Below are 252,572 nucleotides of genomic sequence, written 5' to 3'. Positions count from 1 at the left end.
CCGCCCCCCCTCTCCTCTCCCGCCCCCCTCTCCTCTCCCGCCCCCCCCTCTCCTCTCCCGCCCCCCCCTCTCCTCTCCCGCCCCCCCCTCTCCTCTCCCGCCCCCCCTCTCCTCTCCCGCCCCCCCTCTCCTCTCCCGCCCCCCCCTCTCCTCTCCCGCCCCCCCCTCTCCTCTCCCGCCCCCCCCTCTCCTCTCCCGCCCCCCCTCTCCTCTCCCGCCCCCCCTCTCCTCTCCCGCCCCCCCTCTCCTCTCCCGCCCCCCCTCTCCTCTCCCGCCCCCCCTCTCCTCTCCCGCCCCCCCTCTCCTCTCCCGCCCCCCCTCTCCTCTCCCGCCCCCCCTCTCCTCTCCCGCCCCCCCTCTCCTCTCCCGCCCCCCCTCTCCTCTCCCGCCCCCCCTCTCCTCTCCCGCCCCCCCTCTCCTCTCCCGCCCCCCCCTCTCCTCTCCCGCCCCCCCCTCTCCTCTCCCGCCCCCCCTCTCCTCTCCCGCCCCCCCTCTCCTCTCCCGCCCCCCCCTCTCCTCTCCCGCCCCCCCCCCTCTCCTCTCCCGCCCCCCCCTCTCCTCTCCCGCCCCCCCCTCTCCTCTCCCGCCCCCCCTCTCCTCTCCCGCCCCCCCCTCTCCTCTCCCGCCCCCCCCTCTCCTCTCCCGCCCCCCCTCTCCTCTCCCGCCCCCCCCTCTCCTCTCCCGCCCCCCCTCTCCTCTCCCGCCCCCCCCTCTCCTCTCCCGCCCCCCCTCTCCTCTCCCGCCCCCCCTCTCCTCTCCCGCCCCCCCCTCTCCTCTCCCGCCCCCCCTCTCCTCTCCGCCCCCCCCTCTCCTCTCCCGCCCCCCCTCTCCTCTCCCGCCCCCCCTCTCCTCTCCCGCCCCCCCTCTCCTCTCCCGCCCCCCCTCTCCTCCGCCCCCTCTCCTCTCCCGCCCCCCCTCTCCTCTCCCGCCCCCCCTCTCCTCTCCCGCCCCCCCTCTCCTCTCCCGCCCCCCCTCTCCTCTCCCGCCCCCCCCTCCTCTCCCGCCCCCCCCTCCTCTCCCGCCCCCCCTCCTCTCCCGCCCCCCCTCCTCTCCCGCCCCCCCCTCCTCTCCCGCCCCCCCCTCCTCTCCCGCCCCCCCTCCTCTCCCGCCCCCCCTCCTCTCCCGCCCCCCCTCCTCTCCCGCCCCCCCTCCTCTCCCGCCCCCCCCTCCTCTCCCGCCCCCCCTCCTCTCCCGCCTCCCCTCTCCTCTCCCGCCCCCCTCTCCTCTCCCGCCCCCCCTCTCCTCTCCCGCCCCCCCTCTCCTCTCCCGCCCCCCCTCTCCTCTCCCGTCTCCTCTCCCGCCCGCCCTCTCCTCTCCCGCCCCCCCCTCTCCTCTCCCGCCCCCCCCTCTCCTCTCCCGCCCCCCCCTCTCCTCTCCCGCCCCCCCTCTCCTCTCCCGCCCCCCCTCTCCTCTCCCGCCCCCCCCTCTCCTCTCCCGCCCCCCCCCTCTCCTCTCCCGCCCCCCCCTCCTCTCCCGCCCCCCCTCTCCTCTCCCGCCCCCCCTCTCCTCTCCCGCCCCCCCTCTCCTCTCCCGCCCCCCCTCTACTCTCCGGCCCCCCCCTCTCCTCCCCCGCCCCCCCCTCTCCTCCCCCCGCCCCCCCTCTCCTCCCCCGCCCCCCCCTCCTCCCCCGCCCACCCCTCTCCTCCCCCGCCCCCCCCCTCTCCTCCCCCGCCCCCCCCCTCCTCCCCCGCCCCCCCTCTCCTCCCGCCCCCCCCCTCTCCCTATATATATATATATATATATATATAGAAGATAATGGACTCTAGCATTTTCCCCACTACCAATGTTAGGCTTACCGGTCTATAATTCCCCGTTTTCTCTGTACCACCTTTTTTGAACAGTGGAGTAACATTAGCTACCCTCCAATCCATGGGAACTGTTCCAGAATCTATAGAATTTTGGAAGATGACCAGCAATGCATCTACTATTTCTGGGGCCACTTCCTTAAGTACCCTAGGATGTAGATTATCAGGCCCTGGGGATTTATCGGCCTTCAATCCCGTCAATTTCCCTAACACCATTTCCCTACAAATACTGATTTCATTCAGTTCCTCCCTCTCATTAGACCCTATGTTCCCCGACATCTCTGGGGTGTTATTTGTGTCCTCCTTTGTGAAGACAGAACCAAAGTATGTATTTAATTGATCTGCCATTTCTTTGTTCCCCATTATAAATTCCCCTGATTCTGACTGCAAGGGACCTACACTTGACTTCACCAATCTTTTTCTCTTCACATATCTATAAAAGCTTTTACAGTCAGTTTTTATGTTCCCTGCAAGCTTAGTCTCATTCTATTTTCCCCTTCTTAATTAATCCCTTTGTCCTCCTTTGCTGAATCCTAAACTGCTCCCAATCCTCAGGTTTACTGCTTTTTCTGGCCAATTTATATGTCCTCTCCTTGGATCTTATGCTATCCCTAATTTCCCTTGTTAGCCACGGTTGAGTCACCTTTTTTGTTTTATTTTTATGCCAAACAGGGATGAACAAATTCTGTTGTTCGTCCATGCAATCTTTGAATGTTTGCCATTGCCTATCCACCGTCAACCCTTTGAGTAACATTCCCCAATCAATTCTTGCCAACTCGCGCCTCATACCATACTTTCAGATGCAACAGTAAGCTCGTGTGGCAGTGTTTGCCTGTCCCAAGTAGATGTAAAAGTCCCCATGATCTGACCTTAAGTCATGAGTCAACTATCCAGTACCTTATCAAAGGCCTTTTGAAAATCCAAGGCTTGGATTTTGCGGTCAGCGGCGAAGCAAAAACGTTCACTGCTGACCCCGAAGAATGCTGCCCACAAAGATCTTGCAATCTCTATGGTGAGAAGTTCGCCTTTTTCAACATGCAATTGAGATCAGTGTAGTGGAATCTGCAGTGACATCAACAAGCTGACTAAGCAGCCAATCACAAAGCAGAATTCTCTCAGACAGGGAGCCAGGAAGTGAATAAGTTGCTTTTATTCTGGCTTTTTAAAAATGTTAGAGAGCAAAACAAAGATTGGCGCTCTCACCTGGGGAGAAGGTGAAGCTGAAATAATTATGAACAAACTTTTTAAAAATATAATTTTTTAAATTTTCTTAAATTGTAATTTTTATTATAATAGAGAAATTTGACACTTCACAATTAAAATTTGTTTTTCAGGGCCATAACATTTGTTTAGCAGTCAATACGCTGTTTAAAAACCCCAGTTACACCTAATCCAACAAGGCCTAACACTTAATAGGGTATTTAACAGCGATATTACTGCGGAAAAGCTCAAATTTTCGTCAGTTTCACTGATTGCTGAATATGGGGCGGATCACAGTGCAGCCAGTGTCGGAGCAATGAATGACTGACCGCAACTTCAGGATTTCCGCATTAGGATGCACGTGCGATACGTCCTGAAGTTAGTCAATTTCAAAGGGTTAAGAAAGTTCGCTGTTGTTACCCACTGCAAATTCCGGCCCTAAATATATTATATCTACTACATTACCCTTGTCTACTCTTTTTGTTACTTCAAAGAATTCAGTAAGGTTTGGTGAAGCATGACCATCGTTTTTGAAATCTGTGCTGACTGCTCTTTATTATATTTTCAGTTTCAAGATGTTTTTCTATTACATCTTTGAGTAAAAATTCCACTGGGGCAGAAATTGTGGTGTGATCGACGGCGTATGCTTAGCGCACACCGTTCTAATCCTTCTGAAAGGCCCCGCAACTTCAGAGTTTCCAAGCAACTGCGCAAAACCTGGAACTTGCGATCTGTCAAGGTACGCCTTTGACAGATCATACAAACCGACTGGAAAATCACTTTCACTGGTGCAGATTTGGGCTATTTGCCTGACAACTGCCCAGCAATTGCCCATGAAACTCTTAAGCTGGTAAAAGCAGGTATAGGGCCTGCTTTCATTAGCATAAGGGTTATTATAAATCTTAAATAAAAAATGATGCATAACCACTTAAATTAGTTTATGCAAATATTGGCCCCGATTAAAATGTTTAAAATTGTTTTTCAAAAATTAAATTTCTATTGTATTTGGTGTAATGAAGGGACTGTAAATTTGAAAATCGGAACATTTATAATTATTTGTATTGTCTAAATTGTTTAATTATTTGGGGATTCCATTGCATGTCTGTGGTAAACCACTGTTTGTATTCCACTGTGTACATGCCTGGACATGCCTCGGCTGACTCCTCCCACAAGTCCTAGTATAAAGGTGACTGCTCCCCAGCCCCCTTTGTATTCTGGACCGGTCGACCACTCGAGGCAGACCTTCATTCTTTTGTTAATAAAAGCCTTTAGTTACTCTCTTAACTCTCAGTCTTTTATGAGTAATTGATAGCGCATCAATTTTATTAACAAAATTTTTATAATGGAGAAGATCCTCACACCAGCATGCCTGGACTTAGATCATCGGGAGGCGGACTCATCCACCAAGTTTACTCACTGGCTTAAGTGTTTCGAAAAATTCCTGACCGCCTCCGCAGCAATCAAATCGGACGAGGACAAACTGGATGTCCTGACCTCCAAAGTGAACCACCGAGTGTACTCGGTCATCCAAGATGCGACCCCGTACGCGGACGCTATCAAGCTCCTCAAGGACCAGTACACGCGCCCAGTGAACGAAGTGTACGCCAGGCACCTTCTGGGGAGTCGTAAACAACAACCTGGGGAATCGACCGTGGAATACCTTCAGGCACTGTCTGTGCTTGGCCGGGCCTGTGGTTGTAAGGATGTAAAGGCCGCCGTGTACACAGAGGAACTTATCCGGGACGCTTTTGTAGCAGGCCACAGATCCAATTACACCCGACAGCGACTGTTGGAGCAGAGTGACCTCGACCTCAGCAAGGCCTCTGAACTCGCACTATCATTGGATGCAGCCTACCGGGGCATGGATGCCTTCTCCTCTGCACCGTGGACGCCGCGGGGAATGACAGCCTGGGACACGGTAGGACCGCCTCATAGCGCCGTGCCACCCCAGCCACACCCCAGCAACGGCCCAACTACCGCAGCAGTGTCCCAAGGCCAGACAGCAGTGCCCCAAGGCCAGAAATGCTACTTCTGTGGCCAGACAAAACACCCCAGAGCGCGCTGCCCGGCGAAAAACGCGATCTGCTCGGGCTGCGGGAAGAAGGGACACTACGCTAGCGTCTGCAGGGCCAAAGCCACCCCGAACCCCAGCAGCACCGCGTGTGGGCCATGCGGGCCGCCATCTTGGGCCTCCCCGGCCATGTGCGAACCACCGGTACAGCAGCCATTTTGGACGCCTCCAGCCACATGGGGATCATGGACGCCGCCATCTTGGACGACAGCCGGAACGCAGCAGGCCCCCAACACCGCCTCATCTGATACCCGCAGCGACACACCGACCCCTACGCTGGCATCCGTTACACTGGACCAAGCGAGACCGCACCAGCTGGCCAGTTCCACAATGGACATTAAGGTAAATGGCCACGATACAATCTGCCTTTTTGACTCTGGGAGCACGGAGAGCTTCATCCACCCCGACACGGTGCGGCGTTGCTCTCTCCCAGTCCTGCCTGTGCACCAGCGGATTTCTATGGCCTCCGAGTCCCAGTCGGCGGACATCGGCGGCTACTGCGTAGTGACACTCGTAGTAGACGGGACCGTGTACGATCATTTTAAACTTCTGGTCCTGCCCGACCTCTGCGCTGCCGTCCTGCTGGGGTTAGATTTTCAGCGCCACCTTAAAAGTGTTACGATGGCGTACGGTGGACCCCTACCCCCACTCACAGTCCGCAGCCAGCAGCTCCCAAATTGCCCGCCGCGCACCAGGTGCAACCTCTCCACACTCAGAGTCACCGCCCCCCCCCCCCCCCCACTGTTTGCTAACCTCACCCCCGACTGTAAGCCCATCGCCACAAAGAGCAGGCGATACAGTGCCGGGGACAGGGTTTTCATTAAAACCGAAGTGGAGCGGCTCCTGAAGGAAGGGATTATTGAGGGCAGCACCAGCCCCTGGCGAGCCCAGGTTGTGGTCGTTAAGACCGGCGAGAAGCAGCGCCTGGTCATCGACTACAGCCAGACAATAAATCGCTACACCCTGCTGGACGCCTACCCACTCCCCCGCATAGCTGATATGGTCAACCAGATCGCGCAGTACCGCGTCTTCTCGACCATTGACCTGAAATCAGCGTACCACCAGCTCCCTATCCGCCCTGAGGACCGCCAGTATACTGCCTTTGAGGCAAACGGCTGCCTCTACCACTTCCTTAGGGTTCCCTTTGGCGTCACCAACGGGGTCTCCGTCTTCCAAAGGGAGATGGACCGGATGGTAGATCAAAATGCGTTGCAGGCCACTTTCCCATATCTGGACAATGTGACCATCTGCGGCCGTGACTTGCAGGACCATGACGCAAACCTCGAAAAATTCCTCCGCACCGCCCAACTCCTGAACCTGACATATAATAAGAAGTGCATATTCCGCACAAACCGCCTCGCCATCCTTGGCTGTGTTGTGGAACACGGAGTCATCGGCCCCGACCCCGACCGGATGCGTCCCCTTATGGAACTCCCACTGCCCCACTGCCTCAAGGCCCTGAAGAGGTGCCTAGGGTTTTTCTCCTATTATGCCCAGTGGGTCCCCTACTATGCGGACAAGGCCCATCCGCTGATCAAGTCCACCTCTTTTCCCTTGACGGCAGAGGCCCGCTTAGCCTTCCACCGTATCAAGGAAGACATTGCCAAAGCCACCATGCACGCAGTGGACGAATCCATCCCCTTCCAGGTGGAAAGCGACGCGTCCGACTTTGTCCTGGCCGCTACCCTCAATCAGGCGGGGAGACCCATGGCCGCCTTTTCACGAACCCTCCAAGGCCCGGAGACCAGACACTCCGCTGTTGAGAAGGAGGCCCAGGCGATTGTGGAGGCTGTGCGTCATTGGAGGCACTACCTGGCCGGAAAACGATTTACCCTGCTCACTGACCAACGTTCAGTTGCTTTCATGTTTAACAACAAGCAGAGGGGCAAAATCAAAAATGACAAGATCTTGAGGTGGAGAATCGAACTTTCCACCTACAATTACGAGATCTTGTACCGGCCCGGGAAGCTCAATGAACCCCCGGATGCGCTATCGCGTGGCACCTGCGCCAGCGCGCAGATCGATAGACTGCGGACCCTCCACAATGACCTCTGCCACCCGGGGGTCACCAGGTTCTTCCACTTCATCAAGGCCCGCAACCTGCCTTACTCTATTGCGGAGGTCAGGACCATGACCAGGAACTGCCAAGTCTGCGCTGAGTGCAAACCGCACTTTTATAGACCAGACAGGGCCCACCTGATAAAAGCCACTCGCCCCTTCGAGCGCCTGAGCGTTGATTTTAAAGGGCCTCTCCCCTCCTCCGACCGCAATGTGTACTTCCTCAATATTATTGATGAGTACTCCCGTTTCCCGTTCGCCATCCCCTGCCCGGACATGACCAGTGCCGTAGTCATTAAATGTCTGAACGACCTCTTCACCCTGTTCAGTTTCCCCAGCTATATCCATAGCGACCGGGGCTCATCGTTTATGAGCGACGAACTCCGTCAGTACCTGCTAACTAGGGGTATTGCCACAAGCAGGACCACCAGTTACAACCCCCGGGGGAACGGACAGGTGGAAAGAGAAAATGCGACTGTTTGGAAGGCCGCCCTGCTAGCCTTAAAGTCTAGGGGCCTTCCAACCTCCCGCTGGCAGGAATGTGCTCCCCGATGCGCTCCACTCTATTCGGTCACTGCTCTGCACTGCCACTAACGCCACCCCTCATGAGAAAATGTTTGTCTTCCCAAGGAAGTCCACATCGGGGACATCGCTACCGCCATGGCTGACGTCCCCAGGGCCGGTCCTACTGAGAAGGCACGTGAGGACCCATAAAACGGACCCCCTGGTCGAGAGGGTCGACCTCCTCCACGCCAACCCCCAGTATGCTTACATTGCATACCCGGACGGGCGGGAGGACACAGTCTCCATAAGAGACCTTGCACCCTCGGGGGCCGCAGTAACTCACTACCACCCCCCACCCGCCCCCCCCCCCCCCCCCCCAACGATCCGATATCCAGCCCCAGCAGACGGCAGGCCTGGGCCCCGCGACCCGCTCGACATCTACGAGGACGACACGCCTGTGCCACAGCCCACGCAGGACTCGACGCCGGAAGCTCCACTACCCCTGCCGTCGCCACGCCGATCACAGCGGCAGACAAGACCTCCGGAGAGACTCCAATACACTAACTTTTAATACACTTCACCCTGCCGGACTCAATTTTAAACAAGGGGTGAATGTGGTAAACCACTGTTTGTATTCCACTGTGTACATGCCTGGACATGCCTCAGCTGACTCCTCCCACAAGTCCTAGTACAAAGGTGACTGCTCCCCAGCCCTTTGTATTTCTGGACCGGTCGACCACTCGAGGCAGACCTTCATTCTTTTGTTAATAAAAGCCTTTAGTTACTCTCTTAACTCTCAGTCTTTTATGAGTAATTGATAGCGCATCAATGTCATTAGGCGATTCCGTTCGGAAATGACTGCAATGGAATCCTCCTTTTGTGATTGGAGGACCTGGCCCATGTGATCCCAGGGACGCTTCCGAACCGCCTGCATCTCTGGGATCAGTGGGCCTTAATGCAGGCGTATGCCTGGAGACCTGAGCTCTCCGGAGTCTGGAGGTAAGTTTGGAAATAGTTCGCAGGTCGGAGGCGTACTCCGGAGGTACGTTTCTGACTGCAATTTCAGGGCCATTATCTTTCCTACCACTGACGAGAAGCTAACTGGTCTGTACTTCCCTGAACATTTTAAATATAGGAATCACATTAGCTGTCCACCGGTCCTCTGGCACTATTCCCTTTTCTAATGAATTTTTACATAAATGTAATGGTGCCTCTGCTAGCTCTTCCTCAACTTCTTTTAATATGTGTGGATGCAATCCATCCGGACTGGGGTTTTATCCTCTTTGTTTAATTTACCAATTATAGCACCCACTTTCCATATTAAATGTCTTTATATCTTTTTGATCTCTTCTTCTAGTGTCATGTCCACCTTGTTAGTCTCCCTGGTAAATACTGAGGCAAAGGGGTCGATTTTCCTGGAGCCATCAGGCGGGTTTTCAGGGGGGTGGGGGAATCCTGAATTCGGGGGTCCCGACACCATCCTGCCAAAAACCCCGCCCCACGCAAGTTTCAGGGTCGGCTGGGACCCGCCGAAACCAGGCGGGAAGGGATTAGTGCCAATTAACTGCCTGTTAATAGGTAGTTAACAGGCAGTTTTTAGCCTAATACCTATTTTGAGGGGTTTCGTGTGGGATTCCCGACGGCTCCAAACCACGCCAGGTTAGAGCAGGCGGGCTGTCGGGTTGGAGGGGTTGCGATGTCTGTGTTCAGGTGAGTGATGAGTGCAAAGGTAAGTGTGTTTGTGTCTAAAGTGTGTAAAGAACTTTTACTTACCTGTACTTACCTTAACAGCCTTTCTTCCTGTAGCTGTCGGGAGCCCATCACTCAGCTGGCACTTAAAGCTGAACGGCTGCGATCTGTGAAAAGTGACAGCCTTCAGCTTTGAGTGCTGCTGAGAGTTCTAACTGAGTCTGTGCAGAAGGACTCATGTTAGAACTCAGACTGTCAGTGTTTCACAGCTTCAAAGAGCTTTCAAACACTGATATTTCATTGCAGTCTGTGACGTCGCCTGTTGCCGGGTGGCCCTTAATTGGCCTGCTGAGCCCGCTGGACGGGCTCAACAAGGTCAATCAAGGGAAAATCGCACGGATTGGCCAGATGTCGAAGTAGGCGGGTCTAAAACCCGAAAGTTGTAGTCCCGCCGCCTTCCCGACAGCTTCAGGAAAATCGACCCCAAAGTATTCAATATTTCTGACATTTCGCTGTCATTATCTGAGTTTATCTTGTGCAACCGCATCCTGATTTTCCTTTTGTTATTTGTGTCTGTGAAATATTTTACTATTTCTTTTTGTATTCCTCGATAATTTAATTGTATAGTTTCTCTTTGTATTCCCTTTTCTCATCCTCTATTGTCTGTATGTCTCTTTCTTCAGTTTTCATTTTACCCTTACCTCTTTATTCATCTATGATGTTGAATTATTAGCTTTTTTTTATCAGAATATATTTCTCCTGAACTCTTGATCACCTTTTTTATAAAATATTTCTTACTGCTGTTCTGTCTGTCAACACTTTTTTTTGTTTAGCTTTACTAGTTCCATTGTCCTCCCTTCAAAATTAGCTTTTTCAAATCTCTTACTTTGGTCTTTGTCTTACTTCGCAGAAAAGGCCATCTCTGACCACTTCCTCGTATCGGTCTCCACCCACATCCCTCTTTCCCCCCCCCCCCCCCCCCCCACCCCTGCCCAACCCTACTTCTTTCTGTGTCCGCCCCTGGAAAAAACACTCTCCCAACTCTTACAACTGCACTTGCAAAATCCCAACTGTCCAGCCTTTGGCCCTCCAATCACCATGACATTTCTGCAGCTACCGATCTGCTCAACCACACCCTCACCACCATTTTGATGCCCTAGTCCCTATTAAACTAATTACTCTCTCTCACCCTGGCCGTTCCCCCTGGTATGGCCCTCATCTTCGCTCCCTTAATTCCAAGGGACACAGACTTGAACCAATATGGCGGACAACTGGTTTAGCCATCCACTGCCAGAACTGGCTAGACCACCTAAAGCATTATTGGGTCCTGCTCTCATCTGCCAAAATTGCTCACTACAGAGCTAAACCCCAGCTTCTATTCTTCTGCTAACCGTCTTCTTAAACCCTTCTCCCCCGTCTCCTCCACCCTCACCTCCAACAACAAGTTTGAAGAGCTCATGGACTTCTTTGTCTCTAAGATTGAAACCATCCATTCAGCTGCCTCTGCCACTTCCCTTCCCCTAGCCCACTGGGTCAAACTTCCTCTAAGGTTCCCCCCTGCCCTAGCCCTGAACTCGCATCTTTCTCCAGTTTCTCTCAGACCTCCCCTCATGACCTCTCTGCGCCCATCTTGTCCATGAGACCCACTTCCTGCTCCCTCGACCCTATTACCACCAAACTGCTGACCACCCAACTTCCTTTTCTGGCTCCCATGTTAGCTGACATTGTTAATTGTTCTCTCTCCTCGGGTACTGTCCCCCTCTCCCTCAAATCTGCCATCATCACCCCTCTCCTCAAAAAACCAACCCTTGACCCCCCCCTCCGTCCTTGCAAACTACTGCCCCATCTTCAACCTCCCTTTTTTCTCCGAAGTCCTTGAACGTGTTGTCGCCTCCCAAATCCGTGCCCATCTTTCCCGCAGCTCCATGTTTGAATCCCTCCAATCAGGTTTCCGCCCATCACAGCACCAAAACGGCTCTCATCAAAGTCACAAATGACATCCTTTGTGACTGGGACAAAGGTAACCTATTCCTCCTCATACTTCTTGGCTTGTCTGCAGCCTTTGACACAGTTGACCCTCCAACACCGCTCCACCGTAGTACTGGTTGGGTGGGACTACACTCGCCTGTTTCCATTCTTATCTATAATTGTAGCCAGAGAATCGCCTGCAATGGCTTCTCTTCTCGCTCCCGCATCGTTACCTCTGGTGTCCCCCAAAGATCTATTCTTGGCCCCTCCTATTTCTCATCTACATGCCGCCTCTTGGCGGAAACACAGCGTCAGTTTCTACATGTACGCTGACAACACCCAGCTCTAACTCGCCACCACTTCTCCCAACCCCTGCACAGTCTCTAAATTGTCAGACTGCTTGTCTGACATCCAGTTCTGGATGAGCAGAAATTTTCTCCCAATTAAATATTGGGAAGGCCGAAGTCATTGCTTTTGGTCCCCTTCGCAAACTCCGTTCCCTAACCACTGACTCCATCCCTCTCCATAACATCTGTCTGAGGTTGAACCACACTGTTCGCAACCTTGGTGTCTTATTTGACCCTGAAATAACTAAGACCGCCTATTTCCACCTCTGTAACATCACCCGTCTCCGCCCTTGCCTCAGCTCATCCGCTGCTGAAACTCTCATCCATGCCTTTTGTTACATCTAGACTTGACTATTCCAACGCACTCCTGGCTGGCCTCCCATGTTCTACCCTGCGTAAACTTGAGGTCATCCAAAACTCGGCTGCCCGTGTCCTAACTCGCACCAAGTCCCGTTCACCCATCACCCCTTTGCTCGCTGACCTACATTGGCTTCCAGTTAAGCAACGCCTCAATTTCAAAATTCTCATCCTTGTTTTCAAATCTCTCCATGACCTCACCCCTCCCTATCTCTAATCTCCTCCAGCCCCACAACCCCCCTGAGATATCTGTGCTCCTGTAATTCTGCCCTCTTGAGCATCCCTGATTCTAATCACTCAACCATTGGTGGCCATGCTTTCTGTTGCCTAGGCCCTAAACTCTGGTATTCCCTTCCTGAACCTTTTTGCCTCTCTACCTCTCTTTCCTCCTTTAAGATGCTCCTTAAAACCTACCTCTTTGACCAAGCTTTTGGTCATCTGCCCTAATTTCTCCTTATGTGGCTCGGTGTCAAATTTTTTGTCTTATAATACTCCTGTGAAGCACCTTGGGACGTTTTACTACATTAAAGAAGCTATATAAATACAAGTTGTTGTTCTGTCTTTCTCAATCATTATTTCAAACCTTAATATGTTGTGATTGCTATTGCCTAGATGTTCCCCTACACTTACCTATCTTATCTGCTCTGGTTGATTTTCCATTACTAGATCCAGCAGTGCTTCCTCTCCTATTCGGCTTGCGTACTGGGTAAGAAAGGAGTCCTGAACACACTGTAAAAACTCCATTCCTCTTTTTTACTGTCCAACATTCTTCCCTCAACCAACAACAGCAAAACAGATTAGCTGCTCATTCCTTGCCTTCCGAAGAGATTATTTGCAAAAAATAAAATTGCATGTAATTGAAGGTCAGCTTGTGATGGGGTTGGTAATTGGTTGGGAGGTAAGACACTGAGAGTAGGGTAAAAGGGAAGGTTTTCTGATGGACAGGATGTGACAAGTGGTGTTCCCCAGGGAGCTGTACTGGGACCTCAATTCTACACCATATATATATATTAATGACTTGGATGAAGGAATAGAGAGTTGTATATCTAAGTTTGCAGGTGATTCTAATTTAGGAGGCACACTTGTATAGATGGGAGCAGGGAGTTACAAAGGGACATTGACTAATTGAGTGGGCAAAACTATGGCAAATAGAGTTCAATGTGGGAAAGTGTGAGGTTATCCACTTTGAATTCGAATAAGACAAATTGGAATACTCTCTGAATGGTGAGAAACTAGGAATTGTGGAGAAGCAAAGGGATTTAGGTGTCCATGAACACGAATCACTAAAAGCTAGTACATAGGTACAAAAAGTAATCAAAAGGCTAATGGAATATTGGCTGGCCTTTATCTCAAGGGGTTTGGAATACAGTGAAGATGTAATGCTTCAGTTGTGCAGAGCCTTGGTCAGACTTCATCATCTTGAATACTGAGTTCAGCTCCGGAAGGAAATATTGGCCTTGCAGATTCACCAGAATGATACTGGGGCTTGGGGTTAAATTATCAGGATAGGTTGCATAAACTTGGCATGTATTCTCAAGTTCAGAAAGTTGAGGGGTGATCTAATCGAGGTGTTTAAAATGATAACTGGATTCAATAGCGTTGATACAGGTAAAACTAATTGTTCTGGTGATGGAATCCAGAACAAAGGGGCACAATCCTTTAAATTATAGCCAGGCGCCAGGCCATTCAGGAGTGAAATCAGGAAGCACTTTTTCACACTGTAGTGGAAATCTGGAACTCTGCCCCAAAAGGTTGAAAATGCTGGGTCAAGTATTGAAGGATATGGGGAAAAGGTAGAAAAATGAAATTCAGGTACAGATCATCAGTTATTATATAACTGAATGGCGGAATAGGCTCAAGGGGTTAAATGGCCTACTCTTCCTACCTTCCTATATTTACTGTTTGTAAGACCTTTCTGTGCACAAATTGGGAGCTGCATTTGTCTACAAAATAAGTTAATCCAATTTAAAAGTAATTTGATCCCGAATCTCTTTGGAATATCTCGGACATCGAGGTGAAATTCCCTCCCTTGCTTGCTCGCTCCCTCCCTGTCCAGGAAGGCATTTGGGGTAATAATTTATGGTGATAAGTAAACGGATGATATCGGATCAGCTGTCTTTTTTATATATACCTCCTGATAATTGAGGATATTACACAGTGTATGGGTTAAGTGCAATTTTTCTTCACATCAATTGGTACAATACATTAAATAAGCCTGGAATATCGTCACTGAGTGCAAGATAAAGTATACTGTCAGTGTCAATGAAATGCAGATGCCTGGCTTGTACCTTCTGGTATACGCATTTCATTAGCTTTCTGGATTGCAGTTGATCTGCCTTGCTGTTACACTACTAGTAAACTATATCAAGTATAACATTTCAGTTTTAGTATATCTATTAAAATACTGTAGTTACTATAATTAAGTGAACTGTTATGAGACTGTGTTTAATTTCAATTGAAAGTGCTTGTTGAATGAAATCTAATTAAACACCCCCTTGTAATGTGGCCAGGACAGCCCGTGCAATTGCTCCGGGCCCCGAGCCAATCAGGGCCCCTAGTGGTTCCAGCCAGCAGGGCTCAGCACTCGGTTCAGACTGCCAACACACAAATATGCTTTGTGACCCTAGAACTTGCAAACCGTGCAGGAGAGGGGGAGTCCCTAACCCTGTTCACACACTTCACTCTGCCTTACACACATGCAGCACTGCAGTGGTTTCCCTACTGATAGTCATGCAAGGGTGAGCCCTACTGCTTGTGTGTTTGTACAACACATCAGTACATCTAGTAAAATATAGGGGCCCTAGGGCAAGGCAAATACTTCTCCTGAATGTGGTCTTCTGTCCTTTAAAAGGTAAAGCTATAAGATTGAACAAATAGCATGCTATTTTATAATGCAAAAGCTGATTTTTGCCGCAAAAGCTGATTTTTGCCACAAAAGCTCATTTTTATGGGTCAGTATATATGTTACAGCTTACTTGCTTAGACAAATTTAAATTCAATTATTAATGTATAGTTGAATATAACTATCAAGATTTACCTTCCATATTTTTGCTTCTGATTTTATTTTAGCGGTACTTTCAGCATTAAGAAATCTTCAAGAGAAGATTCGCAGGTTGGAGCTGGAGCGAATACAGGCAGAGGAAAACTTGAAACGTATTTCCAAGGACACAGCTGAGTACAAAAAAGTGTTGGATAAAGGCCAACAAAGAGACCGCAACACACAGGCCGAAGTGACACAGCATAATCGAGGTTTGTTGAAGTGATTTTTTAAGTTTCAAATTTACAAAAAGCCTGGCTTAGATTCTAGTTTTGTCCATCTAGAAATCCTTATTTGAGATCTTTCATGCCTTCCAGTTTTTGCATACATAGTAAGTTAGTTGAGCTGTTGAGAGGTACTGAGAAGGGGCTGAGATGCTGAACTTCCCTACAGCAACAACAGAAATCTTGTGAAGTAAATAAAATGATGTCAGTTGTGCCAGAGACATCAGTAATCTTGAGAGAGGGTTTCGCCTGGTGCCTCCAAACCACTGAGTGCCAGTAGTGGCAAGTATTTCAGCAGCAGGTGAGTCTTATCCTGCCATTGCTGGTCTGTATGGACCTAACCTGAGCTTTGGGAAAATCCTGGCCTGATACAAATTTAACTAATACAATAGCAAAATACTGTGGATGCTGGAAATCTGAAATAACAACAGAAAACGCTCGAAAAACTCAGCAGGCCAGGCAGCATCCGTGGAGAGAGAAACAGTTAAGGTTTTAGGTCAAAGACCTTTCGTCAGAACTGGGGAAAAAAGCAGGAAATGGAGCAGATTTAAAAGCAAGTTTAGGGGCTGGGAAATGGGGAAGGGGATGAAAGAACAAAGGGTGATAGGATGGAAGGCAGGAGAAGTAAAGAGGCATTAAGAGCTATTCAAGGCAAGAGGAGATGGTAATGGGACAGGTTAAGAAACAAAGGATGGCTCTAGATGAAGTGTAAATTGCGCTGGCAGAATGAAAGACAGCTGCCATGAGGGAGGGAGGGAAAAAAAGCACAAATAAAAGTGTGGATAAAAAATATAAATATGATAGGGCCCGAGGTTATGATCTGAAATTGTTGAACTCTGTGTTGAGTACATAGAAACATAGAAGATAGGAGCAGGGGTAGGCCATTTGGCCCCTCGAGCCTGCTCCGCCATTCAATGCGATCATGGCTGATCATCCAAATTCGGTACCCTGTCCCTGCTTTCTCCCCATACCCCTTGATCCCTTTAGCCTTAAGAAATATATCCAACTCCTTCTTGAATATATTTAATGAATTGGCCTCTACTGCCTTCTGTGGTAGAGAATTCCACAGGTTCACCGAGACTCTCTGGGTGAAGAAATTCCTCCTCATTTCTGTCCTAAATGGTTTACCCCTTATCCTTAGACTGTGACCCTGGCTCTGGACTCCCTGGCCATCGGGAACATCCTTCCTGCATCTAGTCTGTGCAGTCCTGTCAGAATTTTATAAGTTTTACTGAGATCCCCCCTCATTCTTCTAAACTCCAACGAGTACAAGCCCAATCGACCCAATCTCTCCTCATACGTCATTCCTGCCATCCCAGGTAGCAGCCTGGTGAATCTTCGCTGAACTCCTTCCATGGCAAGAACATCCTTCCTCAGATAAGGCGACCAAAACTGCACACAATACTCAAGGTGTGGCCTCACCAAGGCCCTGTATAACTGCAGCAAGACATCCTTGTTCCTGTACTCAAACCCCCTCGCTACGAAGGCCAACATACCATTTGCCTTCTTAACCGCCTGTTGCACCTGCATGCTTACCTTCAGCGACTGGTGCACAAGGACACCCAGGTCTCTTTGCACTTCCCCTTCTCCCAATCTATTGCCATTCAGATAATCTGCCTTCCTGCTTTTGCCACCAAAGTGGATAACTTCACATTTATCCATGTTATATTGCATCTGCCATGCTTCTGCCCAATCACCCAACCTGTCCAAATCATCCAGGAGTTTCTCGGCATCCTCCTCGCAGCACACACGCCCACCCAGCTTTGTGTCATTGGTGGTGGGATCACGCTGGAGGTGGCGGAAATGGCGAAGGATGATCCGTTGAATGTGGAGGCTGGTGGGGTGGAAGGTGAGGACAAGGGGAACCAGGTCACTTTAATTCACCGCTCCATTCCCACTCAGACCTCACCGTCCTCGGCCTCTTGCATTGTTCCACGGAAGCTCAGCATAAGCTCGAGGAACAGCACCTTGTGGAGGAGCCACAAGAGACTCAGTGTACTTTAGTATAATCCCCTTAATTGTATTATAGTGCAGCCAGGGACTGCACCTTTAAACTGACTGTTACCTTTACAGTGTGTGTTTGCCTTTATCCTGCGTGGTGATGTCATGACGCCGATCACGTGACCGCCAGTGGTGCGAAGAATGTGGGGACGTCATGACGTCAGCTTAGAGAACTTTCCAGCAGTCTTCGACTACCTGGCATCTTGAACGAACGTGTTTTGATTTCCTCCTTGTAACATCCAGCAAACTTCGTTGTTATTAAATTCCAGTCTTTTAATCCATCGAGTTGAGCTGAATTATTTAGTTAGGAACCTCCGTTCCTACATTGGTGACCCCGATCTCGTCGAACAAACTTCAAAGAGAATTCAACATGAGCACAAATGCTGTCGCCCTCAAATTGCCTCAGTTCTGGGAGCAGCAACCAGAAGCTTGGTTCCTACAGACGGAAGCACAGTTTCACCTGTGGGAGATAGTAGCGGATTCGACCCGTTATTTTTATGTGGTCTCCGCTCTCGACAGCGCCACGGCCTCGAGGGTCGTCAGCCTACTGAGCAGTCCACCAGACGAGGGCAAGTATGAGGCGCTCAAAGCTCGTTTACTGCAAATATTTGGCCTTAACAAATCGGAGCGCGCACGCAGGCTCATTGCCATGCCAGGCATCGGGGACTCAAAGCCTTCGGAATTAATGAGCCAAATGCTCACCCTACTTGGTTCGGAAGACCAATGTTTTTTATTCCGAGAACTTTTCCTCTGCCAGCTACCTGACGCAGTGCAGGCAGCCTTGGCCAGCTCTGAGATCACCGACTGTGTTAAGCTCGCGGCAGAGGCAGACAAAATTTTTGCAGTCTCACAGCAGTGCTGTGCAGCCACGAGGCGCCCTTCTCCTGTGCGTGCGAAGCCCAGCCCCCCTCCAGCAGGCTGGTGCACGTACCACGCCCGTTTTGGCGCCAAAGCTCGATGCTGCAAGCCTCCCTGCAGTTTCTCCCCCAAAAAAAAATCCTTCAAGCTATCGCCCTTCGAAAAGGACAAGCCCTGGAAAGCGCGTTCAGTTTACCATGGCGGTCGGTTCAACGGGGAAATTACTTTGTTACGGATCCCACAACGGGGAGGCGATTCCTCTGCGACACTGGGTCCCAGTGCAGCATTTTGCCAGCTTCCAGGCTGGATCTACCATCTGGCGGCTGCGGCCCTGCACTCGAGGCAGCCAATGGCGTGGCGATTCACACTTTTGGGAAACGACGGTTACCGTTACTTTTGGCGGTCAGCAGTTCCTCTGGCAATTTATCACTGCCACAGTGTCACAGGCCATACTAGGAGCCGATTTCTTTTGTGCAAATGGTTTTCTAGTCGACGTCAAAAACTGCCGCCTTATTCACGCGTCCACTTACCACGCGGTGCCCTGCCACCGCAGCACTGTCGTGTCCTGGTCGGTCGCCTGTGCGGTACCAGTTCAAGACTGGTTTACACGCCTACTCAGCGAGTTTCCAGAGCTCACCCGGCCTACCTTCTCGGCAGCAGTCACGAAACATGGTGTGGCACACCAGATCACCACGAATGGATCACCGGTTTACGCCCGGGCGCGCAGGTTAGAACCCAGCAAACTCGCGGCGGCTAAAGCCGAATTCCAACCAATGGAGCGCCTCGGGATCGTCCGACTGTCCTTGGTCCTCTCCACTGCATATCGTCCCCAAACCTGGTGGAGGGTGGCGGCCTTGCGGTGACTACAGACGACTAAACGATGCCGCGACTCCTGACAGGTATCCCATACCTCATATCCAGGATTTCTCAGCACATTTGGCTGGAAACTCAATATTTTCAAAGGTGGATCTCGTCCGTGGGTGTCACCAGGTTCCGGTGCACCCCCAAGATGTTCCCAAGACGGCGGTCATCACACCTTTTGGCCTTTTTGAATTTCTCAGCATGCCTTTCGGGTTAAAAAATGCAGCGCAGGCTTTCCAGCGGCTCATGGACTCTTTTACGGGATTTGCCTTTCCTTTTTGTATATCTGGACGATATACTCGTCGCTAGCAAGAACCCCAAGGAACACTTGTTACATCTACGCCAGCTCTTCACTCGGTTAAGCCAGCATGGCCTCATTGTCAACCCGGCCAAATGCCAATTCGGTCTCACCAGCATCGATTTCCTGGGGCACAGGATAACATCGGATGGCGCCGTTCCACTAGCCACCAAGGTCGAGGCTGTTACAGCTTTTCCACATCCCCTCGCTGTTAAGTCCTTGCAGGAATTCCTGGGGATGGTTAATTTTTACCATCGTTTTGTCCCCAAGGCAGCGCAGTTGATGCAACTGCTGTATGAAGCACTGAAAGGGAAATCTGGCAAAGACCTCATCAACTGGACTCCCCAGATGGACCAGGCCTTCCTAGATACCAAAGCAGCACTGGCAGATGCAACCATGCTGGCACACCCTATTCCAGGTGCAACCATCGCTCTCACGACGGCTGCTTCGGACTACGCCATTGGAGCGGTGCAGGAGCAGTGGGTAGACGGGACTTGGCAGCCGCTGGCCTTTTTCAGCTGCCAACTACGCAAGAACGAACGCGAGTACAGCACGTTCGATAGGGAGTTGCTCGCCCTGTTTTTGGCTATTTGACACTTTCGCTTTCTGCTAGAAGGACGCCCGTTCACCGCGTTTGTGGACCACAAACCACTCACGTTTGCCATGGCCAAAACGTCTGAACCTTGGTCAGCGCGGCAACAGCGCCACCTCACCTTCATTTCGGAATTCACCACCGATCTACGACACGTCTCGGGCAAGGACAATCTCGTGGCCGATTGCCTCTCCCGCGCTCCTGCCCTGGCAGTTAACCTGGGCGTCGATTTCGCTGGCTTAGCGGAAGAGCAGTTGGCTGACCCCGAAGTTCAAGCGTACTGGACCACGCCTTCCAGTTGGCAAGTCGCTGATGTTCAGTTCCACTCAGCAGGAACCACCCTTTTGTGCGACACGTCCATGGGAGTGCCTCGTCCCATAGTGCCGGTCGAGTGGCGCAAGAAAGTCTTTCGGGCGATACACGGGTTGTCGCACCCAGGGATGCGAGCTTCGCAACGTCTCATGTCCCGCAAGTTCGTGTGGAAGGGCATGCACTTAGATGTCCGAGATTGGACAAACAATTGTATTGATTGTCAAAAAGCGAAAGTCAACCGGCATGTTAAAGCCCCTTTGGCTGAGTTTCCAGTGCCAGAGCGACGGTTTGACCACGTGCACGTGGATCTAGTGGGTCCTCTCCCCGGTTCACGGGGTTTCACGCATCTCCTCACAATAGTGGACCGCATCACCAGGTGGCCAGAGACAATTCCGTTGGTCGCTACCACTACAGCTGATATTGCCAGGGCATTCCTGTCGTCGTGGGTGGCTCGCTTCGGCGTCCCATCCGACATATCATCGGACCGAGGTCCACAATTCACTTCCGAATTATGGAACGCCGTTGCACACAGCTTAGGTACCAAGCTACACCGTACCACCGCCTACCATCCGCAGGCGAATGGCCTGTGCAAAAGGTTCCATCGGTCGCTTAAGGCATCCCTTCGTGCCAGCCTGCGCGGATCCAACTGGGTAGACAGATTGCCTTGGGTGATGCTAGGGCTAAGGACGGCTCCCAAGGAAGACCTTCAGTCTTCATCAGCTGAGTTAGTTTACGGGCAAACCTTGAGGGTCCCTGGTGACTTCCTGCCTCCGCATACAGAACCGTGGTCTGCAACTCAGCAGCTCATCCAGCATTGCGAGGCGGCCAAGAACTTCCTGCCCATTCTGACCTCGCATCATGGCTTACAGAGGCCTCGCGTTCCTGCGGACCTCATATCCGCCGATTATGTCTTCATCAGGCACGACGCGCGCAGAGACCCACTTAAACCACCATACGCCGGCCCATTTCGTGTCATATCTGCCGGTGAGAAATATTTCACCGTCTCCATCGACCGTCTGAAGGCCGCTCACCTCGATCGCACTGAAACAATAGTGCCTGCCCAGCCACCACGCCGATTCATCATTACAACAGCCAGCCGTTGAACCGCCTACAGATGCCTCACCGTCGTTTTCGCAGTCGGACACTGCGTTCGCCGCACCTGACGCCGCAACAACCACAGCCAGGCTCCATGCTTTCTCCCGACGTTCCACTTCCGCCGCCTGAGGGTCGTCGACGCTCGGAGAGAACCATCAAGCCCCCTGTTCGTTTGACACTGTCCATTAACGGGGATTCTGGGGGGGTGCCTGTGGAGGAGCCACAAGAGACTCTGTGTACTTTAGTGTAATCCCCTTAATTGTATTATAGTGCAGCCGGGGACTGCACCTTTAAACTGATTGTTAACTTTACAGTGTGTGTTTGCCTTTATCCTGCATGATGATGTCATGACGCCGATCACGTGACCGCCAGTGGCGCGAAGAACGTGGGGACGTCATGACGTCAGCTTAGAGAACTTTCCAGCAGTCTTCGACTACCTGGCATCTTGAACAAACGTGTTTTGATTTCCTCCTTGTAACATCCAGCAAACTTCGTTGTTATTAAATTCCAGTCTTTTAATCCATCGAGTTGAGCTGAATTATTTAGTTAGGAACCTCCGTTCCTACAACCTCATCTTTCGATTAGGCACTTTACAGCCCTCTGGACTCAACACAGAGTTCAACAATTTCAGATCATAACCTCGGCCTCTATCATATTTATATTTTTTTTATCCACACTTTTTGTTTGTGCTTTTTTTTTCCCCCTCCCACATGGCAGCTGTCTTTCATTCTGCCAGCATAATTTACACTTCATCTAGAGCCATCCTTTTGTTTCTTAACCTGTCCCATTACCATCTCCTTTTGCCTTGAATATCTCTTAATGCCTCTTTACTTCGCCTGCCTTCCATCCTATCACAGACATTCCCCTTTGTTCTTTCATCCCCTCCCCCATTTCCCAGCCCCTAAACTTGCTTTTAAATCTGCTCCATTTCTTGCTTTTTTCCAGTTCTGACAAGGTCTTCGACCTGAAACGTTAACTCTGTTTCTCTCTCCACAGATGCTGCCTGGCCTGCTGAGTTTTTACAGCATTTGTAGTTACTCCAAATTTAACTACAGGAAACTTTTTTTTATCTGGCACGGACGGGACCGACGTGGTGGCAGTTCATCAAAAATTCCGGATAACCAAAAGCTATAGTAAAAGATACGGAGCTGAGAGCTCCGTATAAAGCAACAAACCCTGTTGCTTGCTTCAGAACAATGGCCACAAGTTGCAAGCATCTCTGTAGCTTAGCAACAGCTGCAACCACACCCTTGCACAGCAACAAATGGAGGAAGGCAAGTAATAAAAGTTACCTGAACCTACTCCTGAATTTTGCCGGTTAACCGAGATTTCCGGTTATTTAGGTGCCGGTAAATCGAGAGTTTCCTGTGTATATATGCATATAAATCTCACATGCCAGTTACCTTGGCAAAAGCATCTTGCAGTAGGATAGATTCAACAGCAAGGGCAGTAGTACATATTACAGAACCGCTTCCAGTGGAATCTGAAATCTTGCAAATGGTGCAAAGATGGTAGCTCAATTAGGAAACCATCCATTCCATGGTAATCAATCTTTTGAAAGCTTCAATGTATTTTTCAATTGAGGGGGAATGTATAGAGCACTGACTTCACATAATCCTAAATGTTATTGGGAGGCATCTGTCCACTCGCTGTAATTTGTCTCCCTTTTTATTTAAGTTGCATTTTGTGCTTTAGAACTGCTGGTTAGAAACAGCCTGGAAGCAGACTTCTTGTGCAGAATTTCCCCTTTTGTCAATAATATGAAATTGTTTTAGTACTGTGAATAGGAAATTGTGTCTACAGTGTTCAATTGTGATATTCAGAAGTGGGTTTGTAATGATGAACTACCCACTAAAGAAGTTACTTTTTGTATGTAAGCAAAATATTACTGTAACTATTACAATTTTGTTTTGGTTATTCTCCAGCATTGGCAACACAATTGTCAGCAGCAGAGTCTCGCTGTAACATTCTGGAAAAACAGCTAGAATACATGAGAAAAATGGTGCAGAATGCTGAAATGGAGAGGGGGACAGTGTTGCAGAAACAGGTAATGGTCAGGTTGTCGAACGGATCTAATGCGAGGAAAGTAAACCCAAAATCTGAAATAAAAACAGAAAATGCTGGAAACACTCAGCAAGTCAGGCAGCATCTGTGGAGAGGGAAATTAAGTTAAAGGCCGCAATTTTCCCTACCTCAGCGGGTCCGTGGTGGGCAACGTCAGTGGCGGGTCATGGCCTTGCTGTTGGCTCTATCCCGGCCTCTGACATGACTTTCCCTTGATGGAGCTTGTTAAGCCCGCCCAGCGAGTTTCCCGGCCAGTTGAAGGAAGCTGATCTGATGTCATTTGATGACGCATCATCAGCCGGTTTCCTTAAAGGGACCATGTGTAAATTTATTTTAACATTTGTGCTGTCGGTATTCTACAGCATTGAGGTGCTGCAAACACTGACGGGCACTGCACAGAAGTGCATGGCTGCACCCAGGCTCTCCCATGACTCCCTCCATATGCCTGGTTGCACGTTGCACAGGAGGGCATAAGCAGGTATGTCGTCAGAGGACCAGGCCACAGAGGTGCAAATCTTTCAATGATCTGAGTAGATCACGAAATGTTACTGCAAAGCCACACTCAACCTCATCCTGCTGTGCCACTCATCACATCCCCATCACTCTGCCTTTCCTACCCTACTTCTGCACATCCTTACTTGCACCTCCACCATCCCTATCTACATTATCACTTCCCCATCTCACTAGCCACCCCTCACACTCACCCTCATCCTAGTCCAATCATACAAACTAACAACACACAAGGGTAATCACTTTAGCCAATGTGTGTTTTAGCCAATGTTCATGTGAAGTTTCTGTTAATGGGCTGTCAAACATTGAAATCTTTATTTTCAACACTGTGTTCTTGGACAGATTTGTGTGCACCTTTGGAAGTGGCTTAGTGAGTTGCAGTGAATGGTGAGACATAACTGTACCTCCCACAATGCTGATGTGTGGAAGGAATGGCTTGGGCATTGTAGGGATGCTTTATGTTGTTGCTGTGGGGTGGTGCCAACCTGGCGCATCATGTGGCAGCCAGGGTGTGCAGCATCAAGTGAAGTAAATCTGGCCATGGTGAGGCCATCCCTGTTGTCCTGGGCAGCAATGTGTTCGGGTGCTGATGCCCTCTGTTCTGTGCAGCATCAGGTGATTGCAGAGAAGGTTGGTGTGGTTGTTGGTGCTGCTGGTGTTGAGGCTGATCATGGTCAGAATCTGAGGACCAAGGTGAGAGAGTATAAAGTGCGCCCATGCTGATGGAATAGATGGCAGGTGAAGTAGAGATGACAGAAGCGATGTCAATGGTGGTAGAGGTAATGAGGTCATACTGGATGGAGACTTATGTAAAGACTTGCAGCATTCTGAATCTGTAGTGGAAATGCAGTTTAGAGAAGTTAGTGGTTAAGGGAACATTTCTCAATCAGCTGGGAGCTTTGACTTGACATTTGAAGCTGTCAACTCAGCTGATTCAATGGCTAGTGACCTCCCGCTTCAGCTTCACAGATGAGGTCTAGGCACAGTGGGAAACCAGTGGGCTACCTGTCAAATTCAAAAAGCTGGGGGGAAAATGCATTAAGTGGCTGTAAACAAGCCACTAATGATTTGAATTGGATCCCCTGTCGGGTCTGCTCGGCACTGGCAGACCCAATATCGGGAAATGCAGATGTGTGTGTTTTGACAGCAGGTTCCTGACCTGCTGTCGATCATTTTAAATTTCATAGCTGACCTGCCACCCATCCCGTCCGCTGAGCGCCGGCAAAATCGCGGCCAACGTTTCAGGTCAATGACCTTTCGTCATAAATCTTAAAGCTGTCCCTCATATCACATAGCATGTGATTTTTAGGAACTGGTTGTTGCTTTTATACTGGAATGAAAAATTCTCACCCCTGAATTTGAAGGCGTTCCTACTGAACACTTCACTTTCTTGTAACCATAGTAACTGGCTGCAGTATCAAACCTCAGTTTGACTATGTGAGCAGCTGCTGATCTTGCTTTCTTTTTAAACCTGGTATTGCATGAGATAAAAGGTGGCTGCCAGTATTGCTGACTGACAGTAGTTTTGAAAAACACACTTAAAGTGAAATAGATTGTGCTAATTTTAAAATCTGTAATGCAGTGAATGGTATTTAGTTTCAAAAACATTGAAACCATTTCACTACAAAGTTGTATATCCAATTTCTGCTTAAATTCCACATAATGGAATAGAATTCAAGATTACTGTAGCTAAGATTTTTTGAACAATATTTTTGTTAACAAATTTTGATATACCACTAAAATTAATTCACAGCAAGAACATATTTATAGTTTACTAGATTTGAAACCGTTTTCACAGTCTTTAAATTTTGTATGGGTACACTTTTTGTCTACCACTTTCAAAAGTTGTAATGTTTCTTTTGGTTTATAAATAATTCTGTGGTCTTTAGAAAGGACAGGGAAATTGGTTAAGGAGGAGGAGCAGCAATATTGACATGGGACACTGCGCTTGAACAGGGGAGGTGTTCAAAAAGATATTTGGTAGAATACAAAACCTGTGCATACCCCTAAAGGGCAAGAGGTCTGCATGTGTAATGAAACAACCTTGGTCAACAAGGGAAGTGAGAGATAGTATAAAACTGAGAGGCTTTATACAAAAGCAAAGAACAGTAGAGATCCCATGGACTGGAGAGCTAAAGAACGGCAAAGGAATACAAAAAAATGTTAAAAGCTGCAAAAAGGAATACGAGAAAAAGCTTGCGAGGGATATCAAGCACAACACTAAAGGTTTTTACAAATATATTGAGAAAAAGGGTGGCTTAGATTAATGTGGGCCACTTAATGACAGACGCAGGTGGTGTTGTAATTGGACATCAGGAAATGGCAGACTTACTTAATAGCTACTTTTGTCTTGGTCTTCACATTAGAGGATGAGGATAAAGTACCAGAGATAAAAAGAAAACTCAAAATATATCAAGGGGAGAAACTAACTAGATTCAATATAAGTATAAAATAAGTATAAGTAAAATAAATATAGATCAGCAAAATGCTGCAGATGTTGGAAATCCGAAATAACAACAGAAAATGCTGGAAAAACTCAGCAGGTCAGGCAACATCTGTGGAGAGAAATTTGAGTTGACGTTTCGGGTCGAACCCTTCTTCAAAACTGGAAAGAAAAGAAAATAGATCGAAGGCAGGGCTGCGATCGGACAAAAGAAGTGAAAGAAACAAAAGTAGTAAAAGAGCTAGACGAGATGGTAATAGGCTGAGATTAGGTGTGAAGTGTACTGGCAGGGCAAGAGATAGCTGCCAGGTGTGAGAGAGAAACAAAAGGAAAGTGGGGGGGGGGAAAGGAGTGGAAAAATTACAAGGAAAAAATGTGTAATAGGGGCCGAGGTTATGATCTGAAATTGTTGAACTCGATATTGAGTCCGGAAGGCTGCAGAGTGCCTAATCGGAAGATGAGGTGCTGTTCCTCGAGTTTACGTTGAGCTTCCGTGGAACAATACAAGAGGCCAAGCACGGTGAGGTCCGAGTGGGAATGGAGCGGTGAATTAAAATGACAGGCGACCGGAAGCTCGGGGTCACCCTTACGGACTGAACAGAGGTGTTCCGCAAAGCGGTCACCCAATCTGCGTTTGGTCTCCCCAATGTAGAGGAGACCACATCGTGAGCAGCAAATACAGTATACTAGATTGCGAGAAGTACAAGTAAATCGCTGTTTCACCTGGAAGGGGTGATTGGGGCCCTGGACAGTGGGAAGGGGGGAGGTATAGGGGCAGGTGTTACATCTCCTCCACTTGCACGGGAAGGTGCAAGGGGAAGGGCTGTTTGGGGTGATAGAGGAGTGGACTAGGGTGTCTCAGAGGGAGCGGTCCCTACGGAATGCTGAAAGGGGAGGGGAAGATACATTTGGTGGTGGGATCACTTTGGAGGTAGCGGAAATGCCGGAGGATGATCCGTTGAATGTGGAGACTGGTGGGGTGAAAGGTGAGGACAAGGGGAACCCTATTGTGGTTCCGGGAGGGAGGGGCAGGGGTGAGGGCAGAAGTGCGGGAGATAGAACTGACACAGTCGAGGGCAGTGTCAACCACGGTAGAGGGGAATCCTCGGTTACCGTAAAAGGAAGACATGTCTGAAGCACTGGTGTGGAAGGTGGCATCGTCGGAGCAGATACGGCGGAGACTGAGAAACTGGGAGAATGGAATGGAGTCCTTACAGGAAGCGGGGTGGGAGGAAGTGTAGTCCAGGTAGCTGTGGGAGTCAGTGGGCTTGTAGTGAATATTGGTCGATAACCTATCCCCAGAGATGGAGACGGAGAAGTCGAGGAAGGGAAGAGTCGGAGATGGACCATGTGAAGGTGAGGGAAGGGTGGAAATTGGAGGCAAAGTGAATGAAATTGTCAAGTTCGGGCCGAGAGCAGGAAACGGCACCGATACAGTCATCAATGTATCGGGGAAAAAGAGGTGAGTGAGGGGACCCGATCAGGCCCAAGATCCACAAACCGGACTGCCCTGGTAGACCCATCGTTTCAGCCTGTTCTTGCCCCACGGAACTTATCTCTTCCTATCTTGACTCTATCTTTTCTCCCCTTGTCCAGACTCTTCCCACCTACATCCGCGACTCTTCGGACGCCCTCCGCCACTTTAACAGTTTCCAGTTTCCTGGCCCCAACCGCTTCCTTTTCACCATGGACGTACAATCACTCTACACCTCCATCCCCCACCCGGATGGCCTGAGGGCGCTCCGCTTCTTCCTTGAACAGAGGCCCAACCAGTCCCTGTCCACCACCACCCTCCTCCACCTGGCTGAACTTGTTCTCACATTGAACAACTTCTCCTTTAACTCCACTCATTTCCTCCAAATCAAAGGTGTTGCCATGGGTACCCGCATGGGTCCTAGCTATGCCTGCCTTTTTGTGGGCTATGTGGAACAATCTTTGTTCCAGTCCTACTCGGGTCCCCTCCCTCACCTCTTTTTCCGATACATTGATGACTGTATCGGTGCCGTTTCCTGCTCTCGCCCTGAACTTGACAATTTCATTCACTTTGCCTCCAATTTCCACCCTTCCCTCACCTTCAAATGGTCCATCTCTGACTCTTCCCTTCCCTTCCTCGACTTCTCCGTCTCCATCTCTGGGGATAGGTTATCGACCAATATTCACTACAAGCCCACTGACTCCCACAGCTATTCCATTCTCCCAGTTTCTCCGTCTCCGCCGTATCTGCTCCGACGATGCCACCTTCCACACCAGTGCCACCCCTGCCCCTCCCTCCTGGAACCACGATAGGGTTCCCCTTGTCATCACCTTTCACCCCACCAGCCTCCACATTCAATGGATCATCCTCCGGCATTTCCGCTACCTCCAAAGTGACCCCACCACCAAACGTATCTTCCCCTCCCCTCCCCTTTCAGCATTCCGTAGGGACCGCTCCCTCCGAGACACCCTAGTCCACTCCTCTATCACCCCAAACAGCCCTTCCCCTTCCCCTTGCACCTTCCCGTGCAAGTGGAGGAGATGTAACACCTGCCCCTATACCTCCCCCCTTCCCACTGTCCAGGGCCCCAATCACCCCTTCCAGGTGAAACAGCGATTTACTTGTACTTCTCGCAATCTAGTATACTGTATTTGCTGCTCACGATGCGGTCTCCTCTACATTGGGGAGACCAAACGCAGATTGGGTGACCGCTTTGCGGAACACCTCCGTTCAGTCCGTAAGGGTGACCCCGAGCTTCCGGTCGCCTGTCATTTTAATTCACCGCTCCATTCCCACTCGGACCTCACCGTGCTTGGCCTCTTGTATTGTTCCACGGAAGCTCAACGTAAACTCGAGGAACAGCACCTCATCTTCCGATTAGGCACTCTGCAGCCTTCCGGACTCAATATCGAGTTCAACAATTTCAGATCATAACCTCGGCCCCTATTACACATTTTTTCTTGTAATTTTTCCACTCCTTCCCCCCCCCCCCCCCCCGCTTTCCTTTTGTTTCTCTCACACACCTGGCAGCTATCTCTTGCCCTGCCAGTACACTTTACACCTAATCTCAGCCTATTACCATCTCGTCTAGCTCTTTTACTACTTTTGTTTCTTTCACTTCTTTTGTCCGATCGCAGCCCTGCCTTCGATCTATTTTCTTTTCTTTCCAGTTTTGAAGAAGGGTTCGACCCGAAACGTCAACTCAAATTTCTCTCCACGGATGTTGCCTGACCTGCTGAGTTTTTCCAGCATTTTCTGTTGTTGTTTTAAATATAGATCAGTATTTTCTAACTGGCAAGAAGCTAGGAACTGCGGATGAGAAGAGAGATTTAGGGGTCCAAGTACAGAAATCGCCTAAAAACTAGTGGACAGGTATAAAAATGAATTAAATAGGCTAATTGCATGTTGGCCTTTACTTCAAGGGAGCTGGAATACAATGGGGTGGAAGTTATGTTAAATCTGTACAGAGCTCTGGTAAGACCCCATCTGGAATACTGCATTCAGTTCTGGGCACTGCAAGTCCTGAAGTATATATTGGCCTTGGAGGGAGTGAAGCCCAGATTCACCAGAATGATACCGGGACTAAAAGGTTTAAAATATGAGGACAGGTTGCATAGACTAGGCTTGTATTCCCTTGAGTATATATGGCATCTATCCGACAATGTGGAAAACTGCCCAGGTATGTCCTGTCCACAAAAAGCAGGACAAATCCAACCCGGCCAATTACCGCCTCATCATTCTACTCTCAATCATCAGCAAAGTGATGGAAGGTGTCATCGATAGTGCTATCAAGCGGCATCTGCTCACTGATGCCCAGTTTGGGTTCCACCAAGACCACTCGGCTCCCAACCTCATTACAGCCTTGGTCCAAACATGGACAAAGGAGCTGAATTCCAGAGGTGAGGTGAGAGTGACTGCCCTTGACAACAAGGCAGCATTTGACCGAGTCTGGCATCAAGGAGCCCTAGTAACACTGAAGTCACTGGGAATCGGGGAAACGCTCCACTGGCTGGCGTCATACCTAGCACAAAGGAAGATGGTTGTGGTTGAAGGTCAATCATCACAGCCCCAGGACATCGCTGCAGGAGTTCCTCAGGGCAGTGTCCTAGGCCCAACCATCTTCAGCTGCTTCATCAATGACCTTCCCTCCAACATAAGGTCAGAAATGGGGATGTTCGCTGATGACTGCAGTGTTCAGCACCATTCACAACTCCAGATAATGAAGCAGTCCATGCCCACATGCAACAAGACCTGGACGATGTTCAGGCTTCAGCTGATAAGTGGCAGGTAACATTCGCGCCACATAAGTGCCAGGCAATGACTCTCCAACAAGCGAGAGTCTAACCACCGCCCCTTGACATTCAGCGGCATTACCATTGCCGAATCCCCCACCATCAACATACTGGGGGGTCACCATTAACCAGAAACTTAACTGGACTAGCCACATAAATACTGTGGCAACAAGAGCAGGTCAGAGGCTAGTTATTCTGCGGCAAGTGTCTCACCTCCTGACTCCCCAAAGCCTTTCCACCATCTACAAGGCACAAGTCAGGAGCATGATGGAATACTCTCCACTTGCCTGGATGAGTGCAGCTCCAACAACACTCGAAAAGCTCGACACCATCCAGGACAAAGCAGCCCGCTTGATTGGCACCCCATCCACCACCTTAAACATTCACTCCCTCCACCACTGGCGTACCGTGGCTGCAGTGTGTACCATCTGCAAGATTCACTGCAGCAACTCGCCAAGGCTTCTTCAGCAGCACCTCCCAAACCCGCGACCTCTTCCACCTAGAAGGACAAGGGCAGCGGGCGCATGGGAACACCACCACCTCCAAGTCACACACCATCATGACTTAGAAGTATATCGTCGATCCTTCACTGTCGCTGGGTCAAAATCCTGGAACTCCCTACCTAACAGCACTGTGGGAGTACCATCACCACACGGACTGCAGTGGTTCAAGAAGGTGGACCACCACCACCTTCTCGAGGGCAACTAGGGATGGGCAATAAATGCTGACATTGCCAGCGACGCCCCGATCCCATAAACAAATAAAAAAAAAAAAATTAAGAGGTGAACTAATTAAGGTGATTTAATTGAAGTGTTTATGATTAAAGGAGTTGATAGGGTAGATAGAGATGAACTATTTCCTCTGGTGGGGTCCAGAACAAGGGGGCACAACCTTGAAATTAGAGCCAGGCTGTTGAGGGGTGATGTCAGAAAGCACCTCTTCACACACAGGGTAGTGGAAATCTAGAACACTCTTTTCCCCCCCAAAAAGCTGTTGCAGTGAGGTCAATTGAAAATTTAAAAACTGAAATTGATAGATTTTTGTTAGGTAAGGGTTACAGAACCAAGGTGGGTTGATGGAGTTAAGATACTGATCAGCCATCCTTTAATTAAATGGTGGAACAGGCTCGAAGGGCTGAATGACCTACTCCTGTTCCTATGTTCTTATTGGATTTTAAGGAGATAATGTACAAAATTGCATTTCTGAAGTGGCAACTTGTTTTGTAAATACTGTAACATGAGTTTGATAATTTCGATTGTATTTTTGGTATATCAGGCATCTTTGGAAAAGAAAAGTTCTGTGGACCAATCAGATCTACAATCAAAGCTGGAAAAACTTGACCTAATCGAACGGGAATATCTCCGGCTCACAGCAACACAGACTACAGCAGAGGTATGTGATTTCTGTACAACCTTTATTATTTCCTGCTTACTTATTTCCAATGATAGGAAATTGTAACATTTCATATTGAAAATTCCATTTGAGTTTCTATGATTTATATCATACATGGCAGTGGCCATTACTTGCTTGTCATTTTGTTGCCATGAGATATGATTAATGGGATACAATTTATCACATATTCTGCATTACTCGGGTGTTTAATAATTTGAAGTACACCTAATATACCTGCTGCCCCCAATCCGGCCTATGGTCCCTGTGATGTGATGTATGTGATGCTTCCTATCCCTTGAATCGGTGTTTAAAAAAACAAAATGGGATCGGCAGCATGAGAATGGCCTGGATTTTGTGGTCAGCAAAGTAGCAGCGCTCGCCATTCATCACACTGACAGCTGCCCACAAATTCTTTGCGGGTTTTTGAGGGGCAACTTGCTGTCATCGGCCATCTGATCCAGAGCAGCAGCACCCTCTACAGGGCATCTGTGGCATGAGAGCTGGGAAAGTAACAGCGAGGCTCTTCAACCAATCAGATTGAAGAATCCTCAGAGACACGCAGAGTCTAACCAGCAAGTATAAATTAGAATATTTAATTCAATGTAAAATCATGTATAGAAAGCAAAATAGAGAGGGAAAGACAGGTGGGATTGAGAACGAGGAGACGAAGAAGAAGTAAAAAAAAAAAAATTTAAATCTCTAATACTAATTAAATTCTGAAGGAATAAGAGTCCACAGTTGTAAAATTAAATTTTCAGTGCCAGAGAGGTGGTTTGGCAGTAATTATAAATTATCACTGCATTAAAAATTCACTTGCACCCGAATGCACCAGCCTTTCCTTTTTCTGGAATGTTTAGTGGGCAAGTACAGCAACTTCGCGCCCTTGCGTGGATTTCAGTGCCGAGTCTTATCGACAAGGTAATGTTATAGCGCAGCCTGTGGAGGAACTTCCGGATTTCCCTGTTTAACTGCATACTCCGAAAGTTGCTGTCCTATTTACTCCATAATAACCGTGAGCACTGACAGCCTCACCTTTTGATCTCAATGCAAAATCCAGGCCAATGGGTGACACTCTGAATCATTGGTTTCCTTGTTGTTGAGACATGGCTGTAATAAATGTGTACGTAGTTCTGTAGATCACATAGGCCTTCCTATGCATATGATAATCTGACAGCCAGTTTGCCTTTTTTTCCACCTAGAAGAAAATTTGTGAATTGGAACAGAAGTTACGAGAGGAAGAACATCAACGAAAACTAGTACAAGATAAAGCTGCACAGGTTTGCACAAGCATCGTAACACTGCTCCTAAAGTAGTTGAGGGTTTAAAATTGGTGGATTTAGATCATTCTTGATAGATTTGTTTAAAAAATTGTGCTTGATCCAATGCACTGCTTGTGTGATAATCGTTTCAAATTGCTGCCAATATTACCAATAACAGTGACTGATCTGTAAACACCAGCACTCCTAATGTTATATAGCTCAAAATGTTCTTTCAGATGCAACCCAAATTTAAAGGGGCAACATTTATAATTGTTCTGCTTGGTGTTTTACGCCTCCACCATTAAACTTTACTGAAATCCTAATGGCAACAGTATTGTATAGTGTCAGCAGTTAGTACATGACCATGTATACAGAATGAGTAAGGAAGAAACAAACACCAAAGCAGATGTAAAGTCATAGGGAGATGAGAGAGTCTAATTGCAGGAACTACAAATTTAGAGGCCAAGTTAAAATTCAAATGGGTTAGAGAATGCTATGTAGGAGAGCTTCTGAGGTGGTTGCCTACCAGCTACTTGATACCAATTTGATTACCATTTTTAAAAAAAAGTAAATATTCCAAAGAATGTATTTACTAATTTTTGAGTTATGAATATATTGTTAAAAATCAAATTGGAATCCTTTGTGCAGTCTTTTATTTTCATATTTATAGACTTGTTTTTTATATAGTTGCAGACAGGCCTGGAAAGAAATAGAATTTTGTTACAAGCAGTATCGCCAACGCCACCAAAGACGAAGAGAGTAAAGAACAAGAGGAAGCAGCCAGTCAAGGTAGATTTAACTGTTGCTATAGTAAATTAGAAATGTCTGGTTCTACAAGGATTTTAAAGTGTTAATTGGCATAGTGCTTCAGAACACCATCTGTTGTCTAGAGTTGGTAGATGTGACTGATTCTTGACAGTGTGTTGAGGAAGTCATGAGGCAATGCTCGTCTTGATCTGACATCTTTAATAACCCAGAAAATGTACAAGAAATAGAAGTTGCAACACTCTTACGGGGACAGTGACTGCAGAATGAAGAATAAAATGATCTGGGAGTCAGAAACACCCTAATTTTTAAAAGGGCTAAATTTGTTGAAATGAGGGACCAAACAAATTGAGGAATGTTGTTCAGCATATCAGTAGAAGATAAGTAGAATACCTTTAAAAGTATAATGCCAAGCAAGCAGGATAAACATATTCCTAAAACCAACAAGCTCCGACTAAGCAAATGTGACCCTAAATGGATTAACAAATAAATTTAGAAGTTGGATAGAGTGCACAGACCCTGCAGGGAGAAAGGAGAAGGGGCTCACTGGGATTGAATTTAAGAAAATGCCAAAACATGCTAAAAGGGTGACTAGCGAGACAGAGATACCTGAAAAAGGGCATAGCAGCAGAGGCTAAACATAACGGGCCAGAATTTGCAGTCGGTATGACGGCATACTCTGAGTACACCGTCATACAGGCTTTGAAATGCGGTAAATCTCGAACTTGCGATCTGTCAAGTTCCGACTTGACAGATGATCCACATCGAGTGTGAAATCCTGATTGCTGGCACAGAGTTGGGCTAATTGCCCACCAACTACCCAGCAATTACGCCTGAAAATTTTATAGCTGAAAAGTTCAGAGGAAGGTTGCTACATTGAGGGTTTTATTGTGTTTTGCATCTAGGTGAAGCATAAACTTTAAAAAAAAAAAAAAAAAAGTCCGTACAGAAAAAGGGAAAAAAACAAAACCTCATTACTAGAGCCTTCCGGGATTTAATGTGCATAAACATCCGTTATAAATAATGAGACCTTCTGTTTGCTGATTGGAGCACTGGTCCACGTGATTCCAGTTACGTTTCTGCACACGGTGCGTCCCGGGATCTGTGGGCCACTTCGCTGCCCTCCATTACGCAGTGTCTGCCAGCAAGTTCCCGAAGGTTCTGTTCGGATGCCGGCAGCGTAATCCGTAGTTACTTCGCCGACCGCAAAAGCCAGGCTGAGTTTTTTTTTAAATGTTTTCACTTTCACAATGGTAACAGGAAAGTGAGAGAAGAGATAAAGAAAGACTTTCAGGACGTCCCAAAGCACTTTACAGCTTTGAAGTACTTTTTTTTTTAATGTAACCACTGTTGTAATGTAGGAAACGTGACAGCCAATTTGCACGTAGCAAGGTCCCACAAACAGCAATGTGATAATGACCAGATAATCTGTTTTTGTGATGTTGATTGAGGGATAAATATTGGCCCGGACACCAGGGTTAACTCCCCTGCTCCTCTTTGAAATAGTGCCATGGGAGCTTTTACATCCACCTCCGAGTGCAGACAGGGTCTCAGTTTAACATCTCATGCAAAAGGGCTTGAATCTGAAGTGGTTAAGTGGAATAAATATTAGAAATTGTAGAAACATGCTTTAAAAGACGTGATCGGAGTAGCGAGGAAAGACCTGAAAAGAAACATAGTAGCTGAAGCGAAGCATCACAGTAAAATTAAAATCAGTATGACAACAGCGAGAGAGCAGTTCGAGAAGAGGTGAAAGCCATAAAAGATGCAACTTGGCTTAATAGTAAATATTCTGAATGAATACTTCCTCCAAAGTATTCACAAGGGAAGGCATGAGCAAATGCCCTCTCCAAACGAAGATATCCCAAGTATAATCAATAACTTTACCATAAGAGATATAGAAGTCTTAGATGGGCTAAATGGGCTCAAATCCGCCCCCCCCCCAGGGATTGATGGTATTTATCCCAGAATGCTGAGCTGGGAAAGCTTAGGGAGGAAATTTGTGATGCACTGACTTACTGAGGAAGTCATTGGATACTGCAAATGTTCCAATAGATTGCAAACAGGCTAATGTGGTGCCCATGTTTAAAAAAAGATGCCAAAATAGACGCAGGCAGCTATAGACCCATGGTTCTGACTTCTATTCCATGTAAAATAATGGAATCCATCATGAGGAATAAACTTGAGGATCATCGGTACAATATTGACCTCGTTAACAGCAGTCAGCATGTATTCAGAAGGGGAAGCTCTTGCCTGACTAACCACCTCGTCGACTTGGGAAATGACAACCCAAGTCGACTGTGCAAAGTCCTATGATCTGGGGTATGTTCACTTCCAAAAGGCTATTGACAAAGTTCTATTAAACTCAAAACTGTGGGGTTACAGGGTATCATTGGGAATGAGTAACAAACTGGTTGAAGGGTAGGAAACAGCAAGCACTTGTTAGAGGAGTTATGTCAGAGTGTAATGTGCTACACATAAGTAAAAATAGAAGACACACTTGCTTCATGACTGGTGTTAAATAGCTGTAGATGAAAGAGATCCTGGAATCTTGGTAGACTCAACACTAAATATGTCTGATCAATGCAGAGCAACAATCAACAAAGCTGATGGGATGTTGAACTCCTTGGCAAAGCAGTAGCATACAAGTCGCAAGAGGTAATGATCAAACTGTAAAATGTTCTGGTCGGATGGCACCTTGAATGATGCATCCTGTTCTGGTCACCAAGAAAGGAGCTTTTTAAAATTTGTTCCTGGAATGTGGGCATCGCTGGCAAGGCCAGCATTTATCTCACATCCCTAATTGCCCTTGAGAAGGTGGTGGCGAGCCACCTTCTTGAACCGCTGCAGTCCGTGCAGTGAAGATACTCCCATAGTGCTGTTGGGGAGGGAGTTCCAGGATTTTGACCCAGCGACTATGAAGGAATGGCGGTATATTTGTCAGGATGGTGTGTGACTTGGAGGTGATGGTGTTCCCATGCGCCTGCTGCCCTTGTCCTTCTAGTTGGTAGAGGTCGCAGGTTTGGGAGGTGCTGTCGAAGCCTTGGCGAGTTGCAGCAGTGCATCTTGTAGCTGGTACACACTGCAGCCACAGTGCGCCAATGGTGGAGGGAGTGAATGTTTAAGGTGGCGGATGGGGTGCCAATCAAGCAGGCTGATTTGTCCTGGATGGTGTCGAGGTTCTTGAGTTTTGTTGGAGCAGCACTCATCCAGGCAAGTGGAGAGTATTCCATCACACTGCTGACTTGTGCCTTATAGATGGTGGAAAGGCTTTGGGGATTCAGGAGGTGAGACACTCGCCGCAGAATTCCCAGCCTCTGACCTGCTCTTGTAGCCACAGTATGTATGTGGCTGGTCCAGTTCAGTTTCTGGCCAGTGGTGACCCCCAGGATGTTGATGCTGGGAGATTTGGTATTCCCTCTCCCTAACATCTGTTTGAGGCTGAACAACACTGTTTGCAACCTTGGTGTCATATTTGACCCTAAAATGAGCTTCTGACCACATGTCTGCAGCATAACAAAGGCCGCCTACTTCCACCTCCGTAACATCGCCCGTCTCCGCCCTTGCCTCAGCTCATCCGCTGCTGAAAACCTCATCCATGTCTTTGTTACCTCTAGACTTGACTATTCCAACGCACTCCTGGCTGGCCTCCCACATTCCACCCTACATAAATTGAGGTCATCCAACACTCGGCTGCCCGTGTCCTAATTCGCATCAAGTTCCGTTCACCCATCACCCCTGTGCTCGCTGACCTACATTGGCTCCCGGTTAAGCAGCGCCTCGATTTCAAAATTCTTATCCTTGTTTTCAAATCCCTCCATGGCCTCGCCCCTTCCTATCTCTGTAATCTCCTCCACCCCCACAACCCCCCCCCCCCCCCCGAGATATCTGCGCTCCTCTAATTCTGAGCATCCCTGATTATAATCGCTCAACCTTTGATGACATGCCTTCTGTTGCCTAGGCCCTAAACTCTGGAATTCCCTGCCTAAACCTGTCCGCCTTGCTACCTCTCTTTCCTCCTTTTAAGACGCTCCTTAAAACCTACCCCTTTGACCAAGCTTTTGGTCATCTGCCCTAATTTATCCTTATGTGGAACGGTGTCAAATGTTTAGTCTTAAAATACTCCTGCGAAGCACCTTGGGACGTTTTACTATGTTAAAGGCGCTACATAAGTACAAGTTGTTGTTGTTGAAGGTCAAGGGGCAGTGGTTAGACTCTCCTCTTGTTGGAGATGGTCATTGCCTGGCACTTGTGTGGCGTGAATGTTACTTGCCACTTAACAGCCCAAGCCTAAATGTCGTCCAGGTGATGCTGCATGCGGGCCTGAACTGCTTCATTATCTGAGGAGTTGTGAATGGAACTGAACACTGCAATCATCAGTGAACATCCCCACTTTTGACCTTCTGATGGTGGGAAGATCATTGATGAAGCAGCTGAAGATGGTTGGGCCTAAGACACTGCCCTGAGGAACTCCTACAGTGATGTCCTGGGGCTGAGCTGGTTGACCTCCAACAACCACAACCATCTTCCTTTGTGGTAGGTGTGACTTCAGCCAGTGGAGAGTTTCCCTCCTGATTTCCATTGACTTCAATTTTACTAGGGCACCTTGATGCCACACTGTCAAATGCTGCCTTGATGTCAAGGGTAGTCACTCTCACCTCACCTCTGAAATTCAGCTCTTTTGTCCATGTTTGGACCAAGGTTGTAATGAGGCCTGGAGCAGAGTGTTCCTGATGGACCCCAAACTGAGCATCGGTGAGCAGGTTATTGGGGAGTAAGTGCCGCTTGATAGCACTGTCGACGACACCTTCCACCACTTTGCTGATGGTTGAGTGTAGACTGATGGGGCGGTAATTGGCCAGATTGGAATTTTCCTGCTTTTTGTGGACAGGATATACCCTGGCAGTTTTCCACATTGTCGGGTAGATGCCAGTGTTGTGGCTGTACTGGAGCAGCTTGGTTAGAGGTGCAGCTAGTTCTGGAGCACAAGTCTTCAGCGTGATAGCCGGGATGTTGTCGGGGCCCAAGGCGGTGCCCAGAGCAGCCACAAGGCTGATCCCAAATGTCAGGGCACAGGATTATGAGAAGAGTTGTAGAGAATTTGGCTTTTCAGCCTGGAGAGGAGGCATTTAATAGATGATCTTAGAGGTACATATATTTGTTACAGGTATAGAAAGAGCAAACCTAGAATTTTACTTCAAATTAAATGGTGGGCGTAGAACATAGGGATATAGGCTCAAACTAGTAAACAATAATTTTGGGACTGATCTCAGGAAATTTTTCTCCCAGTGAATGTGTGGAATAAGCTTTCAGGTAGAGCTGTGGAGCCAAAAACCATGGAATCAATTAAGAAACTATTGGATGCTAAAATGGGGAAATGTTGGGATCCCTCAGTGGATGAATTAAGATGGACCAAATGGCCTTCAACAGCTATAATTCTCTTGTGACCGTGTAATGTTTCCACATGACTGGTCATCAGGAGCTAGGTCTTCAAATTAGATTTGCAGTTCAATCTGAGAGAGCACAATCCAGTAGAGAAAGAAAGAGAACTTGCATTTCTATAGCGCTTTTCATGACCTCAGGACGTCCCAAAGTGCTTTACAGCCAATGAAGCACTGTTGTAATCATAGAATGATGCAGCACAGAAGGAGGCGATTTGACCAATCGTGCCAGAGCCAGCTCTTTGAAAGAACTATCCAATTAGTCCCACTCCCTTGCTCTTTCCCCATAGCCCTGCAAATTTTCCTCCAAGTACTGTATTTAACCAATTTCCTTTTGAAAGTTATTCTTGAAACTGCTTCCAACAACCTTTCAAGCAGTGCATTCCAGATCATCATAACTCGCTGTGTAAAAAAATGTTCCCCCTCATATCGCCTCTGTTTCTTTTGCCAATTACTTCTAAATCTTTGTCCCTTCGTTACTGCTGCTTCTGCCACTGGAAATGGTTTCTCCTTATTTACTCTATCAAAACCCTTCATGATTTTGAACACCTATCAAATCTCCTCTTCGTCTTCTGTGCTCTAAGGAGAACAACCCCAGTTTCTCTAGTCTCTCCATGTAACTGAAGCCATTCATCCCTGGTACAATTCTAGTAAATCTTCTCTGTATCTCTAAGGCCTTGACATCCTTCCTACGGTGTGGTGCCCAGAATTGGCCACAATACTCCAGCTGGGGCCTAACCAGTGTTTTATAAAGGTTTAGCATAACTTCCTTGCTTTTGTACTCTGGCTCGATTTTTGCCGGCACTCGGGTCGGGTTTAGAGGCGGAACTGCTGGCAAAATCAAAAAGATTGGCAGCGGGCCCCGAACCCGCTTCCAACCCGCCTCCAATCAATCTTCCTGGGAGGATTTGCGCAGGGTCCCGACTCCTAATGGTGGGAAGAGGATTATAGCCACTTAACTGCTTGTTAACGGGCAGTTAAGAGGCTTTTTCCAATTTTGCCAGGTAGATTGCGGGCTTCCCAACATCCGGACTCCACACCAGGTAAGTGTGGCGTGTTGAGTCTACTGTAATGTTTCTTCATTGATGACAGCTGCAGAAGTGGTGTGAAGGATCCAATGGTGCACTGGTGAGTTTCAGAGGTAAGGAAATGCTGGGAAAATCATTTTTAATGTATTTAGACTTTTCTGTAGGTAATAAGGTTTGAAGATTTTGTGTAGTCCCAGCTTATTGGGAGAACCTCTCTCACCAGTGACAGATCGCTTCTGTAACCTCACCTGCAGCTGCCATCTGTTTTATCCTAAGGAGAGAGTCTCTGGAGAGCCTGGGTGCAAGGGCCCACCTTTGTACAGTGTTTGCAGCACCTCAATGCTGTCAAACACTGAGAAATCATCTGTCAAACAAAAATGAGCGTGTCCCCTTTAAGAAAACTGGCAGATGACGCGTCATCAACTGACGTCATTTGACACTGGCTTTCTCTTAATTGGCCGGCAAGCCCGCAGGTCGGGCTTAAGGCCAATTGACGCAAAATAGCGTCTGTGCGTCGGATGTCGTTGGGGATGGGATCGGAACCCGCAAGTCAGAAGACCTGCTCCCAACTCGCCTCTTCAGGTAAGATTGAGGCCCATGCCTCTATTTATAAAGCCAATGATCCCACATGCCTTTTTAACTGCCTTCTCAACTTGTCCTGCCACCTTCAAAGACTTGAGTACATACACCCCAGGTCTCTGTTCCTGCACCCCCTTTAAAATTGTACCATTTAGTTTACATTGCCTCTCCTCATTCTTCCTACCAAAATGAACCATTTCATCTGCCATGTGTCTGCCCATTTCACCAGTCTGTCTATGCCCTCCTGAAGTCTATTGCTATCTTCCTCGCTGTTTACTACATTTAAGTTTTGCGTTTTCTGCAAACTTTGAAATTATGCCCTGTATTACCAAGTCTAGGTCACTAAAGCATATCAAACAGAGCAGTGATTCCCCAACACTGTCCCCTGGGGGACACCACTGCACATTTCCCTCCAGTCTGGAAAAACAAGCACTCACCACTACTCTGTGCTTTCTGTCCCTTAGCCAATTTTGTTCCATGCAGCCTATCCCTTTAATCCATGGGCTTCAATTTTGCTAACCAGTCTAGTATGTGGTACTTTATCAAAAGCCTTTTAAAAGTCCATATACACATCAACTGCACTGCCCTCATCAACCCTCTGCATTACTTCATCAAAGAATGTTGGAAATGCAGCATCCAATTTGTGCACAGCGATGTGATAATGACCAGATAATCCGTTTTAGTGATATTGGTTGAGGGATAAATATTGGCCAGGACACTGGGGAGAACTCCCCTGCTCTTTGCCGAAATGGGATCTTTTACGTCCATCGGGCAGACCATCTCACCTCCAACAATGCAGCACTCCATCAGTATTGCACTAAAATGTAAGCCTAGATTTTGTGCTCAAGTCCCTGGAGTGGGACTTGAACCCACAATCTTCTGACTCAGTTGAGAGTGCTACCAACTGACCCATGGCTGACATGCTAGACTTTGGCATTATAATCAGATAATTTGTGAATTTGAGTTTTGCTTGTTGAAATGCCTCATCAGTCAAGGCGAAAGCGACTGAACAGATTACAATTGGGAATGTTCTAACATGATTTCCTTTACTCTCTTAGAAATCTTGTACAAACCATTCACATGCACAACCTCATTATCGCTTTAACTTGGGCGATGTACCATTTGTTGCAGGAAAAGTGAGTATTAGCAGTTGCATCAGTTTTGCATCCGTGTCCAATGCTATAATGTTGCATTATTTTCTGTCACTCTAGCTTGTTTCTATTGATTTTGCTTACCCACGTCCTCTACGCATGGTTTCTAATGTAGCTGGTACTGTTGGCTACTTTGCTGAAACTTCCTAGGTTGATTTCCAGCTGAGAGGGTGCTGTAGACTTTTACAGCCTTCAAGAAAGTTTAATGCTTGAAATTTTTATACTTTTAAAATTTATTTTATTTAAAATTTCTCATTTGAATTCATTTCCTGCTGCCACGAGTGTCACCTTTCATCCTGATGGTTATGTACCCTTCCCTTCTTGGTACCATATCAGGCCTTGCCTTTCACTGGTTTTCCTCCCCGCTCCCTTCTACATTACAACAATGACTACACTTCAAAAGTACGTTATTGGTTGTAAAGCGCTTTGGGATGTCCTGAGGTCGTGAAAGGCTCTATATAAATGCACGCCTTTCTTTTTCTGTAAGTTTCATGGCACTAAGCTGAGGAAACAGCTTTTTTTCAGGTGCTTATTGCAAGTTCAGCTATTGGAGGAGGAAAGGAGATTGAAGTGAGGGTGTGAGGAATGGGAAATGCCGAGGAAGATAGGGAAGGCATAAGGGATATTGGGATAAGGGCGGGGTGGGGGGTTGGTGGTATGGGGAGCAAGACAAGAAAGCAAAGCAGGGTGAAGATAGGATTCATGGATAGGGTCACAAGGGGGTGGGGGAAGAAAAAAATATGGGGAGGACACAGGAGTTTGGTAAATAATGGAGATGGGAAAGCAATAGGGCACAGGCTGAAATGGTATGGGAGAGTGGAGAGACAGATGGGGAAGGGGGAAAACGGATTTTTGGGGCAGGAAAGCACTACCAGGCGCCCTAGTTTCCTCTTGGAACATACCACATTTCTCCTCTGATGTCCTGTCTCTGCTGTCATTGTTCTCTTCCTACCCTATTAGTGTGCTGGTAGCACCAGTGAGTGGTACTAGAATATAATGGCTGAAGAGGATACCAGTGGCAGATGCATACATGAAACGGAGGTAGGACGAGGAGCTTCTCTTCCCAGCACCCCTTATTCTTCCAGACCCCTGAATCTCCACCCCTCATGCTACCCGATCTGAGGATCCACATTCCACTATGTCCAGATCCTGGGACTAAGATTAAAACCCATTTATTTTATTTTTGTAACACCTTCATTGCCGATCTGTTAAAGAGGGGTTTTGGGTGGGAGGGGGGTGGATAATCCAGAAGAGGTATTTATACCCTTAAATTTCTTGGGCTTATTATGACCATTGTTCTTTCAGCATGTAGAGTTAAAAAAGAATTTGCTTGTATATGGTGCCTTTTCTGACCATGCTGTCCCAAAGCACTTCACAGCCAATCAAATACTTTTGAAGTGGAAATGTGCACGAGGAGCAGTAAGAGAGAAATGACCAGATAATCTGTTTGTGATGGTTGGGGGGTAGTTGGCCAAAACACCAGGAGAATGCCTTTGCTCCTCTTCGAATATGGCATGGGCTCTTATGTCCACCTGATCCGGTCGTCAGGGGCTCAGTTTAAAATCTCATCCAGTGAAGATGGATGATAGATAAAGTATCCCTATTTTCATCAGTATATTTGACCTCCAACAGGTTGGTGAGGGAGGGAGAAGGTAAAATTAACTATCCTGGGTACGGTCATCTCTCGAGTGTAGATTGTCTTCAATTCGCTGCCATCATCCTGCTTATTGTTTTCTGTGTAAGGCTTCGCTGTAATTGACTGCTAAAGAACCGATGATTGATCCATTGTCTGGACTTTTATTCATATGGGCTAGTGGAAGGTACCCAGGTTCTTATAACTTAATGTTGAATGAGCCATTTTGTTCAATGATCTCTCCAAAATGGATGATGGGCCTTTCTGAACCATGTAGAGAGTAGAATGTATTCATATCGTGTGGATATGATAATGTGATGATTATGGTACCTGACCAGAGGTTAAGTTCAAAACATGGTAAATTTGGTACGGTGTAGATTAGCACCATGAAAGCCAGATTATCCTAACTAACTAACTGATTCACTAATGTCCTTGGGGAAGGAAATTTACTACCCCTACCCTCTCTGGCCTGCACATGACTCCAGTCCCAAACTATGCCTGCTGAGGGGGCCAAGCAAGTTATCAGGACAACTGAAAGTAAGCAATAACTGAGGCCTTGCCAGCATCATCCACACCCTAAGAACAATTTTTTTTTTTTAATTCAAATACAGCCATACCAAAGCAGCAGAGTTTTGGCTGCTGTTAGAATCTGTTGCATTGTTTGTATTTGGTCAAGTTGAACTTCACCTTGCATAAATTAAGGCTTATGGTTTTGCCACTTAATATTTTCAATTAGCTTCTTTGTGAGATTCTGCACATTATCTACTGTCTTTTGAAAGAAAGGTCTATGGGGATAATCCTTGCCAGTTGGTCATCCCAAAAGGATTTATGAAATCATTGCTTAAAGAGAATACATGAGAAGGAAGAAAGGTCAAATATCTCTCTCAATTGTTTTTAATGATGAAATGTAGAAATATTTAGAAGTTTGAGGATGCTTGCATATGTACCAGTTACTGGCCAGTGTTGCCATGTAAAGAAGCTTGTATCAAGAAAGAAGTTTAGTTTAAAATAATTTTGCTTCCTACTTTTACCCATAAATTTTATTTTCTTTAAACCTAACATTCTGTTGCCATGTCCATTTTCCTAATAGCCTTTATGTCTTTCAGTCTGCTAGTCCAAGCCATTCAGTCCGTGCTAATGTTCAGCATGTCTTACATCTGTTGAAGCAACACAACAAGATCTTGTGCAATGACCGAGTGGTCAGTGAGCAGCCAATGGTCAGCAACAAAATTTCTAGAGCCTCCAATACAATAGCTGAAAGTTCATCTGAATCTACCATTTCCTCCACTTCCCATGACGAACTGTCTGAACTACTGTTGACGTTACAAGATGAGTTTGGACAAATGAGCTTGTAAGTATTCCGTTCCTCTGCATATCTTGTGCATATTAAGTAGTTATTGTCTACTGGAATGTTATTAGCTTGACAGTTTGCAAAAATACACTTTGATTTATTGTATAGCTGCATCTGAAATGTGGGAAATCTTTATTCTAGAAATTTAGTTGATTAAGATTATGGATGTAGATGGGACAGCACATTAGAACTCCACCACATTGTGAGTGGAGGAGACTGGTTCAAGGTATAATCTTGTACATAGTGACTGACAGACCTGCTGTATTGAGGAGGAAGGACAGGAAAACTGCAGGGTAGAGATCGGGCGTTCCCAACAGATGGAAAAAATCTGAAGTGGCTGTCATGCAACTTGTGGTCGATTACAGAAAGTGAACATGAGACAAAATGCAAGTTTAAAGAAAGACATTTATGGGTAAAAAGAAGCAAAATTAATTATTTTAAACAAAACTTTCTTGATGCAAAGGTTCCCACTTGTGTACTTAAGCAATCATGGTCATCAAATGAGGTTAAAAAAACAGTATTGAGCTAAAATAAAAGGCTGACCCCAGTGGATTGGGGAGCTATAAAAAACAAGATGCAAAGAAAGTAGTAAGATGTGCCAAAAGGGAAAATTGCACAGGATGTCAAAGCTAACAGCAAAGGTTTTTATAAATATATTGAGTGATAAAGGGGAATGGGGCCCATTAAAGACTGATGCAAGCAGGACTATAGTAAGGAAATGGCAGACTTGTAAGTACTTTGGATCTGTTTTCATAGTGGAGTAAAAGGACAAAACACCAGCAGTACAAGATAATCTAAATAGGTCATGGAGAAGAACTTAGTGGATTTAATAGAAGTGGAAAAGGATAATGGAGAAAATGAGATTTAAGATCGACAAATCTCCAGGACCTGTGTTTCCAGCCCAGGGTATTAAAAGAAATAGGTTGGAAAAAATTGCAGGTGTGTTCGTCATAATTTTCCAAAGCTCTTTAGATTCAGCAATTGACAGAGTGTGATTAGATTTTTGGATACTAAGGGAATCGAGGGATATGGGGATAGAGCGGGAAGGTGGAGTTGAGGTAGATCAGCCATGATCTTATTGAATGGCGGAGTAGACTTGAAGGCCGAATGTCCTACTCCTGCTCCTATTTCTTATGTTCTTATGTAATTGTGCCTTTTAGATTGGAAGATTGCAAATGTCACTCCATTCTTTCAGAAGGGAGGGAATTGGCATGGATATGTGAAGAGAAGGTTATGTATGACTATTCTAGTTGAATTTTGTGAGGAAGTCACTAGCATGGTGGATAGGGGTGTGCCTATGGATGTTGTTTATAGGGACTTCCAGAAGGCATTTAACAACCTTGGGATGTCCCAAAGCACTTTACAGACAATTAATTACTTTTGAAGTGTGGCCACTGTCGTGATGTAGGGAAACACAGCAGCTAAATTATGCACAGATCAGTCCCACAAACAGCAATGAAATACATGACCAGATAATATGCTTTTGTGATGTTGAAAGAGGGATAAATATTGGCCAGGACCAATGTTACCTTTAAGCTCTGCAGCTCCCGCGCAGCCAGCTCACCGGCTTTTAAATAGGAAAAATCGCGCATGCGCGGTATTTTTGAATGGGCTGCGCAGCCTATTCAGGACACTGGGGAGAACTTTCTTGCTTTTCCAATAGTGCCATAGGATCTTTTACATCCACCTGAGAAGGGCATCTTCTGTCTCAGTTTAACATCTCATAAGATGGCACCTCTGACCTCTAATATATTGGCCTTGGAGGGAGTGCAGTACAAATGTACTAGAATGATACTGGGATTAAAGAGTTTAAATTATGAGGGCAGGTTGCATAAACATGGTTTGTATTTTGGGTTTAGAGTGGTGATCTAATTGAGGTGTTTAAAAATGATAATATTTGGTAGGGTTGATACAGAGAAACTATTTCCTTTTGGTGGGGGAATCAAGAACAAAGTGGCTTAAAATTAGAGCTAGGGTATTTAGGAGTGAAATCAGGAATCTCTTTCAGACAAAGGGTAGTGAAAATCTGGAACTCTTCCCCCTAAAAGGCGCTGCATGCTGGGTTAATTGAAATGTATAGAAAATAAATATAAACATTTAAATTAGTGGCACCTGAGACCGAATGTGCAAGGCAGACACAGAACACTAAATTCAGTGTTTTCACAGATCTCTCAGAAGCTTACAAACCAGCATTGCTGGGGCCTGGGCCTAGGCCTGGGCTCAGCCTCTCCCCTCACTGCTGACGAGACATCAAAAATCCACCAGTGAGCTTTACAGCCCCCAGTTGTACCAATCTACTGGACCCCCTCCACAGTGATATCAGACCAAAGGACACACCTATCCTAGTACAGGTAGACTACCCTTTATCCGAACTTCCGAAAACCGAAACCCTCTAAAAACCGAAGGTTTTTTCATTCAGCGTAAGTCGTGCGCGCCGACCCTGACCCCCGCCGACTTACGCTGAGCGTCAGCGTAAGTCGTGCGCACAACCCCCCGCGGACCCCCGCCGGCCCCGACCCCCGCCGACCCACCTTCCGAAATCCGAAATTCTCCGAAAACCGAAACACGGCTGGTCCCGAGGTTTTCGGATAAAGGATAGTCTACCTGTATTGCCCAAGTAGCATCAAAACCTAGGTTTGCACCTCTTTTCTCTTCCCTCCTCCCCCAACTCCCTTCCCCCCCCCCCCCCCCCCCCAATGCCAGGTATGTGGCATTTTTGGGGGGAGGAGGAGGAAGAGAAGAGGTACAAACCTAGGCTTTGATATTCAAAAACCTTGCAGTGTTTCCTTGGCTTTAAAAATGGTGAAGAATGAAAGTTAAGTACATAGTAAAATACTTAAGTTTAAAAAGGATGCTCATTTATAATTTTCACAGAATAAGAGGTAGAGTTGAGGAATTGGACACCCAAACAACTGGCATGGCCTTGCCCCTCCCTATTTCCTGTAACCACCTCCAGCCCTTCTACCCTCCGAGATCTCTGCGCTTCTCCACCTTTGGGAGTCGTGCCTTCAGCTGCCAAGCCCTAAGCTCTGGAATTCCCTCCCTAAACCTCTCCTCCTCGCTACCTCTCTCTCTCTGCTCCTTTAAGACTCTTCTTAAAACCTACCTCTGACCAAGCCTGTCCTAATATATCCTTCTGTGGTTCGGTGTCAAATTTTGTCTGACTACGCTCCTGTAAGCGACTTGGGACGTTTTACTACATTAAAGGTGCTATATAAATGTAAGTTTTAAAAGATCCCAGAATGCCATACAATAGAAATTGAATTTGACTTATTCAGTCACTAAATTATTGAGCTTGATGCTGTGGCATAAATGCCTCTAACCTTTTTTTAAAAAAAAAACCATATCCTCCAATCACTCAGCAATGTTACAAGAGATCTGCTGCTAGTTTTTTTTAATTACTCTACCTTTTCTATGTGCAATCTCTTTATAGCCACCCTGGCCCCCTCTTTCCTCCTTGCAACTGATCCCACTAACTTCTTTCCTGCCTACCAAGCTCCCTGTGGCCTCATGCCTTACTCCTTTCTCCATGAAGTTTTACAGCTCACCACCACTCAATCTCTCGTGCCCCACCCCCACCCTGTTGCATATCCAACTTTACACTCAAACCTCATCACCCTTCCTTTTCAAACTGCAAATTTTCCACTAACACACTTAACTCCAACCTAGCACATTGGAGGTAAGTATGACAGCAGTACAGAGGAAGTGGCTTGGGGTTAGTGGTAGCTATGGAGGTTGCTCAGCTTGGGTACTAGGGGTGGCTATACTGCTGGTGGGAATATGGGGTTTTGTAGGACTGGGGGCTGTAATATGGGTTCTGGTTTACTGGGTGATTGCTGTACGGCCATAGTAGGAGGAGGTCTTGGGATTTGGCAATAGAAGGTGGGGACAGAATGTTCCTTGGGTATAGTAGCACTATGGGGGGATAGGGAGAAGAAAACATTGGGGGAGTTCCCAGGATTTGCCAGCACTGAGTGGACAAGGTGCTGGGATGTGACCGAACTGGGGAGGATGTTACTGTTCAGAACATTGAGCGGGGTTATGCTACACTGAATGGAATTGTTAGTCTAGAAACCCTGGGGATTGGAGTTTCATAATCTGGGGACAGGAGGCGGTCTCAGCGCCTAGAGGCTCTGGGGGGCAGTGGTGCTATCAGTTTCTGGTAGTACTTGGGAGTGGGTTCCAGGGTGGCATAACATTGTGGGAGGGACTCTGGGATTCAGGATCTGTGTGAAGGGGGTCCCGGGACCTTTGGGTTAATAGAAGTGTGGACAGGCATATGACAGACTGGGGTAGGCAGATGCAGGAGAATGTGATTGCCCTGACCTATCTCTGATCTGTACCAGCCAGCAGCTTGAGTCCCAGTCTGTAACTGTAATATTTACTACTTGTATTTAAATGCTACATTTGCTGATTGAATGCTTCTATAGTTAGTGTTTTTCATACTTAAAACTTGCTTTTGATGAGGATCCAAGCTCACTTTCAGGATCTTGTTGCAGGTTGGTGTTTGGCGTCACTTCCTATCTCTAATCTCCTTCAGCTCCACAACCCCCCCCCCCCCCCCGAGATATCTACGCTCCTCTAATTCTGCCCTCTTGAGCATCCCTGATTATAATTGTTCAACCTTTGGTGGCCGTGCCTTCTGTTGCCTAGGTCCTAAGCTCTGGAATTCCCTGCCTAAACCTCTCTGCCTCGCTACCTCTCTTTCCTCCTTTAAGACGCTCCTTAAAACCCACCTCTTTGATGAAGCTTTTGGTCATCTGCCCTAATTTCTCCTTATGTGGATCGGTGTCAAATGTTTTGTTTTAAAATACTCCTGTGCAGCGCCTTGGGACGTTTTACTACCTTAAAGGCGCTATATAAATACAAGTTGTTGTTGAGGGCTGGCTGACTGATGGCTGAATGTGGCGGGGGGTGGGGATCGCGGTTGAAGACTGGTCAGGTGACTTGGCAAGGCATTGTGCGCAAGTACATGGGGGTGAGGGGATCCCTTTATTGCTCTCTGTCATATTCATCTTTTTCCATTCCCTTCTCATCTCTTTTGTGTCTCTTGCCTCTTCTGTCTTCAGGCAACATAGTGCATCATCCAGGAGTGCAGGCCATCATCGTGGAGAATGGGAAGTTATCTGGCCAGGGCTGCAGACAGGCTATCGTCTCGAGAGGAGGCGGTCTCTCTCTATTGCTCTTTATTCTCTGCCTAGTTTTGCTGTCTCCCCTATTTCTCTCCCCTTTCTGTTTTTCTGCCTTTTTCTATTCTCCTTGTCTGTTTATTTGTCTCGTGCTTCCCTTATCGCCCACTACCTATGGAAAAGGAAGGAAGGAAAGGAACAGCAACAAATCCTCCCTACTTTCCTTGCAGATAATGCATGCTGTATTAAAATTATGTTTTTTTTTAATCTCTTAGTGAGCACCAAGAGTTGGTCAAACAAATTCATGAAGCAAATACAAATGCAATGAGAGAGGACTTGGAGCGAGAGTTAGAAGCACTGGTGAAAAGAATGGAAGCAAAAGGAGATCAGATCGCTAAAGTCCGCAAACATCAAGCATCGGTGAGGATAAAAAAAGTTCTATTTAAAAAGATTTATGAAGTAGGTCAATTCCCCCGATGGCTCACTGGATAAAGGTGTTACTTGGTGTACTACATCATAGAGACCAGAGGTTCTTGGGTTTGATTCTTGGACTATTGGGAGTATTGCGTCCAGTTCTGGTCACCACACTTTAGGAAGGATGTGAAGGCCCTTGAGTGGGTGCAGAGGAGATTTACCAGAATGGTTCCGGCGATGGGAGATCTTGGCTACAAGGACAGGTTGGAGAAGCTGGATTTGTTTTTATTAGAGTAAAGGCGGTTGAGGGGTGATTTGATAAAGTTGTACAAGATTATGACGGGTTTGGATAGGCTAGACGGGGAAAGGCTGTTCCCACTAGTTGATGGTACAAGGACTAGGGTTCACAGATTTAAGGTTTTGGGCAAGAGATATGGGGGCACGTGAGGAAAAACTTTTTTACGCAGCGAGTGGTGAGGACCTGGAACACTCTGCCGATGGAAGCGGAGACACTCAATGTTTTCAAGGGGAGATTGGATAGGCACTCGAGGGAAATGGACATGCAGGGCTACGGGGATGGTGCGGGGGAATGGGACTGACTAGATTGCTCTGCAGAGAGCCGGCACGGACTCGATGAGCCGAGTGGCCACCTCCTGTGCAGTTATGGCTCTGACTCTTTTGATTTAGGTAATTTCAACTGGGCAACAGTGAGGTGCTACAAATGGGGCACTAAGGATGGCAAAAATCAGTCCGGGCTTCCACTATTGATTCCGAGCCAGTGACTGCTGTTTAAAAACGATTGTTGAAGATAACTGGATTGGACTGAGCTGGGATTCCCTCAGTGAGTGAATACCTTGCTGATACTTGTATCCTGCCTCATACTTGAGGAATGACTACCTGGTTGATGTACTGGAGATCAGGTGGTGCCCAAGAAACCATATGCCAGCAAGACTCGTGCCTTAAAAATGAGTGCACTGATATTAATTATACAACTGGGTTTCCTCTTCATCTGTAGCCCTTGCAGACATGGTGCTCTGAGGTGCTGCTGACTGCTTGACTGAGCTGAGATTTAATTCTGTTTTCCACTCCTTTTCTTGCTCTCAAGCAATGGTCAGATGCTTCCTGCTGATGATTGAAACTAGGGGAGAGGAAGCATTTTCCTTGCAGATGATGCATGCTGTATTCTTGTGCAATTTCCAAGTGGCTGCTTTCAAAGGCCCGGGAGAAGACTCGGGATAGATTATGCATAGCTAAGATGGAATCGCTGGCTCCTTAAAAGGACATTGCCATCTTCAAAATGTAAAATTATTCATTGGTGTTCCTATCTTCTAGGTTTTATCTCCTTTTCTGCCCCCCACCCCCAACACCCAAAACAGATTATTTGCTGCACTCCATGTATTTTCAAGGATTGAATTGCTTTGGTTTGTGTTTGCTGCAGAATAAAAGGCATGTCCATTAATAAAAACATGTACCACATGATATTGGGGCACTGTGGCATAGTGGTTAGCACGGTTGCCTCACAGCGCCAGGGACCCGGGTTCAAATCTGGCCTCGGGCGACTGTCTGCGTGGAGTTTGCACATTCTCCCTGTGTCTGCGTGGGTTTCCTCCGGGTGCTCCGGTTTCCTCCCACAGTCCAAAGATGTGCAGGTTAGGTTGATTTGGCTATGATAAATTGACCCTTAGTGTTAAGGGATTAAATACGTGGGGTTACGGGGATAGGGTGGGATATGTGTCGGTGCAGGCTCGATGGGCCGAAATGGCCTCTATCTGCACTGCGGGGATTCTGTGTGATTACTTCCTTGAACCTTTTTTGTATTAGATCGATAATTGAGAACAGATAACGTGGAACAATTAATTTCACTAATTTAAACTGCTTCGTAATTTGCATTAGATTAGCTTCCACTTAAGTTTGTCTCTTGACTTGCATGTACTCTGTTTATAGCACATGATGAGAAATGCAATGCCATTATTATCTCACTTAATGTGTAGACCATTACTGAGCAATTGTTATTTGATCAGCCCAGTCATGATGTGGAATGTTATCTACTGTTTGTGATTTAACAATCCCTAGTCACATTGAATGTTTTGTATTTACTGGGACTTTTTCCCCATCCCAATAGATATCATCTATGCATACAATAGGAAACAAATTATTAGGAATAGGTTAACAAATATGGTTTCAGATCACACCCCTTTTTTTTTTTAAAGGACTAAATAAGAATGCTAAAATTTGAATTTTACATACATGGGTTTCACTATACAAGACCAGCAATGAACAATGTCTGTTGTCTCTTTGCTCCTTTTGTTCTACAGTTGATACAAATCCTATAATCTGCTTCATTTTTCTTTTTAAGCTTAAAAAATTCCAGGAAACAATGAGGAAAAAGCATTCTGCCAGTGGAGGGTCAAGTCAGAAAAAGACCCGTAATAGTGGAAACGAAGTGAAAGTCACAACAACTATAACAACTAGAGGAAAGGATGCTTCCTCTATTAAAGTGCGACCAGGAAATAAAAGCAAGGGGAGCCTTTGTTTATTAAGAGATATGCAGACTCTACAAACTACCCTCCGAAAAGATGATGTTAGTTGGGGCTATTGAAGTAATTTATTTTTATAATTTTTTTGTGGTGGTGTGAATTGCATTCCCCAACATGCTTGTTTACACCACCTTTTTGGGAGGGTAATGATTTAAAATCACTTAATTCCTGTCTCTTTTCCAAAAAAAACCATTTGCTTACAAGTAGGTGTATGGTTGTGAAGGTGAAATACCAGGATTCACAAACTAGCCTGTATTTTTGGAAACTATTTCCATCCTGGTTTTTGGACCAGTGCACTTCTGCAATGATGCCATGTGACTTTCAAAATTGAATCTTCTGCTTAATTTCTCTCCCAAGTTATGGGTGCTGAGCTTCATGTGCATCTTCAACTGAGAAAATGAGCAAATGACTTGGAGATTCAACTTGATCATCTGTACTTGGAAAGTATAGTCTCCTTTTTAAAAAAAAAAAAAAAATACTGCCCTTGGCTCAGCTTAGTTTGATGCTGTGTTTATTTTGGTGACAATTAATGTGGACTGAAGCTCAGCAATGCTTCATTATTAAGCTACAAATGAATCTGAAGGCTTTATTGATGAATGACCTCCAGATTGGTAGTGTTACTCAGGGAAACTTATACAACAATGTATTCAAAAGATAGAATCTCATTTAATATTTTAAGATGACAATCCCTTGTGTAAACAATGTTTTTATTTGTTAACTCTACAATTGCAAATTATGGCTCCTGCACATTTTATACAGAATTGCCAGTCTATTTTTTAAATTTAATAGACCATGTTAAGATTTTTATGCCTTTGAAGTTGCTGTTCAGCAAAAAGTTACTCCCTCTAAAGGTAAATTCTTAAATATTCATCTATTTTACATAAAGATCTTGCATTTTTTTTGTTAGGTGATTGTCAATCTATTGCACCAAGACTTGCATACTTGCAGCACTTTCTTAGCTATAGGTATCTATATTAATTTAGCATAACCCTCATTGCAAATATTAGTGTCCATCAAGAATGATACTGATCTCAATTCATGACGATGCTGGAAGGAGGGGTGACGGGACTAATTTTAGCTATTTCTCATGGATTCATAGTAAAACACTGAAAGCAATTTGGCTTGTTTAGGGCCTTTTTCTTAAAAAAGGAAAAATCCTCACTTGTATATGAGGGTAGTGGAATGTAGGTTCATGCTCATGATGGTTTGATGGCTGTTATAGTGCAGTATAAGCGATGGAGGAATAACTTATTCCTACCCATTTCTACCCATATTCCTACAACAGCACAAGAGTCTAACTACTTTGTATAGCTAAATCAATATATTAAGACCAAATGTGTTTGTACTGTATTTTTCCTCCATTACCTAGGTATTGGGTAGATTAAATTAACAATTTGGAAAATAGGATTCCTGTTTTAAAACCTAGAACCCACAACACCTTCCCTTGCTACATCTTGAGAAAATCCTTCGTGACTCTGCCTATTGCTGACTTGCATTTTGTACTGTTTGTAGTGAGAGTATAGTAAACTTTGCAAAAAGGTTGTATTGAGTTTTGTTTTTGCTCTCTACATAGGAACTGGTTCTTGAAGTGAGCAGCATTAGAGAATCCATGCAATCACCTTATACATGAGTCATACAGGATTTATGACTGCATGTTATGACCATCTAGATTTTAATGTCCCCTGTGCTAAAATGGACTCTTCAGTATTACTATATTTTTCAGTATGAGCAAAACATCTGGTTACAAAGCTTGGTTTAATTCAACAGATAAAACAAGCTCCATTATCAAAATGACATGACGGATATCTCCTCCTTTTCTTTCCTTATGTAAGAAAGTTGTATTCTGAAATGTTTTGAGACCCTGCTTCAGTCCCCAGCCTAATATTGGAAGCTGTTTGGATGCCTTGAATCCTTTTGTCAAATTTGAGGCTTCAATTGATTTTTGCACAGCTATAAGAAGCACAAAAAGGTATGCTTCTAAATTGAGTGGGAAAGGAAATGGAACCTCGCTCAACCACTACACATCACAGTATTTTCAGATATCTAGGTGTGAGAAGGAGGAAATGAATTTTTTGGATTTGGATTTTCTATATACTGTAGATGTGTAAAAATGTGCTTGTTTGGAATTGGAATCTTGTGATTATCATGTCTGAAATAAAATTTTCTTTTAAATGGGGTTTTCTCTACTAATTGTAATGTAGAACCATAAATAACCCTTCAAATGTGGAATAACCTGGTACAGCCAGTTACCAGGTAATTGAGTCCTAGTAATGCAAATAGTCTGAATGAATGTACATTCCATTTTGGCACAGCTTTGTTCTTTTGAAAAGGGAAGAGACCTATTTCACACACTAAGTTGTAAAATAGACCAAGTTAACTCCTAATGGAAGAGTTCATCAGCTGTTTAAATTTGTAGTGCCCTGCTCAAACTGCTGCTACTGTTGGAAAACTCAAACTAACAATTACTGTATATTTAAATAAAAGGCATTGTCGGTTAATTTATAGCTTAATGGTAGATGTTCAACAATGCTGCTTACTAGCATTTTGAACAGCGTGCCACGAGCAATGCCTGTTTTTGGTTGATGTTGAATTGCTGCCTTCAGTTATGTTTCTTTTAAATATATTTTCTGTGGAGGGCAATGCTCCCACAAGCCCAGTGGATTCTGGTTATAACGATTGATTAGGAAAGTTCCCTGCATTTTCCCAAGAGGTGTTGAATGCTGGCAATGTTCATGCTTTAGATACACTTTTCAAACAAGTATGTCCACCTTTTCTCTGCAATGCCAGGAAAAGATCAATAGGCATTAGTATAATTGAGTCTTCTGGCATCTGTTGTGCATGAGAAATTTGCTAATCATACTTCAAAATGTCACACCTGAAATTTCAATTGGCTCAAATATAATTCACAAAGTAACATCAATCTTAACTAGTCATATTTGAGGCAATTAGCATTAAATAACTAGGAAAGTTACCAATGCAAAAAAAGCCAGCCAATGAAATGCCTCACTTTTTTAAGTACTTTCAAAGGCCATTGTGGTTTCTCAGTACCCTGTACCTGTAGCAAATAGTCCCGAAATGATATTTAGATCATTCTCTAAATTTAGCCATACTTTACTTTGTACAAACTTGCCCTTTCGCAGAGGGCTGGAGCTTGACTTTACTCCATTTCCAGAATCTGCAGTGTTTATCTGACTTCTGCTGTCATTTCCAATGCTCAACATTTTGGATTTAAGTTTCCAGCCTGTGACAATTAGGAGGCTGCCATTTTTGTGCCTTACAAAATTTCACTTTCCAGTACCACAAATAAACAAGTGTGTGCAGACTGGCTTTATTTCTGAAACTGCAGAGGAAATAAACTTGGGCTGAATGAAGTACTGATTTGAACAGTGCACCTGCTTGATGAGCACAGTACTGCAAACATTGCCAACCCATACTGCTACAGTCACTTGAAAGCTCACCACCTCGCAACTACCAATGAAATGAACAACCACCATCCCAATTATATTTTCTTGGTGGAATTAGTTGAGGAAGAAAGATTGGTTAGGATATTAATATTCCTGTCTCATCTTGGAATAGTGCTATGAGATTTTTATCATTGACTTGAACCACTGGAACAGTTCAATGGGCCATAATTTGTTAAAATAATGGTGTTCGCAGTTACTTATGTGCAAATGCTACAGCAACTTCAGGCGAGGGCAGAAGCACGGTTAAACACGTAAATCCAAAGGTTGATGTCCCAGATGCGCCACCCCACTGTTAGCTTTGCGAAAATAGCACCTCACTGTCTGCCTCACCATTGAAATGCATCGAATGGCATGAAGTTGCGCTACTTGTACGGCCAAAACAAACTAAACTCGCCACAGAAAGTTAAGTCTTGTTCATTTCAGTCCAAATCCCTTTTCAACGATGTGACAAGTGTTAATTACTGCCAATCAACCTCTCTGGCACTGAAAATTGGGAATGTGGCATCTCATTTCTTCAGGTTTTAATTGTAGTTGGAGATTTTTTTAATGTAAAATTTAAAATAAAAATGACTCTCTCAACCCAATCTTTCTTTCCTGTTCTCTAGTTCTCTTTCTGTACCTGATTTGACATTGAATTCACCCACTCTAAATTGTGTTTCCTTTGCACTGTTAATTTCACAATCCTTTAATTTGATTGGTTAAGGAGGTATGTAGTTGCTTTCCTTGTTCACTCAGGTCCCCAATGACATTTCCCTCACTGCAACATTATCAGCTTGCACTTTCAGTAATTTGTAGCGCAAAATATCAGTGATTAAATGGATGCTGCTTGTTGCCCAGCTACAGCATATTATGGCCCAATGTCTCCCGTGAAGAACAACACCTCATAATGCAGTGCTTGTTGAATATTGCAGCAGAATGTTAGTGTAGCTTTAAGAATTATTGTTCTGTTGAGGACCACAGGAGACTCCTCTCTATCTTCCATTATACTAGTTGATCTTCTGTGGTGGTGGCAGTCTTGACAGTGCAATATTCAGGTCCAGCAGGTTTAGAGGAGGGGCTAATTGGATTCCTCTTGCTGTCTAACAGAGCAACAATGTGGGAGATTTTTTTTAAATTGCTGTTCTCTATGTATGTGATCTACTTTCCCTGTGCCATACTCACTTTGGGAATAGCCAAGAAAACTTGATGTAGATGTCACTTCTATTTTTTTGCTCCTGATGTAAGAATTTTTTTAAAGAACTGGAAGAGGCCATTTGGCTTAAGTAAACCTCTTTTCCAGAAATGAACCCACCTACCTGCCAGATGGTAAGTGGCATGGTGTAGTAGAAAAGGGAGCCACAGATTACTCCAAGCTTCATTTGGGGTAAGAGTTGAGGGAGTGTGGCCCTTGGGGCCTAGCTTCCTATCCCCTCCCACAAACATATACCTCCACCCCTTGTTCCTATTGCATCCCCCTCACCTTCCCACTACTGTCACTCCCATCAACTACTCACACAATCCCTGTATCTTCCCCACCCGTTGCTCCATTATCACTCACCTCACCCTTAACCCTCTATACCCTCTTCCCCATGCCTACTCGCTCCCCTTAATCAAACAGTTCCCTAAAGGAGGCTTTATTGGCTTTCAAAACTCAACTTAAAAAAATATATAGAATGAGGAAACAAGCTGCCTGCCTGTCATTCTCTTTATTTGGCTTTTTTTTTCTCTGAACCTCTCCCTCTGTCTCACAGGAGAATGCAATTAGTATTGACTTTTTCTGTCAACGAAAAACAAGTGGTGATAATCAATTGGCTTCAAAATTCAGCTGGTGCTTTGCTTTTGAAAATTGAAATGACATTAAATGAAAACACACACACTCTGATTACATCTCCCCTGCCCCCCACCAAACAACAATCTTTCTCACCCCTCCATCTCCTTCAGTTTAATATACTATTTAATTTTTGTAGAATACAAAAGCTACATTAAGAGACACAAAAGTGGATATATTTAATCATTTTATGAAATGTAATTTTTTTTAAATTGGCATAAAAATTTCAATTACTGAAAAAAATGGATGAGCATTTTGGGAAACCGGTAGCCAGATTGCACAATTTCAGGGTGATGGATTCTGATTATAAAATAGCAACTATTGTGGGTCACACAGCATGACACCTTTAACATTGTAACCACCTATCACAGCACTGGATACTGCAAGTGTTGAATCTGTGATTCTTAAAGTATGGTGTTTTCCAATAACTAGACGGAGGCTGTAAATTAACAATCAACAGGTGTTTACTGGAGGAGGGTAGTCTAAAGACTGACAGTACAGATGCCTGCTCAAGGCTTATATACAGGTGTGGTCACTGCTGGTACTACAGTAGCTGTAAAAGTAGTTCTCTCAAAGGTACATACACTACAATTCTTCCCCTTTTAGATTAACAGTACCCATAACATTCAAATAACAGTTAACACTTTAACATGCACATTTAACTGAAATAGTCCATTTATAGATTCAGTCTTTGGGGCGGCTTCCTGATCCTTTCTGGATAGCGCCTTTCCTGAGCGTCTTGTTCTTGGTGCGGAGGCGATTCTAGCCCCCTTTCGTCGGTTAGTTCATCAGTTTCCGCTGCTACTGTTTCTGGGGTAGATGCTACCGGTATGTTGGGTTCATCCCCAGGTATGCGAGACATGGGGTTGACTCATTCCTGTGATGCTAGGATCTGGTCGACGTGGCGTCTCACAATGTTCTCCCCGACATCCACTGTGTACATTAGTGGCCCCTGCCGTGTGCATATCATTCCGGGCTGCCATTTCTCTGTTCGGTAGTCGCGGGCCAAGACTGGTTGTCCTACATTGAAGCTCCTTGTCGGCTTCTCATTGATGTGCTGAAATTGCTTATCCTCAACATTTCTTCGCACATTTGGCCTGAGCAAATCCAGACGAGATCTCAACCTTCGGTTAAAGAACATCATGGCCAGGGTCTGGTTGGTAACTGCATGTGTCGCATTTCTGTAGGCTAACAGGAAATTGTCCACCTTATGCTGTCGTGGAATGTCATCATCGCACATGGCCCTTATTGCCTTTTTAAAGGTTTGTACGAACCTCTCAGCCAATCCATTTGTGGCTGGATGATACGGGGTGGATGTGTAATGCCTTACCCCATTCCTTCTCATAAATTTTCGAAACTCTTCGGCCACAAACTGTGGTCCGTTATCAGAGCAAATCTGCTCTGGCAAGCCGTTCCTGGCAAATATGGTCCGTAGGACTGCAATCGTTTTCTCTGTAGTGGTGGAGGACATTTTGATCACCTCAGGCCATTTCGAGTGCGCATCTACTGCTATTAAGAACATTGAGTCCATGAATGGACCAGCAAAATCAATATGCACCCGTTGCTATGGAGAGGAGGGCCACTCCCATGGGTGTAGAGGGGTATGTGGTGGTGCATTTTGGACCTTCTGGCATCCGGAGCAGCTCTTGGTTAGGTCCTCGATTTGTTGATCGATCCCCAGCCACCACACATAAGCCTTAGCAAGGCTTTTCATTTTCACCCCTCCCAGATGGCCTTCGTGAAGCTCATTGAGCACGCTCTCCCTTAACTTGGGTGGAATTACCACTCGGGATCCACACATCACTGTCCCCTGGCATACTGACTTCTGGATGAGAATGCTGGCAACAGGTAGTGTTGGCCATCCCTTCACCATCAAATCATATACCCGAGACAGTGTTGGATTATATCGGGTCTCCTCTATATCCGCGTTAGTTACTGGCAAGCGTTCAATTATCGACGAATAAAATATTTCGATAGGGTCCACTGCTGGTGCTTCCTCCACAGTAGGCAGCGGCAGGCATGATAGCCCATCAGCGTTTCCATGCTGTTTCGTGCCCTTATACTCTATTTCATATTGGTTCACCCCTAGAAAAAGGGACCATCTTTGTAGCCGTTGTGCAGTCATCACCGGAACGCCCTTCTTTGGATTAAAGATGGAGACAAGTGGTTGGTGGTCAGTCAGCAAGGTGAACTTCTGCCCATGCAGACAGTGGTTGAATTTTTTTACTCCCCATACTAGGCTGAGGGCCTCCCTGTCAATCTGGGCGTAGTTGCGCTCGGCCGAGGTTAGTGACCGAGATGCAAAGGCTACTGGCCTCTCCAACCCATCTGGGAATTTGTGCGACAGCACCGCTCCAATACCATAGGGTGATGCATTACACGCCAACCGAATTGGTAGTGCTGGGTTGAAATGGGCCAACACCTCTTGATGTGATCAATTCTTTGCACTTCTGGAAAGCTCATTTACATTCGCCATTCCACTTCCATGGTACCCCCGTTTGCAGTAGGGTGTTCAGTGGGTGTAATACTGTAGACAAATTCGGTAAGAACTTATGGTAGTAGTTCACCAGCCCGAGGAACGACCTCAGTTGTGACACATTTTCTGGTGCTGGAGCCTTGACTACTGCTTCAATCTTTTCAGGGGACTTATGTAACCCCTCTTCATCAATAACGTGGCCACAAGACGAGATCTGCTTCTGGAAAAACTCGCACTTGTGGCAATTAGCTCGTAGCCCATATTCCTTTAATCTAGTGAGCACCTTCTCCAGGTTGGCGAGGTGATCACTGTCATTTTCGCCCATGACCAGGATGTCGTCCAAATAACACTGGGTCCCTGGAATCCCTTGCAGGACTTGATCCATTGCCCTTTGCCAAATAGCCAGAGCCGATGCTACCCCGAACACCAGCCCATTGTATTGGTAGAGACCTTTATGAGTGTTGATCGTGAGGTATTGTTTCGAGGCTTCTTCTACCTCCATTTGCAGGTACGCCTGGGCCAGATCAATCTTAGTGAAGCATTTACCTCCAGATAGTGAGGCGAAAATATCCTCAATCCGTGGAAGCGGATATTGTACCGTGTGAAGGACTGGGTTCACTGTCACCTTAAAATCCCCACAGATGCAGACCTTCTTTGGTTCCCCAGGCGTATTACTCAACGACCTCTTCATTACAGGAACGATGGGTGTAGCTCACTCGCTCCAGTCCACTTTGGACAGTAATCCTGAATGTTCCAAACCTTCCAGCTCTGCTTCAACAGCTGGTCAGATCGCATAAGGCACCGGTCTGGCCTTAAAAAACTTTGGGCTTGCATTTTCCTCTATTTTAATTGTCGCTGTTACGCCTTTTAGTGTTCCGAGTCCCTCCTGGAACACTTCTTGTGCATCAGTTAGCATTTTTGACAGTCGTCCAGGTGTGACGTCGTCATCCTTTTTGGCCTCAACCTTCAGTGCCTGTATGGAATGCCAATCTAATTGTATCTTCCAGATCCATTCACGTCCTAGTAGTGGTGGTCCTCCATCTGGCAATACATATAGGTCCATTTTGGGTATTTCCTGGCCTTTGTATGTCACGTTCACCCTTATTTTTCCTTTGGGGTAGACTTTTTGCCCCGTGTACGTCTTCAAGACAATCTCTGTAGCTTTCAAGGGTATATGTGAAAATAGCCGCTTGTAGTCCCTTTGGTTTATGACTGTTAGGGCTGATCAGTGTCCAATTCCATTTTCACTTGGACTCCGTCTATCTTGAGCGTGACCCAGATAGTCTGGTGATCCTCCATTTTGATTACCTTATGTAGTTTCAGACAACCCAGCTCCTTGCTTCCGGAGTCTGTATCACTTTTCTGTCCATCACCCTATGTACCTTTTTGTACTTCTCCTGTGGAGATTTCTTGCTGCTGGTTTTCTTCCCTGACCTGCAGACTCTTGCTGGGTCCTGCTTTTCCACACTGTCTGTACACTTGGTCCTTGAACCAACAATCCTTCTGGTCGTGTGTTGTTCTGCCGCAGCGATAACACTTCCCTGCTCCATATGACATTTCATTGGTGCCATATTCTTGCGGTCTCCGTTGTATGTCTGCAGCGCCCCATGCGGCTGCTTCATGTGATACTGCCATGCTGAAAGCCTTGTCCAGCGTAAGATCCTTTTCTGATAGAAGCCATTTCTGGGATCCTTCACTTTGAAGCCCACACACAAACTTGTCCCTTAATGTATCTGCTCGTCCCAATCCAAACTGGCAGTGTTTCGATAGCTTGCGCAGTTCCGTTAAGTACTCAGCATTACTTTTGTCTTTATGCTGGTTCCTTTTGTGGAACTTAAATCTTTCTGCTATCAGCGGCGGTGTGGGGTTTAACTGGTCCTGTAAGATTTCCACTATGCTTTCGAAATCCTTATCCACTGGCTTCTCTGGGGTTATTAGGTTTCGCAGTAAGCCATAAGTTTTTGCACCCATGGAATTCAACAAAACCAGTGCTTTCCTAGCATCTGGCGCTTCATTCGCCTTGCAGTACACCTCAATGCGTTCCACATATGTCGCCCAATCTTTGACTTCATTGTCGAACGCAGTGACACTGCCACTCTTCGGCATCCCTGGGTGTGGTTAAACTGTCTAAAATGGCGTCTCCCGCGCTCTCCCTTCTCCGCTGGCTCAAAATGGCATCTCCCGCGCTTTCCTTTCTTCCCGCGCTCGCCCTTCTTCTCCGCGGCGGCTTCTGAAATGGCGTCTCCCGCGCTCTCCCTTCTTCTCCGCGGCTCAATGGCGTCTCCCGCGCTTCCTTTCTTTCCCCACGGATGCTGCTCAGCCCTTTTAGCCCTGGCTGCACTCTGCACGTTCTCCTGTGCGCCTCTCTCGTTGCCGCCACTCGGTCCTGAACCCCGGCTGTGCTTTACCCTCTCTTTCTTTTTGTTTTCCGTCGACGCCTCTCGGTCTTCAACCCCCGGCTGCGCCCTGTGCGCTTCACCCTCTCTCTTACCCTGTCGACGTTGTTCGGCCTTTTCTGTGCCGTCGGTCGGCTCCAGCCGCCGCTGTCCGGGAAGGGTCTGCGCTGTACCTGTTGCCAGTCTGTTGCTGGATCGTCGTGGCTGGAGAACCAAGCCCAGCTCACAACAGCCTCCCCTGTGATGCTCACTCTCTGCCGGATGACTGGGCGGTTGCTCGTGGTCGACGCCCGTGCTTCTGGCCTCGACTTTCTTCCACCGTCCTCCCGGAGCGAATCCTTGAAGGAAATGCAGAGTTGCAGGTAGATTCGAATCGACCTCGTCGCCACTGTTGAATCCGTGATTCTTAAAGTATGGTGTTTTCCAATAACTAGATGGAGGCTGTAAATTAACAATCAACAGGTGTTTACTGGAGGAGGGTAGTCTAAAGACTGACAGTACAGATGCCTGCTCAAGGCTTATATACAGGTGTGGTCACTGCCGGTACTACAGTATACAGGAGCTGTAAAAGTAGTTCTCTCTTAAAGGTACATACACTACAGCAAGAACTTAGGAGTTGTCAAAGATGCCATCCCATGTTCTAAGTTTAATATATAACTAATTGATTTCATGATGTTACATATGTTAAAAGTCGGAGAATATAATCATTCTCTTTGCCAGCCGTAGCTCAGTTGGTACCACTCTCGCCTACTGAGAAAGAAGCTTGTGGGTTCAAGTCCCACTCCAGAGACTTGAACACAAAAATCTAAGCTGACGCTCCAGTGCAATCATGAGGGAGTGCTGCACTGTCAGTAGTGCCCTCTTTTGGATGAGATGTTAAACTGAGGCCTTATCTGCTCTCTCTCAGGTGGACGTAAAGAACCCATGGCACTATTTCAAAGAAGAGCAGGGGAGTTATCCATGTTGTCCTGGCCAATTTTTAATCCCTCAATCAATATTACTAAAACCGATTACAGTATTTGGTCATTATCATATCACTATTTGTGGGAGTTTGCTGTGTGCAAATTGGCTGTCACATTTCCTACATTACAACAGTGACTACACTTCAAAGTACTTCATTGGCTGTAAAGCACTTTGGGGCATCCTGAAGTTGTGAAAGGCACTACAGAAATGCAAGTTTTTCTTTTCTCATTTAATCTCTCCTGCCTTCCACCCTATCACAGACCTTCCCTTTTGTTCTTTCCTCCCCGTCCCCCTTTCCCTGCCCCTGCACTTGCTTAAAAATCTGTTACATTTCTAACTTTTTCCAGTTCTGATGAAGGGTCATCGACCTGAAATGTTAACTCGGTTTCTCTCTCCACAGGGTCTCAGTTTAACATCTCATCCGAAAGAGGGCACTACCAACCGTGCAGCACACCCTTAATATTGCACTGGAGCATCAGCTTAGATTTTTGTACTCAAATCTTTGGTGAAACAGCGATTTACTTGTACATCTTGCAATTTAATATACTATATTCAATGCTCACAATGCCTCTACTCTGTCACTTTTTCTCATTAACCCTTTTTGCTTCTCTCTTTTTGGGTGGGAGGTGGTGTACCATTTTGTGACAGTGAACAAAGTATCAACACTTGCATTTATGGTGGGGATTGCAGGGAAAATGTGGCATTTATGGTGGGGATTGCAGGGAAAATGTGGCAGTCAGTGGCTCCCTTCCCATCCCCTCCCCCATTCGCTCATGCTTCCTTCCACCCACATCCCTTACTCCTTCACCTCCCACTATCCGTTCCCTTTTCTACCACCCCTCCTATCACTACATCTTCTCTATTGAAGTACCCACTGACACCATGTATCTTACCCTTGTTGCTCCGCTGTCACTCACACCATCCTTAATCTTCCACCACAATTCTCCCCATTGCCAGTTATGCACCCTAAGGGTGGTTGGTGAGAGGCTAGAAGCCTCATCACCCTCAATCAGTTTCCCATCTGCCCCTCCTATCTCTTCCTAACTGTCTCTCTCAAATAGGCTTTGTTTGCTTTTAAAATTTAACTTACTTAAAAAATTAAATTATAACGAGGAATGAAAACTGCCCGTCTCTCCATCTTCAAGTTAGAACTCTGTCTACATGTGCAAGCAATTAGTACTGACCTTTTCTAACTGGCAAAACACAGGTGGAGATATCTAGTTAGCTTCAAAATTCAACTGATATATTTTTTGAAAATTGAAGTAACATAGAAACATAGTAGGAGCAGGAGTAGGCCATTCGGCCCCTCGAGCCTGCTCCGCCATTCAATGAGATCATGGCTGATCATCCAAATTCAGTACCATCCCTGCCTTCTCCCCATATCCCTTGATCCCTTTAGCCTTAAGAAATATATCCAACTCCTTCTTGAATATATTTAATGAACTGGCCTCCACTGCCGTCTGTGGCAGAGAATTCCACAGGTTCACCACTCTCTGGGTGAAGAAATTCCTCCTCATCTCAGTCCTAAATGGCTTACCCCTTATCCTTAGACTATGACCCCTGGTTCTGGACTCCCTGGCCATCGGAAACATCCTTCCTGCATCTAGTCTGTCCAGGCCTGACAGAATTTTCTAGGTTTCGCTGAGATCCCCTCTCAATCTTCTAAACTCCAGTGAGTATAAGCCCAATCGACACAATCTCTCCTCATACGTCATTCCTGCCATCCCAGGTATCGGCCTGGTGAATCTTCGCTGCACTCCTTCCATGGCAAGAACGTCCTTCCTCAGATAAGGCGACCAAAACTGCACACAATACTCAAGGTGTAAGTAATATTACATGGAAACATACACTCTCTATAACTCTAGTGTGTCTCTATCCCTCAACTTCATACAATACCTAGAGTTTATAGAACACAAAAAAGCTACAACAGGTGTGCAATAAGAAGTTGTTTATTTCTCTCGCACCACACACACACGCAGAACATGTCTTCAAATAATTTTGAAAAACTTTTGACCTGAAACTGCTAAAAACTTAATATCCCATCAGGACAGCTGACTGAAAAGTAGTGACACATCCTGGGAGATTAGGTACACTGCATATGCTCAGACTACATAATCCATATTCAGGTCACAGAGTCAAGTCCAAGCCCATGTAGCTGAGAATGCCTGAGGCCTACAATTAAAACTTTAATGAAGGTTTAATCATTAGTATAAAATAAATACTTTTTATAATTATTTTAATTTTATTTAAATCCTTTTGACATTAAAATTTCAGTTACAGAGAAAAAAATGGAAATGATAAAGTTTTCAGAAAGCAATTTGTAGGGACCTGGTGGCCAGATTACACAAAGACTTGATACACTTGAGGTAGAGTTTCCGCTCATTTATGCTAGTAATATCAGTGCAATCTGGGTGGAATCGGCCGAACCAGCGCAAAAGATTATGGAATTTTAAACGTAAGTGAGTTACGCCCAGAACCACTTGCATTCATGTTTTCTGTGATCTTTATGCTGGTTAAAGATTCAATTCACCTGGATCAGGCCCCGCCCATAAAACTGGCCATGCCCACAGGTCTAAATTGCAGGATTCTGCCAATTGCGCTGGTTCGAGAAGGCTCTTCATTTTCTTGGGTGCACGGGCCCTAGTAGGCACATTTAAAAAAGAAATATCAAGAACCTGACTAGTGTACACAAATGAAACTATTAAATGGTTCAGCATAGATTTTGTAAGTCATTTTCAGTGATTTTAAATCAGGTTACTCAAGGTGGAGCACTGGACACCCTCATTAAAATGCTTATTTTTTGTGATAAACCCATTTTCAACTGTATTAATAAAACTGTGCCAGGTTACCACTCTTAAATACATCAAGGAATACTTTTTAATGGGGAAAAAAAACACTGGCAGATTACGTGATTATGCAAATTAATTTTAATGGAAACTTGAACTGTAACCTAGCCTGTGCATTTGGGTGCAATTTCCCAATTGCGCCCAAAGTGGAATCTCTCTATAAAACAACAGCAGGAAATTGTACGAAAGCAAAATACTGCTGATGCTGGAAATCCGAAATAACAACAGAAAATGCTGGAAAAAAACTCAGCAGGCCAGGCAGCATCCGTGGAGAGAAAATAGAGTCGACGTTTCGGGTCTAACCCTTTTTCAGAACTGTTCTCTCCCAGCCCTGCCTTTCAATCTATTTCATTTCCTTTCCAGTTTTGAAAAAGGGTTAGACCCGAAACGTCAACTCTATTTTCTCACCACGGATGTTGCCTGGCCTGCTGAGTTTTTCCAGCATTTTCTGTTATTATAGCAGGAAATTGTGCTACCTTTAACATTGAAAATACCCATCACACTGCCACCTAGAGGATTAAGAGGTACTGCAGCTGCTTCTAATCATTTTTCAATGAAGCACATGTCCAATGTACCAATGCTTAATAGATATATTTAAAATATTTAGATTTTCATATAGATTATGATTTTAGTATATTATAGGCCTTTGTTTATTGTGGGCAATGCCGTGGGAAATTTACTAGTATATATTAAAAATAGCAAGGATTTTAAGTCACACATTACAAATTCATATTTACTCCCTGCAATATTTTTAGGGTAATCACATAATTCTATGTGTAAAAGACATTAGGTGGAATCCTATGCATTTTTGTTCATTTTCTTTCAAGGTGATTATTTTTCATGTTTGGACCTCACAAACAAACTGCATTATTTGTTTTCTGCACACTCCGACATCTGTCTTTACTCCATCAGCCCGCCTGCCAAAAATTGCACTATTTCAAGTGACATAATCCATGGAAAATAAGTCCTTTTTAAAGAAAGTAAAGTTGACTTTCTGCTCACCAGAGTGCCAATCGTTTCCAGCATCATTAATGTAAGGGCTGACAAAACACCTGTTTTTAGGGACCAGTAAATTAGCCAGGTAATAGCAGATGGTTGGCAATTATGCTGATGCTCAAAAACCGGGCCAGAACTTCGGGTCCCCATGGGTGAGTACGCACTGGGTTCTCGCGCGTAGGCCCAATGAAAGTGCCGGTTTCGTGCATACACTGCGCATGTGCGGGAAACTGGAACTTCCGTTCCCTTAAAGGAAGGGGTTCACAGGTCGAACGCGTGCGCCGGAGAGGCAGCGCGTGCGCCTGGAACTTCCGTTTTTTTTGCAGGTTTCTCCGGGAGGGTAAGTCTCCAGGAGCTACGCTTTTAAAAAGCAGTCGTAAGGCCTGCTTTTAACAAGGTAAGTGGTGAATTAAGTAAAATTAAAACATTTTTTCCACAGGTTATTATTTTTAAATACTTTAAAGAAAGGTAAGTTTATTTTTAGCCCTGTTAGAAACTGTAATTAATTTTTTCAAAAATTTAAATTATTGTTTAAAATAGTTATTTTATGTAATTTATAGTTATTTTAAAAATGTGTTTTTTTTAAAATTTAGTTGAAGTTTTAGTTATGTTTTGGAGCTGAATTGTATTCATAGATTTGACAGGTCTTCCTGTCAAATCTATGAATACAGATTCCCTGCTACCATTGGCTCTCCATGGTCCACGTGATCCCAGGGGATGCTTTGAACTAACTGCGCCCCTGGGATACGCAAGCACTGCGCGCCGGCAGTTGGAGCAGGCCCAGGATCGGAATCCCACGCGGGCCCACAGCACAACGGCCGGCGTGCTAGGTAAGTGCAGGTCGGAGGCTTGCACCCGCGGGAAGCCTCCGACCCGAATTTCTGGGCTGCAAGTCAAACAGTTGAAGTGATGCCACCTAGGGGCAGGGGGTGAAATGACACATGGATGGAAAGACTTATTTATATAGTGCTTATCATATACTCAGGACACTCCAAAGTGCTTCACAGTCAACAAATTACTTTTAAAGTATAATCATTATTGTTTTGTAGGTCAAAGCAGAATGTAGCTAGGCAAATGTCATTTTTAATACAGGAGTCAATTGCAAGATGAATGGAGAGTGAGTTTTGTACAAATTATGTTAATAAGGCCGTGCTAATGATGGGAGAGTTAAATCAGAAGCAGCACTACATGTGGGATTAAGGTCATGGACAGAAATAGCTGAGGATCTGAAGAAACTAAACGTGGTTATGTCTGAACTATTGCTAATGTTATTTTGCAGCATGGCAAGAATGAGCAAAATTATTGACTCCAGTGAATGGTTAATTAAATTGAGTGCAAAGGAGGCAGTTTGCTTTGTAGATAACCTTTTTCATTCAGAATGAACATGTATAGGAAGTAGACCCTGGAGGGAAGAATTAAGTGCAAAATAGAACTGCAGTTTCTATAATATTGGCCCAGATTTTACTCTCAAAGTAATGGTTAGGCTAATGGCGCTCGCCATTATTTATGCATTAATAGTACAGCAACTTCAGGCGAGGGGCAGATGTGTGGTTAAACTCAAATATCCAAAAGTTGCGCCACTCCGCCATTAACTTCGCAAAAATGGCGTCTCGTTGTCTGGCTCACCATTGAAATACATTGAATGGCGTGAAGTTGCTGTATTTGCACAGTAGATATAAACTAAACTTGTCACGGAAAATTAAGTCTTCTCCATTCCAGTCTAATTACCCTTTTAACAACGCGGTCTGTGTTAATTACTGCCAAACAACCTTTCTGGCACAGAAAATTAACAATTACAAGTGTGGAGTCTCATACCTTCAGGTTTTAATTGTTAGAGATTTTAAAAATGTAAAATTTTAAATTAATTTTTTTAAACTTTTCCTTTGTCTCTTATGCAATCTTCATGTTCCTCTCTATTTCTCTCTGTACCTGATTTGACATTGAATTCACCCTCTCTAATTTACACTTCTTCCTCACTCATGGAGCAGTTAATTTCACAATCCTTCAATCTGATTGGTTAAGGAGGTACACAGTTGCTTACCCTGTTCACTCAGGTACCAGATGCCCAGTTTCCCTCACTGTGACATTATAACTCTCACTTTCAGCAACTTGCCACCACAAAATTTTAAAACCTAAATGTGCAAGGGCAAGTTTAGCTAATGGCAAACACCGTTAGATTCCTCCCTACAGCAAAATCTGGCCCATTTTTCTTGTCATTCATTTTAAGGACTTTAAAAAGAAAATAAGTCTTTTTTTAATACTTTTTTTTAAAACACAAAGACCAGGACCAATGCCTGAATAAGCTTGTGAAAATAACAGACCAAACACAAATAGTTTAGAAATTAGTGAGGACCAGAGATATTGGGCCTGAATTTGCGGTTGGAGGCTTCCCGCGGGCAGATGCCGCCGAACCGCAATATATCTACGAAACTACCTGATGGTCCCGGATCCACAGAAACTCGCGCTCCTGGGCCTTTATGCAAAGGCCCGCATAGAGGCCCATGTATCCCAGGGGCCCAGGTGGTTCACAAGCGCCCCGGGATCACGTGGGTCGGCTCAACCAATCAGAAAGGGGACTCCCATTATGCTTACGTACTGAATCCCTATAAGCTTAATAGGAATCACCTAAAAAACATGTATACAACCTTGAAACTAAAAAAAAAATTACATGTTTAAAATTAATTAAAATACAATTTCATTAAACATTTAAAACAAAAAATTAATTGTTTTGAAAAATAAATGTAAACATTTTTTAAGGGGCCAAAATAATAACACTTATTTTACAGGTTTTTGAATGTTTAAATGATTTTTAAAAATTTATTTTAATATTTATTTTCACCCTTATGCTGGTAAACGGCCTTACGCCTGCTTTTACCAGGTGTGAGAGTTTCATGGGCATTCGCCGAGCAAGAGTTGGGCAAATAGCTCAACTCTCCACCAGCGGATGTCCATTTCCCGGGGATGAGGAGGATCTGTCAAGATGATTCGTGACAGATCGTAAGTTCCGAGTTTTTGCGCATGCGCAGCCCAGACGTAAACCCGGAACTTGTGAGGCACATATGGCCAGTACGCAGTCAGTACATAGGAAAATGTGTCAATTGAAGAACCTTTAAAATAGGGGTTCTCAACCAGGGGTCTGCCAAAAAAAGGCTTACACAAACTAAAGCTGGTGTAGTGATCGGACCCAGACTGGTGTTGCCACCCAGTGGCTCCCCCAGGAACTGAAGCTATAAAGATCTCACATTGAGCATCGTTTCTGTCTTTGGTTTATTCCCTTTAACAGAATTCCTGAGTGTTCCTCGCCCTGAACTACACACATGTAGAGAACCAATCCATGGACAATTCCCCTTCAATTGACAGCCTATATAATTGGGGCTGGTGAACAGATTAAACTGTCGCTCAGGTTCATCCATTTATATTTTGTTTCTCAATGTCACACTTCTGTCTCGAACTGCAAAATGTCCTCAACAGAACATCGGGATTTACAGTCACGGGTGATAAACCTCTTTCACACAACTGTTCAATCTCCCAAATATAATAAAAAGCAGAACAAGAGCCTCCAACCCCAGAGGTCCCTTAGAATCAGGACAAAGCAGCCCACTTAATTGGTACCCCAATCAATTCAATTCAATTCAAATCGCTTTATTGGCATGACAAGTTACATCTTATGTTGCCAAAGCATCGGAAAACATTCATTTGTTCACAAAAATACAGATCTATCCATACAGTGTATAAACAGATATATCCCTGAGTGTATAAATATACTTTCATATAATTTATATATACTCTTTTCTTATATTTAGTGGTTGTCCCTCTGTTTATGGCAAGCTGTAACATAGAGTGCCGCTAGTGTTACGCAATTTCTCTCTTCCCCTAGTAGGTATGGGAGTTATTGGTCGTCGTTCAAATTTCTGAATTCTTGGCATATTTTTGTGAATTTTGGGTAGAAATTCTCCCTTATGCCCTGATATTTTCTACAAGCTGTGAGGAAGTGCATCTCTGTCTCCACCACTCCCTGACTGCAGTGAGAGCATATCCTGTCCTCTCTTGGTAGCCAGGTTTGCCTGTGTCTACCTTTTTCGATCGCCAGGCTATGTTCACTAAGTCTGTACATTGTCAAGGTTTTTCTCAGTTTGCTATCCTTTACTATGGTCAGGTAATCAGCTATGTTGTATTGTCTGTTTAGGGCCAAGTAGCAATTGAGTTTGCTTTGGGTTTTTGTTGTTTCTGCCCAATATGACAGATATTTTTCCTTTTGCTTAGCGACGATTGTGTTGGGTCGAATTCTTTGTGTTACGCTGTCACTGTCCTGGGGCTGGTTATTGTTAGTAGTGTTATTAGTTACTTCACTGAGTCCCAGGACTAGTTGACTGAGGGTATTCTTTTTTATGGTCTTCTCTTGGCATTTCAGGGCTTCGTAATGGTAGCATTGGGGGTTGCTCATTTCTAGGTGTTTCCAAAATTTGGTGGCTCTTTTTTGGATAGTGATTATTAGTGGATATTGGCCTAGTTCTGCCCTGCATGCATTGTTTACGGTTTTCCTTTGAGTCCGGAGGATACTTTTACAGAATTCTGCATGTAGGATCTCAATTGGGTGTTTGTCCCATTTTGCAAATTCTTGTTGTGTTAGCGGTCCCCACACCTCACTGCCATAGAGTGCAATTGGTTCAATGACTGATTTGAAAATTTTGAGCCAAATGCTAATTGGGATTTCTATTTGGATTGATTTTTTAATGGCATAGAAAGCCCTTCTTGCTTTCTCTTTCAGTTCATTCACAGCCAGTTTGAAATTTCCCGTAGAACTGATTTTTAAGCCCAAGTATGTGTAGTTAGTGGTTTGTTCAATTTTGGTTGTTCCTAGTGTGAAATTTATTTTGGGTCCCTGATGTCTGGATCTTTGCTGGAACACAAGGACTTTGTTTTTTTGGGGATTTATTGTCAGGGCCCAAGTCTGGCAGTACGACTCCAGCAGATCTAGGTTCTGCTGTGGACCCTCCTTAGTTGGTGACAGCAGAACCAGGTCGTCTGCATAGAGGAGGAATTTAACCTTGGATTCATATAGGGTGAGGCCGGGTGCTGTAGATTGTTCAAGTAGTTTTGCCAATTCATTTATGTAAATATTAAAGAGTGTCGGTGAGATTGGCGAGCCCTGCATCACCCCCCGCCCCTGTGGGAAGTATTTTGTTTGTTTGTCTCCAATTTTAACTGCACATTTGTTGTTTGTATACATTGATTTAATTACATCATATGTTTCTCCCCCTACCCCGCTTTCGATAAGTTTCAGGAATAAACCGTCATGCCAGATGGAGTCGAAAGCCTTAAACATTTACTCCCTCCACCACCGGCGTACCGTGGCTGCAGTGTGTACCATCTACAAGATGCACTGCAGCAGCTCGCCAAAGCTTCTTCAACAGCACCTCCCAAACCCACGACCTCTTCCACCTAGAAGGACAAAGGCAGCATGTTATAATGAATCTCAAAGAATCAAACATCTACAAGGTACCTAGGCCAGATTGAATATATCCTAGATTCTTCAAACAACTCTGGGTGGGAGGAGAATGAGGAGAGAACAGGATAATACTTAGGAGCTTCATAAAACACTAAAGACAGGAGGGTAGGAAATGCTATCCTGATTTTAAAAACAGAATCAAGACATAGACCTGTAAATTATAGCTCAGGAAATTCTTTTGACAGCATTACACTAATTGATGCTGACCTAAAAGCAGAGATCATAATAATGTAGTATTTAACAATGATTTAGAAGCATAGATTCATCTCTACTGGAATTCTTTGAACAGGAAACTAAACCAGTGGATGAGGGTTATCTCTTGGATACAATTTACTTACATTTTCAGAAAGCACATGATACTCAACATGTGATGCTATTACTGTAAATGGAACTAACAGCAAATGAGCTAGCTACAATGAAAGCCAGGTTGGCAATATGAGTCATATTATAAATGATAGAAGTAAAGGAGAATGGAAAGCGGAGTTCTGCAGCCTTCTGAGTAATGCAAATGTAAATAGTTGCTTCAAGTTGGAGTGTGAACACAGAACTAAAGTGCCCTGGTTCAATATAAGCGAGACAGGAATTTTCCCCTCTCCAAATGATCAGCAAAAGCAATTAATTGTGTCAATAAACTGATTAAAATAGAACTGGATAAACATTTAGTTGGGAACAAATTAAAGATTAGAGAGATAATAATTATTGACTGAATGATTAAATACCAAGCAGACCATGATGGATCCTGTGATGACTGAATTTATGCAGAGGAAATGCCAATAAATGGACCAGCACCACTGTAAGTAAAGGGTTAACCAGAGTAACACTAGTCTGCTTTTGACTCTATGTAATATTGGGCCAGAATTTGCAGTGGGTATGACGGTGTACACTCAGAGTAATGTAAGAAGTCACACACCAGGTTATAGTCCAACAGCTTTATTTGAAATCACAAGCTTTCGGAGCGCTGCTCCTTCGTCAGGTGCAGAGATGCATATGGACACAGCATATATAGTCAGAGAATACTGCCAGATGATTACAGGTAATCTTTCTAACTGCCCTTTATCACACCTCGGCAGAGAGATAATCACAGCAATCAAAGGTGTGAATGGTGTCCAAACAGGTCAGTCAGGAAAACATTACATCAAAGAACAAATGAGGTGGGGTCACAAGGGGTCAAATGTTGCAGATGCTGGGGTCTGTATGAAAAACAAAAAACAGACAAAAAATATTTTTAAATTTTTTTTTTTTTAAATTGCTGGAAATCACAGCAGGTCCGGCCGCATCGGTGTAGAGAGAACAAGCCAACGATGACTCGAGTTTGGATGACTCTACGTCAGGTGGGGTTACATGTAACGTGACATGAACCCAAGATTCCAGTTGAGGCCATCCGCATGAGTGCGGAACTTGGCTATCAGTTTCTGCTCGACGATTTTGCGTTGTCGTGTGTCTCGAAAGCCGCCTTGGAGAATGCTTACCCGAAGATCGGAGGCTGAATGTCCTTGACTGCTGGAGTGCTCCCCGACTGGGAGGGAACACTCCTGCCTGGCGATTATTGTGCGGTGTCCGTTCATCCGTTGTCGCAGTGTCTGCATGGTCTCGCCGATGTACCATGCTCCGGGGCATCCTTTCCTGCAACGTATGAGGTAGACAACGTTGGCCGAGTCACGAGTATGTACCATGTACCTGGTGGGTGGTGTCCTCACGTGTGATGATGGTATCTGTGTTGATGATCTGGCATGTCTTGCAGAGGTTGCCGTGGCAGGGTTGTGTGGTGTTCGTGGTCGCTGCTCTCCTGAAAGCTGGGTAGTTTGCTGCGAATGATGGTCTGTTTGAGGGCGAGTAGTGGAGGCGTGGGGATGGCCTTAGCGAGGTGTTCGTCATCATCGATGACATGTTGAAGGCTGCGAAGAACATGGCGTCGTTTCTCTGCTCCGGGGAAGTACTGGACGACGAAGGGTACTCTGTTGGTTATGTCCCGTGTTTGTCTTCTGCGAGGTCTATGCGATTTTTCACTGTGGCCCATCGGAACTGTCGATCGACGAGTCGAGCATCATATCCCATTCTTACGAGGGCGTCTTTCAGCGTCTGTAGGTGTCCATCACGTTCCTCCTCGTCTGAGCAGATCTTGTGTATTCGCAGGGCTTGTCCATAGGGGATGGCTTCTTTAACGTGGTTAGGGTGGAAGCTGGAGAAGTGGAGCATCGTGAGGTTGTCTGTGGGCTTGCGGTAGAGTGAAGTGCTGAGGTGTCCGTCTTTGATGAAGATTCGTGTGTCCAAGAATGAAACCGATTCTGAGGAGTAGTCCATGGCGAGTTTGATGGTGGGATGGAACTTGATGTTATCGTGTAGTCTTTTCAGTGATTCTTCGTCGTGGGTCCATAGGAAGAAAATGTCGTCGATGTATCTGGTGTATAGCGTTGGTTGGAGGTCCTGTGCAGCGAAGAAGTCTTGCTCGAACTTGTGCATGAAGATGTTGCTGTATTGGGGTGCAAATTTGGTCCCCATGGCTGTTCCGTGTGTTTGAGTAAAGAACTGGTTGTCGAAGGTGAAGACATTGTGGTCAAGGATGAAGCGGATGAGTTGTAGGATGGCGTCTGGAGATTGGCTGTTGTTGGTGTTGAGTACTGAGGCTGTCGCAGCGATGCCGTCATCGTGGGGGATACTGGTGTAGAGTGCCGAGACGTCCATCGTGGCGAGGAGTGTTCCTGGTTCAACTGGTCCATGGGTGCTGAGTTTCTGTAAGAAGTCTGTAGTGTCGCGACTGTATTGATTTCTTTGTGGGTTCAATGATGAGACATTTATGAAAGAGAATGAGTTTTAATCGAAAGTCTGTTCAACTCTTTTATACAGCTTTTACAGGAGACACGATGCTATGATGCATCTAGAATGAAACTGAAACTAAAACTAAACTGCCTTGCTTGTCTCGGTCACATGACCTCTGCTGGTCAGGCATAAGTAATCAATACCTGCAAACATGCTATTAAGGCATCATAATAGAACAGGCAAATACCATCTCTATTTGCTGATATCATTACAGCGACAGAAGCTAGGGGTTCCCTGTACGACGGGTTTCAGGATGCCCTCAACGGATCCAAAGAGGTTCTCACACAGGGTTCCTTTGCCTGATACGATAGGACGTCTGGGTGTGTTGGCTTTGTGTATCTTTGGGAGGCAGTAGAAGTCTCCCACACGGGGAGTACGTGGGATGAGAGCGCGTAGGATGCTTTGAAGGTCTGGATCGAAGGTCTTGATCAGTCTGTTGAGTTGGCGGGTGTGTTCCTTGGTCAGATTTGCGGGTAACTGTCTGTAGTGTTCCTGGTTGTCCAGTTGTCAGTATGCTTCTTTGCAATAGTCCGTTCTGTTCTGTATGACGATGGCTCCTCCTTTGTCTGCTGACGACGTTGCGGTTGGTCTTGAGAGCACGGATGGCGTTGCGTTGTGCTCAGGTGACATTCTGGACTGTCTTGTGAGTGCGGCTGATGAATCTGGCATTGATGCATCTCCTGACAGCTTGACCATATATGTCAAGCTTAGGGCAGCGACCCTCCGGAGGGGTCCAATTTGACTCTTTCTTCTTCGGTTGCTCCACTGCGGATCCCTCTGTCTCCTGTTCTGGATCATTGTCTCATCGGGTTCGCTGCTGACATCTTGGGATTTGTGGAAGAATTCCCGGAGCCTCATTCTCCTGATGAATTCCTCTGTGTCTGCCGTGAGACCAATGGGGTCCATTTTGGTGGTGGGGCAGAAATTGAGCCCTCGGCTGAGAACTTCGATTTCGTCTGGTTGAAGGGTGTGGTCGGACAAGTTGACAATGGACTTCCCTGTGGTTTCAACCGTGGTACCGGGGGAGGTTTGGTTGCTGCTGGTGGTGATGCCGAGTTTCTCAAACTTCCTGTTCTTGGTGTGCATGTAGGCAGCATAGTTCCATTGCCTCATCTGTTTGACGGTGTCTCGTAGCTGGTCTGCTGTGTCCCGAGCACAGGCTGAGAACATGGACTCTATCTTGGTTTCGAGGTTGCGGCGTCTGCTGTAGAGCTGATGTACGAGATGGTTGAGGAGTGTGCGAGAGGTACGACGGCAGAGTCTCTCAGCGTAGTCTGTATTGTAGGTCGACTTGAGTGGGTTCGTGATCTGTAGTCTTTTCGGGATCTTGTCTGCTTTCTTGCATCTCTGTAGAAACTTGATGTCTGTGTCGATATGCGCAATCTTCTTGGAGATCCTCTCCACTTTGAGCCGGCAGTTTGTGTGTCGATTGTAGCCATGATGTGGAGATGCCGGTGTTGGACTGGGGTGGACAAATGTAAGAAGTCACACAACACCAGGTTATAGTCCAACAGCTTTATTTGAAATCACAAGCTTTCGGAGCGCTGCTCCTTCGTCAGGTGAAGTGAAGAGATGCATATAGACACAGCATATATAGTCAGAGAATACTGCCAGATGATTACAGGTAATCTTTCTAACTGCCCTTTATCACACCTCGGCAGGGAGATAATCACAGCAATCAAAGGTGTGAATGGTGTCCAAACAGGTCAGTCAGGAAAACATTACATCAAAGAACAATGAGGTGGGGTCACAAGGGGTCAAATGTTGCAGATGCTGGGGTCTGTATGAAAAACAAAAAACAGACAAAAAACAATATTAAAAAAAAAATTTTTTTGTTGTTGCTGGAAATCACAGCAGGTCCGGCCGCATCTGTGTAGAGAGAACAAGCCAACGACGACTCGAGTCTGGATGACTCTACGTCAGGTGGGGTTACATGTAGCATGACATGAACCCAAGATCCCGGTTGAGGCCATCCTCATGAGTGCGGAACTTGGCTATCAGTTTCTGCTCGACGATTTTGCGTTGTCGTGTGTCTCGAAGGCTGCCTTGGAGAATGCTTACCCGAAGATCGGAGGCTGAATGTCCTTGACTGCTGAAGTGTTCCCCGACTGGGAGGGAACACTCCTGCCTGGTGATTGTTGTGCGGTGCCCGTTCATCCGTTGTCGCAGTGTCTGCATGGTCTCGCCGATGTACCATGCTCCGAGGCATCCTTTCCTGCAACGTACGAGGTAGACAACGTTGGCCGAGTCACATGTGTATGTACCATGTACCTCATCAACATCATCAACACTCAGAGTATGCCGTCATACCACCTGTGAAATGGATCGCAAGTATGAGATTTCTGTACGTGCTTGCACTAAATCTTGAACTTGCGATCTGTCAAGTTCCGACCTGACAGATGATCTGCACCGGCAGGAAAATCCTCATTGCTGGCACAGAGTTGGGCTAATTTCCCACCAACTGCCCAGCAATTACGTAAAACATTTTTTTTTATGGCTAATGCACAGACTCAGGGCCGGTTTGTATCAGGAGAAGGGGATACCTCAAAACATCCAAAGCATCATTCGGCATGTTTTAACATTATTTAACTCACATAAAAGTGCAATTGGAACATTAGAACAGATGGAAGCACCTGAGCTCCCTTTGATTAGTCGTGAGCTTCATAGAATTGCGAAGAGCTTTTTTTGTTAGTTTGTTTTAGTGTCTGTGTGTTTCTGTTCAATCAAGTTGTCAGAATAAATCTCAGTCTTGTCATACGGGGATTAGTAAAGCAGTTTATCAATTGTTTCTATTTCATTATTTAAAGGGCATTTGCAATGGGCTGGCTCCCAACTGCAACCAGAGGGGAAAAAAGAGGAAACTTAGCGCTTCCACTATATGAGAAATTAGTTCTGAAGTTGTGCTGCTATTACCTGTAAGGAGATGGGAAATCTGTAATACCAGCTGTACTTTGAATGATCATTGTATAGATGTTTATGCACATTTAAATCCCAGAAGGCTCCAGTAATGAGGCTTTAAATGAATGAGAGGACTTCTGTTTGATGATTGGAGCATCAGCCCACATTATCCCAGGTATGCTTCTGCACACGCTGTACCCCTAGGATCTGTGGCCATTACACTGCCCCCCAGTACGCAGCGTCAAACAGCAAGTTCGTGAAAGAGGGTCCCCCATCAGGTAAGTGTGCATTTTATTCGGATGCCACCGACCACAAAACCCAAGCCATTGTAATGTTAACTTTTCAACTTTTTAAATTGTGATGTCTTAAAATGCTACAATTGTATGGCTACTGTACATAGCAATTCTAAAATAGTGACCACTGAACTTAAGATGAGAACTAACAGCACCAGCAGTTAAGTTAATTGGAGACGTGCCAATCCCAAGTTTAAGAGAACTGTAGTGTTGATATGTAACTGCAAGGACACTAGTTAGTCCTGCAAAAGAAAACATCTGGGTAAAACACTGGCCCAGATTTTCCTGTCGAAATAATGGTGAGGCTAATGGCGCTCGCCGGTATTTATGCACAAATGGTACAGCACTTTAAAGCAAGGGGTAGATGCGCTGTTAAATTCAAAAGTCGCTGTCAGAGTTGTGCTGCTCCACCGTTAGCTTCACAAAAATGGGATCTTGTGTCTGCTTCACCATTGAAATGGATTGAATGGCGTGAAGTTGCTGTATTTGCGCGGTAGATACGAACTAAACTCGCCACAGAAAGTTAAATCTTGTCCATTCCAGACTAAGTACCCTTTTAATGACATGTTAATTACTGCCAGTCAGCCTCTCAGACACAAATTACTACAAGTGTGGATTCTCATTCCTTCAGGTTTTAATTGTTGTTGGAGATTTTTAACATTTTAAAATATAAAATGAATTTTATTTTGACTTTTCCTTTGACTCTTTTCCTCTCCAATCTTTAAAAAAAATTGACATTGAAATCACCCACTCTAACTTACTTCATTCTTAGTCCTTCTGCTGTTTATTCCACAATCCTTCAATCTGATTGATTAAGGAGATGCACAGTTGGTTGCCCTGTTCACTCGGGTCCCAGATACCCTGTTTCCCGCGCTGTGACTATCTGCTCGCACTTTCAGCAACTTGCCACACAAAAATTTAAAAACCTAAATGCGCACGAGCAAGTCTAACTAACAGCAGACGTAATTAAGCTCTGTAAGATGGGATGACCAGGGGGTAGAGAATCAAAGATAGACTTGTAGCTAACAATTTCAATCGGTGGAACAGCAATTAAATGCAACAAGGAATAGGCAATAACGTAACAAAGTAAGGAGGTATACTGATCTCATGAGCTTAGCAGAAAAGGAGTTTACTAGTGAGGGATTCAACTTGTTGACTGAGTTATTGATAAAGTATAGGTACTTATTAGTTGCTCCTTTCTGGAGTTGTTTTTAAACTTTTGGTAGAGACAAGCATGTAGCAGGGCTAAGAGAATGATATAGAGGTGGTGAATTATAACGAGAATTTGAATTTGAAGGGTTCGATCAAAATTAATACTGAGCTCAGAACTGTAACTGGTTAGACTCCCCAATGTACATTGCCAGGTGTATGATTGTAAGTACTATTTAAGTGTATGCTTTATTATATGATTAACAAATCTATGAACACTTGACCTTAATGTTTCAAGAACCTTACTGATCGAGGAATAGACAGAACATCTAATCATAAATACATACATCCTCTCCGCACCAGAATTTCTGTTTTAGTTGCCACTGCATATTAGTATCTGTATTAATTGGGATGTTGGTGTTGATCTTGAAGTGACTACTTCAGAAAGCAGTATTAAAACTAGGCAAGTATCTGCTGAAGAGTTTGATACTTTAGTCATCACCCTAGTTACTCACTGCCAAGAATTTGGGTCAGGCAGCTCTGGACTGACTGCAGAATTCTGAGACTGGGAAGGCTTGTAAATAAGGCCAGAAGAATGACTCCTGGAGGATCTCCTCCTTGGTCAAAAGTATCCATCTTGGAAGTGCTTGTTGCCCCCACGGAATTCCCTTGGCTTAAAACTGGAAGTGTAGTTCTTGGCATTATTGAAATCCGGTATCTCTGTACTTGGGTTTTCTTGAACTTGGACATCCTTGTGGTAAAGATAGTCTTCCAGGCACTAAACCATTACATTACATTAGATACAGTGGTGTAGTAATTATGGTAGTGGACTAGCAACCTAGAGGTCATGAATTCAAATTTACGACAAGATGTAGAACTGAATTCAATAATCTGGTAAATTGTGACCTAGCACTAGAAACAATTACCACAAAAACTGGATTATCATAAAATCCCAACTGGTTTATTAGTGTCTTTCAGGGAAGGGAACTTGCTACCCCAGACCCAGTGAATCTAGTCCACACTATGTGGTTGACTCTTTATGCCCTCTGAAATGGGCTAGCAACCCAATCAGTTGTAACAATCGCTATAAAAAGGTGGCGGCCTACACAACCACCTTCTCAGAGCAACAAGATGCAGCCATGCCAATGTTGTCCACATCCTGAGAATGAAAAAAAATCAAGACCTTCTGTTATAGAGTTTGCATCAGGCTTCTGTCATCTAAAAATCCTAATGTCAGAAGACAACTTAACTGGTCACTGTGAAGGATCCATGACACTTAATGTAGAACGTGATAAACCAGAATACGGAATCAACCAGAATCAAACCAACCAAAGATACATTGAGTGGAGCCAGGCCAATCTAATTACAGCTTATACTAATGCAAGCAAATATCAGCCAAAAGAAAGTGGTAGAGAACACTAATCAAGGCAAAGAATTACAATTCAAAACTTACAGAAAAAATTTTACAGGGCTACTTCTAAAATTGGGATCTATGCACCAATTTACAGCGAAGCAAAAAGAAAACAGGAAAGAGGGCATTAGGGCTTCTGTTATCAGGAGGAAAAAGACTAATGTTCAAAACAAGACATTAATATACAACAGAGCAGAGAAAGGCCATATGACAAGGGAGATGCCATAATTAAATTCCTTGGACAGTCGGCATTAACCCTCAGAGACTGCAATATGCTCCTTGTATTTAGAGGTTGAACAAAAGTTACTCACTTTTGCTATGATCTTTCTCAGTCTTTGCATATAGTTCACCAGCCACCAATTTTTGATTCTAAAATTCACAATGGGAGCACACTGAAAAAGGGAAGTAGAATGAGCTGTCCTCTGCAGCTGATCATGGTTGCTACTGACTCTGCAGTCAAAAATAGCATTCTATTCTCCACACCAAAATCCCTCATCTTGATCAGCAAACAAAGCTGAAAAAGGGGAAAAACCCATAAATCATTACTTATCTCATTCACACCATCATAAAAACAAACTTTGCAAAGAAACCTTCTTTATTGTATGTCCATAATACACATCTGTACAAACTCTACTAGTTACCTGCTAGACTTTGCATGAGTGTTCAGAGTACAACTAGCTTTCATGTCTTACTAGGTGGGATTGTCAACTTGATCATACATTTAGTTCATTATAGAAAGGCAATTTTTTTTAAGTTGGCGTTTTAAATGGGTCAGTTGTTGAAAAGACATGTAGTAAAAGACACTGCGCAGTATCTACCACCTGCAAGTCTTTATTAGAATATTCTAGCAGCCCATGAAAGAACAGTTTAAAAAATATACAGTGCACTTTTGAAAGTATTTCCTGTTCAGGTAACTCATGGATATCTTAACTCACTACCTATAATGGTATTTAGTTTTATTGTCCTTACATGCTCTTGATTCTGGGAAAGTACTAGAGTAATTTCAGCTGTAGCCAGTGAAATTCCAAAGATCATATGTGCTGAAATGAGTTAAGAACAATGAGCAATAAACTAGAAAAGGCACTTTTTATTTCTAGAGCAGTCATAAACATGAGCACAAACGTTATCTAAATTTTCTATCCAAGCCAAATAAAACCACGAAATGTTGCATAAAGATTTGTTTCCACCAATCGCAATGAGAATTTAACGTTCAGCATACTAAGTGGAATAAAAAGGTTAATCCTGAGCATTACTTCATTAAACCATAACAGGACAAGAGAACAGAAGTACAAACTGATAAAAGGCAAGTTTGACATTGATGTCAGAAAACACTTCACATAAATGTGATTAATACCTGGATTAATCTTCTGGTGACGGCAGTGGAGGCAAAAACTCTGGACTTATTCAAGAGACAGTTGAACAGGATGATTGTAGATTTCTATGTAGGATTGAGCTCAATGGGGCAAGTGGCAGCCTTCAAGATAACTTAACTTTATGATCTTTGAGCAGTTATGCCCAATTGGATTTAGCTGCAGCACAATTAAAGGGTTATTTTTTTTTGTTACCTACAATGAGTCTACAGAAATCATGACATCAGGCATAAAAATGTCTTGGCACAATGCATTTGGTCAGGATTCAACTGCACAACTAAAGACAAAGTAAGTAGGCTTTAGAATGTCAGTACTAAAAATTAAGATAGAATTCAGATTTAATTTTTCATCTGAATTTAGTTTAATTAAATAGCCAGCGTTGTACATACGTGATGAACTTGAACTTCAGTCTACACCAATGAAGAATTACTGTGGAAAAATGCCCTGGGCTAAGAGATTAAACAACTTTGTGGCTTTTTAAAAACCTGCATATTCAAGGAAAAATTCAGTTCTAAGAAAAATATTGCTCTACATTAATTTTAGTTTTCTGACAATATAATACAAATCATAACACACTTGCATAGACTAAGCATTTGTTTCTGTATAATATTCTTTTTTAAATGCATAGGTTAATTACCCAGGGCATTACTATGAATCACATCAATTTTACACTACATTACAATGCAAGAACAACCCAAGGTGTTATTTTATGTCCATTACCCAGTTTATGACAGCTGTGTGGTTTATTAAAAAAAAAATTATTTTCAACTTATGCAGCATTGCTATTTCAGCAGGAAGACTGGGACAGGTAAGAAAATCATTACTTTCCTGCAATGTTTTGGTGATAGATAATAACATGGATGTTTTTTTTCCAAAATTCAGTTTCTAATTTTAAATTTTCTTCCATTCGCCACCTGCCCCATGGAGGTTTCAGCTGTATAAATTGCTACATAATTTCAGCTGTATTCTTTTTTAAAAATTCCATGGAGTTAATAGTAATTCATTTGCTAATGAATGGCAAACTGTTTCCCCCTGCCCCTAACCATTTTCTTGCCTCCCATTAACAATCCCGTAGGCAGCAGTCACACTGCTGTACCTTGCTCAAGAGGTCAGTATTCATTAGTGTTGGTAAGTTATCTGACCATGGAGGGCATCACAGTCAAATGCATTCCTGTTCTCACTCAAAGTCTACATATGTGCAGTTCCAGCAGGGATCATTGGGTAGTTATTAGCAGTTGTGATCCTGACCGATTTATCCTTCCTTATCTCAAAGACGCTGAGGATAATTGCAATCCCTTCACTGCTCTACTGACTCAAATCAGCCAACTCAACACAGACCAGGGTCGGTGTGGCTCAGCTACTCAAGGATAAACTTGCTGAGCAATCAGAGGGACTGTTGTTTAAAAAAAAATCTAATTAACTGGAATTGACCATGAATAAACAAGTTGCATCATGATGACTTACTGCAGATTCCTTTCAGGATATAACAGAACATTTAACAAATCTAAAATAGTGCAATGTCCTTTTACTTGGATCATATCTGTGGCTTTTGGGTCTTTCACACAAACTTCTGTAATGTGGAATCACTGGGTGGATACAAGTTTATGAATATTAAACTATTTTACAGCACTTAACAGTGGTCATAGTTAAAACTCCACAGCGTTGACCAGAACGCCTCCCTTCGCTTGGAAATCCCACCCCAGTAAATATCAGGGCTATATTTTCCAACACCAATTCAAACTTGATGCCAGGACTCAAGTTCAGCTTTTTCTTTTATCTTTTCTCTCTCCGTTCACCTTCCCCGCATCATCTATTTTTAAAGATGGTTTTCACTGGCAAGAGAAAAATTGAAGCATTATGTTGATAAGAACAAGAAAACTAAATAATAAAGGCCAATACACTGCGGGTTGTGAATCTTGCAACATTTTGATTGTACACTTAATTGCACAACACAGCATCCACTAGCATTAAGTCTGCTTAAGCTTTTTAAAAAAAGTGTAAGAAACAAAGTTGAAATGTTTCAAACGTTTGACTCCTCATTCAAATACTTACGTGAACTACAGTAACATGCAGTTCACAATTGAACAGTACTCAACTGAATTCGGGCACTTTAAGTTATTTACAGCCCTGAAATGTTCTTGCTAGCACAATGTTTGTACCCAAAGCAGCCAACTAGCTTATTTGATACACTAAATGTAACACATCTTCAGGAAAAACATAGCCATTTACATAGAAAACTTTGATAACATTAAAAGAAAAATACTGATAAATTATAAATGCAAGTGTTTGTCAGTGCTTGTTCCTACGAGGCAGATTCAAGGTGTAAATACAACAGAACTCCAGCTTGGACTGTGAAATGACCCTCCCAGTCCAACTATCTTAAGACAGTTAAAATCAATTTCTGGCAACATGAGACCCAAATAGTCTTCCAAACATATACTTTAAGTAAATGTCATAACCTAGGAGGGTATTTACTCAAAACCACCACTAATTGGTCAGAATCATTTTTTTGGTCTAAAAAATTTCAACACATTTCCCCATAAGCTTCCAACCAATTACAATGTGGCCTAATCTGTATTACAACTTACAAATCACATCCTGAATATTTCACTCTTTGAAAATAAGGTTTGATCTAGCCAGAAAAAGCAGAAAATTAGTTTAGTTCTTTTCAATTTTAAATATGCTTTAGCATTAATAAAAGGCAAAATACAGGAAGCCTGTACTTCGAGTATCTGAAGTTATTTCTTTCCACTACTAAAAGGCACACTACTACTACTTCTTAAAAATCATCTAGGTAATGGCATTGGATTAGATTATTTTTAGCCATTTGTAATTTATTAGAAGAGCCTGCATCCCTGAAACATTCAACTATACTCTCCTGTTTAAGTAGATCGGAGAGGGAAGGATACTTAAATGTTTTTCCTGGTCTAATTTAGACTAATAGCAGCTGTAATCCTTGCATCCATGTCAATGAAGTAAAATGTTAAACAGATTAAAAATTTGGATTAAAGATTCAGAGAATTTAACATTGCTATAACAGCTAAAATAATCCTAAAATATAATTACTTCCCCTTCAGAGGAGGCACAGATAGATTACAGTTGCTAAAGAGCCTCCATTGCACTGCTGATTTAGCAATAATTAATAACCTATTATATTAGTAACAAGTAACAACAGACTGGCACCAGCTGACTAAATGCTGGAATTACGTAGAATATTCAAACTTAAAAGAAAACTGTGCTAATCAATCTTATACCTAAAAAGTGAAATTACTGCTTTTCATGAAGTAAGCATCCAAAACATGGCATGAATTTAACCTGAAACCTAAACATTTGGGAAAGGGATAGTCACTTAGTGAAGATTTCCGTCTCAGCACAGACTGGTTTAATTTGAATAGTTCCAAAAGATTCAATCACAGATCCATTATCAGTGCCCCATTTTCTGAAGTATAGAACAGATGCACACTGAAGATACATCATAGCGTTGGATAGGTTACCAAATTTCTGTCAATAATCCCTGAAAGCACATTTCTGCGCACTGCATTACTCTGGATAGAAGTTGTACTATATTATGCAGTTTTTTTGTCTTTGTTATACCTGAATAATTTTGTTCCTGAATTTCAGGTTTGGCTTTATAATTTTGAAGATAAGTAGTGATGAACCAGTTATATAAAAAAGATACAAGCAGTTTAATTTCTACACTACAAGCTTTGTTTTTTTTAAATAAACATTACCTCACCATTTTCCAGTTTATTCAGTAGATACCAGATATTTTACCAATACTTAACTAAACAATTTTCTAACTTCAAAATGTATATATGAAAATACTACAATTTAACAAGAAAACTTCGGTATTTTTCAAGCTTTGCTTTAAAAATGCTTCTGTTCAAGTAGGTTAATGTACTCAATGTCAGATTAAACAAAGGAGACTGGCGGTTTACAGAAATAAATCAAGGTGGCGCTAGTTACATATCTCACTAGCACTGCAACTATGACAAGTGGTTTACTCTGTGGAAAACCAATTTGCACAATTTGTTCTGTTATACTATATTGTTGATTAGAAAAATACTTTAGTCTTTCATCACTTTAGCTGGATCGGCCCCATCAGTGCAGATATGAACTGAGGTTGCAGTGCAATATCAATGGCAATATTTTGTGAGGATACCAAAATGGCAATTTGATTTGGATAAATATAAGTTTAATAAGAATGGCCATTTATTTTAAAAAAGCTCCAGTGAAGTAAAGAAGTCTACACAGCACACATTGGGGTTGGAGATGGTCATTTAACCAATCAATGTTGAATGTTTAATAGTAATTCTTTTCCTTTTTAATAGTTTTTCATTTATATTTTATCAAATATAAGCATCAATAAATTTTTACCCAGCAAGTACTTTGAGTGATATCCTCCTGGTTAAGGGGAGGGAGGGGAAGAAACCTAGTATATGACAGTTGGCTGTTAGGAGCTGTAGTATCAAATTAAAGAAAGCTAACCAGTCTAAAACATACAAGCATATTGGTTATTTCCTGTAAGGTTTAGTGTTCATTTTAGAATTAAGGTTAAGAATGGTAGTTAAAACTTGTCAGTGCAATAAATAAGGTTTGCTTCCAAATGGAAAAAACTAATTCATAGTCTATTCACTTGGAACACTTGAATTATTTGCCAACAAATAGCAAATAAGTGCTACAATTGTTCATACAAAAAAAGTTGCAAATACAATTTACAGTAACCTGTTTATATATGCTTGTCTGTGTACATGAAAAGATTAGAAGACCTTTCCAAAAATTGTCTTTAACAGCTATTATATCCTTTAAAAGAACTAATTCAACTTTCAAATGACAGTCTGTACAGGTGTAACTGAACGTGAAGGCGAGCCAGCTTTCTCTGATGAGGAAGCTGACCTGTTAGAAACTTCTCGCTGTAATTCTTCCACCTTTTTCTGAAGCTCCGCTCGTTTTGCTAAAAGTTCCTTGTAACGCTGATGAATAGGCTCCTGTATTCAGAAAAGAATGATTAAAATGGAGTATAACGTGCTTTTGTTGTCACCATTTGCTAATCAATAACTAGAAATGGCCCTTTTTATCCTTCTGAAATTAGAGTGTGATGTATTGCTTATATTGCAGACAGATTTAGAACTGCTTTTTATTAAGGTATTCCATTTCTGCAATCATGCAATCTTCTGCTGTAAACCATTCAGCCCATCATGTCTGTGCCAGCTCTTTGAAAGAGCTATCCAATTAGTCCCATTCCCCCGTTCTTTCCCCATAGCCCTGCAAATTTTTCCCTTTTCAATAATATATCCAATGCCCTTTTGAAAGTTACTATTTAATCTGCTTCCACCACCCTTTCAGGCAGTGCACTCATGGTATACTTCCTACACTATATATGCATGAATGTGAAAACTGCTGTAATATTTTGGGCTACATCAAAGACAAATTCTAATTGTCAAAGTTTTAAAAATGTTATTATACTGCCATCCCCCCAGTAGGGACTTCCCATAGTTAACAATTATATCAAATTCAAAGAGCAAATCTTTGACCAAACCATGTAGGCTTCACTTAAATTTAACATCAGGTTAGCTTGTTAATTTAATCAGGTCCGATGAACTTAATTCTTTTGTACTTCATATTATTTCGAGTTTTCATCCCAAATTATTAGTAGATTAAGTTTCACTTGATTATGAAAATATTAGGTTACAATATCCTGTTTTGGCTACCAAACCAATAACTGGCTATTAAGAGTACGGTAGCATAGTGGTCATGTTACTGGACTAGTAATCCAAAGACAGGAGTTCAAATCCCACCACGGCAGCTGGGGAATTTAAATTCAGTTAATTAAATAAATCTGCAATAAAAAGCTAATACCAGTAATGGTGACCAAGAAACTATCGAATTGTCCGTAAACATCCATCTGGTTTTTAAGGACGGAAATCTGCTGTCCTTGCCTGGTCTGGCCTATATGTGACTCCAGAACCACAGCAATGTGGTTGACTCTTAACTGCCCTCTGAAATGCAAGCCACTCAGTTGTACCAAACCGCCACAAAGACAGACTGCAGCGGTTCAAGGCGGCGGCTCACCATCACCTTCTCAAGAACAAGTTGGGATGGGCAATAAATGCTGGCCTTGCCAGCGACGCCCACATCCCATGAATGAATAAAAAAAACACTAGTAGATTTGAGCACAAAATAACTTTTTTTGCCAGTATGTACAAATTGCAATGACAACATGTATTAAGTAGTACCTTTAATGAAGAAAAACTTCTCAAGGCGCTTCACAGGAATGCGGTCTGACAAAAATGGATGCCGAACTACAGAAGGAGATATTAGAAGGGGTCTAAAAACTTGGTTAAAGAGGTTTTAAAGGAGAGTCTTAAAGGGGGAGAGGGTGTTGCAGAGATGGAGATGTTTAGGGAAGGAATTCCAGAGCATAGAGATAGAGGAATAATTTAATGAACTTGCACTAGTAGTACAAAACTTAATCAGGAATTCAGTGCTGTGGTCAGCAGGCCCCACAGGATTTTCCAGCCATCATGGGAGAATTCATAAAATTTGCCCGTAAAAAGGTACAAATAGAGGACTAAATTGTCTGAGCCTTGAGGCTGCTGGGTAAGAGCCCTGGTGTACTGTATAGAGATGGCTGAAAGCATGGCAGCTAATGATGGGGTGAGGTGAGTGGGGGATGCACCAAAGGCCAGCGTCAGAGAATCGCAGAGTTCTCAGAAGCTTGTAGGGCTGGAGGAGGTTACAGAGATAGGGAAGGAGAAGGTCATGAAAGGATATAAACTTGTGGATGAGTATTTTCAATTTGAGGTGGTAGGGGACCAGGAGCCAATGTAGGTCAATGAGCACAGGGGTGATGGGTGAAAGGGACTTGGTGTGGGGCAAGGATATGTGCAGCAGAGTTTTGGATGAGCTGAAGTTTATGGAGGGTGGAGGATGGGAGGCCAGCCAGCAGAGTATTGGAATAGTCGAGTCATGAGGTGACAAAAGCATGAATGAGGGTTACAGCAGCAGATGGGCAGAGGCGATGATGGACGATCTTATGGAGGTGGAAATAGTTGATCTTTGTGATGGAAAGTATATGAGGTTGGAAGCTTAGCTCAGGGTCAAATTGGATGCCAAGGTTGTGAACAGTCTGGTTGTACCTGAGGTGATGGCTGAGGGATGGAATCAGTAGAGGGGGGATGGAATCAGTAGAGGGGGTATGAAGTTTGTGGCATGGGCTGAAAACGATGGCTTCAGTAATTTAAAGAAGTTAAAACAGATATTCTGCCTTTGTTTTAAACATTTTAGATGTTTTTTTAAAATGTCTGAATTTTTAAATATTTCTAATATCCATCATTTGGCTTTAAATGAATAAGATTAAAACACGTTAATTTTATGATTTTTCCCTTTAAAAATAAAAGTGGTTAATAATTGGGATACTGAGTTTTTGAAACTCTTGAACATAAATCCCTTCTCTGTTATCAAACCTGATGCATTTTTTCATACAGCATCCCCAAGAAGTTTCTATAAACATTCCAGACAGCAAATGGTTCAAAATAACTTCGAATAATCTTCACAAGAAAAATTGTAGTACTTTTGACTCTGGTGGTGTTCAATATTCACACAAAGTTAAACCAAAACAGGCAAAATGGTTACCTGTGGTCTCATCCTTGGGTTCCAACGGATGTAATATCCAATCCAGAGCTCTAGGTGACGCATGCTTGCCACAGGATACAACACATGATTATAGTAATTCACATAGAGGGGGTTGATAAACTCTTCCAGCTGGCTGTTTATGTAAGCCCATAATGAAACAGTACTTCTTTGCAATCCCTGTAAAATAAATTCAGGTTAAATGTCAATTTTGCAGGAAATAGATTTTCTATTGCATTTTCCGAGAAAATTAATTTACATCATTTACCCTTACATACTCCATTTAGTTCTTTGTAAAATCACTGCTTTCTCAAATAAGAACATAGCAAAACTATTGCATACATTAGTCCTCAACATAAATGTTGTGTGCGCTAATTGGCTGCTATGTTGCCTACAAAACAACAGCAGCTATATTTCAAAAGTATTTTGTTGGCTGTGAATCATTTTGGGATGTTCTGAATGCATGAAAAGCAGTATATAAATTTAAGTCTTTCTTTATAATACACTAGTTTGTTCAATATCCAAGTATTTACTTGCAATTTTCTTTTCAAGTGGCTATATTTCATATGTGAGCCTAGACAGTGAGTCGAGCCCAATCATATCCACATCTGACATCCACACACATACACTTTCCAGCAGAGATCAATGGTGATCAGGAGCAGAGATTTATCAACAGTGACATACTGTACAAGAGGAAAGTAATGATGAATCTGTACAAAACATTAGTTATCCCACGGTCAGAATACTGCATGCAGTTTTGGGCACCCCATTAAAGCCATAGAGCGTATGCAGCATAGATTCACCAGGACAATGCCAGGGATCAGAAACTATAGCTACGAGAAGAGTTTTGAGATACTGGATCTAAAGGCTAGGTATGCCGAGGATTTCTGGAGCATGGAATGCTTTGTCACAGGAAGTGGTTAAGGCAGAGACTATTGTATCTTCCAAGGGAAAATTGGAAGCAAAGTTAGATACAGGGCTATGGCAAGAGCAGGATTAGTTTTAGATTGCTCTTACAAAGAGCCAGCAAAGACATGAAGGGCCAACTGGCCCACCTTCTGTGCTGTAATCCTCTATGGTACTATTAACGCTGGCTGAGTTAGAAACCAAGGTCAGCAGGAATCAAAGGTAAGATATGGATGTACATTAGTAATTGGCTAAAGGAAAGGACTCATGGGTATTGAAGGGAAACTAATGAGCGAGGTGCTCCATGATCCCTGCTGGGATCCCTCCTGTTCTTTGTATATATAAATAACAGATTCAGTTAGTGCAAAATAGTTAAATTCATAGGGCGACACCCTCCAAATTGGTGGGGGGCGGGGTAATAGACTGTGGACTGCTGCTCATAGTATCATAGTGCTGCCTCCCATTTACCATGCATCAGAATTTGCAGTGGGTATAATAGCTTACTCAGAGTATGCAGTCATACCGCCTTTGAAATGCACAGCAAGTTTGGGAGCTAAATTCCAAACTTGCGATCTATCAAGTTCCGACATGATAGCTCATCCTCACCCTCCAGACAACCTATTGCCCACCGACTGCTCAGCAATTACTGTACATAGGAAAATTTTACGGCTGGTGGAAACAGGCGTAGGGCCTGTTTGCACAGTACAAGGGGATACCTCCTGACAAATCCAAGTAATTAAAAAAAAACGAGTCTGGAAATGGAAGTATTTTAGGATTTTGTCCATGAAAGGTTCGGAGGAAGCGGCTGCTACTTTCATTAAAAAAAAATTAAGCAGCATCTATGTGGAGCATAAACTTTAAAAAAAAATCCAGACTGAAAGTATAGATGTTTATCCTGGAAGGCTCCAGTAATGAGGGTTTTTTTTCCCTTTCCGGAGATTATAAATGAATGAGACACTTTCTGTTTGATGATTGGAGCCCCAGGCCCACGTGATCCCAGGTACGCTTCCGTACACGCTGCACCCCGGGATCCGTGGCCAATACGCTGCCCTCTGGTATGCAGCGTCAGAGAGCAAGTTCGCGAAGGAGGGAACCCATCAGGTAAGTTCGTAGTCTACTCAGATGCCAGCAGCGTACTCAGCCGACTGCAAAATCCAGATCAATATGTTTACAAACTCGGTGCTCTCTGCATGTCCCACAGCCTGCTAGTCTGGTGCATTTGGAGTAAAATTAATTTATTGATACTGTGATCAATTCAGATGGAATGGAAGGAAGGCTGCTTGTTTTATTACCACTTATCTGCAACTCTCGCATCGGGATTGAATGCGTGAGTGGGTGCAAAGTGCTGGACTTCAGTCCAAGAAAAGCTACTTGCAGCTTACAAGATGTTGGTTGGCCACCCTTAGTATATAGTAATTGGGTACTCCTTGTATGGATTTCCTCACGGATCCTACCACTTTTGATCTGTTTCTGCTCGAGTGATGTACATTAAAGAGATGGTATACATGTACCACATAGTGGCTCCATTCAATACAATGGAACATGATATTTTAGGCTGGCTAGAGAGCAAATCAAGAGACATTACACGCTGAAAAAACAATACTGTAATGAGTCAGAACTGTTCCATACTCCATCTAGAAAGGGCTTTCAAGGATTAGATGTCTTTGGATTATCCCTCAGTCTAGTCCAAAATGCCAGCTCCTATTTAAGTGAATGAAGCTCCCAGACATGCATGGGCAACCTCACCCCTTAACCTACAGTACAAGAGTGGTTGACAAGGGAAGATCAGCACACCAAAGTACAACAAATTATTTAATGGGTATTAGCATGGTTTTATTATTGTAAATAGAAAAGCTACTTTGGAGAATTGTATTATACACCATAGTGGAGTGTCTGTGGTGAATGTTATATGGAAAGAGTACTGAATCAGTTATAAATTGATGCATTGTGCACCTGCCCAGTAGTTATTCAAGAAATATCAAAACCCAACACAATTTTATACATAGAACATGTAATTTTGGTTTATATCATGGTGCATGCTTCAGATTATCACACTACTGCAATGATCAACAAATATTACACTGCAACAAATAAGCCTAAATTAACATGGTTACAGTGGTCAGACTCACCTCTTTTACTCGTTGCTGCTCACTGTTAAAAAGGAATGTTCCAAACAAACAGCTATACAGATGGTCAAGAATGGTTACAAGGAAGAACTCATTAAACTCAAAGGCTGTTGGGAACTGAGGAAATAAAAGTTTTCAGAAATTTAATTTAAATGGGCTGATGTAAAAAAAACTGCAAAAACTGAACATGTAGATTAGATACAGACCTAAATTGAAAGGACAACAAAACAAATCTATGTCATCATATTATTATTGTACTATCCACTTCAATTTGTTTCAGAACAAACAAAATAAATTTCAGGTTCAGAAATATAATGGGCCAAAAATTCAGGTCGGGGGCTTCCCGCGGGTGCAAGCCCCCGATCTGCACTCACCCTGCGCGCTGACATCTGAAGCCCGGGCCTGCTTGCATTTCCTGTCACAGGCCCGGTTCAGATGTCAGCGTGCAGTGCTTACCTGATCCAGCGACGTAGTTAGTGCGATGTGCCGGCTGGGATCAGGTGAGCACTGTACAACCAATCAGGGGAGGGGAAGGTTCATTCATGAGTTTGAGAGTAAGAACTGTCAAACGCATGAAAACTACGGGGGCCCAAAACACTATTTAAACTTTAAATAAAAATTTAAAAAACATCCCAATCATTAAATTAAGTATAAATAAGTTTTAAAAAATTTAAACAATAATTTTTTTTTTTTTTTTTTAAATAAATTTTTAATAAAAAGGGTCTAAAACTAAACTTATCTTATTGTAGATTCTTTAAAATAATAAACCTGTGGGAAAAAAAATTCTAAATTACACTAAAACACCACTTACCTGTAAAAATAAATACTTACGTGTGCTTTTTACAAGCGTAAAGACCGGAGGCCTTTACACATGCGCAAATCCCCCAAAACAGAGGAAATCCAAGACGCACGCGCTGCCCCCTACAGCGCACGCGCTAGCCTCTTCACCTCTTGGGTTGGAGGAGAGGAAATGCCGGTTTTCAGTGCATGCTGAAAACCGGCATTTCCTCCGGCCCGACGCGTGAGTACCCCTTCCGTACTCACGCGTTTGGGGAGGAATTTCTGCCCCAATAATCATCTGTAGGGTTTTAGGTTTTAAGTTTTCCTTCCATTTAGTTGCTTGTCTTTTTTTAAAAACTAGTTGGGACACTTCATTGATTACAGCAAGTATAACCACAAACCTTAAAAGGAGAAGGAAAGACCAAGGGAGAATATTTTGTGTACTAGTGACTCCCTGCATCTTTCGCTATAATATTAAGGCCTAGAAATTCGGTTGGCTTTGCGCCCAGTTTTCGCCCAAAGAGGGCTTTTGCGCCAATAGAGGAGTTTGCGCTGCGGTAATGGCGGCGGTAGCCGGTAGCGCTGCGCCGGCACCGATGACGTCATCGGTGTGCGCAGTGCCCCGGTTCCGCCCCGATGCCGGCCCAAATCCCATATTCAGTTGCCGCCGCCTCCTCCGTGGCGGCCGCTACTTACATCCGGAGACCAGGGCCTTACTGCAGCCTTAGTGGGGCGCATAAAGGTGGAGGTGCGGCCGGCCGCTTTTTCGGCGGCCGCCTGCCCGCACCTCCTTCCCCGGCCTCCTCCACCACCCCCCCCCGCGGCATTGCCGGCTGCTTTCCGCGAGCCCGGCACTTCTCTGTGGTGCCGGGCTCATTTGCCGGCACAATCCAGCGGCGATCTCCCCGTTGCAGGCACCTCCACCTTAAGAGAAGGAGGAGGCCTGCAGTACCGCAGCCTGCCGCACCGCATCGGGTAGCACAGCGGCGCCTACAGTGCTGAAATTCAGTTTCAGCGCCCCAAGCGGGGGCGGCCACACCCTGGAATAGCGCCCGGTTCCGGATTGGGGCGCAGAAGCAGAATATCTGACGGTCGCTAATGGCTCCCCGCCCAGCGCTAACTTTTGGGCGCAAACCAGCTGGCAGGCCCAAACTGAATTTCTAGGCCTATATCTTTTATGAGTTTTTGTCTATTTTTACTTGGTTAACGAGCCACCATTTCAGGTCTCCATTCTTGTCTCAAGCTGCTCTTGTCATATAAGTTATGGGTACTGCATGTGCCTTGCAGAGCAGTTCCATCAATTTTCATAGCAACTAGAATTTTTCACCAGCTTGGCTAGTCAAACTGAGGCATGGGGTAGAATTACTACCTGCTGAGACACGTGGGACCACTTCTGTAATCTGAACCACAGGAGCAGTTTAGGAGGGGAGACCCAAAATCGCAGTCCAAAAAAAAGAGCCACTTCTTAAAAAGGTCCTTTCTTTTACAAAACACGGATACGGCAGAAATTTTCCGTTAACTATTCAAATAAAGCAGAAGAAAAGGTAGCAAAAATTCAGTCCTAATAACCTGACTATAGGTATTGCAACCCATGTCTCTTGTTGATAACCACTCCAGAATTCAAACAGAAAGACTTGCATTTATATAGCGTCTTTCACGACCTCAGGAAGTCCCAAAGCGCCTTACAGGAAATGAAGTGCAATAGAAACCTCCCAATGCAAACAACAACGTGCATTTATATAGTGCCTTTAATGCTGTAGAACTTTGGATGAGCTCAAGTTTATGGAGGGTGAAAGAGGGGAGGCCTGCCAGGAGACTATTGGCATAGTTGAGTCTGAAGGTACAGTCTAAATTTCTAGAGTGAACAAATTTTTATCTAAATTCAAAAATGACAACATCTGTAAAAAGCCCACACAGCAACCTGCATTTATAACACTCCAAGGTGCTTCACAGATAGGTCTAAGAAAAACAGATGCCAAGTCCAGAAAGAGGGGTGACCAAAAGAGGGGTGACCAAAAGAGATAGATTGAGAAGTTTTTCCAAGGAGGAGAGAGAAGTGGCAAGGCAGAGAAGGGATTTCCAAATAGTAGGATCCTCACGGCTGAATGTTCTGCCAGCAACAGCGAGGCAAAAAGAGGGTTATGTGTACAGAAGGTAGGAGTCAGGAAGGGGAATATAGCAGATAGAGTGGTGTGAGGCCAGAGAGAGATTTAAAGGCAAGAAGGATTTTAAATTTAAGTGGGGGACAGGAAGCCAATGTCGATGAGAGCAGACGGGATGATGGGCAAGATGGACAGTGTGGGACAGGATATCTACAGCAGAATTTTGGATAAGTTGAACTTCATGGACGGTGGAGGATGAAAGGCCAGCAAGGAAAGCATTAGGGTAATTGAGCCTGCGAGTGATGGGGGGTTTCAGCAGCAATGGGGCTGAGGCAGTGGGCGGAGACAGGTATTGTTGTGGAGGCAGAAATAAGCAGTCTTTCTGATAGAAATGAAATTGGATTTAAAACGAAGCTCAAAATTGAATAGGATGTCAAGGCTACGAACAGTCTGGTTCAGGCAGAACAGTGGGGAATTGAATCAGTGGCAAGGGAGTGAGGTGTGTTGTGGTGGGGGTTGGAGGTGATGGTTTTCAGTTTTCAAAATGCTGAGCTGGAAATAGTGATGACTCTTCCAAGACTGCATGTCGGACAAGCTGTCTAATAAAACAAAGATATGTCATTAGCGAACATCTGAATGCTGACCTGGAGTTGATGTCACCGAGGGGCAGCATTTAATTAGGAAGAGGAGGGGTCCATGGGCAATGTTCCCTCTAGCTTTTACTCACGCGCGGTCACGGTATATTTTCCAGCGGCAACAGCTGGTGAGCGGCCTGCACGGGACCTCCCGATCGATGCACGACTGTGCACCTTAGAAAGAACGTAGGCCATGGGTAGATCCTTGGAGGACACCAGAGACTAACATTACAAAGGAGGGTAGAGAAGCCGTAGTTTCAGCTGCACTGGCCACATTTGGATTGACAGGACTGGGACCATGGGAAGGCAGTCCCACAGAGAAGGGCAATGGAGAAAAAGCAATGGAGGAGGATGGCATGGTCATCCATGTCAAATTGCTGCAGAGAGGTCAAGTAAAAAGACGGATAATACACCACAGTCATAATCACAGAGGATGCTCTACGTGACTTTAGTTAGAGCTGTTTCAGTGCTTGAGAAGGGCAGACACCAGAATGCAGGAATTTGACGAGGGAGTAGTGGGAAAGGTAGGCATGGAGCTGGAGGTGATAACCCGTTTAAGGACCTTAGCTAGGAAAGCGAGGTTGGAGATGGAGTGATAGCTCGCAAAGACACGGGTAAAGAGTAGCTATGTTGAGTAGCCTTGGATTAAACGTGCCCTCTAAGATATCTTTGAATAGTGAGTGGTTTTGACTGAGGAGAGCAAAGCATGGTAGTACTTGATGTGGTCAACTCCCGAATCTTTTCTCCTTGTCCAGTCTCTTCCCACCTACATCCGCGACTCTTCTGATGCCCTCCGTCACTTTAACAGTTTCCAGGCCCCAACCGTCTCCTTTTCACTATGGACGTCCAATCCCTCTACACCTCCATCCCTCACCAGGATGGCCTGAGGCTGCTCCGCTTCTTCCTTGAACAGAGGCCCAACCAGTCCCCATCCACCACCACCCTTCTCCGCCTGGCTGAACTTCTTGTCACATTGAACAACTTCTCCTTTGACTCCACTCACTTCCTCCAAATTAAAGGTGTTGCTATGGGAACCCGCATGGGTCCCAGCTATGCCTGCCTTTTCGTGGGATATGTGGAACATTCTTTGTTCCAGTCCTACTCGGGTCCCCTCCCTCACCTCTTTTTCAGGTATATTGATGACTGTATCGGTGCTGTTTCCTGCTCTCACCCTGAACTAGAAAATTTCATTCACTTTGCTTCCAATTTCCACCCTTCCCTCACCTTCACATGGTCCATCTCCGACTCGTCCCTTCCCTTCCTCGACTTCTCTGTCTCCATCTCTGGGGATAGGCTATTGACAAACATTCACTACAAGCCCATTGACTCCCACAGCTACCTGGACTACACTTCCTCCCATCCTGCTTCCTGTAAGGACTCTATTTCATTCTCTCAGTTTCTCCGTCTCCACCGCATCTGCTCTGACGATGCCACCTTCCATACTAGTGCTTCCAATATGTCTTCCTTTTTCCTCAACCGAGGATTCCCCTCTACTGTGGTTGACACGGCCCTTGACCGTGTCTGTTCTATTTCAGCACTTCTGCTCTCACTCCTTCCCCTTCCGCCCGGAACCATGATAGGGTTCCCCTTGTCCTCACCTTTCACCCCACCAGCTTCCACATTCAACGGATCATCCTCCGCCATTTCCGCCAGCTCCAGCGTGATCCCACCACCAAACACATCTTCCCCTCACCTCCCCTTTCAGCATTCCGTAGGGACCGCTCCCCCCGCGACACCCTAGTCCACTCCTCTATCACCCCCATCACCCCTTCCCCCGGCACCTTCCCGTGCAAGTGCAGGAGATGAAACACCTGCCCTTTTACCTCCACCCTTCCCACTGTCCAGGGCCCCAAACACCCCTTCTAGGTGAAACAGCAATTTACTTGTACTTCTTGCAATTTAGTATACTGTATTCGCTGCTCATGATGGGGCCTCCTCTACATTGGGAAGACCAAATGCAGATTGGGTGACCGCTTTGCGGAACACCTCCATTCAGTCCGTAAGGGTGACCCCGAGCTTCCGGTCGCCTGTCACTTTAATTCTCCGCTCTACTCCCACTCAGACCTCACCGTCCTCTTATACTGTTCCAATGAAGCTCAACGTAAGCTCGAGGAACAGCACCTCATCTTTCGATTAGGCACTTTCCAACCTTCTGGACTCAACATAGAGTTCAACAATTTCAGACCATAACCTCTGCCCCATCCTTTTTTTTTCCATTTATTTTATTTATTATATATTTTTTTCTCTCTCCCACATGGCAGCTGTCTCTCCTTCTGCTAGTGCCATTTACACTTCATCTAGAGCCATCTTTTGTTTCTTAACTTGTCCCACTACCATCTCCTTTTGCCTTGCACCATCTCTTAATGTATCTTAATCTCTCCTGCCTTCCATCCCATCACAGACCTTCCCTTTTTCTCTTTCCTCCCCGCCCCCCTTTCCCTGCCCCTGCACTTGCTTAAAAACCTGTTCTATCTCCAGCTTTTTCTAGTTCTGACGAAGGGTCATCGACCTGAAACGTTAACTCTGTTTCTCTCTCCACAGATGCTGCCTGACCTGCTGAGTATTTCCAGCATTTTCTGTTTTTATTTTTTATTTCAGATTTCCAGCATCCACAGTATTTTGCTTTTGTATATGGTCAAGGAAGATTTGGCAGTGAATGGCTCAGGCAGTTGTGCGCAGGTACATTCGGGTTTGCATCCCTTTGACTTAAGGAAGCAAAGGTGGGCATTGTACCATAGGGAACATCACGGGTGGAAGATAGTGATGATTTTTTTTATTCGTTCACGGGATGTGGGCATTGCTGGCAAGACCAGCATTTACTGACCATCCCTAATTGCCCTTGAGAAGATGGTGGTGAGCCGCCTTCTTGAACCGCTGCAGTCCGTGAGGTAAAGCTACTCCCACAGAGCGGTTAGGGAGGGAGTTCCAGGATTTTGACCCTGCGACGATGAAGGAATGGCAATATACTTCCAAGTCAGGCTGGTATGTACTTGAAGGGGAAATTGGAGGTGGTGGTGTTCCCACGCGCCTGCTGCCCTTGTCCTTCTAAGTGGTAGCGGTCGCGGGTTTGGGAGGTGCTGTCGAAGAAGCCTTGGCAAGTTGCTGCAGTACATCTTGTAGATGGTACACACTGTAGCCCCGGTGTGCTGGTGGTGGAGGGAGTGAATGTTTAAGGTGGTGGATGGGGTGCCAATCAAGCGAGCTGCTTTGTCCTGGATGTTGTCGAGCTTCTTGAGTGTTGTTGGAGCTGCACTCATCCAGGTAAGTGGAGAGTATTCCATCACACTCCTGACTTGTGCCTTGCAGATGGTGGAAAGGCTTTGGGGAGTCAGGAGGTGAGTCACTTGCAGAATACCCAGCCTCTGACCTGCTCTTGTAGCCACAGTATTTATGTGGCTGGTCCAGTTAAGTTTCTGGTCAATGGTGACCCCCCAGGATGTTAATGGTGGGGAATTTGACGATGGCAATGCCGTTGAATGTCATGGGGAGGTGGCTGGACTCTCTCTTGTTGGAGATGGTCATTTCCTAGCACCTGTGTGGCACAAATGTTACTTGCCACTTATCAGCCCATGCCTGAATGTTGGCCAGGTCTTGCTGCATGCGGGCACGGACTGCTTCACTATCCGAGAAGCTGCGAATGGAACTGAATACTTGTGCAATCATCAGCGAACATCCCCACTTCTGACCTTATGATGGAGGGAAGGCCACTGATGAAGCAGCAATGGAGTTGAGATGATTGACTTCCAACAGCAGGTTATTGGTGAGTAAGTGCCGCTTAATATCACTGTTTTCGAAACCTTCCATCATTTTGCTGATGATCGAGAGTAGTCTGATGGGGCGGTAATTGGCCGGATTGGATTTATGCTGCTTTTTGTGGAAAGGACATACCTAGGCAATTTTACACTTTGTCGGGTGGATGCCAGTGTTGTAGCTGTACTGGAACAGCTTGGCTAGAGGTGCGGCTACTTCTGGAGCAGTAGTCTTCAGCACTACAGCCGGGATGTTGTCGGGGCCCATAGCTTTTGCTGTACCAGTGTGCTCAGCCATTTCTCGATATCATGTGGAGTGAATCACATTGGCTGAAGACTGGCTTCTGTGATGGTGGAGATCTCAGGAGGAGGCCGATATGAATCATCCACTCGGCACTTCTGCCTGAAGATGGTTGCAAATGCTTCAGCCTTGTCTTTTGCACTCATGTGCTGGGCTCCTCCATCATTGAGGATGGGGATGTTCATGGAGCCTCCTCCTCGGTTAGTTGCTTAACTGTCCGCCACCATTCACGACTGGATGCGGCAGGACTGCAGAGCTTTTATCTGATCCGTTGGCTGTGGGATCGCTTAGCTCTGTCTGTAGCGTGCAGCTTCCACTGTTTAGCATGCTTGTAGTCCTGTGGTGTAGCTTCACCAGGTTGGCACCTCATCTTTGGTGCTGCTCCTGGCATGCTCTTCTACACTCCTCATTGGACCAGGGTTGGTCCCTGGCTTGATGGTAATGTAAGAGTAAGGGATATGCTAGGCCATGAGGTTACAGATTGTGCTGGTATACAATTCTGCTGCTGCCGATGGTCCACAGCGCCTCATGGATGTCCAGTTTTGAGCTGCAACATCTGTTCTGAATCTATCCCTTTTAGCATGGTCGTAGTGCCACACAACACGATGGAGAGTGTCCTCAGTGTGAAGACGGGACTTCATCTCCACAAGGACTGTGCGGTGGTCACTCCTACCAATACCGTCATGGATAGATGCATCTGCGACAGGTGTGGACGAGATCAAGTAGGTTTTCCCCTCATGTTGGTGTTCTCAACATCTGCTGCAGGCCCAGACTGGCAGCTATGTCCTTCAGGACTCAGCCACCTCGGTCAGTAGTGGTGCTACCGAGCCACTCCTGGTGATGGACATCGAAGCCCCCACCCAGAGTACATTCTGTGCCCTTGCTACCCTCAGTGCTTCTCCCAAGTCTGTGGGACAGCTCTCCCAATTTTGGCACAAGTCCCCAGATGTTAGTGAGAAGGACTTTACAGGGTTGACTGGGCTGGGTGTGCCTTTGCCATGTCCGAATCCAGTGCCTAAGTCGATGCTGAGTGGTCCGTCTGGTTTTATTCTTGTTTATCCTAGCACTTACTTAATAATTTAAATAATTAGAGTTAACCTTGTCAGAGGTTGAGACCGAAGGAGCCATGATAGAGGGCAAGGTTGAGGGTATGGCCAATGATAAAGGCAGTGGATTTTATATGAAAAATTAGATTGAGGGAGGACAGGAGGTAGTGAATTCAGAGGAGAATGGACTAGGGGAGGTGAAATCATCAAGGATGAGGAGCCACTCATGCAGATGCCAAGGGAAGAGAAAAGGAAGGCTATCTCATTGGAAGACATCAATGTGGAGCTGGGCGGGGGTCTGGTAAACAAGGATTTTAAATAAAAAGCACGATGAATGGAAAAGGGTGAAGTGCTGTTAGGGGTAGTGATGGGTGCCACAATCGGCCTGGCAGAGAAAGGTGCAGAGGGAGGCCATGGGCTCATTAGTGAGGCATTTGAGCCTGGGGCAGTGGCAGAGTGAGAGGTGAGGATGGGTGGGAGTAGGGATCAAGGGGGACTTGATAAATTGAAGAGCAGAGTGATGAAAGATGAGGGGAAGAGATGAGAGCGGGGCTTTGGAAAAGCCAAAAGTAAATAGGAAGCAGTGAGCTTGGGACGGTGTATAGGCAAATAGAATCATAGAATAGTACAGCACAGAAGGAGGCTATTCGGCCCATCCAGTCTGCATCGGCTCTTTCGAAGAACAATCCAGTTAGTACCACTACCCTGCTCTTTTTTCTCCTTCAAGTATTTATCCAATTCCCTTCTGAAGGCTACTATTGAATCTGTATCCACTACCCTCAGGCAGTGCACTCCAAATCCTAACCACTCGTTGCTTAAAGAAGTTTTTCATCATGTTGCATCTGGTTCTTTTGCCAATCACCTTAAATCTGTGCCCTCTCGTTAGCGACTCTTCAGCCATTGTAAACAGTTTTTGTTTATTTATTTGATCTAAACCCTTCCTGATTTTAAACACCTCTATCAAATCTCTTCTTAGCCTTCTCTGCTCTAAGGAGAGCAACCCCAGCTTCGCCAGTCTATCCACGGAACTGTAATCCCTCATCCCTGGAACCATTCTAGTAAATCTCTTCTGTACCCTCTCCAAAGCCTTCAAGTTCTTCCTAAAGTGTGGTGACTAGAATTAAACACAATTCTTATGCCTCTATTAATAAAGCACAGGATCCCATAGCTTTATTAACTGTTTTGTTAACCTGTCCTGCCACCTTCAAAGATTTGCACACAAACACCTCCAGGTCTCTCTATTCTTGCACCCCCTTTTAAATTGTACCATTTAGCTTGTATTGTCTCTCCTCATTCTTCCTATCAAAATGCGTCACCTCACACTTTTCTGCATTGAATTGCATCTGTCATGTGTCCACCCAATCCACTTCTTGAAGTCTATCTTCCTCACGGTTAACTACACTTCCAAGTTTCGGGTTATCTGCAAATTTCAAAATTGTGCCCTGTACTACCCCCCCCACCCCAAAGTCCAAGTCATTAATGTATATCAAAAACAGCAGTGGTCCTAGTACTGAACCCTGGGGACCACCACTATATACCTCCCTCCAGTCCGAAAAACAGCCATTCACCACAACTCTCTGTTTTCTATCCCTTAGCCAATTTTGTATCCATGTTGCTCCTGCCCCTTTTATCCCATGGGCTTCAATTTTGCTAACAAGCCTATTATGTGGTACTTTAACAAATGCCTTTTGAAAGTTCACATACACAACATCAACTGCACTGCCCTCGTCCACCCTCTCTGTTACCTCATCGAAAAACTCAATCAAGTTAGTCAAACATAATTTGCCTATAAAAATCCATGCTGGTTCTTCTTTATTTGTCTATGCTTGTCCAAGTGGCTTTTAATTTTCTCCCGGATTATTGTTTCTAAAAGATTCCCCACCACTGACGTTAAACTGACTCACCTGTAATTGCCAGGTTTATCCTTCTCCCCTCTTTTGAGCAAGGGTGTAACATTTGCAACCCTCCAGTCCTCTGGCACTACCCGTGTAGCTAAAAAGGTAAGATTGTGGCTAACACCTCCACAATTTCTACCCTTACTTCCCTCAGCAACCTAGGATGCATCCCATCCAGACCAGATGACCTAACCACTTTAATACTGCCAGCCATTCGAATACCTTCTCTTCCTCTATTTTTTTGCTCATCCAGTATCATTGTTTACCGTAGTTTTGGCAAAATCCAAATGAACATAAGGAAACCCACAGTTCCATAAACAATAAAGAAATTTAGGGAGGGGTCTTAAGCAGAGGACAGAGAGAAGAGGTTACCATCAGTCCAGCATTAGAGTCTGGGGATAGGAAGCAGCAGTAGAACGAAGTCTACTTATAAACAAAACGGAGAGGAGGAACGTTTGAAACAGCCACCAACCACTCAATTTGCTTCTTAGATTTTTAAAATCCTGTTAGGCATGACTCACTAAAAATGGAAACAAACTTCATAACTTATGAGGCAACAGTAAATTCTTCAGAATGGTTTCCATTTGTTTTCTAGACTGTTCATTTCAACATGCATACAGTTTGACTAAATAAGGATGAATAATCTATGTGCATATTTCAAGAAAGAAAACAGAAGAAATCTATAGATAATACATTTGCCAAATTCTTCACTTGGTTCAAGAATTGAAATGATAAAATAAAAGTTGGAAGTTGAAAAACGATATTACCTGTTTTGTCATCTGCCACACAGAGTCAATGAACTGCAAGAAGACCGGCGATCTGTCAGCATCTGTATGGTTCTTATCTCCATGTCCCACTCTCTGTAAAAGGATTTCGGCACTAAGCAATCTGAGTTTCATTAATGTAGAAATATAATGGAATAGATAAATTAAATCTAGAGCATTATTTCCAGCAGCAAAACAAGAGGGCACAGATTCAAGTTGTGAGAACAAGTAGAAAACAGATGCCAAGAAGTATTTCTTAATACAGAAAGTATTCAACAGCTGGAACAGTTGCCAGGGAAGGTGGTTGAGGCTGCAACATAGTGTTCATTTAAGAAACAGCTAAATGATGTAACAGGGAAACAACAGGGTTGGTATTGAGAAAAGATTAAATCAAATAGGCCGAACTGATCTTGTGGTAAGGCTCCACTCAAAATAAAAGAGAGTAATCTCATTAGTCAAGAAAGCAAGTATTAATGCATAATAAATGGCTGCATTATTGGAACGGCTCATCCAGACAACTAAATGCCACAGATCAGAAGTGATCTCACAAACTGCTTAAATAACTTGTGCACATGCATGTAAATTGAAAAGTTTGTCAACTGCTTAATAGATACAGTTTTTCATATAAACATACAACACAATTAAAATTAAATTTAAGAGGATGTCAAGATGTCAAATGACGCCCGAGTTCATTACTTAGGCAAATTAGATAGATTTATTTCAGAAAATAACATTTTAGAGCATATAAGTGATTTGAGACATGACGTGGTAAGTGTAGCATCCTTGGGAGGAAAAAGGTGACTTTGGACCTATGATTCCCAAAGCTCTCCACCACTGGGGTTTGCCTCATGTGATTTCTGTGTCTGCTGTAAACTAACTGAGAGAGATTGATTGCTATGATTAGTCAACAACTCCATTCTTGTTTTATCATGCTACTCTACCAGAATGGTGGGAGGCCAAAGATGAACCTTGGTCTTTTTTCATATGGCAATTCCTACGTTCCTATGAAAGCAGTGCAACGTACCCAATGGGTGTTCCACTCTTCCTGATCATGATGGACGGGGCCACTGATTCTATACTTCATGGGTCAAGAATGTTTGCAGACTTTACACACCTACCCTGCCATTCATTCATTCTCTTCTCAAGGACCAATACAACATTTCCCAAGCCCAGCTGGGTTACAACATCCTCTTCTAAGCAGACATATCATTGGGTAAGACTTTCATGAGGTCCCAGATGTAACATTATCATTGCGCTCACAAATTTCGATGTTCCAGCAATTTGCAGCACAAATATGGTACAATGTGAATGGTGACCAAGAAGTTCACTGCAAGATGAGTCATTGCAGCAATTTTTGCCCAAAGTCTCAGTTTTAACAAACTTGCCTAAAAACTGTTATGAGTGCATCCTGCTATGTACACAGTAGAAGCAAGAGCAGAAGACATAAGATGCTACCTATCTGAGGTTGATTTTATACTGCTTCATAAGTCCAGGACCAAAACAAAAATTCAAATTCCCAAAAATGTTACCAAGTGCACGGTGACAAAAAAAAACATTAAAAACACACACATAAGAAATAGGAGCAGGAGCAGGCCATTCGGCCCCTCGAGACTACTCCGCCATTTAATGAGATCATGGCTGATCCGATTTTGTCCTCAACTCCACTTTCCTGTCTGCTCCCCGTAACCCTCGACTCCCCTGTAGCTCAAATATCTGTCTATCTCAGCCTTGAATATATTCAATGACTCCACCACCACAGCTCTCTGGGGTAAAGAATTCCAAAGATTCACGACCTTCAGAGAAGAAATTCCTCCTCATCTCCGTCTCAAATGGGCGACCCCTTATTCTGAGACTATGCCCCCTTGTTCTAGATTCCCCCATGAGGGGAAACATCCTCTCGGCATCTACCCTGTCCAACCCCCTCAGAATCTTACATGTTTCAAAAGGATCACCTCTCATTCTTCTAAACTCCAATGAGTATAGGCCCAACCTGCTCAACCTTTCCTCATAAGACAACTCTTCCATCCCAGGAATCAACCTAGTGAACCTTCTCTGAACTGCCTCCAATGCAAGTATATCCCTCCTTAAATAAGGGGACCAAAACTGTACGCAGTACTCTAGGTGTGGTCTCACCAGCGCCTTGTACAGTTGTAGCAAGACTTCCCCACTTTTATACTCTATCCACCTTGAAATAAAGGCCAACATTCCATTTGCCTTCCTAATTACTTGCTGCACCTGCATGTTAACATTTTGTGTTTCATGTACGAGGACACCCAAATCCCTCTGTACTGCTGCATTCTGTAGTCTTTCTCCATTTAAATAATATTTTTCTTTTCTATTCTTCCTACCAACTTCACACATTATACTCCATCTGCCAAATTCTTGCCCACTCACTTAACCTATCTATATCCCTTTGCAGACTCTTTATGTCCTCCTCACAAATGCTTTCCCACCTATCTTTGTATCGTCCGCAAATTTGGCTACAATACACTCGCTTCCTTCATCCAAGTCATTAATATAGATTGAAAATAGTTGAGGCCCCAGCACTGATCCCTGTGGCACCCCACTAGTTAGATTGCCATCCTGAAAATGACCCCTATATCCCGACTCTCTGTTTTCTGTTAGTTAGCCAATCCTCTATCCAATCTAATATATTACCCCCAACACCATGAGCTCAATCATATGCAGTAACCTTTTATGTGGCACCTTGTCGAATGCCTTTTGGAAATCCAAATACACCACATCTACTGGTTCCCCTTTATCCACCCTGCTTGTTACCTCCTCAAAGAACTCTAATAGATTTGTCAAACACGATTTCCCATTCATAAAACCATGTACATAAAGAATGTAGGTCACCCCTTAACCTTCTCTGTTCCAAGGAGAATAGTCCTAACTTTACCACATACATAAAACATCAGCTGTACATAGAAACATAGAAACTTACAGCACAGAAGGAGGCCATTCGACCCATCATACCTGTGCTGGCTCATTGAAAGAGAAGTCGTGTTTAGTCCCACAGCCCCGCTTTTTGTCCGTAACTCTGTAGTGCCTCATCCTCAATTACATGTCCAACTCCCCTTTAAAGTTATTTGGGGAATCGGCTTCCACCACCTTTTCAGGTAGACCATTCAAGATCCCAACAACTCAGTGAAAACATTTCTCTCCATCTTCCCTCTAAATCTTTTTCCAATGATTTTGAATCTATGACCTCTAGTTATTGATCGAGTCACCAGAGGGAATATTTTTCCTATTTACTCTATCAAAACCTCTCATCATCTTGAAAATCTCTATTATGTCACCTCTTAACCTTCTCTGTTCCAAGGAGAACAGTCCTAACTTTACCAACCTCTCCTCATAACTGATGTCCCTTGATGGGCCTTCAATAACCACAAAACTAGAAGTTATAGACTTAAACAAGTTGGCTTTTAATCACTAAGATCAGAGCTAACATCTCAACACGCCGACTGGTTCACAGGAATGAGTCATACAGATCCTGGGATCTTTATGTAAGAGAAGTCAGGGGCGGAGCCAAGAGCCAAGACCTGGAACCTCCCAGATTAGTCGGGAAAGAGGAAGTGAAACTATACACAGTGGGGGAGGGTAATATACATGAGTGCAAAACGAATACAGGATCAAGACAAACAGATTTCATTACATCCCTCATCCCAGGTAACATCCTGGTAAACCTCCTTTGTACCCCTTTCTAATGTCTTTACATCTTTCCTGAAGTGTGGTGCCCAGAATTACCCACAATACTCCAGTTAAGGCTTAACTAATGATTTATAAAGTTCATGCATGATCTCTTTACTTTTATATTCTATTCCTCTATCTATAATCCTAAGTAACCCATTTGCTTTTTCTTTTTAAACCACCTTATCAACTTGCCCTGCCACCTTTAAGGATTTGTGTATATGGACACCAAGGTCTCTCTGCTCATCTACACTTTTCAAAATCATGCCATTTGTAGTATACTGGTTCCGTATTAGTCCTCCCAAAGTGCATCACTTCACACTTCTCCACATTGAACTTCATCTGCATATTCAGACTCAACTTGAGAATGGGATTTTAAAATGAGAGAATTCCTCTAAATAGAGTGCAAATCTTTATTCAGGATCCTTATCAGAGTAAGCGGGTAGTACAGGTAGACTATCCTTTATCCGAAAACCTCGGGACCAGCCGTGTTTCGGTTTTTGGAAAATTTCGGATTTCGGAAGGTGGGTCGGCGGGGGTCGGGGTCGGCGTCAGCGGGGGGGGGTCCGCAGTCATGGCTTGTCCGTCGCTGCTAGCCTGGCATGCAATGAAGTTCCGCATTTCCACCAACAGGTCGTCGTGCTCGGTTGGAACAGGGGCCGGCACCGCCGCGGGCTCAGAGCTCTCGTTGTTTTCGAGCCTTTGGAAGAGAGTCAGGTGGTTCCGCGGGGTCGGCGGGGGGTCGTGCGCACGACTTACGCTGACCCTCTGCTCAGCGTAAGTCGGCGGGGGTCGGGGTCGGCGGGGGTCCACGGGGGGGGGGGGGTCGGCGGGGGGGGTCCTGCGCACGACTTACGCTGACCCTCTGCTCAGCGTAAGTCGTGCGCCACTCTGGTCATGTCGTGCGCACGACTTACGCTGACCGAAAAAACCTTCGGTTTTTAGAGGGTTTCGGTTTTCGGAAGTTCGGATAAAGGGTAGTCTACTGTATTGTGCATTTCTTTCATGTATTTCTCGTGGGGCCAGAATGAATGCTGCTTTAAGTTACTGTAAAATGCATACATACTCACAAGTTGAAATCTATGACCAAAGCTAAGCCATTCCTTTTCAATAAGTATTTCAAAGCCTCTAATTGTACGGTAATAGCTGTCCAACATAAGCATAGCCAAAGATGTCAACTGGGCCGTTCGGTCCCAACCATCACTGCAGTGCACCACAACTGACGTCTTTCCAGATTCAACTTTGTCAGCAATCCTCAAAGCACCAGCAAGAATTAGCTGCAAGATACAAGAAAAGTATATTAGTTTATGGAACAAGCCTAAATATAGAGAAATAAATTAGGTTTAACTTAAAATGTTACTTGAGTAATTTAATAATGGCAAAATCAACTTGAAGGTTTGAATTGGAGATTGTACAGGAGTGAACCTAATCTAACGTGTGTGTAAGTTAAAAGTCATATTTGAAAGCATTCCATTCTATTTAATAAGCCCTAATAAATCCTTTAGCTGAAAGAACTAATGACGAACAGTGGACCAGTTTCTCTTTAATACTGTACTAAAAATACTATTTGGCATTATGCCCACTGGCTCCCTGTTGAAAGCTTTCAGAGACTTAATGCAGTTTTTTAAAAAACACAGTAGATATTGCACTCATCCTTCATTATGCTGCTAGGTAGAGCTGCACTTCAATTTGCTAATTTAACAAGTGCCGATGTACAGAGACAGACCACTTCTGATCAATTTCTAACACTTAGCTTCAGTACTATTGATTCCAATGATTTATGGACAAGAAGTACAATGAGGTTAATAGTAAAGCTAATATTGTGTCATTAAGTTATGGTGACACTGCATAGTACAAAATAAAACTGACAGAAAATTAAAGTAACATAGCTGTGTATACAAGACAAAAATATTGCCAAAATGTGAATTCTGTTTTAAGAACAAACAAACAAGCTCTTCCACTGTTGTTGGAAGCATTCTCTGTGTCACCTAAGGGTGGCACATTGAGTGAATAAAGCCCAGAAGTGGATGAGGCAGAACTTTCTCCAGCTCAAGAAGCTCTGCATCTTAACCCTCAGTTGCATCTCCCATCCTGGCTGCTAGCTCAGGTTGAGCTGACAATGTGCAACCTTAGTGACAACTTTATTATACTGGAGTCCTCAAACTTACTTTTATGTGTTCCAACCAGTGTGTTGATTCTAAATTGGATAACCAATGGGATTCTTCTATGTTGGGGTAGACTATCTCCTTCAATTTCCGTAAGGATTCCCTCATTACATGGATATTATGGATATCAAGGAAGATAAGCTCTGCATTCTGATAGGCATCTTCACTTTCATAGCCACCTCCCTTTGCCTGAGCAAAACAAAATATAATTCAATCAAAACAGTCCCATATTTGTAAGTTACAGTATTTCCAATATTCAAATGACGACAGGAATTAAACGTGAATGCACTGACGACTCAAGCATCAAAGGCAAGAACCATTCTTTTGATGATGCAGTTATGTCATGAATGGAAGGGTACTCATTATACAGTTTGAAGAACAACTGCAGCCCTTGCGAGCCACTGCTACAGTCCTCAGCAAGATTCACCTCCACACACTGATGCTGCTGGTCTGAGGAGAGCAGCATTGTCAATATGCAACAATGACACGGGGTACATTTATCACCTAATGAAGCCATGTGTGTCAGTGTCAAAAGGTAAAGATCACAAGGAAGCTCACCAACACAAACATAATCCCCAAACTGTATTTGATAGGTATGAACCTACATGATTAGACTAAAGACTGCATTCTTATTCCAGTAAATGTTGACTGTGGGTTAATACTATGAACATAATATTGCAAATAAAATATAACCACATATCCTCAGGGAAATTGAATGCAGCCAATTGAAAAAACTATTTACCCCCAAAACCTTTTAATTTAAGCAATAAGCATTAAAAAATACCATTTTTGATCATTTGTGTTGTCTAAAAGAAGTTTATTGGGTTTAATCACAATGTATCTGTCCATAGAATTAGTTATATGGTCTAAATGCTTATTATCCTTAAGCCTGGGGTCAGCTTCTGTATGTCTGCTGATAATACCCAGACTTGGCCCTGTGTCACCAACCTTGCTGTTCCAAAGTTAAGTCACCGATGAGCCAGACTGTTCTCTAGTTTAACGCCGGCAAAACCAATGCGAGCCAAAATAACACCATTGCATAATCCAATTCTATCCCTACCGTGTCTACTTGCTCAGGTTGAACCTGATAGTGTGTAGCCTCAGTGTCCCGTTTGACCCAAGCTGATCTTCAAAGCCCACACCCTATCCATCACGCCTACATCGACCTCCATAATGTTTTTTTTTTTTAAATCCCTATCTCAACCCCAGACACAAATTCTTATCCAATCCCTCACCACCTTTAGGCTTGACTTCTCCATGCCCTCCTTAAAGCTTCCATAGTTCCAGCCTGCACTAAATCCAACTCATCCAAAACTCTGCCACTTTCATCTTATCCTGTACTAAAGTTCACTCATCCATCAGCCCTACCTGTGCTGATCTCCTGTTGCCCCTGTGCATTAATTTGAAAATCCTTATCCTGGTCTACATGGCTTTGCCCCATATTACATCTGCAGCTTCCTGCAGCCGTACATCCTGGTCTATTCTTTATGCTCCTTTGCCTCTTTGCATTCACCCTCCCTTTGCTCTGTTCAGTGCCAGACCATTAAAGTCTTCATATTTCTGGAATTCTGTTCCTAGACCCTTCGGCCTTGCTCCAACTCTTCCCACCTTCAAAAGTCTCCTCAAATGTTCATTTCTTTGATCTAGAGTCACCTTTCCTAACTCTGTCGCAGCTGTGTTCAATGTCCTTTCATTCTCCCGTAAATAACTGTGGGACATTTTGCTACATTAAAAAGGTACCATCGAGATTTTTTGGTCCCCTAATTTTCTCCCCTATTCTTTTACTTCAACAGCATTTTCTTTCTTTTGAGCTATTTTATTTAGTACATAAATCTGTTACTTTTCCCATCTTATCCTTTAAAACGTCCTCATTTTTTACTGTCTTCTATTTCACTAGTCATAACTTTTTTTTAAAGGCAACCTCCCATTTAAAGTTTCATGTTCCTTTCCTCTTCATCAGTTCATACCCCCACTTAGTTTAATATTGCTTCTCGATTCTTTGCATTTTCTTTTTTTAATCTTCTTCACCTCTTTGCACTTGTATTTTTAAACGTTATTGTCCTCTAGAATTAATTTAATTATTCTTTTTAAAAAAAAAACCTATTGAATATTTATGTGCTAAAATGATCTAATCTAACATCAATAAAGTATATTCACCCAGAAGGTGAGAAGTGTTTTATCTATTTGAAAGGGACTGCAAAATACTTAAAATGTCTCTTAAAAAGACTTGTATCCAATGTCCGATGGTGATGCATCACACTGGGCATTGCCTACTATGCGTTTACCAATATCCTGGTGACAACCAGTGGCCTTTGAGTAAATCACTGCTTGGACTGTGACCCTCAGACAAAATTCAGTTCGTACTCTGATAAAAAGAAACAATGCAAAAATACAAACTGTTCTCAATTAGTAGAGCCTGAGAAAATATATATGTTTAGCTCAAAAGAAATTGAAGTGTAAACGTTACCTTGTTAGCCACAGCATTAACACTGGGCCGAGCATCAAAGATAAAGATTTTATGAGACTGTGCATTGGAATCCATTATAACTTGGAGATATTTTTCATCATCTTTGCTGCGTTTGCCACTCATACCAACCAGAGGCTGACTGCAGCGAGTAATTGTTGCCTGGCTCTCTGGATGTATCCATGATATCACCTGCAGGGAAGATGAAGTGATTATAATCCTAGCGTCTTGTAGATTCAAATCTGAATTTATTTATTGCTGAGGAGGAAGCCAGTCACTATAGACAGATCATCTTTGGGATAAACTTTTATTGCAGGGGTTCACTTTGAAAATGTTCAAAAACAATTGTTGCATTGTTACACAACCATCTTCAATCTCAAAAAAAGTATTCCTCCAAGTAGCAGTATCCATAACATACATTAATCCCACTGCCTCTTATTAAAAAAATAGCATTTTGCTAATAAACCCATTTAAACTCATGTAATCATAGTGAGAAATGCCATGATGTTTGATTATAATAATTTCAATGAGAAGAATGCATCATAGCCATGGAATTTGCCTTGCAATCCAAATTGCTATTGTATTAGACCTCAAGGGAGCATTCAGCTCACTATTCAAGCATAGGTTTGAACAAACATTTTAAATGGACAGAAAAACATTAGAATACACAGAAGGTAAATCCAATTGATTATAGAGATTATTTGTAAAAGAATGGTGATACTGAAGCAGAGATTCTTTTAAGTCCCACCCACACCTAAGAGATTAAAGCAGAAATCAAAAGAAAAAACAAATGCTGGATATCTGATTAAATTATTACACCGAAAATCTCAAAACGTGGCAGCTTCAAGTTCAATATCAAAATTTTAACAGTCCAATCTCATCAGTTTTCATCTACAGAGGAAAATTTGTAGTTCTAGTTAGCCTAAATTAATAAAGATATTGTAATATGGAGTGCTCTCTTGTATCTTTCTTCACTATTTCAATATTTCAATCTCCTTAGCTTTTGCTGAGGCAAATACCAATCAATTATCAAAATGAATGGGTAGTCTATTTGATGCTCTAATTTTGCTACCCTAACCAGCCAGTCAGAAAAAGCAAACTGGTTGATTTCCCTTACAATATTTCCTCCTTTCTTCTGTGGAAGACCCTTGTCTCAGTTCAGCTACTCCTCAGATAGCTTAACTGATCTAGAACTCCCCAGATCAGGAATTGCTTGACTAGCACCGAGGTTCAGTATGCTGGTACTGTTCGACCAGGCTACCAATATCTTAGTTACATAATACATACTGTTTACTTCGGCGGAAATGTATGTGGCAAACCAAGGGAAACTGCATTCCTTATATAAAATATAGGACGAAGATACAAGGAAGATTATAAAATTCTAAAATATATTCTGGGGATTCTTATCCATCATCAAACATTATCAGTAGAATTTTTGTACTTACTGGTATACGGCTTCTGGACCTGAAAGCTGATACTTTCTTCAACTCATCTTCTGGGACATTCTCTGGCACCACCAATATAGCAGGGTAAGTATCACAAAGTTCATAATTATCATTTATCCTACTTAGTTTCCAGCTTTCATTGGGTAGACCCTGAAGTAATAGACAGAAATTAAAGATAACCCCTCTTGGTGAAATACAGAATAAAATGCATTACTACATAGTTATCTAATAGTCAACCTGCAATTATAGAATTCCTTTAACATAAAAAGTCCCAAGTTGCTTCATAGTGGCGTAAGGTTAAAAAAAAATACTGAAATCGAAGAAGCAGACATTAGGAGGGATGACCAAAAGCTTGGTGAAAGATGTGGGCTTTAAAAATAATTTTAAAGGAGGATAGGGAGGTGTAGGCCCAGAGGGACTTAGGGGGCAAATTCCAGAGCATGGAGCCTAGGCAGCTAAAGGCACATCTGCCAATGGTAGGGCAAAGGCGGGGGGGGGGTGATGCATCAGAGACCAGAGTCAAAAGAACAGTGTTTGGGGTGGAGAGGGGTGTTTTCGGGCTGGAAGAGGTTACAGAGAGGGAGGGATGAGGTCACAGAGTGGGTTAAATACAAGGATGAGAAATTTTAATTTGAGCTATTGGGAGATCAGGAACTAATATGGTTCAGCATTGACAGGCACGTTGGGCATGAAGGGCTTAATGCAGAATGAGATGCAGAGTTCTGGATGGGCTGAAGTTTATCGACGGTCGTGGATGGAGGCCAGGCAGAAGACTATTGGAGTCATTGGGTTTGAAGCAGACAAAAATGTGCATGAGGATTTCAGCAGGTGAGCTGAGGTAGTTTTAGGGCAAGCGATGTTGCAAAGGTGGATATAGGTAGTCTTTACCATGGAGACAATATGAGGTTGGAAGATCAGCTTGGGGTTGAAAATGATGTCAAAATTGTAAACAGTGTGGCTTAGCCTGAAACGATAGCCAGGGAGTGGAATGGAGTTGGTGGCGAGGGCACGGAGTTTGTGGCCAAAGATACTGACTTCAATCTTCCCAATGTTTAGGTGGGTGAAGTCACAGTTCATTCAAGGCTGGATGTCAGGCAAGCACTTTAACAGTAGAGAAGCAGTGGAGAAGTCAAGAAAAGGTTGTGGAAAGGTAGAGCTGGGAGCCATCAGCGCACTTGTAGAAGCTGACCCCATGCCTGCGGAACATGTTAATGGAAGAATGTAAATGAGCATATGAAATTGACAGGCAGGAAAAGACCAGCTGGTCTATCATAAGAAATAGGAGCAGGAGAAGGCCATTTGGCCTTTCGAGCCTGCCCCGCCATTCAATAAGATCATGGCTGATCTTCTACCTCATCTCCACTTTCCTGCACTATCCCCATATCCCTTGATTTCCTTAATATTCAACAATCTATCGATCTATGTCTTGAATACACTCAACGACTGAGCCTCCACAGCCCTCTGGGGTAGAGAATTCCAAAGATTCACCACCCTCTGAGTGAAGAAATTTCTCCTCATCTCAGTCCTAAATGGCCAACCCCTTATTCTGAGACTGTGACCCCTGGTTCTAGACTCCCCAGCCAAGGGAAACATCCTCCCTGCATCTACCCTGTCAAGCCCTGTAAGAATTTTGTATGTTTCAATGAGATCACCTCTCATCCTTCCAAACTCGAGAATCTAGACCTAGTCTACTCAATCTCTCCCCATAGGACAATTCTCCCATCCCAGGAACCAGTCTGGTGAAGCAATAGCAAAATACTGCGGATGCTGGAAATCCAAAATAACAACAGAAAACGCTGGAAAAACTCTGCAGGCCAGGGCAGCATCCGTGGAGAGAGAAACGGAGTTAACGTTTAAGGTTGAAGACCCTTTGTCAGAACTGGAAAAAAGCAGGAAGAGGGATAGATTTTAAAGCAAGTGGGGGCTGGGAAAAGGGGGAGGGGATGAAAGAACAAAAGGGAAGGTCAGAGATGGGATAGAAAGCAGGAGAGATTAAGAGACATTGGGGGAAAAATTGGGTGAGTAGCGCCACCTGTTAGCGCCTAAAGAGGCAGTCAGTGGCTGTGGCGCCACTGGCTGCGCCTCCCGCGATATTCAGCAGGGGTGCTAATGGTGGCATTAGACATTTGCGCTGCGCCGCCACCGATGACGTCATCGGTGTGCGCAGCGCCCCGTTCGCGATATTTGGTAGTGAACGCCGCAGTTACGCCGTTCGCTACCCGCGCCCGGTTCATGGGGCCTTACTGTGCCGGCAGAGGCGCAAGTTAAGGTGGAGGTGCGGGGCGGCCGCTTTTTCGGCGGCCGCCTGCCAGCACCTCCGTCCCCGGCCTCCTGGTCCCCACCCCCCCCCCCCGCGGCATTGCCGGCTGTTTCCGGAGAGCCCGGCACTTCTCCTTGGTGCCGGGCTCTTTTGCCGGCACTCGCAATCGGGGCTCGCGCTGTTGCAAGCCCCTCCCCCTTAACAGTGGGAGGAAGGCCTGCAGTACCGCAGCGTGCCATGCCGCAGCGTGTGGCGCTGCGGCACGTAGCGTTGCGAAATTCACTTTCAGCGCCCTAAGAGGGACGCGGAGCGCCTCGAGCCGCGCCCCGTCTCCCTCTAGGGGCACTTCAACTGAATTTGCGGCGATCGCGGCGCAAATTCCAGCGCCCAGGCGAACTTTGCGCCGCTTGGGCGTCTCAGGCCAATTTCTAGGCCATTGAGACATTAAGAGATATTCAAGGAACAAAGGATGGCTCTAGATGAAGTGTGAATGGCCCTGGCTGAATGAAGGACAGCTGCCATGTGGGATGGAAGAAAAAAGCCCAGACGAAAGTGTGGATTAAAAAAGAGAAAGGGAAAAAAATATATATTATATATATATAGGGGCCAAGGTTATGACCTGAAATTGTTGAACTCTATGTTGAGTCCAGAGGGCTGCAGAGTGCCTAATCGAAAGGTGAGGTGCTGTTCCTTGAGCTTACGCTGAGCTTCAGTGGAACAATACAAGAGGCCAAGGACGGTGAGGTCTGAGTGGGAACGGAGCGGTGAATTAAAGTGACAGGCCACCGGGAGCTCGGGGTCCCACTTACGGACTGAACGGAGGTGTTCCGCAAAGCGGTCACCCAATCTGCGTGAACCTTTGTTGCACTCCCTCTATGGCAAGTATATCCTTCCTTAGGTAAGGACACCAAAACTGTACACAATACTCCAGGTGTGGTCTCACCAGGGCCCTATATAATTGTAGTAAGGCGTCTTTACTCTTATATTCAAATCCTCTTGTAATAAAGGCCAACATACCATTTGCTTTCCTAATTGCTTGCTGTACCTGCATGTTAACTTGTAGTGATTCTTGTACAAGGACACCCAGGTCCCTCTGAACACCAACATTTCCCAATCTCTCACCATTTAAAAAATACTCTGCTTTTCTATTTTTCCTACCAAAGTGGATAACTTCACATTTCTCCACGTTATATTCCATTTGCCATGTTCTTGCCCACTCACTTAGCCTGTCTATATCCCCATGAAGCTTCCTTGCATCCTCCTCACAACTTACATTCCCACAACAACAAACTTGGATATATTACATTTGTTCCCCTCATCCAAATCATTGACGTAGATTGCAAATAGCTGAGGTCCAAGCACTGATCCTTCGGTACCCCACTAGTCACAGCCTGCCAACCTGAAAATGACCCGTTTATTCCTGCTCTCTGTTTTCTGTCCGTTAACCAATCCTCAATCCATTCTAGTATATTACCCCCAATCCCATGAGCCCTAATAAGCCTGCCCTACACCATGATGACTGGAGCATCATGACTAAACACTTCCGTATTTGCCCCCATACAGCCATGTAATCTCCTGAGGAAAAGGAGGGGGTCAAGCATGATTCCATAGGGGACTCCCAAGGAGACAGTGTAAGATGAGAAGAGAAACCATTTCTAGAGATGCTCTTCCTATGATTAGATAGGTAAGAATGGAACCAAGGGAGGAAAGTCCCACTAAGCTAGACAACGGAGAATGGTATGGTTGACCATCAGAGGCTGCAGAGAGGTTTAGGAGGCATGGATCTGGAAGACAATAAGACATTCAAAGATTTGCAAGAGGAAAGGGAGATTGGAAATGGGGCACTACTTTCCAAAGACAGTGGTGCCCAAATTGGGTTTTCTAGACAGGGGAGGTGGGGGCAGGGGGAGGGGGAAAAGAGAAGTTTAAAAGGGAAGGAGAGTGCCAGAGAGGAGGGAACTATTTACAATATCTCAACATCACCGGCAGGGGGGTGAGTCATGGCTGTGGCAATGCTGGAGGAGATATACCACAGGGTTTCTTCATACTGCACCCTATTTTTCTCTTCTAGCTTCTATCTCACCTACACAGTCTGCAGGGCAAACTGTAGCTGCTTTCACCAGGCAGTCCCCTCTCTCTGCTTATCCTTCACACTAAAAGCTAACCCTTGTCCCTCTCTTTCATTCAGGTGCTGAAAATGTTGCAACCCCTGTGGTAGTTCAGAAACAGGATGGCAACCTTCCTGAAGATGCAGCTTCACTTGGTCAGTCCCTAACTAGCACCAGCTCAGAGACTGGCATGTGCACTTGAGGGTAGGCTAGAGGAGGGGTCTTCCCACAGTGAATCACTGGGCACAATCATGCAGGAGCTAGGGCAGGGGATAGGATGGCACAGGTGAAATTGTTGCAGAGGAGTCAGATGCTGACTTCGAGTGCCCAAACTACCGATGAAAGCTGATGGGCATACATCAGGAAATGCTAAGTGCACTGGGCAGCCTGCCAGTGAGCTTGCATACAATGGATGAGGGCATGAAAGAATCCAGCTCCAACTTGTGTTCGGGCTTTGTACAGAACATTTGTCAACCATGGAACGAGTGGTCAGCTCCATGAACATGGCAGTTGGGCCCACAATGAAGTCTTTGGTGACAGCTTCCATGGCAACTCAGACTGCTGCCATCTTGGCTCCAGGTCCAACGTCGACAGGGGCTTCCGGAGCATCACATCATTCCTGCACTCTGTTCTGAATGTGGAGGCGCAGTCCCAGTAGAGTGGCATTGGCTCCATGGGAGACACACCTGTTGTCCTTTCAGGATGAAGCATGCCTTTGTCCCCACCACACACTCCGCCAGTGCACTTGTATGTGCCACAAAGCCAGCTGGGCCAGACTTCCCTAGTCCACGCCAAAATGCTGTAGTCCAGCCCTCAAGGCCCAGAATTACTCAATGTCATCCACCACAGCCACCTGAATTGTCCTTAATGGAAACTCAGCAGCCTCCTACCTCCCAAGCTGTAGCCACTGGGAATACACATAGGCGTACTGGGATATGTAAACGAACACGCAGGACCAACATTAAGGGTTTGCACAAGGGGATTCTTAATTCAGCAAATTAATTATTCAAATATAAACTGAATTGTAGTAAAGATTCTTTTTCTGGATTTGGTGATGTTAATGTTCATATTTATAGTCAAGTGAGGGCAAGAGCCATGAGGCTGGACTGCAGGAAGACAGTGGTTATAAAGGTTGTGGGACTATAGGTGTATTGAGAAGGAGAGAGATGGTTCAAGTGAAGCACTCTTGTATTAGTTGTTCTCTAAAAGCTATTGCAACGAGGGGGATTAATGGTTGATCTGGCTCCTGCTCTTCCTCCTCTTTGTGCTGTTCCCCTTCCTCCTTCAGCCCCAAAGACAAACCTACTTACCAGACCACCCATGAGTGAAATAAAATATTTCCAATGCAGACAAGCAGTCCAGCGCAAAGTTGTTCCCAGAATTCTTAAAGTCATTAGTGATTGGAGAAAATAGCCAAAAAAGGGCCCCGAAGTTGACTAGCAGCTTAAAAGCACAAACCAGCAACTAACCTATATGGAGAGGATGGGCCCTTTAAATAGTGCTCCTGCAGGGTCCTTGCTGACCATTAGCAGTCTGATTTGCTGGGCGTGTTTATCACATGGCGAGCTAGGTGCTAGAGCAGACCAATTTCACAAAAGGGTCCTACAACCAGCATAGGACCCGTATTTTATTATAATTAGCTTTTTGCATCCTTCCAGCATGCGCCCTGGACGCCTACAGGCTGCCCGATCCAATATCGCAGGCGGTGCACTTCTGCCACAGGACAGGTGTGCATGCGCCACATGCCATATTGGATCCTTGGGCGCCCGTTACACACCTAAAAAAGACGCGGTGCAATTCAATTTCTAGGTCATTCTGTCTTGAGACCACATTAAACAATTAAAACATCTACCATGACCTTGAGTTTCTAAAAATAGACATCGTGACAGGCCACAAAGCCACACAGTGAAACATAGCAGCATAATGGTGGCATTTCAGTGGGTATATATGTAATAATTTCCATTAGCCTGTCACACTGTAAATACTAGTATAACCAGCATAAATCACTTTAAACACACAGAAAATGATATCCCACAAACATTTTCCGGTGCTAAGACGTAAACACTTTCGGGCTTTCAGCAGCCACAACAAAACTCAAACTCAAGTAGGGCAATTTTCCCAACTTTGCAGCTAAAGGTTAGATAAAGTGGACTCAAACATCATTAACTAAAATAGACTCAGTTACACAATGAAGACTACTAAAACTTTGAAATTATAGATCCCATCACAGACCCATATAAATGATTGACCTTTTTTCAAAAGGTCAAAAAAACTTCAACAACTTGCAAGTGACAAACACACTAAATAAAAGAATTCAATAATGCAAGGCCCTTACCATTCTCTTATACTCTGCAATTGGGTCATAAACCTTCCAGCCATCCTCTGGAAATATTTCACTGTAGTCATATGCAAATAATGGCTGGAAAAATATAAAAGTCTCAGATAAAGAGTGACACGATGTTACAATTTGACCTGCAGTGCAAACTGCTGTTTAAATTCAATTTGCCTACAAATTACTACAGTTTTGAACTCTCATGTTTTACTGTCCTGCAATATCAACTCTGAACAATCTTCATGGATCATAGGCAGCTCAATAGCTCCTGTTGGAAGACCAAACATTCAATCACATCAGAGGTGTGCCAGGTAAATTGCCACCTTTGTTATCATTCAAGCTTTCATTGGACATTTTTCACTGGTTCTGGACATAGCACTGCAACAGCAGTCCAATGTCAGACATAGGAAACAAATAGAAAACAGTCTTGCTTCACATCCTGTTGGGAAAAAAGTGACACTAATTGGTGGCTGCAGTGATGCCTTCAGCCAAGGTAATCTAGCACTTCTGGAAAGAATCATGGTGACAGACAGAAAGAAGAAAAGGAAGCCAAGAGAAAATAAACAGGAGAGCTTTCTCTCCCCATCCCCATCCAAAAAAAAACCCCACCAATGATCAACTTAGATTATCCTTCAACAAGTGAACGGAAGTCTCTTGTGTTGAGATTGCAGCAAGGCTCTCAGATCTTGCTTAGATTTTTGATAAAAAGTTGTCCCCTGTATATCCAATAAAATATCTGTGCATCCCAGTTATGCTGCATTGTGAAATAGCCCTACCTCTTATTAGTGCAACTCTCCCTTGATGGACAGCAGGACCACAGGCAATAGTTGAGATCAGACTTCGATGGGACAGGTGGAAAAGTTGAGACAAGAATGCAGGATTTTGAAGGCGAAGGGATTGGAAACAAATTAAGTGCTAACAACATGGTTGAGCATTTTAATTGCCAAAATTAATAGTTCTGCATGTCTCATTTTCAAAAAAATATTTATTAAAAAATAAAAGGGTATGTAGAAATGGAATTATTTTCTAACTTTTCCATCTTTTTTTTCCCCATGCAACATATTGCTGAGCTTTTTCCATTCAACCCTGGAATCATGTTGTACAGCAATACTTTGTTTACAGTTTAATTAAGTCCTACAATCTGGGAAATGTACCACTGAAACATTCCCAATCCAATGCCAGCTGTGACGCTGATAACATAGATTAGACAAAATTGGTTAGGGTTTACAGGGAGACGTGGCAAACTTACACTCAACACAAACAAATATTAGCCTGGATTTTGTGGTCAGCGGTGAAGGAAAAGCACTCGCCGTTCACTACACTTACAGCTGCCCACAGACTTTTTGCGGGCTTTTCAGCAGCAACTTGCTGTCATCGGGCATCTGATCAAGTGCAGTGCTCTCTAGAGGATCTATGGCATGCGTGAGCAGGACAAGCAACAGTGTGACTCTTCATTCAATCAGACTGAAGGATCCTCACTGAGATACGCAGAGTCTAAACCAGGAAGTATAAATTAGAATATTTAATTCATTGTAAAATCATATACAGAAAGCAAAATGAAGAGGGGGAAAGATGGGATTAAGAGAGATAAAAGACAGGAAGAAAAAGTAATTTTTTTTTTTTTAATTTTTAAATCTCCAACAATTAAATTCTGAAGAAATGAGATTCCACACTTGTAAAATTACATTTTCAGTACCAAAGAGGTTGTTTGTCAGTAATTAAGGCTTATCACGCCATTAAAAATGCCCATACACTTGAATGAACCAGCCCTAACTTCTTCTGGTGTATTTAGTGGGTCACTATAGTAACTTCACGCCCTTACATATACGTTAATGCTGAGTCTCTAAGCAAGGTACTGGTGTAGCGAAGCTGCTGGTGAGCAGGGCAAATCAGACAGCAACTTCCTGATTATCGTGTTTAACTGCGCATGTGTGGATGCCAGAAGTTGCTGTCCGATTTACTCCATAATAATGGTGAGCCTCACTGTTATTCTTAATGCAAAATTCGGGTTACTAACAGCAGAGGGGGGGGGGGGGGGAGGAGGAGCATTTCAGCATCCTATTCATTAAATTGGAGAGTCTAATTCAAGTCGCTGGACATCAGTTGAGCAAGGATTACTCAGGGACGACACGACAGAGGCAAGAAAGTCCAAGATGTTGGAATCAAAATGCTTATGCAGCTTCACAAAATAAAAGTCATTTCTCGTAGCACTGTCTTAATATGAAAGTTGGTCCAACAATATTAAATCTCCATTAAGATCTGAGAAATATGATCATAAGCATTAGTTACAGTAAGTTTAGATATTCATTTAACATTAGCAGGGAGGAAGGCATCAAATCTACAAAGTCCAAGTGTAATTTGTGCAGAGACCGGCAGCACTAAAAATGCTCAGCTTATTTTGTACAAGTTGTTCATTCCTCTTGTATTAATGTTACTGGTGTATGTTGAATTTGTGCACTCATCAGCTTAGAGGAGGGTCAGTACAGGAGTAAAATCATTTTCAGTTCCAACACCAAGCTTTCCAGGTCATGCACAGCAAGTAAAGCTTCCTTTACTCAGCCTCAATGTGCCTCGATTTCCAACTCCAGAAGAGCATTCCTACCTCTGTGGATTTTTCTATTTTTTCATTTAGTCATCCTTAGGGTCCAAGTGATATTACCACATTAGTGCTGATTTGTAGGTAGTTTTGTAGTGTGGGACTGCATCCAGTGGCAATTGAGTTGAAACTATCCACACAAGATCCTTACAGTCAACAGAGAAAGGATACCTAATCCTATTAGTATTGGTTGGATTTGAAGCAAGTCCGAGGGGTGCAAGGAAAGTGCTATTTCCCACTTGGCAACCTAGTCTTCTTCAATACTCTATTTATCAGTCATGAGTATTAATCTTTTATTTATATACCAAGAATAACAAAGTTGGTTTAAGTCAGTTTGAAATCTAATCCTGGAAAAAAAGCAACCCAAACTTTTATGAATGACCTTTTCAGGTTGGTTTTTCGATCACCATTCTTGGCTCATTTCACAGGTCACTATAGTTACATACACACCCTGTCCAAATTACAGCATGTTCATGCTGTAACCCACTACAGGGCTTTGCATTTACTAGTTTATATTCTGGAACAATAGAACTAGCCAGTACAAATTGGAGTACAAAATTAAATTTGCAACTGTGCTAATATATGCCCCATTTTTCAATATTACTTTCTTTTCATGCTACAAATAATCACTACAGAGCAAATCATTTAGAGATATACTTAGTTACTCAAAAATGATATTTCACAGTGAAATCTCCTTTGCATTAGATCACATATAATGTGTTTTTTAAAGCATGCAGAGAGACAACCATGGATTAAATATGAGACAGTACCAAGCTATTGGATATGGGAAATGCATATTTCATTAAGTTCTCAAAGATGGATCGTCTGGTGTGTCCTTCTTGTTTATGGGCAAATCGGATGGTCCGAACATCCTGCAGATGCAAAAACAGATTATTGGATTGTGGAAATGCTATCACTAAACAGTAGAAAGAAGATTCTTAAAAATTGGGCATTTCTTCCCGATTGCTCAATAAAAATGAAAAACTATTCTGTAATGTTTTACGTATTTTAAAAAGTTAGCAAAAATACAATTATTTTGCAAGCTGCATGGAACATTTATGCTCACACTTACATTCATGTGTAAAAGATGCAATACCACACCATAAATATTAGTTAGTGTATTCTTTCTTCATGCCATTTTTAATATGCAACTTTACTTTGTTAAATATCCCCATATTACACATCATTCTTCAAGCAACTCATTCCAAGCAATGCTACTCTTGAATCTACTGGAAATATAGTCAGAGAATATCTCGGTGGCTTCTCATTCATTTTTCCTTGCTTCAGAAAACGCATCTCCTCTTTTCTATGGACCTCCAAGATAATGGGGCCAAGAACAGGAGAGCCACCAAGTCAAAAATTACAAATGTAAACATGCATCTTGCTAATGAGTGAGTGCGTTGAAACCACAATGCAACGTACCACCATGCCATGAGACACTATAATTTTCAAAATTTTGCATTAGTTGATATATTACAAAAAATGGTGGATAAGTTAATAATTGAAATCAAAGCTGCATGACCCTACCAACATTTTTATATTTGTTGTAAGAAATACTAATTGGCTACACCAAAAATTACAATTTCCAGTCAGTTTATTAACTAATTAAAATGGATAGTTTGCTGAATTTAAAGAGTTAAGTATTATTCATGGCTTCGCCAAAGCAGAGTCTACATATTAAAATTATAATGGCCCAGAATTTGCAGCCATTGACGAAGCGACGGCGATCGCCGCTGACCACGAAGAAAGCTGCCCCACAAAGATCTCAAGATCTGTGTGGTGAAAACGTTAGGCTTCTCAATGTTAAATTGATTGTAGCATTGTCAAAAGGGTATCCCCAGCGCGATGCAGCAGTGACATCATCAAGCTGTCAAAGCAGCCAATCACATTGAAGAATTCTCACAGACAGCAAACCAGCAAATAAAAAGCACGGATTCAATTCACTTTAAAAAAAAATTAATCGGAAGATGAGGCACTTTGCAGCCTTCCGGACTCAATATCGAGTTTTACAATTTCAGATCATAACCTCGGCCCCTATTACATTTTTACTTATATTTTTTATCCACCCCTTTGCGGTTTCTCCCTTCCCCCCCCCACCTTTCCTTTTTTTTCTCTCTCCCACATGGCAGCTGTCTCTCATTTTGCCAGTACATTTCACACCTAATCTGAGCCGTCTTTTGTCTCCACTAGACCTATCACCATCTCGTCTCGTTTTGAATACCTCTTAATGTCTCTTCACTTCTTTTGTTCTGTCCCAGCCCTACCTTTCGATCTATTTCATTTCCTTTCCAGTTTTGAAAAAGGGTTAGACCCGAAACGTCGACTCCAATTTCTCTCCACGGATGTTGCCTGGCCGGCTGAGTTTTTCCAGCATTTTCTGTTGTTATTTCGGATTTCCAGCATCTGCAGTATTTTGCTATCGTACTAGGTTTTGGTGGTCAACTGTTCCTCTGTGACAGGCTGACTTGACTTCCGTCCTGCTGTTCCTTCCCCTGCCATTTTGTTGTGTTCAGTCCTATGAAGTGGTTCGTCCATCTTCAAGTTCTGAGAATGTTCAACAGCTGAAGCATTAACCTGACTTTTTTTCTTATCACGGGGGTTCGGTGTATTTCATGCATCATCCGTTTTTATTTTTGACTCTTACCCGTTGAACTTGCCCTCCCCTCCGCATTTGGTTCAGTCCAAGAAGTTGCTTTTATACTGGTTTCTTGCCATTTTAGTTACTGCCAGCTCCTGACATGTGGGTCTTATGCAGCCGGCAGCAACTGCAAGGTAAACGTGCTGGATCTGCCAAGGCTGGTAAGCTGGGATACTGTTTTAAAAAAATTAAACGAGGTCTCCCCAATAGCTGGCCTTAGTGTCTCAGTGGCTAACCTTGAGTATACCTGGCAAGCTAACTTGAGGGTTGCCACCAGCTGCAGGAGAACCATACGTCAGGAGCCAGCAAACAACGTAAAAGCAGCTATAGAAGGAACTTGTTTATTTCCCGATACCTAAATGGAAAGATCCAAGTCGGTACATTAGACAATGGTTTTGTATTCCAAATGCCGACAGCCCTGTCGTGTATTACCAGCAACTTCCGTTTTATTCATTTCCACCATTTGCAGTTTGCTTCCCCCTTGTCAGCAGATCTCCCTCTGCGAGTGGTGGGGTTAACAATGGTGCAGACCCCAGGTTGAGAACCCCTGAAATATATTCATTGGTGAGGCACAAGATGAAACAATGCATTTAAGCAAAAACAAATGTTAAATTAACCGACCTAACAATTATTATTGCACAATACCTACAGAATAGCAATGAGTTAAAGCAGATAATATTCACCAACATTGTCAACTCAAGTACTAACCTTACAGAAGATTTCAAGACCATAAGAGTTCTCCCCTCGGCTGGATGCCCCACCAATCTTTTCAACACGGCTGATCACGCCCAGAGGAACATCAAGAACAAAAGGTGGGTCCTACATAAATGATAAGAAACTGAAATCAAGAGTACTTGAATAAAGCCACTTCAACTTTAATAAAAGGGTGAATAATAAAAACACTCTCCAATAATGAAGGGGCAAAATTTAGATAAATCATGCACAAAACACTAATAATTTAACAAGAGTATGAAACCACCATATTGTTCTTTTATCTTGGGGGACGTGCAAATTACTCAAGAATTTAAATATGACACCAAAATGTGGAGTTGTGCCACTCTGAAAAGCTTATTTCAGAGGTTATTCATAATACTGCAATTAGAATGGTTTAGAGGTTGCATTTTCTCAAAATCGGAATAACTAACTAAAAAACAAAGAGCTGGATAGGACTAGAGCAGATCAGAAAACTGTAACACAATTTTCAAAAGGTACATTATTCTTCATTTTCAGTTTTTGACTTATTCGAAACAAATTGCTCAAATTTTTTTAATTGTTCCAATTTTATTGATTTTACACCTGAAAAACCTAGCAAAAGCTCTGAAGACTAATGAGCTTATTTTGTTATTATTAACAAGAAGAATAAGATCCAATGGCAGACACAGAGGCAGGAAAGGAGGAAGTCAAACTTGCTAGTGAGCATTGGCGGGCTGTGCAACAGTGTTGGCTGAGAGGCACCTCAATCATCAGTCTTTCAGGCAGAAGCAGCACGAGTTTAATTCTCAGCAGGAGTAACTGACAATTTTAGGGTAATTAAAACAATACACTTGGGTTAAGTAACATGAGAAGATTAGTTGCTGCTGGGCAGAGAAGGAGAAATGGTTGCAGGAAGGAGTAGATCTGCTCCATTTTAGATGCATATGTGGCGGTCCTTTTAGATGACGTGCAGCAAACGAGGCGCAACCTCGTTGGCATCCAAGAGGCCTGTTCTGCCATTCAAATGAGATGATGGCTGATCTGCAACCTAACTCCATATACCCACCTTTGCCCCATATCCCTTAATACCTTTGGTTAACAAAAAGCTATCAATCTCTAATTTAAAATTAACAATTGATCTAGCATCAATTGCCATTTGCGGAAGAAAGTTCCAAACTTATATCACCCTTTCTGTGTAGAAGTGTTTCCTAATTTCACTCCTGAAAGGTCGGGCTCTAATTTTTAGACTATGCCCCCTAGTCCTAGAATCCCCAACCAGCAGAAATAGTTTCTCTCTATCTGCCCTATCTAGTCCCCTTAATATCTTGCAAATCACCCCTTAACTTCCTAAATTCTAGGGAATACAACCCTAATTTGTGTAATCTCGCCTCGTAACTTAACCCTTGAAGTCCGGGTACCATTCTAGTAAACCTACGTTGCACTCCCTCCAAGACCAATATATCCTTCCTAAGGTGTGGTGCCCAGAACTGCTCACAGTACTCCAGGTGTGGTCTAACCAGGGTTTTGTATAGCTGCAGCATAACTTCTACCCCCTTGTATTCTAGTCCTCTAGATATAAAGGCCAGCATTCCATTAGCCTTTTTGATTATTTTCTGGACCTGTTCATGACATTTTAATGATCTATGTACCTGGGCCCCCAAGTCTCTTTGGACCTCCACTGTTTTTAGCTTTTCACAGTCAGTATAAACAGGCCATATTGGACATAGGGCTGTACAGAACTTCGAGGAAGTGGGCCATAGCAAAGCTGGAGAATGCCTTAAAGCGGAGGTCTGGTACAATCCTTCTCTGGTTATTCTTTCTCTAACCCTCACCCCACTGCCCCAAACTCCTCCTGCCCTTACTCACTCACACACTTTAAGGAAAATTACCAAAACACATACTATTAGCAATTTAAGCTCTGTTTCAGTGATGCTTTTTAGCTACCATTCTAACACAAGTTCTCATTTCTACAGGTGTCCCTGAAGAACAAGCTACAGGCCCAGTAGCACTCATGAAGCCAGCACCATTCCCTCCACTGTGGCAAGCACCAATGGTCCACCATATGAATTTAATGTGTCAGTTTGTAGTAGACACCCCAGGTGAAGTACAAGATAGAAATAAACTGAAGCAGGTAATGGAGGCGAAGCAAAAACAGGAACTGGAACCTGCTGGCCAGATCACATTCTTCCTTAGCTGCAGAGCCCTCAGATGCATCTCATGGGTGCTGCCTTTAAAAGAAGGATGCTATCTGATCAACATCATCTGCAGTCATCAGAGGATGCATCAAGCATCTTGCAAGGTCTGAGACAAGTATGGAAAAGTCCACTAGATCCATCTGTGAAGTCCACCAGGCAGTGTAATACAATTCCATCATCTGCAATAGAGCCCTAGTAAAAGAGGTCCCATCTGCAGTCACCATATCTGTCATGAATGTTCAAACTGCTGCTGTAGAGTCCTTGGGTTGCAACATCCAAGAGGCAGTCTTGTCCAGATTCAACATACGGATGAATCAGATGGAGAGCCATTATGCAGGGCTTCACTGCCCTCATTGCTGCTGCAGATCTGCTTCCACACAGATCAATGGGCATGTTGAGGAAGTGCCTAGTAGCAGAGGCTTAGCTAAAGACACAACACACAAGGCTGCTGCCTCTCAGGGCAATGCCACATCTAGCCCCTCCAATCAACCCACTCAAATAACAGTAGATGTGTCAGAAAACAAGCAGAACAAGGCAGTCACTGCAGCATTGGATATAGCTGAGCCTTGACCCAGGTCACCTCAATCCGAAGAAGCTCCCATTGACAGTCAGCAGCCAGCGACCTCACTTACTCCTACCATTGAGGGAGTCCCAAGATAGGTTTAAGAACACAGAAAACATACACTCTCATCAAGGGTAAGAAACACTAGGTACTAGCAACACAAATCACCAACAGGCATTTTATTTCAACAGTGCCAAAAGACTTTTCTTGGGATGGTGTGGAATAGCAGAAAAAAGGAATGGGATCCATGATAGTTGGAGATATTTGAGACATTTTGTCACTGGAAAAGATACTTCATGCATTGGGCAGATGGGGCACTTTGGTGAAGCTTTCGGCAACAAGGGCTTGCCGTATGGTTCTTGCTGCTTGCAAAGGTGATTCATCAGAAATCTCTTTTGGCTCCTGGTATTCACCTTGTTCTGCTCTTGGTTGTGCTTGGGTGTCTTTCTCCTCCTCCCCTTGCTCTACGCTTATGCCTCTTTACATGGCAAAGTTGTACAGCATGCAACAAACTATGACGAGCTTGGAGACTTTGGCAGGGCTGAATATTATGACACCAGCTTACCATGTCCAAGCATCTGAAGCATGTTTCTAAATGTGCATAGCACATTCAACAATGATCCTGGTGGCTAGATACACCTCATGATATCTGTGCTGAACTGATTTTTGTAGATGTCTCAAATGGTATCTTGAGCCAGGGCTGTAGAGGATCACTGAAGTCTCTTAGTAATAATCCTTGCTGGCTGCCTTCACTTTTTAAATAATCCTGGCACTATTGCTTTAAAATGAAGTTATTGGGGTTGCTACCTGGAAAGCAGGCATGAACCTATTTTGATGGTCACAGATGGCATGCACGTTGAATGGCTTGACAACTGATTCCAGAATATTGCATAATTCTGTCAATGCTTCGCTAGGTAAGTGAAGCCTGCAACAGCAATTTTCCTCAGACATTCCAAAATATAGGTGCCTCTACATGGGTACATTTTCAGGGTAAGGGTGCTTTGTCTCTATTGCTATCTGACCTGCCTCCCATCCTATCTTTCTTCCTCCAAGTAACGCAAAAATGGAGAAATTTCCATTTTCAAAATTACAATTCTAGCAACCAAAAATCTGCAGCCAAACTCTGACAAAAGCCTCCAAAAATAACCAAGTATAAAATAGCAGTGAGTGAAAGTAACAAGATGACAAGAACAATGCAGATGAAGAAAGCTATTCGGTGCATCTTTGCTCATTCCTCCAGGAGGGCCCTACAGTCCTTTAATGATTCCAGTGTATTTGGTGCCACTAACCTACCTGGATGTCCATTTCATGTTTTTGTGTGAAGAATTCGGACATCAATCCTAAATTTGCATTTTACCCCTTGTCCTACTTTCATGGTTTAATCTGAAGTAGGTTTCTCAATTTACCTTTTCCATACTATATCCTATCTTCTATTCCTGTAATTTCACCCTTCAGTCACCTCCTTTCAAGAATGAAAAGCCCAAGTTTCTCCTGTCTCTCCTGATCAACTCATTCCTCTCATTCTATGAATCAGTCTTGCAGCTCTTCTCATCATATCTCCAAAGCTGCAATGTCTTCCTCTTGTCTGGGTGATCAGAACTCAAGGTGTGCTCTGGTCAGACCATTTTAAGGTTTCAGCAAGACTTCCTCTGACTGCGTTTTACTGTTCATCACTATATAGTTCAACTTTGCTGATTGGTGCTTCACAATGGTTTGGTATACTGAACATTGCAACTACGAAATCCCTCTCAATTTCATCCTTAAAACTATTTCTTCTTCATTAAGTATTTATGTCATATTTTTCTACATATGTGCAGTACTTTTACTTGTCCAAATGATATCCTTTGTGACTGTGACAAAGGTAAACTATCTCTCCTCGTCCTCTTGACTTGTCTGCAGTCTGTGACATGGTTGACCACTCCATCCTTCTCCAACACCTCACCACCGTCGTCCAGCTGGGCGAGACTTCACTTGCCTGGTTCCATTCTTATCTATCTAATCGTAGCCAGAGAATCACCTGCATTGGCTTCTCTTCCCGCTCCCGCATTGTTGCCTCTGGTGTCCCCCAAAGATCTATCCTTGGCCCCCTCCTATTCCTCATCTACATGTTGCCCCTTGGCGACATCATCCGAAAACACAGCGTCAGTTTCCACATGTACGCTGACGACACCCAGCTCTACCTCACTACCTCTTCTCTCGACCCTCCACGGTGTCTAAATTGCCAGACAGCTTTTCTGACATACAGTTCTGGATGAGCAAACATTTTCTCCAATTAAATATTGGGAAGACCGAAGCCATTGTTTTCGGTCCCCACCACAAACTCCGTTCCCTAGCCACTGACTCCATCCCTCTCCCTAACATCTGTCTGAGGCTGAACCACACTGTTTGCAACCTTGGTGTCATATTTGACCCTGAAATGAGCTTCCAACCACATATCCACAGCATAACAAAGACCACCTATTTCCACCTCCATAACATCGCCCGTCTCCGCCCTTGCCTCACCTCATCCGCTGTTGAAACCCTCATCTATGCCTTTGTTACCTCTAGACTTGACTATTCCAATGCACTCCTGGCTGGCCTCCCACATTCCACCCTATGTAAACTTGAGGTCATCCAAAACTCGGCTGCCTGTGTCCTAACTCGCACCAAGTCCCGTTCACCCATCTCCCCTGTGCTCGCTGACCTACATTGGCTCCCGGTTAAGCAGCGCCTCGTTTTCAAAATTCTCATCCTTGTTTTCAAATCCCTCCATGGCCTCGCCCTTTCCCATCTCTGTAATCTTCTTCAGCCCCACAACACCCCTTCCACCCCCCGAGATATCTGTGCTCTTCTAATTCTGCCCTCTTGAGCATCCCTGATTATAATCGCTCAACCATTGGTGGCCATGCCTTCTGTTGCCTAGGCCCTAAGCTCTGGAATTCCCTGCCTAAACCTCTCCGCCTCGCTACCTCTCTTTCCTCCTGTAAGACGCTCCTTAAAACCTACCTCTTTGACCAAGCTTTTGGTCACCTGCCCTAGTTTATCTGTATGTGGCTCAGTGTCAAATTTTGTGTCTTAAAATACTCCTGTGAAGCGCCTTGGGACGTTTTACTACGTTAAATGCGCTATATAAATACAAGTTGTTGTTGTTGTTGTTAAATTTCATCAGCTGCTGTTCTGTGACTTCAATGTTTTGTCTAACTCAGTGTTGTCTAATATGTTAGCCATTAGCCAAATGTGGCTAAATGGGAATCTAGATGTAGCTAATTGCCTTTCTGATTAGTCAATAAAAATCAGTAATAGATATCATTGGGTATATGAGCTCAATACTCATTCGCATGGCATATGCATGTGTACATTTTGTGCGTTTGTTGATAAAATGGGAAGACAAAAAGCAGAATGTGCAAGTGTTTTTTTTTAAACATTGTGAGTGTTTTACTTCCTTGAGTACTGAATGGTGGTAGATGCTTGTTAAGTAAATGTACACATGAAGTACATTTACCTGTATTTTGTGTGTGTATGTAAGGCATTAAAAAAAAACTAATTAGTGCATGTGGCTAAAACAGCGTCACCATAACCACACCCATGGCTAGTCAGCAAATTCTATTGGACAACACTGGTCTAACTCATTACGTCATTTCTGAGCTGTCTTACCAAACTAGGGGGTGGCAGTTGTTTGAGATCATCTGCAAATTTGACCAATTTACATTGAGTTTCTGAATCTAAGTATTTGAATTAAGAACTAAGAATTAGAAACAGTATGGGTTCCAAAACTGATTCCTGAGGCAATCCACTTATACCTCCCTCAACTAACATAACTTCTCTCAGCAAATACCCTCTGCTTTCAGCCCTTCAGCCAGTTCCTTATCCATTCCCAAATTTTATGCCAATTCCCCGCTATCAGTTTAACTAGTAGTATTTGTTTTTTTATAGAAGGTTTAGTATACACATCCACTTCCTCAAAAAAATCAGGAAGATTGGTCAGGTAGAACATTTCCCTTCTGAAATAGCTGTTTACTAGGTTATTGGATAGGTAATCCTCAAGTTTATTCCTGATAATACTTACCATTATTTTGCTCAGTATGCAAGACTAATTGGGCTGTAGATGCCTGCATTAGTTCTGCCACCTTTTTGAAAATGGGCACCCGTTAGCCTGTTTCCAATAAACTGGGAACAGTTTGCCCGGAACAACGACGTCATAATGTCAGTATAGAAATAATGGAAAACTTTGTGTACAATGATGTCACAGCGAAGACCAACTGCTGTTTACTTGCCTCAGTTAAGACTGGCAGCAAACAGGAAAACTCAGTGAATAGGAATAGAGGATGTAGTTAATGAGTTGGACATGTTTTAGATCTGTCAGGTAACTGGGGAGATTGCATATTGGGCAAAAAATGAACAAATGTATACATTGAAATTAATAAAATTTGGGACGGAATTCTTAGAAGATGACCTACAAGCTAAAGCAAATTTGTCACTTTCAATGCCGAGACAATGTCGAGAAGCAATGAAATAAAGCAATAGAAAGTCGGAATACATAGCCAGAACAGGGAGTATAAATCTACAGAAGTTATGCGGAGGCTTTTTAAAGCACTGGTCAGACCACACAGATATTGGTACAATTTTGGTTATCATACTTCAAAATGGACATGCATGCACTGGGAGAAGAGCACCTAATTTAAGCTCTACAATCTAGGATTAAGATTAAATGGGTAAAGCTCAGTGGGTAGCACTCTGGCCTCTGAGTCACAAGGTTGTAGGTTCAAGTCCCACTCCAGAGACTTGAGCACAAAAATCTAGACTGACACTCCAGTGCACTGCGGAGGCATTGCTGCACTGTCGGAGGTGCCGCCTTTCAGATGAGACATTAAATCGAAGCCCCGTCTGCTCTCTCAGGTGGACATAAAAGATCCCATGGCACTATTTCGAAGAGGAGCAGGGCAGCTATCTCCAATGTCCTGGCCAATATTTATCCCTCAATCAACCACAGATTAATGTGGTCATTATCACATTGCTGTTTGTGGGAGCTTGCTGTGCGCAATTGGCCTCCGTGTTTCCTACATTACAAAAGTGACTACACTTCAAAAGTACTTCAGTGGCTGTAAAGCACTTTGGGACATCCTGAGATAGGGAAAGGTGCTATATAAATGCAAGTCTTCTCTTTTTAAAGGGATGGGGCAGTTTCAGCTCCCTTTCTTGATGAATATTTTATGTGTATTGTAGAATCATAGAATGGTTACAGCACGGAAGGAGGCCATTTGGCCCGTCGAGCCCGTGCTGGCTCGCTGCAAGAGCACTTCAGCTAGTCCCACTCCCTGCCATTTCCCTGTAGTCCTGCAAATTTCTTTCCTTCAGATACTTATCCAATTCCCTTTTGAAAGCCACGATTGAATCTGCCTCCACCACAATTTCAGGCAGTGCATTCCAGATCATAACCACTCGCTGCATAAGTTTTTTCTTACGTCACCTTTGGTTCTTTTGCCAATCACCTTAAATCTGTGTCCTCTGGTTCTCGACCCTTCTGCCAATGGGAACAGTTTCCCTGCTATCTATTGTCTAGACCACTCATGATTTTGAACACCTCTATCAAATCTCCTCTCAATCTTCTCTGCTCCAAGGAGAACAACCCCAGCTTCTCCAGTTTATCAACATAACTGAAGTCCCTCGTTCCTGGAATCATTATCATAAATCTTTTCTGCACCCTCTCTAAGGCCTTCACATCCTTCCTAAAGTGTGGTGCCCAGAGTTGGACACAGTATTCCAGTTGGGGCCGAACCAGTGTTGTATACAGGTTCATCATATTTTCCACACATTTGTACTCTATACCTCTATTTATGAAGCCCAGGATCCCATAAGCCTTTTTAACTGCTTTCTCAACCTGCCCTGCCACCTTCAACGATTTGTGCACATATACCCCCAGGTCTCTCTGTTACTGCGCCCCCTTCAGGATTGTAGCATTTAGTTTATATGTCCTCTCCTCGTTCTTTCTACCAAAATGTATCACTTCACACTTTTCTGCGTAAAATTTCATCTGCCACGTGTCTGCCCATTTCACCAGCCTGTCTATGTCTTCCTGAAGTCTATCACTCTCCTCCTCACTGTTCACTATACTTCCAAGTTTTGTGTCATCTGCAAATTTTGAAATTGTGCCCTGTACACCCATGTCCAAGTCATTAATATATCAAGAAAAGGAGTGGTCCTAGAACCGACCCCTGGGACACACCACTGTATATCTTCCTCCAGTCCGAAAAACAACCATTCACCACTACTCTCCGTTTCCTATCACTTAGCCAATTCCGTATCCATGCTGCCACTGTCCCTTTTATTCCATCGGCTTCAACTTTGTCGAACGCCTTTTGAAAATCCACGCACACTGCGTCAACCGCATTACCCTCATCAACCCTTTCTGTTACTTCATCAAAGAACTCAATCAAGTTAGTTAAACACGCTTTGCCTTTAACAAATCAGTGCTGGCTTTCCTTAATTAATCCACACTTGTCCAATTTCTCCTCTGACCTTTCTATATATAGCCTGATTCTCAGCTATATTTGCAACCCGACATCTGTCATACGCACTCTTTTTCATACTTCGTTGTAATTTTGTCCCTGATTACTGTTTCTAAAAGCTTCCCCACTACCGAGGTCAAACTGACTAGCCTGTAGTTGCTGGGTTTATCTTTACACCCTTTTTTGAACATTGGTGTAACATTTGCAATTCTCCAGTCCTCTGGCACCACCCCCGCATCCAAGGAGCATTGGAATATTATGGCCAGTACCTCCGCAATTTCCTCCCTCAATTTCCTCAGCATCCTAGGATACATCCCATCCGCTCTTGGTGATTTATCTACGTTAAGTACAGACAGCCTTTCCAATACCTCCTCTTTATCAATGTTTTTCCTATCAAGTATCTCCACCACCTCCTCCTTTACTACGCCTATGGCAGCATCCTCTTCCTTGGTGAAGACAGACGCAAAGTACTCATTTAGTACCTCAGTCATACCCTCTGCCTCCATGCATAGGTCTCCTTTTTGGTCCCTAATTGCCCCACCCCTCCTCTTACTACCCTTTTACTATTTATATGCCGATAGACGACTTTTGGATTACCTTTTATGTTGGCTGCCATTCTATTCTCATAACCTCTCTTTGCCCCTTTTATTTCCTTTTTCACTTCTCCTCTGATCTTTCTATATATAGCCTGATTCTCAGCTGTATTTGCAACCCGACATCTGTCATACACACTCTTTCATGCGTCATCATATTCTCTATCTTTTTCGTTATCCAGGGAGCCCTGACTTTAGTTGCCCTGCCTTTCCCCCTATTGTATTGTACTTGTCATAATTGCTGTGCCTAATGAATACATTTTACATAGAAATACATAGAATATACAGCACAGAAACAGGCCATTTGGCCCAATTGGTCTATGCTGGTGTTTATGCTCCACACAAGCCTCCTCCCATCCTTCCTGTGTAATGAGACAGAATTAATAAATTATCTCATAGTAAAGGATCCTCTAGGAAAGAGTGATCATAGCATGGTTGAATTTCAAATTCAGTTGGAGGGTGAGAAAGTTGTATCTCAAACCAGTGTCCTGATCTTAAACAAAGGCAATTACAATGGCATGAGGGTAGAACTGGCTAAAGTGGACTGGTAAAATAAATTAAAAGGGTAAGAAAGTTGAAATGCAGTGGCGGACATTTAAGGAGATATTTCATAACTCTCAACAAAAATATATTCCAGTGAGAAAGAAAGATTTTAAGAGAAGGGAGCACCATCCGTGGCTAACTAAGGAAGTAAAGGATGGTATCAAATTGAAAACGAAGACATACAATGTTGCCAAGATTGGTGGGAGACCAGAGGATTGGGAAATTTTTAAAAACTAGCAAAGGATGACTAAAAAAGAAAGATGAATTATGAGAGTAAACTGGCAAGAAACATTAAAACAGATAGCAAGAGCTTCTACAGGTATGTAAAAAGGAAGAGGGTAGCTAAAGTAAACGTTGGTCCCTTAGAGGATGAGACTGGGGAATTAATCATGGGGAACGGGAAAATGGCAGAGACTCTGAACAAATATTTTGTATCTGTCTTCACGGTAGAAGACGCTAACATCCCAATAATGGATAATCAAGGGGCCACAGGGAGGGGGGAACTAAAGACAATCACTAAGGAAATAGTACTTGGTGAAATAATGGGACTAAAAGATGACAAGTCCCCTGGACCAGATGGCCTGAATCCCAGGGTCTTAAAAGAAGTGGCTGCAGAGATAGTGGATGCATTGGTTGCAAAATATACCAAAATTCCCTGGAATCTGGAGAGGTCCCAGCGGATTGGAAAACCGCAAATGTAACACCCCTATTTAAGAAAGGAGGGAGACAGAAAGCAGGAAACTATAGACCAGTTAGCCTAACATCGGTCATTGGGAAAATGCTGGAGTCCTTCATTAAGGAAGCAGTAGCAGGGCATTTGGAAAATCATAATGCAGTCAAGCAGAGTCAGCATGGTTTTATGAAAGGGAAATCATGTTTAACAAACTTGCTGGAGTTCTTTGAGGAGGTAATGAGCAGGGTGGACAAAGGTGAACTAGTGGATGTGGTGTATTTGGATTTCCAGAAGGCATTCGATAAGGTGCCACATAAAAGGTTACTGCATAAGATAAGACCTCACGGAATTAGGGGTAATATATTAGCATGGATAGAGAATTGGCTAACTAACAGAAAGCAGAGAGTCGGGATAAATGGATCATTTTCCAGTTGGCAAACGGCAACTAGTGGGGTGCCACAGGGATCGGTGCTGGAGCTTCAACTATTTACAATTTACATTAATGACTTGGATGAAGGGACTGAGTATAGTGTAGCCAAGTTTGCGGATGATACAAATATGGGTGGGAAAGCAAGCTGTGCAGAGGACTCAAAAGAACCTGCAAAGGGATATAGACAGGCTAAGTGAGTGGGTAAACATTTGGCAGATGGAGTATAATGTGGGAAAGTGTGAGGTTATACACTTTGGCAGGAAAAATAAAGAATCAAATTATTATTTAAATGGAGAAAGATTACAAAATGCTACGGTTCAGTGGGACCTGAGGGTCCTTGTGCTTGAAACACAAACATTTAGCATACAGGTACAGCAAGTAAGCAAAAAGGCAAATGGAATGTTGGCCTTTATTTCAAAGGGGTTGGAGTATAAAAGCAGGGAAGTCCTGCTACAACTGTACAGGGTATTGGTGAGACCACACCTTGAGTACTGCGTACAGTTTTGGTCTCCTTATTTAAGGAAGGATATATTTGCATTGGAGGCAGTTCAGAGACGATTCACTAGATTAATTCCAGAGATGAGGGGGTTGACTTATGAGGAAAGGTTGAGCAGGCTGGGCCTATACTCATTGGAATTTAGAAGAATGAGGTGTGATCTTATTGAAACATAAGAGATACGGAGGGGGCTCGACAAGGTAGCTGCAGAGAGGATGGGCTGGATTTTGATACTGGGGCGGGCTGGGGTCGTGTAATCCGCATTTTGTGTTAGCCACCCGATTCTAAATCGATGTGGGAAAATGATGCCATTTTAACTTAATTGGCCAATTGAGTTCCAACATGTGGGAACCCATGTCCAGAGTTTTTCCCATCTGAAAGTCGCCTCCGATGACGTCATCATTGCTGCTGCATTTAAGGTCTGCAACAAGCCTTGCTTCTTCTGCAGACTGCCAAGCTTTTGCTCTTGCATGTTAGAGGCACCTGCAGGAAGAACGGCCAGCCAGAGACCTAGGTCTGCACCCCGCTTTGATGACGTTGCCCTGCAGGCTTTAGTAGAGGGAGCAAGAGCAAATAAAGAGGTGCGCTTCCCTTCTTCAGGGAGGGAGAAGCCTCCCCAGCAAACCAAGGCTGTGTGGATCCAGGTGGCAGAGGAGGTCAACTCTGTCAATAACCCGCAGAACCTGGCTTCAGTGCAGGAAGAGGTTTCATGACCTTCTGCGCACTGGAAAAGTGCCATCACCCTCAATCTGATCCCCATTGCCTCTCCTCACTAGCACTCAGCTTTAGCAATCTCTTCCTCCACATCCCACTTGACACGGACATCCATGCACCCTTACCCATTCCCTCTCTCTCTATGGTCACTTTCACCTAACTATTCGACTATGCAGCCCTCACACTCCCTATCACTGTGATGCAATTACAACTTACAACACACAGGGAAGGCCCTTGGTCTTGCCACCTCAGTCCATCTTTGTCTCCTTCTAAGCATCTATGCTATGGATTCTCTACACTCACTCTTTCGTTCTCACTCAAACTCCACTTTTTTTTTCATTGATGGGATGTGGGCGTCGCTGGCTGGCTAGGCCTGCATTTAGTGCCCATTCCTAATTGCCCTTGAGAAGATGGTGGTGAGCCGCCTCCTTGAACCGCTGCAGTCCATATGGTGTAGGTACACCCACAATGCTGTTAGGGAGTTCCAGGATTTTGGCCCAGTGACAGTGAAGGAACGGCGATACAGGTCCAAGTCAGGATGGTGTGTGGCTTGGAGGGGAACTTGTAGGTGGTGATGTTCCCATGCGTCTGCTGCCCTTGTCCTTCTAAGTGGTAGAGGTCGCGGGTTTGGAAGGTGCTGTTGAAGGAGCTTTGGAGAGTTGCTGCAGTGCATCTTGTAGATGGTACACACTGCAGCCACAGTGCGCTGGTGGTGGAGGGAGTGAATGTTGAAGGTGGTGGATGGAGTGCCAATCAAGCGGGCTGCTTTATCCTGAATGTTGTCGAGCTTCTTGAGTGTTGTTGGAGCTGCACTCATCCAGGCAAGTGGAGAGTATTCCATCACACTCCTGACTTGTGCCTTGTAGATGGTGGAAAGGCTTTGGGGAGTCAGGAGGTGAGACACTCGCCACAGGATTCCCAGCCTCTGGCCTGCTCTTGTAGCCACAGTATTTATATGGCTGGTCCAGTTCAGTTTCTGATCAATGGTAACCCCCAGGATGTTGATAGTGGGGGATTCAGCGATGGTAATGCCATTGAATGTCAAGGGGAGATGGTTAGAGTCTCGCTTGTTGGAGATGGTCATTGCCTGGCACTTGTGTGGTGCGAATGTTACTTGCCACTTGTCAGCCCAAGTCTGAATGTTGTCCAGGTCTTGCTGCATATGGACACGGACTGCGTCAGTATCTGACGAGTCTCGAATGGTGCTGAACAGTGTGCAATCATCAGCGAACATCCCCACTTCTGACCTTATGATGGAGGGAAGGTCATTGATGAAACAGCTGAAGATGGTTGGGCCTAGGACACTGCCCTGAGGAACTCCTGCAGTGATGTCATGTGAATGAGATGAATGACCTCCAACAACCACAGCCAACTTCCTTTGTGCTAGGTATGATTCCAACCAATGGAGAGTTTTCCCCTTGATTCCCATTGACTTCAGTTTTGCTAGGGCTCCTTGATGCCACACTCGATCAAATGCTGTCTTGATGTCAAGGGCAGTCACTCTCACCTCACCTCTTTTGTCCATGTTTGGACCAAGGCTGTAATGAGGTCAGGAGCTGAGTGGCCCTGGCGGAACCCAAACTAGGCGTCAGTTGGCAGGTTATTGCTGAGTAAGTGCCGCTTGATAGCACTGTCGACAACACCTTCCATCACTTTGCTAATGATTGAGAGTAGACTGATGGGACGGTAATTGGCCGGGTTGGATTTGTCCTGCTTTTTGTAGACAGGACATACTTGGGCAATTTTCCACATTGCCGGTTAGATGCCAGTGTTGTAGCTGTACCGGAACAGCTTGGCTAGGGGCGCAGCTAGTTCTGGAGCACAAGTCTTCAGTACTATTGCCGGAATGTTGTCAGGGCCCATAGCCTTTGCAGTATCCAGTGTCTTCAGCCATTTCTTGACATCACGTGGAGTGAATTGAATGGGCTGAAGACTGGCATCTGTGATGCTGGGGACCTCAGGAGGAGGCCGAGATGGATCATCCACTCGGCACTTCTGGCTGAAGATAGTTGCAAATGCTTCAGCCTTGTCTTTTGCACTCACGTGCTGGGCTCCACCATCATTGAGGATGGGGATATTTTTGGAGCCTCCTCCTCCTGTTAACTGTTTAATTGTCCACCACCACTCACGACTGGATGTGGCAGGACTGCAGAGCTTTGATTTGATCCGATGGTTGTGAGATCGCTTAGCTCTGTCTATCGCATGTTGCTTCCGTTGTTTGGCATGCAAGTAGTCCTGTGTTGTAGCCTCACCAGGTTGACACCTCATTTTTCGGTATGCCTGGTGCTGTTCCTGGCATGCTCTCCTGCACTCTTCGTTAAACCAGGGTTGATCTCCCGGCTTGATGGTAATGGTAGAGTGAGGGATATGCCAGGCCATGAGGTTACAGATTGTGGTTGAATACAATTCTGCTGCTGCCCCACAGCGCCTCATGGATGCCCAGTTTTGAGTTGCCAGATCTGTTCGAAATCTGTCCCATTTAGCACGGTGGTAGTGCCACACAACACGTTTCATTGCAGGAAAAGAGAGCTCACAATAAGAGGGAAAGAGTGAGGACAGGAGGAAGGCCATCCTCAGTAGCCCAGCTCACCACCTGGGAGGAGGCGGTCCCTGGAGATTGTGGGAGTGGAGGAAGATTCCCAAGTGGGGGACGGACAGATGGGCGCATCACAGCAAGCTGGTGGCAGAATAGTTTTCCATCTCTCTCAATGACATTGCATGAGTCGCTGATAATGATTCTGAAGCTCTAACAGATGGACTTATGATCATCTGCAATATGCAATGTGCATATAACCTTGGCCTCACATCTCTGACTCTTTCCTTTACTCCCCCACAGGACCATCGCTAGCACCCGTCCCCACTAGCCAGGAGGAACAGCATGAGCCTCCAGCCTCCTCAGAGGAAGCTGCAACCTCCGAGGGCACAGCGTTAGCAGAATTCAGCGCACCCAGCAGCAGCGCAGACACTCACACCTCAGTGGGACCTTCGGGACATAGAGTAATGTTGTCACCTGGTGTATCACAGCTCACAAGTGAGCATCAGCAGATGATGGAGACAGGGACAGCAGTGGAGAGTCCTCGTCGGAGGGCGCAGGACTCTCCCAGCTTGGCTCAGCTGCATGTCGACCCTCTGCCTCTGGGTCCATCCATAAGATCAGCGGCGCTGGAACTCCAGGAACAGATGCAGGAGTCTCTGGCAGGTTTTGTCTCCAGGGTCGCTGAGAGTGTGGAGCGAATGGAGGAGTCCATTGCGAACATGAGCAGAGCCTTTGTGGAGTCATTGGCGCATGAACGCATCACCACGGAAAGGATGGCAACCTCCATGGAGGTGATAAGTCACCAGAGTGCAGAAAACATGGTGAGTGTTTTGAATAGAATGACATCTCTGGAGGAGTGATGGTCATCTATTGAACAGAGAAACCAGACCTTCATGGAAGTCCTTCTGAGTAGGACTGCCAGTGCAGATATGGGTCCCCATGGCCCCCCTGATGTGCAGCAAGGTGCTCTCAAGCCACTTGCAAGCACTGAGGGGGACCTGACCCATGAGAGGGAAGTTGGCGGCAGACATCAAGGGAGTGGGGCTCCTCTCCAAGCGCTCACACTTCCATGCCACTGCAGAGCCCTCGGGCAGAGCCCCACCAGAGTCCACACCCAACTGAGATCGGCGTCTCAACCCCTGCACAGCCACAGGAACAGCAGACTATAGGCAAGCCCTCACAAGTTCACCACCCCAGAGGACACCCGCCAAAGGTGTGGAGACAGGAGCAGCAAGAAAGTGAGCAAGGGGCCTCCACATCTGCTGAAGCCACAGGGGAAGCACCACGTGGGAAGCACGCGTAAGAGAAAGATACTGCACAAATAGTCACTTGGGTGAAATTTGACGTTTTATGTTAAAAAGCCATCAGATGATTACTGTAAATAAAATATCTGATGGCTACTGCTGTAGTTGTGGCATGTCATTTCGCTAATGGGACTTCCACATTGAGGGCTTAGGATTACTTGGTATATGCCTCAGTTGAGGAAGCACTCAATGAAGGTGGCGAGAGGGGTTTCCCAGGAGGTCACACTGGAGATGGGTGTCAGGCTCCAAACTTCCACAGCTGTGGTTATGCCTTCTAAAAGTTCCCCCAAACCTGAGACAACAAAGTCCTGCCACCTGCAAATGATGGCTGATCAAATATCCTATTTAATAATGGTGGAACTGCAGCTAATAGTCAGCAATCCAATTGTGCTCCCGCCAGGTTTCACAGTCGTGTTTCAGAGCAGGCGTGCTTCACATCAGAAAAGGGTTAAAATCACCAAGGCCTATCAAAATGGCATTATAGAGGCAATTTAGTGCTTGTTAAGGGCCTTAACGGCCTATCCCGCCTCTTGGAGGCGGGACGGAGACGGGACCAGTAGACACGATTTAATGAAAATTGCTTGGAGGCGGGATGGAGGTGGGTTTGGGCCCGCCCACCAGTTTTTGCCATTTTAACCCCCCCCCACACACGTCTCCAATCCCACCTCAACGGCCCGATGAAATTCGAGCCCGATGTTTCCCCTCGTGGGGAAATCTAGAACGCGGGGGCACAGTTTTAGAATAAAGGGTTGCCCTTTTAGAACTGAGTTGAGGAGGAATTTCTTCTCTGAGGGTCGTAAATCTGTGGAATTCTCTGCCCCAGAGAGCTGTGGAGGCTGGGTCATTAAATACATTTAAGGTGGAGATAGACAGATTTTTGCAAGATAATGGAGTGAAGGGTTATGGGGAGCGGGCAGGGAAGTCGGTTTGAGCCCAAGATCAGCCATGATCTTATTGAATGGCGGAGCAGGCTCGAGGGGCCAAGTATCCTATTTCTGCTCCTATTTCTTATCTTATGTTCCTCATCTAACTCTATCAGCATAACCCTCTATTCCCTTTTCCCTCATATGCTTATTAAGCTTCCCCTTAAATGCATCTATATTAGTCACCTCATTCCCTATCTGATTTCTTGGTGACTACCTTATATTGATGCCCTCTAGTTTTGCTCCACCATGAATAGCTACCCTTTACCCCTACTCTCTGCTTTCCATCTTGCAAGCAGCTAGCTATCCATTCTGCTACTTGTCCCCTGACTCTGCATCCTCTGACCTTATTAATTAGTCTATTAAGTGGTACCTTATCAAAGGCCTTTTGGAAATCTAGATATATTACATCTACTGCATTACCCTTGTCTACTCTCTCTGTTACCTCTTCAAAGAATTCAATGAGGTTGGTCAAGCAAGACTTACCCTTTTGAAATCCATGTTGACTATTCATCATTATTATATTTTTGGTTACAAGATATTTTTCTATTTTCTCCCTTAGTATGCAGAGTGCTGCACTATCGGAGGTGCCGTCTTTCGGATGAGACGTTAAACCAAGGCCCTGTCTGCTCTCTCAGGTGGACGTAAAAGATCTCAAGGCACTATTTCGAAGAAGCACAGGGGAGTTATCCCTGGTGTCCTGGCCAATATTTATCCCTCAATCCACATAACTGTTGTATCCGTGTGTTAATGGAGACACGGAATGCCGGAGCTGGTTTAACAGGTGTTTACTGAACAAAGTCTGGAGGTGAACTAAAAGATACAAGACACTATACAGGCTTATATAGCCCGAGTGGCCACTACCGGCATTACAGTACACAGGGGCTCTTAAAGGCACATACACCACAATTCCTCCCCTTTTAGACAACTAGTACATAACATTTTAAGTAATCATTAATTAACATGTTTACAAGAACAATAATCTACACATTTGCTGCAGTTAATCAATTATAAGTTAGTCTCTCTGGAGGCTTCCTGACTCGGTCCGGATAACGCCTCGGTGGTGTAGTAGTTTTCGGTGGTGTAGTAGGTTCTTTTGGCAAGGTCGATTCGGCTTGAATGCCAGTGTGTCGGGTTCATCTGGTTCCAGTATCACCGGATCGGAGGTAGATACTATGGGTATCTCTGCTTCATCATTAGGCGTATAGAGTTGTGGTGTAGGTTGTCCCTTTTCGGATGACTATGATCTGGTCAGCATGGCGCCTTATTATGCTTTCTCCAATGTCCACGGTATACATCAGCGGTCCTAGTCGTGTGCAAATAATTCCAGGCTGCCATTTCTCGGTACGGTAGTCCCGGGCCAAAACTTGTTGACCTATCTGGAAGGTTCTAGTTGGCCTTTCATTCATGCCTTGAAATTGCCGGTTCTCTACGTCCCTTCTGATGTTTGGCTTGATCAAATCCAGCCGGCATCTTAGTCTTCTATTGAAAAACATCATGGCGGGAGTTTGGTTTGTAACCACATGTGTTGCATTCCTGTATGCAAACAAGAAGTTATCTACCTTATGCTGTAGATTTATGTCTTCATTACCCATGGCCTTTATGGCCTTCTTGAAGGTCTGGACAAACCTTTCAGCCAATCCATTGGTGGCGGGATGGTATGGGGCGGACGTGTAGTGCTTAACCCCATTGTTTTTTAAGAACTTCCTGAATTCTTCGGACACAAATTGCGGTCCATTATCAGAACAGATCTGTTCAGGCAGCCCATTCCTGGCAAATATGGTCCTTAATACTGTGATGGTTTTTTTCCGTGGTGGTGGAGGACATCTTTATTACCTCCGGCCACTTGGAGTGTGCATCAACCGCGATTAAGAGCATTGAGTCCATAAATGGACCAGCAAAGTCGATGTGTACCCTTTGCCATGGAGATGAGGGCCACTCCCATGGATGTAGAGGGGCTTGTGGTGGGGCGTTTTGGACCTTCTGGCATCCTAGGCAGCTCTTGGTCATTTCTTCGATGTCTCCATCGATACCTGGCCACCACACAAACGCTCTGGCTAGGTTCTTCATTTTCACTCCACCCAGATGCCCCTCATGAAGCTCCTTTAGCACTTTATCCTGGAGTTTGGGTGGAATCACCACTCTGGATCCACACATCAAGGTTCCTCGGCACACTGACAGCTGTTCTCTTCTTTGCAAGAATGTTGGCAACAGTGGTTCGCCATGTGCTGGCCATCCCTTCACCGTTAAATCGTAGACTCGTGAGAGAGTTGGGTCATTTCTCGTTTCCTTTTCAATGGTAGAATTTGTTACTGGTAGACATTCCACTATGGTAGAGTGGAACATCTCCACTGGGTCCACTGTAGGTGCCTCTTCTACCGTTGGCAACGGTAGACGCGATAAACCGTCAGCATTTCCATGCTGTTTTGATCCTTTGTATTCTATGTCATATTGGTGTGCCCCTAGGAAAAGGGACCACCTCTGTAGCCTTTGCGCTGTCATAATGGGAACGCCCTTTTTAGGGTTGAATATCGAGACGAGGGGTTGATGGTCAGTCAACAAGGTAAATTTTTGTCCGTGTAGGTAATGGTTGAATTTCTTCACTCCCCATACCAGGCTGAGTGCTTCCCTGTCGATCTGGGCATAGTTACGCTCAGCTGAGTTCAATGAGCGTGACGCAAAAGCTATCGGCCACTCCGAGCCATCAGGGAATCTATGCGATAATACCGCTCCTACGCCGTAAGGGGATGCATCGCACGCCAGTCTGATTGGTAGTGATGGGTTGTAATGAGCCAAAACTTCCTTGGATGTGATCAAGCCTTTGCATTTATGGAAGGCACGTTTACAGTCTTCGCTCCATTTCCAATTTACTCCAGTTTGTAGCAGTTCGTTAAGAGGGTGCAGAACAGTTGACAAGTTTGGTAAAAATTTATGACAGTAATTTATCAATCCCAGGAACGACCTTAATTGTGAGACATTTTCAGCTGCTGGGGCTTTTATGACTGCTTCAATTTTTTCAGGTGACTTATGCAACCCTTCTTCGTTAATTATGTGGCCACAATATGATATTTGTTTCTGGAAAAATTCGCACTTGGGGCGATTTGCTCGTAGGCCCCGTTCCCTCAGCCTAGGGAGCACCTGCTCCAAATTGGCAAGGTGCTCGTTGTCATTTTCTCCTGTTACAAGGATGTCGTCTAGGTAGCATTGAGTCCCCGGAATCCCTTGCAGGACTTGCTCCATAGCTCTTTGCCAGATAGCTGGAGCTGATGCTACTCCGAAAACCAGTCAATTGTACTGGTACAGGCCTTTGTGTGTGTTTATCGTGAGATACTTTTTAGAGGCCTCCTCAACTTCCATCTGTAGATATGCCTGTGCCAAGTCAATTTTGGTGAAACGTTTCCCTCCGGATAGTGAGGCGAAAATATCTTCTATCCTCAGAAGAGGATACTGTACCGTGTGAAGGACCGGGTTTACAGTCACCTTGAAGTCCCCACAGATGCGAATTTTTCTCTGTTCTTCAGCTTTATCATTATTCAACGTTTTCTTCATGACCGGGACGATGGGTGTTGCCCACTCGCTCCAATCTATCTTGGATAACACGCCTGCCTTTTCCAAATTCTCCAGCTCTGCCTCGACTGCTGGACGAATTGCGTATGGCACCGGCCTTGCCTTAAAAAACTTGGGAATTGCCGCATCTTCCACTTTTATTGAGGCGGTGACGCCTTTCAAGGTTCCTAGTTCCTGTTGAAATACTTCTTTGGCGTTGGCCAAGATGTCTTTCAATCGTTCAGGTATGACATCATCATCATCATTTTTTTTCTTACTGGTCACCGTCAGTGCCTGAATGGAGTGCCAGTCTAAACGTATCTTCCTGATCCATTCACGTCCCAACAGCGGTGGACCACCATCTTGCAGAACGTATAAATACAACTTCTGTATTTCCTTGCCGTTGTATACAACAGGCACCCTTATTTTCCCTCTGGGGTATACTTTCTGCCCCGTATATGTTTTCAAGATAATGGATGTGTCTTTCAAAGGTATATGCGGAAATAGCCTCTCGTAATCCCGTCGACTTACGACGGTCAGAGCTGATCCTGTATCTAGCTCCATTTTAACTGGGGACCCCGCTATCGTGAGGGTAACCCAAATGGTCTGGTAATCTTCTTTGGCAATTACATTATGTAATTTGAGACAGCTTAGTCTCTTGTTTTCAGAGTCGCTATCGCTCTTCTGGTCTTCGGAGCTACTGTCCGTCATCATTTGTACCTTTCTGTACTTTTCCTTATTGATTTTTTTTCTGTCAGTGGATTTTTTGTTTCCAGATCGGCATACACGTGCAATGTGTCCCATCTTTCCGCATTGCCTGCATGCTTTGTCCTTGAACCAGCAGTCCCTCTGGTCATGGGTGGATCTGCCACAGCGATAACATCTCTCGAAACCCTGTGTCATTTCATGGGTGCCGAAGTCCTGTGGCTTTTGCTGTATCTCTGCAGCTCCTCTTGCTGCTGCTTCGTATGATACAGCCACACTGAAAGCCTTGTCCAGTGTTAAATCTTTCTCAGAAAGTAGCCTTTTCTGTGTTCCTTCACTTAGGAGACCGCAGACGAATTTGTCTCGAAGAGAATCTGCCAGTCCTGCCCCAAATTGGCAGTGCTTTGACAGCTTTCTTAATTCGGTGAGGTAATCAGCGTTACTTTCATTCTTGTGCTGATTCCTCCTGAAGAATTTGAATCGTTCCGCTATCAGCAGCGGTGTTGGGTTTAAGTGCTCCTGTCGGGTATCAACAATCTCTTTAAAATTCTTGTCCATCGGTTTGGCTGGAGTGATTAAGTTTCGTAACAGCCCGTATGTCCTTGCGCCCATTAGATTTAGAAGTACCGATGCCTTTTTATCATCTTCTAGTTCATTCGCTGTGCAATATACCTCCACTCTTTCCACATGTGGTCCAATCCTCTACATCACTATCGAAAGCAGTACAGGTAGACTACCCTTTATCCGGACTTCCGAAAACCGAAACCCTCTAAAAACGGAAGGTTTTTTCGGTCAGTGTAAGTCTAGCGTAAGTCGTGCGCACGACCCCCCCGCGGACCCCCGCCGGCCCCGACCCCCCGCCGGCCCCGACCCCCCCGCGGACCCCCGCCGACACCGACCCCCGCCAACTTACGCTGAGCGTCAGCGTAAGTCGTGCGCACGACCCCCCGCTGACCCCCCCGCCCCCCCCCGCGGACCCCGACCGTAAGTCGGCGGGGGTCGGGGTCGGCGGGGGTCCACGGGGGGGGTCGGCGCCGGCGGGGGTCCGTGGGGGGGGGGTCGGCGGGGGGTCGTGCGCACGACCCCCCCGCGGACCCCTGCCGACCCACCTTCCGAAATCCGAAATTCTCCGAAAACCGAAACACGGCTGGTCCCGAGGTTTTCGGATAAAGGATAGTCTACCTGTAATATTGCCAGTCTTAGGCATCCTAAAAAAAAATGGCGCCTCCCGCGCTTTCCTTTCTTCCCTGCCGAGAAAAAATGGCGCCTCCCGCGCTTTCCCGCCGCTGCCGCTGCCGACAACGCTGTTCTCCACGGTTTTTATTTATACAGATATTTTTAATAGTTGGAGACTCGTTCCCGCCAGACTCTCTGGGACTTTTCCCTCCCTCTGCTTGGTCCGAACGCCGACCTGCTTTGCAGCGCTGGCCGTCTCCCGAGTGCTCCACCCTCCGTCTCCGTTTGCCTCCGCCTTCGCTGCTCGGCCCCGCTGCAGAGCCAGCCGATCGAGCCCCAGCCCGCCGCCCAGGAAGTATTATTGCAGTACCTGCCACCAGCCCGGCTAGCTGGTGAAACCAGAGTTTTTTCTTTTTTTTTTCTTCGACCTTCGTCTGAGGAATCGATCTCCTCGAGGTGCTGCCGAATTGCAGGTAAGTCCGTTTCCAATTCGTCGCCACTGTTGTATCCGTGTGTTAATGGAGACACGGAATGCCGGAGCTGGTTTAACAGGTGTTTACTGAACAAAGTCTGGAGGTGAACTAAAAGATACAAGACACTATACAGGCTTATATAGCCCGAGTGGCCACTACCGGCATTACAGTACACAGGGGCTCTTAAAGGCACATACACCACAATAACAAAAACAGATTATCTGGTCATTATCACATTGCTGTTTGTGGGAGTTTGCTGTGCGCAAATTGGCTGCTGCGTTTCTCACATTACAAAAGTGACTACACTTCAAAAAGTACTTCATTGGCTATAAAGTGCTTTGAGACATCCGGTTGTCATGAAAGGCGCTATATAAATGCAAGTCTTTCTTTTCTTTCTTTAGTAGGGATTCCATTACTTTTACTACTACTAATATGTTAAGCTCACTGGTCTTTAGTTCCCTGCAAAGGAATTTTACCACATTTATCCATCAACTTTCATTATGCAACAAAGGGGCCACTATATTACGCATATAACGGAGGTTCTACTGTAAGAAAAATTCATATTTCCCGATCTAAGTTTTATTTTTATTTTCTAATGTTGAATTTTTCCACCGAGTTTTGACCTTTTTCAAAAATGTTAAAATTCCCAAGTTTAAAAACCTGGAAAAAAAGACTGACCATTCCCAACTTTGTGCAAAGGAATTTGTTTTAACATATTACCCGCTCCAAGCTTTTGAAATACAATCTGTAGTTTGTAACAGTCAGCGTTCCCCTTACAGTGCCAGTGAAAGGGCAAATATAAGTAACATCCTTGGCTGTGAAGACAAAATAAGTGGGATGATTGTTGTTAATAAATTGCATGCAAATTTAACTACATTGAAAAATTAACAGATTACATTTCACAATACACTACGAAGCATTATCACAAACTATTCACAATAAAGTAACCTTCAAGATATAATCATTGAAATTACAAATTTGTCAATAGCCAATGAAATTCAGCCACAGAATAAATTACAACACCATGTTGGCAAATTTCCAATTACAATCACATTACATCATCACAGGAGGACAATATTTACAACATGACATTGTTTCAAACCATGAGTTCCAATCATGTCCTCCGTTTTATGATAAAATGGTCTAACTGCATAACAAGACTACAATCAGCAGCTTTAGATTATGTACTGCAATTCTTTCAGTGACTATTGAGCCATTGGCTTGAATGTACAGGTCAGTTACAGCTCTTCCTCCAATTAAAAGAGAGTAAACAATCTAGTCTATTTTAAGAAAATCTTTGGGAAATTCCCACCCAGCCCTCAGACATTTAAGCAAGATGCCCATAACACATCACCCGATGTACTAAACTAACCAACCCAGCCTTCCTCCCCAAAATGTTCCAACGTCTTTAGGAATACAAGACTGCACAGGACCAGAAAAGATCATTTTCATCCATTGGACTAGTTTCAAAAGGTCAGACTTCCCCACCAAGGCCAGAATATCCCCTGCCGTACAGTGCACAGAAGTGTATACAAGATAGGGGTGGATCAGAGCTCAATACAAAATCACCTCCTCAAGCTATATATCCCAAAATCCAGTTTGTCTTTTTTAACATCGCTGCACATTATGGTTTAAGGGTCTTTTCCACCAAAACCATCACGATTTCTCGCTTAGGTCATTTTTTATTTATTGTGTACTCCACGGTTTGCTTCCTTTCCATAGTTTCAAGACTTCGGATTCCTCTACGTTTAACATCTCCCCTAGGCCCCGCAACTGACCTACTTCTTCCTACTGTTTACAACCCATCGAAATTTGGTATCATTTGCAAATTTAATGAGCTTTGTTAACTTCCCTTCCTCAAATTATTAATATTCATCTAACTAATGATCCCAGAACCAATCTCCGTGGTCCATGCTGAACAACTCTTCCCTTGCTCCCTTAACAACTATGTCTCAACCAGTTATGGATTTCAAAAGCATCCCTTCTATTGTGTCTTTCTGCTGTATGAAGTAAATTCCTAAAGTATTGTGTTGAATACTTTGCATACATCTAAGTATATTAAATCTACATAGATCCCTTTGTAACTAACTCAGTGATATCTTCAAAGAACTCTGGCAGATTTGTCAAGTAAAACCAACCACCCATAAAGCCATGCTGACTACTTATACTGTGTTTCTTCTCTCGCCTCTATTCTCTCTTTCAGGATGTTTTCTATTTTATCCACAACTAATGTCAAGCTCACAAGTCAACACATCCTCGGATTATCCTTCTGCCTCTTATAAAGTGGCACCACATTCTCCTCTCTCCAGTCCCTTTCCACAACTCTTATTTGGCAATTTCCTTAAAATATTAAATGTCAACATGTTGTTCTCACAGATTCTACAAGAGAACATAGTCTCAAACATATAAGAGAGTTTAGATTTAACTACTTCATGCAGGGTGTTGAATGTATGGAATGGACTGCTTGCATCAGCAAATCCAACAGCACGTTGAATAAGTAACTGGCAAAAGAAATCAGAGGGATATAATATTTCTGGCTAGATGGACTGCAATGGTCTTTTCTGGTACTGTAGATTCCAATGTAGTCTTTAATCAGACATTAGGAGGATGAGAGAGAAATTTATGAAAGTGTCAAATAAAAATCTAAATACTATAAACATTACATATACTCTTGAAAAGTATTTTAATTTGAAAAACTGTTCCACTGAAAGTTTTAAACTAAGAACCATATCAAGAAATATGTAAACTACTTTGTTATTTTGCATAATGACAATGTCTCAAGCTTTCAATTATTCAAAAAAAATTGAGAGCTCACTTCTGCACTTGACATACCAAGAACATAAATTTCTTATGATAGAGAAAGCAAGACCAAGGAAAATCTAGTTTCACTTCTACAGAACTACCCCTTGAACAGAAAACGATATTACTGTAGCTCAAGTCCCTGGAGATGTTCATTTTCAAGTCCACTCAGACATTTCATTAAATACATGCCTGATGCAGATATGGGGTGGGGGTCCTCTAAGCTGACAAAGTGTATGACACAGAGACCCCCAATAAAAAGAGATACATTAACTGTGTGTAGCTTGTCCAAAGGCATCAGCTGCTGTAGTACTAAACTACAGAGATAAGGTACCAGGTCAGATTTATAGTCTATGTTGCATTAGCTGGCCTCAGTCAGTAGAAGTGCTCCAATTAGCCTCAGCTGCCTTGCCTGGGAGAGGGAGGGGGAATATAAGCCAGGTTTCCTCCTTCTGATTACTTAACAGTGACCTCTGTGTTCAAAGGTGCATATACAGACTTCGTGTGAAGAGAAGAATGGACATGGATATAATTCATCCCACTATTGGAATAGCCTGCCAACACTTAATATCTGGGCTTACGTGACAAATGGTCATTTAGGCAAGGATCCAGAGGACTGCTGGAAATGTTTCTTAATTGTTATTGTCTTCAGAAAGATGGGGAGCAAATTGGCAAAAATATAAATCTTACTAAAAATGTTGCATTTTTGCATACTCCCCTGGTGTCACTTTTTAAAAATTATACTTTTTAATCAACTTTTTCCATTATAAATGGTTATAAATTTTCTGCTGTTCTCTTTTTCACTTCCTTCCTTTTGGGTGGGAGGTAGTGAGTGGCATGGCAGGGAAATAAACAATGACTGCAGGTTGCATTTGTTGCAGAGACTGTGGGGAAAATGTGGCCCTCATTGGCTCGCTACACCCGTGAGGTTTCCCCACACCCACATCATGACCCAATACCTCTTTACCTTCCCACTACTCCATCCAGTTCCTAGCACACCAATCACTATCCCTACCTCTCCCACTTTGAACTGTATCATCCCCTCCCCACTGTCACACACCTAACTCTTAACCCTCCGTCCACTCTTCCCTTCCACTGCATCCCCCTAAGGGTGTGTGGGTGTCAGGATGCCAGAGGCCCCACTCACCCTTAACCTGTTTCACTGTTGCCTTCTCTTCCTATCTGTTTCCCTTGAAGAGTCTTTGCTTTCCAAAATTCAATTAACTTATATTTTTAAAAAGAAATCAAATTTGAATGAGGAACTCCATGTCTCTTGCGCTGTCAACAAAACACAGGTGAGATACTTAGTTGGTTTTAAAATTCAACATTTAAAAAAATTTGAACATTAGCATGAAGACTCTTTCTCCCCTCGCTGACCTCTCTCTCCAACTGAAAATCATTTTTTGAAGTTTATGGAACACAAAACAAAACTCCATACACTGTCACTTTTTCTTACTGCCACAAAAACACAAACATAGCCTCTCTGTTTAAAAAAACTCTACAAACTTTACCTGAATAAAGCTTTTGAAAATTGTTACCTAGCCTTTCTTCAAATAATTTTGAAAAACAACTAAATAGAAACTGCTAGAAGCTAAAGAAAAATATTCTATTGTTACAGCTGACTGAACATTAGTTATGAATTCTGGGAATTTAGGTACACTGCACATGCTCAAACTGCTTATAAGTGCAGAATTACAGGCAGTTTTGTGATGTAGGCCCATGCCTCCTGAGAACTGGATTAAGAATGCCCAAACTAATTTTACATAGGACCCTAACAGCTTTCAACCCATCCGTTTAGACTGGCTTTGAACCCAGGTTTCAGATGTGAACGGCCAGTGATTAACCAGTTCCCCGTACCTATTATTTAGAATCATAGAATCGTTACAGCACAGTAGGAGGCCATTCGGTCAGTCGAGCCCGTGCTGCCTCTCTGCAAGAGCAATTCAGCTAGTCCCACTCCCCCGCCCTTTCCCCGTAGCCCTGCAATATTTTTTTTTCAGGTACTTAGCCAATTCCCTTTTGAAAGCCACTATTGAGAATCTGCCTCCACCACCATTTCAGGCAGTGCATTCCAGATCATAACCACTCACTGCGTAAAAACGTTTTTCCTCATGTTGCGTTTGTACATCTTCTGCCAATCACCTTAAATCTGTGTCCTCTGATTCTTGACTCTTCTGCCAATGGGAACAGTTTATCTCTATCTACTCTGTATGGGCCCCTCATGATTTTTGAACACCTCTATCAAATCTCCTCGTAATCTTCTCTGCTCTAAGGAGAACAACCCCAGCTTCTCCAGTTTATCCACACATTAACTATAATTCCTCATCCTTGGAACCATTCTTGTAAATCTTTTCTGCACCTTCTCTAAAGCCTTCACATCCTTCCTAAAGTGCGGCACCCAGAATTGGACACAATACTCCAGGGGTGAAAAATTCAGTATCGCCCCGTTTGGGACGCGATTATCGGCCGGGCGCAAAGATTAGCACCTGGTGCTAATTATCACCTCCGACTGCAAATTTGGCTTTTATCGCCCCTGGAGTTGATTGGAGCGCTAAATCAGGCGCTTCACACTTGTCTTAAGGCGCAAAGGCCGAGGCGCTACCTCAGAGCGCTGGCGGAGCTCATGTGATGTCAGTCAGCAGTGGAACACAGACACAATGGCGCTGGCCAGTTCTTAAAGGGGAGGGTTCATCTTGCTCTCCACCCACATCCTGCTCATTGCAGTCTTGAATCTCGGCCTGGAAAGACCTGTACATCAAATCTGCTGGAAAGAACAATGGAGAGACCCAGGGAAAGAGCTCAGAGTGCAGCCCCTACAGTCTCTTCTAAATAGATACAAGGAAGGGCAAATCAAAATGAACCTGCAAAGTGCTGCTCAGTATCCAAAACTCCTTCACACAGCGTTGAATCTCTCCAGAAGTCTCTCTCTCTCTCAGAATGCATGGTGCAAAAATATCACCAACAAAAAAAGGCAGGAAGCGGTCGCCTTTAAATAGGGCTCCCCCAGTCCCTTCCTGACTGCAAAACGCTCCCCTCAACCTGTCATTGCTAGCGGCAGCCGGTAAGGCAGGGGTCGCCACTCAATATCCGGTCCGGGGCGCTACCGGGGCATTGCACGCTCGACTGACGTCACGATATGCTGGCGCAGGAGATCATGGCAGTAGTGTTTAGCGCCGCTGCAAAATGTCTAGTTAATTTCCTGAGCGACGCAAACATCGCCACGCCCGGGCACAAACATCGCCGCGCCCGGGCGCTAGTTGCTTTGCGCCCCATTAGCGCCCTCTTAAGGCGCTAACGGGAGGCGCAAACCAACTGAATTTTTCCCCCCAGGTCTCTCTGTTCCTGCACCCCCTTTAGAATTGTACCCTTTAGTTTATATTGACGCTCCTCATTCTTTCTAACAAAATGTATCACTTTGCACTTTTCTGCATTAAATTTCATCTGCCATGTGTTCGCCCATTCCACCAGCCTATGTCCTCGTGAAGTCTATCCCTATCCTCCTCACTGTTCAATATACTTCCAAGTTTTGTGTCAACTGCAAGTTTTGAAATAGTGCCCTGTACACCAAAGTCCAAGTCATTAATATATATCAAGAAAAGTAGTGATCCTATTACCAACCCCTGGGGGACACCACTGTACATCTTCCTCTAGTCTGAAAAACAACCGTTCACCACTACTTTCTGTTTCCTGTCACTTAGCCAATTTTGTATCCATGCTGCCACTGTCCCTTTTATTCCATGGGTTTCAACTTTGCTGGCAAGCCTATTATGTGGCACTTTATCAAACGCCTTTTGGAAGTCCATGTATACCACATCAACTACATTGCCCTCATCAACCCTCTCAGTTACCTCATCAAAAAATTCAATCAAGTTAGTTAAACACAATTTGCCTTTAACAAATATGTGCTGGCTTCCCTTAATTAATCCACACTTATCCAAGTGACTGTTAATTTTGTTCCGGATTATCATTTCTAACAACTTCCCCACCACCGCTCCTCGTTATTTTGGGTTAGCATTAGAATAAACATTTGACCAGTGCGATCATAGGTTTCTAAATTTTGCTTAGTTATGTTTCCATCAACAAAGTAAGAGAGTTGGTTTAAAAAAAATTTAAGCACAGTTTACTGTTGACATCTATTTATTAACATTAAAAATTGAGATTGATAACATTATCAATCTCTATCCACTGTCACAACACGTAATACTCTAAACTTTATTAGCATATAAATGTGCTTTCTAAAAATGTGGGTGAAAGGCACAGAGGACTGAAAAGCTCTGCATCACTATTATTACATATAGTGCATCAGTTTTAAATATTGTGAATCAGAGTTAGTAAACTTTTACAAATATGATCGCGACTTCCACAGGTGTCGAAATATGGTTTCCCAAACGTAAACGACTATTCAGTCTTTTTTGAAATTTAAGATTCAAGAAGATATCATTTAAATACTCCTTCTCCGCAATGTAAGAAAATTTTGCCTAAACAGAATCAACACTAAAGTGATTTTGTCCTTTAGCACTTGTAAGAGAGCACTGTCATTGAAGAAAAATACCAATCATCTTCCTGCTGGCTAATTTAAACATTAACAGGCTAAAAAACACAATTGATTTTAAATGGTTAATAGTAGTTAATCCAAGTCAATTTTCCATTCTAGAAGTGTATTAAAACTTGAACACAATCAATTTGTACTGTGGACCATGCATCAGGATTGTTCAGACATACCCATATCTTTCATAGATTCTCCTGGCAGCAACGGTGGTTCTTCCATTTGAGCCAGCTTATTGCCATCCCTTAAAACCTAGAAGCAGAACATACAAACTAATGAGCTGATAAGAAGCAAAATATTCTTTCTGTTCTAAGGTCAGCACAAGTTTTATAAACCTACATATACAATTTTTTTTTTTAACGAAATGAAAAGTATTTTTATACTATTGTCAGGAGCATAAGAATACATTTACTGAACTGGAAACACAATTATTGAAGGAAAAGTGTGATGTTAAAGCATAGTATTAGATTACCAGGATACAGAGCCAGGATATAGAAAGGAAAGGCACAACAAAGCAGGTAGAGTAGCAATATAGATAAGAGGGGACATAGCATCCTTACGAAGAAATAATTAAGTGTCTTAAGGCTAAAGGGATCAAGGGGTATGGGGAGAAGGCAGGGACAGGGTACTGAATTTGGATGATCAGCCATGATCTCATTGAATGGCGGAGCAGGCTTGAGGGGCCGAATGGCCTACTCCTGCTCCTATCTTCTATGTTTCTATGTTTTTGACATGCAATTATGAACAAAGGTCAAGGATAGCAAAGGGAAGACGACAATGAATGACCATTATGGTAGGCTCCGTTTTTAAAAAAATCAGGAAAGACTGCAAATGGGAAAAACAAACCATAATATTAAATCAGAGAATTTCAGTTAACCAGGTACTGACTAGAAAAACAGCAGAGCAGAACTAAGTAGGAGCAAGGTTTTGGAAGCAATTCTCAACCTTTTTTTTAATATTAGGACCGTTATGTTTTTGCGTTCTTTTGCCCTTTTTATTCTAGATATTTTTTGGCTTTTGTGTTTCAGGCTACTCTTGCAGGTGACCATAGTTCCCTACATCCTCAAGAAAGTTTCCACTTGCCCAGGATATCAAACAGGGAACTCTTTTTACTTCAGCTACTTGGACGCTGACTAGGAGAGCACTACAATAGTTGAGTCTGTATGTGACAAAGGCATGGCTAAGGGTTTCAGCAGCAAATGGGATGAGGGAGGAACTGAGATGGGTGATATTAGAGGTGAAAGTAGGCAATATTTCAGATCTCAATTTGTCAGCATAGATTTGTGAAGGATAGGGCCTGACTAATGAGTTGACATTTTTGAGGGCATGGTGGATAATGAGTGCATATGGATGTTGCCTGTATGGACTTCCAGCAGGCATTAGATAAGGTTCCGCACAAGAGATTACCAAAAAAAGTGTACTGAATTACAGTAACCAGGTGATATGGGTTGGTAATTAGTTGGGAGGTAGGAGAATCTCTCTTAGGCAGTCCCTCGGAACCGAGGATGACTTGCTTCCACACTAAAAATGAGTTCTCAGGTGACTGATGAGTCCAATGCGGGACCTACAGTCTCTGTCACAGGTAGGGCAGACGGTGGTTGAAGGGGCGGGTGGGTGGGGTGCTTGGGTTGACGTGTACTCCTTCCGCTGTTTGCGCTTGGCTTCCGCTTGCTCCCATTATCTCAAGGGGGATGGAATATAAAAGTAAGGATGTGATGCTTTAATTGTACAAAGCCTTGGTCAGACCCCTGGAACACTACAATTAGTTTTGGGCACCGAACCTCAGGGTGACCATATTTTCCAAACCAAATCCGGGGACACACAGGGTGGGAGCACACCAAGGTAGCCAGGATGGAAAACGTAGGTTTTGCAGCGTAGCGAGGCAGAATTTTTCAGCAACCTATATTTTAAACAGTTGCACAATATACACTGCAAATGCAAAACAAATGTGCATATAATTACCGTGGATGTGACATCACGCTATTGAAGCGCATTCATACACCTGACCACCCCCCCCAACCCCCGGTGACTGAGGTCACACCTGACCTTCCCCGCCCACCCCCGAGTAGGATTAGCCCGCTCCCCCTTCCCCCGGTGACTATGACCGAGTCCTCTCCCTCACCCACTCCAGTTGCCGTGCTTCCAGGCTCTTCCGGCGCTGACAATTCCAGCAGCACGAGCCCAGCAAGAAACTTAAACAAGAACCAGCACACGCACAGAAAGACCGCCCAGTCGCGCATGCGCAGTGAGTGAGTCACTCTGGCCATTGTACAAATTGTTGTTTAATTTAGCCTTAGAGCTGCAAACTGACAGCTCGGAGGTACACTTACTGCCCAGGGGTACACTGCAGGGACGAGTTTTGTGAACCGCTGACTTTTCCGGGGACATTGTTTGCCCGGGAACACAGTACCTAATCCGGGGACTAAATGGTCACCCTAGGATATATTGGCCTAGGAGGGGGTACAACACAGGGTCACCAGAATGATATCACGATTTAAAGGATTAAATTACTCTGTTTGCATTCCTTTGAGTTTAGAAGGTTGAGGAGTGATCTATTCAAGGTGTTTAAAATAACAAAAGGATTTGATAGGGTAGATGCAGATAAACTATTTCCTCTGATGGAGGATTCCAGAACAAAGGGCATAATCTTAAATAGTGGAAATCTGGAATTCTCTCCCCCAAAAGGCTTTGGATGGTGGGTCAATTTAAAATTTTAAAACAGAGATCGATAGCTTTGAGTTACGTAAGCCTATCAAGGGATATGGAGCAAAGGCAGAATAATGCAGTTGAGGTACAGATCAGCAATTATATAACTGAAATGGTGGAACAGGCACAAGAGGCTGAATGCCTTACTCCTGTTCTTAACTGTTCCTATAATGGATAGGATATGGGGTCAAAAACTCAGCTCAGGGTCAAATAGGACAGGTTGCAATCCATGGATGTTGCCTGACCTGCTGAGTTTTTCCAGCATTTTCTGTTGTTATTTTGGATTTCCAGCATCTGCAGTATTTTGCTATCGTACAGAGGTTGCAAACAGTCTGGCTCAGCCTGATAGTGGCTGGGAGGGAGGAAGGCAGTATTCGTGGTAAGGGTACGGAGTTTGTGCCCACTAAGGGGCACAATGGATATGATCTTCACCGCGCATCAACTACAAGAGAAATGCAGGGAACAGCACCAACCGCTGTACATGGCCTTCTTTGACCGTCAACCGTGAGGGATTATGGAGTGTCTCCTCAAATTTGGCTGCTCTCAAAAGTTTGTCACCATCCTCCGCCTGCTTCATGACAACATGCAAGCCGTGATCCAGATCAACAGATCCACCACAGACCCAATTCACGTACAGACCGGGGTCAAGCAAGGCTGTGTCATCGCACCAACGCTCTGCTCGATCTTCCTGGCTGCAATGCTCCATCTCACCCTCCGTAAGCTCCCCGCTGGAGTGTAGCTAATCTACAGAACAAATGGGAAACTGTTCAACCTCCGTCGCCTCCAGTCCAGATCCTAGGTCGTCCCATCCTCTGTCATCGAATTACAGTATGCAGACGACGCTTGTGTCTGCGCACACTCCGAGGTCGAACTCCAAACCATCGTCAACACCTTCACCGAAGCATACGAGAGCATGGGCCTTACACTAAACATACGTAAGACAAAGGTCCTCTACCAACCTGCCCCCGCCACACAGTACTGCTCCCCGATTATCAAAATCCACGACGAGGCCTTGGCCAACATGGACCACTTTCCATACCTCGGGAGCCTACTGTCAACAAGGGCAGATGTCGATGACGAAGTCCAACACCACCTTCAGTGTGCCAGTGCGGCCTTCGGTCGACTGAGGAAGAGAGTGTTTGAAGACCAGGACCTCAGACCCGGCACTAAGCTCATGGTCTACAGAGCAGCAGTGATACCCACCCTGCTGTATGCTTCAGAGACATGGACCATGTACAGCAGGCACCTCAAAGCACTGGAGAGGTACCACCAACGCTGCCTCCACAAGATCCTGCTAATCCATCAGCGGGATAGGCACACCAACGTCAGTGTTCTCGCTCAGGCCAACATCCCCAGCATCGAAGCTTTGACCACGCTCGATCAGCTCCGATGGACAGGCCACATCGTCCACATGCCCGATACGAGACTCCCAAAACAAGCGCTCTACTTGGAGCTCCGACGCGGCAAGGGAACCCCAGGTGGGCAGAGGAAATGCTTCGAGGACACCCTCAAAGCCTCCTTGAAAAAGTGCAACATCCCCACCGACACCTGGGAATCCCTGGCCCAAGACCGCACAAAGTGGAGGAGAAGCATCCGGGAAGGCACCGAACACCTCGAGTCTCTTCGCCGGGAGCAAGCAAAAACCAAGCACAAACAGCAGAAGGAGCGCACGTCAACCCAAGCACCCCACCCACCCGTCCCTTCAACCACCGTCTGCCCCACCTGTGACAGAGACTGTAGGTCCCACATTGGACTCATCAGTCACCTGAGAACTCATTTTTAGCGTGGAAGCAAGTCATCCTCGGTTCCAAGGGACTGCCTAAGAAGGATATGGGGCCCAAAACTCAGCTCAGGGTCGAATAGGACATAGAGGTTGCAAACAGTCTGGTTCAGCCTGAAACAGTGGCTGGGAGGGAGGAATGCAGAATTGGTGGTAAGGGTATGGAGTTTGTGGCAGAATCCGGAGACAATGGCCTTACCGACATTTAACTGGAGGTAACTGCAGCTCAACCAAGACTGGGTGGGACATACAGTATATAGTACTTTAATTAATCAAAGACCTTTTGGAAATCCAGGTAATTATTTTATATAACTCTCTCCCTCCTCCACCACCCCCCCCCACAATTTGGAAAGTTACCTCCCATTGTGTGCTTTTGGGCTTGTATGCCGAATATTTTCTTGGGTACAACGTCACCATCAAATCCTGCAAGAAGAGCTCACCATTCCTACAATCTACGCCTTTTCTGCCCAATATCTAGGTAAACAATGCTAAGACCCAGAAATAGTAATATAGATTCCTTACTCTGTACATTGGCAATTACATGTCATTGTGTGAATTTTCCTCTCTATGACAGACTGGATATAAAGTCTAATCAAATTGAGACACAAGCTTTGAATCAACAAGTGGTTTTATTTACATGACAGATTAACAAACAGTAAACACAGTGAATTATATATCTTCTTCCCCGAATACAAAAATTAATCTGTAATTCCCTTTAAGTACCTTGGTTATAGTTCAATCGTTGCATTATTTTTTTTTATATTATTCATTCTCGGACGTCAGTGGTTTGCCCATCACTAGTATTCCCGAGAAGGTGGTAGTGAGCCTTCTTCTTGTACATGTCATCTGCTCCTTACTAGCTTTGTAAAAATAACTCCAGTCTCTCTAATTTTCCTGTTCATCCATTTTGGAGCATTTTTATTTACTTTGCTGTTGTTGCTCTTGGGTAAGTACTTGTTCTGCATAATGTTTTTGAAAGTGATATATTTATCTTTGACAGATTTGCATGTCTATTACTAAGCTTGGCCCTCATACCACTGGAGTGTAATACTAGAGTTTGGTTATGTTCTTGTATTGTTCCCCCAAGTCAGATTTATCATGCTATAATCACTATCTCGTGGTTTGAAAAAAAAAATTAAACAATTTGATTAACTCAAATTGAATTGGCTGCTATTTTTAAAAATAGGATTTTTCCCTCACATAACTTCAATGAATCAATATGGATTATATAAGCAAGTTAATCCATCAGCATGGCACATTTACTGTGTGATGCACTATGACTCACCTCCCGACTCCCCAAAGCATTCCCAGCATCTACAGTACAAGGCACAAGTCAGGAGTGTGATGGAATACTCTCCACTTGCCTAGATGAGTACAGCTCCAGCAACACTCAAGAAGCTCGACACCATCCAGGACAAAGCAGCCCGCTTGATTGGTACCCCATCCACCACCTTAAACATTCACTCCCTCCACCACCGGCGTACCGTGGCTGCAGTGTGCACCATCTACAAGATGCACTGCAGCAACTCACCAAGGCTTCTTCGACAGCACCTCCCAAACCCACGACCTCTACCACCTAGAAGGAAAAGGGCAAAAAGCGCGTGGGAACACCACCACTTCCAAGTTCCCCTCCAAGTCACACACCATCTTGACTTGGAAATATATCGTCGCTGGGTCAAAATCCTGGAACTCCCTACCCAACAGCACTGTGGGAGTACCTTCACCACACAGACTTCGGCGGTTCAAGGCGGCGGCTCACCACAACCTTCCCACGGTCAAGTAGGGATGGGCAATAAATGCTGGCGCAGCAACACCCACATCCCATGAACGAATAAAAAAAATGCACAAGATTTACACAATCCGGTTTTCTATCCATCACTTCATAGCTCAGAGATTAAAGGCCAGGATACTCCATTACCTCTTTGGGCCTTTATTTTTGGAGAGCGACTGAAAATACATTTTATGTGGATCTTATTAATGCATTTTAGAATGCACGAGTATTCATTATTTCTTTGATTTTGGTTTGTCTTTCCAATTGCGGTCTCACATTCAGCATTTCGATGACTAGTTGCATCCAGGTTATCTTCCAGCTAGATTAGATCTCACTATGTAATCATACTTATTATTTTAGCACAAATATCTATTAGTACTTTACAGCTGTCAATACTGGCTGCTCTTTTCCTCTCTAAGTAGTAAGGCTCTATTAAATCAATTTCAGTATTGAATTCCTCAGCATTTGTTGTCTTTCAACAGTTTTAGTATCAGCAACAAATTCAGGCTTTATGCTTATAATCCCTTTATTATCAAGAGTGATCCCTTTGAAACTTTACTAATCACAGCTTTCCAACCTCAAACTCAGTTATAACCTCTTTCCCCCCTTCTATGATGAAGAAGGTACAGTAAAACGAACCAAGCCAAATGTTAGGCCTAATGACAGTTAACCTTTCGTCAACCATTGCGCCACATTCCAATAATTGTTTTAATTTTTTTTTATTAAAGATTCTCAAACTGTAACAATTTTTATTGTATTCTGGTTCAAACCCTTTTTGTATAACCCCTTGTCGAAGAGCCCACTGAATATTAAGTTTGGCTTGCATTAGTTATTGGCATTACGACAGCTCAACTGAATCAAAGGGAAAATGCTCATTTCACAAACCAAATTATTGCCAGATTTTCTTCTTGGTATATTACTAAAAGCAAGCCAGATTTTTAGTCGAGATAGAGGAAAGGTGGGAGCACAGCAACAACATGTGATAAAACAGAGGCATATTAAATGACCCCACTTACAAGGAAAATAGGTCAAAAACATGCCATGATCAAAATGTAGCAAGCATTAGCACAGGTTGACGACAGATACATAAAGCTCCCACTACACTGCTCCAACAATGTACCAACTGAATACTTAAAAGTAGCACAGAACAAACAGAAGACATTCACTTATTCATAATGTTAATCTCACTTAGTTTGCAGTGAACTAATGCTTTAACAATGGGTTTACCAGACTCTACCACAACTGGAGAGAGTAACATTTAGGACTTTGAAAAAGTAATCAAAGCATGAGTAATACACAGCAGTATGCAACAGTGCTGATTTAGAACATTCTATAAGAAATGATCAGAATCACAATCAACCTCTCAAAGTGTTTAAATTCAAATCAGACAGATGAGTAATATTTTTTCTCCCTTTCTGACTGTAAGGGAACTAAATAAAACACTGATGTATTCCCCAGCAGAAAGTGTGGATCAGAGACAAGGCTAAAACACTGCAGTACCCATTCGCCTACTCGCTGGGAACTCGAGTCTGGTGAATTAATCCTACTTTCCTTGATGTACTGATGGACAAAGACAATGCCAAGTGACTTAGCATGTGCAAATCAGAAACCAAAACACTGGCCAATAAAATTAATTGGTATGCAGTTTCTGTCCATTCATAGTCAATGGTAAAATGAAACATTCACTTCCAAAAGACAAACAGATCCTTGAATTTTGTAAAAACAGTACACACGAGATATTTGGCTGCATAAAGGTTGGTTTATATATAAAATATATAAATTTACAACTACTGATGCGGCACATTAAACTAGAAAACTTATATACATTATAGGATTAAAGTAGACTCCACATCCTAAAAAGGCTCGACACTACTCACAACTGAAAATTAATAAGTCAATAAAGTTACAATATTTCTGAACTTAAAGGCACTAGGATTTTGCACAATAAGTGCCATCTATTATGCTTTGTCCTTGTTTTTATTTTAATGTGTGCTCCTAACCATTTTGGCAATGGAGCATAATTAGCGTTAAGCATATGTTTGGTCCTGCAGGTATGGAATGTGTTGGTATTACATGGCTTGGTATAATAGCATGCCATCCACAATTCTAGTCCTGTGTTGGAATAGTATGTGAAATTTCAGCTTTCTTCTCCTACGTACAAGCATTATATGCAAAGGATTTAAAATATATCTATATATTTGTGACTCAATCATGAGACTTGCCAAGTGAGCCATGTAGATTTCGCCCCATTATTGTATGTAGTTTTTATCCCATATTGCTCCCCAACAGCTAGTTTGAACAATATCTGTATTGTCGGGCATTGCGGCCATAATCTATAGACTCTATATAGGATATCTTGGATTTAGGGCCTTTTTAAAAAAATATATATTTATTTGTTTGTTCTTGGGATGTGAGTGTCGCTGGCAAGGCCAGCATTTATTGCCCATCCCTACTTTACCTGGAGAAGGTGGTGGTGGGCCGCCTTCTTGAACCGCTGCAGTCCATGAGATGAAGCTACTCCCACAGAGCTGTTAGGGAGGGAGTTCCAGAATTTTGACCCAGCGACGATGAAGGAATGGCGATATATTTCCAAGTCAGGATGGTGTGTGACTTGGAGGGGAACTTGGAGGTGATGGTGTTCCCATGCTCCTGCTGCCCTTATCCTTCTAGGCGGGAGAGGTCGCAGGTTTGGGAGGTGCTGTCGAAGAAGCCTTGGCGAATTGCTGCAGTGCATCTTATAGATGGTACACACTGCAGCCAGTGAGCCGGTGGTGGAGGGAGTGAATGTTTAAGGTGGTGATTGGGGTGCCAATCAAGCAAGCTGCTTTGTCCTGGACGGTGTCGAGCCTCTTGAGTGTTGTTGGAGCTGCACTTATCCAGGCACGTGGTGAGTATTCCATCACACTTCTGACTTGTGCCTTGTAGACTGTGCAATGATCAGCAAACATCCCCACTTCTGACCTTATGTTGGTGTGAAGGTCATTGATGAAGCAGCTGAAAATGATTGAGTCTAGGACACTGCCCTGAGGAACTCCTGCAACGATGTCCTGGGGCTGAGATGATTGGCTTCCAACAACCACAACCACCTTCCTTTGCGTTAGGTGTGGTTCCAGCCAGTGGAGAGTTCCCCCCCGATTCCCATGGATTTCAATTTTACTAGGGCTCCTTGATGCCACACTCAGTCAAATGCTGCCTTGATGTCAAGGGCAGTCACTCTCATCTCAGTTCTGAAATTCAGCTCTTTTGTCCATGTTTGGACCAAAGCTGTAATGAGGTCAGGAGCCGAGTAGTCCTGGCAGAACCCAAACTGAGCATCGGTGAGCAGGTTATTGGTGAGTAAGTGCCGCTTGATAGCAGTGTCAATGATACCTTCATGTTGATATTGGATTTGTCCTGCTTTTTGTGGAGAGGACATACCTGGGCAATTTTCCATTTTGTCAGGTAGATGCCAGTGTTTTAGCTGTACTGGAATGGCTTGGCTAGAGGCGCAACTAGTTCTGAAGCACAAGTCTTCTGCACAACAGCCGGGATGTTGTCGGGGCCCATAGCCTTCGCTGTGTCCAGTGCGCTCAGCCCTTTCTTGATATCACATAGATTGAATCGAATTGGCTGAAGACTGGCTTCTGTGATGGTGGGGACCTCAGAAGGAGGCTGAGATGGATCATCCACTCAGCACTTCTGGTTGTAGATGGTTGCGAACGTTTCAGCCTTATCTTTTGCACTCACATGCTGGGCTCCGCCATCATTGAGGATGGGGATGGTTCATGGAGCCTTGTCCTCCTGTTCATTGCTTAATTGCCCCCAAACCATTTGCGACTGGATGTGGCAGGACTGCAGAGCTTTGATCTGTTACATTGGTTTGGGATTGCTTAACTCTGTCTATAGCATACTGTTTAGTATGTATTTAGTCCTGTGTTGTAGCTTCACCAGGTTGGCACCTCATTTTTATATACACCTGGTGCTGCTCCTGGCATGCTCTTCTACACTCCTCATTGAACCAGGTTTGGTCCACTGGCTTGATCGTAATGGTAAAGTGAGGGATATGCCAGGCCATGAGGTTGCAGATTATGGTGGAATACAATTCTGCTGCTGCTGATAGCCCACAGTGCCTCATGGATGCCTAGTTTTGAACTGCTAGATCTGGTCTGAATCTATCCCATTTAGCACGGAGGTAGTGCCACACAACACGATGGAGGGTGTCCTCAATGTGAAGACGGGACTTCGTGTCTACAAGGACTGTGCAGTAGTCACTCTTACCAATACAGTCATGGACAGATGCATCTGCGACAGGTAGATTGGCGACAATGAGGTCAAGTAGGTTTTTCCCCTTGTGTTGGTTCTCTAACCACCTGCCCAGGCCCAGTCTGGCAGCTATGTCCTTCAGGACTCGGCCAACTCGGTCAGTAGTGGTGCTACTGAGCCACTCTTGGTGATGGACATTGAAGTGACCCACCCAGAGTACGTTGTGTGCCCTTGCTACCCTCAGTGTTTCTTCCAAGTGGTGTTCAACATGGAGGAGTACTGATTCATCAGCTGAGGGAGGGTGGTAGGTGTTAATCAGCATGAGATTTCCTTGCCCATGTTTGACCTGATGCCATGAGACTTCATGGGGTCCAGAGTCAATGTTGAGGACTCCCAGCGCCACTCCCTCCCGACTGTATACCACTGTGCTGCCACCTCTGGTAGGTCTGTCCTGCCGATGGGACAAGACATACCCAGGAATGGTGGAGGAGCTTATTAATCAATTTAAAACCACAACAGATCTAATTATTAAACAGTGACAAGTACTAACATTAGTCACAGCTCATGTACAAGGAAACTCAACTGTGAAAAGTTACCTGCTAGAACAAAGCTACAATTGTTTCTGTTCAATAACTGGTTTCAACATCCCATTAGGTGTGATGTTATTAAATGGTAGGAGTCCAGACTCTATTTTTTCCATCAAAATTTAAGGAGTCTTCAAAGCTCTTTTTATCCCAGACTAAGAGCCCACTTCCATGAACTAAGTTTCTCAGAATCCAAACTTAAATGTGTCCTTTCATTTCAACTTTGGCACCATGAATAGCTCAGTGGTTAAATGCATCACTTGGTGTGATATTGCATTGAGCAAACCTTTAATGATCCAAGCTAAAATTATTTTGTTTCACTACCTATAACCAGATGTAATGGGATAAAACTGTGCTGAATTTAAAATTAATAAGGATGATCACTGTGGGAAATGAAAATGTCATACTGAGGGTGGTCCCTGGCCTGCATTAAGTGAACTGACGTCAGCAGGAGTAGTAATGCAGGTACTGTAATTGGCCTCTGCAGCCCCGGCTGAGGGAGTGGGGAAGAGAAATAAAACAGCCAAAATTCCTAGTCCTAATCAGTACCCTTACCAGCTGGAAAATACAAGCAAATAAACATCTGGCAAGGACAGGATTGGGCTCAGCAGATTGCCATTGCAGATGCAAGAACTTGGTGCTCGAGTTTACATTTACTTATATACCCAGAGTCTGTAACAAACAACCCAATAGCATGTTGCATGCAGAATAATAGCCCAGATTTTGCAGTACTAATAGCGGCGACGCTGTCAGCGCTCGCCGTTATTGCAGGGTAAAACTGACAGCAACTTCTGGCATCCACACATGCGCAGTTAAACACGGAAATCCAGAAGTTGCTGTCAGTGATGCCCTGCTCCTCCACAGGCTGCACTGTTGCAGTCTTCGCTGATGGAGTCTGCACAGAGATCACTGTAATGGCGTGAACTTAGGCTAATTACCCACTATTCTCGCTCTAAAGACAGATGAAAAAGTTAGGGTTTGTACATCAGGAGTAACTGAGTTTGTAATGGCGTAATAAGTGATAATTGCTGCTGAACAACCTCTCTGGCCCTGAAAAATTAATTTTATAAGTGTGGAATCTCATTCCCTCAGAAGAAAATTAATGTTGCAGATTTTAAACAAAAAATAAAAATTAATTTTTTTGGAATAGTTTTTCTCTTTTATCCCTCTCCCTTAATCCCATGTGTATGTCCCAATCTTTATTTCACTTCCTGTACAATGATTTAAATGTAATTTACATTTACTGTTTTTTACTTCCTGCTTTGCAGTCTACATGGCTGTGAGGATTTTTCAATCTGATTGGTTGAAGAGCCTCCCTGCTGCTTTACCACAGAACACCTGTAGAGGGCGGTGTATTAGATCAGACACCTGATGACAGAAAGTCTCTGTCGACAAGCCCACAAAAAGTCTCTGGGCAGCTGTACACAAGGTGAACGGCGAAAGCAGTTCCTTCGCCGCTCATAGCAGAATCCAGGGCAGTGCTTTACACATTCCAAATAAATATGGTTCATCTCCAACTAGAGAAGAAACATTCTGATATGACATTTCAGCTTGGACCCTTAAAGACAACAGAATTTTTATTTTTCACCCCATTAGTCTGGCCTGACTTCGAATACTGGTCCCAGAAATTAAAGGCCATCATGTTTATTTCAAGGTTTAAAATAATTGTCGCCAAGCTTACCAAGATGAGGGATGTCAGTGTTAGCAATATGACTGCTTAATGCAAACACCGGAGACGTGTTCTATTCCCCAATTACTTTAATCAAATTAGCTGTATAAATGCCATTTTGGTTAGAATCTTCCTTCATTACCTAATCATTTCACTAACAAAAAAGCCACACCCCAAAAGACACAAAGAAACACAAATACATCCATAGGGACAACTCACAATATAAACCCTCCAGCAGCAGTATTATTTTTTTTAAATGGACATGTACAAGTGCAGATAGATGGTAAAAACATTCTGTCCAAAAAAAATGTACCACTCAAAGTTTTAACATGCATCCAAGATAGAGATATATTTGCTTTTTAGATCCTCAAGCCAATACATGGAAATTGTATGCTGAATATTATACCACTGAGCATAATCAACCAGTGCAGATCTCATTTAATACTGCAGCATGGCTTGCATATTTATTAACCAGAAGTTAATATTCTTTGAACAAAAGGATTTGGCATACATATTTCACCAGCAAAAGCATTAAAAGAGGGCAATCAGTTACAACTAAACCACTCAGAATCTAGAAAAATAATAGCAAGCAATTTAAAGGTACTATGGTCTGGCACTAGTCCAGTACAACGCTTAGGTGAGACAGTCATGACATCTCAATACTCATCATGCAGACAGTACTGAACAGTAATAAATAAAATTCAGTGGTTCTTTATTAAATGCTCTTAATGGACTATGATCACCTAACTGCTGCAAAAAATAATAGTTCATCTAGCATTTAGAACGAGTTTGCTGGCATTTACATGAATTTATCAATCACAATTACAAAGAAATACATCTTAAGGCATGGTTACCTACCCTGAAATCTGTAGAAAAGTTATCTGTTGAAGAAATAGAATCAGAGGACATAACTGCAGTAGTCTTGTTGTACACAGATCGCTCAGATACAGATGAGGAGGTACTATGGAAAGAAAGGGCAAAGGAAGTTAAAGTGCATATCTACATGAAGGTGTCTAATTCATATAGTATCAATTTCACGTACTTGTGTAAAATAAACCCTATTTTAGAACTGACCTTCATTCAATGACATATACAGCAGCTGCAGTATGCTACACAACAGAATTTAATACAGACTCACCAGTGATCAATTGACTCAGAACTACATGCATGCTGAATCATAGAAAGTTACAGCATGGAAGGAGGCCATTTCGGCCCATCATGTCCGCGCCGGCCAACAAAGAGCCATCCCACTTCCCAGCTCTTGGTCCGTAGCCCTGCAGGTTACAGCACCCCAAGTGCACATCCAAGTACTTTTTAAATGTGGTTAGGGTTCCTGCCTCTACCACCCTTTCAAGCAGTGAGTTCCAGACCCCCACAACCTCTGGGTGAAGAAATTTCCCCTCAAATCACCTCTAAACCTTCCACCAATTATTTTAAATCTGTGCCCCCTGGTTTTTGACCCCTCTGCTAAGGGAAATAGGTACTTTCTATCACTTTATCTATGCTCCTCATAATTTTATACACCTCAATAAGGTCTCCCCTCAGCTTCCTCTGTTCCAAGGAAAACAGACCCAGCCTATCTTTCCTCATAGCTAAGATTCCCTACTCCCAGCAACATCCTTGTAAATCTCCTCTGTACCCTCTCTAGTGCAATCACATCTTTCCTGTAACATGCAGTACTCTAGCTGAGGCCTAACTAGTGTTTTATACAGTTGAAGCATAAACCCCCCTGCTCTTGTATTCTATGCCACGGCTAATAAAGGCAAGCATTCCGTATGCCTTCTACCTGGCCTGCTACCTTCAGGGATCTGTGGACATGCACTCCAATTCAATTCAATTCGCTTTATTGGCATGACAAGTTACTGATGCGCTATCAATTACTCATAAAAGACTGAGAGTTAAGAGAGTAACTAAAGGCTTTTATTAGCAAAAGAATGAAGGTCTGCCTCGAGTGGTCGACCGGTCCAGAATACAAAGGGGGCTGGGGAGCAGTCACCTTTATACTAGGACTTGTGGGAGGAGTCAGCCGAGGCATGTCCAGGCATGTACACAGTGGAATACAAACAGTGGTTTATCACATTCACCCCTTGTTTAAAATTGAGTCCGGCGGGGTGAAGTGTATTAAAAGTTAGTGTATTGGAGTCTCTCCGGAGGTCTTGTCTGCCGCTGTGATCGGCGTGGCGACGGCAGGGGTAGTGGAGCTTCCGCCGTCGAGTCCCGCGTAGGCTGTGGCACAGGCGTGTCGTCCTCGTAGGTGTCGAGCGGGTCGCTGGGCCCAGGCCTGCCGTCTGCTGGGGCTGGATATCGGATCGTGGGGGGGGGGGGGTGGTGGTAGTGAGTAGTGGGTTACTGCGGCCCCCGAGGGTGCAAGGTCTCTTATGGAGACTGTGTCCTCCCGCCCGTCCGGGTATGCAATGTAAGCATACTGGGGGTTGGCGTGGAGGAGGTCGACCCTCTCGACCAGGGGGTCCGTTTTATGGGTCCTCACGTGCCTTCTCAGTAGGACCGGCCCTGGGGACGTCAGCCATGGCGGTAGCGATGTCCCCGATGTGGACTTCCTTGGGAAGACAAACATTTTCTCATGAGGGGTGGAGTTAGTGGCAGTGCAGAGCAGTGATCGAATAGAGTGGAGCGCATCGGGGAGCACATCCTGCCAGCGGGAGGTTGGAAGGCCCCTAGACTTTAAGGCTAGCAGGGCGGCCTTCCAAACTGTCGCATTTTCTCTTTCCACCTGTCCGTTCCCCCGGGGGTTGTAACTGGTGGTCCTGCTTGTGGCAATACCTAGTTAGCAGGTACTGACGGAGTTCGTCACTCATAAACGATGAGCCCCGGTCGCTATGGATATAGCTGGGGAAACCGAACAGGGTGAAGAGGTCGTTCAGACATTTAATGACCGTGGCACTGGTCATGTCCGGGCAGGGGATGGCGAACGGGAAACGGGAGTACTCATCAATAATATTGAGGAAGTACACATTGCGGTCGGAGGAGGGGAGAGGCCCTTTAAAATCAACGCTCAGGCGCTCGAAGGGGTGAGAGGCTTTTATCAGGTGGGCCCTGTCTGGTCTATAAAAGTGCGGTTTGCACTCAGCGCAGACTTGGCAGTTCCTGGTCATGGTCCTGACCTCCTCAATAGAGTAAGGCAGGTTGCGGGCCTTGATGAAGTGGAAGAACCTGGTGACCCCCGGGTGGCAGAGGTCATTGTGGAGGGCCCGCAGTCTATCGATCTGCGCGCTGGCGCAGGTGCCACGCGATAGCGCATCCGGGGGTTCATTGAGCTTCCCGGGCCGGTACAAGATCTCGTAATTGTAGGTGGAAAGTTCGATTCTCCACCTCAAGATCTTGTCATTTTTGATTTTGCCCCTCTGCTTGTTGTTAAACATGAAAGCAACTGAACGTTGGTCAGTGAGCAGGGTAAATCGTTTTCCGGCCAGGTAGTGCCTCCAATGACGCACAGCCTCCACAATCGCCTGGGCCTCCTTCTCAACAGCGGAGTGTCTGGTCTCCAGGCCTTGGAGGGTTCGTGAAAAGGCCACGGGTCTCCCCGCCTGATTTAGGGTAGCGGCCAGGGCAAAGTCGGACGCGTCGCTTTCCACCTGGAAGGGGATGGATTCGTCCACTGCGTGCATGGTGGCTTTGGCAATGTCTTCCTTGATACGGTGGAAGGCTAAGCGGGCCTCTGCCGTCAAGGGAAAAGAGGTGGACTTGATCAGCGGATGGGCCTTGTCCGCATAGTAGGGGACCCACTGGGCATAATAGGAGAAAAACCCTAGGCACCTCTTCAGGGCCTTGAGGCAGTGGGGCAGTGGGAGTTCCATAAGGGGACGCATCCGGTCGGGGTCGGGGCCGATGACTCCGTGTTCCACAACACGGCCAAGGGTGGCGAGGCGGTTTGTGCGGAATATGCACTTCTCCTTGTTATATGTCAGGTTCAGGAGTTGGGCGGTGCGGAGGAATTTTTCGAGGTTTGCGTCATGGTCCTGCAAGTCACGGCCGCAGATGGTCACATTGTCCAGATATGGGAAAGTGGCCTGCAACGCATTTTGATCTACCATCCGGTCCATCTCCCTTTGGAAGACGGAGACCCCGTTGGTGACGCCAAAGGGAACCCTAAGGAAGTGATAGAGGCGGCCGTTTGCCTCAAAGGCAGTATACTGGCGGTCCTCAGGGCGGATAGGGAGCTGGTGGTACGCTGATTTCAGGTCAATGGTCGAGAAGACGCGGTACTGCGCGATCTGGTTGACCATATCAGCTATGCGGGGGAGTGGGTAGGCGTCCAGCAGGGTGTAGCGATTTATTGTCTGGCTGTAGTCGATGACCAGGCGCTGCTTCCCGCCGGTCTTAACGACCACAACCTGGGCTCACCAGGGGCTGGTGCTGCCCTCAATAATCCCTTCCTTCAGGAGCCGCTCCACTTCGGTTTTAATGAAAACCCTGTCCCCGGCACTGTATCGCCTGCTCTTTGTGGCGATGGGCTTACAGTCGGGGGTGAGGTTAGCAAACAGTGGGGGGGGGTGACTCTGAGTGTGGAGAGGTTGCACCTGGTGCGCGGCGGGCAATTTGGGAGCTGCTGGCTGCGGACTGTGAGTGGGGGTAGGGGTCCACCGTACGCCATCGTAACACTTTTAAGGTGGCACTGAAAATCTAACCCCAGCAGGACGGCAGTGCAGAGGTCGGGCAGGACCAGAAGTTTAAAATGATCGTACACGGTCCCGTCTACTACGAGTGTCACTACGCAGTAGCCGCCGATGTCCGCCGACTGGGACTCGGAGGCCATAGAAATCCGCTGGTGCGCAGGCAGGACTGGGAGAGAGCAACGCCGCACCATGTCGGGGTGGATGAAGCTCTCCGTGCTCCCAGAGTCAAAAAGGCAGATTGTATCGTGGCCATTTACCTTAATGTCCATTGTGGAACTGGCCAGCTGGTGCGGTCTCGCTTGGTCCAGTGTAACGGATGCCAGCGTAGGGGTCGGTGTGTCGCTGCGTGTATCAGATGAGGCGGTGTTGGGGGCCTGCTGCGTTCCGGCCGTCGTCCAAGATGGCGGCATCCATGATCCCCATGTGGCTGGAGGCGTCCAAAATGGCTGCTGTGCCGGTGGTTCGCACATGGCCGGGGAGGCCCAAGATGGCGGCCCGCATGGCCCACACGCGGCGCTGCTGGGGTTCGGGGTGGCTTTGGACCTGCAGACGCTAGCGTAGTGTCCCTTCTTCCCGCAGCCCGAGCAGATCACGTTTTTCGCCGGGCAGCGCGCTCTGGGGTGTTTTGCCTGGCCACAGAAGTAGCATTTCTGGCCTTGGGGCACTGCTGTCTGGCCTTGGGGCACTGCTGCGGTAGTTGGGCCGTTGCTGGGGTGTGGCTGGGGTGGCACGGCGCTATGAGGCGGTCCTACCGTGTCCCAGGCTGTCATTCCCCGCGGCGTCCACGGTGCAGAGGAGTAGGCATCCATGCCCCGGTAGGCTGCATCCAATGATAGTGCGAGTTCAGAGGCCTTGTTGAGGTCGAGGTCACTCTGCTCCAACAGTCGCTGTCGGGTGTAATTGGATCTGTGGCCCGCTACAAAAGCGTCCCGGATAAGTTCCTCTGTGTACACGGCGGCCTTTACATCCTTACAACCACAGGCCCGGCCAAGCACAGACAGTGCCTGAAGGTATTCCACGGTCGATTCCCCAGGTTGTTGTTTACGACTCCCCAGAAGGTGCCTGGCGTACACTTCGTTCACTGGGCGCGTGTACTGGTCCTTGAGGAGCTTGATAGCGTCCGCGTACGAGGTCGCGTCTTGGATGACCGAGTACACTCGGTGGTTCACTTTGGAGGTCAGGACATCCAGTTTGTCCTCGTCCGATTTGATTGCTGCGGAGGCGATCAGGAATTTTTCGAAACACTTAAGCCAGTGAGTAAACTTGGTGGATGAGTCCGCCTCCCGATGATCTAAGTCCAGGCATGCTGGTGTGAGGATCTTCTCCATTATAAAAATTTTGTTAATAAAATTGATGCGCTATCAATTACTCATAAAAGACTGAGAGTTAAGAGAGTAACTAAAGGCTTTTATTAACAAAAGAATGAAGGTCTGCCTCGAGTGGTCGACCGGTCCAGAATACAAAGGGGGCTGGGGAGCAGTCACCTTTATACTAGGACTTGTGGGAGGAGTCAGCCGAGGCATGTCCAGGCATGTACACAGTGGAATACAAACAGTGGTTTACCACAGTTACATCTTATGTTGCCAAAGCATCGAAAAACATTCATGTTTGTTCACAAAAATACAGATCTATCCATACAGTGTATAAACAGATATATCCCTGAGTGTATAAATATACTTTCATATAATTTATATATACTCTTTTCTTATATTTAGTGGTTGTCCCTCTGTTTATGGCAAGCTGTAACATAGTGTGCCGCTAGTGTTACACAATTTCTCTCTTCCCCTAGTAGGTATGGGAGTTTTTGGTCGTCATTCAAATTTCTGAAATCCTGGCATATTTTTGTGAATTTTGGGTAGAAATTCTCCCTTATGCCCTGATATTTTCTACAAGCTGTGAGGAAGTGCATCTCTGTCTCCACCACTCCCTGACTGCAGTGAGAGCATATCCTGTCCTCTCTTGGTAGCCGGGTCTGCAAGGTCCCTTTGTTCCTCTACACTACTCAGTGTCCTACCATTTAATGTGTATTCCCTTTCCTTGTTAGCCCTCCCCAAATGCATTATCTCACACTTCTCCAGATTGAATTCCATTTGCCACTGTTCTGCCCACCTGACCAATGTATTGATATCTTCCTGCAGTCTACAGCTTCCTTCTTCAGTATCAACCACACAGCTGATTTTAGTATCATATATGTAAACTTCTTAATCATACCCCCTATATTCAAGTCTAGATCACTGAACAGCAGAAGCAGCATGCTACAGACAGAGCTAAGCGAACCCACAACCAACGGTCCATGATCAAAGTTCTGCAGTCCTTCCACATCCAGTCGCAAATGGTCGTGAGGGGGGGGGGGCAATTAAGCAATGAACAGGAGGAAGCTCCATGAACATCCTCATCCTCAATGATGGCAGAGCCCAGCACACGAGTGCAAAAGACAAGGCTGAAGCGCTCGCAACCACGTTCAGCCAGAAGTGCCGAGTGCATACTCCTTCATGGCCTCGTCCTGAGGTCCCCACCATTACAGATGCCAGTCTTCAGCCAAGTCAATTCACTCCACGTAATATCAAGAAAGGGCTGATTGCACTGGACACAGCAAAGGCTACAGGTCCTGACAACATCCCAACTGTAGTGCTGAAGTCCTATACTCCAGAACTAGCCGCACCTCTAACCAAGCTGCTGCAGTACACCTACAACATTGGCATTTACTCAACAACGTGGAAAATTGCCATGGGATATCCCGTCCATAAAAAGCAAGGCAAATCCAACCCAGCCAATAACCATCCAATCAGCCTATGCTCAATCATCAGCAAAGTGATGGAAGGAGTCATCACAAGGACTATCAAGCAGCACTTACTCACCAGTAAATTACTCACAGATGCTCAGTTTGGGTTTCATCAGGGCCACTCGGTTCCAGACCTTATTACAGCCTTGGTCCAAATATGGACAAAAGAGCTGAATTCCAGACGCAAGGCAACACTGACAGCCCTCGAGGTCAAGGTAGCATTCAACCAAGTGTGGCACCAAGGACCCCTAGTAAAACTGAAGTCAATGGGGATTGGGAGGGGTCATAACCAGCACAAAGGAAGGTGTTTTTTGGAGGCCATTACATGAGAACATTAGGGCAGTGTCCTAGGCCATACATCTTCAGCTGCTTCATCAATGACCTTCCTTTCATCATAAAGGTCGGAAGTGGGGCTGTTTGCTGATGTCTACAGTGTTCAGTTCCATTCACAATTCCTCGGATAATGAAGCAGTCCGTGTCTGCACACAGCAAGACCTGGACGACATCCAGGCTTGGGCTGGTAAGTGGCAAACATAAGAACATAAGAAATAGGAGCAGGAGTAGGCCAATCGGTCCCTTGAGCCTGCTCCACCATTCAATAAGATCATGGCTGATCTGATCCTAACCTCAAATCTTCTATCACTCTCCATCCCACCCGAACCCATGTGATCTCCCGGGAGAGGCGAAAAACCAGATAAAAAACCCAATGGCCAATTTGGGAGAAAAAATCTGGGAAATTCCTCTCCGACCCATCTAGGCGATCGAAACTCTTTCAGGAGATCACTCTGTCCCTATATTTTCTACAGTACTTACCTTCTGTAAAGGCGATCTCCACCCCAGCCAGGAACAGGAATAAAATCATCTCCTGAAATCTAACACAGAATTAGAACACAAGAAGTAGGAGCAGAACCAGGCTACACGGCCCCTGGGCCCGCTCCACTACCCACAGGGCCATGACCATTCCGAACCTAGACTCGTCCAATTTCCTGCCCGCTCCCCGTAACCCTTAATTCCCTTTACTTCTAGGAAACTATCTGTTTCTGTTTTAAATTTATTTAATGATGTAGCTTCCACAGCTTTCTGGGGCAGCAAATTCCACAAACCTACCACCCTGAGTGAAGAAGTTTCTCCTCATCTCAGTTTTGAAAGAGCAGCCCCTTATTTCAAGATTATGCCCCCTAGTTCTAGTTTCACCCATCATTGGGAACATCCTCACCGCATCCACCCGATCAAGCCCCTTCACAATCTTATATGTTTCAATAAGATCGCCTCTCATTCTTCTGAACTCCAATGAGTAGAGTCCCAATCTACTCAACCTCTCCTCATATGTCCATCCCCTCATCCCCGGGATTAACCGAGTGAACCTTCTTTGTACTGACTCGAGAGCAAGTATGTCTTTTCTTAAGTATAGACACCAAAACTGTATGCAGTATTCCAGGTGCGGTCTCACCAATACCTTGTTTAACTGCAGCAATACCTCCCTGTTTTTATATTCTATCCCCCTAGCAATAAAAGCCAACATTCCATTGGCCTTCTTGATCACTTGCTGCACCTGCATACTAACTTTTTGAGTTTCGTGCACCAGGACCCCCAGATCCCTTTGTACTACAGTACTTTCCAGTTTCTTGCCATTAAGATAATAACTTGCTCTATGATTTTTCCTGCCAAAGTGCATAACCTCACATTTTCCAGTATTGTATTCCATCTGCCAAATCTCTGCCCACTTACTTAGCCTGTCTATATCACTTTGCAGATTTTTTATGTCCTCCTCACTCACTACTTTCCCTCCCATCTTTGTATCATCTGCAAACTTTGATATGTTACACTCGGTCCCCTCCTCCAAATTGTTAATATTGTAAAGAGTTGGGGACCCAGCACTGACCCCTGCGGAACACCACTAGTTACTGATTGCCAGTCTGAGAATGAACCATTTATCCCAACTCTCTGCTTTCTGTTAGAGAGCCAATCCTCCACCCACGCCAGAATATTACCCCCAATCCCGTGATTTTTTATCTTGAGCAATAATCTTTTGTGTGGCACCTTGTCAAATGCCTTTTGGAAGTCTAAATACACTACGTCCACTGGTTCTCCTTTATCCACCCTGTATGTTACTTCCTCAAAGAACTCAAGCAAATTTGTCAAACATGACTTCCCCTTCATGAAACCATGCTGAGTTTGTCCTATTAAATTATGTTTATCCAAATGTCCCGTTACTGTCTCCTTAATAATGGACTCTAACATTTTACCAACCACAGATGTTAGGCTAACAGGTCTAGTTTCCAGCCTTCTGCCTACTACCCTTTTTAAATAAGGGTGTTACATTAGCAGTTTTCCAATCTGCCAGGACCTTTGCTGAGTCCAGGGAGTTTTGGAAAATTATTACCAATGCATCCACAATCCCTACCGCCACTTCCCTCAAGACCCTAGGATGTAAGCCATCAGGTCCAGGGGATTTATCCGGCTTGAGTCCCATTATTTTACCAAGTACCACTTCCTTAGTGATTTTAATCGTATTTAGCTCCTCTCTCCCTAGAGCCCCGTTTGTCCAGTGTTGGGATATTCTTAGTGTCCTCTACCGTAAAGACTGATACAAAATATTTGTTCAGCGTTTTTGCCATCTCCATGTTTCCCACCATTAATTTCCCGGTCTCATCCTCTAAGGGACCAACATTTACTTTAGCCACCCTTTTTCTTTTTATATAACTATAGAAACTTTTGCTATCTGTTTTTATATTGTTTGCTAATTTACTTTCATAATCTATCTTCCCTTTCTTAATCAATCTTTTAGTTATTTTTTGCTGTATTTTAAAGACTTCCCAATCTTCTATCCTCCCACTAGATTTGGCTACCTTATATGCCCTTGTTTTTAGTTGGATACTATCCTTAATTACTTTACTTAGCCACAGATGGCTATCTTTTCTTTTGCACCCTTTTTTCCTCAGTGGAATATTTTTTTGGGGAAATTGTAAAGTAACTCCTTAAATGTACACCACTGATCATGTACCGTCTTACCCTTTAATCTATTTTCCCAGTCCACTCTAATCAATTCCGCTCTCATACCTTCATAGTCTCCTTTATTCAAGCTCAGCACGCTTGTTTGAGATCCAACCTTCTCACCCTCTACTTGAATATGGAATTCAACCATGTTATGGTCACTCATTCCAAGGGGATCCTTAACTAGGACATTTTTAATTAATCCTGTCTCATTACACAGGACCAAATCTAAGGTTGCTTGCCCCCGGTCGGTTCAGTTACATACTGCTCAAGAAACCCATCCCTAATACACTCAATGAACTCATCCTCAAGGCTGCTCTGCCCAATTTGATTTGTCCAGTTAATATGATAGTTAAAATCCCCCATAATTATAGCTGTTCCCTTATTACAAGCCTCAACTATTTCCTGATTAATACTCCGTCCAACAGAGTTGCAACTGTTCGGAGGCCTATAGACTACGCCCACTAGTGTTTTTTTCCCCTTATTATTCCTTATCTCCACCCAAACTGTTTCACTATCCTGCTCCTTTGACCCAATATCATTTCTCTGTATTATAGTGATTCCTTCCTTTATTAACATAGCCACCCCACCTCCCCTCCCTTCCTGCCTGTCCTTCCTGATTGTTAAATAACCTGGTATGTTTAATTCCCAGTCATGGTCACCCTGCAGCCATGTTTCTGTAATGGCCACAAGATCATACCCATATGTAGTTATTTGTGCCGTTAACTCATTCATTTTGTTACGAATGCTACGTGCATTCAGATAAAGAACTTTCAAATATGTTTTGTGACACTTAGTTCCTGTTTTTTCCCCTTTTACTACTTTACCTTTTACTCCATACCTTCTGTCCCTTCCTGACACGTTCTGTTTTTTAATTTCCCCACTGCTACCTAAGTCTATGACCTTCTCCGTTGTCATTTCTGTTATTTGCTCTCTAGAAACCTCCCCCCCACTAATTAGTTTAAAGCCCTCTCTACAGCCCTAGTTATATGATTCGCCAGGACTCTAGTCCCAGCACAGTCAAGTGGAGTCCGTCCCAACGGAACAGCTCCCTCCTGTCCCAGTACTGGTGCCAGTGTCCCAAGAAGCAAAACCCATTTCTCCCACACCAGTCTTTGAGCCACACATTTAACTCTTTAATTTTATTTATTCTAGCCAAATTTGCTCGTGGCTCAGGTTATTACCCTTGAGGTTCTGTTTTTTAATTTGACCCCTAGCTGCTCATACTCCTTTAACAGAACCTTCTTCCTTGTCCTATCTACGTCGTTTGTACCAAAATGGACCACGACAACTGGATCCTCCCCCTCCCACCCCAAGTTTCTTTCCAGCCCAGAAGAGATGTCCTTAACCCTGGCACCGGGCAGGCAACACAGCCTTCGGGACTCCCGCTCTTGACTGCAGAGAACCCTATCTATCCCCCTAATGATACTATCCCCTACCACTACAACATTTCTTTTTACTCCCTCCACTTGAATGGTCCCCTGTACCACGGTGCAGTCCCCGCTCCCGCCCTCACAGGGAGTAAGAACCTCGATCCTGCTTGACAAGAGCAAGGGCTGCAGCTCCTTCAACACTACATCCTGGATCCCTGTACCTTCCTCACTCGTAATCACACCGTTCTGTCCCTGACCACGGACTACATCTGCAGTAATTAATTTCATAGGTGTGACCACCTCCTGAAACATAGAGTCCAGGAACTTCTCCCCCTCCCTGATGTGTCGCAGTGTCTGAAGCTCGGTCTCAAGCTCTTTAACATGGAGCTTGAGTTCCTCTAGCAGCAAACACTTATCGCAAATGTAATCACCGTGAGCCTCAATGGGGTCCACCAGCTCCCACATTTCGCAACAGTGACACATCACCTGATCACCTATATCTGTGTAATTAATTAAATTTCTTATTATTAGTTATGAAGACCCTCTGCCCCGATATAGATTATAATATTACACCACTATTTAATAGGACTTACCAGCTTAAAAGGTATAGAAGGAAGAGAACCTACCAACCAGCTGATCACCAACCTCCCTCGTGAATGCTGTCTGGGGGACCTGTCCGGTTGAATTGTCTCGCTGCTCCGCGTCCGCAGTGTTGGATTAGCCTGAAAGAGGGAAGCAAAACAGAGCAAAAAGCACCCCCTCACCTCCCACTTGCCCGAACTCTGCCACTTACCAAACTCTACTTACACTCAATGCGATTGCAAGTAAAATTTGCGCCACCCAAGTGCCAGGCAATGACCATCTCCAACGAGAGAGTATCTAACCACCTCCCCAAGATGTTCAATGGCATTACAATCGCCGAATCCTCCACCATCAACATCCTGGAAGATCACCATTGACTAGAAACTCAACCGGACCTGCCACATAAATACCATGGCTACTAGAGCAGGTCAGAGGTTGGGTATTCTGCAGCGAGTGGCTCACCTCCCGACTCCCCAAATCCTCTCCACCACCTACAAGGCACAAGTCAGGAGTATGATGGAATACTCTCCACTTGTGTTGTTGCAGCTGCACCCAGCCAGGCAAGAAACTCAACACCATTCAGGAAAAAGTAGTCCACTTGATCGACAGCCCAACCACTCCCTCCACCACCAGCGCACCATGGCTGCAGTGCGAGCCATCTACAGGATGCACTGCAGCAACTCGCCAAGGCTTCTTCGACAGCACCTGCCAAACCCGTGACCTCTACCAGCTAGAAGGACAAAGACAGCAGGTGCATGGGAACGCCATCACCTCCAAGTGTCCCTCCAAGTCACACACCATCCTGAATTTGACATATATCGCCATTCCTTCATCGTCGCAAGGGCAAAATCCTTGGAACTCCTTACGAACAGCACTATGGGAGTACCTTCACCACACAGATTGTAGCAGTTCAACAAGGTGGCTCACCACCACCTTCTCAAGGGCAACTAGGGATGGGCAATAATGCTGGCCGTGTAAGCCCATATGCCAGGAATGAATTTTTAAAAATCTAAGTAATTTCACAAATAAACTAATCCCTCACACACACACACAGGACACTAACATTTTACTACAACCTAACAAGGAAGCAAATAGAAGTTTCTGCTCACACATACTATGACTCGTTAGGTTGCAGTTCCATGGACATGGGGCACCCTCCAGCATCTCGCTCAAGTGGCCATTTGTCATGTTTGAGTCTACAAAGCATGACTCACCAATGTGAAGAGGGCATCAAAATTGAGCTAGGTCCCATCCTCATCCAGTGTCCACACACGTGCTCTTTCCAGCAGGGATCATTGAATTAGTCAGAAACCCTGCGTGATTTTCCCCCTCTTTTGCCCACAGAGGCCGACTGCAACACTCCAACTGCTGCCCCATCTCAAATCAACTAAACCAGCGCAGAGCTGGCATCAAACATGGAACCTGCTGATGGGTATGCCCACTGGACAATCAGGAAACCCTTGGAGGTGTTTTGTACCTTATTTGCTTTAAGCTGGAAAGTGGGTAAAAGGAAATCCTGCACATTTAACTCATCCCATCATTTAGGCCCAATGTTTGGGACCCATACATTAAACAGTCACAAAATCCTTATTAAATTTCAGCCTTAATTTCTTAATTTTGGAATTTAATATTCTTGGCATCATGTGAAAACTTGCTTCTGTGCATTTGCATCTTCAGTCCTTTTACCCTGATCTGATATTTATCATTGAAATTGAAGTTTCACCTTTATAAATCTTTCTTCTTTCAATTTATCTCTTACTCTTTCAACTACAACATCCATTCCATTGCCAGGATATGTGTTTGTGCTCGTTTTAACAAACCTGCTGCCCACCTCAGTTCCCGTGAATTGCCTGACTTCAACTTCCATGGCTAAAATTACTTCATCAAATTTATCTACTGTCTATCATTCTTCAAAGCTTGATAACTCTAGAGCTTTTCAACTTTTTTTGCCAAAATAAAATCAATTCTGTCTCTAACGGGCCCTCTACTGGCATCACTATTCTTGGCACCTTCAATATTCACCATCAGCAATGCCTCCACTTCTATTCTTCTTCTGGTCAGACCGGTACGAACACCAAGTCCTTTGGTGTACCAAATGGGCTTGAACAATGTGTCAATCAGCCCAGTCACATTCTTCATTGGTCCAGTAATTTGCTTAACTACCTAGATCTTCTTACTTCCAATTTTAATCCTTAAATTCTGACAATGTATATCAGTTGACTGAGATGGCCAGAGAGAATTTTTGGTGCGCGTCTTTGTCCTTGGTCCATCTGTTGTTTTCACTCTTCTCATCTAATGACATAATCAGTGTTATTGTAACAGTTAGAGTGTTTCATATCTACTAATCATTCTTCTGCAGCGAGATTTAGCATTAGATCAAGATTAAACATGGCTGCCATTCTGCTATCATTTGTAAAAATTCTGCCTATTGCACCTGGCACCGTCCTCATTTTGAATCATCCGGAGCTAACTTTTTCTCTGCTCGTCATCTCTGCAAATCCACCTTATTGAAAAAGCAACAACTGCTGTCTTCTTGTCCCACCAGAAGCCACTACGTATAGACCCCGTGGTTGTAGCTGAAAATTAGAGCTAAGGAGAGGCAGGCCATTAAGGGATTTAAATACATGGATGAGAATTTTTAATTGGAGGCGCTGTGGGGACCAGGAGCCAATGTAGGACGATAGGAGAGTGGGACCTAATGCAGGATAAGATACAGACAGCAGAGTTTGATTATGTCTACGGAGGGTGAAGGATGGAAATCCAGCCAGGAGAGCAGGGAACAGTCAAGTTTGGAGGTGACAAAGGCAGATGGCTGCGGCAGGGGCAGAGGCAAGCAATGTTACAGAGCTGGAAGCAAGTGCTCTTTGCGAAGGAAAATATATGGAAACTTTGCTCAGAGTCAAATAGGAGATCTATTTTATTCTGCGAACATCTGCTTCAGTTTAAGACAATGGTCGGGGAGAGGGATTGAATCAGTGGCAAGGATACGATGGCTATGGCCAAAGACGATGGCTTCAGTCTTCCCAATGTTTGACTGGAGGAAATTACGATTTATCCACGACTAGACATCAGTCAAACAACACAGAGTCAGTGAAGGGGTCAATGGAGGTGGTAGAGAGGAAGAGCTGGGGGGTCATCATCGACATTTGGAAGCTGATCCCAAGTCTGTGGATGATATTGTCAAAGGGCAGGATGCAGGTGAGGAAGAGGAGGGAGCCAATGGTAGATCCTTGGGGGATGCTAGAGTAAGTGGAGAGACAGGAAGAAAAGCCATTCCTGGAGATGCTCTGGCTATGATCAAATAGGTCAGAGTAGAGCAGTGAGGGCAATCCCACTGTACTGGACAACGCAAGAAAAGAGTTAGAGTAGTATGATGTGGTTGACCATGTCGAAGGCTGCAGAGAGGTCGAAGGGGATAAGGCTCCATGATCACAGTCACATGTGTGACTTTCATTATGGCCGCTTTGGTGCTGCAGCAGAAATGGAAGCCTTAATTGGAGAGATTCAAACATGAAGTTGCAGGAAAGATGGGCACAAATTGTAACAGCATGTTCAAGAACAGTCCATCACCAAGGTAGCCTCTTGGAACTTTGTGAATATTCCTTTCCACTCTTCTCCCAACTTGATGTAGTTGCTAGGTTTCCCAAAGAGAAAGCTGCCTCTTTTTAGTTCACTTTTCTCCAATAGCTCTAGTCTTGATGGTACAGGCAAAGGACCTCCCTCTCTCGCTCCATTCTGTTCTACCACTATGACCAACATCACTACATCCACCATGCCTGTCAGATCATCTGCTCTCTGGACTGGAGTGGGACCTCTGGCTCTGACACCATCAAAAGTTGTGCTTCTATAACTTGTCCTTTTCTTTTCTTCTCCTTGGAAATGTGCTCATGTTCATCCTATGTTCAAGAAAAGTGAGGTGCCTTTCAATCTAAACAGAGGAAACTACAAGGGTATGAGGGACAAGTTGGCCATGGTAGATTGGAGACTAACTAAAAGGTATGAAGGTGGACATACAACAGCTAACATTCAAGGAAATAATGCATAATTTGCAACAAGCATATATTCTTCTAGGGCATAAGAACCCAAAAGGAAAAGTGATCCAACAATGGCTAACAAAAGAAATTAAAGCCAGTATTAAGTCAAAGGAGGAAGCTTATAAAGTTGCCAGAAAAAGCGGTCAGCCTGAGGATTGGGATCTTTTTAGAAATCAGCAAAGGGGGACCAAGAAATTGATAAAGAAAGGGAAAATGGAATATGAGCACAAACTAGCGAAAAATATAAAAACGGATTGTAAAAGCTTCTATAGGTATGTGAAAAGGAAAAGACTGGCGAAGGTGAATGTAGGTCCTTTACAGTCAGAGATAGGAGAATTTATAATGGGGAATGAGGAAATGGCAGAGAAATTAAATAAATACTTTGGTTCTGTCTTCAGAGGAAGATACAAAAAATCTCCCAGAAATACGAGAAAACCAATGGTGTGGCGAGAATGAGGAACTTAAAGAAATTATTAGTAAAAAAAAGTATTAGCAAAATTAATGGGACAAAGTCGATAAATCCCAAGGACCAGATGACCTACATCCTAGGGTTTTGAAAGAGGTGGCCATTGGGATAGTGGACGCATTGGTTGTCACCTTCCAAAATTCTATAGATTCTGGAACAGTTCCTGCAGATTGGAGGATAACAAATGTAACCCCGCTATTTAAGAAAGGAGGGAGAGAGAAAACGGGGAACTACAGACCTGTCCTGTTAGCCTCACATCAGTAGTTGGGAAAATGCTAGAATCTATTATAAAGGATGCAATAACTGGGCACTTAGAAACTAATAGTAAGATTGGGCAGTCAACATGGATTTAGGAAAGGGAAATCCTGTTTTACAAACCTATTGTGAGTTCTTTGAGGATGTAACTAGTGGAGTAGACAAAGGGGAACCGGTAGATGTGGTGTATTTGGATTTTCAGAAGGCCTTCGATAAAGTCCCACACAAGAAGTTGGTGAACAAAATTAGGGCACATGGAATTGGGGGTAATATACTAGCATGGATTGAGAATTGGTTAACAGACAGAAAACAAAGGGTAGGGATAAACGGGTCTTTTTCAGGATGGCAGGCTGTGACTAGTGGGGCACCGCAAGGGTCGGTGCTTGGGCCCCAGCTATTCACAATCTATATCAATGATTTGGATGAGGGGACTAAATGTTTCCAAATTTGCTGATGATACAAAGCTAGGTGGCAGTGTCAGTTGTGAAGAGGCTTCAAGGGGATCTCGACAGGCTCAGTGAGTGGGCGAGAACATGGCAGATGGAATATAATGTGGATAAATGTGAAGTTATCCACTTTGGTAGAAAAAACAGAAAGGCAGAGTATTTCCTAAATGGTGAAAGATTGGGGAATGCAGATGCTCAAAGGGACTTGGGTGTCCTTGTACATGAGCCACTGAAAGTGAATGTGCAGGTGCAGCAAGCCATTAGGAAGGCAAATGGTATGCTGGCCTTCATTACAAGAGGATTTGAGAACAGGAGTAAAGAAGTCTTACTCCAATTATATAGGGCTTTGGTGAGACCACACCTGGAGTACTGTGTACAATTTTGTTCTCCTTACCTAAGGAAGGATATACTTGCCATAGAGGGAGTGCAAAGAAGGTTCACGAGATTGATTCCTGGGATGGCGGGACTGTCGTATGAGAAGAGATTGAGTAAACTAGGCCTGTATTCTCTTGAATTCAGAAGAATGAGAGGGGATCTCATTGAAGCATACAAAATTATTACAGGGCTTGATAGGATGGATGCTGGGAGAATGTTTCCCTTGGCTAGGGAGTCTAGAACCCAGATAAAGGGTAGGCCATTCAGGACCGAAATGAGAAGAAATTTCTTCACAGAGGGTGGTGAATCTTTGGAATTCTCTACCCCAGAGGGCTGTGGAGGCTCAGTCATTGGGTATATTCAAAACAGAAGTTGATAGATTTCTGACTAGTAAGGGCATCAAGGGATATGGCGATAGGACCGGTGAATGGAGTTGAGGCAGAAGATCAGCCATGATCTCATTGAATGGCGGAGCAGGCTCGAGGGGCCGAATGGCCTACACCTGCTCCTATTTCTTTTGTTCTTATCTTGTTTTCCACGCATTTGAATCTTCTCGTTATAAAAGCTGCTGTTAATTCTCAATTACGTTGAAAATGTTGTCTTAATTCATGATCACTAATACATTTTTAGCATAGGTGTTCTACTTGCTCCCTATGTTATTTACCTTTATAACTTTTCTCTTGAATATTTTGGTGATGCATTTGTCATTGCCCTGGATATCTCCAAACCCTCTGACATGGTCTAGTGCTGCACAATCCCATACAAAACCTCTGACATGGTCTTCTACCAAACTTATTTAGCTCCCTCTTAAATCAATATTTGATATAGTTGATAGCTGAACCTGACTAGATGAACCTGACTTCTTTTTTTAAATGGAACTCAGGATTCCCCAGGACTCTGCTTTCTCTCCTACTTTTCTCATCCTCAATGATCTGAGTAAATAGCCCTATCCACTATTTTGATGATTCCACTTTATATTCATAAAATGTTCTTCAGATTACATGCCTTCAATGAGCACAGCCGACATTACATTCCTCTTGCAGTGCAATAATTGATTCACTATATCTTTATCCATTTAATTCAATGGACAATGGCAATTACTTTTTCTTTCAATTTCTTTCCTCACATTTCTCGCATGTCCAACCAACAGCTAATAGTAACCGATAGAACAACAGAAAATGCTGGAAAAACTCAGCAGGTCAGGCAACACCCGTGGAGAGAAATTTGAGTTGACGTTTCGGGTCGAAACCCTTCTTCAAAACTGGAAAGAAAAGAAAATAGATCAAAGGCAAGGCTGCAATCAAACAAGAGAGACAATAAAAGGTATTCGAAGCCAGACGAGATGGTAATAGGCCCGTGGAGACAAAAGGCAGCTGAGATTAGGTGTGAAGTGTACTGGCAGGTAAGACAGCTGCCAGGTGAGAGAGAGAAACAAAAGGAAAGGAGGGGGGGGGGGGGGGGAAGGAGGACCCAAAACAAAGGGGTGGAAAAAATTATAAGTAAAAAAGTAATAGGGGCCGAGGTTATGATCTGAAATTGTTGAACTCAATATTGAGTCCGGAAGGCTGCAAAGTGCCTAGTCGGAAGAGGAGTTGCTGTTCCTCGAGTTTACGTTGAGCTTCCGTGGAACAATACAAGAGGCCAAGGACGGTGAGGTCCGAGTGGGAATGGAGCGGTGAATTAAAATGACAGGCAACCGGAAGCTCGGGGTCACCCTTACGGACTGAACGGAGGTGTTCCGCAAAGCAGTCACCCAATCTGCGTTTGGTCTCCCCAATGTAGAGGAGACCGCATCGTGAGCCATTCTTCTTTCTCCCGATTTTAGTAAAACTACATTCATTGTTCCTCTGAAATTCCCTCTGTTGCTGTTTCAAAGCTTTATTTTCACCATCCTGCATGCTCCTTTTCCCTGCACGCCAGTGTTGAAATCAAGGCCATCATTTCTCTCCTATTCTAACTCATTTTTTCCCCAGCACCTAAAAACAATGGAAATCTCCAACTCCTTCAGCCTTCCTTTTCTCCTACAATCTCCAGGCTTTTAAAACACAAGCTTGGTGACAATCACTACTTCTTTATTTACCTCATCTTCTTGCCCACTGCCTTGAACTTTGGCTGTGTCTTGCACCATAGGCAAGGATCATTAAAGTTTGTTTTTATTGCTGCTTAAAAACCCCAGTTTTTTTCAGGTTTTATTTTTAATGCTCAAGGGGAAGAAAATCTGTGGGGAAAATTGGACCCCAAATAACCCAGGTAGATACAAAGAAAATGAGTAAATATCAGTTATTTGCACTACAGCAGTGACTACATTTCAAAAGTACTTCATCGGCTATAAAGCGTTTGGGAACATTCCGAGGTTGTAAAAGGTGCTATATAAATGCAAGTTCTCACTTTCTTTATTATTTTGAACATTGTTAAAACTCAAGAAAGCAAGCAAGGGACTTCAAAAAGGTGCAGTCATGCTAAATGACGCCGCTTAATTATTTACAAAATTCACAGTCACCACTTTTATGACGCTCACCATCAGTCTTTCACTTAATTTTACAAAAATCTAAAGCTTAAAAGTAAAATTAAGATTAAAGTTTGTTTACAACATGTTTATTGTTGTACCTCCAGCTACATACCTGCACTATGATGGTGGAATAATAACATTTGTTTGAGATTATGCATACGGAAACAGCGGTGATCGTGCTTTTAGTAAACAATGCCTTAGCGTGTGACAGTCAGTCTTTCATTGATGTCCTCAGGGTACTATCAGTGGCCCTGGGAGTCCTCAACATTGACTCTGGACCCCATGAGGTCCCATGGCTTCAGGTCAAGCATGGGCAAGGAAACCTCCTGCTGATTACCACCTTCTGCCCTCCCTCAGCTGCTGAATCAGTACTCCTCCATGTTGAACACCACTTGGAAGAAGTACTGAGAGAAACAAGGGCACAGAATGTACTCTGGGTGGGGGACTTCAATGTCCATCACTAAGAGTGGCTCGGTAGCACCACTACTGACCGAGCTGGCCGAGTCCTGAAGGACATAGCCGTTAGTCTGGGCCTGCGTCAGGTGGTGAGAGAACCAACACGAGGGAAAAACCTACTTGACCTCGTCCTCATCAATCTACCTGTCGCAGATGCATCTGTCCATGACAGTGTTGGTAGCAGTGACCACCGCACAGTCATTGTGGAGACGAAGTCCCGTCTTCACACTGAGGACACCCTCCATCGTGTTGTGTGGCACTACCACTGTGCTAAATGGGATAGATTCAGAACAGATCTAGCAGCTCAAAACTGGGCATCCATGAGGCCTGTGGGCCATCAGCAGCAGCAGAATTGTATTCCACCACAATCTGTAACCTCAAAGCCCGGCATATCCCTCTCTACCATTACCATCAAGCCAGGGGACCAACCCTGGTTCAATAAGGAGTGTAGAAGGCATGCCAGGAGCAGCACCAGGCGTACCTAAAAATGAGGTCCCAACCTGGGGAAGCTGCAACACAGGACTACATGCATGCTAAATAGCAGAAGCAGCATGCTATAGACAGGGCTAAGCGATCCCACAATCAACGGATCAGATCAAAGCTCTGCAGTCCTGCCACATCCAGTCGTGAATGGTGGTGGTGGTTCATTAAACAACTAACGGGAGGAGGAGGCTCCGTGAATATCCCCATCCTCAATGATGGCAGAGCCCAGCACGAGTGCAAAAGACAAGGCTGAAGCGTTTGCAACCATCTTCAGCCAGAAGTGCCGAGTGGCTGATCCATATCGGCCTCCTCCTGAGGTCCCCACCATTACAGAAACCGGTCTTCAGCCAATTCGATTCACTCCACGTGATATCAAGAAACGGCTGAGCACACTGGATACAGCAAAGGCTATGGGCCCCGACAACATCCCGGCTATCATGCTGAAGACTTGTGCTCCAGAACTAGCCATGCCTCTCGCCAAGCTACAACACTGGCATCTATCCAACAATGTGGAAAACTGCCCAGGTATGTCCTGTCCACAAAAAGCAGGACAAATCCAATCCGGCCAATTACCGCCCCATCAGTCTACTCTTAATCATTAGCAAAGTGATGGAAGGTGTCATCGACAGTGCTATCAAGCGGCACTTACTCACCAATAATCTGCTTACTGATGCCCAGTTTGGGTTCCGCCAAGACCACTCGGCTCCTGACATCGTTACAGCCTTGGTCCAAACATGGACAAAGGAGCTGAATTCCAGAGGCGAGGTGAGAGTGACTGCCCTTGACATCAAGGCAGCATTTGACTGAGTCTGGCATCAAGGTCTGATGAGGGTGAGGAGCTTGGCATGGTTGGTATGAGTGGAGAGGGGGTGCTGGAGAAACTGATGGGACTGGGGGCCGGCCTGGACCTGACGGCCTACATCCTCGAGTTCTGGAAGGGGTGGCTGGGGAGATGGTGTATACATTGGTTTTGATCTTCCAGGGTTCCCTGGATTCTAGAACTGACCCAGCAGATTGGAAGGTCACAAATGTGGCACCGCTGTTCAGGAAGGGAGGGAGAGAAGAGGCAGGGAACTGCGGGCCAGTTGGCCTGACATCAGCCGTCGGGAGAGTGCTGGAATCCATTGTTAGGGAGGTGGTGTCAGGGCACTTGTAGAATCGTAACATGGTTGGGCAGGGTCAACGTGGTTTTGAGAGACGGAGGTCGTGTTTGACAAATTTATTGGAGTTTTTTGAGGGTGTAACTGGCAGGGTAGATAAAGGGGAACCAGAAGATGTAGTATATTTGGATTTCCAAAAGGCGTTCGATAAGGTGCCACATAAAAGGTTATTACACAAGATTAGGGTTCATGGGGTTGGGGGTAATATAGTAGCATGGATAGAGGATTGGTTAACGGGCAGAAAACAGAGAGTAGGGATAAACGGATGTTTTTCAGGTTGGCAGGCTGTAACTAGTGGGGTGCCGCAAGGATCAGTGTTGGTGCCTCAGCTATTTACAATCTATATTAATGACCTAGATGAAGGGACCGAGTGTAATGTATTCAAGTTTGCTGATGATACAAAGCTAGGTGGGACAGTAAGCTCTGAGGAGAACACAAAGAGTCTACAAAGGGATATAGATAGACTAAGTGAGTGGGCAGTAAGGTGGCAGATGGAATATAATGTAGGGAAATGTGAGGTTATTCACTTTGGTAGGAAGAATAGAAAAACAGACTATTTTTTAAATGGTGAGAAACTGGTGTTCAGAGAGATTTGGGTGTTCTCGTGCAAGAAACACAGAAAGCTAGCATGCAAGTACAGCAAGCAATAAGCGAGAGTTAACCACCGCCCCTTGACATTCAACGGCATTACCATCGCTAAATCCCCCATCATCATCATCCTGGGAGTCACCATTGACCAGAAACTTAACTAGACCAGCCACATAAATACTGTGGCAACAAGAACAGGTCAGAGGTTAGGTATTCTGCGGCGAGTGTCTCATCTCCTGTCTCCCCAAAGCCTTTCCACCATCTACAAGGCAAAAGTAAGGAATGTGATGAAATACTCTCCACTTGCCTGGATGAGTGCAGCTCCATCAACACTCAAGAAGCTCGACACCATCCAGGACAAAGCAGCCCACTTGATTGGCACCCCATCCACCACCTTAAACATTCACTCCCTCCACCACCGGCGCACCGTGGCTGCAGTGTATACCATCTACAAGATGCACTGCAGCAACTCACCAAGGCTTCTTCAACAGCTCCTCCCAAACCCGTGACCTCTTCCACCTAGAAGGACAAGGGCAGCAGGCTCATGGGAACACCACCACCTCCAAGTTCCTCACCAAGTCACACACCATCCTGACTTAGAAGTATATCGCCGATCCTTCATCGTCACTGGGTCAAAATCCTGGAACTCCCTACTGTGGAAGTACCTTAACCACACGGACTGCAGCAGTTCAAGACGGCAGCTCACCACCACCTTCTCAAGGGCAATTAGGGATGGTCATTAATTGCTGGCCTTGCCAGCGATGCCCACATCCCACAAACGAATTTAAAAAAACTGTAGCAGTACCTAGATAGAAATGGAAAAAAAAAAAATCGACATTTGCTGCAATATAAATATAATCCTTACAGATCATCACAGTTCCCTTAAAAAAAAATCAAATAGCACAGCCTAGTTTTCTTTTCCTACTTAAAACTGGGTTCAGAGTACATGCACATCACATCTGTGACATCAGCACTGCACGAAGAGTAGGTAACAGGAATTATCATGGATGCAATACACACCTATCTCCTATTGTTGGAAAGAAAAGAATGGGACATTTTGGAGTGGGTGGAGGTTCTCAAATTTGGGAGGGATTTTTTTTTTTTTTTTTTTTTTATAAACTGATTCAGTACCCAAAACAAAAACTGGTTTCACTGATCTCTAACCAGAGGCCTTTTCTTCACCTAGGATTCTTAACATATATTTATAATAAAAATCTTCACTAACCACTGACGAAAGCTCTGGACAACATGGTACTGTTTAAGAGAAATTAAGAAACACTGAATTGCTGTAATTTTTTCCCTCCCAAAACAGCAAGGTGAAAACACTTCTTCTATTAAGTGCATTTGGGCAAACTGAGATGTAGCTAATTTATGCATCAATGTAGTGGTATAAAACTTCCAGCAAATTTTTGGTTATGTAAGTGAAGCATTTTTTCCCCCAATATGTCAAAATCTGTGGAAAGTTTTTATTTTCCTCCTTTGTTAAAATTACTTTCACAACTATCGTGCCCGAGTTAACAACAATTATGGTCAAAGGTGCAGAAGAGATTCACAAGAAAGGTTTTAGTTAGGACAGTCCAGAGAAACAGGGGCTCTTTTCATTAGAACAAAGATGATAAATATGTTGAGGTGTTCAAAATTATGAAGTGTTTAATAAAGTAAATTGAGAAAAGCTATTTCCAGTGGTTGGTGAGTTGGTAACTGGATAGCAGAAATTTGAAATCAAAAGAATAAAGCAAATCAGGAGATTTTGTTTTATATACAGAGAGTTATTAAGAAGCAGTAGAAGAATCTATAATAGCTTTTAAAAGGGAAGTGGGGAAATATGTGAAAAAGAAAAAAATGAAAAGCGTACAAGGGAAGGGAGTGGGACTCTGGACAGATTTTTCAGAAAGCCGACACAGGTGCAATGGGCTGAAAGAACTTTACAGCTCAAAAGAAGGCCAATGATTCTCTCTTTCTGCTCAAATAACCATCCAAAAAAGGAAAAACAGTCATTTCCACTGCAGTGGTGAAAACTAATACGGATTGGGCTTGCCACAACACATAGTTGAATAAAACTACTGAAATGTAACTTTTTTTTTTAATTGAAAAGTCCCCGTTATCCTAGCTATTGAAAAGGCAAATACATTCAACTAGGATTTCTCACACATACTGAGGCAGCATTCAGACCAAAACAAACACAAAAGGCAAATTCTGTACCCTGAAGGTAAAAATGAAGCTGCTCTGTGATAGTAATTTCATCTGAACATATATGGATACTTGTAGTATGAAGACAAATAACTGAATTATAAAATTCTCCAAATCTGAACAGAAAGAGAAAAAAAATCAGACTCTGAAAAATGTCATGTTGAATAGACCACCACAATCTCTCCCTGAAAGAAAACAATCCATCCTTTGAAAAGAAATGTCATGCAAGTATAATTTTAAATGCCATGCTTCATTATGGGGACATAAAATTACTTCAGCAATGTACCACAGGGAATGCTTCAGTCTTCATCAAGCCAGACAATTGGAGATGTGATCTCTTACTGGAGCTACAGTAACAGAATGTAATGATTTTTTTAAAGCACTTACGTGCCCTCTTATCACACCTCTCCAAAGTATCTCAAAGTGCTTCACATACAATTACTTACTTTGAAAGGCAATGACTTACAAAGGCAAACACAGCAGTGACAGCAAGATCCCACAAACATCACGGATAAATTGTTCATTCCTTTATTGGTGATGATGGTTGAGGGAGCTACGTTAGTTAGGACACTAGGAGAATTCCCTCTTCCGATCGTTAACTTCTACCCGAACCACCAAGAAGAGATTTTTAAACGCAGTTTAATTTCTGACCCCCCCAAAAAGCAGCACCCTTGACAATGCATACTTACTCAGTATGTACTGGAGTGTTAAGAATAGATTTTGTGCTCAAGTCCTGAAGTAGGAATTGAACCCACCCTCTTCTGTCTCAGAGGAAACAGTGTTACTGAGCAAAGCTGACACTATTTGCACACTATCAACACTACTAAAAAGAACTATATCAACACTGCTAGAAAGGGCAGAGAAAAATTGTATTATAAATGCAATTACATCCAATGAGGAAAAGTAGATCTACAAAAAAAAACAGAACTTTATAGTTACAGTTGGTTTAATTAAAACTTTACACACAAAACTGGTGCTCATTTTTTAAGCTGCAATTGGTGCAGCAAGGCATAATTTTAATAGTTCTTTCAATGCTGCACTTTCAAATTATACCTTGTTAAATAAATAGGAACTTCACAATCAGAACAAAAGCTATATAATAGTTTACAGTAGTGTTGTCCAATACATTAACAACTAGCCATATGTGGCTCATTGGAAATCCAGATGTGACTAACTGCATTTCTGATCAGTAATTAAAAATGAGTAATAGACACCATTGTTAGGTTTGTGATCTCAATACTCATTCTCACAGCACAGCGTATGCATGTGTACTTTATAACCTTTTGTGCGTTTGTTGGTAAAATGGCAAGACGAAAAGCAGAGCTCTAAATGGCAGTATTACAAACATTTTGAACACACCCTTCAGTTGAAGGCATGTGATCGAGAGCTGTGTAAATACAGCCAATTGTTGCTTTTATGTTGTAGCATCCCAATAAAATGTTTTCGACAATGACTATTCCAGTTATATCAGGCGATATAAAAGGTATCTCAGATGTCACTAAAACTAAGCAAAATGCCTCTCACACACAATATAAAGCCTACCACTGTCTTCAAAAGGACATTCCGAACAGTCAACACTTTAACCAATTCTAAGTACTGTACTAAAAGTAACCGTGCATGACATAAAGCTATTTGAGTCGGGAGCAAATTACAGGCTCTAACACCATCTTGTGATGAAGATGACATTGAAACTGCTTCAGCTTCTTGTATATGGATTCATATATCTGAACTTTTCCCGTGTGTTAGAAAACCGTAACGCATTTCAACACAACTGTTATTCTATGTAAAATATCAAGTCAGATACATACAACCATCAACCACATTCAATATGTATACCAAAAATAAAATCATACGAGTAAATCACAGGATTCAAATATCATTCACAAATGATTTGAACCCCAAGGTTGTCTTGTAATTCTCTCTCAGGTGCACGGGTTAGTTTATATACAACTTGCAAAACTGATCAGATCTGTGTCTCAGCCAGGACCCAGACGGGCCAATTCTAGTCAGCGCTTCCAATGACTGAGTAGATAAACACACCACCTGGTTTGCTGCTGAGCCCCACAAGCCAGGGTGGGCCCATCTTTCACTGTTGTTTCCTTTTGAATTCGCTTATCTCAGAAAGGCCAGCAGGGCCGAGACGACAATTAGTCCCCACATCTCAAGTGAGGAAGGAAAGTGGACAAAAAAAGTCAAACAAATGAGTATAAATGTACGACAAAAATAGCCAGCCATCGAGATCGACTTTTAAAGCGAAGCCAGTCAAATGTTTACATCCAAACGGAGCATGATTGGCCGTTCATTTCCCTCTTTCCTTCTCCCGGCTTTCCAATTCCAATTCCAATTCCAATTAAAATGCTTTATTGGCATGAAAGTTTACAGAGAACCATATTGCCAAAGCTTACATAGCAAAAAGGTACAGTTTTCCAACATTCTGTAGGTGTCAATCGATTTGACATTTGTTGGGTACATACAATATTACTTTTAAACAATATTAATTTTAAACAGTCTTTGTACTTCATTTGGTACGTTCAATATTAATTTTAAACAGTCTTAATTTTAAACAGTCCTCAGGTTGTGACATGTTGTTACATATTTGGCCCCAAGGTATGGTCTGTCTCCTTCTCCTAGGACTAATCTCAATTTTGACAGATCATCCAATTCCTTGAAATCTGGGGTTGTTTGGCTTAGCTTGTTGAATAATATGTTTCTTGATGTGTTGAATTTTTCGCATTTTAGGAGGAAATGCATTTCTGTTTCAACCTCGCCAGCCAGACATTGATCGCATATTCTATTCTCTCTAGGCTGCCAGGATTTCTTGTATCTGCCTTTTTCAATTTCCAGTTGGTGGTCGCTTAGTCTGTACCTGGTGAGGGTCTGTCTCTGTTTTGTGTCTCTGATGGTCGTGAGGTAGTCTGCCAGTTTATATTCTCTTTTTAGGGCCCGGTAACATTCTAATCTGCTTTGGCTTTCGGTTATTTTGTTCCAATGTTCCAGGTAGGTTTCTTTGCATTTTTTAATGATTTGGTTCACTCGGATTGGTGTTTGGGCGGCTGTGTTGGTCTGGGGCTGGTCAGGGTCCGGCTGAGTACTTAGTTTCCGTAGCAGCTGACTCAGGGGACTCTTTTCTGGGTTTAGCTCTTGGGTCTGAAAGGCTTTGAAATGAAGGGTGTCTGGGGAGCTAGATTTGAGGTGATTTAGGAAGTTTAGTGCTCGTTTTTGGATGTTTATTATCAGTGGGTATCTGCCTAGTTCGGCTCTGCATGCATTTGTTGGCGTTTTCCTTTGGGTGCGAAGGATGCTTTCTCTCTCTCTCTCTCTCTCTCGTTTCACACGCTCTCTCTCCCTCTTTCACACAGTTAGCTGTTTTTGGCCCGCGGATGCTCCGCCGCTCCCCGGGACTCACCTGCTGATGGAGCCGGCGCTGGGCGGCCTGGAGTCGGAGCCGCTCCTGTGCAGCGACCGCCTCGATCCGATACTGTCGTAACTGACGCTTTTCTCCATGTCCGATCCGGAGCGGCCCGCTGACAGGGGGAGGCGGGGAGGGAGCGACCCGCTCGGTGCCCGCGGTTCCGTCACTCGGGCTCAGCAGCAGCTCACCAGGCAGACAGCCATCGTTACCCAGTCCGCACCGCGAGGTAAACAAAAGCCGAGCGGCCGCTCTCGCCGCAACCGCCAGGGGCCGCTGTGGAGTCAGTGCTGGGAACCACCAGGGGGCGCTGTGGAGTCAGTGCTGGGAACCACCAGGGGGCGCTGTGCAGTCAGTGCTGGGAACCACCAGGGGGCACTGTGGAGTCAGTGCTGGGAACCAACAGGGGGCGCTGTGGAGTCAGTGCTGAGAACCAACAGGGGCCGCTGTGGAGTCAGTGCTGGGAACCAACAGGGGCCACTGTGGAGTCAGTGCTGGGAACCAACAGGGGGCGCTGTGGAGTCAGTGCTGGGAACCAGCAGGGGCCGCTGTGGAGTCACTACTGTGAACCAACAGCGGGCGCCAAGCAATCAGTGCTGGGAACCACCAGGGGGCACTGTGGAGTCAGTGCTGGGAACCAACAGGGGCCGCTGTGGAGTCAGTGCTGGGAACCAACAGGGGCCGCTGTGGAGTCAGTGCTGGGAACCACCAGGGGGCGCTGTGGAGTCAGTGCTGGGAACCACATGGGGCCGCTGTGGAGTCAGTGCTGGGAACCAACAGGGGGCGCTGTGGAGTCAGTGCTGGGAACCAACAGCGGGCGCCAAGCAGTCAGTGCTGGGAACCACCAGGGGGCACTGTGGAGTCAGTGCTGGGAACCACCAGGGGGCGCTGTGGAGTCAGTGCTGGGAACCAGCAGGGGCCGCTGTGGAGTCACTACTGTGAACCAACAGGGGGCGCTGTGGAGTCAGTGCTGGGAACCAACAGCGGGCGCCAAGCAGTCAGTGCTGGGAACCACCAGGGGGCACTGTGGAGTCAGTGCTGGGAACCACCAGGGGGCGCTGTGGAGTCAGTGCTGGGAACCAGCAGGGGCCGCTGTGGAGTCACTACTGTGAACCAACAGGGGGCGCTGTGGAGTCAGTGCTGGGAACCAACAGGGGCCGCTGTGGAGTCAGTGCTGGGAACCAACAGGGGGCGCTGTGGAGTCAGTGCTGGGAATCACCAGGGGGCACTGTGGAGTCAGTGCTGGGAATCAACAGGGGGCGCCAAGCAGTCAGTGCTGGGAACCACCAGGGGGCACTGTGGAGTCACTACAGGGAACCAAGAGGGGGCGCTGCGGAGTCAGTGCTGGGAACCAACAGGGACGCCAAGCAGTCAGTGCTGGGAAACACCAGGGGGCACTGTGGAGTCAGTGCTGTGAACCAACAGGGGGCGCTGTGGAATCAGTGCTGGGAACCAACAGCGGGCGCCAAGCAGTCAGTGCTGGGAACCACCAGGGGGCACTGTGGAGTCAGTGTTGGGAACCAACAGGGGCCGCTGTGGAGTCAGTGCTGGGAACCACTGTAAGATTCGAAAATATTCCGCAAAAATCACGCAAGAAAACTGGATAAAATAAGACTGTTTATTGTCCAAAGTAAGCTTGCACAGAAAAACCTTTGATAAAAGGGCATACAAAATGGCCGCCAGGCCCCGTGATCAGTTTCTGAACCAGTTTATTTCTGTTACTGCAAGCTAGACAGGCTTGTGGATTGAAGACAGTAAACCCGCGAAAGCCAGTATCTGGGAACCGAAACTCAGAGCAACAGCATACATATTCAATGGATTATAAGTACAGGATGGGGCCCATCAAGATATGGGCGGACAATGTAAAAACACTTATACCCATTTATTGTACAAAGGAAAAACCGTTTAGCAGCCATCAAGGAAAATGTCCGGACCGATCAATATGCGAACCGAGCCGCGGTGACAATGCAAAGGACATTAACAGACATTATCGGCCAGGAAGGCCAGTTCAAGTTATCACCGGCTCCGTTACAAGACAAAGCGCCCCTGCAGAGATCTCTGCCCGCCAAAATTAATACAAAGACAGGACTATGATTTGGCGGGAGATACGACTGTCCCAAAAGAGTATAACTATGGATTGAAAGTCCATCTAAGTTACTTCTTCACTGCTACGGCTTCTTGTTGGGCGACTTCAGGCTTCCATTTCTTCAAGAACTTTCTTCTACGAGGAACGAACGAAGGGCGGACGGTGCCCGGATCGGCGCCTCTTCCACTTCGGCAGATCGATGAAAACGTTTTCGTCTTTTTAAAGACGGACGGTTTCGGAAAAAGGACAACGTGGCCGGTGTTCAGCCAAACAAGGCTCGGCCACGACGAGAAGACGACAAGGGTGGCCCGGGTACTGGGGTCGGGAGATCATCGACGACCCAGGCCGACGGAGAAGAAACCCTCTGGAGAACCGGCGATCGATGCCACAAGATTCTCCCATGTGCATAACCTGCATCTAGGTCTACTCCACGAACAAAAATCCACGACAGGCCTAGTGGATCTCAACCTTGACGAGCGCTCATCGAGGCTGGGTCTACCCCACCGCCTCGAGGGAGGAGAGAATATCGACTGCGCCAGAAGCTTCCAATCCACGTGACGACGGGAAGCGGTGTCAAAAAGGCTGCGAACCCCTTTTCGCGATTTCGAGAGTGGTGAGCATGATCCCAAGTTCCCCAGGTCGAAACTTAGTTTAGGTATAGGGGAGGGAGTTAAGGGAAATCGTAATGTGTTTCCCCTTTTACGATGTGCCGTGTGTTCCCCATTTCCATAGAGTCAAGTTCATAAATTTGTGCATGATTGTAGTTACTTTAATCTGTGCCTATGACATGTATTTTGTAATGCTTCAAACTGTTCAAAAATAAAAGCGTCCATTTCGTGCTATTCAGCCTGGTCTATTGAGTCCTCTTCTCTGCACTACTGTTCTCTGCATCTAAGTCCAAGGTCTAGAACCGTAGGGGGGGTGGGTCGAACCACTCAAGGGTAATTCTTGCACGAAGCCTGGCAGGGGGCCAGAACGGGCAAGAGAGCAGGAAAAAAAAACCTACACCACCAGGGGGCGTTGTGGAGTCACTACTGGGAACCAACAGGGGGCGCTGTGTAATCAGCACTGGGAGCCAACAGGGGGCGTTGTGGAGTCAGTGCTTGGAACCAACAGGGGGCGCCACAAGTCAGTGCTAGGAACCGCCAGGGGGGCGCTGTGGAGTCACTACTGGGAACCAACAGGGGGCGCTGTGTAATCAGCACTGGGAGCCAACAGGGGGCGTTGTGGAGTCAGTGCTTGGAACCAACAGGGGGCGCCACAAGTCAGTGCTAGGAACCGCCAGGGGGGCGCTGTGGAGTCACTACTGGGAACCAACAGGGGGCACTGTGTAATCAGTGCTGGGAACCAACAGGGGGCATTGTCGAGTCAGTGCTTGGAACCAACAGGGGGCGCCACAAGTCAGTGCTAGAAACCGCCAGGGGGCACTGTGGAGTCAGTGCTGGGAACCAACAGGGGGCACTGTGGAGTCAGTGTTGGGAACCGCCAGGGGACGCTGTGGAGCCACTACTGGGAACCAACAGGGGGCGCTGTGGAATCAGTGCTGGGAACCAACAGGGGGCACTGTGGAGTCCGTGCTGGGAACCACCAGGGGCACTGTGGAGTCATTGCTGGGAACCACCAGGGGGCACTGTAGAGTCAGTGCTACGAACCGCCAGATGGCACTGTGGAGTCACTACTGGGAACCAACAGGGGGCGCTGTGGAATCAGTGCTCGGAATTGCAAGGGGATGCAGTGGAGTCAGTGCTGGGAACCAACATGGGGCGCCAAGGAGTCAGTGCTGGGAACCAACAGGGGGCGCTGTGGAGACAGTGCTAGGAACCGCCAGGGGGCGCTCTGGGGTCAGTGGTGGGAACCAACAGGGGGCGCTGTGGAGTCAGTGCTGGGAACCAACATGGGGCGCCAAGGATTCAGTGCTGGGAACCAACAGGGGGCGCTGTGGAGACAGTGCTAGGAACCGCCAGGGGGTGCTCTGGAGTCAGTGGTGGGAACCAGCCGGGGCCGCTGTGGAGTCAGTGCTGGGAACCAACAGGGGGCGCCAAGCAGTCAGTGCTGGGAACCACCAGGGGGCACTGTGGAGTCACTACTGTGAACCAACAGGGGGCGCTGTGGAGTCAGTGCTGGGAACCAGCAGGGGGCGCTGTGGAGACAGTGCTAGGAACCGCCAGGGGGCGCTCTGGAGTCAGTGGTGGGAACCAACAGGGGGTGCTGTGGAGTCAGTGCTGGGAACCAACATGGGGCGCCAAGGATTCAGTGCTGGGAACCAACAGGGGGCGCTGTGGAGACAGTGCTAGGAACTGCCAGAGGGTGCTCTGGAGTCAGTGGTGGGAACCAACAGGGGCCGCTGTGGAGTCAGTGCTGGGAACCAACAGCGGGCACCGTGGAGTCAGAGCTGGGAACCAACAAGACGCACCAAGGAGTCATTGCTGGGAACCAACAGGGGGCACTTTGGAGTCAGTGCTGGGAACCAACAGGGGGCACTGTGGAGTCAGTGCTGGGAACCAACAGGGGGCACTGTGGAGTCAGTGCTTGGAACCAACAGGGGGGTGACGAGGAGTCAGTGCTGGGAACTGCCAGGGGGCGCTGTGGGGTTAGTGCTGGGAACCATCAGGAGCTGCTTTGGAGTTACTGTTGGGAACCACCAGGGGGCACTGCTGAGTCAGTGCTGGGAACCATCAGGGGACGCTGTGGGGTCATTGCTGGGAACCATTAGGGGACGCTGTGGGGTCATTGCTGGGAACCATTAGGGGACGCTGTGGAGTCAGTGCTGGGAACCATTAGGGGACGCTGTGGGGTCATTGCTGGGAACCATTAGGGGACGCTGTGGAGTCAGTGCTGGGAACCATTAGGGGACGCTGTGGGGTCATTGCTGGGAACTTCCAGGGGACGCTGTGGGGCCAGTGCAGCGAATCACCAGGGGGCGCTGCGTTATCAGTGCTTGGATCCGCCAGAGGACGCTGCAAAGTCAGTGCTGCAAACCACCAGGGGCCACTGTGGAGTTAGTTTTGGGAACTGCCAGGAGGCGCTCCCGAGTCATTGCTAACAACCACCAGAGGGGACTGTGGAGCATGCTGGGAACCACCAGGGGGAGGTGTGAAGTCAGTGCTAGGAACTATGAGCGGGCGATGCCCAGCCAGTGCTCGGAACCTCCAGTGGGTGCTGCCGCGTTAGTGCTAGGCAACTCTTTTAAGACTGAGATGAGGAGGATAGATAGATTTTTGTGCTCAAGGAATCAAGGGATGTGGGGATCGAATGGGAAAGTGGAGTTGAGGTCGAAGATCAGCCATGATCTTAATGAATGACGGAGCAGGTCAAAGGGCTGTATGGCCTACTCCTTCTCCTAATTCCTATGGTCTGAAATCTCCAATAATCGAGAAGAACTGATGGAGCTTGGTGCTAGGACCACCAGGGGGCGCTGTGAGGTCAGTGCTGGGAACCACCAGAGTGCGCTGTGTAGTCAGTGCTGGGAACTGCCAAGGGTCACTGTGGAGTCAGTGCTGGGAACAACCAGGAGGCGCTCTGGGGTCAGTGCTGGGAACCACTAGGGGGCGTTATGGAGTCAGTGCTGGCAACTGCCAGGGGGTGCTGAGGAGTCAGTGCTGCGAACCAACAGGGGGCGCTGTGGAGTCAGTGCTGCGAACCACCAGGGGGCACTGTGGAGTCAGTGCTGGGAACCAACAGGGGGCGCTGTGGAGTCAGTGCTAGGAACCGCCAGGGGCTGCTGTGGAGTCAGTGCTGAGAACCACCAGGGGGCGCTGTGAAATCAGTGCTGGGAACCAATAGGGGGCACTCTGGAGCCAGTGCTGGGAAACAACAGGGGGCATTGTGGAGCCAGTGCTAGGAACCGCCAGGGAGCACTGTGGAGTCACTACTGGGAACCAACGGGGTGCGGTGGAGTCAGTGCTCGGAACCGCCAGCGGGCACTGTGGAATCAGTGCTGGGAACCGCCAGGGGACGTTGTGTAGTCCCTGCTGGTCTACACAGGGGGCATTGTGGATTCTGTACTGGGAACCACCAGGGGGCACTGCTGAGTCAGTGCTGGAAGCACCTGGGGGGTGCAATGGTGTCAGTGCTGGGAACCACAGTTGGTGCTCGGATCTGCCAGAGGGCGCTGCAAAGTCAGTGCTAGGAACCACCAGGGGTCACTGCCGAGTCAGTGCTGGGAACCGCCAGGGGGTACTGTGGAGTCAGTGCTGGGAACCACGAGAGGGCACTGTGGAGTCAGTGTTGGGAACGAACAGGGGGTGCTGTGGAGTCAGTGCTAGAAACTTCCAGGGGGCGCTGAGGAGTCAGTGTTGAGAACGAACAGGGGGCGCTGTGGAGTCAGTGCTGGGAACCACCAGGGGACGGTGTGGAGTCAGAGCTGGGAACGACGAGCGGGCGTTGCCCAGCCAGTGCTCGGAACCACCAGTGGGTGCTGCCGCGTTAGTGCTAGGCTACTTTTTCGAAGACTGAGATGAGGAGGAATAGATAGATTTTTGAGCTCAAGGAATCAAGGGATGTGGGGATCGAATGGGAAAGTGGAGTTGAGGTCAAAGATCAGCCATGATCTTAATGAATGACGGAGCAGGTCAAAGGGCTGTATGGCCTACTCCTTCTCCTAATTCTTATGGTCTGAAATCTCTAATAATCGAGAAGAACTGATGGAGCTTGTTGCTAGAAACTACCAAGAGGCGCTGTGTAGTCAGTGCTGGGAACCAACAGGGGGCGCTGTGGAGTCAGGCTGGGAACCAACAGGGGGCGCTGTGAAATCAGTGCTGTGAACCAACAGGCGGGCACTGTGGAGTCAGTGTTGGGAACCAATAGGGGGCACTCTGGAGCCAGTGCTGGGAAACAACATGGGGCACTGTAGAGTCAGTGCTAGGAACCACCAGGGTGCGCTGTGGAGTCAGTGCTAGGAACCAACAGGGGACGCTGTGGAGTCATTGCCGGGAACAACCAGGGGGCGCTGTGGTGTCAGTGCTGGGAATCACCAGGGGGTGCTGCTGAATCCGTGTTGGGAACCATAATGGGGCGCTGTGGAGTCAGTGCTAGAAACTTCCAGGTGGTGCTGTGGGGCCAGTGCAGCGAATCACCAGGGGGCGCTGCGTTATCAGTGCTCGGATCCACCAGAGGGCGCTGCAAAGTCAGTGCTGCGAACCACCAGGGGGCACTGTAGAGTTAGTTTTGGGAACTGCCAGGAGGTGCTCCCGAGTCATTGCTAGCAACCACCAGAGGGGGCTGTGGAGTCATTGCTGGAAACCACCAGGGGGCACTGTGGATTCATGCTGGGAACCACCAGGGGGAGGTGTGAAGTCAGTGCTAGGAACTACGAGCGGGCGTTGCCCAGCCAGTGCTCGGAACCTCCAGTGGGCGCTGCCGTGTCAGTGCTAGGCTACTCTTTTAAGACTGAGATGAGGAGGAATAGATAGATTTTTGGGCTCAAGGAATCAAGGGATGTGGGGATCGAATGGGAAAGTGGAGTTGAGGTCGAAGATCAGCCATGATCTTAATGAATGACGGAGCAGGTCAAAGGGCTGTATGGCCTATTCCTTCTCCTAATTCTTATGGTCTGAAGTCTCTAATAATCGAGAAGAACTGATGGAGCTTGGTGCTAGAAACCACTAGGGGGCGCTGTGGGTTCAGTGCTGGGAACAACCAGAGTGCGCTGTGGAGTCAGTGCTAGGCAACTCCAGGGGGATGCAATGGAGTCAGAGCTGGCAACCACCAGGGGCCGCTGTGGAGTCAGTGCTGAGTACCACAAGGGGGCGCTGCTGAGTTAGTGCTGGGAACCACCTGGCGGCGCAATGGAGTCAGTGCTGGGAACCACCAGGGGGGCGCTGTGAAATCAGTGCTGGGAACTAATAGGGGGCACTCTGGAGCCAGTTCTGGGAACCAACAGGGGGCACCGTGGAGTCAGTGCTGGGAACCACCAGGGAGCACTGTGGAGTCAGTGCTGGGAACCACCAGGGGGCACTGTGGAGTCAATGCTAGTAACAACCAGGTGGCGCTCTGTGGTCAGTGCTGCGAACTGCCAGGGGGCGCTGCCAAGTATGTGCTGGGAACCACCAGGGGCGCTGTAGAGTCAGTGCTGGGAACCACCAGTGGGCGCTCTGGAGTCAGTGCTGGGAACCAACAGGGGCCACTGTGGAGTCAGTGCTAGGAACCAACAGGGGGCACTGTGGAGTGAGTGCTGGGAACCAACATGGGCGCTGTGGAGTCAGTGCTAGGAACTGCCAGGGGGCGCTGTTGAGTCGGTGCTGGGAACCACCAGGGGCGCTGTAGAGTCAGTGCTGGGAACCACCAGTGGGCGCTCTGGAGTCAGTGCTGGGAACCAACAGGGGCCACTGTGGAGTCAGTGCTAGGAACCAACAGGGGGCACTGTGGAGTGAGTGCTGGGAACCAACATGGGCGCTGTGGAGTCAGTGCTAGGAACTGCCAGGGGGCACTGTTGAGTCGGTGCTGGGAACCAACAGGGGGTGCAATTGAGTCAGTGCTAGGAACCGCCAATGGGGGGGTGTGGAGTCAGCAGTGCTGGGAACCAACACGGGGCACTGTGGAGTCAGTGCTGGGACGCATCAGGGGGCACCGTGAAATCAGTGCTGGGAACCAATGGGGGGCACTCTGGAGCCAGTTCTGGGATCCACCAGATTGCGCTGTGGATTCAGTGCTGGGTACCACCAGGGGGGCACAGCAGAGTCAGTGCTAGGAACCACCAGAGGTCGCTGTGGTGTCAGTGCTAGGAACCACCAGAGGTCGCTGTGGTGTCAGTGCTGGGAACCACCAGAGGTCGCTGTGGTGTCAGTGCTGGGAACCACCAGGGGGCACTGTGGAGTCAGTGCTGGGAACCAACAGGGGGCACTGTGGAGTCAGTGCTGGGAACCACCAGGGGGCACTGTGGAGTCAGTGCTGGGAACCAACAGGGGATGCTGTGGAGTCAGTGCTGGGAACCACCAGGGGGCACTGTGGAGTCAGTGCTGGGAACCACCAGGGGGCACTGTGGAGTCAGTGCTGGGAAACACCAGGGGGCGCTCTGGAGTCAGTGCTGGGAAACACCAGGGGGCGCTGTGGAGTCAGTGCTGGGAACCACCAGGGGGCACTGTGGAGTCAGTGCTGGGAAACACCAGGGGGCGCTCTGGAGTCAGTGCTGGGAAACACCAGGGGGCGCTGTGGACTCAGTGCTGGGAACCACCAGGGGGCACTGTGGAGTCAGTGCTGGGAAACACCAGGGGGCGCTGTGGAGTCAGTGCTGGGAACCTCCAGTGGGCGCTGCCGTGTTAGTGCTAGGCCAGTTTTTTGAAGACTGAGATGAGGAGGAATAGATAGATTTTTGGGCTCAAGGAATCAAGGGATGTGGGGATCGAATGGGAAAGTGGAGTTAAGGTCAAAGATCAGCCATGATCTTATTGAATGGCGGAGCAAGTCAAAGGGCTGTATGGCCGACTCCTGCTCCAAATTCTTATGGCCTGAAATCTCTAATAATCGAGAAGAACTGATGGAGCTTGGTGCTAGGACCACCAGGGGGCGCTGTGGGGTCAGTGCTTGGCAACTCCAGGGGGATGCAATGGAGTCAGAGCTGGGAACCACCAGAGGCTGCTGTGGAGTTAGCCTTTTCCCAAACATGCCTGAACATGTCCTTTTATAATACCAATGTTGAGATACCGCGGCAAACGTGGGAGTCGAGACCAGAGTTAGTAAAACACAACTGCTTTAATCAACCTCATGGCAAAGAGGAACTGGAAAAGCCCGCGCATCCACTTAAATACTCCCCAGACAGGAAGTGCTCCCGGCAGCCTGTCCCTGCGGGAAACAAGTTGCTGGAGGAAAGGGCCCCCGGCTGGGGGCGTCTGCTTAAACTGTCCGTGCCGCCGTGAGCGGATTATGTCCAGTGGTGGCGTGTCGCCACAGAGCTCCCCCCAGAATCCGCTTAGGAGGAGTGGACGAGTCGTGACGGTGGTCTGATGGTTCTGCCGGAGCGGCTCTGAGTGGTCGCCGGTCTAGTTGGTGGGGCCGGGCGGTTCGCCGCCGGCTGTGCTGGCTTGCTGGTGGGACGGCCTCTAGTTGGAGGCCGGGCCACGGGGGCCTGTTCCCCTGGTTCTGTGTGTGCTGGTTTGAGTCGGTCGATGGAGACTGTGTCGACCCTGTCGCCGAGTCGCAGCTTGAAGACCTTGTCCCCGGTTTGTAGTACCTCGTACGGTCCGTCGTACGGGGGTCGCAGGGGCCCGCGGTGCGCGTCGTGTCGCACGAAGACGAAGCGCGCCTGCTGTAAGTTTGGCGGGACGTGAGGTGCGAGTTCGCCGTGACGGTTGACCGGAAGTGGGGCGAACTGCTGAGCGGAAGAGAAAGAGTTGAGCCGCTGCTGTTCGGCCGACCAAGGCGTGGTAGCCTCCGGAAGGAATTCGCCCGGGACGCGCAGCAGTTGTCTGTAGACTAACTCCGCTGCCGAGGACTAGAGGTCTTCCTTGACCGCGGTGCGTAGGCCTAGTAGCACCCACGGTAGGCGGTCAGTCCAGGTACTGTCCTGCAGGCCGGCGCGGAGTGAGGCCTTGAGTGACCTGTGGAAGCGTTCACACAGCCCATTGGCCTGCGGGTGGTACGCCGTGGTTCGGTGGAGCGTCACCCCGAGGTTGCGTGCTGTGGCCGTCCAGAGTTCGGAGGTGAACTGGGCGCCTCTGTCGGAGGTTATGTCGGCTGGTACGCCGAACCTTGTGACCCAGGTGTTAACGAACGCCCTGGCGATGTCGGCTGTAGTGGTGGAGGGCAGCGGCACTGCCTCAGGCCAGCGTGTGTAGCGGTCGACCATCGTGAGGAGATAAGTTTGGCCTTGCGATGGCGGCAGAGGACCGACGATGTCGACGTGTACGTGGTCGAAGCGGCGGCTGGGTACCTCGAAGTCTCCCAGGGGATGCTTTTGTGTGTAGCTGCACCTTAGCCCGTTGGCAGGCGAGGCAGGAGGTGGCCCAAGTCCGAACATCTTTGCTGAGACCGCGCCAGACGAAACGCTGGGAGAGGAGTTTGACGGATGCGCGGGCACCCGGATGGGAGAGCGCGTGTAGCGCGTCGAAGATGCGGCGGCGCCAGGTTGCAGGGATGACCGGCCTGGGTTGGCCGAGTGAGACGTCGCAAGTGACTGCCATGGCTTCGGGCTCGTGCGCGACCTTGGCTAGGCGTAGCTCTGGCAGGCTGGTAGCCGCCGAGAGGAGGTCTGGGTCCGTGAGCTGGGCCGCTGCTAGTTGCACGTAGTCGACCGCGAGGTGATTCGCGCAGATGGCAGGATGGGAAAGGCAGTCGGCGACAACGTTGTCTCTACCGGAGACGTGCTGGATGTCCGTAGTAAACTCGGACACGGCCGCGAGCTGGCGTTGCTGCCTAGCAGACCAGGGTTCGGTGTGCTTGGCCATCGCGTATGTGAGTGGCTTGTGGTCCACGTACGCGGTGAAGGGGTGGCCTTCCAGGAGGAACCTGAAATGGCGGACCGACAGGTGGAGCGCGAGAAGCTCGCGGTCGAAAGTAGAGTATTTGACCTCCGGGGGGCGCAGTTGGCGGCTGTAGAAGGCAAGTGGCTGCCACGCGCCATTGACCCACTGCTCGAACACGGCTCCGACCGCGTGGTCGGAGGCGTCGGTAGTGAGCGCGACCCGGGCATCGGCCCTCGGGTGCGCGAGCAGGGTGGCGTCGGCGAGCGCGTTTTTGGTGGCTGATGCGCCATCAATTACTCAAAAGACTGAGGTTAAGCGAGTAACAACCAGGCTTTTATTAACTAAAGAATGAAGGTCTTGTCTCGAGTGGTCAACCCGTCCAGAATACTAAGGGACTGGGAGGTAGTCACTTATATACCTGGAATAGTGGGAGGAGTCAGCCGAGGCATGTCCAGACCTGTACCTAGTGGAATACACATTACACATACAGACAGGTTTACAGTGGTTTACCACATTCACCCCTTGTTTAAAAATGAGTCCGGCGGGGTGAAGTGTATTTAAAAGTTCGTGTATTGGAGTCTCTCCGGAGGTCTTGTCTGCCGCTGTGATCGACGTGGCGACGGCAGGGGTGGTGGAGCTTCCGGCGTCACGTCCCGTGTAGGCTGGGGCCCTGGAGTGTAGTCCTCGTGGGTGACGGTCCAAGGCGAGCCGGCTGCTGGGGTTGGATATCGGGTCGTTGGGGGGGGGTGGTAATGGGTAGTGGGTTACAGCGGTCCCCGAGGGTGCGAGGTCTCGTATGGAGACTGTGTCCTCCCGTCCGACAGCGGTCCCCGAGGGTGCGAGGTCTCGTATGGAGACTGTGTCCTCCCGCCCGTCCGGGTACGCAATGTAAGCGTACTGGGGGTTGGCGTGGAGGAGGTCAACCCTCTCGACCAGGGGGTCCATTTTATTGGCCCTCACGTGTCTTCTCAGTAGTACCGGCCCTGGGGACGTCAGCCATGGCGGTAACGATGTCCCCGATGTGGACTTCCTTGGGAAGACAAACATTTTCTCGTGAGGGGTGGCATTGGTGGCAGTGCAGAGCAGTGACCGAATCGAGTGGAGTGCATCGGGGAGCACCTCCTGCCAGCGGGAGGTCGGAAGGCCCCTAGACTTTAAGGCTAGTAGGGTGGCCTTCCAAACTGTTGCATTCTCTCTTTCCACCTGTCCGTTCCCCCGGGGGTTGTAACTGGTGGTCCTGCTTGTGGCTATACCCCTAGCGAGCAGGTACTGGCGGAGTTCGTCGCTCATAAACGATGAGCCCCGGTCGCTATGGATATAGCTGGGGAAACCGAACAGGGTGAAGAGGCTGTTCAGAGATTTAATGACCGTGGCACTGGTCATGTCCGAGCAGGGGATAGCGAACGGGAAACGGGAGTACTCGTCAATGATGTTGAGGAAGTACACATTGCGTTCGGAGGAGGGGAGAGGCCCTTTAAAATCGACGCTCAGGCGTTCGAAAGGGCGGGTGGCTTTTATCAGGTGGGCTCTGTCTGGTCTATAAAAGTGCGGTTTGCACTCAGCGCAGACTTGGCAGTTCTTGGTCATGGTCCTGACCTCCTCGATGGAGTAAGGCAGGTTGCGGGCCTTGATGAAGTGGAAGAACCTGGTGACCCCCGGGTGGCAGAGGTCATTGTGGAGGGCCCTCAGCCTATTGATCTGCGCGCTGGCGCAGGTGCCACGCGATAGGGCATCTGGGGGTTCATTGAGCTTCCCAGGCCGGTACAAGATCTCGTAGTTGTAGGTGGAAAGTTCGATTCTCCACCTCAAGATCTTGTCATTTTTGATTTTGCCCCTCTGCTTGTTGTTGAACATAAAAGCAACTGAACGCTGGTCAGTGAGCAGGGTAAATTGTTTTCCGGCCAGGTAGTGCCTCCAATGACGCACAGCCTCCACAATAGCCTGGGCCTCCTTCTCGACTGCGGAGTGTCTGGTCTCCGGGCCCTGGAGGGTTCGTGAGAAGAATGCCACAGGCCTCCCCGCCTGATTAAGGGTGGCGGCCAGGGCGAAGTCGGACGCGTCGCTTTCCACCTGGAAGGGGATGGATTCGTCCACTGCGTGCATGGTGGCTTTGGCAATGTCCTCCTTGATACGGTGGAAGGCCAAGCGGGCCTCTGCCGTCAGGGGAAAAGAGGTGGATTTGATCAGCGGACGGGCTTTGTCTGCATAGTAGGGGACCCACTGGGCGTAGTAGGAAAAAAACCCTAGGCACCTCTTCAGGGCTTTTAGGCAGTGGGGCAGTGGGAGTTCCATAAGGGGACGCATCCGGTCCGGGTCGGGACCGATGACCCCGTGTTCCACAACACAGCCAAGGATGGCGAGGCGGTCTGTGCGGAATATGCACTTCTCCGTGTTATATGTCAGGTTCAGGAGTTGGGCGGTGCGGAGGAATTTCTCGAGGTTTGCGTCATGGTCCTGCAAGTCATGGCCGCAGATGGTCACATTGTCTAGGTAAGGGAAAGTGGCCTGCAGCGCGTTTTGATCGACCATCCGGTCCATCTCCCTTTGGAAGACGGAGACCCCGTTGGTAACGCCGAAGGGAACCCTAAGGAAGTGATAGAGGCGGCCGTTTGCCTCAAAAGCAGTATACTGGCGGTCTTCAGGGCGGATGGGGAGCTGGTGGTACGCTGATTTCAGGTCAATGGTCGAAAAGACGTGGTACTGAGCGATCTGGTTGACCATGTCAGCTATGCGGGGGAGTGGGTAGGCGTCCAGCAGGGTGTAGCGGTTTATTGTTTGGCTGTAGTCGATGACCAGGCGTTGTTTCTCGCCGGTCTTAACAACCACAACCTGGGCTCGCCAGGGGCTGGAGCTGCCCTCAATAATCCCCTCCTTCAGGAGCCGCTCCACTTCGGTTTTGATGAAAACCCTGTCCCCGGCAATGTATCGCCTGCTCTTTGTGGCGATGGGCTTACAGTCGGGGGTGAGGTTAGCAAACAGTGGGGGGGGGTGGGACTCTGAGTGTGGAGAGGTTGCATCTGGTGCGCGGCGGGCAATTTGGAGGCTGCTGGCTGCGGACTGTGAGTGGGGGGAGGGGGCCACCGTACGCCATTGTAACGCTTTTGAGGTGGCACTGGAAATCCAACCCCAGTAGGACGGCAGCGCAGAGGTCGGGCAGGACCAGGAGTTTAAAATTATTGAACACAGTCCCGTCTACTACTAGTGTCACCACGCAGTAGCCGCCAATGTCCGCTGACTGGGACTCGGAGGCCATAGAAATCCGCTGGTGCGCAGGCAGGACTGGGAGAGAGCAACACCGCACCGTGTCGGGGTGGATGAAGCTCTCTGTGCTCCCGGAGTCAAAAAGGCAGTTTATTGCATGGCCGTTTACCTTAACGTCCATTTTGGACCGAGCTAGTTGGTGCGGTCTCGTTTGGTCCAGCGTAACAGGGGCCAGCGTAGGGGTCGGTGTGTCGCTGCGGGTATCAGATGGGGGGGGTTGGCGGTCTGCTGCGTCCCGGCTGGTGTCCAAGATGGCGGCGTCCATGATTCCCATGTGGCTGGAGTCGTCCAAGATGGCTGCTGCTGCGGTGGTTCGCACATGGCTGGGGAGGCCCAAGATGGCGGCCTGCATGGCCCACACGCGGCGCTGTTGGGGGCCCAAGATGGCGGCTCGCCCGGCCCACACGCAGCGCTGCTAGCGTTCGGGGTGGCTTTGGCCTTGCAGACGCTGGCATAGTGTCCCTTTTTCCCGCAGCCCGAGCAGGTCGCATTCTTCCCCGGGCAGCGTGCTCTGGGGTGTTTGGCCTGGCCACAGAAGTAGCATTTCTGGCCTTGGGGTACTGCTGTCTGGCTTTGGGACACTGCTGCGGTAGTTGGGCCGTTGTTGGGCTGTGGCTGGGGTGGCACGGTGCTATGGGGCTGTCCTACCGTGTCCCAGGTTGTCGTTCCCCGCGGCGTCCACGGTGTAGAGGAGTAGGCATCCATGCCCCGGTAGGCTGCGTCCAGCGTTAGAGCGATTTCGGAGGCTTTGTCGAGGGTGAGGTCACTCTGCTCCAGCAGTCGCTGTCGGGTGTAGTTGGACCTGTGGCCCGCTACGAAGGCATCCCGGATCAGTTCCTCCGTGTACTTAGCGGGCGTTACCGCCTTACACCCACAGGCTCGGCCAAGCACGGACAGTGCTTGGAGGTATTCCTCAGTCGATTCCCCAGGTTGTTGCTTGCGACTCCCCAGAAGGTGCCTGGCGCATACTTCGTTCGCAGGGCGCATGTACTGGGTCTTGAGGAGCTGGAGGGCGGTTGTGTACGAGGTCGCGTCCCGGATGACTGAGTACACTCGGTGGTTCACCTTGGAGATCAGGACAGACAGTTTGTCCGCATCCGTTTCGACCGCAGTGGAGGCAGTCAGGAATGTCTCGAAGCACGTGAGCCAGTGAGCAAACTTGTTGGAAGCGTCCGCTTCCCGACTGTCCAGGTCCAGGCATGCTGGTGTGAGGATCTTCTCCATTATAAAAAATTTAGTTAATAAAATTGATGTGCCATCAATTACTCAAAAGACTGAGGTTAAGCGAGTAACAACCAGGCTTTTATTAACTAAAGAATGAAGGTCTTGTCTCGAGTGGTCGACCCGTCCAGAATACTAAGGGACTGGGAGGTAGTCACTTATATACCTGGAATAGTGGGAGGAGTCAGCCGAGGCATGTCCAGACCTGTACCTAGTGGAATACACATTACACATACAGACAGGTTTACAGTGGTTTACCACAGTGGCGTCGACAAGCGCGTTTTTGGTGGCGTCGAAGGCGGCTGACGTGTCAGTGGTCCAGGCTACGTCCATCTTGCCGGATTTACCTCGGAGGGAGTCGTATAGGGGCTTCATGAGGGCTGCAGCTCTGGGGATGAACCTGTTGTAGAAGTTCACCATCCCGAGGAACTCCTGGAGGCCCTTGATGGTTTTGGGGCGGGGGAATTGCTGGACGGCCTGCACCTTGTTGGGCAGGGGGACGGCCCCAGCAGGGGTGATGTGGTGACCGAGAAAATCGATCTCGGTTAGGCCGAATTGGCACTTCGCCGGGCTGAGGATGAGCCCGTGTTGGGCTAGGCGCCCGAACAGGATGCGAAGGCGTTCGAGGTGTTCCTGTTTGGAGGAGCTGGCCACGAGAATGTCGTCTAGATAGACGAATAGGAAGTTCAGGTCCCGGAGGACTGAGTCCATAAGGCGCTGGAAAGCCTGGGCTGCATTCTTGAGGCTGAAGGGCATCCTCAGGAACTCGAACAGGCCGAATGGGGTGATGACGGCCGTTTTGGGGATGTCCGCGGGGTGTACGGGGACTTGGTGGTAACCGCGCACCAGGTCGACCTTGGAAAAGACGGTTCGTCCGGCCAGTCGGGCCGAGAAGTCCTGGATGTGTGGCACCGGGTATCGGTCGGGGGTGGTGGCGTCGTTGAGGCGGCGGTAGTCCCCGCAAGGGCGCCAGCCTCCGCCGGGCTTGGGGGCGATGTGGAGAGGCGAGGCCCAAGGGCTGCTGGAGCGGCGGATGATGCCGAGTTGTTCCATGGTGGTGAACTCGGCCCGCGCGATTTCCAGCTTGGCCGGGTTGAGTCTGCGGGTGTGGGCAGAAACCGGGGGGCCGGTGGTGGGGATATAGTGCTCCACACCGTGTTTGGCGGCTTTGGCCGAAAAGGTCGGTTTAGTGAGGGCGGGAAACTCGGCTAGAAGTGCCGAGTAGTCGTCCGTGGCTCTGGCGAGGCAGTAGGTCGCCAGGCCGGCCGAACAGGCCGGGGTGAATGCGCCGGGGATGGGGGCCATAGTGTTGATGTCGACGAGGCGGTGCCTCGGAATGTCGACAAGGAGGCCGTGGGCGCGTAGGAAGTCGGCGCCGATGAGTGGGCAGAGGACCCTGGCTGTGAGGAACTCCCAGCGGTAGCGGCGGCCTGCGAGGTCGAGCGTGACCATGCGGGTGCCATATGTGCGGATGTCAGAGCCATTGGCTGCGGCCAGCGTGATACCCCGTGCGCCGCGTTGGATTTCGAGGGCGGAGGCGGGGGTGATGCTGTGCTGGGCCCCTGTGTCGCACAGAAATCAGCGGTTGGTTCTGTCGTCGGTGACGTACAGTAGAGGCCCCTTTTGCCCCGCGGCCATCGCGGGGGCCGGTGCGGGGGGGGGTGTTGAAAGTGCACGGTGGCGTGCAGCGTTGGGCCCTAGTGCCAAAACAGGTGTGGTAGTAGCAGTGACCCGGAGTGGTAGGGCGGTCGGGCCTAGTGGGCCGGGAAGACCGCGTGGTCGTTGCCGTGAGGTCGGGCGCGACGTCGCGAGCGGACTGCGCAGAGAGCAGCCGGTCGGCCTTTTCGGCTATGTCATTCAGGTCCGTGGAGCCAGACTCCACAATGAGCGGGCGGATGCTGGCGGGGAGCTGCCGAATGAAAAGCGTGCGAAAGAGGGCGCCGGTGTTTTTGTCGTCCGAGAGGGACAGCATGTGGGAAAGCAGATCCAACGGTGAAGCGTCACCAAGGCCGGGGAGGTCAAGGAGTTGGCAGTTGCGCTGGTAAGAGGACGTTTGAAATTTTTTAAGGAGCGCAGCCTTCAGATGTTCGTACTTGCCTTCCACTGGTGGATCCTGCAGCGCTGCCCAAACCTTGGGGACTGTGGCGTAGATGAGAGAGGAGACGAGGTAGTCGTACTTTGTGGCGTCGACTGTAATGTGTTTCAGCCGGAATCTGGACTCAGCTTGAACAAACCAGGCTTCGGCCAGGTTCTCCCAAAAGTCCGGTAGTTTAACCGTGACTGCGTTTGTATCCGCCATGCTAGCTTAGGATTCGTCCTGAGCGTCGGGGTCACCAGTGTTGAGATACCGCGGCAAACGTGGGAGTCGAGACCAGAGTTAGTAAAACACAACTGCTTTAATCAACCTCATGGCAAAGAGGAACTGGAAAAGCCTGCGCATCCACTTAAATACTCCCCAGACAGGAAGTGCTCCCGGCAGCCTCTCCCTGCGGGAAACAAGTTGCTGGAGGAAAGGGCCCCCGGCTGGGGGCGTCTGCTTAAACTGTCCGTGCCGCCGTGAGCAGATTATGTCCAGTGATGGCGTGTCGCCACACCAAGTCTGTTTCTGACCTTGAATCTCCTTTTTAGGCCCAACATGCCCTTTTTATCACTCTTGAAGTTTTTAGCAAGGATCCAAAGTCATTTTTAATAGGGTTCTCTTCGTTTTGGGGGATCTGTTAATTTTGAGAATCTTACAGACCCCCTGTGATACTCCACTCGTTAGAGTATCATACTGGGTGAGCAAAATTTCTGATCCCTGAGAACCAACCTTCCCCTGTATTTTACCTATCTAAACCCACCCCAAAAAACACATATTCCCCTTTAGGTGTAATGTTCAGATACATAAAATTTGGTTACATTCATATCCAAGCACAGAGGGGGTCCAACACCCCTGCACCACTTGGAAAAACAAAAATAAAAAATGCTACATACATAGAAAAGAAAAATACACGGTCACAATCTTTATTTTTTAATAACGATTAAGGCTCGTCTCATACTTGGTCATAGACTTTATTTTGATGTTGGTCCCATGCTCTCTCATGTTGAGATCGGAGCATTCTGTCTCTCCCTTTGCACTTTGTGCACAGTAAGTAGAAAACTATACCAAGCTGGCAGTCCACTAAAATGTGGGAAGCCATTCTGATCCAAGAAGGGACCTCTATATTTTCAAAAATATCCCACCAGGGTGGAACTGCGATATCCAAGATCTTGGCCCCTATCTCGACTGTCTTCTGTTCTAATGTGTAGAAATGTTTTTGTGATATAACAACTGCTTTTAGTAGGACGGTAAGATGTTCGGGTAGAGGAGGAATTTCATAGCCGAAATGTGCGACATAATTTTGCAGGTTGGTGATGTTTTCCGTTACAGTGAGGTGAACAGTGGAGGGTTCAGGAATGGGGACAATCCGTTCCTGGGCCACTTGAACTTCTGCCTCTGGTTTAAAGCAGAAACTGCTGTCACTCACCGGACACCAGATGTGCTGTCCATGCTGGTAGTGGGGCACACTTGTGGTGACACAATATGTCCCACCTCCTATGAATGCTACCTGTGGGGGAACATGGCCCTGTGCCATTACCTCCATGGTACAGTTCACAGGTCATGCGCCAGCAGCTTTAAACCCGCACTGTGGTCTAGAATAGGCATTCAAGTGCTGGGGACACAGTATTATGTGTGCACCCCGGCTCCGGCACCTGGAGAGGTCTGTACCTGTCATAGCGTGCTCCCACTTTATGACATAAGGTGGGACCTCTGCGAAATGGACGTGTGCACCCCCTTGAATGATCCCAATGTTCTCCACCCTGTATACCGGTGCAGGTCGGGCTGTCCCACCCATGACCGGCATCCTCAGTACTATCCCCATGATAGTGTGATTGGAACATCCACAATCCACTGGGACAGGGTAGGCTTCAGAGGCTAGGCGGAGCTGACACGGGCTCAGCGAATTACTAAATGGGTGGAGGGCTGCGAAGTGCTTGTTGCTAATCCAGGAGGGGACTAAACCCTGTTTTAAATCCTCCAGGTTGCTGCGGCCCTCGCCCAGCAACCATGCCCCGTATAGCACACACACCTCATTCTGTGCAGCTTGATCCGAAGCATTCCTGTCCTCCCGTATGAGTGCATTTACTATTTTAGCGTGTCTCTCTAGCTCAGCAATTATTTCTTTTAAATGGACCGTCATAGCTTGGTCCTCGTGTAGCTCTGAGCCTACTACTGTGTTCTCCTCTGTTAGGATCTTTCGTAATTGGGTTTTTAAGCCATTTATCTATGTTTGTAGCTCTATGTCGTCCAGGCTGTTTATTACAGAGGATCCTGTATTATAAGTGGTGAAAATATCGTTCCAGGTTCCCCTTCTTTGTCTCCCCACGCCCATAGTATGCTCAGCACGTAAATTGCTTTGTCCACATTGGCAAAGTCAAATTCATAAAACTTCCTAAACATTTCCTTTAACAGGGCCTGGTACAACTGTTCTGTCTCCTTAGGACACCATGCAGGTAAGTGTACCTCGGTAAGGTTTAGGATCACTGAAACTACTGCATAGTGTACCCCCTGGTATAGTACCTTATCGGTCAGCACTAATACTAACCCATTCCCTGGTCCCTTGGTGGTGGTAGGGCACCTCTCTACTATGGTCCGTGATGTCGTGGTCGTGGCCAGGGCCTTTCGGGGGCGTGCAACGAGTTCGGTGGCGTTAACTGGGATCGGGGAGTGTGGGACCGCGCACGCATGCAGGCTAGAATCCCACCCCATCCCCTTCCCGGCATCTTGCCATTGTCTGGAGAAGATAATGGATATGCCTGTGGGGCAGACTCTCTCTGACCCCCACATACAAATATAAATTCCGTGTTCCGACTCCCACCACTTATCCCAACACACACTCACTCCCCCTTGGGTCCCTGTGATCGTCCGGTGGGTGTCGTTCCCCAGTCATTCCCAGTCGGCTGTATGGTCCCCTATGTCCCTGCTCAGCTTCCTGAGCCACCACCACCTATCGAGGGGAATCTGTCCTTTACATGTGAGGCACACACGTTTTCCCTCAGTGACACTGACCCTTGTAGCAACGATGTGTACCCTGGAGCATGGGATAGAGGCCTCCCCGTAAGTGAACCCGGTCTGGCTGGCGTATTGGGTCAAGTTAGACCCCAGCCACCCTGGCCACCTTCCCTCATGGAAGTAAATAGTGAGCTCCTCCACACCCGGTTCGCCACACCCGGTTCACCACCCCCAGCAGTAACGATCGGTGCTCTCTCTCCCGAGCACCCATAGATGTGGGAGCCCTCCACATCACCTCGGTCACCGATGCTCACCCCTACCAGGGCGAGCAGGAGCAGAAACTTTCCCATGCCGATTTCCTTTCTGTAGGGACACACAAGCAGATAGCCATGTCCCTAGAAGGTTCTCTGGCTTGACACAGTTATCGAGTCTCGAAAACTTAAACTTATCATAACTAATTAAACAATAGTAAGCCCTAAAACTATCAAAACTATAAAACACACTTAAAATTCAACAGAGAAGCTATGTACATCCGCCGCCCATCTCTGGACGGCCAGGCTAATTCCTGTTTGGCCTCTGTCTTTTGTGGCCTCTGGGCAGCTTGTACGCCTGGGCGTAAGGTGGTCTGTGTCGTCGGACCCGAAGAGTCCTTCTTAAAACAACTGGGGGTTCCCCTGAATCCCAGATGATCGGGGGAGTGTCCCCTCCTGTACTACAGCACACTACCCCCTTCGGTGTGGCTGCTGAGTTCCTGTCCTGTCCTGTGGGTTCCCTGCAGCCTGAGGCTGCAAGCTGGGGATCCCTCTTGCTTTCCTTGCCCAATGCTGCCTCTCCTGTGAGTCCCTCACCGTTGGAGGCTGCAGGCTGGGGATCCCTGTCCTTAGATTGATCCCTGACCTTGGGCATTCCTTTTCGGGTTGCGACCCCCTTAGGGCTGAACCGTTTAAACTGGTACACTGGTGACATGGTAGTTTAGGCTGTGGTGTGCGAGGAGACCTCCTTAAGGCTCCGGTTACTGGGGTTGTGTCCCAAATAATCGGTGGGATGGCCCCTCCAGTGACACAAGCCACTGTCCCCACCGGTGCGGTCTGTGAGTCTGTCACAGCTGCTGGCTGAGGATCTCTATCTTTAGTGCGGTTCACCCTTGCTGGCCGTTCCCCTTTCTCGGGTTTAAACAGCTTACATTGATTAATGTGGAACCACTTTGTGCGGCGGGGCATCTTTATGGCATAGACCATGGGGCTGGCCTTGTCTACAATGCTGTACGGCCCCATGTACTAAGGTTCAAAACTCCCTAACCGGGCAAAGTCCCTCACCATGACCTGATCCCCTATCTCCCACTCGTGGTGCCTGTTGGGCTCTAGCAGCAATCGGTTACTCTGGTGCTGTTTTCCCATGTTGCTAGCAGCCTGCCAGTGAATCTGTTTAAGGTGTTCAAACAGATTCCCGACGAAGCTGTCCTGGTTCACCTCTCTGAGCTGACCTTCCGTGAGCACCGGGGCTAGCACATGGGTGGGGGTCCGCATAACCCTACCAGTCATATGCTCGTGTGGGGAATACCCCGTGCTTTTTGACTGGCTGGCTCGGATCCCTATTAGGACCAATGGTAAGACTTCTACCCATTTCTTGGGTGAGTCTCCCGTCTCCTTACGCAGCCTTTCTTTGATGGTATGGTTTAAACGCTCTACAGGACCCGATGACTGCGGGTTGAAGGCGACGTGCCACTTCCCCTCGATGCCAAGTACCATGAGGGTCTCTTGCATGACCTGTCCGGTAAAGTGACTCCCTTGGTCAGACTCCACATACTGCAGTAGTCCCCAACGTGAGAACACTTCCCTGACCAGGATCTTAGCTGTACCCAATGTGGTAGCTTTTCGGCAGGGAAAGGCTTCCACCCACTTTGAAAACACATCCACCAGGACTAGGCAGTATTTGTAGCCTCCCTGGGCGATGGGTAGGGGCCTGATGTAATCGATCTGGATCGACTGCCATGGTCCCTCTACCCTCCTGGTGTATCCCAAAGACACCTTCCTTTTCTGGGGGTCAAGGTTATTGGCAGCACGCACCAGACAGCCGGCACAAAACTCGCGGACATATTCCCTCAGTCCTGGCCACCACCCTGCCTGTTCCACCCGTTGCCAAGTGGTCTCAGGCCCGGGATGCCCCGTTCCTGGACCCTCATGGGCCAGTTGGAGGAATTCCCTTTGGTGCTGCTGCGGCACTACCCATTGCTCCCCCCTGAACAGCATACCTTCCTTAACGGTGATGGCTGCTGTACCGTACGGGCCCTCTACTTTCTCCCCTTTTGTGAGCGCGTTCAGGACAGTTCTGAGGACGGGATCCCGGGCTTGGGCCTGCTTTAAGTCCGGGACCAAAGCTACCCCCTGTGTGCCTCCCTTGCGGCTACCGAACCTGTTTGGTAGGGATCCCAGAACTCTCCTTCCCTGGCCCCCTACTTGGCCAATTCGTCTGCCTTTTGGTTGCCCTCCCGCATGGGCTCTGTCTTTGAATGGGCTTTAACTTTATGGATATAGACCTTCCCTTCCTCCCCCACGGCTGCCATGATTTTCTCCAGCAGAGGCTTTATTGCCAGGGGTCTCCCGTCCACGGAGGTATATCCGCGATGGGACCAGATGGCCAGGTATTCCGTACACGAATTGCATGTGAACATGCTGTCCGAGCAAATCGTGTACGGGGTAGGGAATTTCTTGGGGTGTGTAACCACGTACACTACCGCAGACAGTTCAGCCTGCTGGGCGCTCATGGTGCTGGGGAGTTTAATTGCCAGGGCAATGTCTGCCCTGATGTGCCTCAATAATTCCGAGACTCGAAGTTAGCAGAACAAAAACAAGGCTTTTATTAACTTAGAACGTAACAAGTCAGAGAGAGAGATGTCTTCCTTCTGGAGGCTGAGGCCAGACTGAGCCAGCCTACAAACGGGGCCAGGTATGGGCGGAGCCCTACACACAGCACATTCCAGTATACAATACAGCACATTCCAGTACACAATACAATGAGGTCTGGGGGAAGGGAAATGACACTGAAACCGATCTCAGTCACAGGCAGTGATGATGATGAATATTTCATCACATTCACCCCTTCTATAGATTTAGTCTGTTCGGGGGTTTGATAGTCCTCTGCGACCGACGTGGCTGTTGTGGTGCCGCGGGTGTCGGCTGGGTGTCCCCGGTAGCCTCCTGGGTCTCTGCCGGGGGTGCCGCCAGGGTTGTTGAAGGGGTAGTTGGTGGGGGTGCCGTTGGTCGGTGTTCTTCCGGGGGTGATGAAAGAGTAGCGGGTGGGTAAGAGTTGCTGTGATCGTCGTTGCCGCTATTGCCGTGGTTGTTGTCGATGCCGGCTGGGGCGACGTCTTTTATGGACACGGTGTCCTCCCTTCCGTCGGCGTGCCGGACATATGCGTATTGGGGGTTGGCGTGGAGTAGGTGTACTGGCTCCACGAGAGGGTCCGTCTTGTGGCCCCTCACATGCCTTCGCACGAGTACCGGACCTGGGGTGGAGAGCCATGACGGCATGGATACGCCTGAGGTGGATTTCCGGGGAAAGACAAACATTCGTTCATGAGGCGTGGTATTAGTGGCCGTACACAATAGCGACCGTATCGAATGGAACACATCCGAGAGGACTTCCTGCCAGCGGGAGATAGGGAGGCCCTTGGTCCTTAGAGCTAGAGTGACTGCTTTCCATACTGTCCCGTTCTCTCGCTCCACTTGGCCGTTACCCCGGGGGTTGTAGCTGGTGGTACGGCTCGTGGCGATCCCCCTGGACAGCATGTACTGGCGTAGCTCTTCACTCATGAAGGACGCCCCCCTATCCGTATGGATGTAGCTTGGCATACCGAACAGGCAGAACAGGCTGTTGAGGCATTTAATGACCGTGGCGCTGGTCATGTCTGGGCAGGGGAAGGCGAATGGGAACCGGGAGTATTCGTCCACAATGTTCAGGAAGTAAACATTGCGGTCGACGGACGGGAGGGGGCCCTTGAAATCTAAGCTGAGCCGCTCAAAGGGCCGTGTAGCTTTGATTAAGTGGGCTCTATCTGGGCGGTAGAACCGAGGCTTGCACTCAGCGCAAGTGCGGCAGTTCCTGGTCAGGGACCGAACTTCCTCAATCGAGTAGGGTAAGTTACGGGACTTTATGAAGTGGAACAGCCGCGTGACCCCTGGGTGGCAGAGGTCGTTGTGGAGGGTCTGTAGCCGATCCCCGGTGGCGCTGGCACACATCCCTCGTGAGAGGGCGTCAGGGGATTCGTTAAGGGCCCCTGGCCGGTAAATGATGTCGTACTCGAAGGTGGAGAGCTCGATCCGCCACCTAAGAATCTTATCATTTTTAATCTTCCCCCTCTGTTTATTATTGAACATAAACGCTACCGACCGCTGGTCGGTAAGTAGGGTGAAGCGTTTGCCGGCTAGGTAGTGGCGCCAGTGGCGCACTGCCTCCACGATGGCTTGGGCCTCCTTTTCCACGGAGGAGTGTCTGATCTCGGGCCCTTGGAGGGTCCTCGAGAAGAAAGCTACGGGCCGCCCCGCCTGGTTGAGGGTGGCCGCCAAGGCGAAGTCAGACGCATCACTTTCCACTTGAAATGGAGTGTTCTCGTCCACTGCCTGTAGCGTGGCCCGCTCAATATCCTGCTTAATGCTTTTGAAGGCGGCGTGGGCCTCAGCAGAGAGCGGGAAAGAGGATGCTTTCAAGAGGGGGCGGGCTTTGTCGGAGTAGTTGGGGACCCATTGGGAATAATAAGAAAATAACCCCAGGCACCTTTTCAGGGCTTTGGGCGTGTTGGGCAGGGGCAGCTCCCGTAGGGGGCGCAATCGGTCGGGGTCTGGTCCGATTTCCCCATTCTCCACCACGCTGCCTAGTATGCAGAGGCGCGTGGTGTTGTAAACGCACTTGTCCTCGTTGTAGGTGAGGTTGAGTTTTTGTGCAGTTTCCAGGAACCTCTCGAGGTTCGAGTCGTGATCCTGCTGATTGTGGCCGCAGATGGTGACGTTGTCGAGGTAGGGGAAGGTTGCCTGCAAGTGGTGGTCATCGACCATGCGGTCCATCTCCCTCTGGAAGACCGAGACCCCATTCGTCACCCCAAAGGGGACTCTGAGGAATTGGTAGAGGCGTCCGTTCGCCTCGAAGGCGGTGTACGGGCGGTCCTCTGGTCTGATAGGGAGCTGGTGGTACGCTGACTTGAGGTCGATGGTGGAGAACACCCGGTATTGGGCGATTTGGTTCACCATTTCTGATATGCGGGGTAGCGGGTAGGCGTCTAGTAGGGTGTACCTGTTGATCGTTTGACTATAGTCGATCACCATCCATTTCTTCTCGCTACCCCTTACCACTACCACTTGGGCGCGCCACGGGCTGTTGCTGCATTCAATAATGCGCTCTTTCAGGAGCCTGTCTACCTCGGTCGCGATAAACCGCCTGTCCTCCCAGCTGTACCTCCTGCTTTTGGTCGCTATTGGCCGGCAGTTAGGGGTAAGGTTCGCGAATAGCGAAGGTGGCTTTACCTTCAGGGTAGCCAGACCGCACACTGTGAGGGGCGGCTGGGACCCACCGTACTTGAGCGTGATGCTTTGGTGGTTGCACTGGAAATCCAGGCCCAAGATCACGCTCGCACATAGGTTCTTCATGATTAATACTTTAAAATTATCATATGCAGTTCCGTTAACGCACAATTGTACCGTGCAGTAACCCAGAATGGTCGATGTCTGGGTGTTGTCAGCCATAGAGATGGTACCCTGAGTAGGGACCACCTTTAGGGAGAGTTGTTGTGCCAGTTCTGGGTGGATAAAGCTCTCCTTGCTTCCACTGTCAATTAAGCATTTAACCTGGCACCCGTTTACCTCGATGTCCACCATTGATCTGGATAGCGGGTGCGGCCTGGTCTGGTCCACTGTGACCGATGCCACTGTAGGGCCCTGATCGATACAAGATGGCGTCCACGCTGTCTGCTCACAAGATGGCGGACCCCATGAGGTCGGGCAAGATGGCGTCCAAGATGGCCGCTCCCACGGCGCACACGCGGCGGTGGCGGGTTTTCCGGCGGTTGGTTTTCCGGCGGGGTTCCCTCTGCACACCTTCCCGAAGTGCCCCTTCTTACCGCACTTAAAGCAGGTGGTGCCTTTCGCCGGGCACAGGTTTCTGGTGTGCTTTGGCTGCCCGCAGAAGTAGCAGTTGGGTCCCTGACGCGTCGCGGCTGTCGTAGGGCTTCTGGGGGGAGAGCGGGGCCCAGCCGGTGTCGGGCTGTCGGGCGGGGAAGATGCCTTCCAAGATGGCAGCGCCCTCGGTGCACACGTGGCGGCGTGGACGGCGCGGGCTGAAGAGTAGGCGTCCGAGTTTCTCTGGGCCACATCCAGGGATCGCGCGGTGTCCGCAGCCTGTTTCAGGTCCAACCCCGTTTTTTCCAGCAGTCTTTGCCGGATGTAAGTGGAGCTGAGGCCTGTGATAAAGGCATCGCGGACAAGCTCGTCGGTGTACACTGCGGCTTTTACATCTCGGCGCTTGCAGTCTTTGCCAAGCATTTTCAGGGTGCCTAGGAACTCATCCACCGATTCCCCAGGTCGCTGTGCGCGAGTGGCGAGCAGATGCCTAGCATACACCTCATTCGTAGGCTGCTGGTAATGCGCCTTTAAGATGTCGCAGGCGGCCAGGTATGTCTCGGCGTCTTGGATGAGGGGGTAAACCCGGTGGCTTACCCAATTCCGCAGAATTCCGAGTCTCATCCTCGCAGCGTCCGTAGCGTCTTTGACGGCTGCGGAATTGTCCAGGAAGAATTCCATACACTCAAACCAGTGTCCGAAGCGTGCTGATGCGTCCGGAGCATGTTGATCCAAATCCAAACGTTCGGGTTTCAGGAGTTGATCCATAGTGTTGAAAAATAAGTTAATAAAATTGGTGTGCCTCAATAATTCCGAGACTCGAAGTTAGCAGAACAAAAACAACGCTTTTATTAACTTAGAACGTAACAAGTCAGAGAGAGAGATGTCTTCCTTCTGGAGGCTGAGGCCAGACTGAGCCAGCCTACAAACGGGGCCAGGTATGGGTGGAGCCCTACACACAGCACATTCCAGTATACAATACAGCACATTCCAGTACACAATACAATGAGGTCTGGGGGGAGGGAAATGACACTGAAACCGATCTCAGTCACAGGCAGTGATGATGATGAATATTTCATCACATGCCCCAGGGTCATAAACTCCACACCCTGTGAGTCGCTCGCCAGCACATACTGTGCTCGAACCGTCCACATAGATTTCGTGGCCTGTGGGGTGTATCCCGGCCCAAAAACCTATGTTGACTTCTCATACCCCTTCAATGGAACACCAGTGGGCCGTCCCTGGATAAATCATGTTGGCCGCGAGCTTCGGCTCGCAGAGACCTTTCACCCTTCGGTCCATCTGGGAGAGAAGCAGGGTCCAGCAAGCAATGCGGGCACTGCTCACTGTCCCATCCTTAATTCTCCCATCTAGGAGCATCTGTGTGGGCGTGTGATGTGTGAGGAGGGTGATGGGCGAGGTGCCTGTGAAGATCAATGATCTTTTCACAGCCCAGTGAGTGGCGAGGAGGTGCCTCTCACAGTTGGAGTAGCCCTTCTCCACATCTGTGAGTATCCTGGAGGAGTAAACCATCGGACTCAGCTGGCCGTGCCGCTCTTGGAGCAGCACTGCACTCAGACTGTCCCCGCTGGCTGCTACCTCCAGGAAAAACTCTTTTCCCCCATCAATAGCCCCTAGATCTGGCACGGTCTGCAGATCTTGTTTGAGTTTTACGAATGCTGCCTTGCAACCCTCATTCCAAACCCCCTCCACTCCCTTGTGTAGGAGTCGGAGCAGAGGGGCTGCTGTGGCTGCGTAATCCTCAATAAAATCTCGATGGGCCGAAATGGCCTCTATCTGCACTGTGGGGTGTCTGTGATTCTGTGATTCTGTGAAAATCTCTGCAGTACCCGGTTAGCCCTAGAAAAGATCTCACCCCTGTGACTGTGTTGGGGGCTGGTAACTCCTGCACTGCTTCCCTTCTACCTCTGTCGATTGCCCTTTCCCCTGCGCGCACAGCCAGCCCTAGGAATTTTACTTCCTGTTGGCCAATCTGTACCTTCTTCGGGTTTACTTTAAAACCCTCTTGCCTGTGCAGTTCCAGCAGTTCAGCCAGTAGTGGACCGTGTTCCTCTCCTTCATCGGTGAATAGGAGCAGGTCATCCACATACCGGCTGAAACCCTTTAAACAATTTGCCATGCACTGGTGAGAAATGCTAGGGCAATTGTGGAAACCCTGAGGTAGGCAGTTCCAGGTGTATCGTTGGCCTTTAAAAGTGAAGGCGAACTTGTATTGGTCCTCTCTTCATAAAGGGATGAATCAAGACCCGTTGGAAATATCCAGCACCGTGAAGGTGGTCGCGGAGGCTGGGATACTTCCAATGAGGTCGGCGACAGCTGCGACCGTGGGTGCACAGGCGGGGATGTTTCGATTGAGTACCCGATAGTCCACCGTGGCCCTCCAGGAGTTGTCCGGTTTTCTAACCGGCCACAGTGGAGAGTTTACGTGGGTGGCTATCGGTCTCAATACCCCCTGTTTGACCAGAGAGGTCATGGCCGTTTCCATGTCTGCCTCCGCCTCCTTGGGGAAATTGTATTGCTTTTGTGGCCGGGTCATGGGGTCCCCGTTCACACTAACCTCGACCCCATTTACCCTCCCACAATCGTGTTTATGAGTGGCAAATGCGGCGAGGTGTGCTCGCACAAATGCCTGGTACTCCAGTGGAGTGTTACTGACCATTAGTTCGAGGTCGTAACCCTCCTTTGGTTTCAAGGTACACAAGGTTCCCTTGCCCTGTTTCTCTGGGATGACTGCCACCTCGTTTTCCTTGCCTGCTCCCCACAGACAGTGGTTCCTAAGATCCACTAGAATCCTGTGGCCTATGATAAAATCAGCCCCCAGGATCCCCTTCCCTTCCTGCTCCCATTTCATTAAAACACAGGTCCACTTAGTGTGGAGTGCTCCTAAATGAATGGACAGCAGGATGGAGAACGAGCCAGCCTGCTCGTTACCTGTGAACCCCACTAAGCTGTACGGGACCCCGTTAGACAGAGGTGAGGCGGCGGGGTTAGCTGAATAGACGATGGTGCTCGATGCTCCCGTGTCCCTTTTCCACCTCCATCTTAGCAAACGGTCTTTTCCATGCATCATATTCAAGGGGACACAGATAGACAGGCTGCGCTGGTTCCAGTCATAGGTCTGGGTTGGGTGGAGCAGATAGGGTTAAAACACCAGTGGCTGTGGCTACCTTCCCTGGGCCAGTTAATAAAACTCGGAGCGCAGCCACGATTGAATCAAGCGTGGGGGGAGAGGTCGGTGTTTTTGTTTTTGGGGCAGGAGCTGGGGAGTTCTTTCCTACGTTATCCTTCCACAGATTCCTACAGTCCCTTCTCCAATGCCCACTTTCCCCACACCTGAAGCAGTTACGCTTCGTATCGGAAGGTTACCCCCTTTCTGGTGCCATTCTTTCTTATTCTGACTTGGTTTCATCTCATGAGCCTTTCCTTTTGGTGGGTGTTCTTCTATCCCTCTACCATTATGGTAAGCCAGGGTCAGTTGTCTGACCACTGTACCCTCAGTGACCTGGGGGCCTTTTGGGTCAAACCACAGCTCAGCCTTGGCTCTGATCCGTGGCAAGCTGTTTGCCATCAGGCTTCGGAGCCAGTGGGCCAGCTTGTCCTGATTCAGGTGAGCCCGGTTGAGATCCCCATTGCAGGCACTCTTGTACACAGGCCACAGCCTGTCTGCGAAAGCCTGTGGGGTCTCCCCTGCTAGCTGTGTTGTCTTCTCCACCCGGGAGAAAGGACTACCATCGTTCATACCCATGGCCTCCAGAACTTCCTCCCGGATGGCAGCATACCCCCCTTGCCCTTTCTTGCTCTCCGCAGGGAGGGACTGGTACAATTTGCCATCCAGAGAGAAAAGGAGCATTTTGGCCATCTCGGAGTCATCGCACTCGTTGATGCCTGCTGCCTGTTTCACTTCCATGAAGTGGACCGAGGGGTCTCCCTTTGGGTGAGTTTGTTCAGGTGGCTTATCATAGCCCTAAGCTGTTGGGTACCATGGGGAACCACGAATTGGCTTTCCAGGGGTCCCTGACCCGCACCGCCGGGTGGGCCAAACTTTTGCTGCCGGGCCGGGCACATCGGCCCCGACCCCGACCTTTCCTGCATTGGTTCGTCCACCTCTCCCTGCTGCCAAACCCAGTGCCACAGGTGGTGGTGGTGTGCTCTCCCTGCCAGCCTCACAAATCGCCCGCCCCTCCTGCTGCCCAACTGGGTTGGTCCCCGGCGCCACAGGTGAATTCTGAACAGTTTCTCCTTCTACTTCCAGATCCACCCGGGCTTATTAAGCACACCATGCCTTTTGCCCTGGACAGAGCAAGGTTCAAACTATCGATCTGCTTCTGACAGGGGCCGTGATCTCCCGCTTCAAACCCCCTAGTGCTCGCTATCTTATAAGCTGTCTGTACGTCTCTCAACCTCTCCTCCTGTTCTTTTACTTGCTTGGCAAGGCGGATGTTCTCTTCTCATAACACTAATTCATTACTTTTTGCTTCAGTGTCCTGTCTGTTCCTATGCTTTTCCATTATCTGCATCTTTTCCCGGTTTTGGGCATTTAATTCCACTAATAATCCTTCCCCTGCTAGAGCCCTTGCTTGAGACAGCTGAGCTGATTCCCGCAGCTCTTCAGTTAGTGCCTCAATGCACTTATCTAAAAGCTGGATCTGTCGCTGGGAGCAGACCAACCAGATGGCCTTCTCCACTGACTTTTTATGATCTTTGCTCTCTGTCCATTTAGCTGCAGCGTCCATGGGACGCTCAGTGTGCAACAGACTGAGCATCTATTTCTTGGTGATATTCACCTTCTCAAATACATAAGAGGAAATCCTCTCTTCCATCTTCGTCCTTTCCTCAAAAACAGTGTTTACTGCATCACATCCCTTTTGCCAAGGTGCTGCCGTGGTCGCCATTATGTAGGGGGTGGCATGTGGGGTCAGCTTCACCTCTGACTTATGAGCGGTTCGAATCGCTCCCACTCCCTTGGTTCTAGACCTTGGACTTATTTGGGGGTTGTGATAAAAGTGCAAGAACTTTGATTTTTATTTGAGAAAGAAAATACAACACAATGATAACACTCTAATAAAATAGGGAAACACTTCGACATACACGAGGGAAAAATTACAGTAGACAAAACTCTCACCCCTCCCAATCCCACCTTACTAGCTAAGTTAGGCTCTGGAGGACCAGAACGACTCCTTGACAGTTGAGCTGGTTCACGATTTCGGGGTTCGCTAGATGTGTCAGTTGGGTCCTGCAGTAGCCTGGACGCGGTAGAGGACTTCACCTGCGTATCTGGTCAGTCTTCGCGAGTCCGCTGATGCGGTCGTGCGTATTGGATCTATCAGGTGAGTATCCAATTTTCTTTGGTTAGAAATAGGGTCTAGAGTCTTTTGAATAAAAATCTTACCCAGGGGTAAGTCAGGATAGATTGTAGAATGGAAAAACTTGCGGATCTTCGGTTTCTTCCAAGTTGGTTTTCCGTTGGTCGTGGTGGCCCAATATTACCCGGTTGGCTGTGGGTAATATTTGGTTGGTTGTTTCGTGGGGCCCTTGGTGCCGCGAGGTGTCCAATGGTGTGTTACTTCTTCGAGAGAGAGAGAGAGAGAACTGCTTCGAGATGCTTGCTCCTTGGTCTTGATGTTACTCGATGATGGCTTTCCTTGTGGTTGAACTTGACTCCTTCGATTCGAACTCTTTTGAACACCCTTTACTTCTGGAACAGGCCTCCAATTATACCAATCGAGGCCTGCTAATCTGCGCGCCAAATCAGTTCAGGTTATTGTTAGATTTTGGCGGGCTCGTTAATATTAAGTTGTGTAAATTGTTTAAGCGGTTTCGAGATGGCTTCCTGAGTTGTTGAAGTAGTTTAAAAATGTGAGAAGTAGTTTCGGGATGGTTTTCCTGAGCTGTTGAGCTCTTATCTAATTGTAGTGAATTGTCCTCAAGCTTTGAGTTTCCTGTGGGGCCTGAGATTCTTTGTAGGTTGGTGAAACGATTTGTATTATGCATGATTTTGGATGGGTTCTGTGAGGCTGTTCTTCCGTGGGTCTTATTGTTAGCATGTAAATTTCTTGATAGGCGCTGAGTGACGTTTACAGTTCCCCCAGACAATTTGACTATCTCAAATACTCAAACTGTCTGCTGCAGAGGTTGTAAGGGGTTTTAGTTCGCAGAGGTTTCTCTCTCCAGAGGCCTCTCTCTCTTGCACAGTAAAACCTTGAGTGGTTCGACCCACTCGCCCCTTAGATTCTGTACTCTGGACTTTGGGGCAGGAACTACAATGTAGAGAAAACTCTTATAGACCAAGTTTGATGAAACGAAATGAAATTTTATTGCATAAGGTAACACAAATCAAATGCAAGCAGATAAGAGAGTACATGGGAGGGAAAAACACAAACAAATCATAATGACACAATACTACCTCAGGCAAATACAGGCATAGTATACTCTACAAAAATCATCCTGAAATAGGGAAACACACGGAACATCGAGGGATAACAACTCATGTTAATTATACCCTTAAATATCCACCCCCTTAAACCTATCTAGATCTGATTATGGAGGGCCAGAAACATGCTCACCAATCCAACTAGGAAGTGCAAGGTTTTGAAACCGGTCTGCGTTTGATCCTTTCAGGTGTCCTGTCTCCACGTGGATCGTGGAGCCCCAGCGAGCTGCGCCACACCTCTCTCCTGAGGTGGGGGTCGGGGACGGCTGCTCGACCTCGGCTTCTTCTGTCGTTTTTTCTTGTCTCTTCACCCGACCCGGAGCGGGTCGATGGCCTCTCGTTTCGTCAATGGCCCGAGGTTGATCGATGATCTCCCGATGTTTTACACCTGGGCGGGACGCCAGCTCGAACGACCTTCTTGATGGCGGCTTAGTCTTCTTCTTCTTCCTCTCCGACGATGGAGAGGAGTCACGCTGATCTTCTCCCAAAGCGGCTCCTCTTTACCCAGCTTCAAAACTGGGCAGGCCTGCAAGCTGGAAAGCTGAAGATAACCTCCCCCAATTCCTACCCGTGTGTTCTCTCAATTATACTTCTTTCCAGAAGCTCTTATCTCGCGCCAAATCAGGTTAGTCTTTGTTTAACTTTTGGCGGGCTGGGAGCACAATGGGGTAGTTATTATATTTTAAACTGTTCTTGGATGGCCGGTAACGGGCCATCTCTGGTCTGGAATGACCTTCATTGTTTTTAATGTCTTGGTGATGTCCTTAACGGGCCCTTGATGCTCTTCTCATGAATATGAAACTGTTCCCTTTTGTCTGGGTCAACATTTAGATGGCCTTTATCTACAGGCCGACCTTGGCTGGATCTGCATCCAATCTATATGTATATGTGGGTGTCTGGTTTCGTTCTCTCAGAAACGGCTTCCAGAACTTACTTTGGGCTGAATCCAAAAAGCTGTCTGAGGATTTGCAGGAACCATTTTAAAGTGTCCCAATAAGTTGATCACGGGGTCTGGCGGCCATTTTGTATGCCCCTTTTTCTGGGCTTCTTTTAAAAATAGTCTTTAAAATCATGGCCTCTTATGACATTCGACCCTTTATAATATAAGTTCAATTTTGTTAATCCTACACTCTCCCCTGATGATATTTTAACTTGCTTGAAGTATCATAATTCTGGGTGAGCAAAATTTTCTGACTTCCCATAATCTAACCATCCCCAGTATTTACCTATCTATGACCCCACGACACATGCATTTCCCATTTCAGAAAAACCTAGTGTACATTAAGCATCTATAGATGGCAATACCTTGGAGTTAAAATCTGACAACTTACTTCCAGGCGTGGAGGGGGCCTTATACCCCTACATCACCTGGTGCATACACACTATCTTTTAATAATAACAACACATCTAATAAACTTCAATAAGAAAAAATAAAGTACACACACGAAAATTAAAATGCACATGAATACATGTCAAAAATAATGCAGAGGAGGGAGGGAAAACTTTAACTTTATACACAGCAGCAAAAATCTAAACAGGTGTCTCTTCTTCTACCCGCACACAATGCTCCCTCCATTCCCCTCTATTCTCATACTTTTGCGAATGTTTGACCTTTTTACAGTGTACAAACAGTAAATAAACTACAATGATAACCTGGCACACTACAAGAATGTGGGAGGCTATCCTAACCCAAGAAGGGACTTCTATATTAGTGAACAGGTCCCACCACGGTGGGGTCACTATATCCAATACGTTTGTCCCTATCTCTAAAGTCTTCTGCTCCAGTGTATAGAAATGTTTCTGTGAAACAACAACGGCTTTTAATATCTTGGTGAGGTGTTCAGGGAGAGGGGGAATGATATATCCAAAATGTGCAACGAATCACTGCAAATCAGTGAAATTCTCTTTAACAGTGATGTGAACAGTGGAAGGTTCAGGAATGGGGACAATTCGCTCTTGGGCCACTTGAACTTCTGCCCTGGGCTTGAAACAGAAGCTGCTGTCACTAACCAGACAACAACCGTGCTGTCCATGTTGGTAGTGGGGCGCTGCAGTGGTGACACAGTATGTCCCACCTCCTAAATATGCCACCTGCGGGGGCACATGGCCTTGTGCCATTGCCTCCATGGTGCAATTTATAGGCTTCGCGCCAGCAGTTCTGAACCCGCACTGTGGTTTTGAATGGGCATTCAAGTGCTGGGGACACAGGATGATGTGTGCTCCCCGGCTCCGGCACCCCGAGAGGTCGGTACCCGTCATTGCATGCTCCCATTGAATGACATAAGGTGGGACCCCTGTGTAGCGAATGTGCACACCCCCCTGAATGACTCCAATGTTCTCCACCCTGTATACCGGGGCGGGTTTAGCTGTCTTTCCCATCACCGGCATTCTTACCACTATACCCATAATGGTTTGATTAGACCGTCCACAGTCCACTGGGACTGGGTAGGCCTCTGAAGCTAGTCTGAGCTGGCACGGACTCAATGCATTCTCAAAAGGGTGGAGGGCTGCGAGGTGCTTGTTGCTGATCCAGGAGGGGACTAAACCTTGTTTCAAATCCTCCAGGTTACTGCGGCCCTCGCCCAGTAACCACGCCCCGTACAGCACACAAGCTTCGTTCTGCGCAGCCTGATCGGACGCGTTCCGATCCTCCCTGATGAGAGCATTTACCGTTTTGGTGTGTTTCTCCAGCTCAGCTATTATCTCTTTTAAGTGTAGTGTCATGGCCTGGTCCTCATGTAACTCAGAACCCACTACCTTATTCTCGTCAGTCAGTATCTTTCTTAACTGTGTTTTCAAACCATTGATCTGGGTTTGCACCTCCACATCATCCAGTGTGTTGATGACGGAAGTTGCTGTATTAAAAGCTGTGAAAATATCATTTACTGCACCCTTTCTTTGCCTCCCTATCCTGTCCAAGACCTCATGTGGTGTGGTGTACAATTCAGCTCTGTCGACATCGGCAAAGTCGAATTCGTAAAACTGTTTAAACATGTTTGTTAACAGGACCTGGTATAATTGCTCCGTTTCCCTGGGGCACCACTCTGGCAACCGCACCTCGGTAAGGTTTAAAATCACCGAAGCCACCGCATAGTGCGCCCCTTGGTACAGCACCTGACCTGTGGGTACCAATACCAATCCGTTCCCAGGTCCCTTTGTTGTGGTGGGGCACCCTTCCTTGAGGGCTTTAGCTACCGGAATTATGGGCAGGGGCTTGCGGGGTCGGGTGATGAGCTCAGTGGCGTTTACTGGGATCTGAGAGTATGGGACTCCGCACGCCCGTGTGCTGACGTCCCACCTCATTCCTTGTCCAGCATCCTGCCACTGCTTTTGGAAAAAGATGGAGACGCCTGTGGGGCAAGCGCGTTCTGAACCCCACATACAGATGTAGATCCCCTCATCTGGTTCCCACCATTTGTCCCAACAGACACTCAACCCCCCATGAGTTCCCGTAATAGTCCGATGGGTGTTGTTACCCAGTCTTTCCCATTCAATTGTGGAGTTCTTCATGGTGCTGCTCAACTTGCGCAGCCACCACCAGCGATTCAAAGGTACCTGTCCATTGCAAACAAGGCAAATCTTCCTCCCAGCGGTGACGCTGATCCTGGGTGCGATGACCCTCACCCTGGGGCACATCAGAGACGTTTCTCTGTATGCAAACCCCGTCTGGCTGGAGTTATTCAGTAGAGTTCGACCCCAACCAGCCTGGCCATCTCCCTTCATGGAAGTATATGGCAGTCTCTTCAGCATCCCGTGGGCCGGTTCCATCAGTCGCGACGGGGCCTCTGCTGCCAGAGCACCCATAAATGGTGGAGTCCTTAGTGCGGCCCCGATAGGCCCAGCTCCATCCGATCATCATGAACGCGACGAGGATCCCTCTCATCTTTCTCCTGGTTCCTGCAACAAATTAAACAATGCCGCCAGGCTCCCGAGAGATTCTGGCTTAGGTGAAGGCATGATCGGGTCTTTCGACCTCGATCCAAAATAGCACATATACTGAGCAGATTTAAAAACTACGTATAACTCTTATCATTTTAATATATACACACCTTAAACTTAAAACTTAAACTTAATTTATGTACAGCGCCGCCCGTCTCCGGGCGGCTTGCCTAATCCCTGATTGGACTGCAGCTCGCCGCTCCCTGCGGTGGGGCTGCAGTGACCTGTGGCTTGGGTTCCCCGCAGCCTTTTGCTGTCGATCGGGGACTGCGTTTTGTCAGGGATTTCTCAAGTCGGCGTTTACTGAGAACGGGGGAATCAGGCCAAGGTTTTACCGGCTGAGGCGTTCGAGTCGACCTGCGAAGAGGTACTTTGGGCGTGGCTCCCTTAGCGAGCGGACCTTCGGTTGGGACTTTAGCCCTCAAAGCCCATGGCACCTCCATGGCTGCCGGCTTCGGCTCCCTTCCTTCAGGCTCTATCCCTTTGGGATTTGGGCAGGCTCCCTTGGCGAGTGGACCTTCGGGTGGGACTTTAGCTCTCACAGCCCGTGGCTCTTCCACGACTGTGGGCTTCGGCTCCCTCCCCTCAGGCTCCGCCCCTTCGGGATTTGGGTCTGTGGCAGACGACTCCTCCTCACCTGTCCCTACAGGTGGAGGATCTCCGCCCCCAATTTCTACCTCCCCCACGCTTGAGTCGAGGGCGGGACCTCCGTCCTCCGACTCCACCTCCTCCAGAATCATGTCGAGGGCGGGGCCTTGCTGTTCGGGCTCCTCCTCGTCCGAGTCCCAGGCCATAGGGGAAGCCTCCCCCCAGGTGGGTGGGGCAGCTTCTCCTTCCAAGCAGGCTACAACGCCAGCTTGTGTGGTCTGTGGCACATCGCACGCCTCAGGCTGAGGATCTTTACCCTCAGACCTGGCTTCGGTTGCTGATGCTCTTTTGCACCCGGCTTAAACAGTTTGCACTGATTGATGTGAAACCATTTACAAGCCCTTAGCTGACCCTCTAAACTGCCAGCCCTCGCTGTTAACCTAGCGTTCTCCTCCCTTAAAACCTGCTCAACCAACCTAGCCTCCGCAACCTGGCACCACAGGCATTCCTCCATTTTACAGGAGGTCTCTTCCTGTGCGTGTCTTTCTAGAGGACACAGGTCGACAGGCTGCGCTGGCTCTAGTCATTTGTGTGCAGCGGTCGGGGCTGTGGGAACGACAAACCAGTGGTGATGGCTATCTTCCCCTGCACGATCATCAGAGACCGCATTGTCTCTATGATTGATTCAATCGCAGCGGGATCCATAACTGCACCAGTTCCTTGTGCTGGGGCAGGAGCTATGGCTTGGGTTTGGGCTGGTGCTGGGGCGGCGGTCTGGGCTTGGGCTTGGGCTGCGGGAAATTTTCCCTTATTATCCTTCCACGGATTTCTACAGTCCATCCTTCCCACACCCGTAGCAATTGAGCTTGGCTTGGGCAGGGCGATTCCTCTCCTGACACCACTCCTTCTTGCTTGGGGCTGCGGGTTTTGCCTCATGCACCTTTCCCTTCTGAGGAGGTGTTTCCTGCCCTCTACAATTCTTATACGCAACGTTGAGCTGGTGGAGCACCGTCTCCTCCGTGACACCGGGACCTTGGGGATCAAACCAAGATCTGGCTAGGGCCCGTATCTGCGGCAAGCTGTTGGTAACCAAGCAACGGAGCCAATGAACCCGCTGTTCGTCGTTCATTGCAACCCGTTCAGGCATGCCCGGACAGCTGCGTCGATACACTGGCCACAGCCTTTCTGCGAAAACCCGTGGGGGTTCTCCAGATAGCTGCACAGTCCCTTCCACACGGTCGAATGGACTACCGTCGTCCACTCCCATTACTTCTAAAACTTCCTCCCTGAGGTCCACATACCCTTTCTGTCCCCTCTTACCATCCTCTGAGAGGCACTGAAGGATTGTGCAATCCAAGGAGAAAAGCAACAGCTTCACCTGTTCCTGTTCATCACAGTCATTAATGGCTGCTGTTTCCTCTATCTCCCTGAAATGACTCGAGCGATCTCCCTTTACTGTGAGTTGTGCGAGGTGGCTCACCATGGACCTTAATTGCGGGGCAGCGTAGGGCACCACGAGCTGGTTCTGGTGTGGTCCGACATCGCCATTGGCGGCGTTGGGACCGAATCTCTGGTGCTGAGCGGGACACATTGGTGCCAGTCCCGGCTTTGCTACCAATGGCTGTTCTTCCTCACATTCCACCTCGGCTACCTCCTCTTTTACCACCCCCTGTTTTTCTGGCTAAGTCTCACTATAGCTCGGCGGTGCTGAGGGCTCGGTGGCTGGTACCACAACTACTTCAGCTGGAATCGGCTGTTTCGATTCCTTTAAAAAGTCCATGTGACTGGCTTTCGGGCTGACGAGACACACCATGCCTTTTGCCTTAACCAGGGCCGTTCTTAGGTCCTCTATGGTCTTTTGGCAGGGGCCGTGGTCTGTGCTCTCAAACCCGTGCTCGAGGGCTAGCTTGTAAGCTGCCTTAACCTCCACTACTCTCTCCTCCTGTGTGTAAGAATTCGCAATGATTTACAGTTCTGAAGATTCATTTTTTTGATTAAAGGATCCCTGGGCGATGTGCTTTTAAATTTCCAGGGATAAAAATGGCAGTCGCACCACATGGCCGAATGACAAAAGAGGCTTGGAAGACAAAGGACACCTAAACTGCAGAAGAGACTTTTTGTATCTTGAATGGGAAGCGTTAACATTTGAATGGATTTTTTAATCACCCCAGTACTGGACAATAGAGCAGTGTATCTCCCTTTTGTTTCAGCACAGGGAGCTCTGAAAATCACATAAACTCAATCTAACCACTTTGAGTTAGCCTATCACAGGGAAATTTTGCACACAGCCTGCAAGGCAGGACGGGAGGGGCTCACCAGGTATAAAGATAGATGCTGAAGCCAGCTTTCTCTCTCTTGACTTCCTGGGACCATAGGTGAGCTCTCTCTCTCTCTCTTCGCTGGACCACATGTGAGCAGAGTTTCTGACTCCTCAACAAGGCAACCTAGCAGGAGTTAAGGGGGATGGTGATTTAAGGGAATTGCTAAGATTGTTTAAATAACATTGTAGCCATTGTATCCCTCATTTTCGCCGCCTGCAACCCCCTGTTATATAGTTTTACAATTTTACTGTGTTCATGTGGGATAGTTCGATATTTTGATTATAGTTTCTTTTAGTTAATAAAGCTTGATTTTTTTTCTCTCATCCAAACCACGTGTTCTGTTTTAATATCATTAATTATAAGTTCCTCCACTCAGAACTAAAGGAGGGGTAGCGATTAGAAACCGCTGTTTGTAAATTGGTTTAGAGTGCAGCAGCAAAAAGACTGCTGGCCAGGTAGATTACCTTAAACCAGTTAAAAGAAGCCCCCGGAATCCTTACAATGGCGAGCCAGGTAGGAGTGGAGGCAGTTTTTGATTTAATAAGTGGTCTGGATCTGGAGAAAGCATCAGCTCTTGTTTCTCTCATTGTTTTCAGTATGTGGGTAGCCCTGCGGAGGTTAGCAGCAGCGTCTAGGCTGACCTATCGGGGTATAGGTGGCTGGGTTAGGAAGGGTGTGAAGAGAGAGCAGGAGGAAAGGTTTAGGGAAGAAAAGGCAGCTTATAAGCTGGCCTGCACCCTAAGGTTTGAGGAAGCAGATCATGGCCCCTGTAGGGCAGAGATAGAAAGCCTTAACATGGCTTTAAATGCATCTAAGGGGATGATTTGCATGATCAGCCTGAAGGCAGGTCAGCCGGATTTTACTGGCAGCCCAAATCAAACCGCCCCACAGGCAACACCCAGGGAAAGGCTGGATAGGGAATTAGAGATCCCAAGACAGCAGCCCACAGCTCCGGGTTTTGAGGAGCTCTGGCAGCGAGGAGGGGTGGACAATGGGGTGGTAGGAGAACACCAGCAGGTCCTGCTAGGCAGGTGGGGACCAGGACCAGTGTACCCCCTCCAACAACGGAGGTACGGTCCGCCCGTGAGGAGTGAGTCTGAGAATAGGAATCCTCAGCCCACAGCAAGTTCGAGTTCACAGGCAAGCACTGTGGCTTGTGTGGGGGGAGTAGCCATTCATATTCAGAATAAGCTGTTTAAGCCAGGGAACAGGAAAGGAGAGTTCTGGGACCCCTGTAGAGCAGGCCCAGTAGCAGAAATCCAGGACAAGGGAGGCACGCAGGGGATAGTTTTGGCCCCAGGAAAAAGGCAGGTCCAAAATTCCCCAGTTAAAGCCACCTGGGTGAGGGAACATGAGTTTGCTGTCCATGCAAGTTCAAGTTCACAGCCTACAAAAACAGGAACTGTGACTTGTTTCCAGGGAAAAGCAGACAAACCCAGAGAGAGATTTGCACCGGCAGGCTGCCAGGTACATTATATAGTGCGGGCTATTTGGACATGGGGGAGAAGGTTCCCAGCCAGCTGGGGCTGTGACCCAAGCTCAGGGTCCGCCAGCCAAAGTTTCCCCCATAGAGACACCCCTCAGAAAGTCTCAGCGGGTGCCCCAACCTAAGAAAGCATGGTCACCCACTTTACAGTGGAGTAGGGCGGTTTCCCGAGCCAGGGAGAAGCCAGAGAACAGGGGTCCCCACTCAACAGCCATAAGCTGCGAGGGACCAGAGACAGGAGGCAGTCCAGCTTCACTGCAACCAGCAGGAATCTGCGACAGTGCCAGAGATTAGACTGGCCATCCGGAGACGGGCGGCATTTGTATTTATAGCTATGTGTGTGCATATAGCTTGTTTGTAAGGTATTTTAAGTTTTGTTGATTTAACTAGTTTGTTAAGTTTTTATAACTAGTTTCAAGTTATAGTGCATAGAGTTTAAGTTTACATGTGTGCCGAATGTTTGTGTTTTGGTCTGAGGTCGAGGGACCCGACCATGTCTCCACCTAAGGCAGCAGGTCAGTGAGACCTGGCTGCATGTCCTTTTAAGTTTTTGCAGGAGGTTGGAAAATGAAGCAGCCATGTTCGCCCAGCCCGAGCTGGACATCGAATGAAGATACGGAATGTTGGGGATCACCTCGCCACTGGACGAATCCAGGAGACCCCGCAGTGGTCTTCGGGAAAAACCGGACAGAGTCCGGAGGAACTTGCCTACTCCTCCTACGGGGAGGAGATGGCCCCAGCTGGGTGGGGCACGGCCCCCAACCCAGCACTATCCTGACCGAAGTTCACGTGCGGGAGACCTCGCTGTTGAGGAGTCACGATGGGGAAGCGCGGGCGCCTGGTCATAGGGACGCGTGCCCCGGGGGTGGGTGGTGATGGCCCGGGAAGATTGTATGGAGGAGGAGGAGACGCTAGAGTCGCGTGGGTGCGGTCGGGGGAGGGAGGAACTCACCCGGGGGCCCACGGGCAAAGAGGATAAGTGTGGCTGGGAAGGATGAGTGGGTGGCCGGGTCAGTGTGGGGCCAGGGAGTGCCGCCACACAGGCACCCATCATTTTCTGCAGCCAGTCGAGGGAGGACGGGAGGGGGAGGGACTGGGAGTCATGAGATCCCATACTCCCCGGTCTCGGTCTGTGCCAAGGTAAATTTTAAACGTGAGGGGTACCCCGCCTCCACAAAGGGACAAGGGAACGGTTCGGGGCTGGCGGAGCAGGCTGGTCGCTAAATCCATTCTGCCTGTTTTAAAGTTTAAGCTGACCAAAGGGGGGTGGAAGGTACTTTTACTGCCCGAGTGGGAGGAGCAATACCCACTCGAATTTCGCGACCCATCATCGGCACGTGATGATCGGGGTTCATTTAAGCATGTTGTTTAATGATTTTTTGTATTTTGTGTTGCAGCCCCAAGTTGAGCAGAGGCGTGAGGTCCTCTCCGTGCTTGGGACCAGTTTGTGACAACTCCAAGTTGAGCAGAGGCGTAGGACCCTCTCCGTGCTTGCGATAATTTGAGTACATTGTGTAACTAAGATTGCAACATTTTGTAATAACTTATGATGTAAAAAAAAAGGTGATTGTAAATTTGGTTTACACTGTATAATTTTACAAGCGTGTAGGGGTATGAGACCCCTTAGTGAAAACTGAACTATCTGTAAGATGCCTACCGTACCATGGTTTTTTCTTGAATTTAAGGGGAATAGACAGGACGGGGATCAGTGGCAGATAGCTATTAGGTAAATACAGGGGATGGTTGTTTGTGGGGGGTCAGAAATCATTGCTCATTTCTTCAAGAGGATACTACAAGCAAGCTGGAAGTATCCAAGGGCGGACTGTAAGAATTCGCAATGATTTACAGTTCTGAAGATTCATTTTTTTGATTAAAGAATCCCTGAGCGATGTGCTTTTAAATTTCCAGGGATAAAAATGGCAGTCGCACCACATGGCCGAGACAAAAGAGGCTTGGAAGACAAAGGACATCTAAACTGCAGAAGAGACTTTTTGTATCTTGAATGGGAAGCGTTAACATTTGAATGGATTTTTAAATCACCCCAGTACTGGACAATAGAGCAGTGTATCTCCCTTTTGTTTCAGCACAGGGAGCTCTGAAAATCACATTAACCCAATCTAACCACTTTGAGTTAGCCTATCACAGGGAAATTTTGCACACAGCCTGCAAGGCAGGACGGGAGGGGCTCACCAGGTATAAAGATAGATGCTGAAGCCAGCTCTCTCTCTCTTGACTTCCAGGGACCATAGGTGAGCTCTCTCTCTCTCTCTCTCTTCGCTGGACCACATGTGAGCAGAGTTTCTGACTCCTCAACAAGGCAACCTAGCAGGAGTTAAGGGGGGGTGGTGATTTAAGGGAATTGCTAAGATTGTTTAAATAACATTGTAGCCATTGTATCCCTCGTTTTCGCCCTCTGCAACCCCCTGTTATATAGTTTTACAATTTTACTGTGTTCATGTGGGATAGTTCGATATTTTGATTATAGTTTCTTTTAGTTAATAAAGCTTGATTTTTTTTCTCTCATCCAAACCACATGTTCCGTTTTAATATCATTAATTATAAGTTCCTCCACTCAGAACTAAAGGAGGGGTAGCGATTCGAAACCGCTGTTTGTAAATTGGTTTAGAGTGCAGCAGCAAAAAGACTGCTGGCCAGGTAGATTACCTTAAACCAGTTTAAAAGAAGCCCCCGGAATCCTTACATGTGTTCTTAGCTGTTGTGCGAGGCGGGCGTTTTTCTCCCGTATCCTCATTTCATTGATCTTTGCCTCAGTAACCTGGCACTCCAGGTACTCTATCCTAGCCTGATGTTGACCAGCTACCACTTGGCGTTCCTGATTCAGCGCGTGAAGCGCTGTGATGAGCTTTTCCCCACCCATGGCTTTTTCCTCTATCTCTGCTGCCTGGGTTGTGATCCTGGCTGCCTGTGCTGCAATGACTCGGTCCAAGATCTGGACTTGCTTCTTGTAACACATCAGCCACACTGCCTTCTCCACTGATTTCTTATGCTCTTTGCTCTCTGTCCACCTGATGGCTGCATCCACCGGACGCCCATCCAGTAAGAGATCGGAAATCCACTGCTTAGTGAGATTTACCTTGCCAAAGACATAATCCACTATCCTCTCATCCATTGCATTTCGACCATTCAAACTTGGATCTATTACATTGCAATCCTGCTGCCAGAGTCCTGCCGCGGTCGCCATTTTCTGTAAGGGGTTTTAGATCACAGAGGTTTCTCTCTCTAGAGGCCTCTCTCTCTTGCACAGTAAAACCTTGAATGGTTCGACCCACTCGCCCCTTAGATTCTTTACTCTGGACTTTGGGGCAGGAACTACAATGTAGAGAAAACTCTTATAGACCAAGTTTGATGAAACGAAATGAAATTTTATTGCATAAGGTAACACAAATCAAATGCAAGCAAATAAGAGAGTACATGGGAGGGAAAAACACAAACAAATCATAACGACACAATACTAACTCAGGCAAATACAGGCATATTATACTCTACAAAAATCATCCTGAAATAGGGAAACACACGGAACATCGAGGGATAATAACTCATGTTAATTATACCCTTAAATATCCACCCCCTTAAACCTATCTAGATCTGATTATGGAGGGCCAGAAACATGCTCACCAATCCAACTAGGAAGTGCAAGGTTTTGAAACCACTCTGTGTTTGATCCTTTCAGGCGTTGTTCAGGCCAAGAGTTTGGAGTTTGGTGGCCAGCTTGTTGGGGACGATAGTGTTGAATGCTGAGCTGTAGTCTATGAACAGCATTCTGATGTAGGTCTCCTTACCATCTAAGTGATTCAGTGCAGAGTGTAGAGCAGTTGTGATTGCATCCTCCGTTGATCTGTTTGCACGATAGGCAAACTGGTGTTGGTCAAGAGAGGCGGGAACACTGGCTTTGATGTGAGCCAAGACCAGTCTCTCGAAACATTTCATTATGATGGGTGTGAGTGCGACAGGTCGATAGTCGTTCAGGCACGTCACAGCCGTTTGTTTTGGCACAGGAATAATGGTAGCGGTCTTGAAGCATGTAGGGACTACTGCCTGAGCCAATGACAGATTGAAGATGGCGGTGAAGACATCAGCCAGCTGATCAGCACATTCCTTGAGTACCCGTCCAGTGATGCTATCCGGTCCAGCAGCCTTTCGTGTGTTCACTCCGCGTAGAACACCCCTTACGTCGGAGGTCGACAGAGTGAGCACCTGGTCTTCCGGGGGTGGTAAGGCTTTGGTAGCCGGCTCCCTGTTGTCCCTGTCGAAGCGAGCGTAGAAGTTGTTAAGCTCCTCCGGAAGGGAGGCTAATAGGGTTCTCTTCGTTTTGGGGATCTGTTAATTTTGAGAATCTTACATAGGCTACTTTTTTGAAGACTGAGAGGAGGAGGAATAGATAGATTTTTGGGCTCAAGGAATCAAGGGATGTGGGGATCGGATAAGAAAGTGGAGTTGAGGTCGAAGATCAGCCATGATCTTAATGAATGGCAGAGCAGGCTCGAAGGGCTGTATGGCCTACTCCTGCTCCTAATTCTTATGTTCTGAAAATTCCAGGGAGCGCTGCTGAGTCAGTGCTGAAATCCATGTAAGGGCTCAATGGAGTCAGTGCTAGGAACAACCAGGAGGCACTGTGGAGTCATGCTGGGAACCACCAGGGGGAGGTGTGAAGTCAGTGCTAGGAACTACAAGCGGGCGTTGCCCAGCCAGTGCTCGGAACCTCCAGTGGACACTGCCGTGTTAGTGCTAGGCTACTTTTTTGAAAACTGAGATGAGGAGGAATAGATAGATTTTTGGGCTCAAGGAATCAAGGGATGTGGGGATCGAAAGGGAAAGTGGAGTTGAGGTCGAAGATCAGCCATGATCTTATTGAATGGCGGAGCAAGTCAAAGGACTGTATGGCCTACTCCTGCTCCTAATTCTTATGGTCTGAAATCTCTAATAATCAAGAAGAACTGATGGCGCTTTGTACTAGGAACCACCTGGGGGATGCAATGGTGTCAGTGCTTGGAACCACAGTCGGTGCTCGGATCTGCCAGAGGGCGCTGCAAAGTCAGTGCTGTGAACCACCAGGGGTCACTGCCGAGTCAGTGCTGGGAACCACCAGGGGTCACTGCCGAGTCAGTGCTGGGAACCACCAGTGGGCACTATGGTGTCAGTGCTGGGAACCACCAGGGGTCACTGCCGAGTCAGTGCTGGGAACCACCAGTGGGCACTATGGTGTCAGTGCTGGGAACCACGAGAGGGCACTGCGGAGTCAGTGTTGGGAACGAACAAGGGGTGCTGTGGAGTCAGTGCTAGAAACTTCCAGAGGGGTGCTGTGGAGTCAGTGCTAGGAACCACCAGGGGGCGCAATGGTGTCAGTGTTAGGAACCATAGGGGGCATTGTGTCATCGGTGCTCAGATCTGCCAGACGGCGCTGCCAAGTCAGTGCTTGGAACCACCAGGGGTTGCTGCTGAGTCACTGTTGGGAAGGAACAGGGGGCACTGTGGAGTCAGTGCTAGAAACTTCCAGGGTGCGCTGTGGGGTCAGTGCTCAGATCCGCCAGAGGGCGCTGTGGAGTCATTGGTAGGAACCACCAGCGGTGCTGTGGAGTCAGTGTCTTGAAACTTCCAGGGGGCGGTGTGGAGTCGGTGCTGGGAACAACCAACAGGGCACTGCCGAGTCATTGCTAGCAACCAACAGAGGGCGCTGTGGAGTCATTGCTGTGAACCACCAGGGAACGCTGTGGAGTAAGTGCTCAGATCTGCCAGAGGGTGCTGCCAAGTTAGTGCTGGGAACCATCAGGGGGCACTGTGGAGTCAGTGCTAGAAACTTCCAGGGGGCGCTGTGAAGTCAGTGCTGGAACCACCAGTTGTGCTGTAGAAGCAATGCTGGCTAGCACCAGGGGGCGCTGTGGAGACAGTGCTGGGAACCACCAGGGGGGCGCTGTGGTGCTGGAAACCACCAGGGGGGCGCTGTGGAGTCAGTGCTGGGAACCACCAGGGGGTGCTGTGGAGTCAGTGCTGGGAACCACCAGGGGACACTGTGGAGTCAGTGCTGGGAACCACCAGGGGGCGCTGTGGAGTCAGTGCTGGGAAACACCAGGGGGGCGCTGTGGAGTCAGTGCTGGGAAACACCAGGGGGCGCTGTGGAGTCTGCTGGGAAACACCAGGGGGCTCTGCGGAGTCAGTGCTGGGATCCACCAGAGGGCGCAATGGAGTCAGTGCTGGGAACCACCAGGGGGCGCAGTCATGTTAGTGCTAGGCTACTTCTTTAAGATTGAGATGAGGAGGAACAGATAAATTTTTGGGCTCTAGGAATCAGGGATGTGGGGATCGGACGGGAAAGTAGAGTTGAGGTTGAAGATCAACCATGATCTTATTGAATGGCGGAGCAGGCTCAAATGGCTGTATGGCCTACTCCTGCTCCTAATTCTGATGTTCTGAAAATTCCAGGGAGCGGTACTGAGTCAGTGCTGGAAACTGCCTGAGGGTGCAATGGAGTCAGTGGTAGGAACAACCAGCGGGTGCTGTGGGGTCAATGCTGGGAACCATCTGGTGGCGTTGCATAGTCAGTGCTAGGATCCACCAGAGGGAGCTGCCAAGTCAGTGCTGGGAACCACCAGGGGGCACTGTGGAGTTAGTGCTGGGAACCACCAGGGGGCACCGTGGAGTCAGTGCTGGGAACCACATGGGGCCGTTGTGGAGTTAGTGCTGCGAACTGCCAGGGGCCGCTGTGGAGTCAGTGCTGGGAACCACCAGGGGCCGCTGTGGAGTTAGTGCTGGGAACCACCAGGGGGCACCATGGAGTCAGTGCTGGGAACCACATGGGGCCGTTGTGGAGTTAGTGCTGCGAACTGCCAGGGGCCACTGTGGAGTCAGTGCTGGGAACCACCAGGGGCCGCTGTGGAGTTAGTGCTGGGAACCACCAGGGGGCACCGTGGAGTCAGTGCTGGGAACCACCAGGGGCCGCTGTGGAGTTAGTGCTGCGAACTGCCAGGGGGCGCTGTGGTGTCAGTGCTGGGAACCACCAGGGGCCACTGTGGAGTCAGTGCTGGGACCCACAGAGGGTGCTGTGGAGTCAGTGCTGGGACCCACAGAGGGTGCTGTGGAGTCAGTGCTGGGACCCACAGAGGGTGCTGTGGAGTCAGTGCTGGAACCCACAGAGGGTGCTGTGGAGTCAGTGCTGGGACCCACAGAGGGTGCTGTGGAGTCAGTGCTGGGACCCACAGAGGGTGCTGTGGAGTCAGTGCTAGGTTCCACCAGAGGGCGCTGTGGAGTCAGTGCTAGGTTCCACCAGAGGGCGCTGTGGAGTCAGTGCTGGGACCCACAGAGGGCGCTGTGGAGTCAGTGCTGGGACCCACAGAGGGTGCTGTGGAGTCGGTGCCGTTCTTACCTCGAGATTTGACTGCTCCAGGACTTTCCTGGCTGGCCTCCCATCTTCCACCCTACATAAATTTGAGCTCAACCAAACTCTGCTGCCTGTGTCCTAATTCGCACCAAGTCCCGTTCACCCATCACCCCTGTGCTCGCTGACCTACATTGGCTCCCGGTTCGACAACACCTTGAATTTTAAAATTTTATCCTTGTTTTCTAATCCCTGCATGGCTTCACCCCTCCCTATCTGTGCAACCTGCTCCAGCCCTACAAGTCTACAAGATCTCTGCACCTCTCTAATTCTGGCCTGTTGCACATCCCTGATTTTAATCACTCCACCATTGGCAGCCGTGCCTTTAGCTGCCTAGGCCCTAAGCTCTGGAATTCCCTCCCTAAACCTCTCCACCTCCTTCAAAACACTCCTTAAAAACTACATCTTTGACCAAGCTTTTGTTCATCTGTCCTTATGTGGCTCGGTGGCAAAATTTGTTTGATAACACTCCTATGAAGTGTCTTGGGATTTTTTTAAAATTCGTTTACGGGATGTGGGCATCGCTGGCAAGGCCAGCATTTATTGCTCATCCCTAATTGCCCTTGAGAAGGTGGTGGTGAGCTGCCTTCTTGAACCGCTGCAGTCCGTGTGGTGAAGTTACTCCCACAGTGCTGTTAGGTAGGGAGTTCCAGGATTTTGGCCCAGTGTCGATGAAGGAGCAACAATATACTTCTAACTCAGGATGGTGTGTGACTTGGAGGGGTTGATGTTCCCATGCGCCTGCTGGCCTTGTCCTTGAGGTGGTAGAGGTCGTGAGTTTGGAAGGTGCTGCTAGAGAAGCCTTGGTGAGTTGCTGCAGTGCATCTTGTAGATGGTACACACCGCAGCCACGGTGGGCCGGTGGTGGAGGGAGTGAATGTTTAAGGTGGTGGATGGGGTGCCAATCAAGCGGGCTGCTTTGTCCTGGATGGTGTCAAGCCTCTTGGGTGTTGTTGGAGCTGCACTCATCCAGGCAAGTGGAGAGTATTCCATCACACTCCTTACTTGTGCCTTGTAGATGGTGGAAAGGCTTTGGGGAGTCAGGAGGTGAGACACTCGCCACAGAATACCCAGCCTCTGACATGCTCTTGTTGCCACAATATTTATGTTGTTGGTCCAGTTAAGTTTCTGGTCAATGGTGACCCCCACGATGTTGATGGAAGGAGAATTTGGCAATGGTAATGCCGTTGAATGTCAAGGGGCGGTGGTTAGACTCTTGCTTGTTGGAGATAATCATTGCCTGGCACTTCCGTGGTGTGAATGTTACCTGTCACTTATCAGCCAAGCCTGAATGTCGTCCAGGTTTTGTTGCATGCGGGCATGGACTGCTTCATTATCTGAGGAGTTGTGAATGGTGCTGAACACTGTGCAGTCAACAGCAAACATTCCATTTCTTACCTTATGTTGGAAGGAAGGTCATTGATGAAGCAGCTGAAGATGGTTGGGCCTAGGACACTGCCCTGAGATCTCCTGCAGCAATGTCCTAGGACTGTGATGATTGACCTTCAATACCCACAACCATCTTCCTTTGTGCTAGGTATGACTCCAGCCAGTGGAGAGTTTTCCCCCTGATTCCCATTGACTTCAGTTTTACTAGGACTCCTTGATGCCACACTCGGTCAAATGCTGCCTTGATGTCAATGGCAGTCACTCTCACCTCATCTCTGGAATTCAGCTCCTTTGTCCATGTTTGGACCAAGGCTGTAATGATGTCTGGAGCCGAGTGGTCTTGGCGAACCCAAACTGGGCATCAGTGAGCAGGTTATTGGTGAGTAAGTGCTGCTTGATAGCACTGTTGATGTCACCTTCCATCACTTTGCTGATGATTGAGAGTAAACTGATGGGGCGGTAATTGGCAGGATTGGATCTGTCCTGATTTTTATGGACAGGACATACCTGGGCAGTTTTCCACATTGTCGGGTAGGTGCCAATCTTGTAGCTGTACTGGAACAGCTTGCTAGATGTGCGGCTAGTTCTAGAACACAAGTCTTCAGCACGATAGCCGGGATTTTGTCGGGGCCCATAGCCTTTGCTGTATCCAGTGCGCTCAGCCATTTCTTGATGTCATATGGAGTCATATTTTATTATGTTAAAAGTGCTATAGAAATGTAAATTATTGATGTTGTTATTACAGTAGAGTCAGTGCTGGGAACCACCAGAGGACACTGTGGAGAACTGACAGGGTGTTGCAAATAGATAGAAACATAGAAGATAGGAGCAGGAGTAGGCATTCGGCCCCTCAAGCCTGCTCCGCCATTCAATGCGATCATGGCTGATCATCCAAATCCCCATACCCCTTGATCCCTTTAGCCTTAAGAAATATATCCAACTCCTTCTTGAATATATTTAACTAGCTGGAGTGCCCGGCAGTGCCGAGGGTTTTTGAGGGCACGTTGTTATGAAAAAAGTAGAAATAATTTTTATATATATATATAAATGAGTTTGTCTGTCTGTCTGTCTGTGTGGGAAGGAGAGAGAGAGGGAAAGAGAGAGAGAGATGGAAAGAGAGAGAGGGAAGGAGAGAGAGAGAAAGGGGGGAAAGAGAGAGCGGAGGGAGAAGGAGAGAGAGAGAGAGACTGGGAGGGGGAGAGAGAGAGAGACTGGGGGGCAGAGAGAGAGAGAGAGAGAGGACTGGGGGGAGAAGAGAGAGAGAGACTGGGGGGAGAGAGAGACCTGGGGGAGAGAGAGAGAGACTGGGGGAGAGAGAGAGAGAGACTGGGGGAAGAGAGAGAGAGAGAGAGACTGGGGGGAAGAGAGAGAGAGAGAGAGACGGGGGAGAGAGAGAGAGAGACTGGGGGGAAGAGAGAGAGATGGGAGAGCGAGAGAGAGAGAGACTGGGGGGAGAGAGAGAGAGACTGGGGGGGAGAGAGAGAGAGAGAGATGGGGAGAGAAGAGAGAGATGGGGAAAGAGAGAGAGAGAGACTGGGGGGAGAAGAGAGAGACTGGGGGGAGAGAGAGAGGGAAGGAGAGAGAGAGAGAGGCCTGGAGTCCCCGTGCGCGGGGTAGCGCCTGAGGCCCGGCCCGAGTCACCCCAGCTGAGCTCGCGCTGCGGCACACCGACCGAGTCACCGGACAACAAACACCGTCCTCACCTGTGATGATTAGCCGCAGCTTGCTTTTCGCTGGTCGGGGAGGAAGGAGGGA

The 252,572-nt window shown here is 46.4% G+C and overlaps 2 protein-coding genes across 6 annotated transcripts in view; one reads left to right on the top strand and one right to left on the bottom strand.

Annotated features, from left to right (window-relative positions):
• The window catches only part of LOC147111656 (centrosomal protein of 57 kDa-like), a 65,153-nt gene extending 9,738 nt beyond the window's left edge, over positions 1 to 55,415 (top strand). For 2 of the 3 annotated variants that reach the window (XM_085998747.1, XM_085998748.1), the window contains exons 3-11: positions 15,069 to 15,248; positions 23,203 to 23,324; positions 31,836 to 31,952; positions 33,152 to 33,229; positions 33,899 to 34,000; positions 42,083 to 42,160; positions 44,915 to 45,159; positions 50,564 to 50,708; positions 53,059 to 55,415. In XM_085998747.1, coding sequence (XP_085854873.1) covers positions 15,069 to 15,248; positions 23,203 to 23,324; positions 31,836 to 31,952; positions 33,152 to 33,229; positions 33,899 to 34,000; positions 42,083 to 42,160; positions 44,915 to 45,159; positions 50,564 to 50,708; positions 53,059 to 53,301 — 1,310 coding nt within the window. In that variant the 3' untranslated portion in view covers positions 53,302 to 55,415. The remainder of the gene's footprint in view (positions 1 to 15,068; positions 15,249 to 23,202; positions 23,325 to 31,835; positions 31,953 to 33,151; positions 33,230 to 33,898; positions 34,001 to 42,082; positions 42,161 to 44,914; positions 45,160 to 50,563; positions 50,709 to 53,058) is intronic. The other variant, XM_085998749.1, reaches the window with a different exon arrangement.
• A 27,916-nt stretch (positions 55,416 to 83,331) lies between these two features.
• mtmr2 (myotubularin related protein 2) lies at positions 83,332 to 200,361 on the bottom strand. Of its 3 annotated transcripts, XM_085998745.1 has the most exons (16): positions 200,146 to 200,220; positions 195,125 to 195,354; positions 172,271 to 172,373; positions 158,837 to 158,912; positions 152,036 to 152,130; positions 127,977 to 128,087; positions 125,401 to 125,502; positions 122,038 to 122,121; positions 115,335 to 115,484; positions 113,893 to 114,081; positions 111,429 to 111,614; positions 110,331 to 110,537; positions 105,574 to 105,666; positions 94,302 to 94,415; positions 91,270 to 91,446; positions 83,332 to 88,622 (listed from the first exon to the last, which is right to left on the bottom strand). In XM_085998745.1, the coding sequence occupies exons 2-16, from the start codon at positions 195,169 to 195,171 to the stop codon at positions 88,461 to 88,463; spliced, it is 1,896 nt and encodes a 631-aa protein (XP_085854871.1). In that variant the 5' UTR covers positions 195,172 to 195,354; positions 200,146 to 200,220; the 3' UTR covers positions 83,332 to 88,460. The 3 variants fall into 3 exon arrangements, with proteins under 3 accessions (XP_085854871.1, XP_085854869.1, XP_085854872.1); XM_085998743.1 differs by lacking the exon at positions 195,125 to 195,354 and having other exon boundaries at positions 200,146 to 200,361; XM_085998746.1 differs by lacking the exons at positions 195,125 to 195,354; positions 200,146 to 200,220 and adding an exon at positions 195,024 to 195,118.
• Between the last annotated feature and the right edge of the window lie 52,211 nt (positions 200,362 to 252,572).

Source organism: Somniosus microcephalus, chromosome 10 (assembly GCF_052327205.1).
Source record: "Somniosus microcephalus isolate GS21.2 chromosome 10, FLI_Smic_1.0, whole genome shotgun sequence".
Classification (NCBI taxonomy): domain Eukaryota; kingdom Metazoa; phylum Chordata; class Chondrichthyes; order Squaliformes; family Somniosidae; genus Somniosus; species Somniosus microcephalus.
The sequence above is the reverse complement of the archived record's forward strand: the minus strand, read 5'-3'. Positions and strand labels throughout refer to the sequence as shown.

Coding starts and splice junctions, on each gene's coding strand:
- mtmr2 (XM_085998743.1), bottom strand. CDS start 200,243: ATGGAGAAAAGCGTCAGTTACGACAGTATCGGATCGAGGCGGTCGCTG. Junction 158,913..172,270: donor ACTTTTCTACAGATTTCAGG/GTAGGTAACCAT, acceptor TTCTGCTTCTAG/GTTTTAAGGGATGGCAATAA. Junction 115,485..122,037: donor TTGCAGAGTATAAGAGAATG/GTAAGGGCCTTG, acceptor CTATTACTTCAG/GGTCTACCCAATGAAAGCTG.